General features: G+C 38.8%; 2 protein-coding genes across 2 annotated transcripts in view; one reads left to right on the forward strand and one right to left on the reverse strand.

Annotated features, from left to right (window-relative positions):
* The first annotated feature begins 108,754 nt into the window (after positions 1 to 108,754).
* Positions 108,755 to 207,337, forward strand: LOC128652517 (F-box only protein 36-like). The gene is made up of 4 exons (XM_053705452.1): positions 108,755 to 108,850; positions 125,453 to 125,567; positions 203,466 to 203,638; positions 207,179 to 207,337. The coding sequence occupies exons 1-4, from the start codon at positions 108,755 to 108,757 to the stop codon at positions 207,335 to 207,337; spliced, it is 543 nt and encodes a 180-aa protein (XP_053561427.1).
* A 76,808-nt stretch (positions 207,338 to 284,145) lies between these two features.
* The window catches only part of UPF3A (UPF3A regulator of nonsense mediated mRNA decay), a 326,304-nt gene continuing 322,091 nt past the window's right edge, over positions 284,146 to 288,358 (reverse strand). Inside the window, exon 9 of the mRNA XM_053707673.1 lies at positions 284,146 to 285,912. Coding sequence (XP_053563648.1) covers positions 285,766 to 285,912 — 147 coding nt within the window. The 3' untranslated portion in view covers positions 284,146 to 285,765. The remainder of the gene's footprint in view (positions 285,913 to 288,358) is intronic.

A 288,358-nucleotide genomic window follows, 5' to 3' on the forward strand; every position in this document is an offset into this window, starting at 1 on the left:
AAAGTATGGGAGGATGCACTCCTCACAGAGACCTGTGGAAAAAAAAAAGACAGAGTAAACTTACTTAGTCTTGCTATACCAGGGCAGCCACTTGTTAGGAAAATGCAGCAAATCACAATTTACAAGTTCCTAACTGCTTTAAAGCCACCACTGCCCTACTGAAGAGACTGAATAACAAACTCTTGATTGAAGAATCAAACACCTAACTTTACTACCTCCTTGCAACTGATACAAGCAAAGAGAATGACTGGGGGTTGTGGGCAAGGGGAGTGGTATTTAACAGCTTTTGCTGTGGGGCTCTTTGCCTCCTCCTGCTGGTCAGGAGTGATATTCCCAATAGTAATTATGATGATCTGCGGACTCACGTGTCATTAGAAAGAAATTTCAAGGCAGCGTGTGAAAGTGCTGGTAAGCTTGAGAAGCTAGATCTCGCCCCAAAAAATCAGTTGGATATACCAGAGGAGATGAGTCCGAAAAAGCTTGAGGCATCCGTGGAGTTCGACAAGTTTGTGAACAGAGGAGCACAATTACCTGTGTTGGTCAATAAAGCAATGCAGCATGATACTGCCGGGGGATCGGGCATGATGAAGAGTGACCCAGACGGAGAAGTGAGGCAGAGTGAGACATTGAACGATCCGGATAGCGGACTAATTGTGATACACGCTACGACCCCGGGTGTGACAACAACTTATCATAAAGGTGACATATTATCCAGTCCAGCGCAACATCTAAGTGGAGAGACAAGCACATTGACATTTCCAGCGATCGTTCAGGACTTTGATTATAGCTTGATATGTGCTGCTTTTGACAATCAGATGAGACACTTGGCCCTGTACTCCCCCTAGCCAGATATATGTAACAATATATAACGACTTCTACAGGCTTTTAGGACACTTACTGTTCAAAACCCTAAACTATACAAGCAGAAGTATGGGACTGAAATATCTAAGGTCGCAGTAGGCCTGGATTGCGTTATATTACTGTATTCAATTACAAAAGCTGTAGTGGGGTAATTAACTAACATGGAGCTGTAGAGAAGCTGTATGTGTTTCATCCACTACTGGGAAGCCTGGTTGCTCATATGCTGTTCAAAGAGTCTATTGTTCTTTTTCCTATATGGGTAGATGTGATAACTGTAAATAGATATGTGTCATTACTCTAACATGTAGAGCTCTATTTTTCCCAAACCCCTTGAAATACTAGTCACATTAAAGGGAAGTATTTACTGTCTTACTTATAATTCTAGTGTAACCTGCCCCTTTTAATGTATGTTGAAAATGAGGACCTACAAGTCTGAAACATTAACGTGAGCTAATGGGGAAAGTTATATATAATAAATAAGTGATCCCTAATTTCATTTAATTTAGTCGAGTAAGATGTCTCTTTAATAATAGTTGATGTCTGATTTATTATTTCTACCCAAATAGAGGAATATGTATATACATGCTAGTTTTGTCCTGTTTTCTGGGGCCGAGGCAACAGGACACCGTGATAGCAGCTTAAACTTCCCCTTAAGGAACACTGCCCTCTTTTGGAGTGACATTTTGGGATCTCATGGCTGAAGTTTTTTCACTTTAACCAGACACAAATTTAACATGATATCTAACCTACCCTACTAGCCATATAGACTCATATGGTTTCTATTGCTTCTAGCTCAGATACATCCCTATGGAGTTTAATAGGATGATTGTACTAACCCAACTTCTAGCACTTTAAAATTGTTTCACAATATTCCAGTTGCTAGGAATCAGACTTGAAAATAGGACCCTAATAGTTGAGTTGTCTTTTGTTCCTGATGATATTAGTTTGTTTATTTTAAAATAGATTTCTGGGGATAATGTTTATTCCCCTTCGTTACTATTATACCGTCTCTATATCAATAGGTGATATGTGATGTACTTCCCTACCATAGTAATAGCATGTAATGAGAACTTCCCTAGATTTGTGAACTCCTTGAATAGCAAACATGTACTTGCAGAGTTATAAGATTGCTTAGGGTCTTTGTTGTTTTTCTGTGATAGGCTCCAGTTCAATTTTTTTTATTCTTTTCATTTTCTACTGTTTATTCCAAGTCTGCAATGATATTTATACATAATAGTTTTCTTAACCCTCTAGCAAAAGATGTATCACAGGTCCTAGGGTCCTAAAGGGATCATTTTCATAGTGAAGAGAAGATGTATGGTTAATATAAAACACACAAAAAGAACACAAATATTCTGAGGTTCTAGATAATATTCTACCTCATAACGATTAACCTCAATAAAATATGTTAAAATAGAAAATGAGGTTAGGCATAAGGGACCCAAGAGTGGTCTCCTTTGATCAAGATAACCCCCTGTAAATTTGATTTATAGTTATAAGGTCCAAAAGTGGCCTTGTATGTCACTCAAGAAGTTTGTGTACTACTTGGCGTACTACTACTAAAATATTATCTTTGAATTCTCTTGAAATGTTTAATGTAAACTTGAGACTTTGCATTATTTTATGCATGTATTACACCAGGGGTGCCCAATAGGTAGATCGGGATTTACCAGTAGATCCCGAAGGCGCTGCTGGTAGATCGCGGCCGATGTAATCAAAATGATGTGGTCAAGTTACGTGTTCTCAACACTGGGGTGTGAGTAGAGTATGTTTGCTAGGGATACCGCTTTATCTACCGAAGTACGTGAAGGGGAAGGTCATTAAACAGTCTGATGGTTGGACACAAAAAGTGCTACAGGATTGGATCTTGAGGGACATCGATTTCAACCAATCAATGTAGATGATTTTTGAACGACAACACAATTGGCCTATCAAAAGCATGGTTGAGTGAGTACTCTCCCAATGGATATGGCAGCATAGTATAGTTAGGAGGGTACGCGTCAATAGATAGAAAAAGTAAATGCGGAGGCTGCTGTGCTATGCTAAAGGAACAAGTCTGATTGACGTCTGGCAAATTAACGTGTTGACCCGGTAAGAAATGGTCTGCATGGCGCGCTATTTTAATTTATTAGTGTAAGCCTCATTGGGTCATATCAGGTCAAGCCTGCAGCGCAAAGTAAAGGAGGTCAGTGGCAGTCATTTGAATGCAGTGTTTTGTAACATGGCACAATGGGTTGCTCCTGTTAACCCGAATTAAAGCCAGTGCTACTTTTGTCGTCAGGATTAATCTGTTGTATCTTTATGCTTTTGCACATCCATGAGTTGCTAAATCATGCAACTTTAAAGGTATATGAAACACACATTTTATTTTTTTATAATTAACTCCTATTATCAATCTCTCTTCATTCTCTTGGTATCTTTATTTGAAAAAGCAGAAATGTAAGCTTAGGGGCCGGCCTATTTTTAGTGGGTAGATGTCGTTGAGCTGGTCATTTGAAAAGTAGATCCCAACACAAAAAAGTGTGGGCACCCCTGTATTACACTATCAGCTAGATTACGAGTTTTGAGCGCTATAGGGATTTTAACGACCGCCACAAAGCGGCGTTATTTCACCTCCCTATAGCGCTGCTATTACAAGTTTAAAGGGACAGTCTAGTCCAAAATAAACTTTCATGATTCAGATAGAGAATGTAATTTTAAACAATTTTCCAATTTACTTTTATCACCAATTTTGCTTTGTTCTCTTGGTATTCTTAGTTGAAAGCTAATAAATGTGAAAAAAAACCAGTGCGCCAAATACCTGTGTATAAATAGAAGTGAAAAAACCAACATATAATGCAATGATATAAAATACCCCTATATATATATAAATACAGGAGTGAAAACTGCAAAATATATACAATGTGATAAAAGTCCCAATCAAACCAATATAGTAGATGGTGGAAATATGATATTGGACAGTTCGTCTAGTCCATAATCCAGATTCTGATATCTGTAACGGATGGCAAGCTGCTTCTTCGAAATTCTTGTCGGTGTCCCAAGATGTTATATTCTGCAGATGTAAAGGATAAAAAAACCTGCAGCTAGACTACTTTGCACTGAGCTGGCTAAAGTTCCTGATGTGTGAGAAAAGATAAGCAGATGCTGTAGTGTCAGACACCCTCCTCTATTACTTGTAGCTGGGCAGTTGTTGACACGGCCAGAGCACTGAGAGATATCAGGTATTGATGTAACTGGAGTGAATAAGGGAACCTTCTTCCTGAGCACAGAAATTAGAGCCTGTTATCAGCATGAACTCATATGTGTTAGTGGACAAGTAATAGACGATCCGGCTCTGTGAAAAGCCTGTGGCTGGATACTGCATGCTGTTTGCTATCACCGCTCCCACACTCCAGAGCTACTCCGATATCCACCAGTGTGAGTTAGCTGGACGACTCCTAACAGTCCAGAAGGCATTTGTGACACTTCTCAAGTGTCATACAGCTTGTAAGTACGGTCTTACTTGTATATTTGGCGTGTTTTAATCATCTGATTGTGCACTATGGTGGCGCCTTAGTTGAAAGCTAAACCTAGGAGGTTCATATGCAAATTTCTAAGCCCTTGAAGGCTGCCTCTTTTCTCAGGGCATTTTAACAGTTTTTCACCACTAGTGGGTGTTAGTACATGTGTGACATATAGATAACACTGTGCTCACGCATGTGCAGGTCCAGTGAGCCATCTCTGATTGGCTAAAATGGATGTCTGTCAAAAGAACTGAAATAAGGGGGCAGTTTGCAGAGGCTTAGATACAAAGTAATCACAGAGGTAAAAAGTGTATAATTATAACTGTGTTGGTTATGCATAACTAGGTAATGGGTAATAAAGGGATTATCTATCTTTTTAAACAATAACAATTCTGGTGTAGACTGTCCCTTTAAAAAAAGCAAGCTTGTGCGGGCGATATGGTGGCGTTAAGCTCCATCCCGCACCGAAATCAAGCGATGCTTTGACGTGCTCGTGCACAATTTCCCCATAGACATCAATGGGGAGAGCCGATAAAAAAAAAGCCTAACACCTGCGATTGCGGAAACAAAAGCTCTGTAACGCAGCCCCATTGATATCTATGGGGAAATAAAAAGTTACGTTTAAACCTAACACCCTAACATAAACCCTGAGTCTAAACACCCCTAATTCGCCGCCCCCGACATTGCTGCCACCTACATACAGTTATTAATCACTAATCTGCCGTCCCCGATACCGCCGCCACCTACATACAGTTATTAACCCCTAATATGCCGCCGCCGACATCACCGCCACCTACATACAGTTATGAAAGCAGCTCAATCCTCCTTTTCCTACAGAGCGCCACAGTTATGGAATGACCTCCCGCACACTTTCAAACCTTCCCCAAGCCTAATATCCTTTAAGAGATCCCTCTCTATATATCTCAAAACAGAATGCACCTGTCATGGTTGATTATATATTTCCTACCTGTTCTATGTTAATTTTTGCATATATTGTGTATTATTGTTTTTGTATTGTATTGTACCCTATTGTATCAATGCAATATTTTGTGATCCCAGGACATACTTGAAAATGAGAGAAATCTCAATGTATCCTTCCTGGTAAAATATTTTTTATAAATAAATAAAAAAAAAAAAAAAAATTAACCCCTAATCTGCCACCCCCAACATTGCCGCCACCTACATAAAACTATTTATTAACCCCTAATCTGCCGCTTCTGATGTCGCTGCCACTATACTAAAGTTATTAACCCCTAAACCTCTGGCCGCCCACATCACTACCACTAAATAAATACATTAACCCCTAAGCCTAACCCTAACATAACTCTAAGCCTAACACACCCTAACTTTAGCATAATTAAAATAGAGCTAAACTAAAGTTACAATTATTAACTTAATAATACCTATTTAAAACTACTTACCTGTGAAATTAAACCTAAGCTAGCTACAATATAATTAATAGTTATATTGTAGCTAGCTTAGGTTTTATTTTTATTTCACAGGTAAGTTTGTATTTATTTTAACTAGGTAGACTAGTTAGTTAATAGTTATTAACTATTTGCTACCTAGTTAAAATAAATACAAACTTACCTATGAAATAAAAGCTAACCTGACTTACACTAGAACCTAACTTTACAAAAAAAAATAAACACTAAAATTACTAAAAATAAATATAACTAAATTACATTAAAAAAAAACACTAAATTACAAAAAATAAGAAACAAATTATCAAAAATAAAAAAGAATTACACCTAATCTAATAGCCCTATCAAAATAAAAAAGCCCCCCCAAAATAAAAAAAAACCCTAGCCTACAATAAACTACCAATGGCCTTTAAAAGGGCCTTTTGTGGGGCATTGTCCCAAAGATCTCAGCTCTTTTACCTGTAAAAAAAATACAAACACCCCCCCCAACAGTAAAACCCCCCACCCCTACAACCAACCCCCCAAATAAAATAACTATCTATAAAAACCTAAGCTCCTCATTGCCCTGAAAAGGGAATTTGTATGGGCATTGCCCTTAAAAGGGCATTTAGCTCTTTTACATGCCCAGACCCTAAACTAAAAATGAAACACACCCAAAAAACCCTTTAAAAAACCTAACACTAACCCCCGACGATCCACTTACAGTTCTGAAGTCCCGCTTGAAGGATCCATCCAGCGGGCAAAGTCCTCATCTATGCGGCAAGAAGTCTTCATCCGGGCGGCCTCTTCCATCTTCATCCAGTCGGCGAAGTCCTCATCCAGGCAGCAAGAAGTCTTCATCCAGACGGCATCTTCTATCTTCGGCCATCTGGGGCGGAGCGGGTCCATCCTGAAGACATCCGGCGCGGAGCATCCTCTTCATACGGTCGCTGCCGTAAACTGGAACTTCAATGCAAGTGACATCATCCAAGATGGCGTCTCTTGCATTCCTATTGGCTGATCGATTTCAATCAGCCAATAGGATTTTAGCAGCTCTAATCCTATTGGCTGATTGAAATCGATCAGCCAATAGGATTAGAGCTGCTAAAATCCTATTGTAATATAAAAGGCCGCTGTTAAACTAATTTAAAATGTCACCTTTACTGTTCCTTAAAACACTAAATACATTTTATGGGTATAGTATTCAGGTTACCCTCCACCTCCCTATAGTCATTGGTGTCGCCATTCCATAGATAATGTGCATTCTATAGCTAACCTTTTTGTTCATGTTCAGTAACTCCTTTAGATACCTATAGTCAAACCTAGATTTTAAAAACTGTGGCACCCATAATTAGAGGGAGGTGCATGACATTTATTTTGAGTTTAATGTCCCTTTAATAAAAGTTATTTTTACTTACAATATGTTGGAGTTAGTTAGTTGGAATTAGTTAATAAAATGTATTCATAAAAACATTTATTCTGCAACCTGTACCTTTCATCAGACCCATCTGCCTTCCTCATGAGCCAAGGTAAAATGTCTGGATGAATCAGTTGCATTGACACTTATATAAAAAATGCGTTAGTGTGATATGAGCAGTGAACACTATAGGCAGGGGTGTCCGGCACTGTCCGCCACCTCAGAGCAGGCGGACGAGTTAAGGAGCAGCGGTATTAAGACCGCTGCTTCTTAAGTCCTGTTTCCGGCAAGCCTGAAGACTCGTGCAGAAACAGCTGCAGCAAGCTCCATTCGGAGCTTTATGAATCGTCCCCTTAGTCTTGAGCCGCCTCTGGTTGTTATAGAATAACATATCAGCTAAGTCTTAATGGTTTTAAAACAAATTAACATCCTTTTTACGGCATTTAGTTTTTAGCTTCACCCACAATTTGCCATATTTGGAGCCAACAGACAACAAAGCTAAAAACTGTCATAAAGCTAGTAAAAAAAAACAATTTTGCAGTTAATATCTGATAACGCCAGTTGGGGACAGGTATGTAGTAGGGTTAGCCTTCATAGTTAGCAGGGTTATTCTTCGGGTTCTGATAAATAGAAATTACATGAAAAGGGGACAAAATAAATACAAATATAATGCAAAGTTGTTTCTTTACGTATAAACTAAACTATTACAGTTCATGACATTATAATAATCTATTCCCAACATGTAAACACTTACTGTATGCTAATTAGCATGGCTGGTATTTTTTCCCAAGAAAATTGGTAACTCCAGATATAATCACATCTGCCCATGATTCAGGGGCTCAGCTATGGCTTTGTGGATATTGCCAGACCTAAACTATTACAGTTCATGTCATTATAATAATCTATTCCCAACAGATAAACACTTACAAAACAAGGTTTATAATGTTCAAATAATGTAACAGAAGGTTGAACTAACAGTTAGGGTTTAATGTTATGTCTAGTTGTCATGGTGACAGCCCTAGTGGAGTGGCTTATGTGATGCAGCAATGATGTCACAAAACCTACTGACAACACAAAGCCTCCACCCTCATAACTTGTGCACACTTTACTTCAGTTGCCAGACTAATCCAGCTGAGCTTCAGAAATTACAGTCAGGTGAATATTATTTTTCTAATAATCTTTATTATACATCCAGCACATTACAGTACGGCTAGTGTTTAACATAGGGTGACCATATTGCCGCTTTAAAAAGGGACACATATGAAAAATACATACGTCAGGGTTTCTATACAAAGCATTTCTTTAAACAGCTCTGAAAACAGCCCTGACATATGCATTTTTCATATGTGTTCCTTTTTAAAGCAACAATATGGTCACCCTAGTTTAACAGCCACAGCTCTGTAGATGTGCTGGTGGGAAGAACAGTGACTACCTCCAACACAATGCAAATGGCACCTGGAGTGAGCTGCAGGTATGACCACCAATTACTACAGGTAGTGTTACCATTCTCACCCCAACTCACTAACTAAATAAAACTAAGTCATATTTATACACAATGTAAAATAATACAGATACATGACAGAAGCAATAGCTTATCTTTCTAGGTTCCTAAGGGCACCAATACTTTGAGGCATAACATTAGCTTTTTACATTACAAACTATGGATAATAATGATCAATGTTATCTTAATACCTCTATTGAAAAAAAAGAACACATAATATAAATATTAAGAATAATTTTATAATTATTTTGAACATATTATGTGTTATAGCCTTTCTGTGCTTCCTCTACACATTCTTTATAACACTTGCAGCTGCCATTAAAGGCTTTAAACCAGCTTCAAGTGTGGCAAGCATTACTGTATCATTACCCTGCAAACTCTCTAATGCAAGGACTCCTGGTAAAGGACTAGAATGTAAATCCCTCGTCATGGGTCTGCAATTTATATCTCACAAGGCAAACTCATTGGCGCTAGAACCCAAATTAAACACTGTACTGTAAAGACGTGCAGTGAGACTGGATCATTTCTCACACTTCTATCACACTTTTCCTGTATCTTGCTTTAATTGAATTTGGTTTTGTATTTGTAAACTTTACCATGCTTTGAAAGACTAATAAAACATAACTATACTGAGCTTATAATACTATGACCTTAATAAACTGACATGAAATTCAACTGGATGGCTGAAATCCACTCTCACAGCACACACCTGTACAATCTGAAATGGTAAGCTTATTATACCATTAGATATTAACCTCTTATTAATACATTTACATTTATACCATCAATTGCAATGCCTCGGGGTAGGGACACCAATAATACCACTAGGTAATTATCACCTTGCAGCTGGTTTACAAGTTTATTTCAGAACTGCAGCACCCTGGAACTAGGGCTACCCTAAGATCATTAGTCTACAAGGAGATTTTTTATGCTTGCATGGAATGAAAAAGGCCTACAAGAAGCAGGTTATCGGATATAAATTTAGCCCAGACTGATGCACATGTGACAAGCAGTATAGCCAAAGCTGAAATACTTTATGGCAGTGACAACAAGATGCCAGAGGGACACATGCTATGTAAGATGTTCACTGCAGACTTCCATAAGGGATTCATATTATTATTATTATATACTAAACTAAGTAACCAGAGGTAAGTTCTGAAGTTAACACAAGATTTTAAGCTGTTGGAGCAACATATTTCATTATCTCACTATAAAGAAAGCTGCTTGGAACATGATCTGCAATTACAGATGTGTGCATCACTTCTCACACTTTTATTGCAATATCCCATGTAGCACACATATTTACAGTAGCGTTAGTTTAATCTGGCTTTATATTTACATATTTTTATAAACTTTGCAATACTTACTGATAAGTGATATACAAACTACGTCTGTGACACTAAACTTGAATGATAACACTATTAATAGGAAATAGTTAATCTGAACATATAGGGGCATATTTATCAAGCTCCGAATGGAGCTTGATGCCCTGTGTTTCTGGCGAGTCATCAGACTCGCCAGAAACAGCAGTTATTGCTCGCCGTATTCAGCGATGTCTGTCGAACCTGATCCGCACTGTCGGATCAGGTCCGACAGACATTGATAACTAGAGGCCATAATGTTACCACTTTGTATAATTACAGTTATACCCTCAACTAAAATCCATTGGGGCAGGGGCATTAATAATACCACTAGACTGTAAGCTCCTTGCAGTGAGTTTGTAATTATATCTAAGAACTGCAACACTATGGGACGAGTACCCCCATTCAATTTGTTAATGATTTTTGAAGCAGAGTCCTAGTAATGTGTTGGGATCTACTTTTAAATAACGATACCTTTAGTTTCTTATATACACTGCACAATTACATACTGTATGCTAATTAGCATGGCTGGTATTTTTCCCCAAGAAAATGGGTGACTCCAGAGAAAATCACATCTGCCCATGATTCAGAGTCTGAGCTATGGCTTTGTGGATATTGCCAGACCTAAATTATTACAGTTCATATCATTATAATAATCTATTCCCAACATGTAAACACTTACAAAACAAGGTTAATAACACTCAAATAATGTAACAGAAGGTTGAACTAACAGTTAAGGTGTAATGTTATGTCTAGTTGTCATGGTGACAGCCCTAGTGGAGTGGCTTATATGATGCAGCAATGATGTCACAAAACCTACTGACAACACAAAGCCTCCACCCTCATAACTTGTGCACACTTTACTTCAGTTGCCAGACTAATCCAGCTGAGCTTCAGAAATTACAGTCAGGTGAATATTATTTTTCTAATAATCTTTATTATACATCCAGCACATTACAGTACGGCTAGTGTTTAACAGCCACAGCTCTGTAGATGTGCTGGTGGGAAGAACAGTGACTACCTCCAACACAATGCAAATGGCACCTGGAGTGAGCTGCAGGTATGACCACCAATTACTACAGGTAGTGTTACCATTCTCCCCCCAACTCACTAACTAAATAAAACTAAGTCATATTTATATACAATGTAAAATAATACAGATACATGACAAAAGCAATAGCTTATCTTTCTAGGTTCCTAAGGGCACCAGTACTTTGAGGTATAACATTAGCTTTATACATTACAAACTATGGATAATAATGATCAATGTTATCTTAATAATTTTATTGAAAAAAAAACCATAATATATATTAAGAATAATTTTATAATTATTTTGAACATATTATGTGTTATAGCCTTTCTGTGCTTCCTCTACACATTCTTTATAAGACTTGCAGCTGCCATCAAAGGCTTTAAACCAGCTGCAAGCGTGGCAAGCATTACTGTATCATTAGCCTGCAAACTCTCTAATGCAAGGACTCCTGGTAAAGGCCTAGAATATAAGCCCCACATCATGGGTCTGCAATTTATACCTCACACTGCAAACTCACTGGTGCTGGGACCCCAATTAAACACTGTACTGTAAAATACAGTGTCTGACGCAGCTGTTTTATTTTCCTCACCTGGATATAAAATGTTTTAAATAAATTCATCTCAGAATGATGCACATCTGGTCAAGAGTATGGCCAAGGCTGAAATACTCTATGGTGGAGACATACAGTACAGAGGGACAAATGCTATGTTATGTGCTAGTGGCAGACTTACTTCAGGGATTCCTATCATTTTACTAAACTGTAAGTCTCCTGAGGTAAGTGCTTTTCTATGTAACACAATATTGTAAGCTCTGTGAGCAAAGTATTTAATTTTTCCCTAGATTGTAAACTCCTTGGAGCATAATCTGCATTTACAGTTGTGCAGTGAGACTGGATCATTTCTCACACTTCTATCACACTTTTCCTGTACTATTTGATCTCACTTTAATTAAATTTGGTTTTATAATTTTAAGCATTACTGTACTTTGAAAGACTTATAAAACATAATTATAATACTTTAACAAACTGACATGAAATTCGACTGGATGGCTAAACCCCACTCTCACAGCACACACCTGTACAATCCGAAATGGTAAGCTTATTATACCATTAGATATTAACCTCTTATTAATCAATTGCAATGCCTCGGGGCAGGGACACCAATAATACCACTAGGTAATTATCACCTTGCAGCTGGTTTACAAGTTTATTTCAGAACTGCAGCACCCTGGAACTAGGGCTACCCTAAGATCATTAGTCTACAAGGAGATTTTTTATGCTTGCATGGAATGAAAAAGGCCTACAAGAAGCAGGTTATCTGATATAAATTTAGCCCAGACTGATGCACATGTGACAAGCAGTATAGCCAAAGCTGAAATACTTTATGGCAGTGACAACAAGATGCCAGAGGGACACGTGGTATGTAAGGTGTTCACTGCAGACTTCCTTAAGAGATTCCTATTATTATTATTATATACTAAACTAAGTAACCAGAAGTACGTTCTGAAGTTAACACAAGATTTTAAGCTGTTGGAGCAAAATATTTCATTATCTCACTATAAAGAAAGCTGCTTGGAACATGATCTGCAATTATAGATGTCTGCATTACTTCTCACATTTTTATTGCAATATCCCATGTATTAAAAGCACATATATTTTTGGTAGCTTTAGTTTAATCTGGCTTTATATTTACATATTTGTTTACACTTTGCAATACTTTCTGATAAGTAATATACAAACTACGTCCGTAACACTAAACTTGAATGATAACACAAATAATAGGAAATAGTTAATCTGAACATATAATGTTACCACTTTATATAATTACAGTTATACCCTCAACTAAAATCCCTTGGGGCAGGGGCATTAATAATACCATTAGACTGTAAGCTCCTTGCAGTGAGTTTGTAATTATATCTAAGAACTGCAACACTATGGGACAAGTACCTGATTCAATTTTAGTAATGATTTTTGAAGCAGAGAGTCCTAGTAATGTGTGGGGATCTACTTTTAAATAACGATACCTTTAGTTTCTTATATACACTGCACAGTTACATACTGTATGCTAATTAGCATGGCTGGTATTTTTTCCCAAGAAAATTGGTAACTCCAGATATAATCACATCTGCCCATGATTCAGGGGCTCAGCTATGGCTTTGTGGATATTGCCAGACCTAAACTATTACAGTTCATGTCATTATAATAATCTATTCCCAACAGATAAACACTTACAAAACAAGGTTTATAACACTTAAATAACGTAACAGAAGGTTGAACTAACAGTTATGGTTTAATGTTATGTCTAGTTGTCATGGTGACAGCCCTAGTGGAGTGACAACACAAAAACTCCACCATCATAACTTGTGCACACTTTACTGCAGTTGCCAGACTGATCCAGCTGAGCTTCGGACATCACTGACAGGTAAATATTATTTTTATTATACATCCAGCACATTACGGTACAGATAGTGCATTATAGCCACAGCTCTGTAGATGTGCTGGTGTGAAGAACAGTGACTACCTCCAACACAATGCAAATGGCACCTGGAGTGAGCTGCAGGTATGAGCACCAATTACTACAAGTAGTGTTAACCACGCTCACCCCAACTCACTAACCAAATAAAACTAAGTCATATTTATATACAATGTAAAATAATACAGATACATGACAGAAGCAATAGCTTATCTTTCTAGGTTCTTAAGGGCACCAGTACTTTGAGGCAAAACATTACCTTTTAACATTACAAACTATGCATAATAATGATCAATGTTATCTTAATACCTTTATTGAAAAAAAAACACATAATATAATGTGGCAAGAATTACTGTATCATTAGCCTGCAAACTCTCTAATGCAAAGATTCCTGGTAAAGGCCTAGAATATAAACCCTACGTCATGGGTCTGCAATTTATACCTCACACGGCAAACTCACTGGTGCTGAGACCCCAATTAAACACTGTACTGTAAAGTACAGTGTCTCACCAAGCTGTTTTATCTTCCTGACCTGGATATAAAATGTTTATTAGAAAACTGTCGATCTGAAATAAATTAATCTCAGAATGATCCACATCTGGCCAACAGTACGGCCAAGGCTTAATTACTCTATGGAAGTGACATACAGTACAGAGGGACTAATGCTATATTATGTGCTGGTGGCAGACTTACTTCAGGGATTCCTATAATTATACTAAACTGCAAGTCTCCTGAGGTAAGTGCTTTCTATGTAACACAATATTATAAGCTCCGTGAGCAAAGTATTTCATTTTTTCACTAGATAGTAAGCTCCTTGGAGCATGATCTGCATTTACAGATGTGCAGCGAGACTGGATAATTTCTCACACTTCAATTACACTTTTCCTGTACTGTCTGATCTCGCTTTAATTGAATTTGGTTCTGTATTTTTAAAAGTTACCGTACTTTGAAAGACTTATAAAACATAATTATAATTAGCTTATAATACTATAACTTGAATAAACTGACATGAAATCAAAATGGATGGCTGAAATCCACTCTTACGGCACACACCTGTGTAATCCGAAATGGTAAGATGATTATACCATTCGGTATTAACCTCTTATTAATTAATTTACATTTATACCATCAATTGCAATTATTTTGGGGCAGGAACACCAAATAATACCACTAGGTAATAATCACTTTGCAGCTGGTTTACAAGTTTATCTCAGAACTGCGGCACCCTGAAATAAGGGCTCATTAGTCTACAAGGAGCTTTTTTTCTGCTTGCATGGAATGAAAATTGCTTCAAGAAGACGGTTATCTGATATAAATTTAGCCCAGACTAAAGCACATGTGACAAGCAGTATAGCCAAAGCTTAAATACTTTATGGCGGTGACAACAAGATGCCAGAGGGACACATGGTATGTAAGGTGTTCACAGCAGACTTCCATAAGGGATTCCTATTATTATTATTATATACTGAACTAAGTAACCAGAGGTAAGGTCTGAAGTTAACAAAAGATTTCAAGCTGTTGGAGCATTATATTTCATTATCTCACTATCAAGAAAACTGCTTGGAACATGATCTGTAATTACAGATGTGTGTATCACTTCTCGATCTTTTATAGCAATATCCCATTTATTAAAAGCACACATATTTACAGCAGCTTTAATTTATATTGGCTTTATATTTAAATGTTTTTACACTTTACAATACTTACAGATAAGTGATATTCAAACTACATCTGTGACACTAAACTTGAATGATAACACTAATAATAGGAAATAGTTAATCTGAACATATAATTTTACCACTTTATATAATTACAATTATACCCTCTACTAAATCCCTTGGGACAGGGGCATCATTAGTAGCAGTAGACTGTAAATTCTTTGCAGTGAGTATGCAATTATATCTAAGAACTGTGACACTATGGGACAAGTACCCACATTCAATTTTTTTAATGATTTTTGAAGCACAGAGTCCTAGTAAGATTGTGCACTTTTTGGCATGGTCTTTAATTTATACCTTAGTTTGCAAACTGTAAAAATACTGCATTGTAAGTACCCAGAGGTATGTGCTTCTTAAACTTAATATTATAAGCTCTTTGAGCAAGGTATTTCACTGAAATAGTAGATTGTACCCTCCACTGAATTTAGACCATCAAAGAATAAATATACAATGGGTGGGACATACAAATTATCCCACAGTGTTTATTAATAATTCCAAATTCATTTTTATTATGACAGCCCTAATGCTTATGTCTCTTGTTTAGCCCAGTAGTGTGAAATGCATGAGGTTTGATTAACACAGCATCAACCATAGGCAGCCTGTTTCGCTACTTTGGGACTCATTCTCACTTAATACATTATGGCTGATGCTGATGTCCTCGAGCATTTCACCCTTGGCTATAGAGCTGCCCATCATATTGAAAATGAATTTTGAATTATAAGTGCTGCAATTTTGCATGTATAAGTATATCTGTTTTTGCTGAACTTAATACAGTGGAGGGGAATGAGACCCAAATGGGCCAAAAAGGCTGTCTATGGTTGGTGTTGTTATTTTGCTATAGCATAAGTTTCACAATATGAAAGTGTGGTTATAAAAAAATATGTGATTACTGGCAGAATTAGCATATAGCCTGAAGCCTGAAAACAATGCTTTAGCCAAATAACATAGCATCTACATCATACTGAAGAGCCCCAAACAGGGCGAAACAACCTGTATCTAACGTAAAATAATTTTACTTGTGTAGTAAAACTCAAGCATTATACCTCCCTCCATGACACCATCCTTTTTGTACTGGATTTGTAACCAGCTCTAAAATAAATAGTAAATATTAAGGATTTCATATATCTTTTGACATTAGTAATATAAATATGCAAATTTAAAAGAGTATTACTTTTATGCAAAATAACTCATCTAACTTACAGTATCTAACCATTGTGAGATTTTGCCCGATTAATATCCCAATGTTCTTGGGATATCAAAAGGACACTCAAGGAGATGTATTAAAAATGTCAACTCCTATTTAATAATACACAGACGAAAAAACTTTACATTTAAATGGAAAGTCTACACCTTAGTAATGCTCACTTGATCTGGTAATTTGCATCTCAGCAATCCTTTTGCACCAGTTCCCACAGACAGCACCACAAACAGGATACATTATTTTTTTAAAAAAGTTGATCTTATTTGGCCATTTCAAAATGGCTGCCAAACTCTTCCCTTCTTCTCCTTCCTTGTCACGTTCTGCAAAACAGATTCTGGGGTAAGAAGCATATGCAAGGTGATGGCAGGCATAGGACTATCTTGAATACTGAAAGTGGCCAGCAGTATGTGCTTTATCATGGAATTAACCCATTTTAGACATGGTTTAGTAACAGAAAAAAACCAAGGAGAATCCAATAGAATAGTCAGGGTACAAGGCCAAGTTCGGTAAACAGAAAAACAGTCCAATCTTACATCAAATCCAAGGGAGATCCAAAGGGGTAGTAAGAGGACAAGTCGGATTCTGGAACTAAACAGGAAATTCAGGCAAGGTCAGAGGCATTAACAACAGGGACAAGATGATCCACAATGTCAGGGCAGGGAGTGGTCTGTGATGCAGCCTTTTATAGGAGAGCTGGTTGACGAGATACCTGCTGCTGGCAAGCAGGTGGAGCAAGAGAGCTATCCCACTGCAGGTAAGGGCTGCCATCAGGGGGTGAAAGGAGTGACTCCAGTCAGAGGCCCAGGGCACAGGGAGGACCAAGGCTCTTACAGACCCAGGATGCCATTGGTGGCTTAAAGTAAGGCAATGTCTCTCTGGTGTGGGCCCCCCTTCACATACCCCATTAACTACCACAGCCAGCCACACTGGAAATTTAGTCCAGTGTAGCTGGGGTAAGGTGCAGGGCTGCATGTAAACTACAAGTTCCAATATACCGTGCAGCTAATCTTTAAATCAGAGTGGGGTAGGAGGAGTTACCGCTTGGAACTACACAACAGAAGTGAGTGGAGAGGAAGTGGGCTCCTGAAGTGACTAAGATTGCCACCAGCTTAGGTTAAAAGAACAGTGCTCGGTGCTCTCTTTTACATGTTTAAAATTACACATTGGGACACCTGCAATGTGATGTGTGGCTTGGTATTCTGCATAAATGATGGTCAGGTCAGCAACTAGGTCAGGCTGCTCAGTGCAGTGTGCCTCACTGCTGCTGTGAGTGGGGTTGTTTACTCTGACAGTGGCTGACTGTCCTTAACCCACTGACCCCAATTAATTTTGCCATAAATCACACCTATAAAACTTGAAAAAAGTCTCACACATACACACTATTTAAAAGCATTTTGGGGACTTTAATCAATAGCTCTATTCATTGTTAATACAACTTCTGTTTAAAACAATCAAGACCTTTTATAAATCTGTATTTTTTTAAATTAATATAAATCATACACAAGTAAAAATACATAATTAAAAAACTTACTTTGTGCAGATTTATGAAATGTCTTGAAACAGCAGTTGTATTACCAATTAATACAGCTGCTGATTAAAGTCACAGAGACAATACATAAATATGTACCAAATACGTTTGGGCAAAGAGTACTGAGAAAAAAAAGGTTTTATGCTGTTGTGATGTCATTGCCCACCAGTAACACAGATAGAGATAGATCAGCTTATCCACCTGTCAGCATTCACTATAAGGAACCGTGTACAGTTTTTTTCCCTCCTAGACATGTCCCTAATCACTCCTTATGCAGTGTATTATATATATGTTATAGGAATAGCTTCTTTATTTGTTTTTTATTTTTGTTATAAATAGCTTGTTTTAGGCTGCAGCTTTTGCCCAATTGAAATGATGTGTACTTTGTTTGCAACTGATAATTAAAGTCAGGAATTTGAATGCCCTGGTTAATTCCTTGTTTTCTTTGCCATTTTTAAAGAGGTAAATTGTTTTAATTTCACCTATTCTAGCTTAAAACAACAATAATCAACTACTGCATTCTTTGTGTAACCTATATAATTGTGTTACTGTGAGTGTGAGTGAGGGAGTTTGTGTGAGTTTGTGTATTTTCGTTATGTAGTATAGTCATAGGGGCTGATTTATCAAGGGCCGAATGGCCCCTGATGCCCCTGTTTCTGCACAAGCCTTCCGCTGCTCCTTAACTGGTCCATCTGCTCTAAAGCTGCGGACATCAATGCCACGAATCTGCAGGGAGCGGCATTGCACAAACAGTTCACCAGAAAGGCTTGTGCAATGTTGAATGCCGACAGCGTATGCTGTCGGTATTCAGCGATGTCTGGCGGACATGATACGCTACAGCGTATCATGCCCGCCAGATGATAATTCGGCCCCATAGTTTGTACTTCAGGTGTGGCCTAAACTAAAGGTGGACTGATCTCTATATCAATAACCATATATCGTGCAATCAGTGGGATAATGCGTTAATGAAGAAATTGTGGAAAAGTACAAATAAATAAATAAATTCCAAAATTGATAAGCAAATATAAAAAAAAAGAAGACAATATTCTACTTCAAATCAGCGACATCTCCCTTGAGGCATAAAAAACACAAAAAGAGTTGTACCACCTTTTAAAAAATGAATGAGAAAATCCATAAGTTCCTTAAAGGATACAAGCGTATGAGTATTGTAACAGTTCCTCCCTTATAGAATACAAGTGCTTGATTATTGTAACCATAGAATTAGTAGAGATGACTATGGCATATAGCCTGTGGGCATACCATTGATTAGACTCACCACCAGTTCTTGAAGTCCTGCTTGAAGGATTCATCCAGCGTGCGAAGTCCTCATCCATGCGGCAAGAAGTCTTCATCCAGACAGCCTCTTTCATCTTCATCCAGCCGGCGAAGTCCTCATCCAGGTGGCAAGAAGTCTTCATCCAGATGGCATCTTCTATCAGGGTCCATCCTGAAGACATCCGGCATGGAGCATCCTCTTCATACGGTCGCCGCCGTAAACTGGAACTTCAATGCAAGTGACGTCATCCAAGATAGCGTCCCTTGCATTCCTATTGGCTGAAAGATTTCAATCAGCCAATAGGATTAGAGCTGCTAAAATCCTATTGGCTGTTCCAATCAGCCAATAGGATGAGGATTTTTTTAATGTGTAATTTAGTTTAATTTAATTGGTAGTTAGTTTAATTTTAGTTTAATAATTATCTTAGTTTAATTGTTAGTTTAAAATTAATTTATTTAATTTGACAGGTAAGTTTTAATTTAATTTAGGATAGGGAAATTGTAATTTTAATATAAAGTTAGGGTGGCGTTAGGTTTAGGGGTTAATAGTTTATTTTAGTATATTTCGTTGTGGGGGCTTTCGGTTTAGGGGTTAATAGTTTATTTAAATATATTTAGTTGTGGGGAGCTTGCGGTTTAGGGGTTAATAGGTATATTATAGTGGTGGTGTGGGCGGACGGCAGATTAGGGGATAATTATATTTAGTGTTTGCGATGCGGGAGGGCGGCGGTTTAGGGGTTAATAGGTTTATTATAGTGGCGACGATGTCAGGGAGTGGCGGAATAGGGGTTAATACATTTTAATAGTGGCGGCGATGTCTGGAGCGACAGATCAGAGGTTAATAACTTTATTATAGTGTTTGCGATGCGGGAGGTCCTCGGCTTAGGGGTTTAATAGGGAGTTTATGGGTGTTAGTGTACTTTTTAAAACTTTAGTTATGAGTTTTATGGTACAGCTTTGTAGCATAAAACTCATAACTGCTGACTTTAGATGGAGGTATGAATCTTGTAGTTAGAGGCCTATTTATCAAGCTGCATTCGTCGGCACCAATACGCTCGACTGACATCAAAATGTACAAAAGGATGCAAAAAAGTTTGCAACACAAAGAAAAAGACTACTGGTCTCTGAGACAGTTAAATACTAAAAACCCATTTAATTTTGTGTGATCAGACTAACAAATGGAAAACCGAAAAAATCTAGAATATCTCAAACATACACTTTTATACAAAATAACTTTATTGGAGAAAAGATATAAGTCCGACTGGACTAGTACTCATGCACACACACACACACTGTTAAAACTTGCTGAAACTCAGATAGAGAATTGTCTATACAAAATGCACATAATAAATCATTGTTTATTGCTTACCAAAAGTGCATGTGTTATATATATCTTAATAGATTATTAACTCCTGGTAGCAAATAAACTAAATACTACAGACAATTGTGTAGTGATGACATCATCAAACATCACTGCCGCGGACCTGAATATGCTCTCCATATTTAACAAAAAAGCTGTCAAAAAGCCACGCACCAAGTATGGGGCGATGAGCAGCGGACTGTTGTTAACTAACAGTCATCGATCTCGCTGCTATTCGGCTTTTTCCCAGCTTTATTTGTATACTGTCACTAAGCACCGCCACTATACTAAACTGTTTAAGCCCTATCCCGCCGCTCCCGGAGCCCACCGCCACTAAATAAATTTATTAACCCCTATTCCGCCGCTCCCGGACCCCGCCGCATCTAAATAAAGTTATTAACCCCTAAACCACCACTCCCGGAGCCCACCGCAACTCTAATAAATGTATAAACCCCTATCCCTCCGCTCCCGGAGCTCACCGCCACCTACATTATGTTATTAACCCCTAATCTGCTGCCCCCTACACCGCCGCCACCTACATTATGTTATTAACCCCTATCCCGCCGCTCCCGGAGCCCACCGCAACTAAATAAAATTATTAACCCCTAAACCACCAGCCCCCACATCGCCATAAACTATATTAAGCTATTAACCCCTAAACCTAACAACTCATTAACTTTAGATTAAATATTAACTCATCCCTATCTTATAATAAATTTAAACTTACCTTTAAAATTACATTAAATTATATTAAATTAATAATTAACCTACCCTAACTTTTTTTTTTTAAATGTTTTTCATTGAGGATGAAATAAAATAACATACATGGATTCCAGTATAAATAACAGAAACGGTACAGGCATCAAGTGCCAATACAAGATGTATCATGCAATTGACTTAATACAATGCATAAAAGCAAAGGAATACAGCATTACAATCAATAATCTGGAATATACCTGTAGGAAAGTACAAATAAAATAGAGAGTATCAACTTTTCATCCACGATTTTCCACCTCCCTGAGAAAGATGAGGCCAAGTTCAGACCTCCAATATAATTATGATACAAAATAACAGGAGGGTTTTTACATTATAAGATCCCAATTTGGGTCTTTTCAAGCTTATCAGGAACTAGCACTCTTCCTCCCAGTATATACAACCAAGACAAAGAGCACATAATGTAAACAAACATAAGGGTGGGGGGGAATATCAAAAGCAAGAAGCTCGTCGATGTGAAACATACAATAATCTGATCAAATGAGAGCATTTGGAAGAAGAACAATCTTTGGAACATAGCTTGTACTAGACAAAATTATCATCGTATCTACTAGAGACAATATACAACCTATAAGGAAGTATGAATCTAAATTAAATGCTACAATATTGCCTCAGCACATCCAAACTGCTCGGTATAAGTGTCTGCTTCTCATAGATAAAATACTATATTTTGATGTTAAATGGGGAGTTTCAGTGGGAATCTACGTTCCTATGTTTATTAAATAAACCAAAAGTTTTTTGGGGGGGGCGGAATAATAGTTATATGGCATGCAGCTTCAAGTAGAGTGTATAAGTACCTTTCATAAGACAAATCAGCTTGAGGGCAGATTAGGTATTAAAGTGAAACTAATTGAGCTCCATATACGTGAACAGGAAAAAAACAAAAACAAAAAGCTACGGCTATGACCGACAAACACACTAATTGAACTAGTTGGGCATATATGTTGGACGCTAAATTATCCTCCTATAGAAGCGCAAAATAAATAATATGGGTACCTCCATAAAGAGTAATACATACAGGTATCATTATTTAGGAAGACATGAGTATCATTATATACATCTTATCTCATTAAGACTTTAAAACAATGCAACAGCATAAAATGTGTAATGCCAACAGTAGCCTTTATAATGCCAGATAACTCTGATTAGGGATATCTAAGTAGAACATTTGTCACCTTAAAACAAACTAGCACATAGAAAAACAAAGCCGGGTATATACTAGAACAGTATTGACTTTTATTCGCAAACAGATAGCAATGACTCTAAGTATATAAATATTAAACTTGTAGGTATAGACTAACCACGGAGCTCCGGCTTAATGCCAACAGTAAAACTAATGTATGTGTTGGGAGGTATATTTTCAACTATAACATGTGATGAGGTGTTCTGCTGGGGCATGCTAGACGAGTTAGTTCCTGAAAATAGGCCGGGCTCTGTGTCTTAATTAGGTGAGCAGGCCGAGCATAGGACAAGTGATTAAGACACACAGAAACACGAAGCAAAATGTACCAGAGACTAGACAACATTGCCATTGACATATATAGCATGAAAGACATCCGTGTTTATGAACCAATCTATTGAGCTTTCAACAATACTGCACCGACCCAGGAGCATGGGCCCTATACTCCCGGGCCTAGAGCAAAATGCACAACGCCCAAGGTTATAATATAAAAATATGGCCGATATATAAGAAATAAGGACTGGAGGATTATCAATACAGAATATATCGTTACAGCTTATGCCTCAAGGTTACTATAGTAGTGTGTCCTAAGCTAGGTTTGGTATGTAAATACCCAAAGTAAAACATAGATTGTCAAGTAGGAGATAACATCTTATCTCCCGTGGGTATAGTCCTACAGGCAAACATATATAGAATGGGAGTATGCAGTCACATCACTATACCATAATATATGTATAAATCAAACAGAACATACATGAAAGCACCCTAGTTATTCAGTATAAGTAATTCTAGCATAGGGACACGATCTCATATATAATAACTGTGAACAGCAAGAAACATAAAGAAAATGATGAAGTCACTCTAAAGAAGTAATATGAGCAACAATAAACATATGGTAAATGCCCAGGTCTCTCAGTGGTAATAGGTGTATTTGGGGAACAATATAGAATGCCATTCAAGCCAAAGTCTAGTAATTATGGGACCTTGTCATCTGCGATATAACTGCTAGGTATCAACAGGCAGAGACAGCACACAAAGTCTAGCCCATATAAAGAAGCGTAGCAGATGCGCTGTAGAGTGTGGGACAGATGCACTGCATTGGAGTAGTTCATCGCGCCAATATTTAGAGCCACATTCTGCTCCATTTTAAACACTGACAGTCGCTCCCAATGCGCAGAAAGTTTCCATATCTGACTAGTATGTCTAATTGTCTGTCCGATCAGGCCAGCTTGTCTCCTTCATGTTAAATTCTGCTCCAAAAATGCAGAAATCTCCTGTTGCATAGCGTGGAAGTTCCTCCTAACTGTCCTAGTAGGATTAGTCGAGGGCTGAGCAGAAATCAGTGTAGGCAGGGAACGGTCATCTTGACCTGATCGATCCACTTCAGTGACATATGTTCTCCCCCAAACTACATATGTAGCGTCACAGAACCGGAGCTCGTTACATGCACAGTCTCTGGTAAGTGGGGTCAGGTCTGGTAGGAGTGTACCTGATAACGAAGCAGTGGCTGTCTCCTCCGCTTCCTTAGCGCTATCCCCAGTGTCTAGGGGAGGTATGTCCGGCAAAGCACAGGCTTGTTGGAGCTGTTTTATCAGCTTAGTGAAATGATGATGCAGGGTGTCCTGTAATCCGGCCTCTAATGCGTCGACTGCAGCCATAAGTCTCATATAGGTCGGCATATTGTGAGGTTGAAGTGGGTATTGCCGTGATGTTAAGCAGATCTCCGTATAGGTCTCAGCCACGTGGCTTAGCTTTCAAACCTAATCAAGCTGCTAAAATATGCGACCAGCATCCAAACCCTAATATCTTGGAAGGTATAATGTCCTGGAGTTGCAATAGGGTAGAATGTATGGCAATTTCCCCCAAAATTAACAAAATAGCCGTATTAATGTAAAATAGAGCCAGGAGCTCCTCACAAACATGACTTGCTGCTTCGGCTGCAAGCTCCGCCCCCCAACCTACCCTAACTTTTATACTAAAATTACAATAAACTATATTAAATTAATAATTAATCTACCCTAAATTTTATACTAAAATTACAATAAACTATATTAAATTAATAATTAATCTACCCTAACTTTTATACTAAAATTACATTAAACTACAAATTAAATTAACTATATTATATATTTAAACACCTAACCCTACTCAAATAATTAAAATCTACACTAAAAAAGAATTACTAAGTTACAAAAAACTAACAACTAAGTTACAAAAAATAACAAAGACTAAGTTACACAAAAAATAAACACTGTTACAAAAAATAAAAAATAAATTATCAAAGATTTAAACTAATTACACCTAATCTAAGGGCCCTATGAAAATAAAAAAAGCCCCCCCAAAATAAAAAAAAAACCCTAACCTGCAATAAACTACAAATAGCCCTTAAAAGGGCCTTTTGCGGGGCATTGCCCCAAAGAAATCAGCTCTTTCACCTGTAAATAATAAATACAAATACCCCCCCCAACAGTAAAACCCACCACCCACACAACCAACCCCCCAAATAAAATCCTAATCTAAAAAAACCTTAAGCTCCCCCATTGCCCTGAAAAGGGCATTTGGATGGGCATTGTCCTTAAAAGGGCATTTAGCTCTATTGCTGCCCAAAGCCCTAACCTAAAAATAAAACCCACCCAATACACCCTTAAAAAATCCTAACACCAACCCCAGAAGATTCACTTACAGTTTTGAAGATCCGACATCCATCCTCCAAGAAGACGGCAGAAGTCTTCATCCAAGCGGCCGAAGTCTTCCTCCAAGCCCGCAGAAATCTTCACCCAGACGGCATCTTCTATCTTCATCCATCCGTCGCGAAGCGGCTCCATCTTCAAGACATCCGACGCGGAGCATCCTCTTTAATCGACAGCTTCTTCTGAATGAAGGTTCCTTTAAATGACATCATCCAAGATGGCGTCCCTTTGATTCCGATTGGCTGATAGAATTCTATGGGGAGTTTAGGTTTTTTAGATTAGGATTTTATTTGGGGGGTTGGTTGTGTGGGTGGTGGGTTTTACTGTTGGGGGGTATTTGTATTTTTTATTTACAGGTAAAAGAGCTGATTTCTTTGGGGCAATGCCCCGCAAAAGGCCCTTTTAAGGGCTATTTGTAGTTTATTGTAGGTTAGGGTTTTTTTTTAATTTGGGGGGCTTTTTATTTTCATAGGGCCCTTAGATTAGGTGTAATTAGTTTAAATCTTTGATAATTTATTTTTTATTTTTTGTAATTTAGTGTTTATTTTTGTGTAACTTAGTGTTTGTTATTTTTTGTAACTTAGTTGTTAGTTTTTTGTAACTTAGTAATTTTTTAGTGTATATTTTAATTATTTGAGTAGGGTTAGGTGTTTAAATATATATATATTTACATTAGAAAGTGAGATTATATAGCAACCACAATTAGATTGTTATATGGATAGACAGGGATTTCAGCACATCTTTTTTATGTTATGAATGCTAAGCAAATGCCCAGCTCCACAGATAGCGGTAAGTGAAGTCTACTCTCATTCACCACAGACCTACAAGTCATTCAGAGAATATAACATTTCAAGTTATTAACTTTTATTAAGACACATGAACCAATGAAGCAAGGAAGCATTGGTAGATTAATGCCTAAGCACAGATACCGCTGTACAGGTTTATTAAGTATAACCACATAGAACAATAAAGGAATCACTGAAACTGTGAACAATCTGCACTGACAACACCTCCACTAGAGGGTGGTTACGTACTAGGCGTAAAATCCGCCACCATAGTTATCCTTGAGGATCTATGTCAGTGCAAATCCTGTATAAGTAATTCAAATCAATGAGCAAGTACACATTAACAGCTAAATCATATGTTTAGAGTGTAGCTCCAAGTATTGTGCACAATACGTAAATAAGCCAGCATATTACATAATCATCTCCAATCCACATAATAGGGAGCAGTTTAGACTGTAAGGGGTTAGGAAACAACTCCAGTAACAGCGGGCACCACCAATAATGTTAGAGGTATCAGGTGTCATGTTATAGTAGATCTGGTTCTATGTTTATCAACCCCAGTTTACAGACTGACTGAATGCTAAGCATAAAGATTTAAACATTTGTAAACTTTTACAGAGATTTTCTAAGACAAACAAAGCTGTGGGGATGAGAAATCTGTCTGTGGGTGTTTCATTTACACCGCTTCAACAACTACTTGTGTGCAACATTTTCATCTTGTATTACTATTGCATTATGTTTGATAGATTCCATGTGACACTGTATTAAAACTATCTGCATAATACTTACTGTGAAAGACAAAATGACTTGCTTTGGGGCTGCTTTAAAGGGACACTCAGGTCAAATTAAACTTTCATGATTCAGATACAGCATGTCATTTTAAACAACTTTCCAATTTACTTTCATTAAAAAAATATGCACAATCTTTTATATTTACACTTTTTGAGTCACCAGTTCCTACTGAGCATGTGCAAGAATTCACAGCATATACGTATATGCATTTGTGATTGGCTGATGGCTGTCACATGGTACAGGGGGAGTGGAAATATACATTACTTTGAAATTTGTTAGAAAAAAATCTACTACTCATGTGAAGTTCAGACTAAGTGCTATGGCATTGTCTTGTTATCATGCAGTTGTTAATTATGCAAATCTACTGTGTTTACTGGTCCTTTAACATAGATCCAGACAATTGAATATTCATGACACCTGATACCTCTCACTATATTGGTGGTGCCCGCTGAATACTGGAGTTGTTATTTCTCATCCCCACAGCTTTGTTTGTCTTAGAAAATCTCTGTAAAAGTTTACAAATGTTTAAATCTTTATGCTAAGCATTCAGTCAGTCTGTAAACTGGGGTTGATAAACATAGAACCAGATCTACTATAACATGACACCTGATACCTCTAACATTATTGGTGGTGCCCGCTGTTACTGGAGTTGTTTCCTAACCCCTTACAGTCTAAACTGCTCCCTATTATGTGGATTGGAGATGATTATGTAATATGCTGTCTTATTTACGTATTGTGCACAATACTTGGAGCTACACTCTAAACATATGATTTAGCTGTTAATGTGTACTTGCTCATTGATTTGAATTACTTATACAGGATTTGCACTGACATAGATCCTCAAGGATAACTATGGTGGCGGATTTTACGCCTAGTACGTAACCACCCTCTAGTGGAGGTGTTGTCAGTGCAGATTGTTCACAGTTTCAGTGATTCCTTTATTGTTCTATGTGGTTATACTTAATAAACCTGTACAGCGGTATCTGTGCTTAGGCATTAATCTACCAACGCTTCCTTGCTTCATTGGTTCATGTGTCTTAATAAAAGTTAATAACTTGAAATGTTATATTCTCTGAATGACTTGTAGGTCTGTGGTGAATGAGAGTAGACTTCACTTACCGCTATCTGTGGAGCTGGGCATTTGCTTAGCATTCATAACATAAAAAAGATGTGGTGAAATCCCTGTCTATCCATATAACAATCTAATTGTGGTTGCTATATAATCTCACTTTCTAATGTAAATATATAATTAATTTAAGGGTCTGCACATCAATATTTTTTACTTCATATAAGGTTTTCAATCACCTGGGTGTTGTTTTACAGCTCAAGGTAAAGATATAATTCTTAGGCTTTACTAGCCTCCCTTTCCCTAACATATTTTTGTTTAAATATATAATATAGTTAATTTAATTTGTAGTTTATTGTAATTTTAGTATAAAAGTTAGGGTAGATTAATTATTAATTTAATATAGTTTATTGTAATTTTAGTATAAAAGTTAGGGTGGATTAATTATTAATTTAATATAGTTTAATGTAATTTAGTATAATAGTTAGGGTAGATTAAATGAATTAGTAGTTTAATATAGTTTAATTTAAATCTAAAGGTAAGTTTAAATTTATTATAAGACAGGGATGAGTTAATATGTAAAGGGACAGTCTACACCAGAATTGTTATTGTTTTAAAAGATAGATAATCTCTTTATTACCCATTCCCCAGTTTTGCATAACCAACACAGTTATATTAATATACTTTTAACCTCTGTGATTATCTTGTATCTAAGCCTCTGCAAACTGCCCCTTTATTTCAGTTCTTTTAACAGACTTGCAGTTTAGCCAATCAGTGCCTGCTCCCAGAAAACTTCACGTGCACGAGCACAGTGTTATCTATATGAAATACATAAACTAACACCCTCTAGTGGTGAAAAACTGTTAAAATGCATTCTGAAAAGAGGTGGCCTTCAAGGTCTAAGAAATTAGCATATGAACCTACTAGGTTAAGCTTTCAACTAAGAATACCAAGAGAACAAAGCAAAATTGGTGATAAAAGTAAATTGGAAAATTGTTTAAAATCACATGCTCTATCTGAATCATGAAAGTTTATTTTGGCCTAGACTGTCCATTTAATATAAAGTTAGTGGGTTGTTAGGTTTAGGGGTTAATAGTTTAATTTAGTTTATGACGATGTGGGGGGCTGGCGGTTTAGGGGTTAATAGGTTTAGTAAGTGCTAGTGATGTGGGAGGCCAGGGGTTTAGGGGTTAATACATTTATTTAGTTGTGGTGGGGTCCAGGAGCGGCGGGATAGGGGTTAATAACTTTATGTAGGTGGCGGCAGTGTCGGGGCAGCAGATTAGGGGTTAATGAGTATAATGTAGGTGGCGGTGGTGTAGGGGCGGCAGATTAGGGGTTAATAAGTGTAATGTAGGTGGCGGCGGTGTAGGGGGCGGAAGATTAGGGGTGTTTAGACTCGGGGTACATGTTAGGGTGTTAGGATACAAGAAGAAAGGCGAGGACTCAGGAACTTGAAGCCAGGTGACTTTATTTGGTATACAAAGGTGATTAGCACTAACACAGGTGTGCAAGGGGTGCTAGATCTGACGCGTTTTGCGCATGCTCACATGCGCTTCATCAGAGATCTAGTGGTGTTACCTGTGGGAGGTTTATATAGAGAGTATCGGCCAATAGAACAAAATTCACAAAAGTGGGCAGCACTAATCCCAGTACTGATGCCTGTAATAATGTACTAAAACTGGGTGTAAACGTGTACTATCTCAAGTGAGTGTATAAGTAAATAAATAAGTGTCATCAGTGAATAACTTTCTAAAATCTGTTGGTTAAATCAAAAAAAAAAAAAGTATTTTTTAGTGCAAAGTGAAAGGAAACATGGGAGGTAATTAAAAGGTGATGTTAAAATCAGGTGATGGTGAATTAATTGGGATGAACTATTGGCACAATGTTCACTACATTCAGGCTAAAAGACTGGAGACCAGGGGCGGAGAGGGTCCAAGTGGGGATACTCTATAGGGGTTAATAGGTTTAGTAAGTGCTAGTGATGTGGGAGGCCAGGGGTTTAGGGGTTAATACATTTATTTAGTTGTGGTGGGGTCCAGGAGCGGCGGGATAGGGGTTAATAACTTTATGTAGGTGGCGGCAGTGTCGGGGCAGCAGATTAGGGGTTAATGAGTATAATGTAGGTGGCGGTGGTGTAGGGGCGGCAGATTAGGGGTTAATAAGTGTAATGTAGGTGGCGGCGGTGTAGGGGGCGGCAGATTAGGGGTGTTTAGACTCGGGGTACATGTTAGGGTGTTAGGTGTAAACTTAAATTTTATTCTCCCATAGGAATCAATGGGATATCGGGCAGCAGTGAACATAAGCTTTCGCTGTTTTCAGACTCCCATTGATTCCTATGGCATCTGCCACCTCCAGGGCGGCGGATTGAAAACCAGGTACGCTGGGCCGGAATAGTGGCGAGCGTACCTGGTAGTTATTTGTTAACTAGCAAAAGTAGTCAGATAGTGCCGAATTTGCATTCGGAACATCTGTAGTGACGTAAGCATCAATCTGTGTCGGACTGAGACCGGCGGATCGTATGTTACGTCAAAATTCTACTTTGCCGGTCTGTAGGCTTTGATAAATAAGTAGAATCAAGCTCGCCACAATTACGCTGCAGAATTCCAGCGTATTTGCCGTTGACGGCTTGATAAATAGGCCCCATAGAGTGTACCGCTCACTTTTTGACCTTTCAGGCAAACTCGTAATACTGCGCTATGGGAGTCCCATTGAAAAAGGACTTTTTGAAAAGTGCGGTACTGACGTTGCGTGACTGGCTAAAAGGTGTGCGATACACCTATACCGACAAGACTTGTAATAGCAGCGTTAGGGAAAATGAAGCGTTATGGGCCATAACGATTCTATTTGACTCATAACGCAAACTCATAATCTAGCGTATGTATTTTATTGCCTTTTGATATTTTTATGCCTCCTATTGAACCTCAAATAAAAAATATAAAAATACTTAAATAAAAGCTGTATCTTTGGGAGAGGCTAGAGGAGCATTTCAGGAGTCACTTTTAAAGGTAAAAATGTAATATAAAAGGCCGCTGTTAAACTAATTTAGACACATACCTCATAATAAAAGGCACACTATATATAAGGGTTTAAAATGTCACCTTTACTGTTCCTTAAAACACTAAATACATTTTATGGGTATAGTATTCAGGTTACCTTCCACCTCCCTATAGTCATTGGTGTCGCCATTCCATAGATAATGTGCATTCTATAGCTAACCTTTTTGCTCATGTTCAGTAACTCCTTTAGATACCTATAGTCAAACCTAGATTTTAAAAACTGTGGCACCCATAATTAGAGGGAGGTGCATGACATTTATTTTGAGTTTAATGTCCCTTTAACAAAAGTAATTTTTACCGACAATATGTTGGAGTTAGTTAGTTGGAATTAGTTAATAAAATGTATTCATAAAAACATTTATTCTGCAACCTGTACTGCTCTATACCTTTCATCAGACCCATCTGCCTTCCTCATGAGCCAAGGTAAAATGTCTGGATGAATCAGTTGCATTGACACTTATATAAAAAATGCGTTAGTGTGATATGAGCAGTGAACACTATAGGCAGGGGTGTCCGGCACTGTCCGCCACCTCAGAGCAGGCGGACGAGTTAAGGAGCAGCGGTATTAAGACCGCTGCTTCTTAACTCCTGTTTCCGGCAAGCCTGAAGACTCGTGCAGAAACAGCTGCATCAAGCTCCATTCGGAGCTTTATGAATCGTCCCCTTAGTCTTGAGCCGCCTCTGGTTGTTATAGAATAACATATCAGCTAAGTCTTAATGGTTTTAAAACAAATTAACATCCTTTTTACTGCATTTAGTTTTTAGCTTCACCGACAATTTGCCATATTTGGAGCCAACAGACAACAAAGCTAAAAACTGTCATAAAGCTAGTAAAAAAAAACAATTTTGCAGTTAATATCTGATAAAGCCAGTTGGGGACAGGTATGTAGTAGGGTTAGCCTTCATAGTTAGCAGGGTTATTCTTCGGGTTCTGATAAATAGAAATTACATGAAAAAGGGACAAAATAAATACAAATATAATGCAAAGTTGTTTCTTTACGTATAAACTAAACTATTACAGTTCATGTCATAATAATCTATTCCCAACATGTAAACACTTACAAAACAAGGTTTATAATGATCAAATAATGTAACAGAAGGTTGAACTAACAGTTAAGGTGTAATGTGATGTCTAGTTGTCATGGTGACAGCCTTAGTGGAGTGGCTTATGTGATGCAGCAATGATGTCACAAAACCTACTGACAACACAAAAGCTCCACCCTCATAACTTGTGCACACTTTACTTCAGTTGCCAGACTAATCCAGCTGAGCTTCAGAAATTACAGTCAGGTGAATATTATTTTTCTAATAATCTTTATTATACATCCCGCACATTACAGTACGGCTAGTGTTTAACAGCCACAGCTCTGTAGATGTGCTGGTGGGAAGAACAGTGACTACATCCAACACAATGCAAATGGCACCTGGAGTGAGCTGCAGGTATGACCACCAATTACTACAGGTAGTGTTACCATACTCACCCTAACTCACTAACTAAATAAAACTAAGTCATATTTATATACAATGTAAAATAATACAGATACATGACAGAAGCAATAGCTTATATTTCTAGGCTCCTAAGGGCACCAGTACTTTGAGGTATAACATTAGCTTTTTACATTACAAACTATGCATAATAATGATCAATGTTATCTTAATAATTTTATTGAAAAATAAGAACACATTATATATATTATGAATAATTAATTATTTTGAACATATTATGTGTTATAGCCTTTCTGTGCTTCCTCTACACTTTCTTTATAAGACTTGCAGCTGTCATCAAAGGCTTTAAACCAGCTGCAAGCGTGGCAAGAATTACTGTATCGTTAACTTGCAAACTCTCTAATGCAAGCACTCCTGGTAAAGGCCTAGGGGCATATTTATCAAGCTCCGACTGGAGCTTGATGCCCCGTGTTTCTCCCTGCTGCTCCATAACCTGTCCGCCTGCTCTGAGCAGGCGGAAAGACATTGCCGGAAATCAACCCGATCGAGTACGATCGGGTTGATTGACACCCCCTGCTGGCAGCCCATTGGCCGCGAGTCAGCAGGGGGTGGCATTGCACCAGCAGCTCTTGTGAGCTGCTGGTGCAATGCTGCATACGGCGAGCGTATTGGTCGCTGTATTCAGCGAGGTCTGGCAGACCTGATCCGCAGTGTCGGATCAGGTCCGCCAGACCTTGATAACTTGGGGCCCTAGAATGTAAATCCCTCGTCATGGGTCTGCAATTTATATCTCACACAGCAAACTCATTGGCGCTAGGACCCAAATTAAACACTGTACTGTAAAGACGTGCAGTGAGACTGGATCATTTCTCACACTTCTATCACACTTTTCCTGTATCTTGCTTTAATTGAATTTGGTTTTGTATTTGTAAACTTTACCATACTTTGAAAGACTAATAAAACATAACTATACTGAGCTTATAATACTATGACCTTAATAAACTGACATGAAATTCAACTGGATGGCTAAACCCCTCTCTCACAGCACACACCTGTACAATCCGAAATGGTTAGCTAATTATACCATTAGATATTAACCTCTTATTAATACATTTACATTTATACCATCAATTGCAATGCCTCGGGGCAGGGACACCAAAAATACCACTAGGTAATTATCAACTTGCAGCTGGTTTACAAGTTTATTTCAGAACTGCAGCACCCTGGAACTAGGGCTACCCTAAGATCATTAGTCTACAAGGAGATTTTTTATGCTTGCATGGAATGAAAAAGGCCTACAAGAAGCAGGTTATCTGATATAAATTTAGCCCAGACTGATGCACATGTGACAAGCAGTATAGCCAAAGCTGAAATACTTTATGGCAGTGACAACAAGATGCCAGAGGGACACGTGGTATGTAAGATGTTCACTGCAGACTTCCATAAGGGATTCATATTATTATTATTATATACTAAACTAAGTAACCAGAGGTAAGTTCTGAAGTTAACACAAGATTTTAAGCTGTTGGAGCAACATATTTCATTATCTCACTATAAAGAAAGCTGCTTGGAACATGATCTGCAATTACAGATGTGTGCATCACTTCTCACACTTTTATTGCAATATCCCATGTAGCACACATATTTACAGTAGCGTTAGTTTAATCTGGCTTTATATTTACATATTTTTATAAACTTTGCAATACTTACTGATAAGTGATATACAAACTACGTCTGTGACACTAAACTTGAATGATAACACTACAGGGAGTGCAGAATTATTAGGCAAGTTGTATTTTTGAGGATTAATTTTATTATTGAACAACAACCATGTTCTCAATGAACCCAAAAAACTCATTAATATCAAAGCTGAATAGTTTTGGAAGTAGTTTTTAGTTTGTTTTTAGTTATAGCTATTTTAGGGGGATATCTGTGTGTGCAGGTGACTATTACTGTGCATAATTATTAGGCAACTTAACAAAAAACAAATATATACCCATTTCAATTATTTATTTTTACCAGTGAAACCAATATAACATCTCAACATTCACAAATATACATTTCTGACATTCAAAAACAAAACAAAAACAAATCAGGGACCAATATAGCCACCTTTCTTTGCAAGGACACTCAAAAGCCTGCCATCCATGGATTCTGTCAGTGTTTTGATCTGTTCACCATCAACATTGCGTGCAGCAGCAACCACAGCCTCCCAGACACTGTTCAGAGAGGTGTACTGTTTTCCCTCCTTGTAAATCTCACATTTGATGATGGACCACAGGTTCTCAATGGGGTTCAGATCAGGTGAACAAGGAGGCCATGTCATTAGATTTTCTTCTTTTATACCCTTTCTTGCCAGCCACACTGTGGAGTACTTGGACGCGTGTGATGGAGCATTGTCCTGCATGAAAATCATGTTTTTCTTGAAGGATGCAGACTTCTTCCTGTACCACTGCTTGAAGAAGGTGTCTTCCAGAAACTGGCAGTAGGACTGGGAGTTGAGCTTGACTCCATCCTCAACCCGAAAAGGCCCCACAAGCTCATCTTTGATGATACCAGCCCAAACCAGTACTCCACCTCCACCTTGCTGGCGTCTGAGTCAGACTGGAGCTCTCTGCCCTTTACCAATCCAGCCACGGGCCCATCCATCTGGCCCATCAAGACTCACTCTCATTTCATCAGTCCATAAAACCTTAGAAAAATCAGTCTTGAGATATTTCTTGGCCCAGTCTTGACGTTTCAGCTTGTGTGTCTTGTTCAGTGGTGGTCGTCTTTCAGCCTTTCTTACCTTGGCCATGTCTCTGAGTATTGCACACCTTGTGCTTTTGGGCACTCCAGTGATGTTGCAGCTCTGAAATATGGCCAAACTGGTGGCAAGTGGCATCTTGGCAGCTGCACGCTTGACTTTTCTCAGTTCATGGGCAGTTATTTTGCGCCTTGGTTTTTCCACACGCTTCTTGCGACCCTGTTGACTATTTTGAATGAAACGCTTGATTGTTTGATGATCACGCTTCAGAAGCTTTGCAAATTTAAGAGTGCTGCATCCCTCTGCAAGATATCTCACTATTTTTTACTTTTCTGAGCCTGTCAAGTCCTTCTTTTGACCCATTTTGCCAAAGGAAAGGAAGTTGCCTAATAATTATGCACACCTGATATAGGGTGTTGATGTCACTAGACCACACCCCTTCTCATTACAGAGATGCACATCACCTAATATGCTTAATTGGTAGTAGGCTTTCGAGCCTATACAGCTTGGAGTAAGACAACATGCATAAAGAGGATGATGTGGTCAAAATACTCATTTGCCTAATAATTCTGCACTCCCTGTATTAATAGGAAATAGTTGATCTGAACATATAATGTTACCACTTTGTATAATTACAGTTATACCCTCAACTAAAATCCATTGGGGCAGGGGTATTAATAATACCACTAGACTGTAAGCTCCTTGCAGTGAGTTTGCAATTATATCTAAGAACTGCAACACTATGGGACGAGTACCCCCATTCAATTTGTTAATGATTTTTGAAGCAGAGTCCTAGTAATGTGTGGGGATCTACTTTTAAATAACGATACCTTTAGTTTCTTATATACACTGCACAATTACATACTGTATGCTAATTAGCATGGCTGGTATTTTTCCCCAAGAAAATGGGTGACTCCAGAGAAAATCACATCTGCCCATGATTCAGAGTCTGAGCTATGGCTTTGTGGATATTGCCAGACCTAAATTATTACAGTTCATGTCATTATAATAATCTATTCACAACATGTAAACAGTCACTTGCAAAACAATATTAATAACGCTCAAATAATGTAACAGAAGGTTGAACTAACAGTTAAGGTGTAATGTGATGTCTAGTTGTCATGGTGACAGCCCTAGTGGAGTGGCTTATATATTGCAGCAATGATGTCACAAAACCTACTGACAACACAAAGCCTCCACCATCATAACTTGTGCACACTTCACTGCAGTTGCCAGACTGATCTAGCTGAGCTTCAGAAATCACTGACAGGTGAATATTATTTTTCTAATATCTTTATTATACATCCAGCACATTACAGTACAGCTAGTACATTATAGCCACAGCTCTGTAGATGTGCTGGTGTGAGGAACAGTGACTACCTCCAACACAATGCAAATGGCACCCGGAGTGAGCTGCAGATATGAGCACAAATTACTACAAGTAGTGTTAACCATGCTCACCCCAACTCACTTGCTAAATAAAACTAAGTCATATTTATATACAATGTAAAATAATACAGATACATGACAGAAGCAATAGCTTATCTTTCTAGGTTCTTAAGGGCACCAGTACTTTGAGGCAAAACATTACCTTTTACCATTACTAGCTGAGCTTCAGAAATCACTGACAGAAGAGTGACTACCTCCAACACAATGCAAATGGCACCTGGAGTGAGCTGCAGGTATGAGCAACAATTACTACAGGTAGTGTTACCATACTCACCCCAACTCACTAACTAAATAAAACTAAGTCATATTTATATACAATGTAAAATAATACAGATACATGACAAAAGCAATAGCTTATCTTTCTAGGTTCATAAGGGCACCAGTACTTTGAGGTATAACATTAGCTTTTTACATTACAAACTATGGATAATAATGATCAATGTTATCTTAATAACTTTATTTAAAAAAAATTTTGAAAAAAAGAACACATAATATATATATAATTTTATAATTATTTTGAACATATTATGTGTTATAGCCTTTCTGTGCTTCCTCTACACATTCTTTATAAGACTTGCAGCTGTCATCAAAGGCTTTAAACCAGCTGCAAGCGTGGCAAGCATTACTGTATCATTAGCCTGCAAACTCTCTAATGCAAGGACTCCTGGTAAAGGCCTAGAATATAAACCCCACATCATGGGTCTGCAATTTATACCTCACACTGCAAACTCACTGGCGCTGGCACCCCAATTAAACACTGTACTGTAAAATACAGTGTCTGACGCAGCTGTTTTATTTTCCTCACCTGGATATAAAATGTTTTAAATAAATTCATCTCAGAATGATGCACATCTGGTCAAGAGTATGGCCAAGGCTGAAATACTCTATGGTGGAGACATACAGTACAGAGGGACAAATGCTATGTTATGTGCTAGTGGCAGACTTACTTCAGGGATTCCTATCATTTTACTAAACTGTAAGTCTCCTGAGGTAAGTGCTTTTCTATGTAACACAATATTGTAAGCTCTGTGAGCAAAGTATTTAATTTTTCCCAAGATTGTAAACTCCTTGGAGCATAATCTGCATTTACAGTTGTGCAGTGAGACTGGATCATTTCTCACACTTCTATCACACTTTTCCTGTACTATCTGATCTCACTTTAATTAAATTTGGTTTTATAATTTTAAGCATTACTGTACTTTGAAAGACTTATAAAACATAATTATAATACTTTAACAAACTGACATGAAATTCGACTGGATGGCTAAACCCCACTCTCACAGCACACACCTGTACAATCCGAAATGGTAAGCTTATTATACCATTAGATATTAACCTCTTATTAATCAATTGCAATGCCTCTGGGCAGGGACACCAATAATACCACTAGGTAATTATCACCTTGCAGCTGGTTTACAAGTTTATTTCAGAACTGCAGCACCCTGGAACTAGGGCTACCCTAAGATCATTAGTCTACAAGGAGATTTTTTATGCTTGCATGGAATGAAAAAGGCCTACAAGAAGCAGGTTATCTGATATAAATTTAGCCCAGACTGATGCACATGTGACAAGCAGTATAGCCAAAGCTGAAATACTTTATGGCAGTGACAACAAGATGCCAGAGGGACACGTGGTATGTAAGGTGTTCACTGCAGACTTCCTTAAGAGATTCCTATTATTATTATTATATACTAAACTAAGTAACCAGAGGTAAGTTCTGAAGTTGGAGCAAAATATTTCATTATCTCACTATAAAGAAAGCTGCTTGGAACATGATCTGCAATTATAGATGTCTGCATTACTTCTCACACTTTTATTGCAATATCCCATGTAGCACACATATTTACAGTAGCGTTAGTTTAATCTGGCTTTATATTTACATATTTGTTTACACTTTGCAATACTTACTGATAAGTGATATACAAACTACGTCTGTGACACTAAACTTGAATGATAACACTATTAATAGGAAACAGTTGATCTGAACATATAATGTTACCACTTTATATAATTACAGTTATACCCTCAACTAAAATCCCTTGGGGCAGGGGCATTAATAATACCATTAGACTGTAAGCTCCTTAAAGTGAGTTTGCAATTATATCTAAGAACTGCAACACTATGGGACAAGTACCCGATTTAATTTTAGTAATGATTTTTGAAGCAGAGTCCTAGTAATGTGTGGGGATCTACTTTTAAATAACGATACCTTTAGTTTCTTATATACACTGCACAATTACATACTGTATGCTAATTAGCATGGCTGGTATTTTTCCCCAAGAAAATGGGTGACTCCAGAGAAAATCACATCTGCCCATGATTCAGGGGCTGAGCTATGGCTTTGTGGATATTGCCAGACCTAAATTATTACAGTTCATGTCATTATAATAATCTATTCCCAACATGTAAACACTTACAAAACAAGGTTAATAACACTCAAATAATGTAACAGAAGGTTGAACTAACAGTTATGGTGTAATGTTATGTCTAGTTGTCATGGTGACAGCCCTAGTGGAGTGGCTTATATGATGCAGCAATGATGTCACAAAACTTACTGACAACACAAAGCCTCCACCATCATAACTTGTGCACACTTTACTGCAGTTGCCAGACTGATCCAGCTTAGCTTCAGAAATCACTGACAGGTGAATATTATTTTTCTAATATCTTTATTATACATCCAGCACATTACAGTACAGTTAGTACATTATAGCCACAGCTCTGTAGATGTGCTGGTGTGAGGAACAGTGACTACCTCCAACACAATGCAAATGGCACCCGGAGTGAGCTGCAGATATGAGCACAAATTACTACAAGTAGTGTTAACCATGCTCACCCCAACTCACTTGCTAAATAAAACTAAGTCATATTTATATACAATGTAAAATAATACAGATACATGACAGAAGCAATAGCTTATCTTTCTAGGTTCTTAAGGGCACCAGTACTTTGAGGCAAAACATTACCTTTTACCATTACAAACTATGCATAATAATGATCAATGTTATCTTGATACCTTTATTGAAAAAAAAGAACACATAATATAATGTGACACGAATTACTGTATCATTAGCCTGCAAACTCTCTAATGCAAGGACTCCTTGGAACGGCCTAGAATATAAACCCTACGTCATGGGTCTGCAATTTATACCTCACACGGCAAACTCACAGGCGCTGAGACCCCAATTAAACACTGTACTGTAAAGTACAGTGTCTCACCAAGCTGTTTTATCTTTCTGACCTGGATATAAAATGTTTATTAGAAAACTGTCGATCTGAAATAAATTAATCTCAGAATGATCCACATCTGACCAACAGTACGGCCAAGGCTTAATTACTCTATGTAAGTGACATACAGTACAGAGGGACAAATGCTATGTTATGTGCTGGTGGCAGACTTACTTCAGGGATTCCTATAATTATACTAAACTGCAAGTCTCCTGAGGTAAGTGCTTTCTATGTAACACAATTTTGTAAGCTCCGTGAGCAAAGTATTTCATTTTTTCACTAGATAGTAAGCTCCTTGGAGCATGATCTGCATTTACAGATGTGCAGCGAGACTGGATAATTTCTCACACTTTGATCACACTTTTCCTGTACTATCTGACTAATTGAATTTGGTTCTGTATTTTTAAAAGTTACCGTACTTTGAAAGACTTATAAAACATTATTATACTTAGCTTATAATACTATAACTTTAATAAACTGACATGAAATCAAACTGGATGGCTGAAATCCACTCTCACGGCACACACCTGTGTAATCCAAAATGGTAAGCTGATTATACCATTCGGTATTAACCTCTTATTAATTCATTTACATTTATACCATCAAATGCAATTCTTTTGGGGCAGGAACACCAAATAATACCCTAGGTAATAATCACTTTGCAGCTGGTTTACAAGTTTATCTCAGAACTGCGGCACCCTGAAATAAGGGCTCATTAGTCTACAAGGAGATTTTTTTCTGCTTGCATGGAATGAAAATTGCTTCAAGAAGACGGGTATCTGATATAAATTTAGCCCAGACTAATGCACATGTGACAAGCAGTATAGACAAAGCTTAAATACTTTATGGTGGTGACAACAAGATGCCAGAGGGACACATGGTATGTAAGGTGTTCACTGCAGACTTCCTTAAGGGATTCCTATTATTATTATTATTATCATTATTATTATATACTAAAATAAGTAACAGGTAAGGTCTGAGGTTAACAAAAGATTTCAAGCTGTTGGAGCATTATATTTCATTATCTCACTATAAAGAAAACTGCTTGGAACATGATCTGCAATTACACATATGTGCATCACTTCTCGCACTTTTATAGCAATATCCCATTTATTAAAAGCACACATATTTACAGTAGCTTTAATTTATATTGGCTTTATATTTAAATGTTTTTACACTTTACAATACTTACTGATAAGTGATATTCAAACTACATCTGTGACACTAAACTTGAATGATAACACTAATAAAAGGAAATAGTTAATCCGAACATATAATTTTACCACTTCAATAGTAGCAGTAGACTGTAAACTCCTTGCAGTGAGTCTGCAATTATATCTAAGAACTGCGACACTATGGGACAAGTACTCCCATTTAATTTTTTTTTAATATTTTTTTAAGCACAGAGTCCTAGTAAGATTGGGCACTTTTTGGCATGGTCTTTAATTTATACCTTAGTTTGCAAACTGTAAAAATACTGCATTGTAAGTACCCAGAGGTAAGTGCTTCTTAAACTCAATATTATAAGCTCTTTGAGCAAGGTATTTCACTGATATAGTAGATTGTACCCTCCACTGAATTTAGACCATCAAAGAATAAATATACAATGGGTGGGACATACAAATTATCCCACAGTGTTTATTAATAATTCCAAATGCATTTTTATTATCACAGCCCTAATACTTATATCTCTTGTTTAGCACAGTAGTGTAGCAAACTGTGAAATGCATGAGGTTTGATTAGCACAGCATCAACCATAGGCAGCCTGTTTCGCTACTTTGGGACTCATTCTCACTTAGTTCATTATGGCTGATGCTGATGTCCTTGAGCATTTCACCCTTGGCTATAGAGCTGCCCATTATATTGAAATGAATTATAAGTGCTGCAATTTTGCATGTATAAGTATATCTGTTTTTGCTGAACTTAATACAGTGGAGGGGAATGAGCCCCAAATGGGCCAAAAAGGCTGTCTATGGTCGGTGTTGTTATTTAGCTATAGCATAAGTTTCATATTATCAAAGTGTGGTTATAAAAAATTATGTGATTACTGTCAGAATTAGCATACAGCCTGAAGCCTAAAAACAATGCTTTAGCCAAATAATACAGCATCTACATCATACTGAAGAGCCCCAAACAGGGCGAAACAACCTGTATCTAACGTAAAATAATTTTACTTGTGTAGTAAAACTCAAGCATTATCCCTCCCTCCATGACACCACCCTTTTTGTACTCGATTTGTAACCAGCTGTTTGTACAGTATCTAACCATTTTGAGATTTTGCCTGATTAATATCCCAGTGTTCTTGGGATATCAAAAGGACACTCAAGGAGATGTATTAAAAATGTCAACTCCCACTTAGTAATGTTCACGAGCTGGTAATTTGCTTCTCAGCAATCCTTTTGCACCAGTTCCCACAGACAGCATCACAAATGGGATACATTATTTTTTTAAAAAAGTTGATCTTATTTGGCCATTTCAAAATGGCCGCCAAACCCCTCCCTCCTTCTCCTTCCTTGTCATGTTCTGCAAAACAGCTTCTGGGGTAAGAAGCATATGCAAGGTGATGGCAGGCATAGATAGGACTGTCTTGAATACTGAAAGTGGCCAGCAGTATGTGCTTTATTATATAATTAACCCATTTTAGACCTGGTTTAGTAACAGACAAAACCAGGGAGAATCCAATAGAATAGTCAGGGTACAAGGCCAAGTTTGGTAAACAGAAAAGCAGTCCGATCTTACATCAAATCCGAGGGGGATCCAAAGGGGTAGTCAGAGGACAAGCCAGATTCTGGAACTAAACAGGAAATTCAGGCACGGTCAGAGGCCTTAACAACAGGGACAAGATGATCCACAATGTCAGGGAAGGGAGTGGTCTGTGATGCAGCCTTTTATAGGAGAGCTAGTTGATGAAATACCTGCTGCTGGCAAGCAGGCGGAGCCAGAGAGCTATCCACTGCAGGTCAGGGCTGCCATCAGGGGGTGAAAGGAGTGACTCCAGTCAGAGGCCCAGGGCACAGGGGGGACCAAGGCTCTTACAGACCCAGAATGCCATTGGTGACTTAAAGTAAGACAATGTCTCCCTGGTTTGGGCCCCCCTTCACATACCCCATTAACTACCACAGCCAGCCACACTGGAACTTTAGTCCAGTGCAGCTGGGCTAAGGTGCAGGGCTGCATGTAAACTACAAGTTCCAGAATACCGTGCAGCTAATCTTCAAATCAGAGTGGGGTGGGAGGAGTTACCGCTTGGAACTACACACCAGAAGTGAGTGGAGAGGAAGTGGGTTCCCAAAGCAGCAGAAGTGACTAAGGTTGCCACCAGCTTAGGTTAAAAGAACAGTGCTCTCTTTTAAATGTTTAAAATTACACATTGAGACACCTGCTATGTGATGTGTGGCTTGGTATTCTGCATAAATTATGGTTCGGTCAGCAACTAGGTCAGGCTGCTCAGTGCAGTGTGCCTCACTGCTGCTGTGAGATAAGAGTGGGGGTTGTTTACTCTGACAGTGGCTGACTGTCCTTCACCCACTGACCCCAATGAATTTTGCCATAAATGACACCTATAAAACTTGAAAAAAGTCTCACAGATACACACTATTTAAAAGCATCTTGGGGACTTTAATCAATAGCTCTATTCAAACAACTGCTGTTTAAAACAATCAAGACCTTTTATAAATCTGCATTTTTTTAAATTTATATAAATAATACACAAGTAAAAATACATAATTAAAAAAACACACTTTGTGCAGATTTATGAAATGTCTTGAAACAGCAGTTGTATTACCAATTAATACAGCTGCTGATAAAAGTCACAGAGACAATACATAAATATGTACCAAAAAAAAAAAAAAAAGTTTTATGCTGTTGTGATGTCATTGCCCACCAGTAACACAGATAGAGATAGATTAGCTCATCCACCTGTCAGCATTCACTATAAGGAACCGTGTACAATATTATTTCCCTCCTAGACATGTTCCTAATCACTCCTTATGCAGTCTATTATATATATGTTATAGGAATAGCTTCTTTATTTGTTTTTATTTTTGTTGTAAATAGCTTGTTTCAGGCTACAGCTTTTGCCCAATTGAAATGATGTTCCGTTTGTTTGCAACTGGTAATTAAAGTCAGGGATTTGAATGCACTGGTTAATTCCTTGTTTTCGTTTGAGGTAAATTGTTTTAATTTCACCTATTCTAGCTTAAAACAACATTAATCAACTACTGCATTCTTTGTGTAACCTATATAATTGTGTTACTGTGAGTGTGAGTGACGGTGTTTGTGCGAGTTTGTGTATTTTCGTTATGTAGTATAGTCATAGAGGCCGATTTATCAAGGGCCGAATGGCCCCTAATGCCCGTTTCTGCGTGAGCCTTCTGCTGCTCCTTAACTGGTCCATCTGCTCTGAGGCTGCGGACATCAATGCCGTGAATCTGCAGGGGGCGGCATTGCACAAGCAGTTCACCAGAACTGCTTGTGCAATGTTGAATGCAGACAGCGTATGTCTGGCAGACATGATACGCTACAGCGTATCATGTCCGCCAGATAATGATAATTCGGCCCCATAGTGTGTACTTCAGGTATGGCCTAAACTAAAGGTGGCAACCCTAGGAGCATTGTAAGGTAGGGATGTGGGTGTGCTAAGGGAGTGTAAGCTGCTCTCTTGGAGCCTCCTCAAAAAGTTCCTAATAGATATAAAAAGGGTGTGTGATGTAGAGGGTGCTCAAGCTTAAACACTAATTCATAGAACTTTACCCAGTATGGGAAACTGTCTCAATATATTGAGCTATAATATCTGTTTTGTGATATGCTCAAGTGACATGTACGGTAGGGACTGATCTCTATATCAATAACCATATATCATGCATTCAGTGGTATAATGCGTTAATGCTCTGTGAAATGAAGAAATTGTGCAAAAGTACAAATAAATAAATAAATAAATCAATTCCAAAAGTGATAAGCAAATATAAAAGCCAAAATATGTATGAATAAAATATGATTTAATAGACAAGCGCTATTTTTTTTTTTTTATCAATATAATTTTTATTGAAATGTAAATAGCATATTACAAACATTTAACGTGAAGGAAAAAAGAAAACAAATATAGTTATAATACAGTGGAATATGCCAGCATTAGGATATTGTAGCTTAAGACCAGAACCTCAGGGACCATTGAATGCTAGAAATATAGTAATATTATAGGCTACTAGAAGCACCGCAGGTCGTCAACCCAACATTAAGCTTATGATTATGAGATGACTAGTCAAGCTTGGGTCACGTCCAAGGTCTGAGTCTGTAGTCGTAGCTGACCTAACGCATAAATCACAATCCAGAGTTAGAATTATATATATGTACGAGAGTCCAGCCAGGACACTGGGCGTAGAGGTCACAGGGAGCCAAAGCGGTCAACCCAGGGACAAACCGTGGGTAGTAATTATGGCTAAGTAAGCCCTAATGGAGTATAGGCTTATTGGGGTTGTCTAGTCTGTCCATCACGCATGGGGGGGGGTTAGGGAGGGTTAGGAAGGGTCACACACAGTGGGCAGTAAGGGTTAGGAAGGGGGGGAAGAGAAAAAAAAAAAGAGTCAGAAGAAGAAAGATGAAAGGAAGCCAGAAGTTTTGTACACCAGGAGTTACTGGCACTCATGCCATTCCTGCCAGATCTCCCAGTATGACTCTAACATATTGGTCTCACCAGCCACAAACCTTTCCATTGAAGCAAAGTGGCTAACCAAGTCGCACACATCGGCCAGAGTTGGAGGCTCAATTTGCTTCCACGATCTGGCTATACATATCTTCGTAGCTGCTAGGATGTATATTAGCATCTTCTTGACTGGGGTGGAAATAGAGCTGGGGAAGATGTGAAAAAGTGCAATTTGTGGAGTGAGACATACATCAATATTGAGAGTTCTGATAAGAAGCTCGACATCCTTCCAGAGTTTAGTAATTTTAGTACAGGACCACCAAACGTGGAGATCTGAACCTAGCTGTTGACAGTTTCTCCACCAAAGTGGGCTGCACGATTTCTAGATCAGGGATAGTCTCACAGGCGTTCTATGCCACTTTAGTAGTACCTTGACATAGGTCTCTAGCACAGTCACACAATGAAGGGTCTTTTTCGTGAGTGAAATTGCTCTAGTGAAGTCTTCCATCTGAATCTGTTTCTCAAGGTCTCTACTCCACGCTTTCAGTTGCCAAGGGGTATCTATGGCTTGATCTTTTATGAGGACCGCATAGTGAAAGGATAAGGACCTGGGCATAGCTTTGCCCTGCATCCACCTCTCCTCCCATTTAGTGCGTTCCCTTAAAGATGACTTAGGAAAGCCTCTAGATCTAATGAGACTCATGACTCTCATGCCTTCAAATTTAGGCCATTGAGGCCCAAGCTCTGTGGGTGTACCATCCTTTGGGGTCAGTGATAACTCCCCCGAAGGATAAAAGTCCGACATTGAATGTTTTCCCTTGCTTAGCCAGTAATCTAAATGAATATTTGAGAAACAAGCGCTATTTTATCTCGCTGATAGACACAAAATCAAAAATTATTAAAAAGACAATATTCTACTTCAAATCAGCGACATCTCCCTTGAGGCATAAAAAACACAAAAAGAGTCCATTGTACCACCTTTAAAAAAATGGATGAGAAAATCCGTAAGTTCCTTAAAGGGACAGAACACTGTAAAATTGTTTTTCCATAAATGTATTTTAAATGACTTGTTATATCAACTGCAGAGTATAAAATATTTGAGAAATTGCATTTTCGGGTTTATTTGTGTATCTGAAGTAGCTGGTTTTGTGCTTTGAAACCACAGCCTATTACAATGGGTTGAGCTTCAGGTAATATCAGATCTCATTATGTTATCACTTTCATGTACAAAGACTTGCTTCCTTATCTTATATTTGTCTGGAACACCAAAGCTCAATACATAGAGAGAACAATGGAAAATTATCATTTTATTACTTAACTATCATGCCCCCACTGAGGGTATAATCTCTTCTGCTCGCTGTGTTTACTTAGGCTTGTCAATAGCATATACGCCAGTATCAAAACTTTCAGTATAGGTTGGGAAACCACAAGCTAAATCAGCTATTTCAAATGCTGAAATATGAGTAAAGGAGCTACTTGCAACCAATTTAATACACTCTAGCAGGTAAAAAGGATCATTGGGAATAATTTAAAGGGGAGAAAGTTTTTGGATGAACTGTCCCTTTAAAGGATACAAACGTATGAGTATTGTAACAGTTCCTCCCTTATAGAATACAAGTGCTTGATTATTGTAACAGTTTCTCTATAGCGGTTTCCTTGCAAACCATAGAATTAGTAGAGACGACTATGACATATAGCCTGTGGGCATACCATCGATTAGACTCATCACCTGGATAATCACCTACTCCAAGCTGGGCTCCTCTCACCGTTCCTTATGGCTCGTATCGCCCTCCGGCTTTGGCATGTGTTGTTCCTTTCGGTGTGTGAGTACAACTTCGATTTCGACTTCCGTGTTCGTCACGTGACTCTAGAATACAAGTGCTTGATTATTGTAACAGTTTCTCTATAGCGATTTCCTTGCAAACCATAGAATTAGTAGAGACGACTATGACATATTGCCTGTGGGCATACCATCGATTAGACTCCAAGCTGGGCTTCTCTAACTGTTCCTTACGGCTCGTATCGCCCTCCAGTTTTGGCATGTGTTGTTCCTTTCAGTGTGTGAATACAACTTCGATTTCGACTTCCGTGTTCATCACGTGACCCTAATTCGGCTTTATGATAGGTCAGTTTTTTCGTCAGTTTTTTATCCTTGATAAAGCCTAGATACTGGACGAAACGCGGCAAAGTAATTGCAAAGTAATTGCTTGGGGTGCCTGGTCCACCGCAATTCTATAGAAGACAAGTACTTGTTGAAGCTTAAGTTAACTTACTATACAAACATAGGCCTAGATTTGGAGTTTGGCGGTAGAAGGGCTGTTAACGCTCCGCGGGTTTTTTTCTGGCCGCACCATAAATTTAACTCTGGTATCGAGAGTTCAAACAAATGCTGCGTTAGGCTCCAAAAAAGGAGCGTAGAGCATTTTTACCGCAAATGCAACTCTCGATACCAGAGTTGCTTACGGACGCGGCCAGCCTCAAAAACGTGCTCGTGCACGATTCTCCCATAGGAAACAATGGGGCTGTTTGAGCTGAAAAAAAACCTAACACCTGCAAAAAAGCAACGTTCAGCTCCTAACGCAGCCCCATTGTTTCCTATGGGGAAACACTTCCTACGTCTGCACCTAACACTCTAACATGTACCCCGAGTCTAAACACCCCTAACCTTACACTTATTAACCCCTATTCTGCCGCCCCCGCTATCGCTGACCCCTGCATATTTTTTTTAACCCCTAATCTGCCGCTCCGTAAACCGCCGCAACCTACGTTATCCCTATGTACCCCTAATCTGCTGCCCTAACATCGCCGACCCCTATATTATATATATTAACCCCTAATCTGCCCCCCTCAACGTCGCCGACACCTGCCTTCAATTATTAACCCCTAATCTGCCGAGCGGACCTCACCGCTATTCTAATAAATGTATTAACCCCTAAAGCTAAGTCTAACCCTAACACTAACACCCCCCTAACTTAAATATTATTTACATCTAACGAAATAAATGAACTCTTATTAAATAACTTATTCCTATTTAAAGCTAAATACTTACCTGTAAAATAAATCCTAATATAGCTACAATATAAATTATAATTATATTATAGCTATTTTAGGATTAATATTTATTTTACAGGCAACTTTGTAATTATTTTAACCAGGTACAATAGCTATTAAATAGTTAAGAACTATTTAATAGTTACCTAGTTAAAATAATAACAAATTTACCTGTAAAATAAATCCTAACCTAAGATATAATTAAACCTAACACTACCCTATCAATAAATTAATTAAATAAACTACCTACAATTACCTACAATTAACCTAACACTACACTATCAATAAATTAATTAAACACAATTCCTACAAATAAATACAATTAAATAAACTAGCTAAAGTACAAAAAATAAAAAAGAACTAAGTTACAAAAAATAAAAAAATATTTACAAACATAAGAAAAATATTACAACAATTTTAAACTAATTACACCTACTCTAAGCCCCCTAATAAAATAACAAAGCCCCCCAAAATAAAAAATTCCCTACCCTATTCTAAATTAAAAAAGTTAAAAGCTCTTTTACCTTACCAGCCCTGAACAGGGCCCTTTGCGGGGCATGCCCCAAGAATTTCAGCTCTTTTGCCTGTAAAAGAATAAATACAATACCCCCCCCCCAACATTACAACCCACCACCCACATACCCCTAATCTAACCCAAACCCCCCTTAAATAAACCTAACACTAAGCCCCTGAAGATCTTCCTACCTTGTCTTCACCATCCAGGTTCACCGATCCGTCCTGAAGAGCTCCTCCGATGTCCTGATCCAAGCCCAAGCGGGGGGCTGAAGAGGTCCATGATCCGGTCAAAGTCTTCATCCAAGCGGGGCAGAAGAGGATCTTCCATCCGATTGAAGTCATCATCCAGGCGGCATCTTCTATGGTCTTCCATCCGGAGCGAAGCGGCAGGATCCTGAAGACCTCCAGCGCGGAACATCCATCCGGCCCGACGACTGAACGACGAATGACTGTTCCTTTAAGGGACGTCATCCAAGATGGCGTCCCTCGAATTCCGATTGGCTGATAGGATTCTATCAGCCAATCGGAATTAAGGTAGAAATTTTCTGATTGGCTGATGGAATCAGCCAATCAGAATCAAGTTCAATCCGATTGGCTGATCCAATCAGCCAATCAGATTGAGCTCGCATTCTATTGGCTGTTCCGATCAGCCAATAGAATGCGAGCTCAATCTGACCATAGGCTTAGTGTTAGGTTTATTTAAGGGGGGTTTGGGTTAGATTAGGGGTATGTGGGTGGTGGGTTGTAATGTTGGGGGGGGGGTATTGTATTTATTCTTTTACAGGCAAAAGAGCTGAAATTCTTGGGGCATGCCCCGCAAAGGGCCCTGTTCAGGGCTGGTAAGGTAAAAGAGCTTTTAACTTTTTTAATTTAGAATAGGGTAGGGAATTTTTTATTTTGGGGGGCTTTGTTATTTTATTAGGGGGCTTAGAGTAGGTGTAATTAGTTTAAAATTGTTGTAATATTTTTCTTATGTTTGTAAATATTTTTTTATTTTTTGTAACTTAGTTCTTTTTTATTTTTTGTACTTTAGCTAGTTTATTTAATTGTATTTATTTGTAGGAATTGTATTTAATTAATTTATTGATAGTGTAGTGTTAGGTTAATTGTAGGTAATTGTAGGTAGTTTATTTAATTAATTTATTGATAGGGTAGTGTTAGGTTTAATTATATCTTAGGTTAGGATTTATTTTACAGGTAAATTTGTTATTATTTTAACTAGGTAACTATTAAATAGTTCTTAACTATTTAATAGATATTGTACCTGGTTAAAATAATTACAAAGTTGCCTGTAAAATAAATATTAATCCTAAAATAGCTATAATATAATTATAATTTATATTGTAGCTATATTAGGATTTATTTTACAGGTAAGTATTTAGCTTTAAATATGAATAATTTATTTAATAAGAGTTAATTTATTTCGTTAGATGTAAATTATATTTAACTTAGGGGGGTGTTAGTGTTAGGGTTAGACTTAGCTTTAGGGGTTAATCCATTTATTATAGTAGCGATGAGCTCCGGTCGTCAGATTAGGGGTTAATAATTGAAGGTAGGTGTCGGCGATGTTAGGGAGGGCAGATTAGGGGTTAATACTATTTATGATAGGGTTAGTGAGGCGGGTTAGGGGTTAATAACTTTATTATAGTAGCGGTGCGGTCCGCTCGGCAGATTAGGGGTTAATAAGTGTAGGCAGGTGTCGGCGACGTTGAGGGGGGCAGATTAGGGGTTAATAAATATAATATAGGGGTCGGCGATGTTAGGGCAGCAGATTAGGGGTACATAGGGATAACGTAGGTGGCGGCGCTTTGCGGTCGGAAGATTAGGGGTTAATTATTTTAAGTAGCTGGCGGCGACGTTGTGGGGGGCAGGTTAGGGGTTAATAAATGTAATACAGGGGTCGGCGAGGTTAGGGGCAGCAGATTAGGGGTACATAAGTATAACGTAGGTGGCGGTCGGCAGATTAGGGGTTAAAAAATTTTAATCGAGTGTTGGCGATGTGGGGGGACCTCGGTTTAGGGGTACATAGGTAGTTTATGGGTGTTAGTGTACTTTAGGGTACAGTAGTTAAGAGCTTTATGAACCGGCGTTAGCCCAGAAAGCTCTTAACTCCTGCTATTTTCAGGCGGCTGGAGTTTTGTCGTTAGAGCTCTAACGCTCACTTCAGAAACGACTCTAAATACCGGCGTTAGGAAGATCCCATTGAAAAGATAGGATACGCAATTGGCGTAGGGGGATCTGCGGTATGGAAAAGTCGCGGCTGAAAAGTGAGCGTTAGACCCTTTAATCACTGACTCCAAATACCAGCGGGCGGCCAAAACCAGCGTTAGGAGCCTCTAACGCTGGTTTTCACGGCTACCGCCGAACTCTAAATCTAGGCCATAGAGATTAAAAAACTGACCTATCGTAAAGCCGAATTAGGGTCACGTGACGAACACGGAAGTCAAAATCGAAGTTGTACTCACACGCTGAAAGGAACAACACACGCCAAAGCCGGAGGGCGTTACGAACCATAAGGAAAGGTGAGAGGAGCCCAGCTCGGAGTAGGTGATTATCCAGGTGGTGAGTCTAATCAATGGTATGCCCACAGGCAATATGTCATAGTCGTCTCTACTAATTCTATTGTTTGCAAGGAAACCGCTATAGAGAAACTGTTACAATAATCAAGCACTTGTATCCTATAAGGGAGGAACTGTTACAACACTCATACGCTTGTATCCTTTAAGGAACTTACGGATTTTCTCATCCATTTTTTAAAAGGTGGTACAACTGACTCTTTTTGTGTTTTTTATGCCTCAAGGGAGACGTCCCTGATTTGAAGTAGAATATTGTCTTTTTAATAACTTGTGATTTTGTGTCTATCAGCGAGATAAAATAGCGCTTGTCTATTAAATTATATTTTATTCATACATATTTTGGCTTTTGGAATTGATTTATTTATTTGTACTTTTGCACAATTTCTTCATTTCACAGAGCATTAACACATTATACCACTGATTGCATGATATATGGTTATTGATATAGAGATCAGTCCCTACCGTACATGTCACTTGAGCATATCACAAAAGAGATATTATAACTCAATATGTTGAGACAGTGTCCCATACTGGGTAAAGATCTATGAATTAGTGTTTAAGCTTGAGCGCCCTCTACATCACACACCCTTTTTAACCCTAGCCGCATAAAATGGGGACTGGGGAAGAAGAGGTCCCCAGAGTAGCAGCAGCAGTACTTGGGGACTGGGTGAGGAAGCGGCACACAGAGGAGGCATCTAGAGCTGCAGATTGCAGCTGATAACCTCTCTCATCCACTTGAGAATAAAAAAATCCAAAAATTCAAAGTTCACCAGCACAGAATGGTAAAAAATGTATTCTTTATTAAAGACCCATTTTAAAATAGCAACGTTTCGGGGTTAACGCCTTAATCATGTCATCTGTTACATATGGTTATTGAATTCCTTTTAAACCTTCTCTTGTTCGCGCCAAACATTTCCTGAAAGGTGCAATTAGCACCATCTAGTGTCAACTTATTTACATTACATCTCAATATTTTTACTTCAAAAGAATATGTAACACATAAAAACTATGTATCACCAAAAACAGCTGTAATGCAGCACATAATACATCCTGACTATTGCCTCTTTAATTACAAGGTTAAGCATGTCCCATCCTTATTTCAAAATTAGACTATAGTAGATGACTGGGATTAGTATACTGGAATATTTAAATAATCATAGAAAACATGAAAGGTCAAAATCACGATTTAACCCCTGTGGAGCCATTGTCTTCTTAAAAATCCACCACATCTCTCTGTTTTAGCAACTGTCCCATGTCTGTTCCATTTCTTGGCACCTGGATCTGTTCAATAATTTGCCAGCGTAACTGACTGACACTGTGACCCTTTTCAATGAAATGTTTGGATAGGGGAGCTTATATGCTCTTCCTTCTAATATTGCTACGATGTTGATTCATGCGCTCCCTAGCCTTTTGTTTAGTCTCACCCAGGTAAAATAAAGAGCACGGGCATTTAATAGGATAGATAACATATGTGCTTTCACAGATGTAAAAACCTTCAATGTTAAATTTTCTCCCACTGTGAGGATGGAAAAAATGGGGCCCTTTTATAATTGAGCTGCAGCTCATACAACCCAAACATGGGTAGCTCCCTTTCCTCATACTTCCAATGTGTGTTTGTTTTAGGCTCTTACTTGAGAATAAGGTAGGCATTTTATTTTCTTAATAAACTGTTTCTGTGCCCTTCTAATGCTTTGTGATTGCTTGTATTCTTTTCCAGGTGCTACTGGGAGTAGGGGCCCCCGTTCAATAGTTTAGTAAGGGGCCCAAAATTTCTAGTGGTGGCCCTGAACACAACATAAATACATTGAAAATTACAGTTATACTGATATAAACACTTTCTGATAAAATGATTCAAATAAATATTTTAAAAAATGTTATAAGAGTTCAAAGGTATATATGACAAGGTGTTTGTCTTCAAAGAGCTATATTGTATACAGGTAGCCCTCAGTTTACGCCGGGGTTAGGTTCCAGAAGGAATGGTTGTAAATCGAAACGTTGTAAATTGAAACCCAGTTTATAATGTAAGTCAATGGGAAGTGAGGGAGATAGGTTCCAGGCCCCTCTCAAAATTGTCATAAGTAACACCTAATACATAATTTTTAAAGCTTTGAAATCAAGACTTTACAAGCTAAACAGCATTATAAACCTAATAAAATAATCACACAACACAGACTTCACTTGCATTTTTCTGCAAACAGTTCTTTCTATGCATTCCAATCTGAACTGATTTATAGACAGGAAGATCTTGTTCCTTTGAAATCTGCTCGATAGCTCAGGTCTGGTTAAACTGATTAATTTCAGCTTGCTTGGCTTTTCTGCAACACAAGTGGACAGCTCCACCTACTGGCTATTTTAATAAATGCACTGCTTCTCAATGCTTTTCAATAGCAGTCACATGACTGGGAAAAGAGGTTGTTATTCTGAAACGGTGTAAATTGAACCGTTGTAAAACGAGGGCCACCTGTATATACATGCATATATATGTCTAAATAGCTCTATGTATGCATATATATAAATATATATATATATATATATATATATATATGTGTGTGTGTACATATATATTTATGTATTTTACTGTATATTTACTTTCCAATGTTCTTTACATATTATTATTATTTAGGTATTTTTATTGTAAATATATATTCCCATAGATATATGTTTATACTTATACCTGTATCAGATATACAAAAATATATATATTTAATAATAAGAGTTGTGAATATTATTCTATATATATTTACAATAAAAATAGCATTGCCCTTTATTTGAAGAACATTGGAATGTGCAATATTAATAACTCCTGTCGGGTTAGTGTATGAGTGATAAGTGTTAGGTTTTATTATTCTGCGCTCAGCATTGAAGTGTATGGCGGGAATAAGTTATTGCAGATGCAATATTCTAAGTTGTCTGGTTAGCTTGCGTGTAATTTTGCTTGCTCGTAAACTTTTTACTTTTAACTTGTAATACGCTCTACCTACTGTGCTTAAAAAGCTTCTAGCGAAGTTTATGAAAGCACTAAATAGTGCATCACCTATAATCTAGCCCTAAACGTAGAGAAACTGAAAAGTATGTAAGATGCATACACATTACCTCAGGATTGAATATGCAAAACATTCATGTTCCATAATATCCTATAATATGACAATGATTGAAGAAATGAATGTTTGAGAAGTACCTCAAATATTAGTTATAAGAACAAAATCATTCTCTAATTCAAGATGTAATTATAAATAATATTAAAGAGAAGGCACTTTGCAGTTCACAAGTACTGCCAGTAAAATGCAAATAGTTGTCATAAGATATCTTAGCAATAAATGAACATGCAAGGAAGTTTGGGTTTACATGATAAAAATGTTTATGAAAGGCACAGTAAGTAGTTTCTTGTTCAAGGTGTCATATAACATTATACAATAGTTCATTAGTAATATTATTTATCTTTTATTCATACAGTGCCAACATTTTACCCAACTCTATGCAAGAGTACATTATATAAATGTAGCAGTGGCAATACATGTTTCATTAAACTTGAAGGAAAGGATTAGTATAGAATGCACTTTCTCTGAATTTATCTCCTGCTTTTCTAATTACAGTTAGTGAGTGGGTAAAATGAGTGTAAAATTATAGATGCTGACAAATAAGAAAGATGTGGTAGTGGCGAAACAGGAGTAATGCTTTTTATTTTGTAATCATATTCTCTGAGAGGGGAGGTTGCTGGTAATTTTAATTTATTTAAAGTAAAGCAATAGGGATGGCTGAAACGTTAGGGGAGGGAAATAAGTGTGGCAGTGTTGCAGATGTGTTAATTTGCAGTTTATGCAGAGAAAGTGTAAATGGGAGTTGCAAAATGGAAGCTGTATTTCTTGGTTAAAGGGACAGTCTACCATAGAATTGTTATTGTTTTAAAAGATAGATAATCCCTTTATTACCCATTCCCCAGTTTTGCATAACCAACACAGTTAAATTAATACACTTTTTACCTCTGTGATTACCTTGTATCTAGGAACCCTCTTCCAGCCCCCTGATCACATGACTGTGACTGTTTATTATCTATTGTCTTAAATTTAGCATTGTGTTGTGCTAGATCTTAAATAACCCCCTGTGCCTGAACACAGTGTTATCTATATGGCCCACGTGTACTTTCTGTCTCTTTGTGTTGAAAAGAGATTTAAAAAGCCTGTGATAAGAGGCAGCCCTCAAAGGCTTAGAAATTAGCATAGGAGTCTACCTATGTTTAGTTTGAACTAGGAATACCAAGAGAGAAAAGCAAATTTGATGATAAAAGTAAATTGGAAAGTTGATTAAAATCAAAAGTCCTATCTGAATAATGAAAGTTTAATTTATACTAGACTGTCCCTTTAAGATAAAATACAGATTGAGCTCATACAGAGAAAATGGTGGATCTCATATGAACAGAACAGTACCCAAGAAAAAGCAATTTATGGTTAGCATCTTATAGAAAGCTAGTAAGGCATCTAGTAACACCTCTCTTATACGTTATATTTGACTATATACATTGCCATGAATGCTTCAGCCAAATAATTGCATTAATATCCCACATTGAATTAGTAGGTCAAAGCTGCACTGCTAATAAGTATCTATGTTCATCAGGAAGTAAATGGCTGTAGATGGCTAAAAGAAACTGATTGAAGGGCTGTAGGATCTCTGGTAGGAGGACCAGACTCATGATTCACTGAATTAGAGTTTGTAATCTGCTCTCTGAAAATCGGCATATTTTGTACGTCAGTGTTTCTCAGCTCTAGTCCTCAAATACCCCTAACAGGCCAGATTTGAAAGATATCTTATCTAGAGCACAGGTGAAATAATCAGCTGATCAGCAACCATGGTTACTAACCTGCTCTCACCCATCAGCTGATTATTTTACCTGTGCTCTAGTTAAGATATAATGAAAAATTGTCTTTTTAGGGGCACTTGAGGACTGGAGTTGAGAAACATTGGTGTAAGTAGAACATTCTTTTAAGTTTACAAAAGCCTTACTATATAAATAGGTCATCAGGGTGACAAGTTATTGATTGGGATAATGTGCTCTAAAGCAATGATATGCATATCAATGCACTATGGGCTATACAAGCTGATGCATTTGAGTTTTTGAGTCAGCTTCTAAGAGCTTGTCTAGTGTACAAATCAGCTACAGGATGACAGCAGAAAATACTCTGAGTAAAGATTTCTGAGAAAACATTAAAATCAGCACAGTGCCAGAGAAGCAAGTGACCTCCACAAAATACATAAATGAGGAGAAATGTACAAAGGAAAGTTAGCTGCTATGTTGTGGATTTGCTGAAGATTTTCCATAAATAACATAGTAGTTCAGCTTAGAGTAAAAGTTGTAGCTAACTGTATGGGGTTTCACTCTCACTGCCACCTCTTGACACAGCTAAATTCAGGGTCAGGTTTCTAACCACAAGTCTGGATAAATCGTGCATGATGGTGGAACCTTGATTCTGCAGAGAGTAGAGTGGAAAGGTGGTGGTCCGGTTAAGGAAGTGATAAGTATTCCATATGTGTTCAAAAATTGAGGAAAACCGGACCAGTTTTAGTATCGCCATTGATATTCAGGACCAATTTTGCGGCATATACTAGTCTAACGTTAAAGTTGGCCTTCAATAGTTTGGTGCAATAAGGAGCCATTAACCTCCTCTTAGCTGAAGTTTCGGCTGAGAAGTCCTGGAATAATAAGATCTTATTCTGATCTATGATTAACTGATTATTTTCTGTAAAGCTCCTAAAATAAGTGACTTTATCCTGGAAGTTCAAAAATCTGGCAACAATAGGTCTTGGTTTAGTTGAGTCATCTAGGTTTTTCCGAGCTGGCTATTCTCTCTACATGTATGGGTTGTGTAATGGTTTGTAAATTAAGCTGTTTTGGTAGTGTTTCTGTAAAAAAATGCATTAGATCTTGATATTCATGACTTTCCGGTAGTCCAATAATTCTCAAATTGTTTTGCCTAGAGCGATCTTCTAGGTCTTCTAATTTTGACTGTAGTGATATTATGCTATTGGCATGTGATTGATTTGTGTGCTCTAATTGGTTGGTTCTGTCTTCCACAGAAACCCTCATTTCTACTTCATTTAATCTAGAGGCGAATTGTTTTACCTCATTGGCTAAAATGTTAATTTCGGATTTAATCTCATGTTTAAGTGAGTCCAGCTGTGGAGAGATTATTTTGGAAATTTGCATAGCTATATCAGTTATTCCTGCACTAGTTAAGCTAGTATCCATCTGATCTTGAAGGGATTCTGAACTAATCTATATGCCTTTAGTATTTTTTCTCTCTCTATTCTTTGGTGGCATGGCTGGTGAGCAACCTTTGATGTGTGTCATATATCTTTCCATGTGAGAAAAACCAAAGAAAAAACGTGAATGTGAGAAAAAAAAGATTCAGTTGATCTAGTTATTAAAATTACTAAAATTGTGTTTACAATAGCATCGCAATGATGCCTATCCTATGCTAGAAAACCAAGTGAATTGTATGTGGGTTTTTTTTTTTTGTTTTTTTTTAAATTGTTAAATTTATTTTCACTTTTTAATGTATTAAGAAAAGAAAGAGAGAGAGAAAAAGAACAAAAAAGAAAAAAAAAGTTATGGCCTTTTGCCTACCAAAATTTAGAGGGCCACAATTGAACAGCTTCAAATATTATATAAAACGAGAGGAGGAACAACACTATCCCTCGGTATACAATCTAATTTTCTCCAAAGTTCTAAATTAACATTCTTATAGGAAGTATTAAGTCAGATTATGGTACTACATAGTACCTCAGAGTATAAAATAGTATAACTACTATTTACTTGTATGAAATTGAATTCTATATACATGTATCGATATCTTAGCTCGATCTTTTTTTTTTTTTATATTTCTTTTTATTATAACCAGCAACCAATACATAAACATTCAATATAACACATACGCCACACAGGGCTTAGTACAATTTGAGATGTACAGAAAAAAAGAAGCATTTTGGCATACATTGAAAAACAGATATAAAATAAAAAAAATATTCATCGCCAGTATGTAGCAAATTTATTGTCCTGCATGGTTTGCTGGAATTTTTTATCTTTTAATAACTTAACACATAAACTATAATAGACACTCTATTATAGAATTACCTAATAATAATTTTCTTTGATTATGAAAACCCATAATCACAAAGAGACAAAACAAAACAAAGCAAAAAGAAAAAGACAAAAAAAATAAAAAAAAATTTCCCCGTGTAAGGGGATCTCTCGCTCGGGCCCCCCAGCGTCTGGGTCCGACTACCCCCTCCCTCCTCCCCTACAATTACATACTAAACTTATTTCTAGTAACCCTCATACATCCACTTCCCTTACAGTTGAAAGCCAACTTGTAGGAAACACATTGGATATAACCAGCTCGGCAAACGAGATGGAATTCAAAAAGGGGGCTAAGATCCGTCTTTGTATAGAAAGTGGATAAGATTTAACCACAGGTAGCCAGTCTAGCAAGAAGATTTTTATTTTTGCTTCTGTTGAAAAGATTGTATGATATGATTCATATAGTATCTGGTATTGTATTTCCTTAAGAAATACTGAGAAACTGGGTGCCACATGGTCTTTCCAGCTCTTCAGGATTAAATGTCTTGTAATTAAAATAATAATATTCAGAATTTTAGAGTGCCTTTTAGACCTATAATCGGGGCTTGTGAGAAAAAATATATCCACCGCCGTATACTTATTGTAATCTTGATAATATTTGCTATACCAAAACCAAATCTTTAACCACAATTGCTTTATTTTCGGACACGACCAGAACAGATGTAGGATATCTGCTTTAGGAAGTACACAGCGAGAGCAAACAAAGCTTTGTAGAGGATAGAACCTGGACATTTTCTCCGGTGAGAGATAATAATTATTTATGAGTTTCATATGTGATTCTTTCCATGCTGTAGATACCAATACCTTATCTATCATCCCAAAACTCTGTTTTATCCTATTCTGTTCTAGGTCTGGAAAATACCGCTTCCAAGAGTTGTATAAATTATTTTCATGTAGATCCCCTTGCTTAGCCAACATAACATCATAAATTAAAGAAATTGGTGTAAATCCTAACGCAAATCTACGTATGATATTCGTGATATCTGACCAATCCAATAAAGCTTTGCTATCCCATTTCTGTGAAAAAACAAAATGTCGCAATTGGAAGTAAGCATATAAATTTGAATTTGAAAGATTGAACTTCTGAAATAGTGCTTCCGAGGTCATTAATCTATCATGACCAAAAATTTGACATACATAAGAAAGACCAAGCTCAGCCCACTTTCTAAAAACCCCTTGAGCAATACCTGGAAGAAATTCAGGATTTCCTATAATGGGAAGGAACTCCGAAAATGCTGGAGATACCTTCAAGTAGTTACATATCTTCTGCCATGCAATAACAATGTTTTTTATCGACCTTAATTTCATAATATTAAGAGGTAGTTTCTTTAATGGGCAATGCAAAATAGCCTTGAGTGCGAAGGGGGTAACTAAAAATGTCTCTAAATCTAATGAAGTAAAACGATTTAATTCTGTGATCCATTCAAAGGCAATTTTAACCAAGGAGGCCCAATTATAAAGTCTTAGGTCTGGTAGTGCTAGTCCTGCCGTCTCCCGTTTTAACATTAATTTTTTAAGTGCAATACGAGGTTTCCTTTTCCCCCAGATAAAGTTAGACTGCCATCGTTGTAGATCTAATATATCCTTATTAGATAAGAATAAAGGGAGATTTTGAAGCAAATACAATATTTGGGGGAAAATAATTGTTTTTATCAAATTAACCCTAGCAGTAAGGGAGATAATTATTGAGGACCATAAATCCAAGTCAGTTTTAATTTTTTGCAGTAGCGGGCCATAGTTCAGCTTATACCAAGTTTCGGGGTTTCTATGTAAGATAATACCCAGATACCTAAAACAATCAACCATTTTAAATGGATGCGGCAGTATCTTTAGTCTAGATTCAGAAAAAAACAATAATTCACTTTTGCTATAGTTAATCTTATACCCTGAAAAGGAAGAAAAAAAATCGAACAGCCGCACTATCAAGGGGATAGATTTATGCACGTTATCTATAAATATCAATAGATCGTCTGCGTACAATAATATTTTTAAAGTATGACTCCCCATCAATAACCCAGCTAAACTATCCCTTAACAGAATTGCAAATGGTTCTAATGCCAGGTTAAATAATAAGGGCGACAGCGGGCAACCCTGTCGCGTCCCTCTTCTCAACTCAATCTTAGGGGATGGAATACCATTGACACATAAATAAGATATAGGGGCATTATAAAGGTTACGAATAAATTGCAGGAATTGATTACTAAAACCGAATTTCTGCACTGCCATAAATAGATAATTCCAGTTGACTGCATCGAATGCTTTTTCAGCATCGACCGTAAGTATAGCTCCCTCGCAATACCTTTTATATTCTCTTCCCTTTCTATCTAAGTTCCAGATATAATCCAATACTGCCGTAACTTGACGAATATTTCTAAGCGAATTTCTATTTTTCATGAATCCTGTCTGATCTAAATGTATGATTTTATCTAGAGATATCATAAGTCTAGCAGCTATAATAGATGTCAATAACTTATAGTCTGCATTAAGTACTGATATGGGTCTGTATGCCCCAGGGTCCAAAGGGTCTTTGCCTTTTTTAAAAATTAAGGAGATACGAGCTGCGGTAAAGTTGCTAGACATTTTATTTCCAGCAGAAAAATAATAGTTAAATAAGCTGCCCAGAGGAATTCTCATTTCTTCTGCTAGCATTTTATAAAATTCAACTGGGATGCCATCTGGCCCCGGAGTCTTATTACTATTTGCTGCTTGGATCGCTTTTAAGATCTCTTCCTCTGAAATTGGTCGATTTAAAGCCTGAAGTTCCTCCTCCATAATACTAGGTAACTTAACTTTCATCCAGAAATCTGTAAAATTATCAGAGTTCACTTCTGTTTCTGAATATAATTGCTGATAAACATTAAAGAATATTCTATTAATATCCGCCAAATCCGTATATATGGTGTTCTCATCTCTAATGGCTGATATACGGTTCTTATTTTTTCTAATTTTAACCAATGTAGCAAGAAATTTAGCCGAGTTACCGTAACTGCCCTTAAATTGATATTTTATTTTCTGTTCTTCCTGGTGTGATCTTTTCCTAAGAAAAATATCCCTCTCCCTTCTAACCTTGCAGTACTTATCCCAATTTTGAGGAGATCTATGCATACAGTAGAGTCTAAAAGCATTTCTCGTTTGTGCGGCTAACTGCAATTCGTATGCTAAAGTTTTTTTCCTCCAGATAGAAAGATAGGACTTGATGTCCCCTCTTATTACCGCTATCGCAGCTTCCCAAAACACCTCAATTTTATTAAATTTGGCGATATTAAATGTTGTATAATCCTTCCATTTCTGTTTTAGAAAATTAATAAATCTTGGGTTATTAACTAAGAACCGGGGGGAAAAAAATGAGTGAGCCTGGCCTTTTACAGATGATGCTGTCAACAAAGTAACTGAAACTATCGCATGGTCAGATATAACGATATCTTCAATACTTGCCCCTGACCTACAGGTAGCCAATAATTTGGAAATAAAAACTATGTCTATTCTAGAAAAAGTTTTATGAACTTTTGATTCACATGCATAATTTTGTTGATCCGGATTTTTCAACCTCCAAATATCTACTAGCCTTAATTCATGAATAAATTTCTTAAAAAATTTAGCACTATTTTGGTATTCCCTACTATTCTTTGATGACAGTCTGTCCAATTCGGGACAGATGGACATATTAAAGTCCCCCCCTAAAATTAAATTCCCTCCTGAGAAAGGAAATAACTTTTGTTTAATTTTATTCCAGAAGTCTGCTGAAAATTTATTTGGTCCATAAACATTACACAAAACAAAATCACGTCCATTCAATTGTATATGTAGGATAATGTATCTACCCTCTGAATCAGTTTGAATGTTATTAATTTTATGATCTAAATTTTTATGAAGTAAAATTACTACTCCCGAACTTCTTTTCACTGCAGGGGCAGCTACTAATTCACCTATCCATTTACATTTTAACTTAGATAATTCTGCTTCCTTTAAGTGTGTTTCCTGTAACATAACATCTGGGTTAAATTTCGCTAGATACTTAACAATAAGTTTACGCTTCCTGGGGGAGGTAATACCCCCCACATTCCAGGACAAAATTTTTAAATTAACCGATATTGTTGTCATCTAGCTCCTATCCAATATACCACCAAAGACCAATAGATAGAGGAGGGCCGACCCGGCGCGGAAGAGTCCAAGCGAGAGAAGAAAAAGAGGAAAAAGAAAAAAAAAAAAAAGCACACACATAAACTAAAAATACCCCTTCCTAAATTAAAAAACAAATTAAACTGATTCATTGTTGTATATAAAGTAATTGAGCAGCATAACCAGGTTTTATAACAAGAATAATCCATGTAGCCATACATTTTCTTATAAACATATCTAACTAGACCATTTCTCTTATAGGGTATATTCACCCTATCCATGATACCTTTTCAATGTTTATTTAAGAAAGAATATGTCTTTATTGTATAGCCTCTATAAATTCATGTGCTTCTTGGCAGTTATTAATTATCCGCCTACTATCCTTGTCTTGGACTATAATCCTAGCCGGATATGATATCCATGCTTTTAAACCTTTCTGAATTATTTTTGTGCAATAAGGCACCATAAGTTTCCTTTTAGCAGAGGTTTCTGGGGAAAAATCTTGAAATAACAGGAGCTTGTTATTATCTAATAAAAAGGTCTCATTTTTCTTATATAATTTCAATAACTCCATCTTATCCTGATACCTTAAAAGCTTAAAAATGCACATTCTACTTCGAGTATGACTACTTTGCCCAGAGTTCCTAGACCCTACCCTATGTGCCCTTTCTACTATTAAAGGGAGTTGGTTTGATGGAATTCCTAGCGCTTGAGGGAGCACAACTGATGTAAAATTCAAAAGGTCTTCATACTGAGAAGTTTCTGGTAGGCCTAATATTCTAATATTATTGCGCCTGGAGCGATCTTCCAGATCCTCCAGGCGCAATTGGAGATTCATGATCTTATCATCCTGTTTCATAACTATACTTTCATGTGTGTTGACTAGATCTTCTAAATCTGAGATTCTACTTTCCGCCTCATTCATTCTTGTTGCAAATTGTTTAACTTCATTAGCCAAAGATCCAATTTCTGAAGATATATGATTCAGCTCCTTCTTAATAGTGTCAAACTGTGGAGTGAACATATCTGAGAGTTGTGACAATAAAGATTGTGTATCTAATGTAGATAAAGATGTGTCCGCCAGCCCTTCTGCAGGGACATCTGTATTCTTATTCCTCCTGTCTTTTATTTTTGGAGGCATCTTAGGAGAATTTTGCTTAACTTGAGAAATATATCTATCCATAGGCATTTAAAAAAGTGTAAATAAGTGTAAATAAGTGAAAATTATATATTAATATAAAAAATATTATAAACTCAACAGAGCTAATGTGACAAAAGCAAAACGTGAAAGAAAAAAAAAAAAAAGTGAAAAAACAGTGATCTGAGTAGTCAAAGGTAGCCTAACTATCCATGTGTATTCTTGTCCTCCCCTTTTTTTTTTTTTTTTTTTTTTTTCTTTCTTTCCCTTTTTTTCCCCCTCCCCCCTTATTATATGAGTGCACTAAGTAAGTGAATATTCAGAGCCTTTATCCTAAACCACAAATGTTTTATCCTGCAGACAATGAGGAATATAAAGTTCTACAAGAGATATATATTTTTTCTTTTTTTTTTTTTTTCCTTTTTTTCTTCCCTTCCTCTCGAACCCAATGCCCCAATTTGTTACTTAGTAAGGGTGCAGAATTAAATAAGGGCAATAATCTTAGATTGCAATGTTTCGAAATTATTTCACACAAATGTACATATATGCATACAGGCAAATAAGAAGAGGAAAAGAAAAGGAGACCATCCCTTTGTCAAAGCATAACATGTTCAGCCCTGGGATATAACAAAAGTTCTGTCAATAGAAACTGCAAAAACATACATATTCAGAAAACCATCTCAGGGTGAATCATCTGATACTTGCAGTGTCCCAATCTGCAGCCACAGCTTCAGAGAACCTGTAGATTTTGCTAGCTAGGTAAACAAGCCAGCTACCGTCCACCAGATATTTTAAATGACTGCCTTCATAATACTGTCCAGCGAGTAGGATGAAAAAAAGCAGTTATACTGTGAGTGGCCTTTTAACACTCTAAGGCCTCCCCTGATTTTACCAACCGCATAATAGAAAAGTACCTGTTAGGCCAGCTTACTTCAGCTATGTTCCCATCTGTATTTCTCGGGTAATGCTGCAAACAAGCTGTTTTATACACTTGCTTTTTTAGCAGGTTAAGATTTTCCAATGGGTGCTACTGCATACTGCTGTATCTTCCTCTTGCATATAGTAGTTACTGTTACTGTAACCTCCACCTCCTTGGGGTAATCTCCAGGCAACCTGTTAGCTGTATTCCGCCTGTGTATCAGCCAATAACCTCCTGGCCCGGTGGATAGCAGCGACTTCTGTCTCAACTCCTTCACCGCGAGGAGGAAGCGCCACTAGCGGGTCCCTCCGCCCAGTGGAAGCCTCGACCTACCAGCGGCTAAGATATATAGTGTATCCACCGGCTCTTACGGCTCCATCTGTCTCAGCGGTCCGCTTAATCAGTTGCCGCCAGGCTTTGCAGATCCACAGCGCTCAATTTGCGCCCCTTCAGAGTGGAGTGTGTGGTTCCTTACCACTAGGCAAAAACCGCCAACTGCGGGACTGTTCCAATGCTGGGGCTTCAGACGCAAGCCTCACTCCCCGGCTCTCTCCCAGAACCAGGCTGGGTAAGCGGGTCTCAGCAGAGGGTGTCTGCCAGCTCCTCCCTCACCGGAAGTCCCCCCCTTCTTAGCTCGATCTTATACACCAAAAGATAGTTAACATTTAAATATCTACCACCTATACATTTGGTCAACTTCTAATATTCAATATCAAACATTTAAGGTACACTCCTAGGGGTCAATTTATTCACAGTTTCTGCGTGAGCCTTTAGGCTGCTCCTTAACTCATACGCCACCTCTGAGGCTGCGTACAGCAATCCGCCCGATCCTATACAATTGGGCTGATTGACACCCCCTGCTAGCGGCCTATTGGCCGCAATTCTGCACGGAGCGGTATTGCACAAGCAGTTCACTAGAACTGCTTGTGCAATGCTGAATACGGACAGCGTATGCTGTCCGCATTCAGCAATGTCTGGCGGACATGATATGCTACAGCAGTGGTTCTCAACCAAAGTGAGCTCAAGGCCCGGTAAATTTTAGCTAGACATGTCCAAGGCCCGGTAGATATATATATATATATATATATATATATATATATATATATATATTCATATATATATATATATATATATATGTGAGCAGCAGGGGCGGGCAGATCTGCCAGGCAAATAGGACCTGGGCTGAGCTACCAGCAAGTAGGGGGGCCCACAAATGGCATCTCCACGGATCCTTGTGCATTCCTTAAGCTGGAGTTTTCAGTTGCCCTATCAGTAACTAAGCAAATAAGTGTGGGTTTAGTGGGGGCCCTGGCGGGGGTCTGTCGCTGTGAGGGCCATAGAGTGTGGGGTCTGGCCCTGGAGGTTGGGTGCCCTTTCTCTGGACCTTAATGTTGGGGGTCCTGGCTCTGGAGGTTGAGGGGCCTGTTGGGGGCAGGTCAGGGAGGCTACCATGTTCATTTGCATAAAATGTAATACATTTTGGTCAGTGTGAGACAGTCTTCCTGGAGCCTTGATTGGTCTCAGTCTGCCCCTGGTGTGCAGTGGGGTAAGAGTGTGCAGTGGGTGCATGACAGGTCGGGGCCCACCAGCAGGGCTATCGCGGCCCGGTACTGGGCCACGGCCCGGCTGTTGAGAAACCTGGTGCTACAGCGTATCATGTCTGCCAGACTTTAAGTTGTATTCTGCCCCTAGTTGTATTCTGCCAATTCCCTCCTGAATGCTTAATGGGATGGGCTTGCCTTGATAACTTGTTTATTTCCCCAAAAGGCCCAGTAAATCAAGACAGTTATCTAAAGTCAAATTAAGGCCATTATACTGTATATCCAGTGTGGTTATATATTCCTCATAGCCTAGGCTATGTACATAGAGTGTAGTATGTGTCTCTGTTAATGTATCAAATTTATGCTTATGTATTTATCTGAAATAGTATCAAAGCAAGATATATATGCAACAGCAGTGTCCCCTATAGTTAAGGAAAGAGCATACATTTGCAGTTGACCTGCTAAGACAAAATAAATGGATATTTTGATCCACTATTAAATGGGGTAGGTATTCAATCTACCATGTTCTTAAATAGCTAGGCTTATTATCTATATAATATATGTAATCAGGTGAAGATTATATATATTATCAGGCCTCTTTTGAGGATAATATGAGTGTCTCTATTACATTACTGTCTCTATAATCATTTGATATCTGTGTTGTAGACAGTTCAAAGGTGTAGACATAATTGATTAGTTCACCAATCACTACAGTATGTGAGTTAAAGGGACAGTCTAGTCAAAATTAAACTTTCATTATTCAGATAGGACTTGTAATTTTAATCAACTTTCCAATTTACTTTTATCATCAAATTTGCTTTTTTCTCTTGGTATTCTTAGTTTAAACTAAACATAGGTAGGCTCATGTGCTAATTTCTAAGACTTTGAGGGCTGCCTCTTATCACAGGCTTTTTAAATTCATTTTCAACACAAAGAGACAGAAAGTACACGTGGGCCATATAGATAACACTGTGTTCAGGCACAGGGGGTTATTTAAAGGGACATTAAACACTAAATACATGCTAGATAGAATGATGTATTCAAAGAAAAGATAAGTCCATGACTAACATGTAGATGTATTTTTTAAAGTTTCATTAGTGGTTTAAAAAGTGACAAAATAAGTGTAAAGTTTTAGGCCTAGATTTGGAGTTTGGCGGTAGATGGGCTGTTAACGCTCCGCGGGCTTTTTTCTGGCCGCAGCATAAAATTAACTCTGGTATCGAGAGTTCAAAAAAATGCTGCGTTAGGCTCCAAAAAAGGAGCGTAGAGCATTTTTACCGCAAATGCAACTCTCGATACCAGAGTTGCTTACGGACGCGGCCAGCCTCAAAAACGTGCTCGTGCACGATTCTCCCATAGGAAACAATGGGGCTGTTTGAGCTGTAAAAAAACCTAACACCTGCAAAAAAGCAGCGTTCAGCTCCTAACGCAGCCCCATTGTTTCCTATGGGGAAACACTTCCTACGTCTGCACCTAACACTCTAACATGTACCCCAAGTCTAAACACCCCTAACCTTACACTTATTAACCCCTAATCTGCCGCCCCCGCTATCGCTGACCCCTGCATATTATTTTTAACCCCTAATCTTCCGCTCCGTACACCGCCACAACCTACGTTATCCCTATGTACCCCTAATCTGCTGCCCCTAACACCGCCGACCCCTATATTATATTTATTAACCCCTAATCTGCCCCCCTCAACGTCGCCGACACCTGCCTACACTTATTAACCCCTAATCTGCCGAGCGGACCTGAGCGCTACTATAATAAAGTTATTAACCCCTAATCCGCCTCACTAACCCTATAATAAATAGTATTAACCCCTAATCTGCCCTCGCTAACATCGCCGACACCTAACTTCAATTATTAACCCCTAATCTGACGACCGGAGCTCATCGCTACTATAATAAATGGATTAACCCCTAAAGCTAAGTCTAACCCTAACACTAACACCCCCCTAAGTTAAATATAATTTACATCTAACGAAATTAATTAACTCTTATTAAATAAATTATTCCTATTTAAAGCTAAATACTTACCTGTAAAATAAACCCTAATATAGCTACAATATAAATTATAATTATATTATAGCTATTTTAGGATTTATATTTATTTTACAGGCAACTTTGTATTTATTTTAACCAGGTACAATAGCTATTAAATAGTTAAGAACTATTTAATAGTTACCTAGTTAAAATAATAACAAAATTACCTGTAAAATAAGTCCTAACCTAAGTTATAATTAAACCTAACACTACCCTATCAATAAATTAATTAAATAAAATACCTACAATTACCTACAATAAAACCTAACACTACACTATCAATAAATAAATTAAATACAATTTCTACAAATAACTACAATTACATAAACTAACTAAAGTACAAAAAATAAAAAAGAACTAAGTTACAAAAAATAAAAAAATATTTACAAACATAAGAAAAATATTACAACAATTTTAAACTAATTACACCTACTCTAAGCCCCCTAATAAAATAACAAAGACCCCCAAAATAAAAAATTCCCTACCCTATTCTAAATTAATAAATGTAAAAGCTCTTTTACCTTACCAGCCCTGAACAGGGCCCTTTGCGGGGCATGCCCCAAGAAAATCAGCTCTTTTGCCTGTAAAAAAAAACATACAATACCCCCCCCCAACATTACAACCCACCACCCACATACCCCTAATCTAACCCAAACCCCCCTTAAATAAACCTAACACTAAGCCCCTGAAGATCTTCCTACCTTGTCTTCACCATCCAGGTATCACCGATCCGTCCTGGCATCCGGTGCTGAAGAGGTCCAGAAGAGGCTCCAAAGTCTTCCTCCTATCCGGCAAGAAGAGGACATCCGGACCGGCAAACATCTTCTCCAAGCGGCATCTTCGATCTTCTTCCATCCGGTGCGGAGCGGGTCCATCTTGAATCAGCCGACGCGGATCCATCCTCTTCTTTCTGTGTCTCCCGACGAATGACGGTTCCTTTAAGGGACGTCATCCAAGATGGCGTCCCTCGAATTCCGATTGGCTGATAGGATTCTATCAGCCAATCGGAATTAAGGTAGGAATATTCTGATTGGCTGATGGAATCAGCCAATCAGAATCAAGTTCAATCCGATTGGCTGATCCAATCAGCCAATCAGATTGAGCTCGCATTCTATTGGCTGTTCCGATCAGCCAATAGAATGCGAGCTCAATCTGATTGGCTGATTGGATCAGCCAATCGGATTGAACTTGATTCTGATTGGCTGATTCCATCAGCCAATCAGAATATTCCTACCTTAATTCCGATTGGCTGATAGAATCCTATCAGCCAATCGGAATTCGAGGGACGCCATCTTGGATGACGTCCCTTAAAGGAACCGTCATTCGTCGGGAGACACAGAAAGAAGAGGATGGATCCGCGTCGGCTGATTCAAGATGGACCCGCTCCGCACCGGATGGAAGAAGATCGAAGATGCCGCTTGGAGAAGATGTTTGCCGGTCCGGATGTCCTCTTCTTGCCGGATAGGAGGAAGACTTTGGAGCCTCTTCTGGACCTCTTCAGCACCGGATGCCAGGACGGATCGGTGATACCTGGATGGTGAAGACAAGGTAGGAAGATCTTCAGGGGCTTAGTGTTAGGTTTATTTAAGGGGGGTTTGGGTTAGATTAGGGGTATGTGGGTGGTGGGTTGTAATGTTGGGGGGGGGGGTATTGTATGTTTTTTTTTACAGGCAAAAGAGCTGAACTTCTTGGGGCATGCCCCGCAAAGGGCCCTGTTCAGGGCTGGTAAGGTAAAAGAGCTTTTAACTCTATTAATTTAGAATAGGGTAGGGAATTTTTTTATTTTGGGGGTCTTTGTTATTTTATTAGGGGGCTTAGAGTAGGTGTAATTAGTTTAAAATTGTTGTAATATTTTTCTTATGTTTGTAAATATTTTTTTATTTTTTGTAACTTATTTCTTTTTTATTTTTTGTACTTTAGTTAGTTTATGTAATTGTAGTTATTTGTAGAAATTGTATTTAATTTATTTATTGATAGTGTAGTGTTAGGTTTTATTGTAGGTAATTGTAGGTATTTTATTTAATTAATTTATTGATAGGGTAGTGTTAGGTTTAATTATAATTTAGGTTAGGACTTATTTTACAGGTAATTTTGTTATTATTTTAACTAGGTAACTATTAAATAGTTCTTAACTATTTAATAGCTATTGTACCTGGTTAAAATAATTACCAAGTTGCCTGTAAAATAAATATTAATCCTAAAATAGCTACAATATAATTATAATTTATATTGTAGCTATATTAGGATTTATTTTACAGGTAAGTATTTAGCTTTAAATAGGAATAATTTATTTAATAAGAGTTAATGAATTTCGTTAGATTAAAATTATATTTAATTTAGGGGGGTGTTAGTGTTAGGGTTAGACTTAGCTTTAGGGGTTAATCCATTTATTATAGTAGCGGTGAGCTCCGGTCGTCAGATTAGGGGTTAATAATTGAAGTTATGTGTCGGCGATGTTAGGGAGGGCAGATTAGGGGTTAATACTATTTATGATAGGGTTAGTGAGGCGGATTAGGGGTTAATAACTTTATTATAGTAGCGCTCAGGTCCGGTCGGCAGATTAGGGGTTAATAAGTGTAGGCAGGTGTCGGCGACATTGTGGGGGGCAGGTTAGGGGTTAATAAATATAATACAGGGGTCGGCGGGGTTAGGGGCAGCAGATTAGGGGTACATAAGTATAACGTAGGTGGCGGTCGGCAGATTAGGGGTTAAAAAATTTGAATCGAGTGTCGGCGATGTGGGGGGACCTCGGTTTAGGGGTACATAGGTAGTTTATGGGTGTTAGTGTACTTTAGGGTACAGTAGTTAAGAGCTTTATGAACCGGCGTTAGCCCAGAAAGCTCTTAACTCCTGCTATTTTCCGGCGGCTGGAGTTTTGTCGTTAGAGCTCTAACGCTCACTTCAGAAACGACTCTAAATACCGGCGTTAGAAAGATCCCATTGAAAAGATAGGATACGCAATTGACGTAAGGGGATCTGCGGTATGGAAAAGTCGCGGCTGAAAAGTGAGCGTTAGACCCTATTTTGAGTGACTCCAAATACCGGCGGTAGCCTAAAACCAGCGTTAGGAGCCTCTAACGCTGGTTTTCACGGCTACCGCCGAACTCTAAATCTAGCCGTTAGTGTCTATAAAACACTGGGAGCTGCCATGTTGTAACTTGTGTTACCTTCTCTGCTGTGGCCAATTAAGGACAGTTATAAATAGGTCACTAGAGGGCGCAGCCAATGGCTGTGTGGAATATAACAGTGTTCTGCACTTCCATTTCTATCAGGAGCTGAAAAGCTCACAATTTCAGAATGGAATTACAGGCAAAGAGGACAAAATAAATAGTTTTATATATACAATTTATCATTTTATATTACCATCTCAAAGTGTTTAATGTCCCTTTAAGATTTAGCTCAAAACAATGCTAAATTTAAGACAAGTCACAGTCATGTGATCAGGGGGCTGGAAGAAGGTTCTTAGATACAAGGTAATCACAGAGGTAAAAAGTATATTAATATAACTGTGTTGGTTATGCAAAACTGTGAAATGGGTAATAAAGGGATTATCTATCTTTTAAAACAATAACAATTCTATGGTAGACTGTCCCTTTAAATAGCATTGAAGAACTCCTACCCACAATGGGTCCTGGGAGTGATGAGTTTCTAAACAGCTGTGATCTATGCAGCTTGACAATGCGTTAGTTAAAGGTGTCCTTAGTATGAAGACTTTTTGAGGCAGGTTCTGCAGCCAAATATCATTGCTTATATAGCGGGCTTCGAATGTTCTTGCCATTTAAGGATTCAAAGAACCCTACTATATCTTAGTAGAGGCTTTAGGTAGAAAGTTCCTGAAGGGTAACCCACACTACTTTTATATTTGATTTTTAGGCAATTAGCATAAGTCAGTCTCATGTATCAGCCTTTCAGCCAAACTATACAGTCCACTTTAGCTTTGTTAATATCATGGGCATAGTAGGGAGCAATAAACATACGGTTTACCTGGTAGGTCTCCTGCGATATTTCAGATAGAGTACCTTTGCATACCTCATGCTTCCTGACCAGGTAACCTCAGGTCCTTTGTACACCAGGGGCCACGGGAGTTGCACGTCCCCTTTCAGCTGAGAGTCCTGCCCCTGTTGTTCAGAGGCAATAGCATCTACTCCAATTCTTCTAAGAACTGTACCGTGCTGCTGAATTTTGCCATAGCACTATCTTCTGTACAGGAGTCCGGTATGCCAGCGATAGGTTTGTGTGCATTCGTAGCCAGTATATGTAGCAACAAGTCGCTATAGGATAATATATAGGATCCTCCGGGTCGCTATAGGATCATATCCTTGTTCCAGGCCAGCGTAATCATTGCGGCCAAGGAATTCAGCATTCTACAATGTCTGGGTTAGCTCTTGCAATGAAGAGCGTGATGCTGCAGGCAGTCTGCAACCTACATGCTCTGCCCCATTCCGGAAGTCCAGCACAAAATGAGAACTTTTATAATCTTACTTAGAAGCTCCCGTTTTCAGATCAGACCACTCTGCTTTTTAATTTTTTATGTATAATACATGGATCCATGCTTTTATTTCATTTTTTATATTGTTAAACATTAAATTGTTTAGTTTTATCTATGTAAATAAGATATCGCTTTTTTACTGTGATTTTTTATTGTGATTTCATAAGTCATTTGCTATTTAGATCATAGCTATTATTTCCACACCATATAAATATCACATATCAGGGTTTGCATCTAATTAGTTTTGTTACCCACCACCTATCTTTGGCGCTCTTATATCTAACCTCTTTACGGTATACTAGGATACCCTTACTCTAGGAGCTTTGTGGGTCTATCACCATGCGCTGACTATTCCTATTTGTATAAATTCTATATAATGTACATTATACAGCTGTCAAAAAATAGGCAATATTACTGATCTGAGAGTGTGCACAGCTTCTGTCACAGGCTGTGAGAATACTTGAGCTCAATGACGGCAGCCCCAGTTCATAGATGTTAAGCTTCAGTATCTGGCACCTTGAAGCTATTAAAACAGGAGAACTGATTTAAAAGAGCTTCAGGAACAGAATGAAACACAATCACATAGTGATTAGTAAGTAGTTACTATTATTGTGTAGTTGTACAGAGCAATTTATTATCCCTTTAAGGATGAATTGGATTGATAGGGAGCTAGTTTTACTCAGATGTAAAAAGAAAAAGTCCTCTCTTGCTTATGTAGACAAATCTGAAAACTGTGGATATAGTTTGTCCTTCACAAGCAGGAAAATATTGTTGTTTACTAGGGCAATTATGGGTACTAAAAAGTATATGGGACAAAGATAAATGGTTTAATTTGAAAACATAAATGGCAACTTGACCTAGGTATGCTGAGGTCGCTGAGGGGATTTTAGAAAGGATGATAACCACAGGGACATCATTTTGATTTTAAGAAATAGATTATTGATCAGAAAAGGTACTTAGGTTCTAGAGTTCCAGGGGGAATATATAGGGATATTTAGAATATGTAGGTGTTTGTATCAACACAAAAAAGTGAAACATCAATAGCACTTCATAGAATCCATGGTAATAGGTTAGGAAAAATTCAATTAGTCTTTTATTTTCATAATCGCGATGTTTCTGTCTGCTACCTATAGGTATACACTACTGTGCAAAAAAATGCTGTAACGTAAGAATGCTTTAAAAAATAGAAATATTAAAGGGATACTTTAATAAATTGAACCCCTAGTTGTATTCTACCAATTCCCTCCTGAATGCTTAATGGTATGGGCTTGCCTTGATAACTTGTTTATTTCCCCAAAAGGCCCAGTAAATCAAGACAGTTATCTAAAGTCAAATTAAGGCCATTATACTGTATATCCAGTGTGTTTATATATTCCACATAGCCTAGGCTATGTACATAGAGTGTAGTATGTGTCTCTGTTAATGTATCAAATTTATGCTTATTTATTTATCTGAAATAGTATCAAAGCAAGATATATATGCAACAGCAGTGTCCCCTATAGTTAAGGAAAGAGCATACATTTGCAGTTGACCTGCCAAGACAAAATAAATGGATAATTTGATCCACTATTAAATGGGGTAGGTATTCAATCTACCATGTTCTTAAATAGCTAGGCTTATATCTATATAAGATGTAATTAGGTGAAGATTATATATATTATCAGGCCTCTCTTGAGGATAATATGAGTGTCTCTATTACATTAGTGTCTCTATAATCAGGTTAGGTAATGTAAGAATGCTTTAAAAATTAAAAATATTAAAGGGATACTAAACCCAATTTTTTTCTTTAATGATTCAGACAGAGCATGCAATTTTAAGCAACTTTCTAATTTACTCCGCAATTGTTTTTCGTTCTCCTCTCTATCTTTAATTAAAAAGCAGGAATATAAAGCTTAGGAGACTGCCCATTTTCGGTTCAGAACCTGTGTTATGCTTGCTTATTGATGGCTAAATAAAATATAGCATTTTTTTCTTCCTTTAATCCCCTTTCCTTTTGTTTTTTTTCTTTAGCTGTTTTACTATAATGATATAAGTGGATAGTACACTGCGTTAATGACGCAAAGTAACAAGAAGATATTGTATCTTGCAAGTTAATGTAATCTGCAATTCTTTTTTTTCTTTACAATCAGCTAGATTACGAGTTTTGCGTTACAGTGCTGTAAGGCTTTTAACGCTGAAAAATTGGCCATTACACTGGCATGTATAGCTGTAATGAAAGCATTTTAACCTGTAACGCAACGTCCATTCCTCACTCAAAAAATGACTTTTTTTGTGGGATTTTCATAGCGCCAGTATTACAGGTTATGCGTTCAGGCTAAAATGCTTGCATTACAGCCTATACCGACACAATTCCTACCGCCATCTGAGACCAGTAGTTATGGATTTTGTGTAACAAAAATGTTTCACAAAACTCATAACTAAAGTGTTACAAAGTACACTAACACCCATAAACTACCTATTAACCCCTAAACTGCCACCCCCCGCATCTCAAACACTATATTAAATAGACCTGCACATCGGAAAATATTGTTTAGGCTCGTTTCGGACCGATTCAGATTTTTTTGAATTTCGGTTCGGATCAATTTGAATTCGGATACATTCAAATGTATTAGTTTCAGATTTGAATGTATTCATTCGGATGTGTTCATTTTGGATCGATTCGTAAATTCGGAAGTTCAGTATGTGTTATGTTGATTCAGATGGTTCCAAGTTACACAAACGGAATTATTTCACTGTTCTATCTCACTAAATCTCACTAAATTTAATCGTTATACTGAATTGTGATTAGTCCATGGCCATTCAAATGCACTCAAATACAGCTTAACTAATTCTGAATTATTCGTTACAAATGCATTCGGATTAGGCTAGTTTAGTTGCTAGGGTAATTAAAAAATTTGAATCGATTAGAATCTCCGAATTTTGCGAATTAGTCTGAATTTAGATTCGGAACGAAACAAGTCGCACATGTCTAATATTAAACCTATTAACCCCTAATCTGCCACCCACCCACATTGCGACTATGAAATAAAGTTATAAACCCCTAATCTGTTGCCCATCTACATTGCCAACACTATTTAAAATATATTAACCCCTAAACCCGCCGCTCCTGGACATCACCAACACTAATAAAAGCTATTAACCCCTAATCCACCGATCCATTAACCCCTAATCCACCGCTCCCGACATTGCCGACACCTAAATGAACCTGATAACCCCTAAACCTCCAGCCCCCCACATCATAATTACTAAACTAAACCTATTAACCCCTAGACCGCCGCCCCCCCACATCGCAAAACACTAAATTAAACTATTAACCGCTAAACCTAACACCCCCTAACTTTAAATTAAAATTACAATATAACTATATTTAATTAAATAAAAACTTACCTGTGAAATAAAAATAAACCTAACATTAAACTATAAATTAACCTAACATAAAAAAACCTAACACTACGAAAAAAATTAAACAAATCTAATATTACAAAAAATAATAAACACTAAATTACGAAAAATAAAAAACACTAAGCTTACAAAAATAATAAACGAAAATATGAAAAATAAAAACAATTACACCTAATCTAATAGCCCTATAAAAATAAAAAAGCCCCCCAAAATAAAAACACCCCCTAACCTACAATAAACTACCAATAGCCCTTAAAAGGGCCTTTTGTAGGGCATTGCCCTAAGTTAAACAGCTCTTTTACCTGTAAAAAAATAAAAAGCCCCCCAAAAGTAAAACCCACCACCGAACCAACCCTCCAAAATAAAAAACCTAACTCTAAAAAATCCTAAACTACCCATTGCCTTTAAAGGGACATTTGTATGGGCATTGCCCTTAAAAGGGCATTCGGCTCTTTTACAAGTGCCCATCCCTAATCTAAAAAAACCCACCCCAAAAAAAACAAAAAAACCCTACTAACCTTCATAAAATCTACTCATGGTTCCTGAAATCCGGACATCCATCTTCATCCAGGCGGCGAGAAGTTTTCATCCAGACGGCGACACCTTCATCCATCTCGGGGACGTCTTCTATCTTCATCCCGGAGGCGCAGAGCTATCCTGGAAGTGGATCCTATCCTGCACGGAGCGTCCTCTTCATACGGTCACCACCGTAGCCATTTCAAAATGGCATACCTTGCAATCCTATTGGCTGATTTGATTCTTCAAATTAAAATCAGGCAATAGGATGAGAGCTTCTGAAATCCTATTGACTGATTTAAATTTAAAGAATCAAATCAGCCAATAGGAATGCAAGGTCATTGAAAAAGAGCTGAATGCCCTTTTAAGGGCAATGCCCATACAAATGCCCCTTTAGGGGCAATGGGTAGTTTAGGATTTTTTAGAGTTAGCTTTTTTATTTTGTGGGGTTGGTTGGGTGGTGGGTTTTACTGTTGGGGGGACTATGTATTTTTTTTACAGGTAAAAGAGCTGTTTAACGTAGGGAAGTGCCCTACAAAAGGCCCTTTTAAGGGCTATTGGAAGTTTATAGTAGGTTAGGGGGTGTTTTTATTTTGGGGGGCTTTTTTATTTTTATAGGGCTATTAGATTAGGTGTAATTGTTTTTATTTTATATCATTTTGTTTATTATTTTTTGTAAGCTTAGTGTTTTATATTTTTCATAATTTAGTGTTTATTATTTTTTGCAATTTTAGATTTTTTAATTTTTTTCGCAGTGTTAGTTTTTTTTAAATTTGTAATTTAGATTTTTTAATTGGTAGTTTTTTTATTTTATTAGAATAGTAATGTTAGGCTAATTTATAGATTCAAATTAGGATTTTTTTTTTATTTCACAGGTAAGTTTTTTTTTTTTAAGGTAGTTATATTGTAATTTTAATTTAAAGTTAGGGGTGTGTTAGGTTTAGGAGTTAATAGTTTAAAGGGACACTGAACCCAATTTTTTTCTTTCGTGATTCAGATAGAGCATGCAATTTTAAGCAACTTTCTTATTTACTCCTATTATCAATCTTTCTTCGTTCTTTTGCTATCTTTATTCGAAAAAGAAGGCATCTAAGCTTTTTTCTTGGTTCAGAAATCTGGACAGCAGTTTTTGATTGGTGGATGAATTTATCCACCAATCAGCAAGGACAACCTAGGTTGTTCACCAAAAATGGGCCGGCATCTAAACTTACATTCTTGCATTTCAAATAAAGATACCAAGAGAATAAAGAAAATGTAATAATAGGAGTAAATTAGAAAGTTGCCTAAAATTGCATGCTCTATCTGAATCACGAAAGAAAAAATTTGGGTTCAGTGTCCCTTTAATTTAGTGTTTTTCAATGTAGGGGGGCTGGCGGTTTAGAGGTTAATATATTTATTTAGTGGCGGTGAAGTGGGGGGCCGGAGGTTTAGGGGTTAATAGGTTTATTTAGTAGCGGCGATATGGGAGGCCGGAGGTTTAGGAGTTAATAATTTTATTTAGTAGAGGCGATGTCAGGGAGAGGCGGATTAGGGGTTAATAGCCTTTATTAGTGGCGGTGATGTCGGGAGCAGCGGATTAGGGGTGTTTAGACTTGAGGTTTATGTTAGGGTGTTTAAATGTAACTTTTTTTCCCCATAGACATCAATGGGGTTGCGTTACAGAGATTTTTTATTCCGCACTTCAGGTGTTAGATTTTTTCTCTAACACTCTCTCCCCATTGATGTCTTTGGGGTAAAGCATCCACGAGCACATCAAATCAGCCCTCGACTTTTGTGCGGTATGGAGCTTAATGCACCATAACGCACAGCACAAGGATGCTTTTCAGTAACTCTAAATGGCAGCGCTATGGAGTGAACTAACACAACTTTTTTATGTTAGTTTCGCACCCTGTTTAGCGCAAAACTCATAATCTAGGCGTTAGTGAATTTTGTATATTATATTGTATAATACATTTATTTTAAAAAAGATAGCAATAGAATGAAGAAAATTTCAGAATAATGGCAGATTCATCAAGCTCTGTATGGAGCTATCTGCAGCTATTTCTGTGCGAGCCTTTAGGCTCGCCAGAAACAAGAGTTAAGAAGTTGCTCCTTATCTAGTCCGCCACCTCTGAGGCGGCGGATGGCAACCCGCCCGATCGCATACGATCGGGTTGATTGACACCCCCTGCTAGCGGCCGATTGGCCGCAAATGTGCAGGGGGCGTCATAGCACAAGCATTTCTAGTGAAATGCTTGTGCAATGATAAATGCCAAGAGCGTATGCTGTCAGCATTTATCGATGTCCGCCCACACATTGATAATTTGGCCCCCTAGAGTAAATTGGAAAGTTGCTTAAAATTGCATGCTCTGTCTGAATGATGAAAGAAAAAAAACTGGGTTTAGTATCCCTTTAAAAGTTTATTTTTGATCAATTAACAAAATGCAAAGTTAAGGAACAGAAGGAAAATCTAAATCAAATCAATTTATGGTGGGACCACTCTTCAAAACAGCATATATTCTTCCAGGAGCACTTGCACAACTCCGCAGCACCTTGGAGAACTAACCACAGTTCTTCTGTGAATTAAGGCAGCCTCAGTTGCTTCAGTCTCTTCATGTAATCCCAGACAGACTCAATGGTGTTGAGATAAGGGCTCTGTGGGGTCCATGCTATCACTTTTAGGATTTCTTGTTCTTCTTTACACTGAAGATAGTTCTTAACGACTTTGGCTGTATGTTTGGGGTAGTTTTTATTTTGCAGAATACATTTTGGGCCAATCAGATACTTCCCTGATGGTATTGTATGATGGATAAGTACCTGCTTATACTTCTCAGCAGTGAGATGACCATTAATTCTGACCAAGCCTCAACTCCATTTTGCAGAAATGCAGACACGCAAGGGACCTTCACCATGCTTAACTGTTGCCTGCAGACACTTATTCTTGTAATGCTTCCCATACCTTTGGCGAATAAACTGTCTTCTGCTACAGCCAAATATTTCAAAGTCAAAACAACCTGCTGAGATTTTTCTGTACCGCAACTCCTGTGTTTTCAAGCTTAGTTGAGCGGCTTGGCCTTGTTTGTTTCCACTTTGGAGGTATGGCTTTTTGGCTGCAAGTCTTCCATGAAGACCACTTCTGACCAGATTTCTAGAGACAGTAGATAAGTGTACCAAGGTACCAATCTTCTGGATTTTCTTTTAGTATATGCTTTAACTCTCACATAATATAACATAGATTATGAAATATGCATCATAGTTTCTGCTTATTTGTTAAATCCAATTGTGCTGCTGACCACTGAGTATACAGTCTAAAATGTTGCCCGTTCCTTTGTACTTGAACAGCACATCTGGAAACCACTGTCTGCCTTGAAATTTCTGCCTGGGAGAGACCTTACTGATGCAGTATAACTTGTTACTGTGCTCAGTCTTGCCATGGTGTATGACTTTTGACATTAAATTGTCTTTAGCAACCTTACCTTGTTAGCAGAGTTTGCCTGCTCCTCACCCAGTTTTATTCCTCCAACACAGCTGTTTCAGTTAATGTTTGTGTTTCAACCTACATATTAAATAGCTGATCATTAGTACCTGTTTGGTATGAATGTATAATTATGCACCTGACTATGGGCTAGATTACAAGTGGAGAGCTTATTTATTGAATGTCCGTAAACGGGCCTGTTTACAGGTCCGCGATAAATAACCAGCCATTACAAGTGGCTGGTTATTGCTACCGCGAGTTTGCAGTAGCAATTAGCGCTAAAAAAAATAAACCAGAGTTCAGACCTCTGGTTAATTTTAAAATGTCCCCCAATTGCCCCCAAACTAACATGTGAGGTCCTTTTAAAAAAAAAAATTGCACTATGCAGTTTTTAGGTGTTAAAGTGTGTAGGTGTGTGCATTTACATAGTGATCTATGGGGAATTATGTGTTCTCTATATACACATATATACACATATTAACACATAAATATATATGTATATATTCATACACATATATATTTAAACCTGCTGCCCATTGCTGCGCAACCTATCTCCTTCATTGTGCTAGGTTCTCATGCCGTGTCTGACGACATCAGAATGAGACTCCCATTGGAGCCTATGAAAGTGCTCTCTCGTGAGGGCAATGCTTCCATGCTATGCAAATGCGATGTCACATTTACATTGCGCTTAACTTGTAATACCAGTGCACATTTGCATGCGCTGGTATTACTAAGTGGAGCGCAACTATCGCTTTTGCAAAAGCGGTATTTTGCACTCCACTTGTAAACAAGCCCTATATGCCTACAAAATCCCTGACTGCGCAAGTGTTCTTATGAGAATTTATGCTGTTTTAAAGGGTGGTTACACTATATATTTATTTGATTTAGATTTTTCTTCTGTTCACTCACTTTGCAATTTGTTAATTGATAAATAAAATATTAGCATTTCTATTTTTGAAAGCATTCTAACTTTACAGCATTTTTATACACCTGCCTATAACTTTTGCACAGTACTGTATATTTAAAGGGCATTAAGTGCAAATTTATCCCATAAAGGGCTAAATTACAAGTGAGGTGCAAACGGTTTTGTGCAAGCGATATTGTCTTTTTGCAAGCATTTTAATTGTGCTGATATTACAAGCTGAGCGATTTACGCTTCAATCCTTACCGCGATCTCAGAGCGGTGGTTTACTGTTTTCCGAAACTAAAAAGTGCCACAAAACACATAAAAAAATACATTACAAAGTACAGTTACACTCATAATAACACATCTACTAAAAATTCATTTAAAAAATATTGCACATAAAAGTTGTAAGGGCTCAAAGATATGAGATCTTGGGTGTTAGAAACAAAAAGCCACCAAAATAGCGATACATACAGATACATTGCTAAATATGTATTTGTATGTATATAGATATGTTTAACTATGTATTTACTGTAAATATTTCACATAGCAGAATATGTTATATGTATTTTTAAAGGAACAGTGTACACCAATTTTCATATAACTTTATGTGATAGACACTACTATAAAGAAGAATATGCACAGATACTGATTTAGAAATCAAGTATGTGTCTAGTGTAAAAAGCGCATATTGAAAGGCAGAAGTCACTAAGGGTGATTCAATTGGATGAAATAGTTGATGAGATGTCTAAGTCGTGGGGATAAAGATGGAATGGTATTCTAATCTAATTTGCTTTATTGGTTAGAATAAAATATTAAAAAATCAAACATTAGAAAGCATTAGAATACAGCCAATGAAAATAATAAAATCAAAAGAAATGGTGCCGTATGGGCTTGACAGTCATTCAGAATATATATTTTCTAAAAATTCTAAAAATCATGGATCCATGATATGTATTAACAGTCGTCTTAAATTCAGAAAACTTTACATATGATAAATAGACAAAGAATAAATTCAACTTCGATTTGACGTGGATTGGATTGTGTACCAATGAATAGGCGCGCGGTGTATGGAGTTTCTTTAGATGTAGTGTTACAGATGTGTCAATCAGTAGAAAGGCAGTGTTACATATGTATCAATTGATTACATATCCATATTCACAGTGGCTTCCAAACAATCGTAAATAATTGTGTCCAAATAAGTAGTAATAAGTAGTAATAAATATTGATGTGTCCAAAAGATAATGATGTGTCCAGAAAATAAATACTTGGTGTCCAAATAATGTGTCCAAAGTCTAGTGTTTAGAGTTTAATATCCAAATGTATGTGTCCAAGATAATTGTTCCAAATATGTGCAGAAAAAAGTTTTCAAAGGTGGTTAGTGACTGCAAAAAAGTGCAGACAAGTAAAAAATGTATAGACAAGTAAAAAATCCAAGTGAATAAAATTAAGTGATGGGAATAAAAATAAAAATATATGGGACTGCCAAACATAAATATTTACTACCAAGCGGTCACCCTGCAAAGAATTATAGACTGGCATTGCAGAAAAGAATCCAAAGCATGGGTGACAGTTGACTCTCAGTTACTTAGATCCCCTAATCCAGGACCTCTCTGCTGGCTCCCTAGAACTAAGCGTACCCCTGCATGCTCGTCCTCTATATTATACAAACACATATTCAATACATGGGACTACCTACTCAAGACGACTCCGACTTTGTCCACACTCACCTCGCCACTTGCCCCAATTTTCCCTAATATAGAACTCATGGGGGTATTGTACCCCAAAACATTATACAGTAGTTAATGAACTCCAGGATTCCGTCCCCATAGCACAACTACTCTCTCAGGGCAGGCTCAAGGTACGAGCAGAACTATCGCAGATTTTGCATGGTGCATTTGCCCCATGGCTAAAGTATGCACAATTGCAGCACTTCCTCCAGACAGCACACTATAAACTAGACCTACTGAGACCGCCAACCCCGCTTGAGCAAATCTGCCTGACTGGCAGGATCACTAGAGGATCACTATCACTGGCGAAAACCATACTCCAAAACGCCCAGACACCTACACTTCCCAAATATATGGACAGATGGCACCAGGAGTTGAATACGTCTCTGGATACTAAACAATGGTTACAAATTTTTCAAAATACACGCGTTTCATCCACTTCCCCTAAAATTATAGAGCTTAATTATAAGGTCCTCCTGCGCTGGTATTTAACTTCAAACAGACTAAGCAATATCTATCCTACCTCCTCATCTTTCTGTTGGAGGGGGTGTGATGGGCAGGGCACCATGTTACATATGTGGTGGTCTTGCCCAAAACTGGGCCCCTTCTGGCATAGCATCGAGTCCACTCTGAAGAAGTTGGCTGAGACATTCATTAAATCCGCAAGTAGTTCTCTTAAATGAGACCCCTCCATTACAATGTAAAATTAGAAGGACGCTAATACGTATAGGCCTAAACTGTGCAAAAGCCCTTATTGCCCTACATTGGAAATCCTCCATCACCCCATCTCTAGAAAATTGGCTAAAAAAGACAGATGAGATGCTTTCTTGTGAGGAATATGGCTATTATAAGAGAAATAAGTCTACATTCTCTGCAGATTTGAGATTCTACTGGGATACCATTACACTTACACATACATAGTAAAGCCACTGCCATATGTAGAAATAAATAAGCAGACACTGATAGTGATATAGCATTTGCATTCAACTGAGGCTATAAAAGGTCTCTCCCTCGCCTCCCCCCTCCCTCCCCTTTTTCTCTTCTTTACTACTCTCTTCTTCTCAGTTCTATATTTTAAGTTTAGGTTTAATATTTGTGATGAGAGCAGGATGTGATGTCAGTAGTATGTGGGCGGGGCTTAGGTCCGGTGTCTGTGTCGCAGTTAGTTTAGTACAATCAACCTGACTAGATGTGTATTGTTATGCTCTGCAATAAAATAGAGTTGTACCATCATTGCTGTGTCCTGCATATGTCCTGCATCTCATGACATGGTGTCAGAAGTTCTGGACTGCGCTTCTGTTCCTGATCGATTGCGATGTCAAAGTTTACCGCACCTGAGCCTTTTGACTTCTCTCAGCCTGCAGCTTGGCCCACATGGCGTCAGCGGTTTCAGCGCTTCAGGATTGCATCCAAACTGAACAAGGAGAGTGGTGAAGTACAAGTTAATTCTCTTTTATACTCCATGGGGAAAGATGTAGAGCCAGTGTTCAATGCTTTTACTTTCCAAGAAGGGGAAGAAGTTAACTTTGATATAGTTATGGATAAACTCAGTGCCCACTTTTTGCCCAAAAGAAATGTGATTCATGAGAGAGCTTGTTTTCACAAACGTAATCAGCGTGTGGGAGAATCTGTGGAGTCATTTGTGCGCAGCCTGTATGAATTAGCTGAATTCTGTGAGTTTGGTGTTGCTAAAGAAGAGCAAATCAGAGACAGAATAGTTATTGGAATTGCAGATGCTGAAGTCTCCCTGAAGCTGCAGTTAGAGCCTGATTTAACATTAGACGGGGCTATTAGGATGGCCCGCCAGAGTGAACTGGTGAAAAAGCAAAGTGCTGATCTGAGGTCTGAGAGTATTGTGGATGAAGTGCAACAGTCTAGAAAAATTACTAGTGAAAGGCACAGTGTGAGCGGTAGATCAAAAGTACTGGAAAGGCCTAGAAGTGGATGGGCGCAACATGGCCGATGCACACGGTGCTACCGGGCTCATGATCAGAGTGCTATATGCCCGGCCAGAGATAAAAGATGCAGAAAATGTAACAGAATAGGCCATTTTGAAGTGGTGTGTAAAACTGAATACATTAAGGAGATGCAGGTGGACAGTGACCAGGAGGGTCAGGAAGTGTCTTTTGTGGGGTCTGTTGTGGAACGGACAAGCTCAGAGGAAGATTGGAAAGTTACTTTTACTGTAATGGGAGCCAAAGTTGATTTTAAGATTGACACAGGAGCTGATATCACTGTAATGTCTTTTGCTGAATTTATGAAACTGTCTCGACAGCCCCAGCTGGCGAAGGTTACTACAAATGTCCATAGTCCTGGTGGCCGCATTGATTGTGTGGGGAAATTTCTTGCCAGCTGTGAGTACAAACAAAAAAAGTTCACCATGTGGGTGCATGTGATCCGAGGTCAGTGTGTTAACAGTTTATTGAGCAGAAAAGCAGCCTGTGACTTGGGCCTCGTAGCCAGAGTGAATGAGATCTCTGAAGATATGTTTGGCGAGTTGGAGCACTTAAAAGTGACGCAGTCCCATACAGTATTTCTACTCCTCGTAGAATTCCGTTCCCGCTCATGCCTCAAGTGGAGAAAGAGCTCATGCGCATGAAGTCTATGGGGGTTATTGAAGAGGTTGTTGAAGCAACTGATTGGTGTGCCCCCATTGTTCCAGTTGCAAAGAAAAACGGAAAGGTGCGCATCTGTGTGGACCTGAAAAGGTTGAATGAGGCAGTGAAGAGGGAGAGATTTGTGCTGCCGACATTGGAAGATATAGCCCCGAAGTTGGCTGGGGCGAAGTTCTTTTCCACATTAGACGCTTCTAGCGGCTTTTGGCAGATCCCCCTGGATCCAAAGTGCCGCAAACTGACTACCTTTATAACACCGGTAGGTCGGTTCTGCTTCTGCAGACTCCCCTTTGGGATATCCTCCGCTCCTGAGATCTTTCAAAGGGAAATGAGTTCTCTCCTGAGTGGCCACGTGGGCACAGCAGTCGTCATGGACGACATTCTAGTGTATGGGTCTACAGTGGAGGAGCATGATCAGCGTTTGAGTTGTGTGCTGCAGGCTATCAAAGAGTCTGGGCTGAAGCTGAATAAAGAAAAATGTCATTTTAGGAAAACTGAATTATGCTACTTTGGGCATATCATCAACGGGGATGGCATCAAGCCGGACCCCGAGAAAATTCGGGCTATCGAACAGATGAAAAGCCCTTCTGATGTACATGAGCTGAGACAGATATTGGGCCTTGTAAATTACGTGGGCAAGTTTCTTCCAGATTTATCTACAGTTTTACACCCTATCACAGAGTTGCTTAAGAAAGATGTTGCCTGGGTCTGGGGACCCTCACAAGAAAAAGCGTTCCTGCATGCCAAGTCCCTGCTGGGGTCTGCCCCAGTGCTGGGGTTCTACGACCCTTCAAAAAAGACTGTGGTTAGTGCTGATGCAAGCAGTTATGGGTTGGGGGCTGCACTCCTGCAGCTGAATGACAACAAACTACAGCCCATCGCCTACTGTTCCCGCACACTGACGGCTGCGGAGTCAAAATACGCTCAAATTGAGAAAGAGTGCCTGGCTGCAGTTTGGGCCTGTGTGCGCTTTCAGCGTTATCTAGTGGGTTTGGAGAAATTTAGTCTGGAAACTGACCACAAACCGCTAGTCCCTCTTATCAATTCTTATGACATTGACAAAACACCCTTGAGATGCCAGAGACTTTTAATGAGACTGCTCAGGTTCAATGTTCAGGCAGTGCATGTGCCGGGGAAGCAACTGGTTGTGGCAGATACACTGTCCAGGCTCCTGCTGGCTGCTGCTGAAGAATCCTCCACAGAGTCGGATGTGAAAGTGTATGTTGATTCAGTTCTGGCCTCTAAGTCCATTTCTTCAAGGAAACTGGCAGAGATAAAGAAAGAGACATATTTGGACACAGATCTGCAAGAAGTTATAAGGTACATAAAAGATGGCTGGCCCGAGAGCCGGGCAGCCTGGATGTCTTTAAATGCTTACCAGCCAGAGAGGTCGCAGCTCACAGAGCTGGAGGGGTTGGTGCTGTTCCAAGACTGCATTGTAATTCCTGTCAGCATGAGGAAGGAGATGTTAAACAGGATTCACGATGGCCACTTAGGCATTACAAAGTGCAGAGAAAGGGCAGCTACAGCTGTGTGGTGGCCTGGGATCAGCTCCGACATTGCAAATCACGTGTCTAAATGTACCTTTTGCCGGGAACGCCGGCCTACTCAGAGAAGGGAGCCCTTAATGTCTACTCCGCTGCCTGCGGGGCCGTGGCAGAAAATAGCTGCTGATTTGTGTGAACTGCACGGGAAAAAGTTTCTTGTTGTGATCGACTACTATTCCAGGTATTTGGAAATTGCACCCCTGAATGATATCACAAGTCAGGCCGTTATCATTCGCCTGAAGAGCTTGTTAGCCTGCTGGGGCATTCCAATGGAGCTAGTGAGTGATAATGGTATGCAGTTCGCTTCTACAGAGTTCAGTGCTTTCAGCAGGGAATATGATTTTGTACATTCCACGTCAAGTCCACATTATCCGCAGGCCAATGGAATGGCTGAAAGGGCAGTTCAAACTACAAAATTCATTCTAAAGCAATCTGAGCCGTACCTGGCCCTCTTGTCATACAGGGCGACGCCCATTCAAGCCACCGGGTTTAGCCCGGCACAGCTGATGCTAGGACGCCAGATTCACACCACTTTACCCTCAGTGGGTGTCTTCAAGCCGCCTGGCCCTGTTCCTCGGGACGAAGTCCTTAGGAGGGATGAAGAGGCCAAAAAGGGTTATCGTTTCTTCTACGACAGGAGACATTCTGTCAGGCCTTTACAGGAACTGAAAGCGGGCCAAAGTATCAGAATTAAACTGGATGATGAGAAGAAATGGAAGACGCCTGCTACGGTAGTGGGCCGCTCTCCAAAACCAAGGTCTTACACAGTCCTTACAGAGGGAGGGACGGTTACACGCCGTAACCGAAGACATCTTCAGACTGTACCTGAGAGTCTGGAACCGGATACCTCAGTACCACCGCCGGTGGGATCCCCTGTTCTAAGAGAGGTGCCTTACCCTCAGCAAGATCACAGCGGGGATATATCTTTGCCTCCAGCAGACTCTTGTTCACCACCTTCTGTATCAGAGGACAGTTCATGCAAAGTTACATCAAGCGGAAGAGTGGTGAAACTTCCGGCCCGATACAGGGACTGACTTTAGCTAGAACAGTGACCGGAAGTATGGGCAGAATAATCCCATGGTCACTGTGGACTAGGGTAGTCTACCCTGATGTCCAAGTCAGGATGTAATTTATTTGTTCATGTTTTCTAATCTATCTGTTTTTATAATGTTCAAAACCAAAAATGTTGTTGTATACCCTGTTGGTGTACCTTGTTATTTATTATATGCAAATGTATGCTTTGCCTTTGAAAAAGGGGAAGATGTGATGAGAGCAGGATGTGATGTCAGTAGTATGTGGGAGGGCTTAGGTCCGGTGTCTGTGTCGCAGTTAGTTTAGTACAATCAACCTGACTAGATGTGTATTGTTATGCTCTGCAATAAAATAGAGTTGTACCATCATTGCTGTGTCCTGCATATGTCCTGCATCTCATGACAATATTGTTTATTTGAATTTGTTTGTTTGTGAAATTGTTGCACCCAGAACTTCTATACCACTTACTATGAGCCATGAAGAGGCACAGCTGCAACAATCCCCTGGGGTAAGCTAAGAAAGACCTAGGACTGCTTCAAGTTTATGGCTCCCCTAGGGGTTATGAACTCATGCACTAATGCATATTAGTTTTTAAAACTTAAAACTTTGATGTTAGAAGCATTATTTAGGATGTGGATGCCTCGTATATAATTTTGCAAGCCTGTATAGACGTGCTCCAATGTTTATGTTGAGTTGTTCCTAACTTTTCTGTAAACCAATAAAAAGTTATTATAAAAAAAAAATATATATATAAAAATATAAATAAAAACAAAATAAAAAATAAAATAAAAAAATATGTGTCAATATGAGAGTATTGTGTAACTCCTGGATAGAAAGGGATATGAATGACCAACCTGTTTACTTGATAGATGTGATCCTCAAATTGGGTCCTTGGTGTACCTTGTGTCTTCCTATGTGGTGTTAGCTGTCCCTGTGAAACATAAAATCGATAGTGTAAATTGTACAAGTGCAAAAGATAATATTGTAATAATGCTTACCAGCTGTGCCAACGTGTTTCGGCCTCTGTTCAGGCCTTTATCAAGACGGGTATGCTATGCTTGATTTTTGCTATTTTCAAGACTGGGTTGATTGCACACAGTAAAGTAAATTTTATCAGTCACAAGTAAATGGGCGAATGTGTTAACATTCAAATTTGAATGTTAAAACAAATGTTATTGTAGAAATTCTATTTACATAATTGAATGTTGATAAGAACGAATATTCTTAAAAATTCTATTATCGAATGTTATTTACCGTTTTTGAATGTCACTTTCGTATTCGAATGTGACATTCAAATTCGAATGTTACATTTATAAAACACAGTTGTAGACTAGAAATAATATTTTGAATTTGAATGCTACATTCAAATCCGAATGTGACATTAGAATTTGAATATTCCATTTATACAACACAGTTGTAGACTAGAAGTACTATTTTGAATTTGAATGTAACATTCCAATTGGAATGTTACATTCCATTTCAAATATTACATTTATAAAACACAGTATTAGACTAGAAATACTATTTCGAATTTGAATATGACATTTAAATTTGAATGTGACATTTAAATTCGAATGTCACATTTGAATTCAAATGTCACATTCAAATATTACATTTTGAAATTGAATGTGATATAAAATACATAGCTAAACATTCTATTATTCGAACGAATATTTTCAAATGTTATTGAAAAAATTCAAAAACGAAAATTCGAAAATAGAATGTTATATAAACATTTGAAATTTGATTTGAATGAACAAATGTATCAAAATTAGTTTTAAATTTTTAATTTTTAGAAACATTCGCTCATCCCTAGTCACAAGGGACATGCACAATTAAAGTTATAATTTGAGTGTAATAAACTTACACCAGCGTAAGGATTATTCACATATTGTATGGCCGTTGTCAAGTGGGCATAGTTGTCATGTAACATATAACCCAACCTGTAATGTAATGATTTGCATCCACATGAATGGTACATATGTAATCTCCAGATCAACGGCAAAGTGGCTATGGACAAATCGATAGCCAGCAATTCGACTGACCAACATATATATACTGTAGAACACTTTTTCAATATAAAAAGCATGATCACGCATTTACAGCAGGGCAAAAGACTAAAAGTGCTAATAGGATATTAGGTAGCTATGACAACAAGCAAACAAGATGCCAGGTCGTTATGGCAACATGTAAATAAACCTGGGTTGGTTATTAAGTTGTCACGTGACCACAATGTGGATCGTATTGACACATCAGCACAACCAATGCCCGTGTCTTTCACCACTTGTAAACAACCAATCCAACCAAAGGGGAGGAATTATTATCGTAATAAATATGATCTGTTTGCAGCCCCACGCACCGCTCTGAGGAAGCGCAAGTGAAACGCGACCGCGTTAGGGTCAACTTCTGTGTTTTTTTGTGTGTGTTTTTTAGAATAAATACATCAAATGGAACAATAATAAGATAAAAACATGGATCTATGTGTTCAATGAGAGCAGACCTAAAACAATGGCACAACAGCAATGATCACACTCCAAGCAACTCCGTCTGAATGAAACTGTCAATCCCATCTGTCCATGAGCAAACAATGGTGTATCAGCAATACTAAATGTGTGGCGATGTGTACCTCTCATTCAAGAAGTCAAACAAAAATGGCCAGAACTCTGGGGTGGTGTCCAAAAATTGTGTGAAAGTGTCCAAAGCTTGTATATTGCCCAACAAATGTGTGTGTCCATGAGTTAATGTAGATTAAGTATCTCTACAAAAGAGGCATAGTTCAATTTTCTGATAATAAATAAAAAAAAATGGAAAAAAAATAATAAAAAAAATTAGTGCAGATTGTTTCCAAAATGTATAGTAAAACTAAAAATAGGCTTAACAGTTTAAAGTCAAAGCATTTCAGCCTCTCTACATAGGCCTTTCTCAAGACTTCCTTGTCAATTTCTGCCGCCCACGACCAGAATTCAACCAGGGTTGTCCACTCAAAGACAGACAGGATCAACAGCCCCAGTCAGACAAAACTGCTCAAACTGTGATTGCCACTGCCACACCACCGCCTTCAATCCACTCCCATCAAACACATGGATCCGTGCCCTTTTTTTTTTTTTTGATAATTTTTATTGAGGTTGCAAAAATGATACAGGCAAGTAAAAAAACAACAACTCAGTTTCAGAAGCATAGGGGAATCACAATACACGTAGTAAATGTCAAATATAATACACGTAGTAAATGTCAAATATAAACATACAATTAATCGCCCAGTTGCACAGATAAAAGTTAACCTCAGGTTTCAATTTAGAAAGATCCCCTCAACGTATGACACAAAGTTAGATACAGTAAGTTCCCTCAATGAAAGATAGAGGTCACTCTTGGGCCTCCTAAAGAAAAAAGGATTTTAAGTCAGAGTAGGGAATTGTAGGGGAAAGAATTAAAATGACAAATTGGGCCACTTTTGGACCCCAAATGGGAACATCTAGTCAGTGAAAAAGCATACTTAATGTAGGTTTGATATACATTGAGAGCAGTTAATTGACCACAAAATAACATGACTTAGGTGACCTGCAATGCTTATAAGTTGTGATGAGCTTTTAGTAAAGTTAAATATAGGCATCAAACAGAACAACTGCATGGGGCTATATATACTATTAGGCACGAGACTCTAGTGTGGTGGGCTGTGAAACCTTGAAACATAAAGTTAGTTATACTGTTATCCTCCAAGTGAGAATTAATAGGCAATAATTATAGCGGCTATTGGAAAGTAATAAGATATATTGAAAATATGGGAACTGGGATGTAGTTCTAGGCTAAGTAACGTGAAGGAGGTACGCTTGTCAGTGACAATGAGGGAGAATAGAGCCTTTGGAAGGTAGCCTGCTCCGGGTATATTAAAGGGGAGTCTCAAAACAAGAAATTACAGAGAACGTCATGCCGACCCGCCCACTGACAGCATGGCGTCCATTTTAGCCTTTAAAGTTAATTACACTTCTAAAGAAAATAACTAAAACTTAAAATAAGGCTTTTATACTTGCCATGAGACTCATATAAACAACACAATTACCAACCTGAGCAGAATAGAATGGGGGGATGAGACAAAAGTAGCCAAGCAGCACAGTACATTAAATAAATGTAGTAAGTGAGATTGGTAAAAACTGGGACCTGTACATATGACCTTGTTAAAGACAAGATATGTGAACCTAAAAAGCACATTTGCAGTTAAACAATATACCATGAACTATATACAGGGCAGTAAAGACACAGCTAATTAATGTGCATTAAGGAACAAAGTGACCTATCATACTAACTTAGGGTACAACTAGACATATTTCTCAAAGAAAATATTATGTGGTATCTTTAGGTGGGTAGTAAACCATCCTTCTGACACTGCTACCTCAATTTTATCAAACATTTGTTTTCTAAAGAGAAATGGCATAAACTCAGTCTCAATGAAGATAAATAAACTAGCAGTTGTACACATCTTACACATATACATCAAGTACGTGTAGAGACAACCATGTATGTAGAGACAACATAGGGTTCCATAATCTCAGTTCTGCAAACAGCCTTTTGCTTTTAGGCGATGTATAGCACAACTAAGTGAAAACATGTCGTCCAAAGGGAACTGACGTCCAAACTACAGGGCAGCATCAGCCTGGGGGTTTCATGAAAACTGTTCAGAAGTGTCCGTTAACTGTGGGGTTAAGAAAGTACAACGTAAGATTTACCAGATATTTAATATCCCGTAAGCCTCTTCAACAGATTTTCACTAGCCGATTCCAGAGCGAACGAGATGTGCCACACCTCGGGAGCCATGAGAGCTAAAAGTATTCCGGGATGCTGTCAGCAAGCCTCTATTAAATATGCGGCTCACGCATCTCCAGGGATAATCAGTCCAGCCTCTACTATGCGCACACCGGAGCGATGACTGCAGACTAGACGCTGCCAACTTGCCTCCGTACCTGCTCCGGGTTTTCAATTCAAGTAATTTCCTCCAGGGAGAACTCGCATTGCGGATTACTTTTGCAACTAGCTTATGCCGCCAGTTACCAGTCTGAGGTAGAGGTGCAGAGCCATCTTGTGCAGAGGTAATCCCCACGTGTGTAGTCTTCCTTTCTGTATGCGCCCCACTATAGGGTCTAGGATTGCTGGTATTTGTGTGACGAAGCTGAGTGCCTGGATAGGTGTTCATCTTCGGTTGGGGGTTCAACGGCATATGGATCAACCGATATTGCAACCATTCAAGGTGCTGCCAAGAGACACGCCCCCCAACTTCTGTGTTTTTAACTTGCTCTATACTAGTTGTTTTATTGCAGCCTTAAAGTGATGGTAAACTCTCCCCTTTTTAAAATCAGATCTGGAATGTAAGCGCTATTTTATATGGGGTTTTATTCATCATGTGCAATGAAGATGCGCTATAACTTAGTTATTAATATAGATATGAAATTCAAATACCCCACGTTACACCACCCACTTGAAAAAGTCAATTTTCCTGTCAGCTAAATGATTGAATTACTTTCCAATCAATGCTCTAGATACAACAAAAGTGCCATATGGGGAGAGCGCTGATTGGACAACAATTCAATCTGTTAGCTCACAGAAAAGTTTACTTTTGAAGTGGGCGGAGGAGCATGCAGTATTTGAATTTCATATCTATATTAATAACTAAGTTATGCTGCATCTTCATTACAGCTAATGAATTAAACTTCATCTAAAATAGCGCTTATTTTCCAGATCTGATTTTATAAAGGGGAGAGTTTACCATCACTTTAATCATTTGTAATTATAATAGTAGTATAAACACCACATTCCTGGCAAAAAGCCAGGGTGGTGGATAGCAGTTCTTTCACTAGATGATAAACACTATGGTTCCTTATTCAGATAATCCTCCGATGGTAATATTTAATCCAGCTGACTCATAATTAGCCTTGATAGGGCACATACATTTAGGGCACCATAACAAATCATACAACATCTATTCATTATTGTATTGTGGCTCTGGGTGTTATATTGATACTTATCTATGACAGATCCCTGCTAGATTACACATGCAGTATATGCACTTACATATTGTGTCTTAATGGTAGGTAGAATAATTACGTTTCAACAATTTTACACTTGAAAAATTATGTTTCTGTAAGCATAAAAGTTGTTTCTTTTCCTATTTGTTGTGCCAATTGTCAATTAGGACATAACATACTGACCGTTTATAATTATTTAAGCATTACAATTCAGTTACTATTTAGGATATCTGTATATTCACAGCAACCTAGTATTTATTTCACTATATCACTGTCCATCAGTGTGTGGACTTTAGTTAGCACTTCACTTTCAATATTATGCTAATACAACTAGTACTGCAGTGTTTTTAACCTTGCTGGGTAGCTAACAGTGTACAGATGGCCCTCGTTTTACAACGGTTCAATTTACACCGTTTCAGAATAACAACCTTTTTTTCCAGTCATGTGACTGCTATTGAAAAGCATTGAGAAGCAGTGCATTTATTAAAATAGCCAGTAGGTGGAGCTGTCCGCTTGTGTTGCAGCAAACCCAAGTAAGCTGAAATTAATCAGTTTAACCAGACCTGAGCTATCGAGCAGATTTCAAAGGCACAAGATCTTTCTGTCTATAAATCAGTTCAGATTGGAATGCATAGAAAGAACTGTTTGCAGAAAAATGCAAGTAAAGTCTGTGTTGTGTGATTATTTTATTAGGTGTATAATGCTGTTTAGCAAATGTTTTTGTTCATTTAACTTAGTTTAATTATATATTCTGTGTTGTGTGATTATTTTATTAGGTTTATAATGCTGTTTAGCATTTAAAGTCTTCATTTCAAAGCTTTAAAAATAATGTATTAGATGTTACTTATGACAATTTTGAGAGGGGCCTGGAACCTATCTCCCTCACTTCCCATTGACTTACATTATAAACTGGGTTTCAATTTACAACGGTTTCGATTTACAACCATTCCTTCTGGAACCTAACCCCGGCGTAAACTGAGGGCTACCTGTATCTTTGTGACGCTGTTTTTTTAGTAGCAATAATAAAAGTTACATTTTATATACATAATTTGTAAGATTCCATTTTTTCTTTCTACCCTTATTTTGCACTCAGCGGCATCTTTTTTTTTTTACCCTGCCCTTGGTGTGTGTTAAATGTTTAATATATCGTACCAATGCCAAAGCACAACTACTTGTAGTAGCCTATAGTATATATTTTCTTTTTATTCGACAAGGCCAGCTGGTAGTACATAACTTGAATTTCTAGCTATTTTTTCTCTTTTGTGTAAACATATATAAATGGATCATCTAAGGGTAATCCACAGTTTCCTCTTGGCTCTTCTACATATATATTTTCATCTTGGGCCCCTAACCAAATGTTATTAATAAAAGATATACAAGATCCAGTGGCTAAAAAACTTTTTACATTTAAAGATTTTCAAACCAAATTTTCATTGGTTCTCAATTAGTCAGGAATTATCCTCTGATATGGCAGAATCACTCGATCTTGGATGCTTCCTATCTCAAGAAATGGTGAATATCGTCAATATATAAAACTATTCAAATGAAACAGATAGAAGAACCAAATAATCACATTAGGGATATATGGGGAAAATTATTAGAGGTTCCTGATTTGCCTAACAAAATATTTAAAAGTTTATCTACAGTCTATAGACTAATGACCTGTGCACATGTGAGAGAGTCACAACTTGGACTAATACACCATGATTACTTGACTCTGTGAAGGGTGTCTAAATAGAGAAAAGAAATCTGCAATACTTGTGTAAAATATTCATTTCAAAATCCAGATTTAGGACATTTGATTGTTTAATGCCATAGACTGAAACAACTTTGGCAGAGGGCGGCATACTTTCTCTCTCAGATATTAAAAAATAAAACTACTTTGACAAAAGAAACAATTCTTCTATTAATCTTTGATAAGCTATGGGGAAATGAAAGATATTTTATATTAATAACAATCTTGAACATTAGGAAACTGATCTTTAAAAACTGGATCAATAACAAGGTTCCCTCAATTGGACAATTAAAAAATCTCTTAGTCAATCAGTTGCTAATAGATGCCAATGATTGTAAACTAAGTAGAGGAAGTAATGTTAATATCTTTATAAAAGATTGGAATAAATGTATTTCCTATATGGGCATAGAGGTGAAATCTCGGATAAGTCAAATTATACATGTTCAAATTTAGTGAAGAGGACAAAGGAGACGACCAGAGAATATTGAGGGAAGGCAGAGATAAGATATATATACAGGTATACCCCACTTTACAGCGCTTCGCTAATACAGCGCTTTGTGGAGCTGAAATTCAACCTCCAAGGATTTTGAAACAGTGCTGTAATCTTTGTGAGATTGCGACAAAAGTGAATGGCATCATTTTGTTATATGCAGTTCACTCTGTTTACAGCATTACAGTGCAATCTGTGTCTCAGTGCTATAGTCTGGCAAATTTTACTACAGTAATTGTCACTATTTTACAGGCACATTATTAATGGAATACTGTGCTGTGCAAGCGTTAAACTAAACATAGCACTATTGCACCCCAAAAATATGTTAGTTCAAACATGTTTTTAAGTCTTTTAACACACTGGCATGTGAAAAGAAAAGCTTAAACTGCCCTGTTTCACTTTAAGGCGGTTTTCACTTTACAGCGGGGCTCCGGTCCCTAACCCGCTGTATGAGCGGGGTATACCTGTATTATATATTTTTTCTTTTTTGTGTTTTTGTTTTGTTGAATTTGGATCAGATATATCCCAGATAATAAGGAATACTTGTTGTACTGTAGTAATGTTAATAACTACAAAATATGTAATTGGTATCGTTAAGATTTATAAAAAAGTATTTGTTGTATTGCTATTTTGCTTAATAAAACAAACAAACAAAAAAAAACATTTATGCAAAGAAAAATTTAGTGTACAATGTCCCTTTAATATATAATTATCTATATATAGGTATAAATATATATTTGTTTAAAAAAAAACATCAGATATATGTAGAAATATGTATTTATGAATAAATAGAACATATTCCATTATGTTAATAACATTGGAATATGAAATATTCATATTTTCATGTCGTGTTAGCACAATTGCAAAAATGCTATATGTTTGCGCGAGAGAGTGCGTGTTAGTTTTTTTTCCGCTTTTTTCCCCATTGACTTCTATGTGACAATTCGGGATCTCATAGCTGAGATTTTTCCACTTTAACCAGACACCAATTAGCCTTCATGTTTAATTTGCCCTATTAGTCATATTGGCTCATATGATTTTTATAGGTTCTAGTTCAGATACATCCCTATAGAGTTTAATAGGATGTTTATATTAACTTACTTACTAGCCATTTAGAATTGTTTCACATTATTGCAGTTGCTAGGAATCAGGGCTGACACTACCACCCTAATAGACGGGGGTTTTTTTTTAATTATCATAACTCCCCAGTATTGCATGTGTCTATTATTTCTAGTTTCTTCCTTATATGCAAATGGTGACCAGTCAACCTAGTAGGTGAATTTACTTCTCCAATTTTTTTTTCTTTAACTGATCTTAGCAGAAACACTATTTTTTACTAGGGTTATAGATATTTTTGTATTACTTTATATGCATAGGGGAGGTGAACTATCAGGTTCTTTCTATAACATCCATGGCATCTTTCTATAAACAAGTATTTTAAGCTCATTAATATGCCCCTCTAGCTTCTTAGAAAACTATTTCTATCAGAGGAGTCAAAAGTACCTGTTGCATTTCATACTACTCATGCCATAATTCTAGTAACCTGAACACCCCTCCCCGACTTTATTAGCGAGTAGTGACCCTCATAACTCAACATATATTAGTTCGCTTGTAAGCTTAACTTCATCATTATATGTTTCGTCAATGTCATATTTCACTCGAATATCAATGGTCCATGAGTGACCGTGCTTTAACTTTACAGTTGTTTTGAATTTTTAGGTCATTAAGATAATATTCAGCTTTAAGACAAGAATGTTTAGTAAGTACCTTCTTGTAAAAAAAAAAAAAAAGATAGAGTAAGAATAACCAAGCAACTGTTGGGGTGTGCACTGGGGTAATATAGGGTATGCAGGTCAGGTGACTGGGTTTTACCTGTAGGAGGGGCTTTCCCAGAGACCATAAGTCATGCCCTGGGAATCTTCACCATCTTGTTTGCATCACGGTCCCAGTTCTGTGCCTCATCATGCCCCCGCCTCATGCAGCATTTTGCAGGCCATCTTGCATAGCAGCCACCATTCTGGATGGACCGAGATGCAGTAGCAGGTGCCTGGCCCATGTTTGGAGCAGAGGAGGCAGCGTTTGGAAAGGATGAATGCCCGGGTGTGCGGATCAATGCAGGCCAACCTCTAGAATGCCATAAGTGGCCTAGGACAGGTAAGTTCCATGGGGCAGCATGACAAAGGCCCCTCCCGCAGGCGCTACCTCAGGGTGTGGACCAGGAATGGCTGGCCAGAATGCCTCCAATGGAATGCTCTAACCTTGGAAGGGGCATGTACATTCTATGTTCCCAGGACCATTCCTCTGGATCATACCCTTTCCAGTGAATGAGATATTCAAGATGTCCCCTGCATCTACGGGAGTCAAGGATCTCCTGCACTTCGGACCCGTTGATGATCACTTGATTTGAAGGATTGGAAACAGTGAAGTGGCTGGGCTTCCATGCCTTTAAGAGAGACACATGCAAAATGTGGTGTAGCTTGTTTGATGCTGGGAGATCCACCTGGACTGCTGCTGAATTGAGCACCTTGATGACCTTGAAAAGACCAATATAGTGAGGTCCTAATTTCCAGAAAAGGACAGGACATTCACAAATTCTTTGTGGACAGCCATACTTTGTCACCTGGCATATAGGAGTTAGCTGGTGACCTCCTCATATCAGCATGTCCTTTGTATCACTGTTGTGCTGCTGTGAGCACTGCTTGCAACAGACGTCTTTGATGTTTGAGGGTGTTTAGTGGTTGGGCAACATTGGAGACTGTTGTGGGACAAGGCAGATCTGGTAAAGCGAGAAGATGATATCCATAATTAGCATAGAAGGGCGTCAGTTTGCTGGACTTGTGAACATGATTATTGTAGGAGAACTCCGCAGTCAGCTATAGGGATAACCAGTCAATTTATAGAAACATGATGTAACACCTAAGGTTCCAGAGACTGGTTAGTCCGATTGGTCTGTGGATGGTATGCTAAGGAGAGACATTGTTTGATGCAGAGGTTTTGGCACAATTGTGTCCAGAAGCGAGAGGTGAATTGAGATCCTCTTTCAGTAAATATGGTTCTTGGGAGTCTGTGTAAGCAGTAGATCTCCTGTAGAAACAGTGTGACGGTTCTAGTCGCTGTAAGGAGAAAAATGGTAGGGATGAAGTGTGCCATCTTGGTACAGCAATCTATCACCACTAGAATGGTATCATGCTTGCGAGATTGTGATAAGTCCACTATGAAATCTGTTGTGATGTCAAACATGGATTAGATAGAACTGGCAAGGGCTGGAGAAGGCCTACAGGCTTGGCTTTGTGGGACTTGGATCACCAGACCGCGCAGGAAGCAATGTAGTCTTTGATGTCGGATGGGAGGGTAGGTCCCCAGAAGTACCTTTGGAGTCATTGAACAGGCCCAGGACATCTGAGCGCAGTGAAGGGGGTACATAGACCCTTGTGCCAAACACCATGCTGCAGTGTGAGAGAAGCGTCTACTGTAGGTGGTGGTTCATTCAGGTTAGGTATGCAGTCCAGGAGTGATATCTGTATGGTTATGAACTGATGAAGCCTCAGGATGGTATCCACTGAGTTAGGAGCCTGTCTGGGTGTGTCAAACATTCTGGAAACTGCATCTACCTTGTTGCTTCTGGTGCCCAGGAAATAAGTGACCTGGAGATGGAAACAGGAGAAAAACAGGGCCCAGCATGCTTGACAGGGCCAAAGGCATTTGGCTGAGCAAAGATCCTGCAGGTTACAGTGGTCGGTGTATACTGTAATGGGTAATGAAGTGCACTCTAACAGATGCCGTCATTCTTCTATTGAACATTTAATGGCCAGAAGCTCCCTTTCAGCAACATCGTAGTTCAACATCGAGTCAGGTTTGCTGGAGTAGAAGGCTATGGGATGCATGAGATTATCCCGGTGGCGATGTTGGAGGCATCCACTTCTAAGTTAAAGGCCTTTGTGGTGTCAGGCTGGATGAGGATAGGCGCGTGTGTGAAGAGCCGCTTGAGTTTCTCAAAGGCCACCAGGGCCTGAGTTGTCCACAGTAATGTATCCTGTTTCTTGGTGAGAGTGGTGAGGGGATCACATATCTGGGTGAACCCTTGGATGATTGCCTATAAAAAATTAGCAAATCCCATAAAGTGATGTACTGCCTTTTTGTCGGTGATTATTGGCCCCTCTAGTATTGCCCTGACCTTTTGAGGATCCATTTGGATATGACCTGGGGTGATGACCCAAGGAATTCAGCTGCCATTTTTCCAATTTGGTGTACAGGCCATGCTTGCGTAACCCCCTGAGGACTGTCTTCATGTGTTCCATATGTTGGAAGACTGTGGGCAAAAAGATTAGAATGTTGTCCAGGCTAACCACTAAAAAGTATCCAGCAGATGTCACGTTCCGGTGTATAACCGCTCAGAAGACAGACCCTCAGGGCAGTGGTAGGGAATTGGAGACACTGAACCCTGACCCGGGGAAGAGAATCCTGGACGTGGATAGTTGATATTATGTGATTCATGGTTGCAAGGAGTTATTGCAGGGTTCATGTAGTGTAAAACATATGTATGCAATATGTTCTGGCTTTAAAGGAAACATAATAGATACTGTGGCCTCTATTTAACAAGCTCCGAATGGAGCTTGATGGCCCCTGTTTCTGGCGAGTCTTCAGACTCGCCAGAAACAGCAGATATTAAGCAGCGATCACAAAGATAGCTGCTCCATAACCTGTCCGCCTGCTCTGAGCAGGCGGACAGACATCACCGGAAATCAACCCGATTGAGTACGATCGGGTTGATTGACACCCCCCTGCTGGTGGCCTATTGGCCACAAGTCTGCAGGGGGCGTCGTTGCACCAGCAGCTCTTGTGAGCTGCTGGTGCAATGCTGATTACAGCAAGCGTATTGCTCGCCGTATTCAGCGAGGTCTGTCGGATCAGGACCTTGATAACTTGGGGCCACAGACTCATGCGCCTAGATTTAGAATTTGTAGGTAAAGACCCCCATAGCTAACGCAGCTTTTTTTCCTACCGCTGCTTCCAAACAACGCTGGTATTTAGAGTTGTCTGAAGGGATGCGTTAGGCTCCAAAAAGGGTGCGTTGAGCCGATTTTACCGCCACTTCAACCCTCAATACCAGCGTTGCTTACGGTAGCGGTAAGCTGGCAAAACGTGCTCGTGCACGATTCCCCCATAGGAAACAATGGGGCAGTTTGGGCTGAAAAAAAACCTAACACCTGCAAAAAAGCAGCGTTAAGCTCCCAACGCAGCCCCATTGTTTGCTATGGGGAAACAGTTTCTAAGTCTGCACCTAACACCCTAACATGAACCCCGAGTCTAAACACCCCTAACCTTACACTTATTAACCCCTAATCTGCTGACCCCGCTATCGCTGACACCTGCATTACACAATTAACCCCTAATCTGCTGCTCCGGACCCCGCTGCCACCTACATTATCCCAATGAACCCCTAATCTGCTGCCCCCAACATCGCAGACACATACATAATATTTATTAACCCCTAATCTGCCCCCCCAACGTCGCCGCCACCTAACTTCAAGTATTAACCCCTAATCTGCTGACCGGACCTCGCCGCTACTATAATAAATGTATTAACCCCTAAAGCTAAATCTAACCCTAATCCTAACACCCCCCCTAAATTAAATATAATTTTAATCTAACTAAATAAATTAACTCTTATTAACTAAAGTATTCCTATTTAAAACTAAATACTTACCTGTAAAATAAACCCTAATATAGCTACAATATAACGAATAATTAAATGTAGCTATTTTAGGATTTATATTTAATTTACTGGCAACTTTGTATTTATTTTAACTAGGTACAATAGCTATTAAATAATTATTAACTATTTAATAGCTACCTAGTTAAAATAATTACAAAATTACCTGTAAAATAAATCCTAACCTAAGTTACAATTAAACCTAACACTACACTATCATTAAATTAATTAAATAAATTAGCTACCAGTACCTACAATTAAATACAATTAAACTAAACTAAATTACAAAAAAAAAACCAGAAGAGGTCTGGATGTCCTCTTTTGACGACTCAAGGTAGGGAGATCTTCAGGGGGGTAGTGTTAGGTTTATTTAAGGGGGGTTTGGGTGGGTTAGAGTAGGGGTATAATGTGGTTTTAATGTTGAGGGGGTTGTATTTTTTTTTTACAGGCAAAAGAGCTGATTACTTTGGGGCATGCCCCGCAAAAAGCCCTTTTAAGGGCTGGTAAAAGAGCTGATTACTTTGTAATGTAGAATAGGGTAGGGACTTTTTATTATTATTATTAAAAAAAAATTTTATTAGGGGGCTTAGATTAGGTGTAATTAGTTTAAAATTCTTGTAATATTTTTTTATTTTCTGTACTTTAGTGTTTGTTTGTTTTTTGTTTTTAGTTTAGTTTATTTAATTGTATTTAATTGTAGGCATTGGTAGCTAATTTATTTAATTAATTTAATGATAGTGTAGTGTTAGGTTTAATTGTAACTTAGGTTAGGACTTATTTTACAGATAATTTTGTAATTATTTTAACTAGGTAGCTATTAAATAGTTAATAACTATTTAATAGCTATTGTACCTAGTTAAAATAAATACAAAGTTGCCTGTAAAATAAATATAAATCCTAAAATAGCTACAATATAATTATTCGTTATATTGTAGCTATATTAGGGTTTATTTTACAGGTAAGTATTTAGTTTTAAATAGGAATACTTTAGGTAATAAGAGTTAATTTATTTCGTTAGATTAAAATTATAGGGTTAGACTTAGCTTTAGGGGTTAATACATTTATTATAGTAGCGGCAAGGTCCGGTCGGCAGATTAGGGGTTAATACTTGAAGTTAGGTGGCGCGACGTTGGGGGTGGCAGATTAGGGGTTAATAAATGTTATGTAGGTGTCAGCGATGTTAGGGGCAGCAGATTAGGGGTTCATAGGGATAATGTAGGTGGCGGCAATGTGTGGTCGGCAGATTAGGGGTTAAAAATATTTATTATAGTGGCGGCGATGTGGGGGGACCTCGGTTTAGGGGTACATAGGTAGTTTATGGGTGTTAGTGTACTTTAGAGCAGTGATTTTCAACATTTTTTTTGCCGTGGCACACGTTTTTACATTAAAAAATCCTGCGGCACACCACCATCCCAAAATTTTACAAAATCACACATTGTAGCCTAATACAGCATATATTATACATCATAATGATTGTCTGTGAATGAATGTCAATATGTTATGGTTGTAAATGATGCCTGCCTGTCTGCCTGATGAGCCTGTCACATCAAAACAAGCAAAATTTAAAAAATATGTCACACTGTTCTCAGTCTGCCGCGGCACACCTGAGGATCTCTCACGGCACACTGGTTGAAAAACACTGCTTTAGAGCACTGTAGTTAAGAGCTTTATATACCGGTGTTAGCCCATAAAGCTCTTAACTACAGCCTTTCCATGGGCGTTAGGATTCTTGTCGGTAGAGGGTCTATCGCTCACTTCAGCCAAGACTCTAAATACCAGCGTTAGGAAGATCCCATTGAAAAGATAGGATACGCAATTGGCATAAGGGGATCTGCGGTATGGAAAAGTCTCGGCTTGCAAGTGAGCGGTAGACCCTTTCCTGGCCGACTCTAAATACCAGCGGGCGGCCAAAAGCAGCGTTAGGACCCCTTAACGCTGCTTTTGACGGCTAACGCAGAACTCTAAATCTAGGCGATAGTTACTAGGAGTTGCTGCAGGATTCATGAAGTGCAAAACATAACAATGCAAGATATTCAGGCTTCAAAGGTAAAAGATAGGAGATTGTGATTCATAGATGCAATGAGTTCACAGTATATAATATTAGCTGTAAATGCCAGAGTAATAAGCAGAGCAGCACAGGTGATAGGCAAGTTGCAAGTTAAAGCATTAAATACTGTTGTGTCAAATATTGGAGAATCACAGGAAAGCAGTTTAACTGAACACATAAATGCAGAGTTCTGAAATATATATTTGCAGGAGGATATTTGAGCAACTTGTAGCAGTGAATAGTTGTACATTTCAGGGAAAGATTCAGTTTTAGCAATCAGGGAATGATTATTGCAAAATATAAACTGAATATATAATTGAATATTGGCCTCAGATAAATTTTTCGTGAAGATATCGGCATGGCGCAGTAATCCTGGTATCAGGGCAATGGGTATTGATTCTTGATTGTGATGTTATTTAGAGTATGGTAATCGACACAGGGATGAAGCCCACCATCTTTTTACCCCGCAAAGGAGGTAGGTGAGGTGGAGAGCCTGATGATCCCCTTGGCCAGGTATTCTGAGATGTATTTGGTGTTCACGGGAGGAAAGATCCACCCATATGGTATAGGTGCTCCAGGGAGTAGACAATCGGACAGTCATATGGGCATCTTGGGGGCAACTTGTCCATGTTTTTCTTATTGAAAATGTCTTGGAAGTCACTTTATTTTATGGGGAGCATAACAGGAAGAACGGTAGTCATGGACAGGTAGTGTAAAAAACCAGGGTGAGGGCAGGTGGCAAAATGGGGAGAAGGTGAGGGTGTCTTTGCTCTAATCAATGATGGAATTGTGGGTACGGAGCCAGGGGAGTCCCGAAATGAGAGGGAACAGAGGTGATGGAACAATATCCAAACAGAGCGACTCCATGTGAAGATCTCCAATGCGGACAGAAACAGAATTTCTCTTGTGTCTTACAGCTCCTGTCTTTTTGGGATTGTTATCCATGACAAATAGAAGTTAAGGATAGGGTTTCTTCCTGGTAGAAATGTTGAGTGTAGAGGCCAGTTTCTGGTCGAGGAAGCAGCCACTGGCACCAAAATAAACTATGGTGGTGACAACATGCTTCTCATTTTCCCACTGTAGGGTTAAAGAAAAAGGACAAGTATGAGTAGACAGACTGAACTGAATTGTTCCACAGTAGTGGGAAAGGGGTCTCCTTACTGGGTATAGAGGTGGGGTAAACAGGGTAGGACCAGAGGAGGTAATCCAGTTTCCTACAGTACAGGCAGAGACCCTGGGAGCAACTTCTCTTCTTCTCCTCATCAGACTGGAGATGATGAACCTGGCATATCTGCAACACTTCTTCAGGTGTAGGACTTGGAACATAGGAAGCAGATGTTCCTAAAGGTTCTGGGTGTTGAACTGGTGTCAAAGGTTTTTGCTTTTCCATTTTCCTTTCTCAGAAGTGTTAATCAAGCTGGGTAACCAACAAGACCAACTTCTCCAGGGAGGTGGGTTTACCAACACAAGCCAACTCATCCTTCAGGACCTCAGAGAGGCCTAGGCAGAACTGGTCAATAAGGCTTGTTTTGTTGTAGCTGGTGTCAAATGCCAACTCAAGGAATTTGGAAACATACTCCTCTACTTTGTCCTTGTTGTAGGCAGCGAAGGGCAGAGTGTGCTGTAGGTGGATTTAGGGGGTTGTCATACATAGCGGTTATGAAGGAGTCCCAAGATTCCAATTGAGGACTGTTGTAATGGAGCGGCTGGTGGGCCTATTTCTGAGGTTGATCTGTCAGGAGCTGCTGGGTTAGGGCCATCAACAACTCGGCTGTTCCGGCGAGTTCCATTGTTAGGCTCCATCCCTTAGTACTCCCCCCCCCCCATGCAGCATTTGGCAGGTTGTCTCACATGGCAGTTACCATTTTGTACAGACCGCAATGCAACAGCGGGTGCTTGGCCCTCTTTTGGCGCAGAGGAGGGGGTGGTTGGAAGGAACGGAGCTCCGGTGTGCGGATCATTGCAGGCCGACCTCTAGGGCACCATGACACCAGGCCCCATTTAGACATATTAGTGGCACTCTTACGCCACTCTAATTTCTACAAACAGGAAGGTTGACAGGTAAACCCAAAAGCAGAAAATACAACTAACATTATAGGTTTATTAATAAAAGGACATGCTACCAACACAGCTACCACTGGGACCATTATTAGCTGCATCTAGGTCTCATATCATATACTGTTAACATATACTGTTAAAACCTGTCTTGCCCAGAAGGCTGTGGCAGTGTTAGTGGAAAGTTTAGTGTTTATATTAGTATAGTCACCGGGAAATCTGCAACAAATTTAGCTCATATTTTCTACATATATTTCTTGCAAGCAGGGGCCAGAGGTCATGCACCCCAAGTAGACAACTAGGAACCATTGATTTGTAATAACATTACTAAATAAATCATATGGGGGGAATGTGGAGGCATCATGCCAATGCCATAAAACTACACCTAAAAATGTGCTCCCTTCCCAAAATCCTAAAGAGTAGAAAATGAATCTTACTCGATTAATAGATTTTGATAATAACAATTGAATTTTTATAATGGCAATGTTTTTTAATGACAAGTGAATTTTTATAACGGCAATGGATTTCTATAATGGCAATGGATTCAAAAAATAAGGCTGGGGTTACTAACTGTCAAATTAAGGCAGCCTACAGTCTAATTTATAGCCGAAATCCTAATTATGTAAAGGCTAATCAGATAGCCGTAAATTATATGTTCCTCTCCTTTATTGCACACATTCGACTGGAAGGTAATAATATACAGCACTGGAATCAATAGGAGTAACACATCACGTCAGAAAAGAACAGCCAATAATAAGCAAAGAGAGTGGGCTGTAACTTGAAATATCCTCCTTTACACATATTGAATTATGAGCGAATAAGGCTCAGTATACGGTGCACACCTCCATTTTTTGAACCAATAAGAAAGGGATAACGCGTGAACCAATAAGATTGGTGGAATATCGGGGTCAACACACTAGAAGTATTGAATCATTTATTTTCACATTATACGAATAAATAAGATATTACACTGCAAAATTAGACCTATTATTTAATAGAAATGAATGTATAAAGGTGATAAAAAAATTTAAGCCCAATGAACCGGAACTGCTAGGAATTTCCTTCCGAGATCATGATTCGGGCAATTTTTGTATGGGGTATTTAAAGACCCTGAAGTCCACATGAAACCAGTCTTGAAAAAGGTCTATGTTTGACCGAAACGCGTCGACTGGTGAGTAGTAATCCAATTTATACACTTGTTGGAAAACAATCTGCACTATTATTATTTCTTTCGGCAGAAGGATTAAACACCTGGGTAACGCTGGAGCTGTCAACTGCCTATTGACGTTGAAGCCCAATCCCTGCTACAGGGAGTAAAACTGCACATAGACTTTTTAATCACAACCTATTTCTGAGGTTGATCTGTCAGGAGCTGCTGGGTCAGGGCCATCAACAACTCGGCTGTTCTGGCGAGTTCCATGGTTAGGCTCCGTCCCTTAGTACTCCCCCCCCCCCCATGCAGCATTTGGCAGGTTGTCTCGTATGGCAGTTACCATTTTGTACAGACTGCAATGCAACAGCGGGTGCTTGGCCCTCTTTTGGCGCAGAGGAGGGGGTGGTTGGAAGGGACGGAGCTCCGGTGTGTGGATCATTGCAGGCCGACCTCTAGGGCACCATGACACCAGGCCCCATTTAGACATATTAGTGGCACTCTTACGCCACTCTAATTTCTACAAACAGGAAGGTTGACAGGTAAACCCAAAAGTAGAATGTACAACTAACATTATAGGTTTATTAATAAAAGGACATGCTACCAACACAGCTACCACTGGGACCATTATTAGCTTTATCTAGGTCTCATATCATATACTGTTAAAACCTGTCTTGCCCAGAAGGCTGTGGCAGTGTTAGTGGAAAGTTTAGTGTTTATATTAGTATAGTCACCGGGAAATCTGCAACAAATTTAGCTCATATTTTCTACATATATTTCTTGCAAGCAGGGGCCAGAAGTCATGCACCCCAAGTAGACAACTAGGAACCATTGATTTGTAATAACATTACTAAATAAATCATATGGGGGGGGAATGTGGAGGCATCATGCCAATGCCATAAAACTACACCTAAAAATGTGCTCCCTTCCCAAAATCCTAAAGAGTGGAAAATGAATCTTACTCAGGCCAAAAAGGGATCAGTTTCCTTACTGACTTCTAATGAGTAAATGGGATTTGCAGTGTTTTAGTGCCAATATGCAGGCGGTAACATAGGATCATAATCCCTCTTAAAGTAATGCTAAAAGCTTTTACATTATTTAAAGTAGTCTGTTATCAGATCCCCACACACACTAAGTCTACCAAATCTGACCACAGTGCTCAGTAAACAAAAGCAAGTTTGCCTAGGGAATAAAAGATTTGTTATAGAGGCGGGACCAAGAATGTGATGTATACTGATCAAGTCTGTTACAAGTAGGAGCCGGCTGCAGAACATTCCTATTTACAGCCCAAGACAGAATCAAGCAGTGATCAGCAGGGAACAGTTACAAGCCCACCATGGCTTCCCTATTGCAGGATCCGCTCTATGAAGCCCAGCACCAAGCTCCTTCCCCAAGGAAAGACCTGGTAAACATTGTTGTCACACAGAAAGAGGTAATACCAGACAAATAGTCTTTGATCTGTTCTTGTTCTTATCGTGGAAAAGAAAAGCAAATTTAACATTGTCCTTAAAAGGAAGGCTGTGGTGAATAGATACTACTAATACATTATCATATTATCATAATTATATTTAATATCTAAATTGTATTTTAACATAAATCTGCAGCACCTCTTTCTCCATGTTCTTATTTTTGCCATAAAATGCTCTCTTTATACAGTTTAGCACTTTCTTGCACTTCTGTAGATTTGATCATTTTCTTGTCTCTGTTGCAGATGCTTTTAAAGTGAAATGAAAGTGAAATAGTTATGTAACAGCTACTTTATAATACAAGTACAATTGTGAGATTTGTTTTGTTATTATTACACAATGTTAAATGTACACAAGATAACAAGATAGTAGAGTCATTATGTCACACACTGTTTGAAGTCACTTCTTTGAATAACGCTATTGATGAGCATTTTCACATTATAAAAGGGAGGACAAACAAACTGTGCCAACATACCTCAATTTGAACATAAACATTTGCATGTTTTTAAAGTTTTAAAGTGACATTTCAAATTAGTTAAACACATAGGTAAAGTTGTGAGCTGCAAGCATAATGACACCAATAAGCAGCCATTTTCTCCCATGTGAAACTTTGCACAAGTAAGGCTTTACCTATGCGTTTAACCCCTTTGCAATTAGGGTCAATAATGCAACAATTGCATATTTTAATGAATTTGCGTTTGCTATTTTTTGTATTAGAATGTCCCTTTAAGAGTAAGAATAACTACAGTGTATAATAAAAAAATTACATAAAGGCCTCTATTTATCAAGGTCTGGCGGACCTGATCCGACACTGCAGATCAGGTCCGCCAGACCTCGCTGAATACGGCGAGCAATACGCTTGCCGTATTCAGCATTGCACCAGCAGCTCACAAGAGCTGCTGGTGCAACACCGTCCCCTGCAGACTCGCGGCCAATAGGCCGCCAGTAGGGGGGTGCCAATCAACCCAATCGTACTCAATCGGGTTGATTTCCGGCGGTGTCTGTCCGCCTACTCAGAGCAGACGGACAGGTTATGGAGCAGCGGTCTTTGTGAACGCTGCTTCATAACTGCTGTTTCTGGCGAGCTTGATAAATATGCCCCATAGTGTTAACCCAAATGTTTTTGTTTTTTTATATTAATAAAAATATATTATTAATAAAAATATATTAAAAGCAAATGTTTTATGTGAGCATGTATTTAAATTATAGTAAATTCAAACTTTCTGAATTCAGAAAAAAGTTCAGATTTGCACCTGTTACCAAATTTGCTTTGCTCTATTGGTATCATTTGTTGAAGAGTAAGTGTATAACACACACTCTTACCTAGAATCATTTTCAAATTGCATGCTCTGTCTTTACTATAAAAGTTTAATTTTTGCTTTACCCACCTTTAAATATTTCCTTCAGTATTGTTAAATTAATATATTGGTTCTATAAAAAAAATAGATAAGATAATTATTGGTCTAACCCATTCCACAGTTTTGCATAACCAACGCAGTTATATTAATATACTTTTTACCTCTGTGATTACCTTGTATCTAGGAACCTTCTTCCAGCCCCCTGATCTGACTGTTTATTATCTATTGTCTTGCATTTAGTATTGTTTTGTGCTAATTCTTAAATAATCCCCTGTGCCTGAACACAGTGTTATCTATATGGCCCACATGTACTTTCTGTCTCTGTGTTGAAAAGAGATTTAAAAAGCTTGTGATAAGAGGCAGCCCTCAAAGGCTTAGAAATTAGCATATGAGTCTACCTATGTTTAGTTTAAACTAAGAATACCAAGAGAAAAAAGCAAATTTGATGATAAAAGTAAATTGGAAAAATGATTAAAATTAAAAGTCCTATCTGAATAATGAAAGTTTAATTTATACTAGACTGTCCCTTTAATAGCCTTATAAGGACAATTAAACACATTTTGCTTTTGTGTACAAGTTGTGCTTTGTACCACACTCCCTAAAAAGGACCAAAAAGCAACTTTTGTAGCCTGAAAATACTGCCGATCAAATAGTTGGTTTAGCGTGCTATATCGTGGTATAAAGTATTATATTTACACAAAAACAAAAGGTTTCAGTTTCCCTTTAATGTCTCATAAATTCTAGAAAAAAACATGGTGGTCTCTTGATAACATCATATCTTGGATTTCCATATATTTTAAATGTTAACATTTTGTAAATGCTCAGTTCACTTAATACACATCATTGTTTCTGCTAGTTTAATTTAGAAAAAAGTAAAATTAGAAAATTACAACAAATTATATGAAAATATTGATTGCAATCATGTCTGGAATTGATAATATTAGTTTAGTAAAAAAAAATTGCATTTTAACACATTCGTATTTATCATTAAAAAAGAATCAATGAATCACCATATGTTACTTTTGCATAAGACTCATACAATACATATATATGTGTGCTGAAATTCCCTTGAACTCCTCAAACGCCATGAATACCCTAAGACATGATCATTTCTTGTAGTTTTTCCCAGTTGGAGTAAAACAAGAACAAGATTTTCAGGTTATACTGTATTCATAAATCAGCTGGCTTAACTCAGAAAGCTGCTCTTCTAATGAATTAGACATTAAGCAAAAACATACACCTAGAGGAATTGATTACAATAAACATTTGTGTTATCTATATAGTTAAGTATAGTTTACTAATCAGGGGTTTAAAAGCTACTATCCCAGAGGGAAAAAGTTAGTAGTCCACTCAATGTTAGATAGGAAAAACTCAAATTTCTAAATTGTCCACTGCAATTTTTAAGTTATCCGGAACCACTGGAAATTTCAAGCCCTAAATATATGCAGTGGAGCAGTAAATGCAATAAGATACAATAGTATCTATCTATCTATAAACAATATTTGTGCCAGCTGTCCCTGGATATTGTGACTATGGACAAGGGCCCACAATGTTTCAATATAAATGTGGACCCCAAGGTGCACGGAGGTTTAGAGAATAATGTAGAACTGCAAAAAGATCAACTAGTAAACCTTATCCAGCAACCCCATATAAAGCCTAAATAATCAAATATATATAGGAACCGTCACTATCCCAAAAAGACACTACCAAGGATGTCTGGTAAATAATATGTTATTTATTTATAATCTTAATCATGTGCAAAAAAGTGAACAAAAAGAAAAAACACACATTAATTGGTCTATAATTGGTCTAAGATATAAGCATATGCAAATCATTCATTACCCAAAGAGCAGGGGTACCCAGAAACATATATATATGATAAATTTGAGCCGGCAAGTAGATACAGTATATATGAATATATAAGTATGAAAAGTTACTAAAGAAAACTTCCACATAAAAACGTCTTGTTACTGGACGGCCACTTGCAAATAAACGTCACTTGGGGTTTCCCCAGGCACAATTAATCGAGTTTGTATCGGCTGTTGCAGACTTCCATGCTGTATGGAATTACAGCGTTCTTATTTTGTTTTGCACCCAGGAACCATTTTTATGTGAAAGTTTGCTTTAGTAACTTTTCATACTTATATATTCATATATATCTAATTGCCGGCTCAAATTTATCATATATATATTTTTCTGGGTACCCCTGCTCTTTGGGTAATGAATGAATTGCATATGCTTATATCTTAGACCAATATATATATATGTACAGTATATATATATATATATTTCAGCATAAGCCGTTAAGTCTCTGTGGAAATTTCTGTTATGCCCGTGGCTTGCTTCCTCCTCCAGAAGTAAGGTAGATACGGATCTTAAGTTTCTTCCGGATGGGTTAGATGTTAGAAAGGAGAGAAGCAGAGACAACGAGATAGAGTAGTAACGTTTAATACACTGAACCCTAAAGCTAACAAGGAAATGCACTTACAAATTTAGACCTTCAGAAATTGTATGAGGTATTTAGACAGCAATAGTGTAGTGTTCTGTTAGATATACGCTCCTGAAATGTGAGTCCAAACGTCAGTTTTATTCAAGAGAAGTTTGTGCAGTAGAAACAAGTCTGTAGCAAGCCCAGTGTAAATAAAACTAAGATAAAGCCAATGTCTATTTCCAAATAATAAAATTCCAGATTTATTTATGTGTAATAGTTGTACACTGATTTGTCAGTGTCAGTCACGGGGTCGGTGACGTAGGTATGTTCATAACAGAATAATGTCATATGTATTGCAATCCTCTATTTTTGCATTTGTCTGTATAATTAAAGGGGCAGTCTAGTCAAAATTAAACTTTCATGATTCAGATAGGGCATGTAATTTTAAACAACTTTCCAATTTACATCTATTATCTAATTTGCTCAGTTCTGTAGATATCCTTTGTTGAAGAAATAGCAATGCACATGTGTGAACCAATCACACAAGGCCTCTATGTGCAGCAACCAATCAGCAGCTACTGAGCATATCTAGATATGCTTTTCAGCAAGTGATATCAAGAGAATGAAGCAAATGAGTTAATAGAAGTAAATTAGAAAGTTGTTTAAAATGACATGCTCTTTCTAAATCACAAAAGAAAAAAATTGGGTTTCATGTCCCTTTAATTATGTATTTACCCTGCTGATATCTTGCCTTTATCTGTGTGATGTTCAAACCTTGCAAATACTTGTATTAATTCCTAAATTTATAATTTCACTAATGGTTTAACCACAGCCTCCCCCAAATTCTATTGTCTGTTATTTTTAACTTATCTCACCCTGAATCAAATTTTCTAAATTAGCCTTTGACTGTCTTTGATCAGGTCATTTCCTAATTTATTGCATTCAGCTGAATGCTCTGGCCTATATATTTAACACTGCTATGGTGAAAGCAATGCAGGGGTTTAGCAATGTAGGTTAGGTAGCAATATTGTAAGATCATCTGTTCACATCTCTTAAGTGAACATTTATAAGTGAGGCACAAATAATTATTCAAGAATTGGACAAGGAGTGGACAAGGGATAAGGCAAGTGCTGTTTTTATACTAAGTTGTATACACTGTTTGACTATTTTGTAAGAATGCTAAATATCTTCATATTCCTTTCTACCACCTTTTTTCTGTTTAACAAACTACTTTACTCAATTACTCCTTACCCCTCACCACCAGCACTGCTCCTTAGCCCATCTCTCTTAACCTCACCTTACGTTTGTACTCAAGAACGTCACACATTCCTAAAGACTCTCTCTCCTCCTTGCAACTCATCACAAAAACAGTCTCACTACTGCAAAACCGCATCTCATCTTATGTCACTATCCCTCTTGCTCATACTAGCTGCTGGTGACATCTCCCCCAATCCTGGTCCCCCACAACTTCCTTGCCCTGCACACCCATGTGTGCCCTTCACTAGACTTCAAAAACAAAACCTTAATCTTATTCCTCTTGCATCTAGAGCCACCACCCCCTTCACTTGTGCACTATGGAACTCTCGCTCTGTTTGCAACAAACTCACTTCTATCCATGACCTCTTTATCTCCTACTCTCTCAATCTTCTGGCTCTCACAGAAACCTGGCTCTCTCCTTCAGACACTGCTTGCTCTGCTGCACTTTCACATGGGGGGGTCTCCACTTCAGCCACACTCCTAGGTCTGACAATAGACAAGGAGGTGGTGTTGGTATTTTACTTTCCTCTAGTTGCACCTTTCAACAAATACAGCCCTTCTCTTCCCTCACATTTTCTTCATTCGAAACACACATGATTCGCTTATTCTCTCCCCTCTCTAAACGCGTTGCAGTCATTTACCGCCCTCCTGGCTCCGCAACTCTTTTTCTAGATCACTTTGCCGCCTGGCTACCTTACTTCCTTTCCTCGGATACCCCTGCCCTCATTCTCGGTGACTTCAACCTCCCTGTTGATAATCTCACTGCCTCCTCTGCAAAACAACTTCTGCAACTCACTTCCTCTTTCGGCCTGTCACAATGGACTGACTCTCCCACTCTCAAAGACGGTCATTCCCTTGATCTGATTTTCAGTTATCGATGCAATATCTCAAACTTCACAAACTCACCTTTTCCTCTTTCTGACCACCACCTCCTCACTTGTACCATCACCTCCCTCCCTACAACTCTCCCTCCTTCTACCCGTCACACTAAACTTCACAGAAGAATCAAGTCATTAGATCCGCAACAGCTCACTAGCTCTCTCGAACCTCTTCTCTCTTCCATCCCCTCCTTTTCCTGTCCTGATGAATCCATCTGCCACTATAACTCCACCCTTACATCAGTCCTTGATAACCTGGCCCCACCTACCATAACTAGGAAAACAAACACTCATCCTCAACCCTGGCATACTCCTCTGACACGGTACCTACGCAGATGTTCCCGTACTGCTGAGCGACACTGGAGGAAATCTCTGAGTTCTGCCGACTTTCTTCACTATAAGTTCATCTTGAACTCTTACTATTCTGCCCTTAATCTATATAAGCAACACTACTTCTCCACTCTTATCTCTACTCTTTCCTCAAACCCAAAACATCTGTTCTCCACATTCAATACTCTTCTCTGCCCACCCCCACCACAACTTTTCTCTCAGCCTATGATTTTGCCAGCTACTTCAACAACAAAATTGACTCCATCAGAAATTAAATCATTTCTCAACATACTACCGGTCTCCCTCCCCCTCAAAAGCTCACAATCATCCAAAACCCACATAGCCATAAATTTAGCTCTTTTGCCCCTGTTACAGAGGATGACGTTTCTGCCCTTATACTCTCCTCTCACCTCACTACCTGTCCCCTCGACCCGATCCCCTCACAAATACTCCCCTCCCTCTCTTCTACCCTTATCCCTATACTCACACACATCTTCAACCTCTCCTTCAGCACTGGTATAGTCCCACATCTCTTAAGCATGCATTAGTCACACCTATCCTCAAAAAAACCTTCTCTCAATCCAACCTCCCCATCCAACTACCGCCCTATTTCCCTACTACCTCTTGCCTCAAAGCTTCTTGAAAAACTAGTATATGCATGTCTATCCCATTTCCTTACACTAAACTCCCTCCTTGACCCACTGCAATCTGGATTTCGCCCCCTTCACTCAACAGACACAGCAATTGTTAAGGTTACCAACGACCTATTTACAGCAAAATCAAAAGGCCACTTCTCTCTACTTATCCTCCTTGATCTGTCTGCAGCCTTTGATACTGTCGACCACCCTCTTTTGCTCAACACCCTCCAATCCTTCGGCATCTGTGACACAGCTCTCTCTTGGTTCTCTTCCTATCTGTCTAACCGTACCTTTAGTGTAGCCTTCTCTGGGGCATCCTCTGCCCCATTACCTCTTTCTGTTTGGGTACCACAAGGCTCTGTCCTCGGTCCCCTTCTCTTCTCAATCTACATGTCCTCACTAGGTTCCTTAATAAAGTCCCACGGGTTTCATTATCATTTGTATGCCGATGATACCCAAATCTAAATCTCTGCACCAGAACTACCTCCTTCCTTGCTAACCCGTGTCACTAACTGTCTCTCTCATATCTAATCTTGGATGTCCTTTTACTACCTCAAGTTAAATCTCTCTAAAACTGAGCTCCTTATTTTCCCCCCTTCTTCCAAAATCTCCACCCACCATGTCTCTATAACTGTTGATAACTGCATCATTACCCCAACCTCACATGCCTGATGTCTTGGGGTCACACTGGACTCAGATCTTTATTTCACTCCTCACATTCAGTCCTTGGCTAAAGCCTGCCGCTTCCACCTTAAAAACATTGCTAAAATTAGACATTTCCTTACACAAGACACAACAAAGATTTTAATCCACTGTCTCATCCTTTTCCGCCTCGACTACTGCAGCTCTCTTACAATCCATAATGAACGCATCTGCAAGGCTCATCTTCCTTGCACGTCACTCTTCATCTGCCGCACCTCTCTGCCAATCCCTTCACTGGCTTCCTCTTGCCTCCAGGATTAAACACAAAATTCTCACTCTGACACACAAAGCCCTCAATTTCTCCAGATTGGCTCCCATTTTATGGAACTCTCTGCCTCGCTCCACAAGAATATCCCAGAGTTTTAAAATCTTCAGGTGCTCCCTGAAGACTCTACTATTCAGGGACGCTTACAACCTACACTAACCTTCCTATCTCCACTGCTATCCCCTAAAACCCCATAGCATGTAAGCCTATGAGCCCAGCTGTTTATAGTTCATCTTCATAAGAGCCGACTACAACAGTGCAACTCTCGGCAGGACCCTTCCTCCCCATTTTATACCTGTAATCGTTTTCATATATTTTATAATAATGATCGGATCCCTTTGGAGAGGTAGGGGCACGTGACGGGCATTGAGATATCAACCTATGTGGTATTTGATAGAAGCAAATATAAATAAACAGTAGCATGTGGGGTAGAGCATAAGATACTAGCGACATTGGTTTTATATTCTCGATGTGAACATGATGGTAGTTTATTGTAGTGTTGACACAAAAAGTATAATATGATAAGATGTTGGTACATAGAATCAAATTTCTATTCCCTATAGGCCCTGCTGTTTTGGGGGTTTGCGAGATCTGTTAGGTACTTTGTGCAAGCGAAGATGATAAAGAAAATATAATTTTATTGGGGATTTTAAGAAATGTTAGAGCTATTTAAGCGCCTGGTGCAAGGAGGGGTATATAAGAAAACATATGTATATACAGTACATATTCATGCATGTTAGAGTACAAACTACTAGCCTGTATAAACCTGCATGTACTCACCTGTGTGTACTCTCAGGCATTAATTCCCTTACTAGTAAACTATCTGAATACATGGACACCTACCGTCAACCCATAGTCCCCACTTTACCATCTTATCTGAGTGATACCCCTCCCACTATTATGAAACTATCCAATTTAGGTTGGGAAGAGGACAATAGATGGGTTAACATGGACGTTTCAGCATTATACACCAACATTCCACATAAATTAAGCATTGAGGCTATGAGATTCTGGCTGAACTCCTGCACCACACTCAGGTGTACTCATATATACACATACACCCACACATCTGTATATGCGTATATGTATATACACACACGTGCTGCTTATTCAATATATTGGAAGAGTGAGGCCATTCTAAACATAACTAATTAAACATATAATATCTAAGCGCTGTATACCTGCATACAATGGGAGGCAAAACAGCACACAGGAGGAACCTCTGCATATATATATATATATATATATATATATATATATATATATATATATATATACACATATTTCACAGCAAAAAGATAGAATAGTAAATCTCACAATATATTAGCTTTTAGTTAGAATCTTTGTTTTAATCTATTCATTGTGAGTGGACAGTGGATTGTGGGGAAATTAGACAAGAAATGCACCCAGGTCAATATCTTTGTAAAAGGGCCATGGTATCCAAATGTTGAAACACTTGAAAGTGATGCATCATAGCTGTAAAAAGTTCACTAGAAAATATCACCTGAACATCAAAATGTCCTAAGTATTCACACCCCATTGTAAAGGACTTTAAGCAGCAAATCAGTATGCCTGTCCCGGGACCGGCAAGGGAGTGAACCTCATGCACACTTGTGTTATTTCCCTATTCAGTTTAAGGAAGTTTACTATGACATCTCATGAGAACTAAGTGAAATCTCATGAGATCACAGTAAAAGAGTTCATGACGTCACCTCAGCACTGATGATGCTGATTTGCTGCAGTTCATTTCTTCATTTTTTTTAAAAATGTTTTACCTGTAGCTGGACAGCAGCTGAAGTATAACTTTTTACACAGAACTTACTCTGGTGAGCTGAGGGAATTGTGAGGTAGACTATCTTCCTTTTTTACATAGACATGCTCAGGTGATATTTTCCTGTCAGCTTTTTACAGTTATACTGCATCAGTTTAAAGTGATTTAGCATATGAGTATTATGTCCCTTTAAGACATTTAGCTGCTTATGTATCTAATGTGTGAATCCAATAGGTCTCACATTTCCTTAGGGTCAATTCTCTGTTTTCCCCTTCTTTGCCTATTTTAATATGTTTCAAAACAGTACTTTGGAGACTTTCAGTACCCTGTTTATGGAAAATCCTGAAATGTGCTGAGAGGTTATGGGACTTATCCCCCTTTTTTATGTTTGTAATATGTTCAAGGAGGCGTTTCTTGTATAATCATGTGGTGTGACCTATGTACTGTAGCTTATATTCACATTGGAGTAGATAAACCACATATTCTTATTTAAAGTTACATACGGCTAGATTTAGAGTTTTGTCGGTAACGACCCGCGTAGCTAACGCTGGCTTTTTTCTGGCCGCACCTTTAAAATAACTCTGGTATTGAAAGTCCACAGAATGGCTGCGTTAGGCTCCAAAAAAGGAGCGTACAGCATATTTAACACCACTGTAACTCTCGATACCAGAGTTGCTTACGGAAGCAGCCAGCTTCAAAAACGTGCTCGTGCACGATTCCCCCATAGGAAACAATGGGGCTGTTTGAGCTGAAAAAAAACCTAACACCTGCAAAAAAGCCGCGTTCAGCTCCTAACGCAGCCCCATTGTTTGCTATGGGGAAACACTTCCTACGTCTGCACCTAACACTCTAACATGTACCCCGAGTCTAAACAAGCCTAACCTTACACTTATTAACCCCTAATCTGCCGCCCCCGCTATCTCTGACCCCTGTATATTATTTTTAACCCCTAATCTGCCGCTCCGTAAACCGCCGCTACTTACATTATCCCTATGTACCCCTAATCTGCTGCCCCTAACACCGCCGACCCCTATATTATATTTATTAACTCCTAATCTGCCCCCCACAACGTCGCCTCCACCTGCCTACACTTATTAACCCCTAATCTGCCGAGCGGACCGCACCGCTATTATTATAAAGTTATTAACCCCTAATCCGCCTCACTAACCCTATAATAAATAGTATTAACCCCTAATCTGCCCTCCCTAACATCGCCGACACCTAACTTCAATTATTAACCCCTAATCTGCCGACTGGAGTTCACCGCTATTCTAATAAATGTATTAACCCTTAAAGCTAAGTCTAACCCTAACACTAACACCCCCCTAAATTAAATATAATTTTAATCTAACGAAATGAATTAACTCTTCTTAAATAAATTATTCCTATTTAAAGCTAAATACTTACCTGTAAAATAAATCCTAATATAGCTACAATATAAATTATAATTATATTATAGCTATTTTAGGATTAATATTTATTTTACAGGTAACTTTGTATTTATTTTAACCAGGTACAATAGCTATTAAATAGTTAAGAACTATTTAATAGCTAAAATTGTTAAAATAATTACAAATTTACCTGTAAAATAAATCCTAACCTAAGTTACAATTAAACCTAACACTACACTATCAATAAATAAATTAAATAAAATACCTATAATTATCTACAATTAAACCTAACACTACACTATCAATAAATAAATTAAATACAATTCCTACAAATAAATACAATGAAATAAACTAACTAAAGTACAAAAAATAAAAAAGAACTAAGTTACAAAAAATAAAAAAATATTTTCAAACATTAGAAAATTATTACAACAATTTTAAACTAATTACACCTACTCTAAGCCCCCTAATAAAATAACAAAGCCCCCCAAAATAAAAAAATGCCCTACCCTATTCTAAATTACTAAAGTTCAAAGCTCTTTTACCTTACCAGCCGGGGCATGCCCCAAGAAGTTCAGCTCTTTTGCCTGTAAAAAAAAACATACAATACCCCCCCCCCAACATTACAACCCACCACCCACATACCCCTAATCTAACCCAAACCCCCCTTAAATAAACCTAACACTAAGCCCCTGAAGATCTTCCTACCTTATCTTCACCATACCAGGTTCACCGATCGATCCAGAAGAGCTCCTCCGATGTCCTGATCCAAGCCCAAGCGGGGGGCTGAAGAGGTCCATGATCCGGCTGAAGTCATCATCCAAGCAGGAGCTGAAGAGGTCCATGATCCGGCTGAAGTCTTCATCCAAGCGGGAGCTGAAGAGGTCCATGATCCGGATGAAGTCTTCTATCAACGGCATCTTCAATCTTCTTTCTTCGGGAGCCATCATCTTCCATCCGACGCGGAACATCCTCTTCTCCCGACGCCTACTCGCCGAATGACGGTTCCTTTAAATGACATCATCCAAGATGGCGTCCCTCGAATTACGATTGGCTGATAGGATTCTATCAGCCAATCGGAATTAAGGTAGGAATATTCTGATTGGCTGATGGAATCAGCCAATCAGAATATTCCTACCTTAATTCCGATTGGCTGATAGAATCCTATCAGCCAATCGGAATTCGAGGGACGCCATCTTGGATGACGTCCCTTAAAGGAACCGTCATTCGTCGGGAAGTCGTCGTCGGAAGAAGATGGGTCCGCGGTGGAGGTCTTCAAGATGGAGCCGGTCCTCATTGGATGAAGATAGAATATGCCGCTTGGAAGATGATGGTTGCCGGTCCGGATCTACTCTTCTTCCCGGATAGGATGAAGACTTTGGAGCCTCTTCTGGACTTCTTCAGCCGTCGGATGATGGATGTCTAGCCCCCGCTTGGGCTTAGATGAAGATTTTGGAGCCAGGACCGATCGGTGATACCCGGTGAGGTGAAGATAAGGTAGGAAGATCTTCAGGGGCTTAGTGTTAGGTTTATTTAAGGGGGGTTTGGGTTAGATTAGGGGTATGTGGGTGGTGGGTTGTAATGTTGGGGGGGGGGTAGTGTATGTTTTTTTTTACAGGCAAAAGAGCTGAATTCTTTGGGGCATGCCCCGCAAAGGGCCCTGTTCAGGGCTGGTAAGGTAAAAGAGCTTTGAACTTTTGTAATTTAGAATAGGGTAGGGCATTTTTTATTTTGGGGGGCTTTGTTATTTTATTAGGGGGCTTAGAGTAGGTGTAATTAGTTTAAAATTGTTGTAATATTTTTCTTATGTTTGTAAATATTTTTTTATTTTTTGTAACTTAGTTCTTTTTTATTTATTGTACTTTAGTTAGTTTATTTCATTGTAGTTATTTGTAGGTATTGTATTTAATTAATTTATTGATAGTGTAGTGTTAGGTTTAATTGTAGGTAATTGTAGGTATTGTATTTAATTAATTTATTGATAGTGTAGTGTTTAATTGTAACTTAGGTTAGGATTTATTTTACAGGTAATTTTGTAATTATTTTAACTATTTTAGCTATTAAATAGTTCTTAACTATTTAATAGCTATTGTACCTGGTTAAAATAAATACAAAGTTACCTGTAAAATAAATATTAATCCTAAAATAGCTATAATATAATTATAATTTATATTGTAGCTATATTAGGGTTTATTTTACAGGTAAGTATTTAGCTTTAAATAGGAATAATTTATTAATAAGAGTTAGTTAATTTCGTTAGATTTAAATTATATTTAAGTTAGGGGGTGTTAGTGTTAGGGTTAGACTTAGCTTTAGGGGTTAATAGATTTATTAGAATAGCGGCGAGATTCGGTCGGCAGATTAGGGGTTAATAATTGAAGTTAGGTGTCGGCGATGTTAGGGAGGGCAGATTAGGGGTTAATAAATATAATATAGGGGTCGGCGGTGTTAGGGGCAGCAGATTAGGGGTACATAGCTATAATGTAGGTGGCGGCTCTTTGCGGTCGGCAGATTAGGGGTTAATTATTGTAGGTAGGTGGCGGCGACGTTGTGGGGGGCAGGTTAGGGGTTAATAAATATAATATAGGGGTCGGCGGTGTTAGGGCAGCAGATTAGGGGTACATAGCTATAATGTAGCTGGCGGCGGCATGCGGACGGCAGATTAGGGGTTAATAAGTGTAGGTAGCTGGCGGCGACGTTGTGGGGGGCAGATTAGGGGTTAATAAATATAATATAGGGGTCGGCGGTGTTAGGGGCAGCAGATTAGGGGTACATAAGGATAACGTAGGTGGCGGTCGGCAGATTAGGGGTTAAAAAAAATTAATCGAGTGTCGGCGATGTGGGGGGACCTCGGTTTAGGGGTACATAGGTAGTTTATGGGTGTTAGTGTACTTTAGGGCACAGTAGTTAAGAGCTTTATGAACCGGCGTTAGCCCAGAAAGCTCTTAACTACTGACTTTTTTCTGCGGCTGGAGTTTTGTCGTTAGAATTCTAACGCTCACTTCAGCCACGACTCTAAATACCGGAGTTAGAAAGATCCCATTGAAAAGATAGGATACGCAATTGACGTAAGGGGATCTGCGGTATGGAAAAGTCGCGGCTGAAAAGTGAGCGTTAGACCCTTTTTTGAATGACTCCAAATACCGGCGGTAGCCTAAAACCAGCGTTAGGAGCCTCTAACGCTGGTTTTCACGGCTACCGCCAAACTCCAAATCTAGGCCATAGTGTTTGTATGTGGAACGTTTTCCCATTTGTTGTGGAGGTTATTTCTTTTGTTGCTTTTTTCCCTGTATAGTTGTGTATGCAAGATTCACAATTGGCCCTATTACATTTAAAGAACCTCGTAGAGTGTGTTTGTAGCCAATTGTCAGACCTTCTTTCTTTCTTTAGTTTGCTGGGGGCAATGATAAATTTAAAGTTTTTATTTTTTCTGAATATGATTTGTGGTCCCTGTTCTGTGATGTCTTTTTTAGAATATGCCAGTGTTTTTGTATGATACTTCTAATATCATTTGCACCCTCATTGTATGTGGTGACTAAAGATACTTTAGTTTTTTTGTTTGTATTTCTTGATAGATTAAATGTTCTCTATTTAGTTTCTTGGCCCTTTCGTATGCTTCATTTATCACCTCCCTACCTTAAGATGTGAATTTATTTTTAAGTTTGTCTGCTTGTTTTTCTAAGCCATACAGTTTGGTGCGATACCTTCTAAGGCGTTGGAATTAGCCAAAAGGAATGTTCTTGATCCAACCTGGTTTGTGGCTGCTCTTAGCATTAAGATAACTGTTGCTGTCAGTTGTTTTTTTTAAGTATTTTATTATTTTCGTGGAATAAGGTTAAGTCTAGAAATTCTATCTCACTGCTGTAATTGTTTTCAGTGAATGAGAGATTGAAATAATTGGTATTCACATATTGTGTGAATTCCTGAAGTTAATTCTCACTACCTTTCCAAATAAATATGATGTCTTCAATGCATTGAGACCAGAAAACGATATGATGAAAGAAAGGATTGTTGTTCCAAATGTGTCTTTCCTCCCAGAGTCCCAAATACAAGTTGGCATAACTAGGGGCAAAGCCAGTACCTATCACCGTTCCACTTGCCTGGAGGCAAAAATATAGTTCAAAAGAAATGTAGCTCAGAAATGTATGGACTCCAGGAGGAAATCAACATTGATTTTAGGGAGTGTGGTGCAGGAGTTCATATATATATATATATATATATATATAAGAAATCCAATTGTCGCACGCTCTGGGGATTTTAAACACAGCAACCTTTATTCTTTGACGTTTCAGGGCAATCACCCCTTCATCAGACAACCATAAAGTGAAAAAAACAATGTCAGAGAATAAAGGTTGCTGTGTTAAAAAAATCCAGACAGTGCGACAATTGGATTTCTTTTGTGTTTAGATTCTGTACCCTGGTACTATAACTTAAGGCAAGTGGGAGTGCGCTACCAACCAAACTATATATATATATATATATATATATATATATATATATATATATTGTTATTTAACACCAGTTATTTATATTTTTACATGAAAAACATTATGGTTTTAAGTTAATTTAATTTTGAAACCAGCAGGAAATGTATGCACACATGTTTTGTGGGACATAAACTCACTGGCTAATAATATAAAAACCTCCCACTGCTCAACAAGTGGGCACTTACATACCTCCACAAGCTTAAATGGTTTAAAAAAATTAATTATATGTTAAAATGTTCCTTTTTAGACATAACAAAGAAATAATTAAATTTGCCTTTTTCTTTAGCAAAAATAAAACGCGTTTTTTCTGGCTAAAACAATTTTTTGGGGGCAGTGGAGGTAATGCATTTAACTAATGCATCACATTCATCTCCCATAATAGATCATTTCTACTTACCTTTTTAACAGAACGAGAAAATAAAAATAAAGCTAATGCTAACTTTATATTTGAAGAGCATTTTTACTGTACTTGTCCTTATCCCGACTTCTCCATCGCCATCTCTTTAGTTATAGAAGCAGAGCACTACAGCCATTTATAAGCATTAGCGCTAGCTTCTTTAGAGAGAAAAGATGTTACTTACTTACGCTGAGAGGCTGAGATAAGGCAGTATGAGAGAGCACCTATTCTCTCTATAGAAGCTAACATTACGGCTTCCAACTGGGGGCCTGATATTCAAAACCTCACTGCTCAGGTGAGATGATCTAAAAAGTCTCGTCGGTACAGTGAGGCACTTAAAATAATTTAGACACACTAATTTTATCTTGAGAAATATTTATGTTGCTATGTAGTGTTCTTTATGTGAAACAGAGACTCCTATATTACAATACAAGGTCTAAAAAATGTCAAAGATTTTGTGTAAGTGGGCGAGTGGGGAGGAGAACAAGTAAGGGTAAGTAAGGTTAAATGATCTTTGAGTATACAAATTTGTGCATTAACTTTTTTTCTTGTAGAATTTAAAGGGTAAGTATACTTAAATGTTCAATTTTTTATGGGACTGTTTTTGTGTCCTTTTAATTAGCATCGCAAATCTTTGAATATTTATGTCTGCTTGGTTTCTAGGTCTCCATAACAAGCTGGACTGTTTCACTTCGTGCTGATTACTGGGACAAGTTTCCACGCACAATTAGAAAAACACATAGTGAGTTTTTGAGTAAGGAAGCATTCGCCCTGCATGGTAAGTTGTATGAAAAATAAGTAGCTATGTACTTAAAGGGACAGTCAAGTTACAATTAAACTTTCATGATTTAGAAAGGACAGGCAATATTACAACTTTCCAATATACTTTTATCATCAAATTTGCTTTGCTCTATTGGTATTCTTTGTGGAAAGCTAAGCCTAGGTAGGCTCATAAACTGTTTAATTGATAATACTAGGAGATTGTTAAATATTCTTACGGAATCTAACAGATTAAATAGGCCCATAGCAGTAATTTCCCTCGACGCTGAGAAGGCATTCGCCGGGTTCGCTGGGAGTACTTATGGAAGGTCCTGGAAATCTTTCAATTTCCAGAACGAATGATCCAGGCCATTAAGGCACTTTATTCTCACCCTATGGCCCCGGTTAGAGGAATGGGATTCAGCTCACTCCCCTTCCCCATTTCCAACGGGACGCGGCAGGGGTGCCCCCTTTCTCCGCTGTTGTTTGTGCTAGCGATAGAGCCTTTGGCAGCTCAAATTAGAAAAGACCATGCACTTGAGGGAATAACCATCCATGGAACGACCCATAAGGTGGCACTTTTTGCCGACAACACCACAGTCTTCTCCTCCAAACCCCTACAAACCATACCCAGACTACTGGAGACTCTGGAGAAGTTTGGTAGTCTTCCCACTTTAAACTTAACCAACATAAAACAGAAGTATTTTTGAGGGGTTTCCCTGATGGGATAGCCAAATTTATACAAGATCAATATAAGTTTGTGATTAGGACTTCCCACTTCACACATCTAGGAGTTAAGCTGTCACATGATATCCCTACAGTTGTTAAAGCTAACTATCAACCTATTGTTGGAATTTAGATCCCTAAAAAATAAATGGAACTACAAATCGGTATCATGGCTAGGGAGAGTGGCAGCCATTAAAATGAGCTTTCTCCCCAAGCTTACCTACTTATTTAGGTGCCTCCCGATTCGAGTGCCCAAGCACACTCTACTTCAGTTCCAAAGTGAATTTACCAGATATATATGGCAAGGCAAGCCCCCTAGAATAGTGCATAAAACCCTCCAATACCCAAGAGTGCATGGGGGGGGTGGCCTCCCCATCCATAACTCACGCACATTTCACAATGGGGCGTCAATGATTCTAACAGTAAGTGGAGATCATTAGAACAAGCCTCACTACCTCACCAGGTATCTTTGAAAGACCTCATATGGACCCCTCCACATTGTAGATGGACTTTAGCAATAGACAACATTATCATTAAAGAATGCCTGGCCACATGGGAATAGCTTAGGCACTACAAACAAATAGCGCCCCACCCTTCCCCTATCACCTCCATCTCTGGTCTCCTGACAGGACTACCTGATTCACATGCAGCCACATGGGCAAGATTGGGTGTTGTGAGGGTTGCAGACATGTGGTCATCTAATCAACCAGACTCATATACTACACTAGATCAACTTAAAGCCACAGCCCCGATCCCACCCTACCTAACCTTCGGACACATTAGAGTAACAAATTTATTGTCTAGTTGGGGGTTTCGACCCTCTTCAACTCGCCAACTCACCCTGTGGGAAACTAGGTGGAAACAGGGGCTCCGACTAGGGAAACCTATGTCTGTCCACTATAACCTAATGGATGGCGCTGTGCCAGATGAGAAGGCCTCCCATATCTTAAAGTGGGAACAAAAACTCAATATATCCATACCCAGTAAAGACTGGCAGCGTACGTTCACACTCACACAACAAGCCCTACATGAGATGTACTTTAAACTCCTCACCCACTGGTATTATGTCCCGACTAGATTAGCCAAACTGTTCCTCTCAACCACACCCCCATGCTGTAGAAACTGTGGTCAGTTAGGTGCCCCAAGATTAAGCCACTTTGGAGTGCTTGTTTCTCCCTACTATCCGGTATAGGAATAGTATTTCCTAGAACCCCAGAGATAGCCTTACCTCATATAGGTATATGCGGTTTACCCAAGTATCAAGGTTATTTACCTTTTCTCCACAGTAAAGCTTTCATTAGCTAGATCCTGGAAAAAGCTAAATCCCCCACCATGGTGTGATATAGTTAAGCTTATGGCATACATGTATTTAATGGAGAGGAATATCTTCTTTTCCGCAGGAAAAGTAGACTTATTTGAAATTATTTGGGCTGAGTGGAAATCCAGGTTTGACACCCACTGGCTCCCGAACCTAGACAGATAGGGATCACCACATTCGGATCTTAGGCAACCCCCCATGCCCCTAGGCTTATACTTATCAGGAGTATTACTACAACTAATATCGACACCCCTAGATCAATCTAGACAGAAGGTAGGATGACACTTTCGTTCCCCCTGATCCTACCACCCCCCCTTTTTTTTCCTCCCTCCCCCCCAATCGGCCGCTAGCAGGGGTGTCAATCAGCCTGATCGTATAGGATCGGGTGCATTGAAGACCGCAGCCTCAGAGGCAGCAGACAAGTTATGGAGCAGAGGTCTTTAGACCGCTGCTTCATAGCTGCTGTTTCCGGCGAGCCTGAAGGCTCACGCGGAAACAAGGGCCATTCTACCCCACTAAATCTACCCCACTGTGTGTAGTTAACAAAAAATATTAATTGTGCTAGAAGGCGGCTATGGTTGACTTACTCAGAACCAACAACCCTCACAACTCTCACACTTTCCCTGAATTCTTATTTTATATCCAGAATATTATATGTACCAGTTCTAAAAAAAAAAAAACATGACACTTGGTTGCTAGGGTGACACATTTGGACCAAGCACCAGAATTTTTGAGCCCTCAATACACTGCCTTTGTCTGCAATCTGGTCCTAATCAGTTACTATGCAGATCTTCTTCTTTTTTTTCATTTATTTTTATTGTACAAAATCAAGAAAAACACAAACATAACACACATTTCTCCATACATTGGAGATTACAGCATAAAGGAGAGGTATAAAAAAAAAAGTTCAAAACATACAAATCAGAAACTTCTACTCATCTCAAGTATAATAGCAAATCCTTTCCTGGACAGTCACAAAAAAAAAGATCTTCTTCCAAAGGCTGTGCTTTGGAACTATCCCATAATGGTAAATGAACAAATGAGTAGATCAAGAATCTGTTTTTCATTCTAGATAACTCGTGGCCTTTCCTACCGTCTCTCCTGGACCTGGCTGCTGTATCTGTGTAGCAATCAGGCTCAGTTATCCCCTCTCCTCCTTAGTCCTGTGCACAGTGCATAAATAAATGAAGAAGCAGCCATAGCTGCTGGCCACACAAAGGTGCTCTGCAATACTCCCAAGGCCTGATCCTGAAGCTGGCACAGCTATTAATGCTGTCTCTACTTTCCCTTTTTTTGCTGCTGTGTCTGTGAAACAGCCAGACCAAGTGCTTTCTTTTCATTCCTGTTCCTGGATGCTTTGCTCTAACAGTTGCCTCCCACGCAATAAAAGGACCCTGTTGCTCCTCGTGAACTTTTTCAGGTGTATGCATGGCGTGTACCCTGTTAGCAGGAAATATAGTAATATGGTGCACACCATGCTCCTACATATATTTTATACTTTATTGCTTGATGTGTTTCCTCACAGGGTTGGCTTGCCATGGCTGCATAGCATTTACCCACCTTTCACTTGATACATTTAGATCTTTTAGGCACACTTATAATTGTAAAGGGGCTAGGTGACAATTAGTATAAACCCCTTTAGTGAAAGTTTGTGTATGCTTTAAAAATCCTGATAGTTCAAATCTATTGTATTTAATATATATATATATAGATACACACTTAAATATATATGAGTTATGCATACAGTGGTGAAATTATATAATAGCAGAGCTCTTAACCTAAAGGAACTTTCAAGATATAAATCTTTACATACAGTAGTTTTGCAATCCGGGGACACATGTCTTGTAAAATGTCTTGACTATTGTTTATCTTACTTGTTTTCTTGTGGCTAATTATTGCAGGGGTCCCAACCACCAAGCATTTTGCTGGTGTGTTGCAGTTTGAACCTCTACCGGCATTACCTTGCCACGCCCCAGTCTGTCTCCCATCCAAATAGCTCTGTACTCCCTACCAAACCCTGCCCATTTTCTTACCCCAACTCAACCTCCAACCTGATGTGACTCCAACCCCAGTTCTCCTCGACTACACCTCTGCATTGCCTTGACTCAGCCACTGATAACCTAGTACAGGGTAGAATAGTTAGGAGGTATGTTACTGGCATATATAAACAATCTGATGCACTGATTAATCAATCAATCACCTTTCACTTAAAGGGACATAATACTCATATGCTAAATCACTTGAAACTGATGCAGTATAACTGTAAAAAGCTGACAGGAAAATATCACCTGAGCATCTATATGTAAAAAAAAAGATATTTTACCTCACAATCTCCTCAGCTCAGCAGAGTAAGTTCTGTGTAAAAAGTTATACTCAGCTGCTCCCAGCTGCAGGTAAAAATAAATAAAAAATGAAGAAATGAACAGCAGCCAATCAGCATCAGCAGTGCTGAGGTCATGAACTATTTTACTGTGATCTCATGAGATTTCACTTAACTCTCATGAGATTTCATAGTAAGCTGAATAGGGAAATAATATGAGAGTGCACGAGGCTCATCCCCTAAACTGTCCCAGGACAGACACACTAAAATGCTGCTTAGAAATCCTTTACAATGGGATGTGGCTACTGAGGAAATTTTGAGGTAAAATATATTACTTTTTTACATAGAGATGTTCAGGTGATATTTTCTAGTCAGCTTTTTACAGCTATGCTGCATCACTTTCAAGTGTTTAAACATTTGGGTATTATGGCCCTTTAAGGTTTGGTATCAAGCATGACACATTCCAAAATCTAAGGGAATAATTTATAAACAAATATATGATTTACATTTCAGGAAAAGTAGGCAAATAATTAAAATACATTACAAAATTGTTTTATTACACAGTTAAATATTGTTTTACTATTCAATTTTCCTAGTTTAAAAAAAAAGTTATATGGCATGTAAAAATGTCCATAACCATGTGGATAGAGTAAACTGGTTAAGGTTATTCAGTTCCTGACCTTTGAAGATACATAAACCAAAAACACAAAGACCTAGCCTCCATGAGCTTTAGTAATTTATGTATAAGATCTAATACATGACTATTCAAAAATGAATACATAGTACATGCCTTGAGTGAGTATGTTTAAAAAAAAACAGCTTTGTATTAAACTTGTATTATTTATCCTCCCCCCCTTGTCTGTAATTTATTAATGAAAAGTAAGAGATTTTTCAGTTCTGAGAGTTGACAGTGCACATGTCAGGGTTTACACTTCTAATCTTGCTATGTATCTGTCCCCAGTTAGTTTCAGCAGAGGTAATAAGATAAGAAGTGCAAAACAATGGACAGTTTTCTAACATAATAACCGTTGCTAGCCTTGTTTACACCAGTGACAAGTCTGGATTGGCTCCCCAAAATAAAGCAAATTTTGGGAGGAGTTTGGCTGTTGAAAAACAATAACTTGCACTGCACATTTATTTGTCCTATTAACCTTGTACCAAAATAAGCTATGCTTTGATGTAAGTTCAGGGCATTCCAGTCTAATCTCTAATGCCTGACTATTATGATTAGAACAATTAAAAAATAACTGCAAATAGGGGGACTTGAACCTGTGACGTTCATCTAAGCAGCATGTATAGCTCTATCGCCATGTGAACACATAGTAATGCTTTTTTGCAGTCTTCCATTTTATAATGATATCACATAGACTTGACTTCTCATTGTCACATGTGATATGTGCTAACAAATGAGCTCTCTATGCAAAATATATTCAGTAAGGATGTTCTTAAACTATGTGCAAAAAAATTATTTTGATCTAAAATTTTTACGTTTCCTATTTGTAAGGTAAAATGTTTTATTAGTTTGAGAAACATGCTCAAGGTACTGTCTAATCAGTGGTGGAATTCGGACAGTTCCCAATGGTTCATGTGATCCACTTCCTAAAATTTCCCAGGATCACACAAAATGGTAAGCGAGCTGGGTGCGGGCACCACTTCTGTGTGAGATAGTAGAGCATTATGATAATGGCGGTGTGACCCAGTGTGATTTAGATCTATACAGCACTAAGTATAATGTCGGTTAACTGTAACTCTGATCAAATATTTGTTACAGTTACCAAAACACATATTCAGAGCAGCTGAAATTCAGATGAAAAGCCGATAGTCATGTGGTCAGGAGACTCCAGACTGATGACTTATGGCAGCGTATGCCAGAGGCAATTTACTAAAAAATTGAGTGTGTTATATTCAATTATTGATGAATTTAGTTAATCAGAATGATTCAAACTTTAGATTGGAAAGTGATAATTTAGACTTAATTTTAGAAGCCTTAAAAGAGATAATTTAGACTTAATTTCAGAAGCCTTAATTCCTTTTCCAAAATTGCACAAGAAATATACAAAGTGTATGGTTCTTATTTGTGAGGGGTATAAAAGCCTGTATTCACTTTACATAGACATTAGACTCAAATGTAATTCTATATAAAGGGCTAGATTACAAGTAGAGCACTAAAGTTAACGCGGGTCGCAAAAAGCAATATCGTGCCCGTGCTAACTTGCGTGCGTATTATAAGTTGAAAGTAAATGGGTGCAGTTGAGTACAAACAACATGAAGGTCTCACGTAAAGTATAAGGGGGGAAAGTTGCACCAAGTACAACATAAGTACATTACATTATTGGGCTAAAAGAAGCTGCATCCAGGTGATAAATCGCCATAGAACAGGCTAACAAGTTATTGAGCTGGTTGTTCGTTCCTGAGAGTGCGTTTCTCTCTGTGTGTATTATGTCTCCCTAAGGGAAAAATGGGCAACCAGACGTGGACTCCTTGCTCAGTGTGCTTAGAGGAATATGGCTACACCTCACTGACAAGGCCAAATGAAGGCCGAAACGATGGTCTGGGGTTGCCTTGTTGTTCCTAAAGTAATTGCCTGGTATTTCGCTACTGAACTGACCTTAATAGGTGGGATCATACTGATATACTACAAGAAAGTTCTACTCTGTGAAAAGCATTGCTGGGCTAAAAAGCTGAGCTGGTTGTTCATTCCTGAAAGGACCTTAAGAGGCGGGATCAGCCTGATATACTACAGGAAAGTTCTACTTTGTGAAAAGCATTATTGGGCTAAAAAGAAGTTGCACCCAGGTGGTAAATTGCCATAGAACAAGCTAACAAGTTATTGAGCTGGTTGTTCCTTACTGAGAGTGTGCTTCTTTCTGTGTGTACATATATGAGTATGTATATATATATATATATATATATATATATATATATATATATATATATATATATATATATATATATATATATATATGTGTGTGTATATATATATATATATATAGATATACATATATACACACACATATAAACACATGTATAAAAAAAGTTGAAATGGGAAATCTCTAGCTATGAGAAATATTTAGAAGCTAAAATGGTCTCAAGAGGATTGAAAATCAGAAAGAGACCAGAGGCTAATCTGAATGATCCCCTTTTAGCAAATTTTCCATCCCTTCAGACCAGCTACACAGTCCAGGTGCCATTGAGTTACTGTTTGCTGCTGCTAAGCCTGAAGAAAATAAGCCAAAATAGGCTCTGCCCCTTAAGGCCAAAAGTCAGAGTAGGCCCAAACAACACTGCATGGGAATGCGGTTTTGCACTAAAGTAAAAATACACACACAAAAAAACATCGTTTTTTATATTGTCTCCCATGTCACATAATGCCCAAATATCAACTAATGATAAATAAAAATATAGGGACTCCAGTAACACTCCTCTTATTAAAATAGGTTAGGCTGCTTACCCCATTCCCATACAGGGAAATAATGCCAGCCAGTTCTGATACACCAAGTCTCCTCAGAAAAAAAAGGCTGCGCATACCTTAATGCTGCTTGTAGCATGAAACCGGTCTCCACACTGAAGATGTCTCATGGTTACCTTCAGAAGTCATGTGGGAACCAGCGTAGATCTTAGTTACAAATGCTAAGATCATCAAACCTCAGGGCAGAAATCTTCTTCCATATCCCCCTGAGGAAAATAGTATGCACCGGTACCATTTAAAAAAAAAAACTTCTTGATTGAAGAAACTAAAACTAACACCTCACTTTACCATGTCTTCCTAGTATAACACAGGCAAAGAGAATGACAGAGGGGAAGGGAGGGGCTATATATATACAGCTCTGCTGTGGTGCTCTTTGCCACTTCCTATTAGCAGGAGGTTAATATCCCACAAGTAAGGATGAAATCCGTGGACTCGTCATATCTTTGTAAAAGAAATTGGATGACTTTGCTTCTGAATGCTCCTCCAACTGGATGAGATTATTGATTGAAGAGAACAAATTTAGGTTAAATAAAATTCAGGATGAACTAATTATTGCCAAAACTGGCATTGACTATTGGAAAGGTCAAGATGAATATGAAAAATGAATGGGTTTGGCTAAAATAGAATTAAGAAAAGTACAAGATTCAATTAAGTTTAGGAAAAAAATTAAATATCAGAGAGATTGGTCTTACTATCAGGATAATAAAGTATATGATTATGCGTTAAGCTTATCCAGCATATCAGAAACTGAAACATCTAGTGGTGATGAAAAACAAATTAGAGACATACAGAGATCAAAAGGAAAGGTTTTTTTAAGACACAGACCCACACTAGGAAGAGAAGAGGGGGGAGGAAACATACGGCTAGATTTAGAGTTTTGTCGGTAACGACCCACGTATCTAACGCTGGCTTTTTTTTTCCCCGCACCTTTTAAATACCGCTGGTATTTAGAGTTCACAGAAGGGCTGCGTTAGGCTCCAAAAAGGGAGCGTAGAGCATAATTTACCGTCACTGCAACTCTCAATACCAGCGGTGCTTACGGACGCGGCCAGCTTCAAAAACGTGCTCGTGCACGATTCCCCCATAGAAAACAATGGGGCATTTTGAGCTGAAAAAAAACCTAACACCTGCAAAAAAGCAGCGTTCAGCTCTTAACGCAGCCCCATTGTTTCCTATGGGGAAACACTTCCTAAGTCTGCACCTAACACCCTAACATGTACCCCGAGTCTAAACACCACTAACCTTACACTTATTAACCCCTAATCTGCCGCCCCCGCTATCGCTGACCCCTGCATATTTTTTTTAACCCCTAATCTGCCGCTCCGTACACCGCCGCAACCTACGTTATCCCTATGAACCCCTAATCTGCTGCCCCTAACACCGCCGACCCCTATATTATATTTATTAACCCCTAATCTGCCGCCCCCAATGTCGCCTCCACCTACCTACACTTATTAACCCCTAATCTGCCGACCGGACCTCACCGCTACTATAATAAAGTTATTAACCCCTAATCCACCTCAATAACCCTATAATAAATAGTATTAACCCCTAATCTGCCCTCCCTAACATCACCGACACCTAACTTCAAGTATTAACCCCTAATCTGCCGACCGGACCTCACCGCTACTCTAATAAATTTATTAACCCCTAAAGCTAAGTCTAACCTTAACACTAACACCCCCCTAAGTTAAATATAATTTAAATCTAACGAAATAAATTAACTCTTATTAAATAAATTATTCCTATTTAAAGCTAAATACTTACCTGTAAAATAAACCCTAATATAGCTACAATATAAATTATAATTATATTGTAGCTATTTTAGGATTAATATTTATTTTACAGGCAACTTTGTATTTATTTTAACCAGGTACAATAGCTATTAAATAGTTAATAACTATTTAATAGTTACCTAGTTAAAATAATTACAAAATTACCTGTAAAATAAATCCTAACCTAAGTTACAATTAAACCTAACACTACACTATCTACACTATCATTAAATTAATTAAATACAATACCTACAAATAAATACAATTAAATAAACTAACTAAAGTACAAAAAATAAAAAAAAACTAAGTTACAAAAAATACAAAAATATTTACAAACATTATAAAAATATTACAACAATTTTAAACTAATTACACCTACTCTAAGCCCCCTAATAAAATAACAAAGCCCCCCAAAATAAAAAAAATGCCCTACCCTATTCTAAAATTAAAATAGAAAAACACAATTTATGCTTACCTGCTTTCTCTTGTGGTGTATCCAGTCCACGGATCATCCATTACTTGTGGGATATTCTCATTCCCAACAGGAAGTTGCAAGAGGACACCCGCAGCAGAGCTGTAATATAGCTCCTCCCCTAACTGTCATAGCCAGTCATTCGACCGAAAACAAGCCGAGAAAGGAGGAGCCACAGGGTGCAGTGGTTACTGTAGTTTAAATTTAAAAATTACCTGCCTTAAAATGACAGGGCGGGCCGTGGACTGGATACACCACAAGAGAAATAAATTCATCAGGTAAGCATAAATTGTGTTTTCTCTTGTAAGGTGTATCCAGTCCACGGATCATCCATTACTTGTGGGATACCAATACCAAAGCTAAAGTACACGGATGAAGGGAGGGACAAGGCAGGAACTTAAATGGAAGGAACCACTGCCCGTAAAACCTTTCTCCCAAATATAGCCTCCGAAGAAGCAAAAGTATCAAATTTGTAAAATTTTGAAAAAATATGAAGCGAAGACCAAGTTGTCGCCTTGCAAATCTGATCAAAAGAAGCCTCATTTTTAAAGGCCCAAGTGGAAACCACAGCTCTAGTGGAATGAGCTGTAATCCTTTCAGGAGGCTGCTGTCCAGCAGTCTCATAGGGTAAGCGGATTAAGCTTCTTAGTCAAAAAGAAAAAGAGGTTGCCGAAGCCTTTTGACCTCTCCTCTGTCCAGAGTAGACAACAAACAAAGCAAATGTTTGACGAAAATCTTTAGTAGCTTGTAAGTAAAACTTTAAAGCACGGACCACGTCCAGATTGTGTAACACAAGGATGGAACAACAATCTCTTGATTGATATTCTTGTTATATACCACCTTAGGTAAGAACCCAGGTTTGGTACGCAGGACTACCTTATCCGTATGAAAAATCAGATAAGGAGAATCACATTGTAAGGCAGATAGCTCAGAGACTCTACGAGCCGAGGAAATAGCTACCAAAAAAAGAACTTTCCAAGATAAAAGCTTGATATCTATGGAATGAAGAGGTTCAAACGGAACTCCTTGAAGAACCTTAAGAACCAAGTTTAAGCTCCATGGTGGAGCAACAGGTTTAAACACAGGCTTGATTCTAACTAAAGCCTGACAAAATGCCTGAACGTCTGGAACATCTGCCAGACGCTTAACTAGCTGACAATCCTTTTTCCAAACCTTCTTGGAGAAAAGATAATATCCTAGCAATCCTGACCTTACTCCATGAGTAACCCTTGGATTCACACCAATAAAGATATCTACGCCATACCTTATGGTAAATTTTCCTGGTGACAGGCTTTCGTGCCTGTCTTAAGGTATCAATAACTGACTCGGAGAAGCCACGCTTTGATAAAATCAAGCGTTCAATCTCCAGGCAGTCAGCCTCAGAGAAATTAGATTTGGATGGTTGAAAAGAGCCTGAAGTAGAAGGTCCTGTTTCAGAGGCAGAGACCATGGTGGAAAGGATGACATGTCCACCAGATCTGCATACCAAGTCCTGTGTGGCCACGCAGGTGCTATCAGAATCACGATGCTCTCTCCTGCTTGATCTTGGCAATCAGTCGAGGGAGCAGAGGAAACGGTGGAAACACATAAGCCAGGTTGAAAGACCAGGGCGCTGCTAGAGCATCTATCAGTGTCGCCTTGGGATCCCTGGACCTGGATCCGTAACACGGAAGCTAGGCGTTCTGGCGAGACGCCATGAGATCCAGTTCTGGTTTGCCCCAACAATGAATCAGTTGTGCAAATACCTCCGGATGGAGTTCCCACTCTCCGGGATGAAAAGTCTGACGACTTAGAAAATCCGCCTCCCAGTGCTCTAGACCTGGGATATGGATAGTTGATAGGTGGCAAGAGTGAATCTCTACCCAGCGAATTATTTTTGAAACTTCTAACATCTCTAGGGAACTTCTCGTTCCCCCTCGATGGTTGATGTAAGCTACAGTCGTGATGTTGTCCGACTGAAATCTGATGTACCTCAGAGTTGCTAACTGAGGCCAAGCCTGAAGAGCCTTGAATATCGCTCTTAGTTCCAGAATATTTAATGGAAGGAGAGACTCCTCCTGAGTCCACTATCCCTGAGCCTTCAGGGAGTTCCAGACTGCACCCCAACCTAGAAGGCTGGCATCTGTCGTAACAATTGTCCAATCTGGCCTGCGAAAGGTCATACCTTTGGACAGATGGACCCGAGATAGCCACCAGAGAAGAGAATCCCTGGTCTCTTGGTCCAGATTCAGTTGAGGGGACAAATCTGTGTAATCCCCGTTCCACTGACTGAGCATGCATAGTTGCAGCGGTCTGAGATGTAAGCGTGCAAACGGCACTATGTCCATTGCCGCTACCATTAAGCCGATTACTTCCATACACTGAACCACCAAAGGGCACGGAATGGAATGAAGAACCCGGCAGGAATATAGAAGCTTTGATAACCTGGACTCCGTCAGGTGAATTTTCATTTCTACAGAATCTATCAGAGTCCCTTGAAAGGAAACTCTTGTGAGTGGGGATAGAGAACTCTTTTCCTCGTTCACTTTCCACCAATGCGACCACAGAAATGCCAGTACTATGTCCATATGAGACTTGGCAATTTGGAAGTTTGACGCCTGTATCAGGATGTCATCTAAATAAGGGACTACTGCTATGCCCCGCGTCCTTAGGACCGCCATAAGCGACCCTAGAACCTTTGTAAAGATTCTTGGGGCTGTAGCTAATCCCAAGGGAAGAGCTACAACTGGTAATGCCTGTCTTGAAAGGCAAACCTGAGAAACCGATGATGATCTTTGTGTATCGGAATGTAAAGATAAGCATCCTTTAGATCCACTGTAGTCATATATTGACCCTCCTGGATCAGTGGTAGGATGGTACGAATAGTTTCCATCTTGAACGACGGAACTTTGAGGAATTTGTTTAAGATCTTTAGATCCAAAATTGGTCTGAAGGTTCCCTCTTTTTTGGGAACCACAAACAGATTCGAGTAAAAACCCTGTCCCTGTTCCTCCTTTGGAACTGGATGGATCACTCCCATAACTAGGAGGTCTCATACACAGTGTAAAAATGCCTCTCTCTTTATCTGGTGTGCAGATAATTGTGAAAGGTGAAATTTCCCTTTTGGGGGGGAAGCTTTGAAGTCCAGAAGATATCCCTGGGATATAATTTCCAACGCCCAGGGATCCTGAACATCTCTTGCCCACGCCTGGGCAAAGAGTGAAAGTCTGCCCCCTACTAGATCCGTTCCCGGATAGGGGGCCGTTCCTTCATGCTGTCTTAGAGGCAGCAGCAGGCTTTTTTACCTGCTTACCTTTTTTCCAGGTCAGGTTTGGTCTCCAGACCGTCTTGGATTGAGCAAAAGTTCCCTCTTATTTATTATTAGAGGAAGTTGATGCCGCACCTGCCTTGAAGTTTTGAAAGGCACGAAAATTAGACTGTTTGGCCCTAGATTTGGACCTGTCCTGAGGAAGGGCATGACCTTTTCCTCCAGTGATATCAGCAATAATCTCCTTCAACCAGGCCCGAATAGGGTCTGCCCCTTGAAGGGAATGTTAAGTAGCTTAGATTTTGAAGTCACGTCAGCTGACCATGATCTAAGCCATAGCGCTCTGCGCGCCTGTATAGCAAAACCAGAATTCTTAGCCGTTAGTTTAGTCAAATGAACAATGGCATCAGAATAAAAGAATTGGCTAGCTTAAGTGCTCTAAGTTTGCCAAGTATGTCATCCAATGGAGTCGCTACCTGTAAAGCCTCTTCCAGAGACTCAAACCAGTACGCCGCAGCAGCAGTAACAGGGGCAATGCATGCAAGGGGCTGTAGGATAAAACCTTGTTGAATAAATATTTTCTTAAGGTAACCTCTAATTTTTTATCCATTGGATCTAAAAAAAAAAGCACAACTGTCCTCGACAGGGATAGTAGTACGCTTTACTAGAGTAGAAACTGCTCCCTCCACCTTAGGGACTGTCTGCCATAAGTCCCGTGTGGTGGCGTCTATTGGAAACATTTTTCTAAAAATAGGAGGGGAAGAGAACGGCACACCTGGTCTATCCCATTCCTTATTAATAATTTCTGTAAACCTTTTAGGTATTTGGAAAAACATCAGTACACACCGGCACTGCAAAGTATTTATCCAGTCTACACAATTTCTCTGGCACTGCAATGGTATCACAGTCATTCAGAGCAGCTAAAACCTCCCTAAGCAACACGCGGAGGTGTTCAAGCTTAAATTTAAATGTAGAAATATTAGAATCAGGTATCTTTCCTGAGTCATTAACATCACCCACTGACTGAAGCTCTCTTTCCTCAGCTTCTGCATATTGTGAGTCAGTATCAGACATGGTTCTTAAAGCGTCAGTATGCTCTGCATTTTGTCTCACCCCAGAGCTATCTCGCTTACCTCTAAGTTCAGGTAGTCTGGCTAATACCGCTGACAGTGTATTATCCATGACTGCCGCCATGTCTTGTAAAGTAAACGCTATGGGCGCCCTAGATGTACTTGGCGCCATTCGAGCGTGAGTCCCTTAAGCGGGAGTCAAAGGGTCTGACACGTGGGGAAAGTTAGTCGGCATAACTTCCCCCTCGTCAGATTCCTCTGGTGATAAATTTTTTAAAGACAGAAAATGATCTTTATTGCATAAAATGAAATCAGTACATTTGGTACACATTCTAAGAGGGGGTTCCACCATGGCTTTTAAACATAATAAACAAGGAGTTTCTTCTATGTCAGACATGTTTATACAGAATAGCAATGAGACTAGCAAGCTTGGAAAACACTTTAAATCAAGTTAACAAGCAAATATAAAAAACGGTACTGTGCCTTTAAGAGAAACAAATTTTGTCAGAATTTAAAAAACAGTGAAAAAAATGCAGTAAATCAAACGAAATTTTTACAGTGTGTATAATAGGCTAACAGAGCATTGCACCCACCTGCAAATGGATGATTAACCCCTTAGTTCAAAAAAACGGATAAAAAAAAACAACAAAATAGACGTTTTTTAACAGTCACAACCAACTGCCACAGCAAGCTGTGGCCCTACCTTCCCCAATAAACAACTTTGGAAAGCCTTTGGACCCTTTAGAGATGTCCTATAGCATTCAGAGGGCCTTTGAGGGAAGCTGGATGTCACAGTTTGTAATTTTATGTTAAAATTGTTTTTATTGAGATAACATCAACATACACATCTTATACAGATGATTACATATTCGGTACATCAAGTGTTGGTATGCACTAGTTAGTACATTCCGTGTTCAGATTATAATTTTATCTGCTTTATCTATCCTAAGCAATACATTCTCAAAACCAATATATCACACCTGATGTTTTTCCTCGTGAAAGACTGTTAACACATGTCTCATTTTTTGTTACTAAAAGAAATACAAAAAAAAACCCATTTAACAAACTGTAATTGAACAAACAAATCAAACCATTGGTCGTTTAAAATCAATCAATTGTATATCACTGCAACTTTCTGCAAAGTAATCCTCTAGTGTTTTTTCCTCTTTCAGTAGTGGAGGGGGGCCTACGTTAACCTGTTTAGTTTCTTTACCAATTGTATTTCCTGTATTAGTTAACACTTTTCTCACCTCTGTGTTTGTTTCTTTTTGAGATGCTATTTCTTTCTGTGTTCATGGTGTGGAGTTGAATTGGCTAGATTGGATGTGTTATCCAATAAAACCAGATTTTATGAAACACATCAACCGTTCCTAATAGCACTGCTGCCATTTCATGTAAGGAGTATGTCATTTTAAATCTTTCTAGTATCTCATTCCATGTTGGTACTCCCTCCTTCCAGTACCTGGCAATGCTCACCCTCGTGACTGTGCATAATATTCTAATGAAGGTATTGATATGTTTGTTGAAGTTTAGCAAAGGGGCATTTAACAATCCCTGAGAAACAGTTAACGAGATTCGTTCCTCTAGAAGAAAGCCAAGATGAGTTGAGAGCTTAGCCCAAATGTGAGCTACTCTGGGTAGGTTCCAATTGAGTTGCATCCCCTATAGCAATTTCTACTTCTGCTTTCTGTGTAATGTGAAGTTTTAATTGGCGTCAAATACCATCGAAAGATGGTCTTGAGGCTATTTTCTCGCAGGTCAGCACTAATTAGCCCCCTGCACAAGGAGTGGAATATGTCTTGCCATTCTGGCCCTTCCAATGTTATGTTTGTGTCTGTTTCCCATTTAAGCATTATAGGGGATTTAGTGCTGTCCTCTGAGTTTTGTATTGCCAAATATAATTGTGAGATGGCTTGTTTAGGTCTTTCCCTTGTGGTGCACAGTCTCTCCAGTGTGGTACTGGGTTGTGTGGCGATGTTTGGTATGAATTTGTTCAGGGCTGACATTATTTGTAAGTATAGGTACCATTTGAGGGGAAAAGGTGCTAGTCTATCTTGTATCTGAGTAAAAGTCAGTGGTTTCTTATTTATTAGCAGGTCTCCCACTCTGTAAAGTCCCTTGTTCTCCCATTTGTCTAGCTGTTTTCGGTATTCGGTTGGAATAAGATATTTGATTGGCATCTTGGAGGAAAACTCTGGTAACCCTCCCTTTCTATGTGCCATCGCCTTCCAGTGATCCAGTGAAAGTGTAGTAATAGGGGAGCATTTTTTGATCTGGTGCTGGGGTAGCAATCTATCGCAGATCAGATCGCCTGGGGAGTCAAGATTTCCTATCTCTGCCTCTATCTCCTTCCACACTAAATCTCTTACTGGAGAGCCCAACAGAGCATTTTGGGCCAGTCTAGCCGCCTCATAGTAATTTAGAAGATTTGGGGCCCCTACACCCCCTAGCTGCCTATGTTTGGTTAAAATTGTATGGGGAATTCTTGCCTGCTTCTTGCCATTGATAAAAAGGTTAAATTCTGATTGTAAAATTTTTAGATCAGGTTTTTGGATTGGGATGGGCAAAGTCCTAAACAGATATAGAATCCTTGGTAAGCAATTCATCTTTATGGCGGATATTCTGCCGTACCATGAAAAGTTTAATAGTCTCCATTTTGCGATGTCAGAACGCAGTTCTTTGAACAGGGGAAGGTAATTAACCTTATACAAATCTGTGTATTGTGTCGTTAGCTTGATTCCCAGATATTTAATATGTGATCTAACCCAAGAGAATGAGAAATTTAGTTCAATTAGTTTTTTTGTGTGGGCTGGTAAAGCTATGGCCATTGCCTCACTTTTGTCCATGTTTATTTTATAGCCTGACACTAGAGAGAACCGTTGTAGAATATCATATAGGCCTGTAAGAGATGTCAGGGGTCTGGTCAGTGTTAGCAAGACATCGTCCGCGAATAGAGAAATCTTGTAGTCTGTATTTTTAACCTGAAGTCCAGTTATTTCGGGTGAATGTCTGATATTGGCTGCCAGCGGCTCCATGCATAAGGCAAACAATAAGGGAGAGAGCGGGCAGCCTTGTCTCGTACCATTTTTTATGTGTATTAGTTTGGAGTGGTGACCCATGGCCCTTACTGTGGCAGTAGGTTTGGAGTATATACAGCGTAGGGCTTCCACAAAGGAACCTTTGAATCCCATTTTGTCCAGGACTGTGAACATATATGTCCAATCTACTCTGTCAAACGCCTTCTCCGCATCCAATGATAGGATCAGAGAAGGCGTTTTCATCCTGTCAAGCTGGGCTATGGTTGCTATAATTCGTCTAACGTTATCAGGGGCTTCCCTACCTGCCACAAACCCAACCTGATCCGGGTGTATTATACTCGGTAGGATACTCTTTAATCTGTTCGCTAAGATTTTAGTAAAGATCTTTAGATCCTGGTTTATAAGAGAGATGGGTCTGTAGCTAGCGCACTTCTGTGGGTCTTTACCTGGCTTGGGTATAACAACTATCTTGGCTCCTAGTAGGTCACATGGGATCTCATGCCCTTGCATGATATAATTCGAGAATTTGACTAAATGTGGTGTTAGGGAGGATTTAAATAATTTGTAATATTCTCCAGGTAGCCCGTCAGGACCTGGAGCTTTCCCTGGTTTTAGATCCTTAATGGCCCTGAGCACTTCATTTGCGGTTATCGCTTGGTTTAAACTCTCTCTGTCTGTTTCCTGTATAGAGGGCAAGTGAGCACTATCTAGAAATTTTGTTAATATGGATTCTGTGGTAGGGGATTGGGTGACATGAGTCCCCTCGTACAGTGTGCCGTAGTATTGGGCGAAGCAATCTACAATTTCTTGTGGGTGGGTGGATATATTGCCTTCTTGTGTTTGGATCTGTGCTATAGAGGCAATTCTCGTCCGTTCACGAATCCTATTTGCTAGGTATCTATCTGGCTTGTTTGCATATATATAGTAATTGGTCTTAAGCCGAAAGGCTGCTTTGACTGCTTGATCATTTAGAATAGATGCCAATTCTGTTCATTTACCTTGGAGCAGTTTCAGTGTGGTCGTAGATAGTGTAAGTTTATGTTGTCTCTCTAAAGTGTCTATCTCTTTCTGTAAGTCTACTCTCCGTGTATGTCGTTTCTTGACAAAGCTGGATTTTTCTTTTATAAGTAGTCCCCTCAGATAAGTCTTGTGTGCTGCCCATGTCATGATAGGGTTGGTCGTCGTCCCCGTGTTAATGTCCCAGTATTCTAACATACTACGTTCCACTGCAGCGTGGACCATGGGGTCTTTTAAACAGATGGGGTCGTATGTCCATGATCTGGTTCTATTCGGAACTCGGATATTACCTAGTGTGAGCTGCACTATAGAGTGGTCTGACCACACACATGGATGAATGTTTGATTTTATGAGGATGGATTGTAAAAACTGGCTAACAAATATGTAGTCCAGCTTACTGTATGTTTTGTGTGCCGCGGAATAAAAGGTAGAGTCATTTGTGTATCCATATAGTGTTTTCCAAGAGTCTATCAACAGGCCTGTAGTTAAATAATCTTGCATTGTCTTGATCATCTTGCGTTGTTTGTGTTGTTTATTGGTAAGTGGGGTGTTGCATTGTTTGGATTGTAATGTAAGGTCCACATTGAAGTCTCCCGCAAAAATTGTCCTAGTTTGGGACCACCCTGTCATAAGATGTGTGATATGTCTGAAGAAAGTGTCTTGTTTGTCATTAGGTGCGTAAATATTACAGAATAATATGTCAGTCTCTTGAATTTGGCCTTTCACAATGAGGAATCTGCCCTCCTTGTCTTCAATTGTTTCCTGATGTGTAAAGGGTAGGGAAGAATGTATTAGTATAGACACCCCCCGTTTTTTAGAGTCAGATGTAGAGTGATAATGGTGTCGGAAATCTTTGGTCCAGTATCTAGGTATTTGAGATTTTAAAAAATGTGTTTCCTGGAGAAAGATTACATTTGCCTTCAGGGATCTATATTGTGTAATTGCCATCCTTCGCTTAATGTCTGAGTTCAGACCTCTAACATTATGTGAGAGTAAGTTAATAGTCCAAGATTCCATCTATCTCAGTGTCTGGGTATGTGCTAATGTGTCTAAAGTTCTCTTTGAATAACAAACAGGTGGAAGAGAGGACATGGTAATAGTAAAATCTATCTAATTGCAGACGTGTTATACAAGAAAATATATTGCTCCTCACCTCAATACTCCTTCCCTCTTCTCTGGATAACTTCAGGGAGGTTAAGTCGTTGCAGTGATATTGTGACCAAATGAATGTAACAGTTGTGTGACATGGGCTTTCCCATGTCAAACCAGTAACGATAACTAATAATAACAAAAAACAAAAAAAGATTTTAAAACAACAATAAAACCTGATAACATTAATGTGTAGGATATACACCGCATCTGTGTCCATACAGTTATTGCACAATAGGGTAGGTGTGCATTATTGAGCTGTGTACATCATAAAAAATAAACATTGCTAGTATAAGAGTATACAAGTTAATTTTGGCTAGTTGTAGGTTAATCATTTACTATGAAAACAAATTAAACCGTCCTTGGAGGGTCTTACCTCGACATTTGTGGCGGTATGCTTTCGAAAGGATTAATATTCTAGCTTCTGCCTCGATTCTTTCTCTTTTTGATCAGAGTCCTTGAGGCAGGGCTTAATGGGTTTACCTGTAAAAAAATGTTAATCAATTATATGTCTTAAATGATTGGAGAGTCTCCAGTTAAGTTGTCTTCTCAGCTTCTTTTAAGGCAGAGAGTCTTTAGTATTTGTGCAGGTTCAGGAATCCTTCAGGTTTTCTGCCTCTTTTTTGCTACTTTGGTCCACCTGTCTCTGGTGGGAAATGTTTGACGGGTAGATTGATGAGCTGTGTCTTGTTCTTGGGATGATGTTGGTAGATCTGGGCATTCGAGTTTCAGCAGTTTGCAAATAGTTGGTATCTCTGCCGAGTCTTTAAGTGACACAGTTTTTCCTTCGTGTAGAATGTTGAGAGAAAAAGGGAATCCCCATCTATAGGGTATTTGGGTTTTGCGTAAAAGCTGTGTAAGGGGTCGCATAGTACTACGCCTTTGAAGTGTTCTCAGGCACAAGTCTTGGTAAAATTGAATAACCGAGCCTTTAAACTTGAAGGTGGGGTTTTGTCTTGCAGCTGTTAGAATTTCTTCTTTGTCGCGGAACCGCAGCATCTTAATTATAATGTCTCTTGGTGGGTCCCCTTTTTTGGGTCTTGCTCTTAAGGCTCTGTGTGCTCTTTCCGTTTCAAATTTGCCGTCTTCCTTGTTGTCTGTGATGGCTTGAAATAGCTGTAGGAGAAATTCAGGGAGTTCTGATGTTGTTATTGTTTCGGGGACCCCTTTTAGTCTAAGATTACACCTGCGGCTCCTGTTCTCCATGTCCTCCAATTTATCTTGCATTTCTTCTATATCTTGTTGCTGAGAGGACATGTGTTGGGAGAGGGTATTTATATCCTCAGTGGTGGTTTCCTCCTTTTCTTCCAAAGATTCAATTCTAGTACCTAAGTCCAGAATATCTTGTTTGATATCTGTCAGGCTATTGGTGACCGTGGTCTGCAGCGTGTCCATTTTCTCCCACATCTTATTGAAAATATTATTGATGTCCTGTTTAGACATTAGATTTTTAAGGTCTGCTTTAGTCGCTGGAGTTTGATCCATTTTGGTGTGTTGAGAATCAGTGTCAGAATCCATTTCTTCCCCTATCGTTAATTCTTCTGCTTCTTGACCTTTGTCTCCTTTGGATGACTTAAAAAAGGGATGTTGTGCAGACATCTTTGCTCCTACTCCTGTTTTATTTTGTTTTCTGGCAGACATGTCTGTGTCAGTGCTATGAAAGCTTGATCGTTTGCAACCAAATCAAGCTGGCTGTTTTCTTCTAGCTACTGTTTGTAAAAGTAGAGCAATAAAGTGTATTTACAGCAGTTAACAGAGATATGATATGATTCTCAAGCTTTATATCAGCATTTGTAGTTAGCGCCCTTTTTACAGTATAAGGATTCCCATATCTAGCAACTCTCCAGCTATTAACTTTTACAGGTATTTTTACATCATTGGTGTATATTTATATTATGTTGCCTTCCTGCCTTCCAGGCTCATGTCTCCGTTGCAATTGTAATAATGGAGTCACCTTTTTTAGGGCATATTCTGATTAGCAGCTATGTCATTCCCTAGATCTCCAAAACGTTATGTAAGGTGAGGCTAATATGGTGGTTTCAATCCCTTATTTAGAGATAGAGCTTTTTGGGTATGTGTGAGACAGGTTGTGCGAACTTATTTTTATACCTTGCTTATCTGGGCCAGAGTTAGTATTCACCTCATAATCACTGCCGCGCTTGTAACTGCGTCAGCGTTGTGTAAAGATGGCCACTTCCATCACCATGTAGCTCCTCCCTCCTCCTCCCCGGGGAATGTGAGACATATGTCAGGCCGTTTCAACTTGCTCACCCGGTCTGATGGTACAAGCGGTGAGTTGCTGCAGGAGTCTTTTCTCTTTATCTTTAGTGCCGTATTGTTCAGCTGACCCTCCGCACGGCTCTCCTTCTAGACCGCGGGCATGTCCCTCTTTGAGCCAGACAGAGACGCGCTGCTCCGTTTAACTCCACTCAATTTTGTATGTTGTGGGTTCACCTTATTCCCTGTATCGCCAGAGAGTTGTCCCTCAGCTTTCAGCCAAATTGCTTCATATTCCGGTTATTTGCTACTCTTTCTTTGCTCAGCATGCACGGAGCTCGGTGATTAAGCAGCCATCACCGTGCTCCTCCAGGCTCCTCCCCCCACAGTTTGTAATTTTAACTGCACCAACTGTAACTTTTATACTACAACAGTGGAAATTGTTTCTAGTCAAAATTTAAGCCAGCCATGTGGAAAAAACTAGGCCCCAATAAAGTTTTATCACCAAAGCATATATAAAAACGATTAAACATGCCAGCAAACATTTTATATTGTAAATATCATAAGGGTATTACCCCTGGGAGTAAGCATGATACCAGTCGTTATTAAATCACTGTATTCAGGCTTAACTTACATTAATCCGGTATCAGCAGCATTTTCTAGTGTTTTCCATCTCTAGAAAAAATTATAACTGCACATACCTGATAGCAGAATAAACTGCACGCCATTCTCTCGCTGAAGTTACCTCATCTGTGTAATCCCCTCAGACATATGTGAGAACAGCAATGGATCTTAGTTACAACCTGCTAAGATCATAGAAACCTCAGGCAGATTCTTCTTCTGTTTACTGCCTGAGATAAAATAGCACAACTCCGGTACTATTTAAAAATAACAAACTTTTGATTGAAGAAAATAAACTAGCTATATTTAACCACTCTCTCCTACAACGTCCTTGCTTGTTGAGAGTTGCAAGAGAATGACTGGCTATGACAGTTAGGGGAGGATCTATATTACAGCTCTGCTGCGGGTGTCCTCTTGCAACTTCCTGTTGGGAATGAGAATATCCCACAAGTAATGGATGATCCGTGGACTGGATACACCTTACAAGAGAAAGCTCTTTTACCTTACCAGCCCTTAAAAGGGCCTTTTGCGGGGCATGCCCCAAAGAATTCAGCTCTTTTGCCTGGAAAAAAAAACATACAATACCCCCCCACCAACATTACAACCCACCACCCACATACCCCTAATCTAACCCAAACACCCCTTAAATAAACCTAACACTAAGCCCCTGAAGATCTTCCTACCTTGTCTTCACCACTCCGGGTTCACCGATCCGTCCACCGAAGTCTTTATCCAAGCCTCCGAAGTCTTGATCCAAGCCCAAGCGGGGGCTGAAGACATCCATCCTATCCGGGCAGAAGAGGAGATCCGGACCGGCAAACATCTTCATCCAAGCGGCATCTTCTATGTTCTTCCATCTGATGACGAGCAGCTCCATCTTCAAGACCCCCAGCGCGGATCCACCCTCTTTTTCCGACGTCCTAAAACAGAATGAAGGTTCCTTTAAGGGACGTCATCCAAGATGGCGTCCCTCGAATTCTGATTGGCTGATAGGATTCTATCAGCCAATCGGAATTAAGGTAGGAAAATTCTGATTGGCTGATGGAATCAGCCAATCAGATTCAAGTTCAATCCGATTGGCTGATCCAATCAGCCAATCAGATTGAGCTTGCATTCTATTGGCTGATCGGAACAGCCAATAGAATGCAAGCTCAATCTGATTGGCTGATTGGATCAGCCAATCGGATTGAACTTGAATCTGATTGGCTGATTCCATCAGCCAATCAGAATTTTCCTACTTTAATTCCGATTGGCTGATAGAATCCTATCAGCCAATCGGAATTCGAGGGACGCCATCTTGGATAACGTCCCTTAAAGGAACCTTCATTCTGTTTTAGGACGTCAGAAGAAGAGGATGGATCCGCGCTGGAGGTCTTGAAGATGGAGCTGCTCGTCATCGGAAGGAAGAACATAGAAGATGCCGCTTGGATGAAGATGTTTGCCAATCCGGATCTCCTCTTCTGCCCGGATAGGATGGACGTCTTCAGCCCCCGCTTGGGCTTGGATCAAGACTTCGGAGGCTTGGATCAAGACTTCGGTGGACGGATCGGTGAACCCGGCGTGGTGAAGACAAGGTAGGAAGATCTTCAGGGGCTTAGTGTTAGGTTTATTTAAGGGGGGTCTGGGTTAGATTAGGGGTATGTGGGTGGTGGGTTGTAATGTTGGGGGGGTATTGTATGTTTTTTTTCCAGGCAAAAGAGCTGAATTCTTTGGGGCATGCCCCGCAAAAGGCCCTTTTAAGGGCTGGTAAGGTAAAAGAGCTTTTCTATTGTAATTTTAGAATAGGGTAGGGCATTTTTTTATTTTGGGGGGCTTTGTTATTTTATTAGGGGGCTTAGAGTAGGTGTAATTAGTTTAAAATTGTTGTAATATTTTTCTAATGTTTGTAAATATTTTTTTATTTTTTGTAACTTAGTTTATTTAATTGTATTTATTTGTAGGTATTGTATTTAATTAATTTATTGATAGTGTAGTGTTAGGTTTAATTGTAACTTAGGTTAGGATTTATTTTACAGGTAATTTTGTAATTATTTTAACTAGGTAACTATTAAATAGTTATGAACTATTTAATAGCTATTGTACCTGGTTAAAATAAATACAAAGTTGCCTGTAAAATAAAAATAAATCCTAAAATAGCTACAATATAATTATAATTTTTATTGTAGCTATATTAGGGTTTATTTTACAGGTAAGTATTTAGCTTTAAATAGGAATCATTTATTTAATAAGAGTTAATTTATTTCGTTAGATTTAAATTATATTTAACTTAGGGGGGTGTTAGTGTTAGGGTTAGACTTAGCTTTAGGGGTTAATACATTTATTAGAGTAGCGGTGAGGTCCGGTCGGCAGATTAGGGGTTAATACTTGAAGTTAGGTGTCGGTGATGTTAGGGAGGGCAGATTAGGGGTTAATACTATTTATTATAGGGTTATTGAGGCGGGAGTGAGGCGGATTAGGGGTTAATACATTTATTATAGTAGCAGTGAGGTCCGGTCGGCAGATTAGGGGTTAATAATTGTAGGTAGGTGGAGGCGACGTTGGGGGCGGCAGATTAGGGGTTAATAAATATAATATAGGGGTCGGCGGTGTTAGGGGCAGCAGATTAGAGGTTCATAGGGATAACGTAGGATGCAGCGGTGTGCGGTCGGCAGATTAGGGGTTAAAAAACTTTAATAGAGTGGCGGCGATGTGGGGGGACCTCGGTTTAGGGGTACATAGGTAGTTTATGGGTGTTAGTGTACTTTATAGCACAGTAGTTAAGAGCTTTATGAACCGGCGTTAGCCCAGAAAGCTCTTAACTCCTGACTTTTTTCTGCGGCTGGAGTTTTGTCGTTAGATTTCTAACGCTCACTTCAGCCAAGACTCTAAATACCGGCGTTAGAAAGATCCCATTGAAAAGATAGGATACGCAAATGGCGTAGGGGGATCTGCGGTATGGAAAAGTTGCGGCTGCAAAGTGAGCGTTAGACCCTTACCTACAAGACTCTAAATACCAGTGGTAGCCCAAAACCAGCGTTAGGAGCCTCTAACGCTGGTTTTGACGTCTAACGCCAAACTCTAAATCTAGTCGATAGAGAATTCAAAAGCCAGAAGGAGATACCAATTGACACAAAGAAGAAAGGAGAATGCACAATAACTAGTGTAGTGAATTTGTCACAAAAAAATCCTAACAAAATCGCACGTAGATTTATTAGAAAAGGGTTTGTCATTTTCCCCAACTAATAAATGTGATAAATTTACTCTAGAAAAAGATGTACATCTGTTTGCGCATAAAAATTGTTCTTAAACAAGTACAGGACAATAATCCAGAAGTAGTAACTTTGAATATACATGAGAGAGAAAGCTTAAGAGATCTGGAAGTATTAGAACAGGAAAGTACTGGGCAAGATACAGAAACTTTAGAAAATGTGGAGAGACTACTTGGAATTAGTGGTTTACATAAGAAATCCACATATATGCCAGCTTTATCTAATGTACCTTCAATACACAATTTTGTTAAGTTAGTCAAGAAAGATATTGACTTACTGCACAGGGATGTATCATCTCCTGAGAACTTAAATAGAGAAGCACTAAAACAACTTCAAGAAGACACTAGGATTACAATTAAGCCATCTCATAAAGGTGGAAATGTGGTCATCTTTAAGGGAAATAAAACCCAAATATTAACTTTTATGATTTAGATAGAGAATACAATTTTAAAAACTTTCCAATTTACTTCTATTAGTTAATTTACTTCCTTCTCTAGTTATCCTTTGCTGAACGGTTTATCTAGGTAAGCTCAGGAGCAGCAAAGAACCTAGGTTCTAGCTGCTTGTTGGTAGCTGCATATATATACTGATTGCCATTGGCTCACCCACGTGTTCAGTTAGAAACCAGTAGTGCACTGATGCTTCTTCAACAAATTATACCAAGAGAATGAAACAAATTAGATAATAGAAGTAAATTAGAAAGTTGCTTAAAATTGTATTCTATATCTGAATTATGAAAGAACATTTTTGGGTTTCATGTCTCTTTAAATACTAGTGACTACATTGATGAAAGCCATTGTCTACTATGGGATAAAAAAACAGTATAAAATTAAGATTTAATCCATCTAATAAAAACAGTGAATTACATAATCTACTAACAGTGGCTGTAGACCAAGGGCTGATAAATAAGAAGGAATTTTAATTTTATTTGTGAAATATCCAAGAACACCTACTTCCTACATTTTTCCAAAGTTACATAAAGGAAAGATTCCACCCCCAGGCAGACCAATAATTTCAGGACTCAGGAGTAGTAGGATCACTAACTGAAAAGATTTCACAGTATGTTGACCCAGTCTACTCAATCTCCCATCATATGTAAAGGATACTATTGTACTCAGAAAAAATAGATGGTATAATCACAAACCCAGATACCCTATTGGTAGAAATTGATGCAGGATCCCTCTTCTCAAGTATTCCCCATGAAAAGGGATTAGAAGCATGCAAATTTTTCCTAATGCAACGAGGAAAGGAATATGACCAAAATATAGAGTTGGTATTACAATTATTATATTTCTTTTGAAAAATAATTATTTTCTTTTTAAGAACAAATTTTTTAAACAAATATTGGAAACCGCGATAGGGGCATTTTGTGACCCAACATATGCACGCTATATTTAAGAAAATGGGAGCAAAAACCCATCTTAAATTGTGACCAAAAATTTGATTAATCAATTGCACTATTGGTAAGATTTATTGACGATGTGTTCCTCCTCTGGGAGGACACAGAAGAGAAATTAATTGAATATACATTTAAATTTCACATTTAATTATAGTGCAGATGAAATCACATTTTTGGAGTTACGCATTATGAATACGAACAATGAACTTAGAACTGCAACACATAGGATAGAAACAGCTGGAAATGCTCTTTTATCCTTTGATAGTCATCATCCCAGAACTTTAATTCAATATCTGAGACACAGAAGAAACTGTACTAATTTTTGTCAGTTTAAGAAAGAAGTAAGAAGCTTAAAAGAAAGACGTTACTTCCAACGAAGTTTAACACTAGCTTTTGATAAGTCAAAACATAAAACTATGCGGTTTTAATATGCGGAGTTAAACATTTAAAAATCTTGGGTGATGTTTTCCAATGAAACCCAAGCTGGAAGAAGCCCTAATTGGAAAGGGGTTAAACACGCGTAGCTGATGTTTGGTTTGTTGGCGTGTATTCAGCTGCACACTGCTAACCTGCTCTCAGGCTGCTTTTCAGTGGGTAAGCTGAGATAGAAGGCGTGCTTGTCACTAATGTACCTTCATACTCTCAGAAGTATCCAGTGTTAGCCTTGAAGGATGGATCTTTCCGAGGTGTGCTGGTCACCTATGTGTCTCTGATGTGTGTGGAGCAAGTGAGCATTACGGAAATTTAGGGCTGTATTGTAGCCCTGCAAGGAAAATATCGTTACCAGAGAAGTTCCAGTGATATACTGTACATGGCAAAGCCACGACCAGTAATACCCGGGTAATTGATTAAACTCTGGACAGATAACATTTAATTATTTTCACTTCATAACCACATTGAATTACAATCTAACTGTGGGATCGAGAATTTATCCCCCATCCCCTCAGGATACGGAATGTTCTGTTTACAGTTTTGGATTATATATAAGCACATTGCAATGACGGATGTATATTGCCTTTTTCTTTGGGAATCCACTGACATTCTGTACCCACTGTTATAGCATCTTGAATATTGGATGTTGCTTCATATATTGTACCCTACTTCTAGCTGTGACATGTACTGTTCATTTGAACTTGTTAGTGTGTAGCACTTATTCGTAAATAGCCTGTTGCTGGATATGAATGGTCTGTTTTTCTTTGCATTTGTTATATATATATATATATATATATATATATATATATATATATATATATATATATATATATATATATATATATAAAATATTTTTCAAACAAATAATCCTATATATAGAAATATATATTTAAAAATAAAAATAAAATTTTCTTCTATGTGAAGAACATTGAAATGTAAAATATTCATAAATACCTTAAGTACCTTAAGTACCTTAAGGGATAACGCTGTAGGTCTGACATTGTTAGGTGTCCCCCCCAGGGGGGTAAGTGTCAGTGCAGGCCAAAGCCTGGGGCCTAGTGTACCACCTGAGGCATATGTAGATTACCTGATAAGGGCCCCTTAGAATGACTCAGACCACGCAGCATTATGATCGAAAGCCAATTCTGTTTATTTCACAGTGCAAGCCTTTCTTATAGTAACATACAGGGTTAAGGGGATGACACGTTAGGACCGCGTCATCTTACACAGTCATACAGAGCAATTTACAAGGAAAAACTGGAACATGAGTTTCTCATAACAATAATTACATGGTCATAACAAACTACCATCTGCGGAGACAACAAGGTCGCTGGACCATCTTATTGATAGAACATTCTTCTGGGCGTGCGGCCAGGGACTTTCTACAAGGCTAACCGGCTAAGGAAAATACAATAGCAAGCATATATTTCTCACTACAGAATGAACCATTATAATAAAAGTATAATCATTACAAAATGGCTGCGGGGAACAAGATGGCTGCCGTCAGGTTCATATTACCCCTAACATACCATCCTTTTATTCTAACAGAATAACATAAAAATAGACAGGCATAGAAAATTAGTAAAGCCTTATATTATGGTAACAGAACTCTATAAAAATACTAAAGAGAAAAATATTCCTATGTCGTGATATACTTTTATAGGCTAATTGTCACTGCATATAGGTACAGTCCCTCCAATACCTTCCATCTATCCTCCAGCCTTCCCAGAACTACCGGTCTACCGGCACAGAGACCCAACCAGCCCCCCATCTACCCCCAAACAACGCTGCATCGTCTATCTCTCCACCTGCATTGCTAGCACCCCCCAATATGTCCAACAGTTCCTTTTCCACAGTAAAGCATGACATAGCAACAGCACAACTGTCTCTAGGTGGCCTCTGATCACTTTAAGAACAGTCTTTGTCCATTTGAGAGCGCTGCACCTTGACACTTTGCTATAATACAGTTCTCCAACAGTTCATTTGCAGTAGGGGTGCTTATCCACGGTTCTTCCGCAGGGAGATACTGGACATCTGATGGTTTGTTTATGGGGTAGACAAGGCAACCAGTGGATACCCATGGCAAGCAAACACTCGAGTCACAGGGAGTCTAGGAAGCAAACAGAAACAGTACAGGATGAGTACACACCACAATACAATCACAATTATGTCCAAATAAAACGTCACTTTCATCCTATGTCATTTAAAATCAAACAAAACATTGTTGATATATAATACAAACTAAATACATTGACATTTCTCAGAGAATAATTTACAACTTCTCTATACACTTTTAAATGTTACTTCATGAATACTAAGCAAGTGAAAACCTGTCAGACTTCAACAAGGGCCTGACTGGTTATGCTAAAACTTATGCTAAGGCCTGCCCTGTAGTAAGAATGGAAAAAAAGAAAACAGTCAATAAAAATAAATGAATTTCTTTACACTGTCACTTTGAACTTCTAAAAATAAAAGAACCTCATGTTGCTTTATTCTGGATGGCTGCTATCTATAATGTTTATAATTCTCCAACCATGATCCTAATATTCAACAATCTCATCTGATATAAACACTACTAGTTTACTAATTATTTTATGCAACCTAAATTCTCTCACACTCCTGTATGAGGAAAGCATACAAACAGAACATCATTTAAAACTACAAGCTCTTTTAAAGGTAAACACATCTTTATGGTAAGAATTACTCTCTTTGACAAACATCAGGAATGACCAAATTCACTTTGCAGATACCATACTAATTAATAAAAGGGAAAAATACATTTGCTTTCATAAACTATAATTATGCTATTCCCTGAACAAACATTTCTCTGTATATTTACTATAAACTTCTAGCTTAGACGTGTCCTCTTTATGTTCTAAAGGGTGAATGGTCTAAAATATTATGCTATGTTGCAGCATTTTCCTTAAACATATTTTCTTATACTCAGTGGGCCATTCAATAGGGTACAATACTGCAAAGTTCACAGTTACATTTATCTAAAGGGTTACTTTGTTAAGCACATAAACTACAATGTGCACTAATACCAATGAAGCATATGATTTCTTAGACCAAATATGATCAATAAAAATAAAACAAATACAAGAGAATACAAAACAAGCAATATAAGGAATTGAGTTAAAACAATACTCCCCTAATTTAATTGGTTGACCCTGTAACAGCATAACAGGACCTCCATATCGAGCGGTAAGGCACAGTCCAAAGAAGCATAGTCTTTATGTCCTGAAGACACACATCAGAGGAAACAGTCATGGATTACCCAGAGTCCAGTTCTGGGGCTGGTACCAGCATGCAAAGCAAAGAATGGATCCAAAGATAGTTCAGCAACTTTTTTTACTGCAGTATGGTGGTTAAAACAAGCTTGACAAAAGGTCTTTCATCTTTATCTTTTCTTTCTTTAAAGGTTTACTTGCTTTCAATCTTTAATCTTTTGAAGAGTGCACTTATGGAATTTTGCCTGTACAGATTTTACCTAAATATGGAAACTCAAAAATAATTCAGTTAGTGTGTTTCAATCTCTGAAGACAGCATACTCTCATCCTGCAAATACAAATATAGTGTTAAGAATCACATAGAAAAATAAAACATTTTAGGCATCTGAAATTAACACAATAACATTGTACGAGGAGATTCAAAACGTTTTAGGTTCACCTCCTAAAAACAATCACCCCCATTACATAAAGATATTCATCAATACTCATCAATACTTCCCCCATGTTTGCGTGAAACATCTAATGTGACACGCAAACACAAGATAACAAGAAACTGAACGACAAATCATGCACTCCACTCATGCAGAGACAATTCTCAATAGCAAGCAAAATGACATACACTTCACACTTCAATATGCTGTCCATACAGCACGCTTCCACACGTAGTCACAAAAGAGAAAAACATAACAAACAAACAGTGAAAACCAATCGTTCTTGTCTTTCACAAAACAAAACATTAGCTGCTGACACAAATTTCAAACAACCACAATTAACTTAGAATGCAACACATATTCTGACATTCACTGGAACACTCTCAGAACACTATAAACAATTAAAAACATCCACTATGTACAAACACGGCAGATGCACAAGAAACTTCAGTTGCAGATTATACAAATAAAATTGCGCTTATTTGGGAACGATCAGATAACCACGGTAGCCACTGTTAAAGGGACATTGTAGGATAAATGAAAATTTCATTATTCAGATAGGACTTTTAATTTTAACCAACCTTCCTAGATTAAACCAAACATAGGAAGGCTCATATGCTAATTTTTTAAGCCTTTGAGGACTGCCTCTTATCACAGGCTGTATAAATCTCATTACAACCCCAAGAGACAAAATACACGTAAGCCATATAAATAAAACTAAAACTGTGATCAGATAAATTAGCAAGTTATATAAATGCAGTAGAATCAGATAAAATGTGCATCATTTGTTTTAGGGGTGTTTATTTGTAGACACCTTATAGACCACGGCTTAGCTGTTAAGCAGCAACCAAAGTCATTGCAATAATAGTGGTAGACTAGTTAATAACCAAATAACTAGATATATTTTAAAGTGTCACTGAAATCACTTCATTAAATAATATCTCATTTATTTATTGAACGCAGTGGGGGTTATTTTAAATAACAAAGAGTTATATCTGTGATATACAGTTTGACAGCCACAGAAATAAAATGATCATTTTTAAGAAATATTCTGTGACAGAATATAACATAAATACTGGTTCCTTTGTAGTGAGCAATTTATATTTATCATTTTTTATAACATAGAACACCAGTACTGCCGCTTTAAATGTAAAGTGCAAATTGTTCCAAACAGAGAAACTTTTTTTTTTTTTTAAAGAAAAGCAAAACATGCACAGTGTTATCATTCCTCTCAAAGATAGTAAGGCAAGCTCAAAGTTTCATTTTTAATCTTTTCTTTTTTTTTTTTTCTTTTGATCTATGTGAGCGCTCAGTGGTGGCCCCCCTTCTTTGCCTGCTACATTCTTTAACACAGAGATTTTTCTATCACACAGCAGTACTCACTGACAGTGTTTTAAAAATATTTCTGTCTTTTGCAGAAACTATTAACTCTCTTTTTCTTTTACGCAGCCCCATTGTTTCCTATGGGGAAACACTTCCTACGTCTGCACCTAACACTCTAATATGTACTCCGAGTCTAAACACCCCTAACCTTACACTTATTAACCCCTAATCTGCCGCCCCCGCTATCGCTGACCCCTGCATATTATTATTAACCCCTAATCTGCCGCTCCGTAAACTGCCGCTTCTTACATTATCCCTATGTACCCCTAATCTGCTGTCCCTAACACCGCCAACCCCTATATTATATTTATTAACCCCTAATCTGCCCCCCACAACGTCGCCTCCACCTGCCTACACTTATTAACCCCTAATCTGCCGACCGGACCGCATCGCTATTATAATAAAGTTATTAACCCTATAATAAATAGTATTAACCCCTAATCTGCCCTCCCTAACATCGCCGACACCTAACTTCAAACATTAACCCCTAATCTGCCGACTGGAGCTCACCGCTATTCTAATAAATGTATTAACCCCTAAAGCTAAGTCTAACCCTAACACTAACACCCCCCTAAGTTAAATATAATTTTAATCTAACGAAATTAATTAACTCTTATTAAATAAATTATTCCTATTTAAAGCTAAATACTTACCTGTAAAATAAATCCTAATATAGCTACAATATAAATTATTTATTATTATTATTATAGCTATTTTAGGATTTATATACATGTAATTTTCTCTGTGCATTCTTATCAATAAGCAGTTCCCAATTCTCAACACAATAATAGCCACAATAATAACATGCATAGCCACTTAATATTTTCTACGCACAGCATCATTTTATATAGCAGCAAAAGCAAGCATCAGATATCAACATGAGCTTCAGGTGGGTAACAAAACTCTATTATGGGAATGAATATGGGAAACTTCAACACACGTGAGACTCACTCACTGCCAAGTTGCCCGGGGGACCTTATCTTAAAAAATCCTCCCGTCGACTGGCATACATATATTACTTGCGCGCTTATCACAGACAGGACTCACAATACCTGTCGTGTCCCAGCACAGGACTGATTACCTGTCTGGAGGGGTATCACAACTGCCGGCAGGACTATAACCTCCGCAAACCTGTGCTTCAACCACAGGAACCCCTTTAACCCTTTATCATATATTATCAACACCTATTACCAGACTAAATTTAGGTTCAAATTCACAGAAAGAAAGCATGGTAGAAGCACTCATACTTACTCCCTGCGAATCCCACTGTCCTGACGCCAAAACTGTTAGGTGTCCCCCCCAGGGGGGTAAGTGTCAGTGCAGGCCAAAGCCTGGGGCCTAGTGTACCACCTGAGGCATATGTAGATTACCTGATAAGGGCCCCTTAGAATGACTCAGACCACGCAGCATTATGATCGAAAGCCAATTCTGTTTATTTCACAGTGCAAGCCTTTCTTATAGTAACATACAGGGTTAAGGGGATGACATGTTAGGACCGCGTCATCTTACACAGTCATACAGAGCAATTTACAAGGAAAAACTGGAACATGAGTTTCTCATAACAATAATTACATGGTCATAACAAACTACCATCTGCGGAGACAACAAGGTCGCTGGACCATATTATTGATAGAACATTCTTCTGGGCGTGCGGCCAGGGACTTTCTACAAGGCTAACCGGCTAAGGAAAATACAATAGCAAGCATATATTTCTCACTACAGAATGAACCATTATAATAAAAGTATAATCATTACAAAATGGCTGCGGGGAACAAGATGGCTGCCGTCAGGTTCATATTACCCCTAACAGACATAGTGTTGGGTTTGTGAGCACGCGATAAGTGTTCTTTTTTGTTCTTCATGCTCCATTGAAGTCAATGGGACGAAGTTAATTGAATGCCTAAAGTTAGTACGCATCCGGTTTTGCTTACATAAGCAATTTACTTTCAAATTGTAATATGCATGCTAACCCTCCTGCATCAAAAGTTTACTTGGAGTGGTGTCTGTGCATGAACAAACAAAATGTAGTGTGCCATTTGTAATCTGGCCCAAAATGTTTAATAACATACAATAAAACAAGTTTGTCGTTCAAAATCTGCAAATTGTAGCTTTTCCCACTCCACGTAGAGGCTGGAGTGCCTTCATGGAATTCCAAACCTTGATTCTCTTATATTATGCCTAGTGATGGCTTGCTGATGTAAATGAATTTTAGAGAGCATACAGTATACAATCTAGGATAATCTTGTTTGGTCAGTCTAGTCTGGTCTCAGATATACTAATATCAAATTAAGGGAATAACTAACAAGTTCAATATAAATCCCAGATCAACATAATTTCCAAGTTCAAAATAAACATCAAGCTGTCATAACTTTCAATATAAAAATAAGCTCCAGATTGTCATAAATCTCAAAACTGATATAAAAGTTATGTCACTCCTGCATTACAAAATTTTTGTTTACTCATAGGGCTCCATGTACTAAGAGGTGGGCGGACAGCTTCTCAATTTGCGAAGCTGTCTGTCAGTCTTCGCTACATACGGGCAGCGGATCTGTTTGTCCGCTGGCCCGTATATATCATTACACACTCATCGCAGTGCCCGCCCCTTCATTAGAAGCTCTCAGTGATTTTCCCTCTCCACCTCAGAGGTGACGTAGGGTGTAAGTAGCAACGGTTATGAATGCTGCTTCTTACATTGCGGGAAGCAGGCTCGCATATGCTTGTGTGCAAAATGTGCGTGTGTGTGTGTCATATACACATGTGTGGGTGCATGGGTGTGCGCATGTGTGTGTGCGTAATGTGGGTGTGTATGCATAATGTGTGTGTGTAATGTGGGTGTGTATGCATAATATGTGTGTGCGTAATGTGCATGTTTGTGTGTGTGTGCTATACACGTGTGTGTGGATGCATAATGTGTGTGTACGTAATTTGCATGCACAATGTGCGTGTGTGGTTGTGTATGTTGTGTGTCTCTGTGTATGTGTTTGTGTGTGTGTAATATGCACACGTGTGGATAATGTTTGTGTGTGTGTGTGTGTTTGTGTGTATATTTGTGTATGTGTGTATATGAGTGTGTGTGAGTTTGTGCGTATGTACATCATCAAGATGAAGCCAATTTCAAACTTCATATCTCCATTTCTACTGCTAATTTTTTCATCATTTAAATTTCTTATTTGTTCTTCAGGCTGAATAGCATATTATGACTTGTGAAATCAAATGCTGAGGCATTAAACATATTTCAAAAGAATCGATTACTATCTTATAACCAAGAATTGGCAAATTATTAACCTGTGTAAACCTATGCAAATATACAAGCGTTAGAAGAAGCATGTGTATGTGGCTTTGAGGTTTTAAAGTAAATAATCATATTTCAATAATCATTTCTACGACTGTGGTAGGTTTAACAAAGTATCATTCACTTTTAATCAGCTTAGAGTCTGAACAAACTAAAATGATGGTAAACTCTTCCCTTTATAAAAACAGTTCCGGAATGTTAGTGATATTTTAGATTGAGTTTAATTCATCAGATGTAATTAAGATGCGCTATAACTTACTTTTTAATATAGATATGAAATTCAAATTCCCTGTGTGCCACCGCTCACTTCAAAAGTAAATTTTTCTGTGAGCTAAAGGTTTGAATTGTTGTCCAATCAGTGTTCTCTCCATATGGCACTTTTGTTGTAGCTAAAGCACTAATTTGAGAACAATGTAAATAGAAGAGAATTAGTTGTGCCTCCTACTCAATTTGAAATGCAAAGCAGTGATTTTGAAATGTCATTAGAAATAGCTGTTTATAAAGTTTTTAAAGCTTTTTGTTATTATTATCAGCTCTTAATCTACACCTACCTAATTTTACTGTCAAGAGAACTAATTGTTTCACGTTAGTCTCCAACATGAACTATTTAGGACTCATTAAACTGCCCATCTGTTAATATCTACTTAAAAGCATATGAAAAATCACAATTTTTATTTCTTGATTACAATTTTAAGAAAAGTTTCCAATTTACTTCTGTTTTCATTTTATTTTGTTCTCATATAATTCTTAGTTGAGGAGCATACCTAGGTAGGTAGAAAGCACATATCTGGAGCACGATATGCTCTTGAGTTAGTAAGGCCTTAGGCAAGTCTCAAATATGAGGCCCCTCAACACAAAACAAAATGCAAAAATGAACCAAATAAATCTGAATATGAATTGCTCTGAATTTTCCTGAAATCTGTCCCTATGTGCATTAAAGGGACACTGTAGCCAAATTTTTTCTTTCGTGATTCCGATAGAGCATGACATTTTAAGTAACTTTCTAATTTACTCCTATTATCAAATATAATTCATTCTCTTGGTATCTTTATTTGAAATGCAAGAAAGTAAGTTTAGATGACGGCCCATTTTTGGTGATCAACCTGGGTTGTTCTTGCTGATTGGTGGATAAACTCATCCACCAATAAAAAAGTGCTGTCCAGAGTTCTGAATTAAAAAAAAGCTTAGATGTCTTCTTTTTAAAATATAGATAGCAAGAGAACAAAGAAAAATTGATAATAGGAATACATTAGAAATTGGCTTAAAATTGCATGCTCTATCTTAATCATGAAAGAAAAAATTTGGGTTCAGTGTCCCTTCCTATCGGCTAGATTTAGAGTTTTGTCGGTAACGACCCGCGTAGCTAACGCTGGCTTTTTTCTGGCCGCACCTTTAAAATAACTCTGGTATTGAGAGTCCACAGAATGGCTGCGTTAGGCTCCAAAAAAGGAGCGTAGAGCATATTTAACGCAACTTCAACTCTCGATACCAGAGTTGCTTACGGACGCGGCCAGCCTCAAAAACGTGCTCGTGCACGAATCCCCCATAGGAAACAATGGGGCTGTTTGAGCTGAAAAAAAACACCTGCAAAAAAGCCGCGTTCAGCTCCTAACGCAGCCCCATTGTTTCCTATGGGGAAACACTTCCTACGTCTGCACCTAACACTCTAATATGTACTCCGAGTCTAAACACCCCTAACCTTACACTTATTAACCCCTAATCTGCCGCCCCCGCTATCGCTGACCCCTGCATATTATTATTAACCCCTAATCTGCCGCTCCGTAAACCGCCGCTTCTTACATTATCCCTATGTACCCCTAATCTGCTGTCCCTAACACCGCCAACCCCTATATTATATTTATTAACCCCTAATCTGCCCCCCACAACGTCGCCTCCACCTGCCTACACTTATTAACCCCTAATCTGCCGACCGGACCGCATCGCTATTATAATAAAGTTATTAACCCTATAATAAATAGTATTAACCCCTAATCTGCCCTCCCTAACATCGCCGACACCTAACTTCAAACATTAACCCCTAATCTGCCGACTGGAGCTCACCGCTATTCTAATAAATGTATTAACCCCTAAAGCTAAGTCTAACCCTAACACTAACACCCCCCTAAGTTAAATATAATTTTAATCTAACGAAATTAATTAACTCTTATTAAATAAATTATTCCTATTTAAAGCTAAATACTTACCTGTAAAATAAATCCTAATATAGCTACAATATAAATTATAATTATATTATAGCTATTTTAGGATTTATATTTATTTTACAGGTAACTTTGTATTTATTTTAACCAGGTACAATAGCTATTAAATAGTTAAGAACTATTTAATAGCTAAAATAGTTAAAATAATTACAAATTTACCTGTAAAATAAATCCTAACCTAAGTTACAATTAAACCTAACACTACACTATCAATAAATTAATTAAATAAAATACCTATAATTATCTACAATTAAACCTAACACTACACTATCAATAAATAAATTAAATACAATTCCTACAAATAAATACAATTAAATAAACTAACTAAAGTACAAAAAATAAAAAAGAACTAAGTTACAAAAAAAAAAATATTTACAAACATCAGAAAAATATTACAACAATTTTAAACTAATTACACCTACTCTAAGCCCCCTAATAAAATAACAAAGACCCCCAAAATAAAAAAATGCCCTACCCTATTCTAAATTACTAAAGTTCAAAGCTCTTTTACCTTACCAGCCCTGAACAGGGCCCTTTGCGGGGCATGCCCCAAAGAATTCAGCTCTTTTGCCTGTAAAAAAAACACATACAATACCCCCCCCAACATTACAACCCACCACCCACATACCCCTAATCTAACCCAAACCCCCTTAAATAAACCTAACACTAAGCCCCTGAAGATCTTCCTACCTTATCTTCACCATACCAGGTTCACCGATCGATCCAGAAGAGCTCCTCCGATGTCCTGATCCAAGCCCAAGCAGGGGGCTGAAGAGGTCCATGATCCGGCTGAAGTCATCATCTAAGCGGGAGCTGAAGAGGTCCATGATCCGGCTGAAGTCTTCTATCAACGGCATCTTCAATCTTCTTTCTTCCGGATCCATCTTGCAGACCTCCGAGGCGGAACATCCTCTTCAACCGACGACTAGATGACGAATGACGGTTCCTTTAAATGACGTCATCCAAGATGGCGTCCCTCGAATTCCGATTGGCTGATAGGATTCTATCAGCCAAACGGAATTAAGGTAGGAATATTCTGATTGGCTGATGGAATCAGCCAATCAGAATCAAGTTCAATCCGATTGGCTGATCCAATAGAGCCAATCAGATTGAGCTTGCATTCTATTGGCTGTTCCGATCAGCCAATAGAATGCGAGCTCAATCTGATTGGCTGATTGGATCAGCCAATCGGATTGAACTTGATTCTGATTGGCTGATTCCATCAGCCAATCAGAATATTCCTACCTTAATTCCGATTGGCTGATAGAATCCTATCAGCCAATCGGAATTCGAGGGACGCCATCTTGGATGACGTCCCTTAAAGGAGCCTTCATTCGTCGGTAGTCCGTCGGGCCAGCAGGATGTTCCGCGTCAGAGGTCTACAAGATGGATCCGGAAGAAAGAAGATTGAAGATGCCGTTGATAGAAGACTTCAGCCGGATCATGGACCTCTTCAGCTCCCGCTTGGATGATGACTTCAGCCGGATCATGGACCTCTTCAGCTCCCGCTTGGATGAAGACTTCAGCCGGATCATGGACATCTTCAGCCCCCTGCTTGGGCTTGGATCAGGACATCGGAGGAGCTCTTCTGGATCGATCGGTGAACCTGGTATGGTGAAGATAAGGTAGGAAGATCTTCAGGGGCTTAGTGTTAGGTTTATTTATGGGGGGTTTGGGTTAGATTAGGGGTATGTGGGTGGTGGGTTGTAATGTTGGGGGGGGGTATTGTATGTGTTTTTTACAGGCAAAAGAGCTGAATTCTTTGGGGCATGCCCCGCAAAGGGCCCTGTTCAGGGCTGGTAAGGTAAAAGAGCTTTGAACTTTAGTAATTTAGAATAGGGTAGGGCATTTTTTTATTTTGGGGGTCTTTGTTATTTTATTAGGGGGCTTAGAGTAGGTGTAATTAGTTTAAAATTGTTGTAATATTTTCTGATGTTTGTAAATATTTTTTTATTTTTTGTAACTTAGCTTTTTTTAATTTTTTGTACTTTAGTTAGTTTATTTCATTGTATTTATTTGTAGATATTGTATTTAATTAATGTATTGATAGTGTAGTGTTAGGTTTAATTGTAGGTAATTGTAGGTATTTTATTTAATTAATTTATTGATAGTGTAGTGTTAGGTTTAATTGTAACTTAGGTTAGGATTTATTTTACAGGTAATTTTGTAATTATTTTAACTATTTTAGCTATTGTACCTGGTTAAAATAAATACAAAGTTACCTGTAAAATAAATATAAATCCTAAAATAGCTATAATATAATTATAATTTATATTGTAGCTATATTAGGATTTATTTTACAGGTAAGTATTTAGCTTTAAATAGGAATAATATATTTAATAAGAGTTAATTTATTTTGTTAGATTTAAATTATATTTAACTTAGGGGGGTGTTCGTGTTAGACTTAGCTTTAGGGGTTAATAAATTTATTAGAATAGCGGTGAGTTCCGGTCAGCAGATTAGGGGTTAATGTTTGAAGTTAGGTGTCGGCGATGTTAGGGAGGGCAGATTAGGGGTTAATTCTATTTATTATAGGGTTAGTGAGGCGGATTAGGGGTTAATAACTTTATTATAATAGCGGTGCGGTCCGCTCGGCAGATTAGGGGTTAATAAGTGTAGGCGACATTGTGGGGGGCAGATTAGGGGTTAATAAATATAATATAGGGGTCGGCGGTGTTAGGGGCAGCAGATTAGGGGTACATAAGGATAACGTAGGTGGCGGTCGGCAGATTAGGGGTTAATTATTGTAGGTAGCTGGCGGCGACATTGTGGGGGGCAGGTTAGGGGTTAATAAATATAATATAGGGGTCGGCGGTGTTAGGGGCAGCAGATTAGGGGTACATAAGGATAACGTAGGTGGCGGTCGGCAGATTAGGGGTTAAAAAAATTTAATCGACTGGGTGTTAGTGTACTTTAGGGCACAGTAGTTAAGAGCTTTATAAACCGGCGTTAGCCCAGAAAGCTCTTAACTACTGACTTTTTTCTGCGGCTGGAGTTTTGTCGTTAGATTTCTAACGCTCACTTCAGCCACGACTCTAAATACCGGAGTTAGGAAGATCCCATTGAAAAGATAGGATACGCAATTGACGTAAGGGGATCTGCGGTATAGAAAAGTCGCGGCTGAAAAGTGAGCGTTAGACCCTTTTTTGACTGACTCCAAATACCGGCGGTAGCCTAAAACCAGCGTTAGGAGCCTCTAACGCTGGTTTTCACGGCTACCGCCAAACTCCAAATCTAGGCCTATGGGTTTAGGCAAATATTCAACCTGAATTCATTCCCAATTCCTAAAGTTGCTCCCAAATTAGTGCATGAAATTAGTCTCTTGTATCAGTGTCTCCACTAGACCATAACATGTGGGTGTGCAACAATTTGACCACAAGCTAAAATATCAAGGTAGCACAGTTTTTAGGTAGAGGACCTCATCTTTTAGTACCTATTCCTACGTTTTTTTTTTTTTAAATCTTTCTTTACCCCTATCTGTTGGTTTGTTCTACACTGAAGACTGTACAGTAACTTGGTTAGATAGTCTGTTACTATATATTACGAGTTGAAAGTAAGCGCAATTGAAGTTAACGCTTGTCAGGTAAGCGCATCTTCAGAGCTGTGGTTAATTGTTTTGCGAGACTAAAGAGTCACAAAACACATAAAAAATACATTACAAAGTAAAGATACACTCAAAATAACACCAACTAATAAAAATTATTTAAAAAAATATTGTACAAAAAAGTTGAAAGCACTCAAAGATATGAGAGCCACCAATCAGCAAGCGCTACCCAGGGTGCTTAACCAAAAATAGGCCGGCTCCTAAGCTTACATTTCTGCTTTTTCAAATGAAGATACCAAGGGAACTAAGATAAATTAATAATAGGATTAAATTTGAAAGTTGCTTAAAATTGCATGCTCAATCCGAATCATGAAGAAAAAAAAATTGGGTTCAGTATCCCTTTAAGGCAGGGATGTCAAACTGGTGGCCCGTGGGCCAAATGCGGCCCACAACTTCCCCTCAGTCTTTAACGTTTGGCTAGATTACGAGTTTTGTGTTATGAGCAGCACGGTGCTAACTTGCAAGTTATTATCACCGCTCACTTACCTACAGCGCTGGTATTACAAGTTTACAAAAACCCGGCTTTATCAGGCAATATTGCAGCGTAAAGCAAAATTGAGCTCCATACCGCACTCCAATACCAGCGCTGCGGTGAGCTGGTTTTACGTGCTCATGCACGATTTCCCCATAGACATCAATGGGGAGAGCCGGCTGAATAAAAGTCTAACACCTGCAATAAAGCAGCGTAAAGCTCCGTAACGTAGCCCCATTTAATCCTATGGGGAAACTAAAGTTATGTTTAAACCTAACACCCTAAACCCGAGTCTAAACACCCCTAATCTGCTGCCCCCGACATCGCCGACACCTACCTACCCTTATTAACCCCTAATCTGCCGCCCTTGACATCGCCACCACCTACATTACACTTATTAACCCCTAATCTGCTGCCCCGACATCGCAGACACCTACGTTACACTTATTAACCCCTAATCTGCCACCACCGCCACCTACATTACAGTTATTAACCCCTAACATGCCGCCCCAATGTCGCCGCCACCTACATTACACTTATTAACCCCTAGGGGCCTCTCTATCAAGCTCCGAATGGAGCTTGATGGCCCGTGTTTCTGGTGAGTCTTCAGACTCACCAGAAACAGCAGTTATGAAGCAGCGGTCTGAGCAGGCGGACAGGAATCGCCACAATTCAACCCGATCGAATACGATCGGGTTGATTGACACTTCCCTGCTGGCGGGCGATTGGCCACGAGTCAGCAGGGGGCGGCATTGCACCAGCAGCTCTTGTGAGCTGCTGGTGCAATGCTGAATACGGAAAGCGTATTGCTCTCCGCATTCAGCAAGGTCTTGCGGACCTAATATGCTGCCCCCAACATATCCGACACCTACATTACACTTATTAAACCCTAATCTGCCACCCCCGACACTGCCGCCACCTACATTACAGTTATTAACCCCTAATATGCCGCCCCAATGTCGCAGCCACCTACATTACACTTATTAACCCCTAATCTGCCGCCCCAATGTCGCCGTCACCTACCTACACTTATTAACCCCTAATCTGCCGCCCCAATGTCGCAGCCACCTACATTACACTTATTAACCCCTAATCTGCCGCCCCAATGTCGCCGTCACCTACCTACACTTATTAACCCCTAATCTGCCGCCCCCAATGTCGCCGCCACCTACCTACACTTATTAACCCCTAATCTGCCGCCCCCAATGTCGCCGCCACTATACTAAAGTTATTAACCGCTAACACCCCCTAACTTTAATGTAATTAAAATAAATCTAAATAAAACCTACTATTAATAACTAAATAATTCCTATTTAAAACTAAATACTTACCTGTAAAATAAACCCTAAACTAGCTACAATATAACTAATAGTTACATTGTAACTATCTTAGGTTTTATTTTTATTTCACAGGTAAGTTTGTATTTATTTTAACTAGGTAGAATAGTTGGTAAATAGTTATTAACTATTTACTAACTACCTAGCTAAAATAAATAAAAATGTACCTGTAAAATAAAACCTAACCTGAGTTACACTAACACCTAACCTTACACTACAATTAAATAAATTACATAAAATAAATACAATTAACTAAATTACAAAAAAAAACAAACACTAAATTACACTAAAAAAATAATTATCAGATATTTAAACTAATTACACCTAATCTAATAGCCCTATCAAAATAAAAAAAGGCCCCCCAAAATAAAAAAACCCTAGCCTAAACTAAACTGCCAATGGCCCTTAAAAGGGCCTTTTGCAGGGCATTGCCCCAAAGAAATCAGCTCTTTTATCTGTAAAAAAAAAATACAAACAACCCCCCAACAGTAAAACCCACCACCCACACAACCAACCCCCCAAATAAAATCCTAACTAAAAAACCTAAGCTCCCCATTGCCCTGAAAAGGGCATTTGGATGTGCATTGCCCTTAAAAGGGCATTTAGCTCTTTTTCTGCCCAAACCCTAAGCTAAAAATAAAACCCACCCAATAAACCCTTTAAAAAAAACTAACACTAACCCCTGAAGATCCACGTACAGTTTTTGAAGACCAGAGATCAATCCTCAACAAAGCGGCAGAAGCTCTCTTCGAAGCCGGCAGAAGTCTTCATCCAAGTGGCCGAAGTCTTCATCCAAGCCGGCATCTTCTATCTTCATCCATCTGGAGCGGAGCGGCTCCATCTTCAAGACATCCGGCACGGAGCATCCTCTTCAATCGACGTCTTCTTGCAGAATGAAGGTTCCTTTAAATGACATCATCCAAGATGGCGTCCCTTGAATTCCGATTGGTTGATAGAATTCTATCAGCCAATCGGAATTAAAGGTGGAAAAATCCTATTGGCTGATGCAATCAGCCAATAGGATTGAGCTTCAATCCTATTGGCTAATCCAATCAGCCAATAGGATTGAGCTTGCATTCTATTGGCTGATTGGATCAGCCAATAGGATTAAAGTTCAATCCTATTGGCTGATTGTATCAGCCAATAGGATGTTTTTACCTTTAATTCCGATTGGCTGATAGAATTCTATCAGCCAATCGGAATTCAAGGGACGCCATCTTGGATGACGTCATTTAAAGGAACCTTCATTCTGCAAGAAGACTTCTATTGAAGAGGATGCTCCGTGCCGGATGTCTTGAAGATGGAGACGCTCGCCCCAGATGGATGAAGATAGAAGATACCGTCTGGATGAAGACTTCTGCCGGCTTGGATAAAGACTTCGGCCGCTTGGATGAAGACTTCTGCCGGCTTAGTTGAGTACTTCTTGCTGCTTGGATGAAGACTTCTCCCAGCTTCGTTGAGGATGGATGTCGGGTCTTCAAAAACTGTAAGTGGATCTTCAGGGGTTAGTGTTAATTTTTTTAAGGGTTTATGGGGTGGGTTTTATTTTTAGATTAGGGTTTGGGCAGAAAAAGAGCTAAATGCCTTTTTAAGGGCAATACCCATACAAATGCCCTTTTCAGGGCAATGGGGAGCGTAGGTTTTTTAGTTACGTTTTTATTTGGGGGGTTGGTTGTGTGGGTGGTGGGTTTTACTGTTGGGGGGTTGTTTGTATTTTTTTACAGGTAAAAGAGCTGATTTATTTGGGGCAATGCCCCGCAAAAGGCCCTTTTAAGGGCTATTGGTAGTTTAGTTTAGGCTAGGTTTTTTTTTATTTTGGGGGGGGCTTTTTTATTTTGATAGGGCTATTAGATTAAGTGTAATTAGATTAAATATCTGATCATTTATTTTTTATTTTGTGTAATTTAGTGTTTGTTTGTTTTTGTAATTTAGTTAATTGTATTTATTTAATTAATGTAATTTATTTAATTGTAGTGTAAGGTTAGGTGTTAGTGTAAGACAGGTTAGGTTTTATTTTACAGGTAAATTTGTATTTATTTTAGCTAGGTAGTTAGTAAATAGTTAATAACTATTTACTAACTATTCTACCTAGTTAAATTAAATACAAACTTGCCTGTGAAATAAAACTAAAACTTAAAATAGCTACAATGTAACTATTAGTTATATTGTAGCTAGCTTAGGGTTTATTTTATAGGTAAGTATTTAGTTTTAAATAGGAATTATTTAGTTAATGATAGGAATTTTTAATTAGATTTATTTTAATTATATTAAAGTTAGTGAGTGTTAGGGTTAGACTTAGGGTTAGGTTTAGAGGTTAATTATTTTAGTATAGTGGCGGCGACATTGGGGACAGCAGATTAGGGGTTAATAACTGTAATGTAGGTTGCGGTGACATTGGGGCGGCAGATTAGAGGATAATAACTGTAATGTAGGTGGCGGCAACATTAGAGGCGGCAGATTAGGGGTTAATAAGTGTAGGTAGGTGGTGGCGACATTGGGGGCATCAGATTAGGGGTTAATAACTGTAATGTAGGTTGTGGCGATGTTAGGGACAGCAGATTAGGGGTTAATAATATTTAACTAGTGTTTGCGGGAGTGCGGCGGTTTAGGGGTTAATATGTTTATTATAGTGGCGGCGATGTTGGGAGCGGCAGATTAGGGGTTAGTAATTTTATTATAGTATTTGTGATGCGGGAGGGCCTCGGTTTAGAGGTTAATAGGTAGTTTATGGGTGTTAGTGTACTTTTTAGCACTTTAGTTATGAGTTTTATGTTACAGCTTTGTAGTGTAAAACCCATAACTACTGACTTTCAGTTTATGGTATGGATCTTGTCGGTATTGGCTGTACCGCTCACTTTTTGGCCGGACATGCAAACTCGTAATACCGGCGCTATGGAAGTCCCATTGAAAAAGGACTTTTTGAAAACTGCGATAGTTACGTTGCGTTACGGCCAAAAAAGTGTGCGGTACAGATATACCTGCAAAACTCGTAATACCAGCGGTAGTGAAAAAGAGCCTTAACGCTGCTTTTTCACTCATACCGCAAAACTCGTAAGCTAGCCGATAGTTATTAAAAAGAGAACGGCAAACACAAAGTGCATTATGATTTATTTGTCACATGCAGCACTTCTTTATATGAGTTCATTACTACGGCAGCACTGATTTCACGCATCATTTTTGCCCATTCCTTTCAATTATTTTCTCTTTAACTAAAATCACATACTTTATATTTGATAAATATATATTTTCTATGTATTTATTTTATATATCCAACAGGTATATGTCTATTACTATATAAACAGTTCGTCGCTATGCTGACAGCATTGTGATCCACTATAATGCAGAGGAAATGTTATACTATGCGCATGCGTATGCTAAACTGTGAGCACACTCAAAACAGGGCTGCTAGAGAATAAAATAGCATGGATGGAGCATGTTTCTCACCATCTTAAAAGCGTTAGAGCGTGTTTCATCAAGCCAGAGTAAGTTAATTAGGAGTTACAAAACTTCTTCAATCTTTTGAAATGTATGCAGTTATAGCAAACGCCCCTGCTTTGTTTAGCAATGGCAAGATATGTAGGTAGTGTGCGGCCCACGTGAGTTGCACTTGTATGGAAAATGGCCCACGACTCAAATGAGTTTGACACCACTGCTTTAAGGTATCCAAAGCACACATTTATTTAATTGTTTAACATAAAGTAATTTCATCATAATTTGTGCAATAAATATAAAAAAATTATATTAGCTAATTGTATATTAATGCTGAGTTAAATTTTAGACAGGTGGTCAGTAAAATCAGCCAGGTGGTGTGCCGATTAAGAGGTTTTAGTGTGTCTTTTTGCGTGCGTCGTAAGTAGCGTGCGTATTTCCAGTTGAAAGTGCATTTGCTTGAGCGCAATTGAATTTAATGTGCGTCTGGATAGTGCAACTTCAGAGCGCTGGTTAACTGTTATGCATGACAAAAAAGTTGCACAAAAAAAACATTTAAAAATACATTTACACTCATAATAACACTGTCTGATAAACATTATAAAAAATATTCCATTACAAAGTTATAAGGGCTCAAAAATATGAGGTCTCAGGTATTAGAAAAAAAGGGATAGCGATTGTGCGGTAACTTTTTTTACTTTTTTTTTTTTTAAAATGGTTTTTATTGAAGTTGTGAGAAGAGAAAAAAAAAAAGACATACAGAGTTTGTCCAAACACAAAAATTGGAACAGGGCAAGATATACATTGTTATCACAAAAAGATTATCAGATCAGCTAAAGATTGCGTCTTCACATAACATTCCCATGGTCACAAGAAATAACATATATAGGTAGTAATGAAAAATGGTGTTGTCTCGAGTTTTACCTTTTGCATGAGGGTAACGGAATCTATAGTGTGGGGTGAACATGTAGAGAAGGGATCACTTATGCCACAATAAATTGTAATAAAAGTGTCTGGAACAAATAAGATGGAACTTATTGTGTAGCGCATGTTCCCCACTTCAACTATCTTTACTCTTATCAATTTTAATAATATCAGGAAGTGGAGAATTAGCATTTGTTTTGGCCGATATTGGGCCATAGTGTGTGGGGGGGGAGATTCAGCGGGCCAGAGCCGCTCGAAATAATAAGGAAAAGGGGGGGGGGAGGGGCGGAGCTCACCTGCGTAAAACAGCAAAATAATTCTTAGGCTTCTTATCTACTTTAGAGGGTGCAGGCTATATTGAATATACAATGTCCAGTATCTAAAAGTTAAACAGCATGGGAGAGAAGCTGTCCGCTTAGATGGGTATCTAATAGAGAGTTTTAGAAAACTGTTGACAGCAGGCCTCTAGGGAGGGAAATAAGAGAGGAGCAGCTACATAATCCTGCTATATATTTTCGAAAGACATATAGGAGAGGTTATAATGATCTATTGTAAGTTAGCCCACTTTAGGACATCCATTACGTGGACAGGTCTAAGACCTTATCAGTTGTTTTCAATAGACCAGGTCTGATTTTAGCGAAATCTAGCTAAGTGAACCAAAAATCAAGCTGCTATGTGGGTTAGCAGAAATTAAGTGAGTGTACACACCTTATCTATATCTAGTATGTTCTTCAACGTGAGCAAAATAGAGCCTCATATTTGAAAGTATAAGCTGATGAGAGTAATGTGCAGCATTAATATAGAAGGCATAACATCAGTATGGGCTTTCATACATAATCAGAGTAGTGGTCAATTATGATAGTATGATAAAATATATCACCTAACCAGTATAACAAGAACGCCAATTTATAATGTGTCTTAAGGAAAATATGATCTAGGGTGTTATCGTGTACATTAGAGCAAAACTTATATGAAATACATAAATACCACATGTCCATAGTCAGAAGGGGTCTTTCTTGGATTCCCTCAACAGCTAACCAGAAGTAAAATAACAGGTCTCATGGATACTTAATTCGCTATGGACATATATATACATATATATACAGACAAATATGCACCCATACATACATATACTGTACTAATATATACAGAGAACATACAGAGCCATCATCCATACAGATTATACAATTTATAGCAATAGTATGTAGTAATCTCAGTTATAGTCCCTTACATAGGTGCTCAGGTGGAACCAGGAGTAAGAGTGTATAAGAAATCTCATAATGAAGAGAAAAACTAACGAAGCCCGTGTAGTGATAATAGTCCTGTGTTAAGGAGTGTGGCTTTATAGTAAGGGTGGAAAACTTTGCCAGCTATTCTACAATGGGCATTAGAGAAAATTATAGCTTGGTGCTGATATTATCTAGCTACATCTCTTATTGGTAAGTTCTCTCAGGCTTGTATAGTTAGTGAGAAACATATATTATCTTACCAGCATCTGGGGCTTAATGAAGCTGTGAACCTATACCATATGTGAGTATGACATAACAAACTTTTGAGTGTAGTACATTTCTTGATAGGATTTAGTATCAAAATAAGAGGAGGTCCGGCAATACATAGTACTAGGTTGAATATGAACAAGGATTTTGAGTCAATAAGTAATTGTATCTGTAAATAAAGTAGGTATATGAGCTCAAGACCACATATCTCTCTATAGACCACCTATTAAGCACAGACAGTGGGTAGCTAAGTTTAAAAAACAATAAGAGTAGGCACAACAAGGGAGTAGAAAACAGTGCTCCAAATTACAGCAAACATATAAGATGTACGGTTGAGAGAGTTCTACTACTTAGACATAGCCTGTAATGGCAATAAATAAATACAACCTTAAACACTTAAAATAACAGAAAGTGAACTGGCACTCAATGATCAGCACAACATTAAACTGCAAATAGTGGACATAACCTCAGGTGTTATGGGATCAGTTCTGATTGCCACATGTTAAGGTTAGACGTCCAAGACAAAGCCCGACTAGCTAACCGATACCTTCTCTGGCATTATAGAAGTGAGCTTGCGGTTGATAGTCCTGAGAGAAGAATGAAGTTCCCAAGTGCCAACCAAAAGTGTGGAGTGCAATGGAGGGGCTATGAGGGGGGAAATCTTGACTTACATCGGTGGCTCTGGCATATCCCCAAATCATTTGCGATGCTGATTGAAAACATATCTCCATCTATACCCACCCCGACCGGCCGCTTCGGGGCGGGAGCAGAATAGGTAGTAACGGAGATGAGTGCGATGTCAGAGGATCTCTCTTTGCTAGAAAGGAATGCAGGCCACACACACAGTACAGGCGGTCCCCCTTGGGACTTATCCGCTGTCTCGGTGCAGGGACGAAGATGCAGTGAGTCTTCCTCTTCTTCCGATGCGTGAGCTGCAAGGAGGGATTGATTACTGAGGTCATCTTCTGAGGTGTTAGGTATGTCCTCCGTGTCCAGCGTTAGGAGTTGATGCAGCATATTGAAATGAGTATCCATGCGGAGCTCTAGCGCCGCTAATGTATTCTTGATTAGGGATTCCATCTCCTCTGTTTGCTGTAAAATCAGAGCTGCCTTCCAGAAGCAATCGTTAAGTGGGAATTCAGGAACTAGGCACAGATGGATCATAAGCTAGAAAGCTCCAGTGGTAGTTGTAGCAGTAGCTGGGATTTCACCTTCTGCGGGGTCGGTATACTTGTGACATCACCACTTCAATGGCAGCATTCGCGCCTCTCTGCAAACTGCCCCCAAGTGCCACTGCCAGAAGCTTGGTCAATAAGTGTTTGACCGGTATGTTTACCGTAGCCTGTAGAGTGATCCCATCTCGCAAAACAATGTGGGACAGTACAAAACGATCTGCATATTGACCGGTTCACTGTTACTTGAATAGGTTCTATACCTGTGAATGTTGTAAATATGAGGTGTATGGACCGTCTGCATATGATCAGAGATACTTATATTCAGGTTGTTGTCTAAAACGTTATTTATAGAGCCATTTGAGATGTTTTGTTAGGCTAGTAGAGCAGGAGCTAACAAAACCTGCGACTGCTCGGCTCCACAGTTGGCTCCGCCCCCCCCAACTTTTTTACTTTTAACTTGTAATACGTGCGCTACCCGATGTGCGCAAAAAGCTTACTTCTTGCTGAGTTAGCACACGAGCAATAAATAGAGCTCCGCTTGTAATCTAGTCATAAATAGGTCCTAGGGAGTTTATTGCATTACTCTGCTGCATTATCCTTTCTTTTAGATACACCGCTATTCTTATTCATTAGAAAACATTCAGCCGTCATATTGTGTACAAGAATAGTTACAAAGTTCATGACCAGCATCCAATGAACCTGTAAAGACCGTAGGTAATAGCATAAGATGGTGGGGTCACCTGTGTACCATCTTCATTACCTAATAGAGATGCCTTTTTAATGATCCATGTTAATGCTCTGTTCTGGCTGTGCACGCTCATGCCAGCTCTGTGTTACAACATATCATCTTGTACTACCTGTCTCTACCGTCCACATTGCTCCATGATGCCATCTTTGTGGACTTTCTCCTATGTTGATATCAAAAGGACGAAGATCCACAGATAAGAATATATTTAATTAAAAAAACAAAACACAATTTTATGCATATACAAAAAGATGGTGCTAGTGTATGCAGTTTGTTCCTTCTGTTTAATGTCCTTTTAATTGGCTGCATTCTCTTGGTATCCTTTTTAAAAGAGCATCAATGCATTACTGGGAGTAAGTTGAACAAATTGGGTGAGCCAATAACAGGAGGCATGTTCATATGTGCAGCCACCAATCAACAGCTAGCGCCCAGCAGTTCATTATAGCTTCTGAGCCTACCTAGGTATGCATTTAAATACAGGATACCAAGAGAACAGGCAAATTGGATAATTGAAAAGGTTCCTTGAAAACTTTATTGTCCTTTTTAAGTTAGGTTACAAAATAAAATTAGAAAAAAACTTTTTTTATTTTTTTTATTAATTTTTTCATTTTCACAGAGTATCTTATTGCATTATCATCAATAACAAGTTTAAATAACTTAAACTAACAAAACAGAAAACTTTGTAAATTACAAATTGCTCATGTTGTTAACAGATATTTAGTTGTAGGTCTGTGTCGTCTCCCAGCAGCGGGCACATCCCAGCATTCAGACTTTTCTATACTTAAAATATAAAGCCTTTATTTAAGGATCAGCCTTCCGCGGTCCAGTGTTACAGTAAGGATAATGGGGCTATAAAGGAGCTGCAAGGGTTAATTATGAGTTATCAGGGCTAGTATATGTCTCTCGGCCCCAGGGCGGCTCCCCCTACCAGGACCATTTTTATATCTTTGCATATCTAGCATCATGGGTGTGAATTGGGGGAGGGGGGACACTGGTCTCCCACAGGAATTTGGCATCTATAAAGAAGGGTAGTTTATTGTGCTGTAGGTATCCATATTCCTCCAGGCCTAAAAGCTCTGCCGCTCTATCCAGCCACATCACCAAAGATGGTGCTGTTGGCGTTTTCCACAGAAAAAAAACCTTTTTTTAAACGGTTCCCGGAAAACTCACTGCCATTCACGAAAATATTGGCAATGTATTTTCACTGCATTTCTTTTTGAATACACATCACAATACAACAGGCATTAAAGCAAAACCGCTTGAAAATACTCAATAAAGCCCATAATGTCCCTGAAAAAACGTGTAAGTACAGATCATCTGTCTTTAGGGTTCGGTACTTTTATGGAGCAAAGCTGGCTTTGTAAAGCCATGCACTTTAATAATGTATTGTGTGGGGCTGATGTTTATTTAATTAAAGGGACAGTTTACCCAACAACGTTCTCTCATTTTATTTATTCCCAATGATCCATTTTACCTGCTGGAGTGTATTAAATTGTTTACAAATAGCTCCTTAGTCTTTATATAGACATTTGAAATAGCTGATTTAGCCTGTAGTATCTCTACCTATACAGAAAGTTTATATACCTTGTTATATGCTTTTGAGAATCTATGTAAACACAGCCAACAGAAGAAATTAAACCCACAGTGGGAGGTGGAAGAGATAAAGCTCTTAAACGTTCATTTTCAATTGTTCTTTCTAAGTATTGTACAGAGACAGAGATAAGAAAGGAAGGCATGTGAGTGATAAGATAAATATCTGATCTTTCAGCAAGCCAAGCTTATTTTGATGGGCTGTGGTTTCAAAGAGCAAATCAGCTATTTATTTTGCAAAAAGAAGCATAAATGAGCATTTTCTCATCCATTTTATACTCTGCAGCTGGTATAAGCAGTCATGGGGAACATATTCAGGGAAAAACAATTTTACAGTGAACTGTCCCTTTAACTTCCTGAATTATGTTATGCGTTTAGAAATGTTATTGTCACCATTAATGAATGCATTATTGTTTGTTTAGTTTTCCAGATCACTGCTGGTTATTAGTCTGTTACCGTGGTGCTGCAATTAAATATTTTAAGTTGCATTCTAAACATATAACTCTTCATCTGCTCAGCATGGTAACAAATAGCTTGAGTGAAGGATTACCTCAAGAACACTCACAGCTTGTTTGTACCAGGAACTAGGTGTCAAAAACATTTAAGCAGAAAGTTAACTATTGTATCCAAATGGTGTTTGGTAAAAAAAACAAAAACACTTTGTATTAATGTATCCTTGACACACAATGCTCAGGCATGCCTGGGCAGTTTGTGGCATATTATGTTATAAAGTGCTACAGATGAGTTTTCACAAGGTATTCAGATCTTACTGACAACTCCAGCAATTTGACAATTCAAATTTGCATATATCATTGATACATAAATAGGTCTGTGTTTAATTGTGTAATTTAGAAGCAATTAAAGGGGCAGGCAACTACAAAAATGAATCCTCCTTAAAGTGATGGTAAATTCAAACCCTTTATTTTTTCCATTCGATGTAAAATTTAAAAATAATATTAGTTTCATTGATGAAAACAACGTCATGCACAAAAGATCCTGTTTTTTGTTTGTTTGTTTTTTACATTGAAACATGCCAAAAATGCCACGATTTGGATTGTACAACAGCAAAAACGTTAAAAAAAAAAAAGTCTTAGGGTGCGATCAAATATACGGCGCAGGTTTCGGCGCAAGCGTGGAAACCTGCGCCGCCCGTAATTTCACCTCGCACATCGGGGTATTAAATAAATGGCGCCGGCATTTCCTAAGTGGCGTAAGTCGGATAAACTAGCGATGTCCAGAAATAAGCGTAAATACAAATTTCTGGTGTCGCTAGGCACTTTAGAAACTGCCGGCGCCTAAGAAAAGTAAAGAAAATAACAAATCTCCTGTAAAAGTCTTAACAGGCCTCACAAAAACAAGCCCGACACGTAAAACCCCTATATCCGCAATCCCCCCCTCTCATTACTAATATTAAATGTATTAACCCCTAGACCGATAACCCCCCACAACGCAATTTGCCTATTAAAACTATTAACCCCTATATCCGCCATCAAACCCACATCGCAAGTAATAACTAAATTATTAACCCCTAAACCGCCATAGCCCACAACGCAATTAACCTATTCAAGTATTAACCCCTAAACCGCCAAAGCCCACTTAGCCTATTAAATGTATTAACCCCTAATCTGCCGCCGCCGTCACTGCCACTATAATAAAGTTATTAACCTCTAAACCTAAATCTAACCCCCCCTAACTTAAATATTATTTAAATAAATCTAAATAATATTACTATTATTAACTAAATTATTCCTATTTAAAACTAAATACTTACCTATAAAATAAACCCTAAGATAGCTACAATATAATTAATAATTACATTGTAGCTATTTTAGGATTTATTTTTATTTTACAGGCAAGTTTGTATTTATTTTAACTAGGTACAATAGCTATTAAATAGTTAATAACTATTTAATAGCTACCTAGTTAAAATAACTACAAATGTACCTATAAAATAAATCCTAACCTAAGTTACAATTACACCTAACACTACACTATCATTAAATAAATTAAATTAATTAACTACAATTACCTAAAATTAAATCAATTAAAAAAAATAAACTATAGTACAAAAAAAACAAACACTAAATTACAGAAAATAAAAAAAATTTACAAGAAGTTTAAACTAATTACACCTAATCTAAGCCCCCTAATAAAATAAAAAAGCCCCCCAAAATAATAATATTCCCTACCCTATACTAAATTACAAATAGCCCTTAAAAGGGCTTTTTGCGGGGCATTGCCCCAAAGTAATCAGCTCTTTTACCTATAAAAAAGAAATACAACCCCCCAACATTAAAACCAATACACCCAACCTTACTCTAAAACCCACCCAATCCCCCCTTAAAAAAACCTAACACTAACCCCTTGAAGACCACCCTACTTTGAGCCATCTTCACCCAGACAGGCATAAGTCTTCATCCGATCCGGGCAGAAGAGGTCCTCCAGCCGGGCAGAAGTCTTCATCCAAGCGGCATCTTCTATCTTCTTCCATCCGACGAGGAGCGGCTCCATCTTGAAGACATCCGACGCGGAGCATCCTTCCTGGCCGACGACTAACCGACAAATGAAGGTTCCTTTAAATGATGTCATCCAAGATGGCATCCCTTCAATTCCGATTTGCTGATAGAATTCTATCAGCCAATCGGAATTAAGGTAGGAAAAATCCTATTGGCTGATGCAATCAGCCAGTAGGATTGAGCTTGCATTCTATTGGCTGATTGGAACAGCCAATAGAATGCGAGGTCAATCCTATTGGCTGATTGGATCAGCCAATCGGATTGAACTTCAATCCAACTGGCTGATTGCATCAGCCAATAGGATTTTTCCTACCTTAATTCCGATTGGCTGATAGAATTCTATCAGCCAATCGGAATTGAAGGGATGACATCTTGGATGACATCATTTAAAGGAACCTTCATTCGTCGGTTAGTCATCAGCCAGGAAGGATGCTCCGCGTCGGATGTCTTCAAGATGGAGCCGCTCCTCGTCGGATGGAAGAAGATAGAAGATGCCGCTTGGATGAAGACTTCTGCCTGGCTGGAGGACCTCTTCTGCCCGGATCGGATGAAGACTTCTGCCCGGCTGGGTGAAGACGGCTCAAGGTAGGGTGGTCTTCAAGGGGTTAATGTTAGGTTTTTTTAAGGGGGGATTGGGTGGGTTTTAGAGTAAGGTTGGGTGTGTGGGTGGTGGATTTTAATGTTGGGGGGTTGTATTTCTTTTTTACAGGTAAAAGAGCTGATTACTTTGGGGCAATGCCCCGCAAAAAGCCCTTTTAAGGGCTATTTGTAATTTCGTATAGGGTAGGGAATTTTATTATTTTGGGGGGCTTTTTTATTTTATTAGGGGGCTTAAATTAGGTGTAATTAGTTTAAACTTCTTGTAATTTTTTTTATTTTCTGTAATTTAGTGTGTTTTTTTGTACTATAGTTAATTTTATTTAATTGTATTTAATTTTAGGTAATTGTAGTTAATTAATTTAATTTATTTAATGATAGTGTAGTGTTAGGTGTAATTGTAACTTAGGTTAGGATTTATTTTACAGGTAAATGTGTAGTTATTTTAACTAGGTAGCTATTAAATAGTTATTAACTATTTAATAGCTATTGTACCTAGTTAAAATAAATACAAACTTGCCTGTAAAATAAAAATAAATCCTAAAATAGCTACAATGTAATTATTAATTATATTGTAGCTATCTTAGGGTTTATTTTATAGGTAAGTATTTAGTTTTAAATAGGAATAATTTAGTTAATAATAGTAATATTATTTAGATTTATTTAAATAATATTTAAGTTAGGGGGGTGTTAGGGTTAGACTTAGGTTTAGGGGTTAATAACTTTATTATAGTGGCGGCGACGTTGGCGGCGGCAGATTAGGGGTTAATACATTTAATAGGCTATGTGGGCTATGGCGGTTTAGGGGTTAATAGACTTTATTAGTTATTGTGGTGGGGGATTGCGGTTGACAGGTAGATAGACATTGCGCATGCGTTAGGTGTTAGTTTATTTTTGCAGGCATTTTCGGGAGTTACGGTGCTCCCATACTCAGCGCAAGGCCTGCTACGGCTGCCTTTTATGGCGAGGTAAGGCCTTGCGCAGCGAGCAACGGGTGAAATATACGGCCGTAACTTTATGCTACGCCGTATATGTAATACCAAAATCGCGTAAAATCTGGCGTCGCCGGCTTTTGCGGGCGATGCTCTATATGTAATGGAGGCCTTAGTGTCGGGGCTGCCGGAGCATGCAGTAGCAAAGTAGCAGTTATATATATGTTACTAAAGTAAGTTTTACATTTGTGTGTGTTCATCAATGAAACTAATGTTATTTCTAAATTTTACATCGAATGGCAAAAAATATAAAGGTTTTAAATTTACCATCACTTTAATGTTTAATCATACATAGTAAAGTACATTGTTTATTCTGTTGTCCGTGATTTGTGTCATTTATTGTGGTTCTGTTCCCCTCACAGGTGCTGGAGTTGTCCCTGTAGGATCTAGAACTTTCACCACAACATTTTATACAGTGATTGCTTAAAGGGATATGAAACCCAAAACATCTGCTTTTGTGATTCAGACAGAGCATACTATTTTTTTAAAAAAGTTTCAAATTTACCTCTATAATCAGATTTGCTTTCTTCACCTGATATTTTGTGTTGGAGCGATACATAGGAAGGCATCTGCAGCCCTATATGGCAGGAAATAGTGCTGCCATCTAGTGCTCTTGAAAATAGATAACATTCTTGCAAAACTGCTGCCATATAGTGCTCCAGAAATGGGCCGGCTCTTAAGTGTAAGCCCCTGCTTTTCAACAAAAGATACAAAGAGAATGAAGAAAATGTGATAATAGAAGTAAATTAGAAAGTTGTTTAAAATTGCTTGCTCTATCTGAATGATGAAAGAAATATTTTGGGTTTATATCCCTTTTGTAATGAGTTCAACAGACATGATAAGATAATTGTAAGAAAGTGACTTTTTTTCTATGGAGTATGCCCCTGGTTTGCAAAACAATAAACACTTTGCTAATAAAATGGTAGTTTGCTAATAAAATGACACTTTGCTAATAAAATGGCAGTTTGCTAATAAAATGACACTTTGCTAATAAAATGGCAGTTTGCTAATAAAATGACACTTTGCTAATAAAATGGCAGTTTGCTAATAAAATGGCTATTTAGGTTAAAATGTATTTTGAAATATATTGACCTTGTAATAGAAGCAGTAAAGTTGGTATTTTAGCATGGGGGAAAAAAACAGGATTTTGGTGTGAGATTTGCATGCTTGTTATATTGTGCAGCTAATGTGTAGCAATATCTATCATTCTGTTTGATATTATTCCAGTTCCAACAGAATGTTTATTAAAGTGTACAGATTTCACTGTGCTCAGACCTCAAAGCATTTTCTGTTGATTAAACTATGAGCACAACAGACATAACCACATCGCTAAAGACATATGGGAGATATCTTTCAGTTAGAAGATAAATTATATTTTATATTGATATAATTCCATTGTTTATTCCTTATGTCCAGTATTACTTTAATGTTTCTATGTGGTATTGACACTGTTGTTAAAGGGATAATAAACAGTATGAAATTGTAATATAAAATGTGTAACTATGTGTAGTAAAACAAACATTTGCAATACAGTTTCATTATTTATTTTGTTCCCATTTCCTGTAATTTAAAGTGACATTTAACATTTTTCTTCCATGATTCAGATAGGTTATGCAATCTTAAACAACTTTCTAATTTACTTCTTGTATCAAATTATATTAAAGGCACAGTATACACTAATTTTCATACAACTGCATGTAATAGACACTACTATAAAGAATAAGATGCTTACTTGGAAGCTCTCAGTTTAGCTCTGTTGAAAAGGTAGCTGGAAAGCCCACTGCAAGTGGGAAATAAGACCCTCCCCCCCTTCTTTTGCATATGAAAAGACCCTTTACACAAACAGGAGCAAGCTGGAGAAGGTATCTGACGGTATTCACATAAAACTTTGGGGCTTGGTTAGGAGTCTGAAAATCAGAGCAATGTTATTTTAAAATAAGCAAAACTATACATTTTTAAAAAAACAAAAACTTTATGGGCTATATAAATAGATCATCTACAAAACATTTATGCAAATTAAAAATGAGTGTATAATGTCCCTTTAATTCTCTTGTGAGCACTATATGGTAGCAGTAGATGGCAGCCCTATTTCCTGTCATGTAGTGCTCCGAGTCCTGATACCTACCTCGGTATCTCTAAAATAAAGAATAACATGGGAATGAAGCAAACTTGATATTAGAAGTAAATTGGAAATTTGTAAAATTGTTTTTGAGACACATAAGAAAATGTTTGAGTTTCATATCCCCTTAAAGGGATATGAAACCTAAAATGTTTCTTTCATGAATCAGGCATACTTTGTAAAACAGCCTTCCAAATTACTTTTGTGATATTGGTAAACCAATGAAAGGGGGCTTATATGTGCAGTCACCAATCAGCAGCTATCTCCCACATTCTGAGCCTACCTAGACTTGCTTTTCAACAAAGGATACTAAGAGAACTAAAAAAATTAGACAATAGAAGTAAATTGGGATGTTGTTTAAAAGTGTATGCTTTATCTGAATAATGAACAAACATTTTGGGTTTTATGTTACTTTATCTTGTTGGTTTCTCAGTTCCACTGAGTTTCTATAAAATTATGGATGCCGCCATGTTGGAACCTAGGTTTTCCTCTTATTTGAGTTGAAGATTTCTCTAAAAACATAAATTATGCTTACCTGATAATTTTCTTTTCTTCTGATGGAAAGAGTCCACAGCTGCATTCATTACTTTTGGGAAAATAAGAACCTGGCCACCAGGAGAAGGCAAAGACACCCCAGCCAAAGGCTTAAATACTCCTCGCACTCCCTCATCCCCCAGTCATTCTGCCCGGGGAACAAGGAACAGTAGAAAAAATATCAGGGTGAAAGGGCCAGAAGAATAAAATAAGGACACCCCACATAAAAATTACGGGTGGGGAGCTGTGGACTCTTTCCATCAGAAGAAAAAAAAATGATCAGGCAAGCATAATTTAGGTTTTTCTTCTTAAATGGAAAGAGTCCACAACTGCATTCATTACTTTTGGGAAAACAATACCCAAGCTATAGAGGACATTGTATGCTAAGACGGAGGGTACAATAAGCAGCCCATTCTGAGGGCACTAAGCCTGAAACCACTGCCCACAAAAACCCCAGCTTCGTCCGAAGCCGAGAACATTTTGAAAGGAAAAGCCCAGAGGACACTGACCCGCAGGTAGTTCAGAGCCTTGCTAGAGACCGCAAAATCGGACTCAACTGAGCCAACAGGCCTCCAGGAGACACCATCCCCCAACAGTCGGTCCCTCCCCACTCGCCCCTCACTAAAGAAGGGAACACCAGCCTAAACTCCCAAAGGGAGAGGGCCAGGAAGAACCGAAGGAAAAAAAACGAAAAGGTCACAAGATCCATAAAAGGAAAACCCCCCAGAGCGAGCCCAGCTCACAAGGGCCCAAATGGGTCCTGACAGACAAGGGGAGACTACGCATAGACCAGGGGAACCGGAGGTATAGGACCAGGCATAGAAACAGAGAAAACTTTCTCTCAAACGTCGTGCAAAAGCACATAAAGACAACATAAGACCTCATATAGTCCGAACTTGGAACACTGAAGTATTCCGCTACAAAAATACGTGTTACAGACCCAGATGAAAAACCTTGAGTCAAGAACACACCCCCATCCTCAGGATGACACAGGGAATACTTGCTGAGAGCCAAAGCGGCCAGCAAAAGAACAGATTGCAAAAGACAACTCCCAGACAGAGGGCACACTTTAGGCAATCCAAGCCGCTAGACCTGCCCACAGGTCTTCCAAAAAAAGGGGGAATCATAACCTCCACGAGGTCCCCCAAGAAAGAGAAGTGACACCCTGAACCCGAGGTGGAGCAATCCTAGACCCTCTGCTTGTAAGCTTAGGGAGCCAGCTAGCTACTATGCCCACCTAGTTCCTGAAGATGACATCTGTCAGAACCCACTCCCAGCCGGGCCAGCCCCAGCAACAGCAGGTCTGAAACAGGGGAACAGACGAACCCCAAAACCAGCTAAAAAATGAGCGAAATAATGGCCAAAGCCAATCCAACAGAGCATGGGTGCAACCTGACTCCTTATAATAGACAACAGGTCCGTAGACCCAAAGGATCTAACAAAAAGGTCCAACTTAGTCTTGACACAGACTCCAAATGGAACGTAACCCAGGGAGAAAATCCCTCTCAGCTAGGGAAACTCACATGTCCCAACTCCTGAATCTGGAGAAGCCTTAAGAAAAGGACAACATCTCCATAAAAAGGAGACTAAGCTCTCACCCAAGAAGGGGAAAATGCTAACAGGCAGCACCTTCCACATCACAGGTTAAAGGAGAGATCAATCCCCAACTAAAAAGCCCTGTTGAAAGTGATTCCCCTAAAAACTAGCCTGCTAACACGCAACCAATGTGCAATAGTAGCAGCAGTGACACTGAAAGTCTATTCACCTGCAGAGCAGTGAATTCAATGTATACTACAGTAAGCTGACCAAGGGAAACCATCTAAGGTGCAACACAAGCCCAACAAGAAACAACACTCAGAAAACCTGGCCAACCAAGACCAGGTCAAGAAATCCGAGTAAAAGGACATAGCGCAAGTTTCCAGGAAAATGCTGAATAAAACCCAGCAACCGGAAGCCCCAGGGAGAACAGGTCTGAACCCCCAACTGTTTAGACAAACAAAACCTGCAAACTTAACACCCCGTCTGAATAACAACCCAGACCACAGGGGATACTAATGCAATATCCAGATCAACCCGATTAACCAGAAAAACTCGCAAGTCCCGGCCTAAGGAAGAGACCACCCCCTGCAGAAGTCCCACTCTCCAAGAAGTTAAGGTGGTTAAAACCGTACAACAACGCTAGAGCTTCTAGGCTCACTAACAGCCTCAGGACAATAAGGCAAGGGGATACCTCAAGGCCAAAACTACTCGAGCAAAGGCTAGTCTCCACATCACCTCCGTACAAGCTGATGATCACAAGGAGAAAGGGGAGCAACCCAAACCCCCGTTCTGGGAGGAACCCCAAGCAAACCTAAGGAGACCACACCCAATGTCCCTAACAGGGAACAAACATCTCCCAGGCCCCTTAAGGGAGACCTAACATGGAGACCACAAAGGAAGACCAAAAAGTCTCAGAAAAACAGCTAGACAGTACACAGTCGATGTGCATTAGCTGCAGCTGGTTACATTCTGCAACCCCACCGCTGCAAGGCAGCCGAACTACCCTTCAAACTACTAGCTGCTGAGGATCAAGTCCAATGACAATCCTCGAGCCTCAAAAGAAAAAGGCCAAACCGCTCACTCGGTGGGAAGAAGGCGTGGGAGAGGAACACTAGGGTTCGACAATACCAGACGCCATAGAAAATGATGCTGCGGAAACTCCACAGACCCAGTCATCCAAAGTGAAGGCTATAAGGACTGAGACAATCCTTCCTGCCTTGTAGACCCACATGTCCTCTAGAATGCTTAGTTAAATGTAAAACAAATGATAACATAAGCACTCGGCACCTTGACCGGACCAGCCAATCAGAACGGTGTCACGTGTCTGAACAGCCACAAGACAGAACCAAACCCCAAGAAACAGAGAATATCAATCCCAGTTTAAGATTCCGAAGGAAAATAATAGACAAATTAAAAGACATCCTACTCGGATAAAAAGAAAATATAAGCCAACCCGTAGGTTAACGCCCAATAAGAAAACAGGCCTACCAGAGGACCATCCAAACGGAGCCCTAATCTTGCAAACAACTGGGAAGGATCTCAAAAAAGAACAGTCAGGAGATTACATCATCCCCACATGTCTAATGTGGTGCACCATTCAAAGCAGACTGAAAATTCCCGTATCTGAGAAGGATAGGATCATTTAATAACTGAAAAACATGCGTAGAAAGATCCGTAGACGCGCCACTCTATAAGGAAAGGCACAACACTCAGGGACAGTTACACCTGCAGGGAACTGTACAGGCCCTCCCCAAGATGGTAGACTCTGGAAAATAGGGCACGAGCACAAACGCGCATAAATGTCTGGACTCTGCAGACGAATAATCGCCAAAAATATGTGGAAGTGAAAACGTGCTCCAGAGGGAACACGCCGCCCTGCATGGAGGAATAATCATAAACTGGGTCACCCGCATGTGTAGAAGTATGGAGCGGTAGGGAACTCGCCTCTTGGAGGACAGGAACCCCAGAGGCAGATGGCTCAGCTGTCTCTTGATTCCCCGAACCCAAGGAACAAGGCATGGCATACAGAACAAAACTGGTTGACATGTGTCAACGAGGCCAATCCGGATTCTTCACCGGACGCAGAATCTGGATCTGAAATTTAAACAGTCTCAGTATCAGAATCCTCCATAACTGAATCTGAAATTTGCACAGGCTCAGCATCAGAATTCTCCATAACTGGATAGAGGATATGCAAATATGGACTAAAGAAGTAAAAAAAAAACTGCACCTGACACCCACAATGGCTGGGGCACTCAACACTTCCTATGACCAGACACCTGTGGACTAGAATTTCTCCTTCCCCACATGGTTGGGAATGCGGAAATGAAGGACAAACAGTACAGTCCAAAAATGTGCGCCCAACCATAAGGTTGCGTCACTTCCAAAGGCCTCAATGTTCCAACCACAAGCCCCGTAAACACCACACATTCAGGTTAAATCACATAACAAACATGATTATAAACCCCCATGTTTAATAACCCCCCTCAGGAGATATTAATCCTTGATTCCAAGATACTAAAGGAGACTCACTGAGACCTTTATGTTAAGTTAGACCCGCAAGGTGGTAGCCTCTCGGGAACACATTTGTATTACAGTACATTCATAAAGAAAGTTAAATGAAACGATCTTATCAGAATCAACGCCGTGGAACAGGAACACAGCCCTTCAAGTGTGACGGATAGTAGCATCACCTCTGCCATGGACTTGAGAGAAGAAAGCAGGTAGCGGAGTGAAGTTCGACAACGCTGATTGCTTGAGGAGCTGTTAACATGAGTCGGGATGGTTTTGCAGAAAGATTCTCCCTGAGAGACTGACAGGACTACTTAAAACTCCTGTTCCATGCTGAAGAGTACTACCCTCCACAAGAGACAAAATAAATTCTGACACTTCTCTGTCAACCTCCTGGAATGAAAGGCAAAGAATGACTGGGGGGTGAGGGGAGTGGGAGGAGTATTTAAGCCTTTGGCTGGGGTGTCTTTGCCTTCTCTTGGTGGCCAGGTTCTTATTTTCCCAAAAGTAATGACTGCAGCTGTGAACTCTTTCCATTTAAGAAGAAAAGAGCAATTTGGCAAATGGCAGATTGCCTGAGATAAACTGTTTACCAGAAACCTTATGCAACTCTGGATCTTGATCTTAGGGTAATTTGATTGCTAAACAGATCCAGGAAAAAGCCGTCTTGAAAAGGAGTGACACAGTGTCAAATTTTGGTTAACATTTTTTTAAATTAATTAATTTTGTTAAATTATGCTCACAATTAAAGGAACAGGTGCACAATTTAACAAATCTTGGGAAAAATTGACTTAATTTTTTCACAAGGTGCTCAAAGCCACTGTAATCTCTGCTTAAAATTCCTTACAGACATGCACATTCAGTGATTCATTTTAGAAATGAATACCGAATATAGCCAATGGTAGTGGCATTCTGGTCTTTTCAACCCGGGAGTTATTTGTGTGAAAGTGCAAAACACAAAGATCTTTACAAATCCAAATACACATGTTTAATTTCTTATATCCAGTGCTGGTGTTCTGTCAGATCAGCCAATTCATCAGATTAGCCAATCACGTCACTTCCAGTTACGTTGAATCAGCTGTCTGACCACAAATTCACTCACTGCCCATGCTCTGCACCGCGTCACAGCATTCACTAATATGACGAATTGGCTGATCAGTTAGTCACTGTCAATGGCCTCTGACAACATGCATGTCCATGACACATACCTTCTTATCACCAATTATTTTCCTTTTTTTTCAATGCTTGTATAAAGTTTTATTACTTCTTTTATCATTTACACAAAACACAGAGAGTTTATTAAAAAATAGCCATTCTACTTACAAGGAAAATAACAATTAAACAAATTGCTTGGATTCGAAAACGCTACAGAACTGTTAGCACAAGTTGTTAAAATATAGAATTTCCTGCCCAATTCAGGGCTCCGTATTTGATAGATCTTTTTAACCAAAATTGTAAAGTTAGCAGATGTCATTCTGATTTCAAATGAATCTCTGAAACTTTATTGTATTTGACCAGGTCCACTGAGCAGCGTGCTCTATAGGACATCATGTGTGAAATTGATATTGCATATAGGAAAACAGTCCTCACAAAGTTAGATTCCAAATTGATAGATTTGAGCAACTTAAGAACCTCAATTTGCTCATGGATCTCTGTGTGTTTTGCAGGGACATGGGTTTGATCTGAACTCTGGTGTGTATGTGCCTAAAGGGTGCTGTGTCATAGGTGTAATCAAAGGTCTGGCGTGGCTATGTAAACATGGAGTGCTGGTATGGGTATGTGCCCTAGAGGGGCTTCAGTGAAAGGGCTTTCATCTCTCTAATGTTGGCATGTGTCTTCAGAGAGCTGCAGGTCAGTGGTCTAATTTGGGTGTGGGATTAAGAGAGGCTGCATATCAGTGGTCTGATGTGAACCCTGACGTGGGAAGGTTATTGTGAGGTGCTACAGATTGAGGGGTTTTTACTGCATTCTGATGTGGGTGTGTGGCTGATAGGATCACATAAATACCAACTCTCACATGTGTGCACACCCACACATACACACATGCACACATTATTATTATCATTATACTTTATTTATAAAGCGCCAACATGATATAAAACAATGATATAAAACTTGTAGGAGACAAGAAAACATTTTCCAAACACATACAGGAGGAATTAAGGGCCCTATTCCCGTGGGAACTTACAATCTAGAAGGGTAGGAGGTTGAGAAACAGGAGGTGAGGACTGCAAGAGTGAGAAAGATGTTAATGCAGAGTTAGATGAGGGAAATGTTACATAAATGAAATTAATTTATTACTGAGTTGGGTGTTAGGCTTCTCTGAACAAAAAAGTCTCCAGGGAGCATTTAAAAGAAGAAAGATTAGGAGAAAACCTAACAGGACAAGGGGGACTGTTCCAGAGGGTAGATGATGCACGACAGAAGTCCTGTAGTCTAGCATGGGAAGAGGTGATAGTTGAAGATCCAAGGAGCAGGTCATTATTGGATCTTAGTGGGCGGGCTGGAGTATACTTGTTGATTAGGGAGGATAGGTAGCAGGGAGAAATGTTGGTGAGTGCTTTGTATGCACAAAATGTATGTATAAAATACTTCATGCAGAAAGCTTCTTTATTTGTTTCAAGCGTTCACTGCACTGAGCTGCTCAGGCAGCCCATGGCAGAACGCTGTTTTACTAAGAGGTGGCGTTTCCACGTCTTAGCAAATAGCGTGCGGGAAATCCAGTGCCACATGGCGCCAAGCCGGATTTACTGCACAGCTATTGGCTAAGAGGTGAAAACTTCTCCTCTCGAGCAAAACAGCGTTCTGCCATAGGCTTCCTGAGCAGCTCAGTGCGGCGAAAGCTTGAAACAAATAAAGGAACTTTCAGTAAGAAGTAATTTATTCTTCATGAATGAAAGTCCCTTTTATTTGTTCCAAAGGTCAATCCTAGCGTTTCACAAATGCTAAGATTAACTTTCATTTTAAATTACAATTTATGCATATTTAATACGATTTATTATTGTGTAATTTAAATACAAATTTTAAGTTTTTTTTAAAATTCTATTTATGGTGAATATTTTTGTTACGATTTTTGATGTACCTCAACAATACAATTTTCCTGCCTATTTTGTGTCAATGGTTAAATTATTTATTTTGTATAATTTTTAAATTACGATTTTCATTGTGCATTCTTGTAATATATGCATCTCCTTCACATACGAAAATGCAGTATACGCCCCTTAGCTAGAAACTGTTTTAAGGGTAAAAAGGAGCTTTATAGAATTCACCCAGGGAATTCTTAGAGAATGTTGCCAGCCAAGAGACCTTTAAAGAACTGGGCCCTCAGTTACATACATACATATATACATACTCATCAAAAAACATACATTCATACATACATACACGCGCACGCACACATACACACATACATACATGCATATATACACACGCACACATACACACACAGAAATACACATATATATATATTTATATACAGTATATGCATATTTATTAAAATTGTACATATGCAAGTGTTTGTTTATTGTTAATACAAATAAATTATTAGTACTGTGATTGCATAAACATCATATTTTACAAAATTATTACTCATACATTTTTAAAAGAGTAAACATTACTAAAGCGCAGTATTATGTGGTATTAGCTTTGGAAGATAGCCATATTTGAAGTTAAAAGGACACCTTGTAATTACAATATTTTCTGCAGGTTTGTAATAAATTTGAATCCACAGCCATTAAAATCGCCATTGTAACTGGAAAACACTTAGGGCCAGATTACAAGTGGAGCGATAAATATTGCTTTCAAGTGTTTTCTGTGGATGTCTCAGTGAGGGTGTGTGTGTATGTATGTATTTGTGTGTTTTATGTGGTTGTCCCTCTGTGTTTTTATGTCTTTGAGTGTTTTCTGTGGGTGTCTCTGTGTGTGTGTGTGTGTGTCTTTGTGTGTTTTCTGAGGCTGTCTCTGTCGGTGGTTCCTTGGGTGTATGTGCAAGTTTGAGTTTGTGTGTGTGTGTGTGTCCATTGTCTGTTCCTTTTTAGGACATTTTGACCTTACTACTGATTATTCACATCTTTCTACAGACTTTGAGACAAATGAGACCTTTCCGGAAGTCACCAATCCACCATTTAACCTTTAAATTATTGTTTAGGCAGTTCAGGGCCCTTCCTTTCAGCCACTGCATGCTGTTGTCATCATTTAGTTGGCATCTTCCTTGACAAAAAGATAATCAGAACTCCATATTTTGTTTTGTAAGTCTCTTTTTTTGACAAAACTGTAGTCTACCTCATTACTTGTCAGGTCAATGTAAACAAGTGCTGAGTGTCTGTGTGGGTGTCTGTGTCTGAGTGTGTTTGTGAGTTTCTTTGCGTGTCTGCTAGATTGTCTATATGTGAATCCTTATGTGTGAGAGTGTGTTTCAGTGTATGAGTGTGTCTGTGTGTTTCTGTGTTTGTGTGTTACTACCTTTACAACATTTCCAAGTTTAACTACACTTAAGAATAAAGTGCATATACGTTTTAGTCACTTGGTCAAAAATTGTACATGTCAAAAGGGGGGGGGGGCATGATCAATGGTTAAGTTAGGGGCCTCAAAAATTTTAGTGGCGGTCCTGCTCGTATTTCAAACTGAAAATAAACTGTTTTTGCTTGTGTGCTCTCCCGATGCGCATAAAATGCAGAACTTAGAAAATCGTGTGCATGATAACGTATTCCCCCACTGAAATCAATAGAGCAAACTGCGCTAACCAGCCATGAAAATATTAATATTTCACATTCCAATGTTCTTTACAAAGAATAATATGTTCTATGTATTAATAAATACATATTTCTACATACATCTTACGGTATTTTGGCACAATATATATCTATACCTATATATAGATGATTATATATAGGTATAGATATATACAAATATATATAGGAATATCGATTTATAAATCCTTTGAGAAATTTCTGCTATGTGCAGAACATTGGAATGTGAAATAATCACTGTAAATACACAGTATACGACTTTATTAAATATGAATATTGCATAAATATGCTATTACATGGTTTCCTCTACTTGACCGCAAAGGGATCCAATGCACTTATACAGTATATGTCTATATATGTATACATATGTATTTATGTGTTTATATATGACTTTAAATACATATACACATATAAATACATATGTGCACGCATGAAAACATATATATATATACATTTACAGGTATATCTCACTTTACAGTGCTTCGCTAATACAGCACTTTGTGGAGCTGAAGTTCAACCTCCAAGGATTTTGAAACAGTGCTGTAGTCATTGTGAGATTGCAAGAAAAGTGACTGGCACTATTGTGTTATGCGCTGTTCACTCTGTTTACAGCATTACAGTGCAATCTGTGTCTCAGTGTCTACAGTAATTGTCACTATTTTACAGGTACAGTTTTTATTGAATACTAATTAAAGACTGTGCTGTACCCCTAATATACTGTTTGTTAGTTCAAGCATGATTTCAAGTTTTTAAACACACTGGCAAGTGAAAAAAAAACTAAAACCACATTGTTTCACTTTAAGGCGGTTTTCACTTTACAGCAAAGCTCCGGTCCCTAACCCCGCTGTATAAGTGAGGTATACCTGTTATGTGTATATATATATATATATATATATATATATATATATATGTATATTAATTACACCAGTGGTATGCACTCACTCCTGTATATTGTATACATTGCCCAAGTGACTCCTCAAAAAATAGAACAGAATATCATAGCACAAAGAAGGGCACTCACAGGTCTCTAATCTTCAAAAAAGTATCTTTACCCCCACCATATTCAAAAGTCACCAGCCGACACTGCTTTAATTGATGATTCACATCACATATAAGTTAAGTCTATGTTTCGGCTCAAATAGTGAGCCTTTCACAAGACAATCTATGGATAAATCAAACAATGTACATTAATCTAGAGTGCTATAGAGATATGCACAAATAGATATCACAAAACAAATTCATATATAAACACCCCAATAGTCTCCCCTTATTCACACACAGTGATATTAAAAAAGCTGACAGTTAAAACATTTCCAGCAAATAAAACAATGTTATACATATAAGCCATTTCATTGCAAATGTGAATGACATGAACTTACAACATAGGTTTTGACAATAGAGGGGTTAATAACAATGGCAACCGATAACTTTCAAACTATCAATTGATAAAGCATAGTCGGTGAACCGGAAAGAATCGTAGTTAGACCTGAGATATATCCTACAAACAGTAACATCGATACAAACGCTGCCTTAGCCAGATATCTTGTTACAAGGGAATTGTTAACTATAGCGATATCTATATTTATGTGAACTGCATAAGGATCAGGGTATAAACATCCAAATATCTTATTAACCACAAATGTTGCACAAACATAAAAGAATATTGAATACCTTAACAAATGTAGCTTCTCAAGAGCCCCATTCCAAGAACAAGTGTAAAGCTCTAACAGGGTTCCCTACTAAAAATACTCGCTGCTGGACTATACGTTCACTCTGCATGTATCACCTGACTTATGGGAGTGAGAGGGGGTGTGTCAAACGGGCAACTAGCGATTTGTGGTTTATACCGGGCATATATATTACTGATGCTGAAAATTCTAATATGCTAGAGTCATTTAATGGATAGTTCCAAACACCTATATGATCCATTTCTATGAGAGTTTATAAATATATTCAAATGGTACAGTTTGCACTCAAAAATATCACATTCTCAATTAGTCATGTTGCGGTTATATTCGAATTTAAAGTGATATATCACAGCTCAGGTTGACACAGCTCATAATATGTTTAAAACATTGAATAAGAGCGAGTAGGCTAAACCTATATGATACATTCTATGAGCATTATAAATGCATTTCAGGAAGTGTAGTCTTGCATTAGAACTGTCGCATTTCCAATTAATCATATTACGGTTATTTTGGAATTTATAGTGATATACCACAGCTCATATTATGCTTTAAACAACATGGGATAAGAGATGAGTTGACTAAACAATTTATCATACATCGTGAATAAAAGGCAACCGAACAATGTTTAAATCCTAATAAACAATGAACAAAATTATTCTTTCATCCACTCTACAAAGAGAGAAAGAAATCTGGTCCCTAAGTTAATAACTACAAACCAGTCCCAAGGGACTCCAAAAGATTAACTTTAACGTGTATAGGCACAATTTTTTTTTATTAGTAACCAGGCACCATTATACAATGTATTAACCATGATGTTAATAGAACAGTGATACATCTAAGTGTGTGTTAAGACTTATAGGGCATATTGTGCCAAGCCTATGAATCAAACCGAGCCTCCCCTTTTTAAAAGTTCCTCCTCCCTATTACCACCTTTTACTGAGAGGGCGGACCTTACCTATTAGCATAGTCTCATCATAGCAATTGTATGGCCATGATCTAAAAAAGTGACGTGCCATTTGTTGATCACTCTCATGATTTTTGTAGGCTGACCTAATGGCACTCTTTTGGCCAGGCCAGGCGCGTTATAAAAGTAGTGCAGGTATTACCCATCAATACTTTCCCAGGGGCAAATAATAATGTATACCACATATTCCGAAGTGCATGCGAGTCTATGTCTAATCGTGTACTGTTTGTTCGTATAGGGATGGCTAAAATGGTCACCTGTCAGCATTGTATTACAAGTGAAAACAACTGCCACATTTAAAGCAACTGGACTTGGCTTAGGTAGCCAAGTCTGCAAATCACAGTGTGTATCATGTTTTGTTTGACTAACATGGTTCTAAGGCTTTTCCCTTTTTTATATACCATACATGGAGGTTTTACAACTTTAAAAGGTAAAGTAGGATCTTCTGATAAAATAAACCAATTTTAGCCAGTGTTTTTGACTATATTACTAGGGATAAAATGTAGTAATGAAGTTAAGTGCCTTAGGGTCTGTTTCTTGCAACTCCTACGTGTAATGATGGTGATCCCTGACTCTGAAATGTGCAATCTCATTCCACAAAATATCTTAAGTTTATATCCTCTTCCAAAATGTATCCCTCATGAGGTTAAAGGGACATTATACACTCATTTTTTCTTTGCATAAATGTTTTGTAAATGATCTATCTTTATAGGCCCATTGAGTTGTTTTTAAAAAAAATGTATAGGTTTTGATTTTTTTAAAATAACATTGCTCTGATTTTCAGAGACTCCTAACCAAGGCCCCAAAGTTTTATGTGAATACTGTCAGCTACTTTCTCCATCTTGCTCCTGTTTGTGTAAAGGGCCTTTTCATATGCAAAAGAATGGGGAGGGGGGGGGGAGGTAGGTCTTATTTCAAACTTGCAGTGGGCATGTCCTGCTACCTTTTCAACAGAGTTAAACTGGAAGCTTCGTAAGTAAGTTTGTAAACAGTTTGATACTGGATTTTAATATCAGTATCTGTGCATCTTATTCTTTATAGTAGTGTCTATTACATGCAGTTATATGAAAATGAGTGTATACTGTCCCTTTAAACTGAGCAAGTTTGTCAGCTGCCTCAGTGTTATTTCTGATAACTCCTAGTAGTTGTAATTTTAAAATTCCAAATTTCAGATGTGGAGGATGGAAACTCTGAAACTTTAACAATGTATTTCGATCTGTTGGTTTTGAATATAGTTTTGCATTCAACTTGCATTGTTGCTCATTATTGCTTTTGTAAATACAAAGATATAAAAAACTTACACCTAGATTACGAGTTTTGCGTTAGAGGCTATGCGGTGCTAACGAGCAGTTTATGCTCACTGCTCACTTACAGACAGCGCTGATATTATGGGTTTTTACAAACCCGGCGTTAACAGACAAGAAGTGAGCATTGAGCAAAATTTTGCTCCACATCTCACTCCAATACCAGCGCTGCTTATGTTAGCGGTGAGCTGGTGTAACGTGCTTGTGCACGATTTCCCCATAGGAATCAACGGGGAGAGCCAGCTGAAAAAAAGTCTAACACCTGCAAAAAAGCAGCGTAAAGCTCCTTAACGCAGCCCATTGATTCCTATGGGGAAATAAAATTTATGTCTACACCTAACACCTTAACATGAACCCCAAGTCTAAACACCCCTAATCTTACACGTATTAACCCCTAACCTGCCACCCCCGACATCTACATTATAACTATTAACCCCTAATCTGCCGCTCTGGACATCGCCGCCACCTACATTATACTTATTAACCCCTAATCTGCTGCCCCAACATCGCCGCCACCTACATTATACTTATTAACCCCTAATCTGCTGCCCCCAACATCACCAACACCTACATTATATTTATGAACCCCTAATCTGCCGCCCCCAACGTCGCCGCCACTATTCTAAATTTATTAACCACTAAACCTAAGTATAACACTAACCCCCCTAACTTAAATATAATTTAAATAAATCTAAATAAAATTCATATCATTAACTAAATTATTCCTATTTAAAACTAAATACTTACCTATAAAATAAATCCTAAGGTAACTACAATATAACTAATAGTTACATTGTATCTAGTTTAGGGGTTATTTTTATTTTACAGGCAAGTTTGTGATTTATTTTACATAAATAAAAAGAGAGAAGCGGCTCAACCTGGAAACGGAACAATAAGCATAATAGGCTTGTTCTATGGCTAGTTACCACCCAAGAAGCAGCCTCTTTTGCTCAACATGTGCCTTTCACAGAGAAGAACTTTCCTGAAGCATATCAGGTCTGATCCTGACTTCACAGTACAGTCCCAGCCCCCCCTGAAATACCAGGCAATCCTTCTCTGAACGAGAGAAACAGCAAAAACCCCAGACGTACGTTTCGGCCTATTGTGGGCCTCGTCAGTTAGGTGCAGCCAATATCCCTTTAGGCACACTGAGCACGGGTCCACGTCTGGATTCCCCGCATCACACTTAGGGAGACTTCCCAAAATGTCATAATTTGCATAAATAAAAAGAGAGAAAGCGCTCAACCTGGGAAATGAACAATAGCATAATAGCTTGTTCTATGGCTAGTTACCACCCAAGAAGCAGCCTCTTTTTGCTCAACATGTGCCTTTCACAGAGAAGAACTTTCCTGAAGCATATCAGTCTGATCCTGACTTCACAGTACAGTCCAGCCCCGAAATACCAGGCAATCCTTCTCTGAACAAGAGAAACAGCAAAACCCCAGACGTACGTTGAGCGCTTCTCTCTTTTTATTTATGCAAATTATGACCACTTAGGGAAGTCTCCCTAAGTGTGATGCGGGAATCCAGACGTGGACCCGTTGCTCAGTGTGCCTAGAGGGATATGGCTGCACCTCACTGACGAGGCCCACAATAGGCCCGACACGTACGTCTGGGGTTTTGCTGTTTCTCCTTGTTCAGAGAGGGATTGCCTGGTATTTCGGGGCTGGACTGCACTGTTAAGTCAGGATCAGACTGATATGCTACAGGAAAGTTCTTCTCTGTGAAAGGCACATTTTGAGCAAAAAGAGGCTGCTTCTAGACGTGGACCCGTTGCTCAGTGTGCCTAGAGGGATATGGCTGCACCTCACTGACGAGGCCCACAATAGGCCGAAACGTACGTCTGGGGTTTTGCTGTTTCTCTTGTTCAGAGAGGGATTGCCTGGTATTTCGGGGCTGGGCTGCACTGTTAAGTCAGGATCAGAGCTGATATGCTACAGGAAAGTTCTTCTCTGTGAAAGGCACATTTTGAGCAAAAAGAGGCTGCTTCTAGGGTGGTAACTAGCCATAGAACAAGCTATTATGCTATTGTTCATTCCCAGGTTGAGCGCTTCTCTCTTTTTATTTATTTGTATTTATTTTAACTAGGTAGAATAGTTACTAAACAGTTATTAACTATTTAATAAACTACCTAGCTAAAATAAATACAAAAGTACCTGTAAAATAAAACCTAACCTAAGTTACAATAACACCTAACACTACACTATAATTAAATAAACTTACATAAATTAAATACAATTAAATAAAATTAGCTAAAGTACAAAAAAAAACACTACAGTACAGAAATAAAAAACAAATTACAAGATTTTTAAAACTTATTACACCTAATCTAATCCCCCTAACAAAATAAAAAAGCCCCCCCCCCCCGGGTTTTTTTGTACTTTTGCTAATTTATTTAATTGTATTTAATTTAGGAAATAAGTTAATATAGTGTAGTGTTAGGTGTTAGTGTAACTTAGGTTAGGTTTTATTATTACCCAATCAAGGGAGCATTTGGTTGGCAATTACAACACCACATTTTACAGAGATCAACATTATTGCGCCCAATAGTAGGCAATTTTTTTTTTTTTTTGAAATCCATGTGGAATGTGTTTCGTTTTAGAATAGTCCACTAAATAATTTGAAATGAAGAGTATAATCTACTTCCTTCCTGCTTTAGTATTCAATAATCTGTGATATAGGGTTGATGGGTGACTCCCCAATCTCTTTAATATCACAGGCTTGTAGGATACGTTCTGCATCCTTATCGTTATAAGCGAACAGGCCATTATCATTATCCATAATGCAGAGTGACGTATAGTCCAGAGCGAGTATTTTGGTAGGGAAACCCCGTTAGAGCTTTACACTTGTTCTTGGAATGTCGGCGTTGAGACGCTACATTTGTATCATGTTAAGGTATTCAATATTCTTTTTATGTTTGTGCAACATTTTGTGGTTAATAAGATATTTGATGTTTATACACTTTGATCCCTATGCAGTCACATAAATTAAGATATCACTATTGTTAATCGATGTTACTGTTTGTAGGATTTATCCCAGGTTACTAAGATTATTTCTTGTTCCACCCACTATGCTTTAATCAATTGATGTTTGAACTTAATCGGGTGCCATTGTTATTAACCCCTCTATTGCTGAAATTATGTTGTAATGTTCATGTTATTCACATTGCAATGAAATGGCAATAGATGTATAACATTGTTTTATTTTGCTAGAAATGTTTTAAATGTCAGGTTTTCAACTGTCAGATTTTTAATATCACTGTGTTTTAATAAGGGGAGACTATTGGGGGTGTTTATATATGAATTTGTTTTGTAATAATCTATGTGTGCATATTCTATAGCAGTGTTTTTCAACCAGTGTGCCGTGGCACACTAGTGTGCCGTGAGAGATCCTCAGGTGTGCCGCGGCAGACTGACAACAGTGCGGGGGTGTCCCTCTTTAAAATTTAGAAATACTGGGAGGTAGTGTGACAGGCTCATCAGGCATCATTTTAAAACCATGACGATTGACATTAATTCATAGACAATCATTATGATTGTTTGTGAATGAATGTCAATATGTCATGTATAGTTTGTAGGAGGCATGGCATGACAGCACAGTACAGTGTGTGTGTATATATATATATAATATATATATATATACTAGTCCTAAAGGCCCGTTCACACGAGGCCATTTTTTGCAGTACAGCGGTCCCACCCCTTGCGCTCTCTCCTTCCCCCTCTCTTTGTCTCTCTCTCTCTCCCCGTCTCTTTTGCTCTCTCTCTCCCCCTCTCTTTTGAGCTTTCTCTCTCCCCCCTCTCTTTTGCGCTCTCTCTCTCCCCCTCTCTTTTGCGCTCTCTCTCTCTCCCCCCTCTCTTTTGCGCTCTCTTTCTCCCCCCTCTCTTTTGCGCTCTTTCTCTCCCCCCTCTCTTTTGCGCTCTCTCTCTCCCCCCTCTCTTTTGCACTCTCTCCCCCCTCTCTTTTGCGCTCTCTCTCCCCCCTCTCTTTTGCGCTCTCTCTCCCCCTCTCTTTTGAGCTCTCTCTCTCCCCCCTCTCTTTTGCGCTTTCTCTCCCCCCTCTCTTTTGAGCTCTCTCTCTCCCCCCTCTCTTTTGCGCTCTCTCCCCCCTCTCTTTTGCACTCTCTCTCTCCCCCCTCTCTTTTGCGCTCTCTCTCCCCTCTCTTTTGCTCTCTCTCTCCCCCTCTCTTTTGAGCTCTCTCTCCCCCCTCTCTTTTGCGCTCTCTCTCCCCCTCTCTTTTGCGCTCTCTCTCCCCCCTCTCTTTTGCGCTCTCTCTCCACCCCTCTCTTTTGCACTCTCTCCCCTTTCATGCCCGGTCAAGCCCCATTCGCGGGCATCACGCATGACCATGCCCCTTCACGTCGACCCACGCCCCTGCTCATGCCCGACCATGCACACTTCTGCCGCGGGCTGGCAGATCAGCTAGGGACTCTCTCAAAGGCCAAGGTGTGTTTGTCTCGTGCCTTTCTCTACTGCGCATGACAGCTTCAGACAAAACCCACACCTGGCCTTTTATAAATAGGATATACACTGTATATATATCCTTTATTAGGCTACAATGTGTGATTTTGTAAAAATCTTTGGGATGGTGGTGTGCCACAGGATTTTTTAATGTAAAAAAGTTGTGCCACAGCAAAAAAAAAGGTTGCAAATCACTGTTCTATAGCACTCTAGATTAATGCTACATGTTTTCATTTAACCATAGATTGTTCTGAGAAAGGCTCACTATTTGACCCGAAACATCGACTTAACTTATCTGTGATGTGAATCTTTAATTAAAGATACATTTTTGAAGATTAAAGACCTGTGAGTGCTCTCCTTTGTGCATGAAATATACAGTATATACATAAACATCTTTAGATATGTATATTTATGTATCTTTATGTTAAAGGCCCTTTGCCTGCCTTTTTTTCTCTAACACCCTGAGACCTCATATCTTTGAGCCCTTTTTTTGTGCATTTAAAAAAAAAAATATTAGATGATGTTATTATGTGTAACTGTACTTTATAATGTATTCTTGATGTGTTTTGTGACACTTTTTTGTTTTGCAAAACAGTTAACCAGGATGAGGTAATCGTGTACGTGTTTACTTTCATCTTGTAATACGAGTGGTAGACCCAACGCAGGCAAACACCCGCGATAAACCCTTCATCCAAGACAGTATTGTGCAAAATTAGATTCATAGTTTTTTATAATCTTGGCTCTCATGCTGCCTTTTGAAACTAAGGAGGATGTGAAAAAATAAAAAAATATAACCTATACTTCACTTGTCTTTTCAGAAGTAATTAGGTCAGCAGCAAATAATACTGTTCATACAAGCCTGTGCAAAATTAATTGTATTAACATTTTTAGATCTTAGAAAAAAAAACATATTAGTAATATGTGTCAACAACCCCCTGCCAGTGTTACTACTGTAAATATTCTAATGTACTGTGTATCTGTCAATAAATCTACCTTGGTTAATACCTTTCTTTTGTGTTGTAGGTTTGGCAACATCCCAGTGATCACTTTCTCGCACACAGTATAATTTATAGCTTAGCCTGTTTGTATTCTTCTTATCTAGGCAAAATAAGAACAACATTTGGCAATGACACTCTGGAATATATAATGAACATTTGTAGAGGACATATTGACTTCCTAGTTCGATTGCCTGATAAGCTCAAGATCCATATCCTGTCTTTTCTTGCTGAAGATGACATCCAGAGAGTGGCAGACACATGTAAGACGTTCTATACGGTAAGCAACAGGTAACTTCTCTTAACATCATGTGAACTCTGATCTTGCTTTATTTAAGTGAACATAGTTAATATGATCCATTGATGAAACAGCTGGTTTAATATATTGGAAGAAATCAAGAAACTTATATTTGAAGCAATAGTGAAAAATAAAGACAAGATCTCTCTATAGTAGCCACATACTCATAGCTTTCTCCAGGGCTTCTATTACTCTCACATTGGGACAGATGACCTAAACCTCTCTGCTCTGGTGAGATGATCTAAGAAGTCGGTACTGTGAGGTCCCCCAAAGAATTTTAGAAAGGCAAATTTAAGTTTGAGAGCTAAACAAATTCTAGATGTAAGCCGATGGAGTGCAAAAAAATTGCTCACATTAGCAGAGTTCTTCATTTCTTCCGTCCAATACTATTTTATTGATACTTAAAGGGATACTAAACCCAAATTGTTTTCTTTAATGATTCCAATACAGCATGCATTTCTTCATTCTCTTGTTATCTTTATTTGAAAAGCATGAATTTAAGCTTACGAGACAGCCAGATTTTGGTTCAGCACCCTGGATAGTGTTTGCTTATTTGTGGCTACATTTAGCCACCAATCAGCAAGCGCTACCCAGGTTCTGAACCAAAAATGGGACGCCTCCTAAGCTTTACATTCCTGCTTTTCAAATAAAGATAACAAGAGAACAAAGAAAATTTGATAATTGCATGCTCTATCTGAATCACTAAAGAAAAAAAAATGGGTTTAATATCCCTTTAACCCCTTAATGATCAGCGAGGTACAGGGTATGTCCTCCTAAAAAAGTCCTTAAAGACCAAGGACGTACCCTCTCTGCATTGGACATCGATGGCCGTAATCGTTGGTGGGTGGGAGTCGATGTGGGAGGCGGGTGGGCGGCCATCGGTGTCTGCCTTGCAGAGTTGAGAGGCGGGGACGTGGGCAGAGCCATCGGGAGTGCGGACGGGCGTGTGCACGAGGCGGGAGCGGGTGGGAACCGCTACACTATGGAAAAATGTTGTGATAATAAGTGGGAGGGGGGAGGAAATTGCTAAATAAAAGATCTAAGATGGCTCCCAATAAGGTAGAGGTGGAGGGTTAGAGAGCTGTTTGGGGGCATCAGGGAGGTTGGGGGCTAAGGGGGGATCCTACACAGCAGAATAATTAAAAAAAAAAAAAACACCAAAAAAAAAAAACACCTTTTATTTTAGTACTGACAGACTTTCTGCCAGTATTTAAGATGGCGGGGACAATTGTGGGGTGGGGGAGGGAAGAGAGCTGTTTGGGAGGGATCAGGGGTCTGATGTGTCAGGTGGGAGGCTGATCTCTACACTAAAGCTAAAATTAACCCTGCAAGCTCCCTACAAGCTCCCTAATTAACCCCTTCACTGATAGACATAATACACATAAATGTCTGCTATTTCTGAACAAAGGGGATCACAGAGAAGCATTTACAACCATTTGTGCCATAATTGCACAAGCTGCTTGTAAATAATTTCAGTGAGAAACCTAAAGTTTGTGAAAAAGTGAACAATTTTTTTTATTTGATTGCATTTGGCGGTGAAATGGTGGCATGAAATATACCAAAATAAGCCTAGATCAATACTTTGGGATGTCTTCTAAAAAATATATAAATACATGTCAAGGAATATTCAGGGATTTCTGAAAGATATCAGTGTTCCAATGTAACTAGCGCTAATTTTGAAAAAAAGTAGTTTGGAAATAGCAAAGTGCTACTTGTATTTATTGCCCTATAACTTGCAAAAAAAGCAAAGAACATGTAAACATTGGGTATTTCTAAACTCAGGACAAAATTTAGAAACTATTTAGCATGGGTATTTTTTGGTGGTTGTAGATATGTAACAGATTTTGGGGGGGGGGTCAAAGTTAGAAAAAGTGTGTTTTTTTCCATTTTTTTCCTCATATTTTATAAAAAAATTTTTTAGTAAATTATAGGATATGATGAAAAAAATTTTATCTTTAGAAAGTCCATTTAATGGCGAGAAAAACTGTATATAATATGTGTGGGTACAGTAAATGAGTAAGAGGAAAATTACAGCTAAACACAAACCCCACAGAAATGTAAAAATAGCCCTGGCCCCAAACGGATATAAAATGTAAAAATGCTGTGGTCATTAAGGGGTTAAGCATAAAACCTTTTACACACACACACACACATATATATATATATATATATATATATATATATATATATATATATATATATATATATATATATATATATACTGTATATACACACACACATAAAATTAGGACCCCTATTCAGTCCAGCCCCTTTGTCATGCCATTTCCCTTTAATTCGGTGGCTAAACTTTTTACTTATTAATAAACCTTAATTTCCTGTTTTTTTATGCAAACTAGCCAGCAATAACCATTTAGTTCAGGTCTCATAAAGATAATATACTTGTAATACAACAGCAATGAATTCACCAATGGCACTCTCTGCGCTATCCATTTTATAGGATTTCAGCCAAGTTAAGAGGCTTTGGTGAACATTGTTTAACCATTCACGTGTAATACTAGATTGATTCTTTGTGGATGAGCACAAGCTAGCACACCCTGATCTATTGATTGTGGTCCACTTACATTCTAGGCCAAAGTGTTTAATCAAGCATAGGAATAATTATGCACTGTTCATTGTTGATTCATTTTGTCTAATTTTGCTGTAGTTTCATTATGAAAATTGTCCTTATTCCTCTGCTCCAAGAGAGAGGCTTTTGTTTATCTCACTTTGCTACACATCGATTATTTAGGTCAGTTTAGGATCTGATCTTTATCTCGTCTTAACTGACTACATTTTTACAAACTCTTTTTGCTTCCACATAAAAATATTGATGAGTTGCAGCCATTGATAGGAAGTTGATATAAATCATTGAAGCAGGTAGAGAAAGCTTTAAAGTGATAGTAAATGCAAGCGTTTAAAAAATGCTAGGATTATACATCATTAAAAATAAACTGGACTTTCAGTGAAAAAAAAGGGTGCTAAACTTTACCAATAAAGTGACGTTTCCACCTCTAAACCAATAGCGTGCTAGCATAAAGAACATAGTCATATGACTAGCACATCTATTGGTTTAGAGGTGGAAGTGTCACCTCATTGAGAAAAGAGTGCTGTGCCATGGGCGGCCAGAGGTGCTGACTGTAGCAAGGAGCCGCGGCACAGAAAGGGTGAGTTTAGCACTTTTTTTTTTTTTACAAACATCACTGAAACAGCAGATTCTTTTTAGTGATGGTAAATCCAAACGTTTTTTAAAGCTCGGATTTACCATCACTTTAAAGCTTTCTCTACCTTGTTCAATGATTTATATCAACTTCCTATCAATGGCGGCAACTCATCAATATTTTTATGTGGCAGCAAAAAGTGTTTGTAAAAATGTAGTCAGTTAAGACGAGATAAAGATCAGATCCTAAACTGACCTAAAGAATCGATGTGTAGCAAGGGCACTTTAAGGGCAAAATGCTATTATCTGCAGTCAGTTTGTACCTTGCACTACTGATTTTTACGAGTGAACATCTTGCTTTACAGCTGTGTAATAGTGACAAGTTTTGGGAAGAAATAAAATCTAAACAAGAAAACCGTAAAACTGCTTATTCTGCACGTTCTGCAGCTTCTTCAAGGGCAAAAAGTTATGATCGAACACACTTCCCAGTTTGGATGATAAGAAGGAAGACTACTTGGTTTTAATGAACAATGATTCTTGAGAATAAATGTTATTGTACCTGTTAATTCCCTATACAGTTAAAACACATTATTTTTTGTATTAAAGACACAAACTTTCTGCTTCCAAGAACTGTGAGGCACCTCAGTGAAATGAATGCAATCTTTGTATCCCAGTTGTAAACCAAGTACCTCAACTATCTAATGCAGTGTTTGCAGTGAATGCTACATGCATTGTGGACTACTTCAGTGGCAAGTTCTGCATTCTATTCTGATTATAAAATAATACGTTGTAGGTGAGTTATTGTGTTACTAAATTTAATGCTACTATTATGTAATTATTGGGATAATGGGTATTAATATTAATATGTTAATATAAAAACAAACAGTATGTAACATTCAAATCTGATTATACTTATTTTTTTAAACTGGAATCCAAATCCAGCCCTTGAGATTCACAAACAGGGCAGAATTCAAGAATTTATTTGCTTGAGGTGGATTAATCTGCTCTTGCCATTGTAATTAACCAGTTTGTGCTGAAGTTAGGAGTCCTAGCCATACCGTTGTGCATTTCCTGGAGATTATTTAGGATGGAGAAGTTGGTGGTTTAGTTCTGGCTAGATCTGGAAGCTAAGTCAAAATACATTGAGGGCAGATCTAGATTAAATCTGGGGTGGAGTTAAAGGGACATGAAACCCACATTTTTTCTTTCATGATTCAGATAGAAAATACAAGTTTAAACAAATTTCCAATTTACTTCTATTATTTAATTTGCTTCCTTCTCTTGTTATCCTTTGCTGAAAGGTTTATCTAGGTAAGCTCAGGAGAAGCAAAGAACCTAGGTTCTAGCTGCTGATTGGTGGCTGCAGATATATAATGATTGTTATTGGCTCACCCATGTGTTCAGTTAGAAACCATTAGTTCATTGCTGCTCCTTCAACAAATGATACCAAGAGAATGAAACAAATTAGATAATAGAAGTAAATTAGAAAGTTGTTTAAAATTGTATTCCCTATCTGAATCATGAAATACATTTTTGGGGTTTCATGTCCCTTGAATGAAAAATGAATGAAGCTGGGCAGGGAGTTAGGCAGAGCTGGTTTGGGAATGGGTTGATTGAGAGTGTGGCTAGGTAGTCCTTGGACAACCAGAACTTTTATAAGGTCCTTATGAATTGTGGGAGATATATATTTTGTTTGTGGTCCTCCAGTACATAATCTAGGCCTAATGTTTTTACATATATTTGATATAATTAATTAACTTTTCTAATTGAAAACACCAAAATAATTGCCTATACTGTTAGATTACTATAAAATTCAATAATGTTATCATATTAATATACACACTCCAAACTATGAAAACTTTGCATTAGCAAGATTACTTGATTAAAGGGACACTGAACCCAATTTTTTTTCTTTCATGATTCAGATAGAGCATACAATTTTAAGCAACTTTCTAATTTACTCCTATTAATTTTTTTTCTTCGTTCTCTTGCTATGTTTATTTGAAAAAGAAGGCATCTAAGCTTTTTATTTGGTTCAGAACTCTGGATAGCACTTTTTTATTGGTGGATGAATTTATCCACCAATCAGCAAGGACAACCCAGGTTGTTCACCAAAAATGGGCCGGCATCTAAACTTACATTCTTGCATTTCAAATAAAGATACCAAGAGAATGAAGAAAATTTGATAATAGGAGTAACTTAGAAAGTTGCTTAAAATGTCATGCTCTGTCTGAATCACGAAAGAAAAAATTTGTGTTGTGTCCCTTTAAGCTTGAGGTGCAGATGGATGTAATGATTACCACCAATAGAGAGGTTTGGATGACATTAAATCTATACAGAAGGGGTCAATTCATTTAGAGGTGAATGCTATTAACTATGCATTATGAAGGGCCAAATGCAGTTATCCCTGCACATTGCATAGTTATTGCTGTGTACAATTCACCTAAAAACTATGCATGGTGCAGGGCTAACTCATCTCTTCTTGCAGGAGATTCTCACTTGGTTTGACTCTTCATAATGCATAGTTAATGAAAGATTTCACATTGCCTACAATTCACCTGCAATTCATCTCGTTGTGAATAGTACTGGCAGATATATTTTAGTAAAAATAAGCAACAGTTTTATATAATGGGTTGAATGTATTTCCTCTTGCTATGCCAAAAAAATGTTCATGAGTATATTTTTGTATAGACTGTAGACTGTGAGCTCTCCGGAGCAGGGCCCTCTTCCTCCTGTACTAGATTTGTTTAGTTTTGTTATGTTTTGTATTTTATCACAAATCCTTGTCATTGCATACCACTATCACTGTACCCAGCGCTACAGAATTTGGCGGCGCTATACAAATAAATGATAATAATAATAATTTTTAAATTAGAGGGATAATATAATAGGAAGATATTGAGGGGATTAGTTCAGCTGGGTAATAAATGGATGACAAGTGTTGCCGGAAGGTGGGTAAATATATACTGTATATGTTGGCTGAAAGAACTTACTTGCCCATTTAAAAGACAGGAAGTCACACAGGAAGTCTGAGCACTGCCTGTGATACTAGGGGCTTTCTGTTGCCCATCAGCATCTTACAGTTAGGTGTAAATTGTATCTGCTAACCCTGTATATTTAAACATTAAACATAAGTTTTATTTATAACCAACTTGTTTTTATAGAATTATAGAGAATATTAGAAAAGTTTTGCATCACTAGTGGCAGAAATATTTAGAAGAACAAATATGTACAGAATGTCCATGATATTTATAGATTTTATGATTAGAAATATTAATGTAATAGTAAGTTATTAATATGCGGCATCCCATAAACCACTGGTTTCCAAACTTAGTTTTTCACTTTTTTAGAACACAGAATATAACTGAATATGCAAAAAATAAATCTCCATGTTGCATTTATGGAACTGTGTTTTTTTTGCCTTTGTTCTTCTCATGTTTCTCCAGCAAAGCCTTTATAGCAATAACTATCTGCTCCATATTGAATATAATGATGAAAAGAGAAGATAAGATCTTCTATGCATACCTGGTTTCCTGGGGGGAAGGGAGATGCTGAGATTTTTAACAGAAGGGCCCCCAAAAAGCCTCTGCGGTTCGGTTGGAAGAGTCCTGCAGCACACAATATAAGTATCATCCAAACCAGCAAAGTATCTACTGTAATATAAAATAGAATTCCATGCTGGATGGCTTTATAGAAGATGGATTAAACGGCGGAATGTAAAGCTTTCAGGCAGAGCTCCCAGTTTAGCGGCTAACTTCAGCCATAGCCCGGACACACCCCCATGTTTTTTTTTTTTAAATTTCAATAATTTTTATTAGTTTTCAATTTTTTCCAAAACAATACAACAAGTAGATAAATACGGTTTGTGCCAAGAACAAAAAAGAAAGAAAGAAAAAGAAAAAAAAAAAAAACATCTGCGGTATATGGCATTCATATAAATAACATATCTAGATTCTCTAGATCCTTTATTTCACATACTTTTTAAGCCACCACATTGTTATCTGCTATCTGTATTGTTCTATCTTTAAAGGTTATATAAATAAAGAAAGGCAATAGTGTTTGGGGAAAATGGGGGAGGGTAGGAAGGGGAAAGAATAAGAAAGTGTATCCAGTTCCCACTAGTGTATGTCTAGTCTGAGTGTATGTTAAACTAGGGATGATTTACCATGTTCCCAAATAAAGAGTAAGTCATTAATAAAGTTGTGTTTGCCGGTATAGGTGTAGTGATGTTTTTCTAGTGTTATAATATGGTCTGTCTCAGCTAGCCATTGTGTTTGAGTGGGTATTTCTTGGCTCTTCCATAGACGAGGGATTAGTCTTTTTGCACTTGTTAGCATCAGTTGGAGAAGTTTCGTGCGGTAAATACAATGTATTGGTGGAAGGATATTGAGCATAATATGTTTACTATTGAGAGAGATATTTGTTCCTAGTATTTTATTAATACCCCTTTCTATTTGTGATCAGAATTCTGTCAGAAGTGGGCAATCGCACCATATGTGAGTTAAGCTGCCTGTCCCACCACAGCGCCTCCAGCATGCTGAGGAAGTGGTCGGATAAATGTATCTAAGACGCTGTGGTGTCAGGTACCAGCGGGAGAGTATTTTATAGTTCAGCTCGGTTAGTAACACCGAAGTGGAAGCAGAGTGTGTAGCTTTAAAACTGTTTTTCCAGTCCTCATTCGTGATCTCTTCTAGTCCCTCAGCTTCCCATTTCTTTAAGAAAGTAGGACTACGGTCAGGAAAAGATCCTCTCAATAGCTTATATGTCAATGAAAGCAATGATCTTTGGTAGTCGGGATTAATACATATCTTTTCGAATACAGTCAAAGGTCTAAATATGTGATCTTTGTGTGTGTTGTTGTGAAGCGCTTGCCTTATCTGAAGGTATGAGAACCAACTATGAAAGGGTGCTCCTAGTTTGTCGTTTAACTCAGTTCTGTCCTTAAACTTTCCTGATTCTAATAAAAGATATATTGGCAAGTTACGTAAATGTTTCTCAGAGTTCCGATGAGTAAAGGAAACCCCTTCTAAAAATAGCCGGTTGCCTAGTAAGGGAGTGAGAGGCGAAACTGGGGTGGAGATTACAGTATCATGGGCTAGGACTGAATCCCAGATTTCTAGAGTGGCCTTAATATAGGCATTCTGGTATGCCTGTGGTGGTCTGTGAATTTTAGGTAACCAAGCTATATCTCTCATTTGGTCTATTCCAGTAAGGGAGCTCTCCACTTGCACCCAGAGGTCTGATTGTCGGGAATGAGTCCAGGAGATCACCCTGGATAGGTGTACCGCCTTGTAGTAGTTTAAGAGGTTTGGTACACTAAGACCGCCATCCTCTTTATGCATGTATAGTGTGTGCTGGGAAACTCTAGGCTTTTTGTAGGACCATATAAATGAATTGATCATTTTCTGTTGCGACCTTAGATATGAGATAGGCAGGGCCATCGTTAGTGTCCGGAAGAGAAATAGATATTTGGGTATTATCATCATTTTAATAGTGTTCACTCGTCCGAACCAAGAAAGATGTCCCTGCCTATGCCATCCCTCCAGAAGGTTTTTGATAGTTTTTTGTAGGCTGATATAATTGCACCGAAAGAGGTCTGTGTTGTTCTGGGGAAGATTTAAACCTAAGTATTTAAGTTTGTCTGTAACACGAAATGGTGTATGTTTCTTTATAAAGTCAATATCTTGCTGGGGGAGGTTCGATAGCATTATGCCTGATTTTTCCATATTTATAGAAAAGTTAGAGACCTGCCCATATTCCTCTAGAGTTTTTACCAAGGCAGGAAGGGTAGTGGTAGGTGACTGGAGAGTGAAGATCACATCATCCGCGAATAAAAGGCACTTTTGGTTTACTTGATTATATTGCAAGCCTAGTATATCTTTATTTTCTCTGATTTTTATTGCAAGGATTTCGATAGTTATTGCAAATAGTAAAGGCGACAGAGGGCAACCCTGACGGGTTCCGTTTGTTATATGAAAAGGCTGTGAAAGGGTTCCATTCACTCGGACTCTAGCTTGGGGGTTTGAGTACAACGCCTGAATTCTTGTAATGAAAGCTTCCGAGAAGCCGAACTTCGACAGAGCCCCCCACATAAACTGCCAGTTGACCCTGTCGAAGGCCTTCTCGGCGTCGGATGACAGAAGCGCTAGAGGTGTCCCATTTTCTTTTGTACACTGCAGGGATTGCAACACTCTAATTGTGTTGTCCTTTGCCTCTCTTCCCCTTACGAAGCCAACTTGATCTGGGTGTACGATCTTAGGTAAAATTGCATTAAGGCGGTTAGCGAGAATTTTTGCATATATCTTTATATCAGTATTCAAAAGTGAGATGGGTCTATAATTACCCGCCAGGGTCCCCTCTCTGTCTGCCTTCGGTATCACTGTAATTATGGCGTCTAGTAAATAGGTAGAAAAAGTCTCTCCCTTATCTACAGATGTAAAGAGTGCATGTAGTGGGGAGCAGAGATGAGCCTGAAATAATTGGTAGAATTTGGCAGTTAATCCGTCGGGTCCAGGGGATTTACCATTTGGGAGTGTCTTAATAGTGTTTGCTATTTCTTGGATAGTTATTGGGGCGTCTAGCACTTGGCAATCTACCTCTGAGATACAAGGGGTCTCCAGAGAAGCAAGGTAATGAGAAATATTTTTAGTAGTCTCCTGGGTGGTGTTGGAGTTGATGTTATAGAGCTTTGTATAATAAGAAACAAACGTGTCCGCTATTTCTTCGTGTTTGCTGACCGGCCCTCTAGCTGGGTGTATGATAGTCCTAATAAACGAATGAATCTGTCTTCTTTTGAGTGATCTTGCTAACAAGCGCCCCGCTTTATTACTTTCTGCGAAAAACTTGGCTTTGGTTGTTAAAGCCCTCAGGTGGGCTTTTTGGGTTAGATAATTATTAAGGGCTTCCCTTGCTAGCTTAAGGTCAGTGAGCTTTTGGTCTGAAGTTGGATCTACCTTGTGTGCTTTATCAGCTGTGTTCAAATTGTCAGTCAGCGAGGTGAATTGAGTTTTCCCCAGTTTCCGCATTCTAGCGGTGTATTTGATTAAGTGTCCTCTTATGAAGCATTTATACGCCTCCCAATTATTGCCTACAGATGTGTCTTCTGGTTTGTTATGTAGGAAAAACTCCTTAGTCGCCTTAGTTACTTCTTTTACTGTTTCTTGGTTTGTCAAAATAGTTTCATCTAACCTCCAAGTCATTGTGTTTTTTGGTCTAGTTGTCCAGAGAAAGGTGGAAACGACCATACTGTGGTCTGACCACGGTGTGTGTGATATAGTAGACTGGGTCAGGCTAGTTAAGAGTATTTGACTACACATGATATAATCCAGTCTGGAGTAGGAATGTTGGGGGTGAGAAAAAAAGGTGTAATCTTTCTGTGTGGGGTGTGCAATTCTCCAGGTGTCAAAAAGTGAGATGGAGTGTAAGACTTCACAGTTGGCTTTCAGGGCTTTTTTACTAAGATATGATTTCCCTGTGGAGTTGTCTAAGGACGGGTACATGGTAAAGTTGAAGTCCCCTCCCATTATAATTGGACCTTTGGAGATGTCAAGAATAGCATTGGTAACAGATTTGAAGAAGTGGGGAGTGGGTCTAATCGGGGCGTATATATTGACGAAGGTGACTAAATTACCATAGTATAGCCCTACGAGGATCAATAGTCTGCCCTCTTTATCAGTATATTTCTGTGTCAGTTCAAAGGGGGCGCCTCGTCTGAACGAAATACCAACACCATTATGCCTATTTGTGCTTGAGCTAAGGAAATGCTTGTCAAAGTGTCGTGTGGCTAGCTGAGGCTCATTTCTTTTCTTAAAGTGAGTTTCCTGCAGCATAATAACATCAATACCCTTTTTAAAAAAATCAAAATAGGCAATTGACCGTTTGCCTGCTGATAAGAAACCTTTTACATTCTGGCTTGCTACTTTAATTGTATTCATTTTTGGTCCTAGTTGTAGCTAAGAAGAACACTAGGTTAGTATTTTACCTTATTAGACTTGTGTGCCGGTGGTCTGGAAAAGAGGAAATAAGCAAAAGTGGGGAGATAAGGGAAGGAGAGATATAGCAGGGGTAGATGAACTATTGCCTTTTAGATAGAGCAGATCTCGTTGTATTGTGAAAAAATATAGCAAACAGTAATATAATTAACAAATACAGTACAATTACTTTAGGTCTTGAAAAACTTTCAACAAACAAGTGAGGCAGGATAACAGACCGGGAAACTATACACATTTCTGCCAGTGTTTCAGCTGTTAATATCCTTAACTAAAACATTCTATGTTAATCGGTATAATACAAAGATATCAACTCACCATCTGTCTCTTATTGTTAATTTGAGACACCTCTCTGTGTAATCTGTCCTATGAACATTAACAACATTATAAATCAAGCTTTAGAGTGAACCTCCTTGTTACTTTGGTAAGCTCCTGTCCTCGCTCATTTGGTATCAGTGAGCTGTTAGTTTACCAAATGAAAAATATCTGACTGAGCTATCTGTTTACTTACTCCGGGTCAGTGATTTACCATGCCCCTCGACCCCTTTTCGCACCGATTACTGTGTTGGATTATAGATTTATCTGTATTAGGGTCAGTTATGTTGGAGGTAACACTGTGGGTAATACATCTCATTGTCTTTCATGAGCCCTTATATACAATTTAAGTCCCATATAGTAGGTACTGCAATGAGACATAAACGATGTGATATAACCTAAACAATTAAGGCGTGCCTAATACATGTAATATACAATAAGCAATTAAAGTACTAACCCTGTATGTTTTTAACATTCGATCATTTTAACTAAACCATTAACTAAAACCATAGAACGTGATAAATGATATACTTGCCCAGCTTCGTCAGTATTATCTTCACTCAATATTTCTTCATACTATTGTAAAAATTCCTGATGTTAACTCATCAGCCTGAGAAATAAGCGTGAACATATACTAGGGCATGCATAATAGACAATGATCTTCAATAAACAAAGCAATATATCTAGTTCAACCTGGTTGTATAGAGTCTGTGTCCACTGTACTATCTTGTTTCCTTTTAAGTTGAGTGCTGGTGTTATTAGACCATGCTTTCCTCTGCTGTTTTGGGGCCAAATGATCTGGCAGAGCATCATGAGAGGACAGTTCAGCGTATGGTGTGGGTGTGGGTATTCCTGCTGTAGTACAGAATTTGCCAATATCAGATATGGATCTGCATTCAAGTCTATTGCCGTTTCTCGAGACGATCACAGAGGTGGGGAAACCCCATCTGTATGGGATGTTTAGTCGTCGTAAATGAAGGGTTAAGATTGAAAAGTCTCTCCGTTTTTGCAAAGTCCTCGGGGAAAGGTCCTGAAAGATCTGTATTCTGCTTCCTTGGTACATTACTGCTTGTTTCTTTCTAGCCAGATTGTAGATCTCTTCCCTTTGTGGGTAACTTTGAAATCTGACAATGATGTCCCTTGGTGGCGATTCCGCATCAGGTTTTGGGCGAAGGGCCCTGTGCGCTCTGTCTAGAGCCACATCTGTTAGCGTTGTGCCCTCCTCACCGTTAGCCATTTCTGAGAATAACCCTCTTAGGAATTCTTTTATTTCATTGTTTTGCACTGTTTCAGGAATCCCTCGAAATCGTAAATTGTTTCGTCTGGTGCGATTTTCGAGTTCATCCAGTTTTTCTTCCAGTTCTGCATAATTATGATGTTGATGTGATACTTTAGAAGAGAGATCTGCCATTTTCTGGGAGAAAACAAACTCATGTTCCTCTAGTGAATCGACTCTGCGACTGAGATTTATTATATCTTTTTTTAAATCGGCACATTCATTTTTGATGCACGTTTTAACTTGATCTATTAGCGCCTCCATGGCCCTGTAGGTGATAGGTGGTTCATCTATTGAATCAGTGACTTCTGGTGTCGTGCTTCTAGAATCCTCAGAATCATCCATTTTTTCTTCTAAGACTGGAGGGTGTAGAAGGGTGGATTCGATTTTATTTTTGTGCTTTTCAGCCTGTTTAAAAAAGGCATTCACTGCCTCCTGGGATTTCTGGGGTGTTTTTGGATGTTTGTCTGCTTTTCCTGCCCTTCTCTGTGACATTATGATATGGTTGTATGGTGGTATGGCAGAGGTGACTTATCAGCGTATTGAATGAGCTCTATCCCCCCGGGGCTTTGCTCACACAGAGCGATCACGGACAAGGGAAGGTGGATATGACCCACTGACACACGGGACAGCAGGAAAAGGGGGGGGGGAATAGGCTGTATTTATTGTGTTGTTAAGGAGTTCTTCAACTAACAGACCCAAAAATCCAGATGAGGCCCCCAATTTTCTTCTGTTGTGTTGAACGATGAAATGCCTATTCTAGAAGTGTAGGTGTTGGAATGCAGCTAGATAACATAAGTACTGCTCGATCTCTTGGTCTGTTGTCCTAAATTATGCGTTTGTGAGAGGCTAATTGGGGAAGGTGTACAAAGTTCGCTGCTATAACAAGGAATCCAAGGTTATCTGAACACTTTATGATGTTGGATTAATCAAGTTTCAGACTCTGTAGCAGTGAAGCGCTGATCATTCAGGGTTTAATCTACTTTCGGTTCTGTGTAACTGCGTCACAGCTCATACAAGAATGTCTGAATTAATGTCTCACTTTAAGCAATGGACAGGTTCTCTGTGCTGGGGTTGTAATAGGCTTGCGGTATCATTTATGAGTATCTTGCATAATAAAAGTTAAAGCAAAACAGATATTAGGAGGCCCCTTTTTTCAAGTAATAAAAATTTGCGCTGATCGTTCAGGGTTAAATCTACTTTCGGTTCTGTGTAACTGCGTCACAGCTCATACAAGGATGTCTGAATTAATGTCTCACTTTAAACAATGGACAAATTCTCTGTGCTGGGGTTATAATAGGCTTGCAGTATCATTTATGAGTATCTTGCATAATAAAAGTTAAAAACAGGTATCAGGGGGCCCCTTTTTTCAGATAATAAAAAAATTTTCTTTGGTCTTACAGTTCAGTTACGGTTCTCTGTATTCTAACAGTGAGATATAACCGTTCCTTGGTATCTACTTGTCAAAATTACACATAATTCTTTGCATATCACGTTTAGGTATTAGTGGGTTTGCTTCTGTCTCCTTACTGGAGTAAGATAGGTGCTGGTGGTTGGTGATATTGTAACATTTTTATCGTTAGATGGTTTCTCTTACCCTTCTCGGCGATGTTTTGGTTCTCCGGAACATTTGCAAGCCGTCTTGAGTTAGGGTTTGAGCTGGCTGGAGTTCGCTCGACAAAGCGTTAAGGGCTTTAGGCAGATGTCACCCGGACTTCTCTCCGATCTGCTACGTAACCAGGGTTTCACCCTGCCTTGTGGTGGTGTAGTTCCCATGCAGCTCTTTGCGGCTTATAGGCCTCCTTCGGTGCTGACTATCAGGTCTTATGGCAGTACTCCGAGGGGATAGAAAAAGCCATACTAAGTGATATCTTTGTGATCCAGGTTATCTCCCCCAGCAAACTGCACCTTTAGGATCTCAACAATGCTGAAGAGAATAGTTATATTTTGTATAATTCCCGGTCCGTCGTAAGAGCTTTAGCTTGTTGCGGCCATCTTAGGAGACCGCACGCTCCGCCTCCACACCCCCATGTTTTATTTAGTCTTAAAGGGACACTGAACCCAAAAAATTTTCTTTCATGATTCAGATATAGCATGCAATTTTAAGCAACTTTCTAATTTAGTTCTATTCTCAATTTTTCTTCGTTCTCTTGCTATCTTTATTTGAAAAAAAAGGTATCTAAGCTAAGGAGCCAGCAAATTTTTGGTTCAATCTCATGGACAGCACTTGTTTATTGGTGCTGTCCAATCAGCAAGGACAACCCAAATTGTTCACCAAAAATGGGCCAAGAATGAAGAACATTTGATAATAGGAGTAAATTAGAAAGTTGCTTAAAATTGAATGCTCTACCTGAATCACGAAAGAAAGAAATTTGGGTTCAGTGTCCCTTTAACATATATGCAGGTATACAATGGCATATCTTTCACAGTTTTGCAGTGCACCAGTATACACCATACACACATATATGTATATGCACACACACACACACATATATATATGAATATATATATATGTATATAGTGTAACAAAAAACTTGCACTCGCTGGTCCTTTTTAAACAAATTCTTTTACTGTGAAAAGTAGTGACATTTTGGGAACAAAGTATCCCCTTCCTCAGACATACTGTATACTAGCGATTGGCGAGTAGAAATTGAACTGTGGCGAGTAGTGAAAGATAGTGAGTGAATGTTAAATCAGCATAGATTTTCTATAGCATAAAGTACACTGCAGTATTGACAAGATCAGTATAGGTGGCAGTTTCTGCAGTCAAAATCAGCTATTTTAAATGATTGTCCCCTTTATCAAGCTAATGGCCACCCATTTAGCTAGATTACAAGTCTGTGCGTTCGTCTTTTAACGCTGAAAATATGGTATTTTTAGCGTTAAAACAGCAACGCAGCCATTACGAGTCTTGTCGGTATAGGTGTACCGTAAGCCTTTTAGCCTGTAACGCAACGTCAGTATCACACTCTTAAAAATTAAGTTTTTTCATGGGATTCCCATAGCTCTGCTATTACGAGTTTTGCATTCTGGCTAAAAAACCTACGTTACGCCATCTAAAAGCAGTACGATTCGTAACGCCATCTAAAAGCAGTAGTTATCAGCCAATAGAATGAAAGCTGCTTAAATCCTATTGGCTGATTTGAGCAGCCAATAGGATTTTAGCAGCTCTAATTCCTATTGGCTGATTCAGTGAGTACACCCCTAAATGGAAATGTCCAAATTGGGCCCAATCAGTCATTTTCCCTCCCCGGTGTCATGTGACTCGTTAGTGTTACAAGGTCTCAGGTGTGAATGGAGAACAGGTGTGTTAAATTTGGTGTTATCACTCTCACACTCTCTCATACTGGTCACTGATGAGGCCCACAATAGGTCAAAACGTACGTCTGGGGTTTTGCTGTTTCTCTCGTTCAGAGAGGGATTGTCTGGAATTTCGGGGCTGGACTGTACTGTTAAATCAGGATCAGACTGATATGCTTCAGGAAAGTTCTTCTCTGAAAGGCACATGTTGAGCAAAGAGAGGCTGCTTCTTGGGTGGTAACTAGCCATAGAACAAGCTATTATGCTTTTGTTCGTTCCCAGGTTAAGCGCTTCTCTCTTTTTATTTATAACAATGGTATTGAGCTGGTTGTTTGTTCCTGTGAGTGTGCTTCTCTCTGTATGTATTTAGTCTCCCTAAGGGAAAAAGGGCCTACCAGATGTGGACTCCTTGCTCAGTGTGCTTATAGGAATATGGCTACACCTCACTGATGAGGCCCAATGAAGGCCGAAACGATTGTCTGGAGTTGCTGTGTTCCTTGTTCAGGGAGAAATTGCCTGGTATTTCGGCGCTGGACTGACCGTAATAGGCGGGATCAGATTGATAAATTACAGGAAAGTTCTCTATGAAAAGCATTACTGGCCTAAAAAGAAGCTGCACCCAGGGGGTAAATCGCCATAGGACAGGCTAACAATGGTATTAAGCTGGTTGTTTGTTCCTGTAAGTGTGCTTCTCTCTGTATGTATTTAGTCTCCCTAAAGGAAAAAAGGGGCAACTAGACATGGACTCCTTGCTCAGTGTGCTTAGAGGAATATGGCTACACCTCACTGACGATGCTCAATGAAGGCCGAAATGATCGTCTGGGGTTGCAGTGTTCCTTGTTCAAAGAGAAATTGCCTGGTATTTCAGGGCTGGACTGACCAAAATTGGCTGGATCAGACTGATATACTACAGGAAAGTTCTTCTCTGTAAAAAGCATTACTAGGCTAAAAAAAAGTTGCACCCAGGTGGTAAATCGCCGTAGAACAGGCTAACAATGGTATTGAGCTGGTTGTTCATTCCTGTGAGTGTGCTTCTCTCTGTATGTTTATATATATATATATATCTCAATGATGGGGACTCCATTTGTAGAGTAGGTGTCCTGAAATGACTATAGATACATCCTGTATCCTGCCAAGATACATACTGTATTTATATGGATACTGAGTGTTGAAGTTGTCTTGTGATGAGAACAAGTGAATGTCACACATGTAAAAGAGGTTCAATGAATAGAGCTTTGCTGTAACCTTAATATGTGTGAATAGGTTACAGGCTATTGTAGATGTCAGTTTCTGGAGACCTCTCAGTTTCTATTTTGAAAACAGGCAGTTAACACTTGCAAAAACAAAATTTATGCTTACCTGATAAATTTCTTTCTTTCCGGATATGGTGAGTCCACTGCAAGAGAAATTACTGTTGGGAATATCACTCCTGGCCAGCAGGAGGAGGCAAAGAGCACCACAGTTAAACTTCTAAGTATCACTCCCTTACCCACAACCCCCAGTCATTCGACTAAAGGGAAATAGAGAAAAAGAAGTAACACAAGGTGTAGGAGGTGTGTGAGGTTATAGTCAAAAGAACAACTGTCTTAAAATAAAGGGTGGGGCAGTGGACTCACCATATCCGGAAATAAATAAATTTATCAGGTAAGCATAAATTTAGTTTTTTTTCCTAAGATATGGTGAGTCCACGGCTTGAGAAATTACTGTGGGGAACCAATACCCAAGCTAGAGGGCACGGATAAATAGGGAGGGACAAGACAGGCAGTCCTAAACAGAAGGCACCACGCTTAAAGAAACTTTCTCCAAAAAGAAGCCTCAGCCAAGGCAAAATGATCACATTTGGAAAATTTGGAAAAAAAATGTAGAGAAGACCAAGTTGCAGCCTTGCAAATTTATTCCACAGAAGCTTCATTTTTGAAAGCCCAAGAAGAGGAAATAGCTCTTGTGGATTGAGCCGTAATTCTCTCAGGAGGCTGCTGTCCAGCAGTCTCATAAGCCAAACAAATTATAATTCGTAACCAAAAAGAAAGAGTAGTAGCAGTAGCTTTCTGACCTTTACATTTCTCAGAGAAACAGACAAAGAGGGTAGAGGACTGGCGAAAATCCTACTACTTAGTGTAAGTAGAATTTAAGAGCACATAAATATCCAAATTGTGTAACAAACGTTCTTTGGAAGAAGAAGGATGAGGACACAGAGGGAACAACAATTTCCTGATTGATATTTCTATTAGAAACAACCTTAGGAAGGAATCCTAACTTAGTACGAATATCTGCCTCATCGGCATGAAAAATAAGATAAGGGGAATCACACTGCAGAGCTGAGAGTTCCGAAACTCTTTGAGCAGAAGAGATAGCAACAAGAAACAAAACCTTCCAAGATAACAACGTAATGTCTATGGAATGCAATGGCTCAAACAGAGCCAGCTGTAAAACTTTAAGAACAAGGGTAAGGCTCCAAGGAGGAGCAACAGATTTAAAGACAGGCATGATTTTGACCAAGGCCTGACAAAAAGATTGCACATCTGGCACATCCACCAAACGTTTATATAGTAAAACTGATAAAGCAGAAATCTGACCCTTCAGGGTACTGACTGACAATCCCTTTGCTAGGCCTTCCTGAAGAAAAGATAAAATTCTAGGAATTCTAATTCTACTCCAAGAGTAGCCCTTGGATTCACACCAATAAAGATATTTCCGCCATATCTTATAGTAAATCTTTCTAGTAACAGGCTTGCAAGCCTGAATCATGGTCTCAATAAACCACACTTAGACAGAATTAAGCATTCAATCTCCATGCAGTCAGATTCAGAGAAATGAAATTTGGAAGAAGGAAGGGCCCCGTTATCAGGAGGTCCTTCCTCAGAGGTAGTCTCCAAGGTGGGAGAGATGACATCTCCACTAGGTCTGCAAACCAGATCCTGTGAGGCCATGTAGGGGCTATTAGAATCACAGACGCCCTCTCCTGTTTGATACGAGCAATGACTCGTGGAAGGAGAGCAAACAGAGGAAACAGGTATGCCATCCTAAAAACCCAAGGAACCGCCAGATTATATATCAGAATGGCCTGCAGATCTCTTGACCTTGAACCGTACCTTGCTTGGCATTCTGACGGGACTCGATCAGATCTAACTCCGGCACCCCTCATTTGAGGACTATGCTGGAAAACACCTCTGGATGGAGTTCTCATTCCCAGGGATGAAAAGTCTGTGTGCTCAGAAAATCCGCTTCCCAGGTGTCTACTCCTGGAATGTGGATGGCAGATAGACAGCAATTGTGGGTCTCTGCCCACTGAAGAATCCGAGCAACTTCTTTCATGGCTAATAAACTCGGAGTTCCTCCATGGTGATTGATGTAACCCACAGAGGATATGTTGTCTGACTAGAACCTGATAAACTAGGCTGAGGATAACTGATGCCAAGCCAATAGAGCACTGTAAATCACCCTCAACTCCAAGATGTTGATGGGAAGAGCAGACTCCTCCCGAGTCCAAAGGCCCTGAGCTTTTAACGAGTTCCAGACTGCTCCCCAGTCCAGCAGGCTGGTGTCCGTGGTCACGATCACCCAGGAAGGTCTCCGAAAGCATGTGCCCTGGGACAGATGTTCCTGAGAAATCCACCACGGGAGAGAATCCCTTGACGACTGATCTAACTCTATTCTCTGAGATAGATCAGCATGGTCGCCATACCATTGTTTGAGCATGCACAACTAGAGAGCTCTCAAATGGAATCGAGCAAAAGGAATGATGTCCATGGAAGCCACCATCAGACCGGATTACCTCCATACATTGAGCCACTGAAGGATGAGCAGTAGCCTGAAGAGAGAGGCAAGAGGAAATGATTTTGTTTTTCCAGACCTCTGTCAGAAAAATCTTCATTAATAGAGAATCTATTATGGTCCCTAAGAACACTACTCTTGTAGCAGGGGAAAGGGAGCTTTTTTCCAGATTCACATTCTATCCGTGGGAACGAAGAAAAGACAACAATATCTCTGTGCTTGTTGAAAAGATGGCGCCTGAACCAATATGTCATCCAGTTAAGGTGCCACAGCAATTGCACAAGAACGGATCACTGCCAAAAGAGCCCCCAGAACCTATGAAAAAATTCTGGGATCCGTGGCTAGACCAAATGGAAGGACCACAAATTGGAAATATTTGTCCAGAATGGCAAATCTCAGGAATCTGTGATGGTCCCTGTGAATAAGAACATGAAGATACGCATCCTTTAGGTCTATGGATGTCATGAACTGACCCTCTTGTACTAAAGAAAGAATGGAGCATATAGTCTCCATCTTGGAGGATGGAACTTTGAGAAACTTGTTTAGACACTTCAAGTCTAGAATTGGACGGAAAGTTCCCTCTTTTTTGGGAACTACAAATAGGTTGGAGTAGAACCCAAGACCCCAGGGAGGAAAGATGTTGTATACATTTCAAGAACACCTCTTTTTTATCTGGTCTGCAGATAATCTTGAGAGAAGGATTCTGCTTCTGGGAGGAAAAGTCTTGAATTCCAATTTGTAACACTGGGATACTATGTCCACAGTTCAGGGATCTAGGGCATCTCAAATCTAGGCTTGATAGAACTGAGAAAGTCTGTCCCCCACATGATCTGATCCCGGATTGGGGGCAAACCCTTCATGCTGATTTGGAATCAGCTGCAGGATTCTTTGATTGTTTCCCCTTGTTTCAATACTGATTGGGTTTCCAAGAAGACTTGGATTGTTCCTGCTTGGAAGAAGAAAGGGAAGGCTTTCCACTGAAGTTATGAAAGGAACAAAATTTACTCTGACGTTCTTTAGGCCTATTCTTCTTATCTTGAGGTAGAAAAGCCCCTTTCCACCTGTAATATCAGAGATAATTTCTGCCAAACCGGGTCCAAACAAGGTTTGGCCCTTGTAAGGAATCGCCAGAAGCTTGACTTTAGAGGAAACGTCAGCAGACCAGGATTTCAATCATAACGTCCTGTGGGCTAGGACAGCGAAACTAGACGTTTTAGCTCCTAGTCAACCTGTAAAATTGCATCTGCAATAAAGGAATTTGCAAACTTAAAGGACAGTACACTGTAAAATTGTTTTTATATGAAAGTATTTTCAATTACTTGTTATACCAGCTGCAGAGTATAAAATTTATGAGAAATTGCATTTTTCGGTTTATTTGTGTATATGAAGTAGCTGGTTTTGTGCTTTTAAACCACAGTCTATTGCAATGGGTTGAGCTTCAGGTAATATCAGATCTCATTATTTTATCACTTTTATGTACACAGACTTGCTTCCTTATCTTATATTTGTCTAGAAAACCAAAGCTCAATACTTAGAGAGAACAATGGAAAATTATCATTTTATTACTTAACTATCATGCGCCCACTGAGAGTGTAATCTTTTCTGTTGGCTGTGTTTACGTTTGGCTATTCAATAGACTATACTCCAGTATAGAAACTTTCAGTATAGGTTGGGATACCACAGGCTAAATCAGCTATTTCAAATGCCAAAATAGGGGTAAAGGAGCTACTTGTAAACAATTTAAAACACCCCAGCAGGTAAAATGAATCATTGGGAACAATTTAAAGGGGAGAATTTTTTTTGGATGTATCTTCCTCATCAGACTTATGAAAAGGGCAACTTGGGAAGCAGAACTGAGGACAGGCACCTTACTTTCTGAGCTTTAATCCTATCTTGAATTTCATCCAAGGAAGTCTCTACTTGAAGAGAATCAGACAAGGCGTCGAACCAATAAGATGCCACACTAGTCACTGTGGCAATACACACCGCAGGTTGCCATTGGAGACCTTGATGAACATAAATCTTTTTCAAATAAACCTCTAGCTTCTTGTCCATTGGAACCTTAAAAGAGCAGCTATCCTTAATAGGAATAGTGGTTCTCTTAGCCAGAGTGGAAATGGCCCCTTCAACTTTGGGTACAGTATACCAAGGGTCTTTAATGAAGTCCTCGACAGGAAACATTTTCTTAAAAATGGGAGACAGGGAAAAAGACACCCCTGGTTTCTCTCATTCCTGTGAGATAATATCCCTAGCACGGTCCGGCACAGGAAAAACCTCCAAAGTGGAAGGGTCATCAAAGAAACTATTAAGTTTACTAGATTTCGTAGTAATGACGACAGGGGTATCAGAGTCATCTAAAGTAGCTAAAACCTCCTTTAACAATACATAAAGGTGTTCAAGCTTAAATCTGAAGGATACCACATCAGTCTCAGAAGGAATTATACTGTCCTCAGAAAATCCCGATGTATCTTCCTCATCAGACTTATGAGAAAGGGCAACTTGGGAAGCAGAACTGAGGACAGGCACCTTACTTTCTGAATTTCTAGATTACCTCTTGCGTTTTCCCTGTAATCTAGGAATGGCAGCTAATGTCGCAGATACCGCTGAAGATACCTGGGCAGCAATTTCTGCTTTTAAATAAACTCCACTAGGAGTTATAGAGGAACCGCAGGGCACTGCATGTGACGCCATTGAGGCTTGGGACGTAGCAGGAGAAAGCTGAGAGACATTAGGCTCAAAAATGTTACCTTTATTTTGCAAGGTTTTCTTGACACATGAAGAACAAAATTGCATAGGAGCTGCAATTTGTGCATCTAAACATAATAAGCATGAATTCATGAGAGCAGGCTCTTGCTCCATATCAGACAGGTTGTGAATTAGTAAATAAACTTGTACAGATAAGTTTCAAAGATTTTATTATTCAACTAAAATAAGCCAAGGAAAAAATACACTTTTTATCCCACATTAGGATAGATCCCCAGCTAAAACATACCCCTCAGGCAACCCCACACCTCAATTACTGATGTGCCTTGCCGCTACCAATTAAGACTGGATCACCCAGAAATGGAGAAAATAAAAATCTTTTTTCTCAGAAATGTTATGAAGTAAAGCCGGTCATGTGACCGCAACTGCCGAGCTCAAATTACCGCTGCTACACAGAGAATCACTAAAAATAGCTTCCTGGTACACTGAGTAACAGAAGTATCCGGTTTTTCAAACCTGACAGTTTAAAATGTTGCATCATTTTATTTTAAAGTAAAGGGTAAATGAATAAGCTGCTGAAATAGAAAATTCAGCCTTACTTTCAGTTTAAACTTGTATTGTTTTATCAAGTAAATCTGTGTCAAAAAATAAAGCCTAATAAAAACATTTTACCCTTTCTTTTTAAAAGAGTTTAAATGTTAGTCTCACACATGCTACGGTGCCTGCTTCATGCACTATATACAGATAAGTCCTGAGACAGCGCTCATTTAGCCAGACACAAACGTAAAATGTCAAAAGCCTACAATGGGGGTATCACAGTATAAACATCCTGAATGCTGATGTAACACAGTACCTTGGGGGCTCCAGTCGCCAACCGCAACTTCTCTCTGTACCCTCCTGGTCTCAATCAGTTCCCAAGTGAGTGTGACAATCTCCTCCCCTTGGCTTCTTTGTCACTACCAAAGTGACCAATGTAACGGCTCCAAACACAGCAACCACAGAGGTGCTCCCCGCAAACCGCTTGCAGACCTCCGTAAGTCTGCAAAATCACCAGCAGCCACAAGAGAAAAAAAGGCGAGTCGGGGCCACAGGTAAAAAGATAATACTTAGCTTTTATTGCCATACAAAATATAAAAACACTCTCAGTGCATAAAAACAAAAGAGCTAGGACAGCAGCAGTCTGACATGTTTCAGCTTCTCTGCCTTACTCATAGACCGTGCTGTGTACTGGCTCACAGCCTTCTTAAATCATGTAATTACACTGACATAAATCTGTGCCACAGTTAACTCTTGCATTTCTAGAAAACAACAGTGCTTAATCTATTAGTTCAAACAAGTACATCCCATGATCATTCAATATTGAAAGTGTAAACAGTAATTCAGCAGTTCATCACATATTATACAGATCATATTAATGGGAAAAAATGTAATACTGAGATTCTGTAGGGAAAAAAGCGTATATTAAGTGTCAACTTTACATTAAGGACTACTATTTAATACACTGTATTGGACTATACAAGAATCTCTCACTAAGCCTATACCATACAACTACAGGAGTGCAGAATTATTAGGCAAGTTGTATTTTTGAGGATTAATTTTATTATTGAACAACAACCATGTTCTCAATGAACCCAAAAAACTCATTAATAATCAAAGCTGAATAGTTTTTGGAAGTAGTTTTTAGTTTGTTTTTAGTTTTAGCTATTTTAGGGGGATATCTGTGTGTGCAGGTGACTATTTCTGTGCATAATTATTAGGCAACTTAACAAAAAACAAATATATACCATTTCAATTATTTATTTTTATCAGTGAAACCATATAACATCTCAACATTCACAAATTACATTTTCTGACATTCAAAAACAAAACAAAAACAAATCAGTTGACAATATAGCCACCTTTCTTTGCAAGACACTCAAAAGCCTGCCATCCATGGATTCTGTCAGTGTTTTGATCTGTTCACCATCAACATTTGCGTGCAGCAGCAACCACAGCCTCCAGACACTGTTCAGAGAAAGTGTACTGTTTTCCCTCTTGTAAATCTCACATTTGATGATGGACCACAGGTTCTCATGGGTTCAGATCAGGTGAACAAGGAGGCCATGTCATTAGATTTTCTTCTTTTATACCCTTTCTTGCCAGCCACGCTGTGAGTACTTGGACGCGTGTGATGGAGCATTGTCCTGCATGAAAATCGTTTTTCTTGAAGGATGCAGACTTCTTCCTGTACCACTGCTTGAAGAAAGTGTCTTCCAGAAACTGGCAGTAGGACTGGGAGTTGAGCTTGACTCCAATCCTCAACCCGAAAAGGCCCCACAAGCTCATCTTTGATGATACCAGCCCAAACCAGTACTCCACCTCCACCTTGCTGGCGTCTGAGTCGGACTGGAGCTCTCTGCCCTTTACCAATCCAGCCACGGGCCCATCCATACTGGCCCATCAAGACTCACTCTCATTTCATCAGTCCATAAAACCTTAGAAAAATCAGTCTTGAGATATTCTTGGCCCAGTCTTGACGTTTCAGCTTGTGTTGTCTTGTTCATTTGGTGGTCGTCTTTCAGCCTTTCTTACCTTGGCCATGTCTCTGAGTATTGCACACCTTGTGCTTTTGGCACTCCAGTGATGTTGCAGCTCTGAAATATGGCCAAACTGGTGGCAAGTGGCATCTTGGCAGCTGCACGCTTGACTTTTCTCAGTTCATGGGCAGTTATTTTTCGCCTTGGTTTTTTCCACACGCTTCTTGCGACCCTGTTGGACTATTTTGAATGAAAACGCTTGATTGTTCGATGATCACGCTTCAGAAGCTTGCAATTTTAAGAGTGCTGCATCCCTCTGCAAGATATCTCACTATTTTTTACTTTTCTGGAGCCTGTCAAGTCCTTCTTTTGACCCATTTTGCAAAGGAAAGGAAGTTGCCTAATAATTATGCACACCTGATATAGGTGTTGATGTCATTAGACCACACCCCTTCTCATTACAGAGATGCAACATCACCTAATATGCTTAATTGGTAGTAGGCTTTCGAGCCTATACAGCTTGGAGTAAGACAACATGCATAAAGAGGGATGATGTGGTCAAAATACTCATTTGCCTAATAATTCTGCACTCCCTGTATATGGAGCTCAAAATACAATCCCCAGATCATTTGGCAAAAAAAAAAAAAGTTTAACCTTGCTACATATCTGTATATACATGTATGCGAATATTCCCTACTATTCAATACACCTTGTTAGACTATACAAGAAATCTCTCACTAAGCCTATACCATACTGCTATATGTGTTCAAAATACCACCCCAGATCAAGTGGCCATAAACAAAGAAAGTTTAACCTTGCTACATATCTGTATATACATGTATGTATTATGTTTCTCTAACCAGACAAAAGTTCTAGGAAAGAATAACCCAGCCACCATATCTATATACTGTGACTTAGTGACTTCTGTTGCCACAGTTAACTCTTGGACTTGCTGGAAACAAACAGTGCTTAATCTATTACTTCAAACAAGTACATCACATGAATCATTCAATATGGAAGTGTAAACAGTAATTCAGCAGTTCAACACATATTATACAGATCATATTAATGGGAAAAATATAATACTGAGATTCTGTAAGGAAAAAAGCATATATTAAGTGTCAACTTTACATTAAGGACTACTATTTTAATACCACTGTATTAGATTATACAAGAAAATCTCTCACTAAGCCTATACCATACAACTATATGGAGCTCAAAATACAATCCCCAGATCATTTGGCTATTAAAAAAAAAAGTTTAACCGTGCTACATATCTGTATATACATATATGCGAATATTCCTCTCTATTAAATACACCTTGTTAGACTATACAAGAAATCTCTCACTAAGCCTATACCTATACTGCTATATGTGTTCAAAATACCTCCCCAGATCGATTGGCCATAAACAAAGAAAGTTTTAACCTTGCTACATATCAGTATATACATGTATGTGAATATTTCTCTAAACCAGACAAAAGTTCAAGGAAAGAATAACCCAACTACATATCTATATACTGTGACTTAGTAACTTCAAAATTATGGATGTTATATTGATTAAGCAAGAACTTATACCTAGGTTGGAGGTAAAGGTATACCAAAACTATATGTGCGTCCTATATCTGCTTAACGCCAACAGTTAATTAAATCTGTTTGTATGTTTAAACCTTCAGGTATTCTGGTCTTAAGTTTAAAGATCAAAATGCCTCGCGCATGCGTAGCACTTTGTCTCTATCTCCTCCTCTCTTTGGTACTCGCACCCATTCATGATCTGCCACTTCAGGTTATCAATGTTCCGTCATGGCAGAACTTGAGATGTCGTGCCACCTGTGAATCTGGATCATCCAATTTAATATCATAAATGTGCTCTTTAATTCTCTCGCGGGGCCTCCCTAGTGGTGAGGCCAACGTACTGCTTACGGAAATCATTACATGTACAAGGTACACTACGTATGTGCTGCGACAGTTAGTACAGGCATCAATGGTAAAAACCCTTTGCGTGTTTGATGACTGAAAGGTTTTACCTGTCATGGTGTACGTACATGCCTTACATCGGGTTGCACCACACCAGTAGTGGCCCTTTCACTCCAGCCAACTGGTAACTTTTTCTGTGTCTGATTTTATCTCACTGGGAGCTAAGATGTTCCTAAGTTTTAGCCTTTCTAGGGAGTGCAATCTACATCCTTTCTGTACCACATCAAAGAGATCCTCATCCCCCCTTTAAGATGGTAAACATTCCTTAATGATATTTGCAATTTTATCTAACTGTTTACTGTAGTTGGTTACAAAAATAGGACTGTTTTTCATATCTGTTTTGTTAGTATCCCTGTGAGTTTGTAACATATCACTTCTGTTCATAGCTGATACCACATGATAGGCCTTAGTGATCTGTTTTCTAGGAAAACCTCTTTGAGAAATCTCTCTTTGAAATCTTTAGCTATTTGTGGTACTCTGACAATGAAGAACAATTCCTTCTTAGGCGAATGAATTCGCCTTTGAGTTATACCAAGACTCGTATGTTTGGATTCATGCTCTTTGCATGTAAAATACTATTACCTGCAATAGCTACGATGTAACTTGGTAGCAAATTTGACTCCCCCTCACTGTAAAGAGTGAGATCAAGGTATTCAATACTAGCTTCATTGATAGTACTAGTGAAGCTAAGACCCACATCATTGTTGTTAATATAATCCACAAAATCAATACTCTACTGTATCGACCACGCCAAATAAGTAGGAGGTCGTCAAAGAACCTCCTGTACATCACTATACTTCCCCCTCTAGGGGCAACCTCTCCATATACATGGGTTAGCTCCCACCAAACCATGTATAAGTTGGCAAATGATGGGGCAAAAGTGGCCCCCATGGCTGTACCTCTCTTCTGGAGATAGAAGTTGCACCAAAGGAGAAGTAATTGTATGTTAACAGGAAGTAAAGAACCCTCAGAATGAACTCCTTATCAATACTGCTGTAGCCTGTATAGTTATCAAGGAAAAAAGCAATCGCAATCATGCCTTTATCCAAAGGTATGCTCGAATATAGGCTGACCACATCAATGGTCAGCCAGGAAAATCCTTTCTCCAAGAGATGTTTTCCAACAGAACCAACAAATGTTTAGTATCTTCAAAAATGAAGGAAAGGATTCTAACAGTGTTGTAAATATCTTCCATACATCTCCCCAAGGGTTCCAACCAAGGATCCAATGCCCGAGACGATTGGACGTCCCTGAACATTGTCAAGACCCCTTTGTGTGTCTTGGGGAGATGGTGGAAGATGGTGTCCTTGGATTTTTGACCCCCAGGAAAGCTTTTGTATCTTCATCTATGATGCCCAGTTCATGGCCATCATCCAATATCTGCTCAAGACTAAGCTTAAATGCATTGGTGGGATCAAAACTCAGTTTAGTATAAACTTCTATTTGACTCAGTTGCCTCTCTGCTTCAAGCATATAATCACATTTATTCAGGACAAACTATATTCCCACCTTTATCACTTTTGCGTATGACAATATCTTGTCTTGCCTTAAGTCTCTCAATAGCCTCTAACTCTGTCTTGGTGAGATTATTGTATCCATAGGCTGTACTGTAGTGTTTCTTGTAATTTAAGCAATTCAGCCTCCACTCTTCTATGTCACTTTTTTTTTTTTTTTTTGCCAAATGATCTGGGGATTGTATTTTGAGCTCCATATAGTTGTATGGTATAGGCTTAGTGAGAGATTTCTTGTATAGTCCAATACAGTGTATTTAAATAGTAGTCCTTAATGTAAAGTTGACACTTAATATACGCTTTTTTCCTACAGAATCTCAGTATTACATTTTTCCCATTATATGATCTGTATAATATGTGACTGAACTGCTGAATTACTGTTTACACTTCATATTGAATGATTCATGTGATGACTTGTTTGAACTAATAGATTAAGCACTGTTTGTTTCCAGCAATGCAAGAGTTAACTGTGGCAACAGATTTATGTCAGTATAATTACATGATTTAAGAAGGCTGTGAGCCAGTACACAGCACGGTCTATGAGTAAGGCAGAGACGCTGAAACATGTCAGACCGCTGCTGTCCTAGCTCTTTTGTTTTTATGCACTGAGAGTGTTTTTATATTTTGTATGGCAATAAAAGCTAAGTATTATCTTTTTACCTGTGGCCCCTGACTCACCTTTTTTCTCTTGTGCCTGCTTCATGCCCAGTGTAACTCATACAACAGGATTATCTATGTCCCAATAAAATAGCAGTGTCTTTTAATTTGTTAAGTGCATGGTCTCCCCAACTGGAAGAAAAAGCACTTACCTGCTCCGCTGTCCAGCATGTAGACAGTTACAAGGTAGGAGACACAGTTCTTCACAGAGACATTTGAAAAAGAAAGAACAGAGTAACCAACTCTGGCTTTCTAAACTAGGGCAGCATTTGTTAGGAAAACGCAGTAAGTACCATCATTTACAAGTTCCTAACTGCTTTAAAGCCACCACTACCCGACTGCAAGAATGACATGGAATACGGCCTATACCCCCAAAACTTGCTTGTAGATTAAATCAAAATTTTTCTTCAGACACCTAAACTTCCCCTCCTCCATGCACCGAAGGCAAAGAGAATGAATGGGGGTTGTGAGTAAGGGAGTGATACTTAGCAGTATAACTGTGGTGCTCTTGCATCTCCTGCTGCCCAGGAGTGTATTCCCAAACAGTAATTTCTCAAGCCTGTGGACTCAGCCATATTTTAGGAAAGTCCTTTTTTGGAGCAGCAGTTTTATTTAATCAAATTATACAATGTGATTGTGATCACTCAAGAAACTTGGTTCCCAAATTTGGCCGGTCTAAAAAAGAAAACATTTTTGGGAGCTAATAGCCAATAGAGGTGTGTCGCTCTATTTAGCTATTTCGCTTGCATGCAAACACGACCAGAAGTAAACTTTTAACACACGCGGGTTAGTTTGCATATTACAATTTGAAAAACAAAATTATGCTTACCTGATAAATTCTTTTCTTTCGGAATGATGATGGTTCGCCATCTTTCATAACATATGGGATATATTTCCCGCCACTAGTAGGAGGTCAAGGACCCATATCAGAGCCTAAAATCCCTCCCACCTCGCTTCTCTATCTTAGTTTAACATATAACCGAGTAGAGAATAGTTAACATATAGGTAGGAAAGACAAAGAAGGGTCTGTAGAGGTGTCATTAGAACTGTCACTCAAAAAAATTAAACAGACGGTCCCTGTGTATCATCTCATTCCAAAAGATTTTTTTTAGGTAAGCATAAATTTGTTTTTCTTTCGTAAAATAATGATGGTCACCATCCTCCATAATATTGGATTAATGTCCAAGCAGATGGTCTATGTTATGGAAAGGGTGGGACAATTTTTTTCTGGTAGTTTCTATTTAGCGACACCCGCAGCCTGAAAAACTTTCCTGCCAAAAGCTGCTTGCAACGAAGCAAAAAAATCAAAACGATACACCAGCTTTGCAAGTCTGCTCCAAAGATGCATAGAAAAGCCATAAAAAAAGCCCACAATGTTACAACTGCTCTTGTAGAAAGAGTTGTGATATGATCAGGAGATGGACTTTCCTGCCACCAAGTTCACCTTCCTGCCACCAATTAAGACTTGTTTAAGCCAAAGAAGCCAATGCTACCTTAGAATCTTTTTGTCCTTCACTGTAACAGTGGCTCATTAGAGTTAGAAGGATCTGGGCACAATGAAGAAATAACAATTTCTTGATTGATATTTTCCGTAGAAACTACTTTAGGAAAGGTACATATTTGGTATGAAATACAGCCTTATCCTTGTGAATGATTAAAAATGGAGAATCACAAGACAGTGCTGACAATTTAGAAACTCTCCTTGCAGAAGAGATTTTTAACATAAGTACTTTCCTAGACGAAAGAATTAGTAAATGGAACGCATTGGTTCAAAAGAAGAACCTTGTAATACAGAAAAAAATAGATTCAAATTCCAGGGTGGAGAAATAGGATTTGCAACTGGCCTAATTTGAACTAACACCTGGAGAAAAGTGAGGAAGTTTAGCTAAACTTTCTCTGAAAAAGAAGAGACAAATCATAAATTTTACCATTTAGGAAACTAGCGGACCAAACCCTTCTCAAGTCTATCCTGTAAAATTTGAAATAATTCCAGGAATCCTAAAGAAATACTAAGAAAATCATTTTGGAAGAGCACCAATCAAAATAGGCCTTCCAAATTTTGTGATAAATCTTTTGTGTCACAGGCTTTATAGCTTGTATTAAGAGTTTTCAATGAACAAATCTGAGACTAGGAGTTCAACATCCACAGTCTGTAAAATTAAAATTTAACCTGATGAAAAAGAGAACATTGCAACAATAGGTTGTATCTTAGAGGAAAAATCCATGAAAGAGATGAGGACATCTGCCACTAGATCTGCATACCATGTCCTGCAGGGCCAGGCTGGAGCAATTAGATCACTGAAGCTGACTCTTGTCTGATCCGAGCAATGACTCTTGGGAAGAAGACAAACAGAGGAAACAGGTAAGCTGATGCAAATCCCATGGACATACCAAGGAGTCTATCATGTGAGGCTTGGGTCTCTTGATGTTGTACAATACCTTGGAAACTTGAGAGGCCATGAGATCTATGTTCTGTAATCCCAATTTGATCACCAAGGGATCAAAAATGTCCTGATGGAGAGACCACAATCTAGGATGGACCAACTGACTGCTGAGATAATCCATATCCCAGTTGTGTACACATGGTATTGAATTGCTGATAGGGAGAAATGATTTATCTCTGCCTAAGACAGAGGGGCCTATCTATCAATCTCCAAATGGAGCTTGATGCCCCGTGTTTCTGGAGAGCCTGCAGTTCGCCAGAAACACAAGTTATGGAGCAGTGGTCTAAAGACCGCTGCTCCATAACCCTGTCCGCCTGCTCTGATGAGGTGGACAGGAATTGCCGGAATTCAACCCGATCGAGTACGATCGGGTTGATTGACACCCCCCCTGCTGTCGGCTGATTGGCCACAAGTCTGCAGGGGGCGGCGTTGCACCAGCAGCTCACAAAAGCTGCTGGTGCAATGCTGAATACTGAGAGTGTATTGCTCTCCACATTCATCGATGTCTGTCGGATCTGATCCGCACTGTCCAGATCAGGTCCGACAGACATTTAATAAATAGGCCTGAGAGTCTCAAGGACACTTCTTGCATGGTCAGTGGACTGCGGGTACCCCATTTGATTATTTATGTAGGCCACAGCCCGTGATATTGTTTGACTGGAAAAGGATAAACGTTTCCTCCTTCAATAGGGGCCAGGTCTGAAGAGCCTGAAGAATTGTTCGAAGTTGCAGAATGTTAATTTGTAACCTTGCCTTTAGAGGAGACCAAATCCCTTGCGCTCTTCAAAAACCCAGACTGCCCCCAAACCTGAGGGACCTGTTGTCCGTCGGCACAATTGCCCATGGCTGACGAAGGAAGGATGCCCCAATAGTCAAAGAAAGATTTTGAATCCCCAAGAAAAAGATTTGTCTGACGGAGAAATCCAACGCAATCTGGTATTTCAAATATAGATCATTATTTGACCACTAAGGCAGCATAGATAAATAAAGAGGTCTCCAGTGAAGAGGGGCAAAAGCAACTGCATCTGAAGCAGTTACCATAAGAACCCCTGTCTCCATGAACTGAGTTACTGATGGAAATAAGGCCTTTTGTAGGGAGAGACATGCCCCATAATCTTTACTTTGCAAAGTTCCGTCAGGAACTATATGCATAAGAATTGAGTCTCTTATGAATTTTATACAAGCTACCCTTATAGCAGGATATAATGAGCTTTTAGGTACATTGATTCTCCGACCATTGTCTTGAAGTATAATAGAAGCTTGTAAGTGTGAGCCAGGGCCGGTGCTAGGATTTTTGGCTACACAGGCAAATACACATTTTGCCGCCCCCCCCCCCCAAAAAAAATAAAAATAAATAAATATATGATTTACCCTGCCATTACTGATTCTTAACAAAATGTTCTAGTAATGTGTAATGGATATAATAGTTAATTTCTACATATCAATGTGCCAAAGTGGTGGCTCTGCACAACATAGCAGGTAACAAAATGTTCATACAATAAGTAAATTTATGCTCACCTGATAAATTAATTTCTTCTATGGTACGACGAGTCCACAGATTCATCCTTTACTTGTGGGATATTATCCTCCTGCTAACAGGAAGTGGCAAAGAGCACCACAGCAGAGCTGTCTATATAGCTTCTCCCTTAGCTCCACCCCCCAGTCATTCGACCAAAGGTACAGGAAGAGAAAGGAGAAACTAAAAGGTGCAGAGGTGACTGAAGTTTAAATAAAAAAAAATATAATCTGTCTTAAAAGGACAGGGCGGGCCGTGGACTCGTCGTACCATAGAAGAAATTAATTTATCAGGTAAGCATAAATTTACTTTTCTTCTATAAGGTACAACGAATCCACGGATTCATCCTTTACTTGTGGGATACAATACCAAAGCTATAGGACACGGATGAACGGGAGGGACAAGACAGATGCCTAAACAGAAGGCACCACTGCTTGAAGAACTTTTCTCCAAAAATAGCCTCTGAAGAAGCAAAAGTATCAAATTTGTAAAGTTTGGAAAAGGTATGAAGTGAAGACCAAGTCGCCGCCTTACAAATCTGTTCAACAGAAGCATCATTTTTAAAAGCCCATGTGGAAGCCACCACTCTAGTAGAGTGAGCTGTAATTCTTTCAGGAGGCTGCTGTCCAGCAGTCTCGTATGTCAAACGGATGATGCTTTTCAGCCAAAAAGAAAGAGAGGTAGCCGTAGCTTTTTGACCTCTACGCTTTCCAGAATAGACAACAAACAGCGAAGATGTTTGACGGAAATGTTTGGTCGCTTGCAAGTAAAACTTCAAAGCACGAACCACGTCCAAGTTGTGCAACAGACGCTCCTTCTTAGAGGAAGGATTAGGACACAGGCAAGGAACAACAATTTCTTGATTAATATTCTTATTAGTAACAACCTTAGGAAGAAATCCAGGTTTGGTACGCAAAACCACCTTATCAGAATGAAAAACAAGATAAGGCGAGTCGCATTGCAATGCAGATAGTTCAGAAACTCTTCGAGCCGAAGAGATAGCAACTAAAAACAGAACTTTCCAAGATAGAAGCTTAATATCTATGGAATGCATAGGTTTGAACGGAACCCTTGAAAAACTTTAAGAACTAAATTCAAACTCCATGGCGGAGCAACAGGTTTAAAACAGATGCTTGATTCTAACTAAAGCCTGACAAAACGACTGAACATCTGGAACATCTGTCAGACGCTTGTGCAGTAAAATTGACAAAGCAGATATCTGTCCCTTTAGGGAACTAGCTGATAACCCCTTCTCCAATCCTTCCATGAGTAGCCTTTGGATTCGCACCAATAAAGATATTTACGCCATATCTTATGATAAATTTTCCTAGTGTCAGGCTTTCGAGCCTGAATAGAGGTATCTATGACCGACTCAGAGAATCCCTGCTTGGATAAAATCAAGCGTTCAATCTCCAGGCAGTCAGCCGCAGAGAAACTAGATTTGGATGCTGGAATGGACCTTGAATGATAAGGTCCTGTCTCAGTGGCAGTGTCCACCGTGGTAGAAATTACATGTCCACCAGGTCTGCATACCAAGTCCTGCGTGGCCACGCAGGTGCTATCAAAATCACCGAAGCTCTCTCCTGTTTGATTCTGGAAATCAGATGAGGAAGGTGAGGGAATGGTGGAAACACATAAGCCAGGTTGAACAACCAAGGTACTGCTAGAGCATCTATCAGTACTGCTTGAGGGTCCCTTGATCTTGATCCGTAACAAGGAAGTTTGGCATTCTGACGAGATGCCATCAGATCCAATTCTGGTTTGCCCCATTGATGAATCAATTGTGCAAACACCTCCGGATGGAGTTCCACTCCCCCCGGATGAAAAAGTCTGACGACTTTAGAAAATCCGCTTCCCAGTTTCTCTACTCCTGGGATATAGATTGCTGATAGATGGCAAGAGTGAGTCTCTGCCCATCGAATTATTTTAGAAACCTCTATCATTGCTAGAGAACTCTTTGTTCCCCCTGATGATTGATATATGCTACAGTCGTGATATTGTCCAACTGGAATCTTATGAATCTGGCCCGAAGCCAGCTGAGGCCACGCCTGAAGCGCGTTGAATATCGCTCTCAGTTCTAGAATATTTATCGGGAGGAGAGCCTCCTCCTGAGTCCACTCACCTGTGCTTTCAGGGAATTCCAGACTGCACCCCAGCCCAATAGGCTGGGGTCCGTCGTCACTATGACCCATGCTGGCCTGCGGAAACACATTCCCTGGGACAGATGATCCTGTGACAACCACCAAAGAAGAGAGTCTCTGGTCTCTTGATCCAGATTTATCTGAGGAGATAAATTTGCATAATCCCCATTCCACTGTTCGAGCATGCATAGTTGCAGTGGTCTGAGATGCAAGCGAGCAACGGAACTATGTCCATTGCCGCTACCATTAATCCGTATTACCTCCATACACTGAGCCACTGACAGCCGAGGAATGGAATGAAGAGCTCGGCAGGTGGTTAAAATCTTTGATTTCCTGACCTTCGTCAGAAAAATTTTCATGTCTACCGAATCTAGAAAAGGAAAGGAACTCTTGTGAGAGGGGTAAGTGAACTCTTTTTTACGTTCACCTTCCACCTGTGAGATCTTAGAAAAGCCAACACGATGTCCGTGTGAGATTTGGCTAGTTGGTAAGTTGACGCCTGAATTAAGATATCGTCCAGATAAGGCGACACTGTTATGCCCCGTGGCCTTAGGACCGCCAGAAGGGACCCTAGCACCTTTGTGAAAATTCTGTGAGCTGTGGCCAACCCGAAGGGAAGAGCCACAAACTGGTAATGCTTGTCCAAAAAGGCGAACCTGAGAAACTGATGATGATCTTTGTGGATAGGGATGTGCAGATATGCATCTTTTAAATCCACGGTGGTCATATATTGACCCTCCTGGATCATTAGTAAAATAGTCCGAATGGTCTCCATCTTGAAGGATGGGACTCTGAGGAATTTGTTTAGGATCTTGAGATCTAAAATTGGTCTGACGGTTCCCTCTTTTTTGGGAACCACAAACAGATTGGAGTAAAACCTCTGCACCTGTTCTGTTTTTGGAACTGGGCAGATTACTGCCATGGTATATAGGTCTTCTACGCAGCGTAAGAAACGCCTCTCTTTTGTCTGGTTTACAGACAATTGAGAAAGATGGAATCTCCCCCTTGGAGGGGAATCTTTGAAGTGTAGAAGATACTCCTGGGACACAATTTCTAAAGCCCAGGAGTCCTGAATGTCTCTTGCCCAAGCCTGAGCAAAGATGCGAACGTCTGCCCCCTACTAGATCCGGCTCCCGGATCGGGGGCTGCCCCTTCATGCTGTCTTGGTGGCACCAGCGGGCTTCTTGGCCTGTTACCTTTGTTCCAAGTCTGGTTAGAGCAAAATTCCCCTCCTGCTTTGCAGCAGGGGAGGAGGAAGAGGGACCACCCTTGAAGTTTCGAAAGGAACGAAAATTATTTTGTTTGGTCCTCATCTTATTTGACTTATCCTGAGGAAGGGCATGGCCTTTTCCTCTAGTGATGTCTGAAATGATCTATTTCAGTTCAGGCCCGAATAGGGTCTTACCCTTGAAAGGGATGGCTAAAAGCTTAGATTTTGATGACACGTCAGCAGACCAGGACTTAAGCCATAACGCTCTACGCGCTAAAATGGCAAAACCTGAGTTCTTTGCCGCTAATTTAGCCAGTTGAAAAGCGGCATCTGTAATGAAAGAATTAGCTAGCTTGAGAGCCCTAATTCTATCCAGAATATCATCTAATGGGGTCTCAACCTGCCTCCTCTAGAGCCTCAAACCAAAAAGCAGCTGCAGTAGTTACAGGAACCATGCACGCTATAGGTTGCAGAAGCAAACCCTGATGAATAAATATTTTCTTTAGGAGACCCTCTAATTTTTATCCATAGGATCTTTGAAAGCACAACTGTCCTCAATAGGTATAGTTTGTACGCTTAGCCAGGGTAGAAATAGCTCCCTCCACCTTAGGGGACCGTCTGCCACGAATCCCGCATGGTGTCTGATATGGGAAACATTTTCTTAAAAGTAGGAGGGGGAGAAAAGGGAATACCTGGTCTATCCCACTCCTTAGCAACAATATACAAAATCCTCTTAGGGACCGGAAAAACATTAGTGTAGGCAGGAACCTCTATATATCTGTCCATTTTACACAATTTCTCTGGAACAACAATAGGGTCACAATCATCCAGAGTCGCTAAAACCTCCCTGAGCAACAAGCGGAGGTGTTCTAGTTTAAATTTAGAAGCCGTCATATCTGAGTCTGTCTGAGGGAACATCTTTCCTGAATCAGAAATCTCTCCCTCAGACAGCAAATCCCTCACCCCCAACTCAGAACATTGTGAGGGTACATCGGATATGGCTAATAAAGCGTCAGAGGGCTCAGCATTTATATCTCACACCAGACCTACTGCGCTTCCCCTGCAACCCAGGCAGCTTAGATAAAACCTCTGTGAGGGTAGTATTCATAACTGCGGCCATATCTTGCAGGATGAAAGAATTAGACGCACTAGAAGTACTTGGCGTTGCTTGTGCGGCGTTATGGTTGTGACACTTGGGGGAGAATTAGATGGCATAACCTGATTCCCTTCTGACTGAGAATCATCCTGCGACATACTTTTATTAGCTAAAATATGTTCTTTGCAATTTATTGCCCTTTCAGTGCATGAGGGACACATTTTAAGTGGGGGTTCCACAATGGCTTCCAAACACATTGAACATTGGCTTTCCTTAATGTCAGACATGTTGAACAGGCTAGTAATGACCACAAACAAGCTTGAAAACACTTTATTTAGTGAAAAAATAACAATCTTAAAAAACTGTACTGTGCCTTTAAGAGAAAAAAAGCATACACGTTGTGCAAAACTGCTTTAAAATACACCAATCGTTTCAATTTTTTTGATACAAGATTCAATTTATGCAGCTAAGTTTGCCCCACAAAGAAAAGGAACACTTAACCCTTTATTGTGAAAACCGGTTAATAAGGCCTAAATCCGGAAAAAAACACCCCCTGCACCTCGCCACAGCCCTGCTGTGGCGCCTACCTGCCCTCAGGTATTGGAAAAATGGGGTTAAAGCTTCGATTTGGCCCAACACTTCCACAAGGGCCCACCGGAGTTGGAGCTTGCTGCTTGCTTTGTAAATAGAACTGCACATCTGAGGCGCGAAAATAGGCCCCGCCCATCTCACTTGATGTTTTGTCAGCCTAAATGAACCGCAACAGAGCGGTTCCAAACTAGCCATGTGGGTTCTGAAACCCTCAATAAAGTCTCCAAAAAAGAGTTATTGCCCAAAAACGTTATCAGCACTCCCAGTTCACAAAACATTTGCCCACAAACATTCAAAACTCAGTGTCAACCATTTTTTATTAGCCCCTTATGTAAGCTTAGTAATACCCCTCTATATCACTTAGGATTTCTGCTTACCCTCTCCCTCATGGGGATACTGTCAGCCAAATCTGAAATACCACAGTCTCTCCAGAAAAAAATGACTGAACATACCTCACTGCTTATAGAAAGAAAACGTTCAATTTTCTTGTACCCCTCAGCCATTCTGTGGGAACTGCTCTGGATCTTAGTGACAAATGCTAAGATCATCAGCCTCCAGGTAGAAGTCTTCATCCATCTGCTGCCTGAGAGTAAATAGTACACACCGGTACAATTTAAAATAAAAAACTCTTGCTTGAAGAAAATAAAAACTAACATTTTATCACCTCTTTCACTTTACCCTTCCTAGTACTTAGAGTAGGAAAAGAGAATGACTGGGGGTGGAGCTAAGGGAGGAGCTATATAGACAGCTCTGCTGTGGTGCTCTTTGCCACTTCCTGTTAGCAGGAGGATAATATCCCACAAGTAAAGGATGAATCCGTGGACTCGTCGTACCTTATAGAAGAAATATATATATATATATATATATACAGTATATATATATATATATATATACATACATACACACATACATACGCACATACATACACACACATATATTTACTCATGCACACACATTTATACACACATACATATTTACACACTCATGCACACACATTTATACACACATATTTACACATACATTTATACGCACATATACACATACATATTTGCGCACACACACAAACATACATACATAATGACATACACACACATTTATACACACACAACCACATACATATTTATACACACACAATGACACAGGCACACATACATACAAACACATACTATACCACACACACATACATAAGCAAATGAACAATAGATTAATTTATATACAGTATATAAATGAATGTGACAATATTTGGAATAATCCATAATATAGGGCTTAAAGCCTGACAGCTCCTGAATTTAATTAAAACTAATTGGGGATAAAAACAGAAATAAAAAACCCTAGACAAAAATACAAATATTTTTTTTCTACCAGTTTGCAATAGAAAAAAACTACTCCCCTGGCTTGAATACACAATATATATATTATTCCCAGGTGGAGAAAGAAACATGTCCCTGGCTTTAAAGCCTAGTTTTTATCTCTTAGAGTGAAAATTATTCTTCCTGACATGGACATCCAGATCCAGTTTATATTCCTACTAGCTGGCAAGAAAACAGAATTTATGCTTACCTGATAAATTACTTTCTCCAACGGTGTGTCCGGTCCACGGCGTCATCCTTACTTGTGGGATATTCTCTTCCCCAACAGGAAATGGCAAAGAGTCCCAGCAAAGCTGGTCACATGATCCCTCCTAGGCTCCGCCCACCCCAGTCATTCGACCGACGGACAGGAGGAAATATATATAGGAGAAACCATATGATACCGTGGTGACTGTAGTTAGAGAAAATAATTCATCAGACCTGATTAAAAAACCAGGGCGGGCTGTGGACCGGACACACCGTTGAGAAAGTAATTTATCAGGTAAGCATAAATTCTGTTTTCTCCAACATTGGTGTGTCCGGTCACGGCGTCATCCTTACTTGTGGGAACCAATACCAAAGCTTTAGGACACGGATCAAGGGAGGGAGCAAATCAGGTCACCTAAACGGAAGGAACCACAGCTTGCAAAACCTTTCTCCCAAAAATAGCCTCCGAAGAAGCAAAAGTATCAAATTTGTAAAATTTGGCAAAAGTGTGCAGTGAAGACCAAGTCGCTGCCTTACATATCTGGTCAACAGAAGCCTCGTTCTTGAAGGCCCATGTGGAAGCCACAGCCCTAGTGGAGTGAGCTGTGATTCTTTCAGGAGGCTGCCGTCCGGCAGGTCTCATAAGCCAATCGGATAATGCTTTTAAACCAAAAGGAAAGAGAGGTAGAAGTCGCTTTTTGACCTCTCCTTTTACCAGAATAAACAACAAACAAGGAAGATGTTTGTCTGAAATCTTTAGTAGCCTCTAAATAGAATTTTAGAGCACGGACTACGTCCAAATGTGTAACAAACGTTCCTTCTTTGAAACTGGATTCGGACACAAAGAAGGTACAACTATCTCCTGGTTAATATTCTTGTTAGAAAACAACTTTCGGAAGAAAACCAGGCTTAGTACGCAAAACCACCTTATCTGCATGGAACACCAGATAGGGGCGGAGAACACTGCAGAGCAGATAACTCTGAAACTCTTCTAGCAGAAGAAAATTGCAACCAAAACAAAACTTTCTAGATAGTAACTTAATATCTATGGAATGTAAAGGTTCAAACGGAACCCCTTGAAGAACTGAAAGAACTAGATTTAGACTCCAGGGAGGAGTCAAAGGTCTGTAAACAGGCTTGATCCTAACCAGAGCCTGAACAAATGCTTGAACATCTGGCACGGCTGCCAGTCTTTTGTGAAGTAAAACAGATAAAGCAGAGATCTGTCCCTTTAGAGAACTTGCAGATAATCCTTTCTCCAAAGCTTCTTGTAGAAAGGATAGAATCTTAGAATTTTTATCTTGTTCCATGGGAATCCTTTGGATTCACACCAACAATATATTTTTTCCATATTTTATGGTAAATTTTTCTAGTTACAGGCTTTCTAGCCTGAATCAGAGTATCTATTACAGAATCTGAAAACCCACGCTTTGATAAAATCAAGCGTTCAATCTCCAAGCCGTCAGTTGGGAGGGAAACCAGATTCGGATGTTCGAATGGACCCTGAACAAGAAGGTCCTGTCTCAAAGGTAGCTTCCATGGTGGAGCCGATGACATATTCACCAGGTCTGCATACCAAGTCCTGCGTGGCCACGCAGGAGCTATCAAGATCACCGAGGCCCTCTCCTGATTGATCCTGGCTACCAGCCTGGGAATGAGAGGAAACGGTGGGGAATACATAAGCTAGGTTGAAGGTCCAAGGTGCTACTAGTGCATCTACTAGAGTCGCCTTGGGATCCCTGGATCTGGACCCGTAGCAAGGAACCTTGAAGTTCTGACGAGACGCCATCAGATCCATGTCTGGAATGCCCCATAATTGAGTTATTTGGGCAAAGATTTCCGGATGGAGTTCCCACTCCCCCGGATGGAATGTCTGACGACTCAGAAAATACGCTTCCCAATTTTCCACTCCTGGGATGTGGATCGCAGACAAGTGGCAGGAGTGATCCTCCGCCCATTGAATTATCTTGGTCACTTCTTTCATCGCCAGGGAACTCCTTGTTCCCCCCTGATGATTGATATATGCAACGGTCGTCATGTTGTCTGATTGAAACCTTATGAATTTGGCTTTTGCTAGTTGAGGCCAAGCTCTGAGAGCATTGAATATCGCTCTCAGTTCCAGAATGTTTATCGGGAGAAGAGACTCTTCCCGAGACCATAGACCCTGAGCTTTCAGGGATTCCCAGACCGCGCCCCAGCCACTAGACTGGCGTCGGTCGTGACAATGACCCACTCTGGTCTGCGGAAGCTCATTCCCTGTGACAGATTGTCCAGGGTCAGCCACCAACGGAGTGAATCTCTGGTCTTTTGATCTACTTGAATCATCGGAGACAAGTCTGTATAATCCCCATTCCACTGTCTGAGCATGCACAGTTGTAATGGTCTTAGATGAATTCGTGCAAAAGGAACTATGTCCATTGTTGCAACCATCAATCCTATTACTTCCATGCACTGCGCTATGGAAGGACGAGGAACAGAATGAAGTACTTGACAAGAGCTTAGAAGTTTTGATTTTCTGACCTCTGTCAGAAAAATCCTCATTTCTAAGGAATCTATTATTGTTCCCAAGAAGGGAACTCTTGTTGACGGGGACAGAGAACTTTTCTCTTTGTTCACCTTCCATCCGTGAGATCTGAGAAAGGCTAGGACGATGTCCGTATGAGCCTTTGCTTTTGACAAGGACGATGCTTGAATTAGGATGTCGTCCAAGTAAGGTACTACTGCAATGCCCCTTGGTCTTAGAACCGCTAGAAGGGACCCTAGTACCTTTGTGAAAATCCTTGGAGCAGTGGCTAATCCGAATGGAAGTGCCACAAACTGGTAATGCTTGTCCAGAAAAGCGAACCTTAGGAACTGATGATGTTCCTTGTGGATAGGGAATATGTAGGTACGCATCCTTTAAATCCACGGTAGTCATAAATTGACTTTCCCTGGATGGTGGGTAGGATCGTTCGAATAGTTTCCATTTTGAACGATGGTACCCTGAGAAATTTGTTTAGGATCTTCAGATCCAAAATTGGTCTGAATGTTCCCTCTTTTTTGGGAACTATGAACAGATTGGAATAAAATCCCATTCCTTGTTCTCTTATTGGAACTGGATGTATCACTCCCATCTTTAACAGGTCTTCTACACAATGTAAGAATGCCTGTCTCTTTATTTGGTTTGAGGATAAGTGAGACCTGTGGAACCTTCCCCTTGGGGGTAGTTCCTTGAATTCCAGGAGATAACCTTGAGAAACTATTTCTAGCGCCCAAGGATCCTGAACATCTCTTGCCCAAGCCTGAGCAAAGAGAGAGAGTCTGCCCCCCACTAGATCCGGTCCCGGATCGGGGGCTGTCCCTTTATGCTGTTTTGGTAGCAGTGGTAGGCTTCTTGGCCTGCTTACCCTTGTTCCAGCCTTGCATTGGTTTCCAGGCTGGTTTGGGTTGTGAAGTATTACCCTCTTGCTTAGAGGATGCAGAATTAGAGGCTGGTCCGTTTCTGCGAAAGGGACGAAAATTAGGCTTATTTTTAGCCTTAAAAGACCTATCCTGTGTGGAGGGCGTGGCCCTTTCCCCCAGTGATGTCTGAAATAATCTCTTTCAAATCTGGTCCAAATAATGTTTTACCTTTGAAAGGAATGTTAAGCAATTTTGTCTTGGAAGGACACATCCGCTGACCAAGACTTTAGCCAAAGCGCTCTGCGCGCCACGATAGCAAACCCTGAATTTTTCGCCGCTAATCTAGCTAATTGCAAAGCGGCATCTAAAACAAAAGAGTTAGCCAATTTAAGTGCTTGAACTCTGTCCATAACCTCCTCATACGAAGATTCTCTACTGAGCGACTTTTCTAGTTCCTCGAACCAGAAACACGCTCCCCGTAGTGACAGGAACAATGCATGAAATTGGTTGTAGAAGGTAACCTTGCTGTACAAAAATCTTTTTAAGCAAACCCTCTAATTTTTTATCCATAGGATCTTTGAAAGCACAACTATCTTCGATAGGAATAGTAGTGCGTTTGTTTAGAGTAGAAACCACCCTCGACCTTGGGGACTGTCTGCCATAAGTCCTTTCTGGGGTCGACTATAGGAAATAATTTCTTAAATATAGGGGGGGGAACAAAAGGTATGCCGGGCTTTTCCCACTCTTTATTTACTATGTCCGCCACCCGTTTGGGTATAGGAAAAGCGTCGGGGGGCACCGGAACCTCTAGGAACTTGTCCATCTTACATAATTTCTCTGGAATGACCAAATTGTCACAATCATCCAGAGTAGATAACACCTCCTTAAGCAGTGCGCGGAGATGTTCTAATTTAAATTTAAATGTCACAACATCAGGTTCAGCTTGATGAGAAATTTTTCCTGAATCTGAGATTTCTCCATCAGACAAAACCTCCCTCATGGCCCCTTGAGATTGGTGTGAGGGTATGTCAGAACAGTTATCATCAGCGCCCTCTTGCTCTTCAGTGTTTAAAACAGAGCAATCGCGCTTTCTCTGATAAGTAGGCATTTTGGATAAAAGATTTGCTATGGAGTTATCCATTACAGCCGTTAATTGTTGCATGGTAATAAGTATTGGCGCACTAGATGTACTAGGTCCTCCTGTGTGGGCAAAACTAGTGTAGACACAGTAGGGGATGATGTAGTATCATGTTTACTCCCCTCACTTGAGGAATCATCTTGGGCAATATCATTATCTGTGGCATTACTGTCCTTACTTTGTTTGGACACTATGGCACAATTATCACATAAATTTAAATGGGGATACACATTGGCTTTCATACATATAGAACATAGCTTATCTGATGGTACAGACATGTTAAACAGGCTTAAACTTGTCAACAAAAGCACAAAAAACGTTTAAAATAAAACCGTTACTGTCTCTTTAAATTTCAAACTGAAAACACTTTATTACTGAATATGTGAAAAAGTATGAAGGAATTTCACCACAGTGTCTTAAAGCATTAATTATTGCACACCAAATTTCAGAGCTTTAACCCTTAAAATAACGGAACCGGAGCCGTTTTTAAATTTGACCCCTATACAGTCCCAGCTATATGCTTTGCTGAGACCCAACCAAGCCCAGAGGGGAATACGATACCAAATGACGCCTTCTAGAAGCTTTTTTAGTGATTCTTAGATCCTCACACATGCATCTGCATGCCTTGCTCTCCAAAAACAACTGCGCAGTAATGGCGCGAAAATGAGGCTCAGTCTATATCTAGAAAGGCCCCCAGACTAAAAAAGGTGTCCAACACAGTGCCTACCGTTTTTTAAACGTTCCCCAAGATTATAATGCCAATTATTAGCTAGAATCTGCATAATATGCCCCAATAAAGCAATCGTTTTAGCCCATAAAAAATGTCTACCAGTTTTTAAGCCCTTTTTTAAGCCCTTTATTCTTTTATGTTTGACTAAGAAAATGGCTTACCGGTCCCCATGAGGGGAAATGACAGCCTTCCAGCATTACATGGTCTTGTTAGAAATATGGCTAGTCATACCTTAAGCAGAAAAGTCTGCTAACTGTTTCCCCCAACTGAAGTTACTTCATCTCAACAGTCCTGTGTGGAAACAGCAATCGATTTTAGTTACTGTCTGCTAAAATCATCTTCCTCTTACAAACAGAAATCTTCATCCTTTTCTGTTTCAGAGTAAATAGTACATACCAGCACTATTTAAAATAACAAACACTTGATAGAAGAATAAAAACTACATTTAAACACCAAAAAACTCTTAACCATCTCCGTGGAGATGTTGCCTGTGCAACGGCAAAGAGAATGACTGGGGTGGGCGGAGCCTAGGAGGGATCATGTGACCAGCTTTGCTGGGACTCTTTGCCATTTCCTGTTGGGGAAGAGAATATCCCACAAGTAAGGATGACGCTGTGGACCGGACACACCAATGTTGGAGAAATAATAATTAAAAAAAAAAAACCCTTGGTTTGATTCCCCACTTTAGAGTCTTCTTACTTGTAAGTGCCTGGAATATGAACACTGACCTGTCCTATATGCCTAGTAATTTATACCAAATGGGATTAGAAACTTGCCCTATGGTGTGGACACAGGCCTGCCCAGCTGCAGGGACGTTAAAATACAATTATTCCATCCATAGATTTGGAGGCTGGCTTGGCTCCTGCTTATTATGGGTTTTCTGGTTAAAGTTAAAATCAGTACATTAGACGGCGCCAGAACCTCACCCTTCAGAGACCCCCACGGCCCACTATCAATCAAGTGTGCCCACCCCCAGGACCACAGCCATTCCAGAATTTCCTACCTGCAGTCCTCTCCTCACAGTCACTCCTCGAGTCCTCGTCGACGGTCGACTTCACCTGGACTGGTCGTCTGAGGTCTGACTCTGCGACTGCGGGCAGCGGGGCAGGCAGCGGGCTCACTCACCTCACGTGGCTCTGATGGATCATGGAGCCAGACAGTGTGTGACTCTCTGAGTCTGTAACGTGATGACGTCAGGCGGCCATGGCTGTTATCCCGCTGCTTTCTCCCTCTTAGAGTGAGTGAAACAATTGAAGTGAGCTCCGCCTCCGTGCGCCTCATCACCAGTCCTCCACTCCACTGAGCTCTGACATCTCATCTGACAGACATGGTCGGTCACAAGCGCACGCACAGCGTGCACGGACTCCAGGACAGCCCACTGTGGGAGGGAGCAGGACAGGGCTGTTGGAAATGGAATTGGTCTAAAGTATAAACAGTGTTAAACACTTAAACAGTTTAGGTGCGACAGGCGCGCGTGGCACAGATGATGGTGGATCAAATTTTCAAAAAATAAAAATGCATTTTTTTATCCTCATAGGCAGCAGTCAGCACCGCTTTCAGCACCCTCCTGCTGGTGCACATTAAGGCGGCTGCCTATGTGCCTATTACAAAACGCTGGCCCTGGTGTGAGCGATAGTTAGTGACAGGGAATAGGCTTCCACTAGTATGTTGTCCAGATACCGTGCAACTGGAATACCCTGAATTCTAAACACTGCTAAGATTGTACCCAACACAGAGTGGCAAACTGGCAGTGTTTTGCAGATATGTAAACCTCAGGAACAGAAAGTGATCCCTGTGTATAGGGATGCACAGATATGCAATATTGTGGTCTATAGTTGCCATAAATTGACCCTTTTGGATAAAGGGTAACATTGTCTGTAATGTTCTCATGATAGAAATGGGAATCTTGACGAACATGTTTAGATCTGTTAAATATAGATAGGACTGAACTGTAATTCCCTTTGGACAATAAACAGATTGGGGTGAAACATTTGACCCTGAGGCGACATTGGTACTAGAATTAATAATTCTCATATCCTCCAAATTCTTTTAAAGCATCAGTATGTGTATATATGTAAGTATACACACATAATTAGTCATGTGGACTGACTAGAGAAGCACCACATATATACCAACAGGTACACAGTAGATACTTGTAAATTCATGTCAAGAATATGCAGAGACTTATATATAAGTATATATTATTATAAGTATACTTACAAAGTGGATACACAATGTACATTGTTAATGAAAAACATAATTTATGCTTACCTGATAAATGTATTTCTCTTGTAAGGTGTATCCAGTCCACGGATCATCCATTACTTGTGGGATATTCTCATTCCCAACAGGAAGTTGCAAGAGGACACCCACAGCAGAGCTGTAATATAGCTCCTCCCCTAACTGTCATAGCCAGTCATTCTCTTGCAACTCTCAACAAGCTAGGACGTTGTAGGAGAGAGTGGTTAAAAATAGCTAGTTTATTTTCTTCAATCAAAAGTTTGTTATTTTTAAATAGTACCGGAGTTGTGCTATTTTATCTCAGGCAGTAAATAGAAGAAGAATCTGCCTGAGGTTTCTATGATCTTAGCAGGTTGTAACTAAGATCCATTGCTATTCTCACATATGTCTGAGGGGATTACACAGATGAGGTAACTTCAGCGAGAGAATGACATGCAGTTTATTCTGCTATCAGGTATGTGCAGTTATAATTTTTTCTAGACATGGAAAACACTAGAAAATGCTGCTGATACCGGATTAATGTAAGTTAAGCCTGAATACAGTGATTTAATAACGACTGGTATCATGCTTACTCCCAGGGGTAATACCCTTATGATATTTACAATATAAAACGTTTGCTGGCATGTTTAATCGTTTTTATATATGCTTTGGTGATAAAACTTTATTGGGGCCTAGTTTTTTCCACATGGCTGGCTTAAATTTTGACTAGAAACAATTTCCACTGTTGTAGTATAAAAGTTACAGTTGGTGCAGTTACAATTACAAACTGTGACATCCAGCTTCCCTCAAAGGCCCTCTGAATGCTATAGGACATCTCTAAAGGGCCCAAAAGCTTTCCAAAGTCGTTTATTGGGGAATGTAGGGCCACAGCTTGCTGTGGCAGTTGGTTGTGACTGTTAAAAAACGTCTATTTCGTTTTTTTGATCAGTTTTTTTGAACTAAGGGGTTAATCATCCATTTGCAAGTGGGTGCAATGCTCTGTCTGCCTATTATACACACTGTAAAAATTTCGTTTGATTTACTGCATTTTTTCACTGTTTTTCAAATTCTGACAAAATTTGTTTCTCTTAAAGGCACAGTACCGTTTTTTATATTTGCTTGTTAACTTGATTTAAAGTGTTTTCCAAGCTTGCTAGTCTCATTGCTATTCTGTATAAACATGTCTGACATAGAAGAAACTCCTTGTTTATTATGTTTAAAAGCCATGGTGGAACCCCCTCTTAGAATGTGTACCAAATGTACTGATTTCATTTTATGCAATAAAGATCATTTTCTGTCTTTAAAAAATGTATCACCAGAGGAATCTGACGAGGGGGAAGTTATGCCGACTAACTTTCCCCACGTGTCAGACCCTTTGACTCCCGCTTAAGGGACTCACGCTCAAATGGCGCCAAGTACATCTAGGGCGCCCATAGCGTTTTCTTTACAAGACATGGCGGCAGTCATGGATAATACACTGTCAGCGGTATCAGCCAGACTACCTGAACTTAGAGGTAAGCGAGATAGCTCTGGGGTGAGACAAAATGCAGAGCATACTGACGCTTTAAGAACCATGTCTGATACTGTCTCACAATATGCAGAAGCTGAGGAAAGAGAGCTTCAGTCAGTGGGTGAAGTTAATGACTCAGGAAAGATACCTGATTCTAATATTTCTACATTTAAATTTAAGCTTGAAAACCTCTGCGTGTTGCTTAGGGAGGTTTTAGCTGCTCTGAATGACTGTGATACCATTGCAGTGCCAGAGAAATTGTGTAGACTGGATAAATACTTTGCAGTGCCGGTGTGTACTGATGTTTTTCCAAATACCTAAAAGGTTTACAGAAATTATTAATAAGGAATGGGATAGACCAGGTGTGCCGTTCTCTTCCTCTCCTATTTTTAGAAAAATGTTTCCAATAGACGCCGCCACATGGGACTTATGGCAGACAGTCCCTAAGGTGGAGGGAGCAGTTTCTACTCTAGTAAAGCATACTACTATCCCTGTCGAGGACAGTTGTGTTTTTTTTTTTAGATCCAATGGATAAAAAATTAGAGGTTACCTTAAGAAAATATTTATTCAACAAGGTTTTATCCTACAGCCCCTTGCATGCATTGTCCCTGTCACTGCTGCTGCGGCGTACTGGTTTGAGTCTCTGGAAGAGGCTTTACAGGTAGCGACTCCATTGGATGACATACTTGGCAAACTTAGAGCACTTAAGCTAGCCAATTCTTTTATTCTGATGCCATTGTTCATTTAACTAAACTAACGGCTAAGAATTCTGGTTTTGCTATACAGGCGCGCAGAGCGCTATGGCTTAGATCATGGTCAGCTGACATGACTTAAAAATCTAAGCTACTTAACATTCCCTTCAAGGGGCAGAACCTATTCGGGCCTGGTTGAAGGAGATTATTGCTGATATCACTGTCCACAGGACAGGTCCAAATCTAGGGCCAAACAGTCTAATTTTCGTGCCTTTCAAAACTTCAAGGCAGGTGCGGCATCAACTTCCTCTAATAATAAACAAGAGGGAACTTTTGCTCAATCCAAGACGGTCTGGAGACCAAACCAGACATGGAAAAAAGGTAAGCAGGTAAAAAAGCCTGCTGCTGCCTCTAAGACAGCATGAAGGAACGGCCCCCCTATCCAGGAACGGATCTAGTAGGGGGCAGACTTTCACTCTTTGCCCAGGCGTGGGCAAGAGATGTTCAGGATCCCTGGGTGTTGGAAATTATATCCCAGGGATATCTTCTGGACTTCAAAGCTTCCCCCCCAAAAGGGAGATTTCACCTTTCACAATTATCTGCACACCAGATAAAGAGAGAGGCATTCTTACACTGTGTACGAGTCCTCCTAGCTATGGGAGTGATCCATCCAGTTCCAAAGGAGGAACAGGGACAGGGTTTTTACTCAAATCTGTTTGTGGTTCCCAAAAAAGAGGGAACCTTCAGACCAATTTTGGATCTAAAGATCTTAAACAAATTCCTCAAAGTTCCGTCGTTCAAGATGGAAACTATTCGTACCATCCTACCACTGATCCAGGAGGGTCAATATATGACTACAGTGGATCTAAAGGATGCTTATCTTCACATTCCGATACACAAAGATCATCATCGGTTTCTCAGGTTTGCCTTTTAAGACAGGCATTACCAGTTGTAGCTCTTCCCTTGGGATTAGCTACAGCCCCAAGAATCTTTACAAAGGTTCTAGGGTCACTTATGGCGGTCCTAAGGCCGCGGGGCATAGCAGTAGCCCCTTATTTAGACGACATTCTGATACAGGCGTCAAACTTCCAAATTGCCAAGTCTCATACGGACGTAGTACTGGCATTTCTGTGGTCGCATGGGTGGAAAGTGAATGAGGAAAAGAGTTCTCTATCCCCACTCACAAGAGTTTCCTTTCTAGGGACTCTGATAGATTCTGTAGAAATGAAAATTCACCTGACGGAGTCCAGGTTATCAAAGTTTCTAAATTCCTGCCGGGTTCTTCATTCCATTCCGCGCCCTTCGGTGGTTCAGTGTATGGAAGTAATCGGCTTAATGGTAGCGGCAATGGACATAGTGCCGTTTGCATGCTTACATCTCAGACCGCTGCAACTATGCATGCTCAGTCAGTGGAGCGGGGATTACACAGATTTGTCCCCTCAACTGAATCTGGACCAAGAGACCAGGGATTCTCTTCTCTGGTGGCTATCTCGGGTCCATCTGTCCAAAGGTATGACCTTTCGCAGGCCAGATTGGACAATTGTTACGACAGATGCCAGCCTTCTAGGTTGGGGTGCAGTCTGGAACTCCCTGAAGGCTCAGGGATCGTGGACTCAGGAGGAGTCTCTCCTTCCATTAAATATTCTGGAACTAAGAGCGATATTCAAGGCTCTTCAGGCTTGGCCTCAGTTAGCAACTCTGAGGTACATCAGATTTCAGTCGGACAACATCACGACTGTAGCTTACATCAACCATCAAGGGGGAACGAGAAGTTCCCTAGAGATGTTAGAAGTTTCAAAAATAATTCGCTGGGCAGAGATTCACTCTTGTCACCTATCAGCTATCCATATCCCAGGTGTAGAGCACTGGGAGGCGGATTTTCTAAGTCGTCAGACTTTTCATCCGGGAGAGTGGGAACTCCATCCGGAGGCATTTGCACAACTGATTCATCGTTGGGGCAAACCAGAACTGGATCTCATGGCGTCTCGCCAGAACGCCAAGCTTCCGTGTTACGGATCCAGGTCCAGGGATCCCAAAGCGACACTGATAGATGCTCTAGCAGCGCCCTGGTCTTTCAACCTGGCTTATGTGTTTCTACCGTTTCCTCTGCTCCCTCGACTGATTGCCAAGATCAAGCAGGAGAGAGCATTGGTGATTCTGATAGCACCTGCGTGGCCACGCAGGACCTGGTATGCAGATCTAGTGGACATGTCATCCTTTCCACCATGGTCTCTGCCTCTGAAACAGGACCTTCTACTTCAGGGTCCTTTCAACCATCCAAATCTAATTTCTCTGAGGCTGACTGCCTGGAGATTGAACACTTGATTTTATCAAAGCGTGGCTTCTCGGAGTCAGTTATTGATACCTTAAGACAGGCACGAAAGCCTGTCACCAGGAAAATTTACCATAAGGTATGGCGTGGATATCTTTATTGGTGTGAATCCAAGGGTTACTCATGGAGTAAGGTCAGGATTGCTAGGATATTAACTTTTCTCCAAGAAGGTTTGGAAAAAGGATTGTCAGCTAGTTAAGCATCTGGCAGATGTTCCAGACGTTCAGGCATTTTGTCAGTCAGGCTTTAGTTAGAATCAAGCCTGTGTTTAAACCTGTTGCTCCACCATGGAGCTTAAACTTGGTTCTTAAGGTTCTTCAAGGAGTTCCGTTTGAACCTCTTCATTCCATAGATATCAAGCTTTTATCTTGGAAAGTTCTTTTTTTTGGTAGCTATTTCCTCGGCTCGTAGAGTCTCTGAGCTATCTGCCTTACAATGTGATTCTCCTTATCTGATTTTTCATACGGATAAGGTAGTCCTGCGTACCAAACCTGGGTTCTTACCTAAGGTGGTATCTAACAAGAATATCAATCAAGAGATTGTTGTTCCATCCTTGTGTTACACAATTTGGACGTGGTCCGTGCTTTAAAGTTTTACTTACAAGCTACTAAAGATTTTCGTCAAACATCTGCTTTGTTTGTTGTCTACTCTGGACAGAGGAGAGGTCAAAAGGCTTCGGCAACCTCTTTTTCTTTTTGACTAAGAAGCTTAATCTGCTTAGCCTATGAGACTGCTGGACAGAAACCTCCTGAAAGGATTACAGCTCATTCCACTAGAGCTGTGGCTTCCACTTGGGCCTTTAAAAATGAGGCTTCTTTTGATCAGATTTGCAAGGCGACGACTTGGTCTTCGCTTCATATTTTTTCAAAATTTTACAAATTTGATACTTTTGCTTCTTCGGAGGCTATATTTGGGAGAAAGGTTTTACGGGCAGTGGTTCCTTCCATTTAAGTTCCTGCCTTGTCCCTCCCTTCATCCATGTACTTTAGCTTTGGTATTGGTATCCCAAGTAATGGATGATCCGTGGACTGGATACACCTTACAAGAGAAAACACAATGTATGCTTACCTGATAAATTTATTTCTCTTGTGGTGTATCCAGTCCACGGCCCGCCCTGTCATTTTAAGGCAGGTCATTTTTAAATTTAAACTACAGTAACCACTGCACCCTATGGTTCCTCCTTTCTCGGCTTGTTTTCGGTCGAATGACTGGCTATGACAGTTAGGGGAGGAGCTATATTACAGCTCTGCTGTGGGTGTCCTCTTGCAACTTCCTGTTGGGAATGAGAATATCCCACAAGTAATGGATGATCCGTGGACTGGATACACCACAAGAGAAATAAATTTATCAGGTAAGCATAAATTGTGTTTTCTCTTGTAGTGTATCCAGTCCACGGATCATCCATTACTTGTGGGATATTCTCCTTCCCAACAGGAAGTTGCAAGAGGGTCACCCACAGCAGAGCTGCTATATAGCTCCTCCCCTAACTATCATATCCAGTCATTCGACCGAAAACAAACAGAGAAAGGAGAAACCATAGGGTGCAGTGGTGACTGTAGTTTAATTAAAATTTAGACCTGCCTTAAAAGGACAGGGTGGGCCGTGGACTGGATACACTACAAGAGAAATAAATTTATCAGGTAAGCATAAATTATGTTTTCTCTTGTTAAGTGTATCCAGTCCACGGATCATCCATTACTTGTGGGATACCAATACCAAAGCTAAAGTACACAGATGATGGGAGGGACAAGGCAGGATTAAGCGGAAGGAACCACTGCCTGAAGAACCTTTCTCCCAAACACAGCCTCTGAAGAAGCAAAAGTATCAAATTTGTAACATTTTGAAAAAGTGTGAAGCAAAGACCAAGTCGAAGCCTTGCAAATCTGTTCAACAGAGGCCTCATTTTTGAAGGCCCAGGTGGAAGCCACAACTCTAGTAGAATGAGCTGTAATCCTTTCAGGGGGCTGCTGTCCAGCAGTCTCATAGGCTAGGCTTATTACGCTCCGAAGATAAAAGGAAAGAGAGGTTGCCGAAGCTTTTTTACCTCTCCTCTGTCCAGAGTAAACGACAAACAGGAAAGATGTTTGACGAAAATCCTTAGTAGCTTGTAAGTAAAACTTCAAGGCACGGACTACGTCCAGATTATGTAAAAGACATTCCTTCTTTGAAGAAGGATTAGGGCACAACGATGGAACAACAATCTCTTGTTATTAAATTGTTAGAAACCACCTTAGGTAAAAACCCAGGTTTGGTACGCAGAACTACCTTATCTGCATGAAAAATCAGATAGGGAGAATCACATTGTAAGGCAGATAGCTCAGAGACTCTCCGAACCGAGGAAATAGCCATCAAAAACAGAACTTTCCAAGATAAAAGTTTAATATCAATGGAATGAAGGGGTTCAAACGGAACTCCTTGAAGAACCTTAAGAACCAAGTTTAAGATCCACGGGGGAGCAACAGGTTTAAACACAGGCTTAAATCTAACCAAAGCCTGGCAAAATGCCTGGACGCCTGGAACCTCTGCCAGACGCTTGTGCAAAAGAATAGACAGAGCAGAAATCTGTCCCTTTAAGGAATTAGCTGATAATCCTTTGTCCAAGCCCTCTTGGAGAAAAGACAATATTCTAGGAATCCTAACTTTACTCCATGAGTAAGTCTTGGATTCACACCAATAAAGATATTTACTCCATATCTTGTGGTAGATTTTCCTGGTAACAGGCTTTCGTGCCTGTATTAAAGTATCAATGACTGACTCGGAGAAGCCACGCTTTGATAGAATCAAGCGTTCAATCTCCATGCAGTCAGTCTCAGAGAAATTAGATTTGGATGATTGAAAGGACCTTGTATCAGAAGGTCCTGTCTTAGAGGCAGAGTCCATGGTGGAAAGGATGACATGTCCACTAGGTCTGCATACCAAGTCCTGCGTGGCCACGCAGGTGCTATCAGAATCACTGATGCTCTCTCCTGTTTGATTTTGGCAATCAGTCGAGGGAGCAGAGGAAACGGTGGAAACACATAAGCCAGGTTGAAGAACCAAGGTGCTGCTAGCGCATCTATCAGCGTCGCTTCTGGGTCCCTGGACCTGGATCCGTAACAAGGAAGCTTAGCGTTCTGGCGAGACGCCATGAGATCCAACTCTGGTTTGCCCCAACGATAAATCAACTGAGCAAACACCTCCGGATGGAGTTCCCACTCCCCCGGATGGAAAGTCTGACGACTTAGAAAATCCGCCTCCCAGTTCTCCATGCCTGGGATATGGATTGCTGACAGGTGGCAGGAGTGGTACTCTGCCCAGCGAATTATTTTTGAGACTTCTACCATCGCTAGGGAACTCCTGGTTCCCCCTTGATGGTTGATGTAAGCCACAGTCGTGATGTTGTCCGACTGAAATCTGATGAACCTCAGTGTTGCTAACTGAGGCCAAGCCAGAAGAGCATTGAATATCGCTCTTAACTCCAGAATATTTATTGGAAGGAGTTTCTCCTCCTGAGTCCACGATCCCTGTGCCTTCAGGGAATTCCAGACTGCACCCCAACCTAGAAGGCTGGCATCTGTTGTTATAATTGTCCAATCTGGCCTGCGAAAGGTCATACCCTTGGATAGGAGTACCCGAGACAACCACCAGAGAAGAGAATCTCTGATCTCTTGATCCAGATTTAGCAGAGGGGACAAATCTGTGTAATCCCCATTCCACTGACTCAGCATGCATAATTGCAGCGGTCTGAGATGAAGGCGCGCAAATGGCACTATGTCCATTGCCGCTACCATTAAGTCGATTACCTCCATACACTGAGCTACCGAAGGGCGCGGAATGGAGTGAAGAACACGGCAAGCATTTAGAAGTTTTGATAACCTGGACTCCGTCAGGTAAATTTTCATTTCTACAGAATCTATATGACGCCTGTATCAGGATGTCGTCTAGATACGGAGCCACCGCTATGCCTCGCGGTCTTAGAACCGCCAGAAGTGAGCCCAGAACCTTTGTAAAGATTCTCGGGGCTGTAGCCAACCCGAAGGGAAGAGCTACAAATTGGTAATGCCTGTCTAGAAAGGCAAACCTTAGAAACCGATGATGATCTTTGTGAATCGGTATGTGAAGGTAGGCATCCTTTAAGTCCACTGTGGTCATGTACTGACCTTCTTGGATCATGGGTAGGATGGTCCGAATAGTTTCCATTTTGAAAGATGGAACTCTGAGGAATTTGTTTAAGATCTTTAGATCCAAAATTGGTCTGAAGGTTCCCTCTTTTTTGGGAACCACAAACAGATTTGAATAAAAACCCTGTCCTTGTTCCGTCCGCGGAACTGGATGGATCACTCCCATAACTAGGAGGTCTTGCACACAGCGTAGGAATGCCTCTTTCTTTATCTGATTTGCAGATAGCCTTGAAAGATGAAATCTCCCTTGTGGAGGGGAAGCTTTGAAGTCCAGAAGATATCCCTGAGATATGATCTCCAACGCCCAGGGATCCTGAACATCTCTTGCCCACGCCTGGGCGAAGAGAGAAAGTCTGCCCCCTACTAGATCCGTCGCCGGATAGGGGGCCGTTCCTTCATGCTGTCTTAGAGGCAGCAGCAGGCTTTCTGGCCTGCTTGCCTTTGTTAAAGGACTGGTTAGGTTTCCAGGCCTGCTTAGATTGAGCAAAAGTTCCCTCTTGTTTTGAAGCGGAGGAAGTTGATGCTGCACCTGCCTTGAAATTTCGAAAGGCACGAAAATTAGACTGTTTGGCCTTTGCTTTGGCCCTGTCCTGAGGAAGGGTGTGACCCTTACCTCCAGTAATGTCAGCAATAATTTCCTTCAAACCAGGCCCGAATAAGGTCTGCCCCTTGAAAGAATGTTGAGTAATTTAGACTTCGAAGTCACGTCAGCTGACCAGGATTTAAGCCATAGCGCCCTACGCGCTTGGATGGCGAATCCGGAATTCTTAGCCGTTAGTTTAGTCAAATGAACAATGGCATCAGAAAAAAATGAGTTAGCTAGCTTAAGTGTTCTAAGCTTGTCAATAATTTCAGTCAATGGAGCTGTATGGATGGCCTCTTCCAGGGCCTCAAACCAGAATGCCGCCGCGGCCGTGACAGGCGCAATGCATGCAAGGGGCTGTAAAATAAAACCTTGTTGAATAAACATTTTCTTAAGGTAACCCTCCAATTTTTTATCCATTGGATCTGAAAAAGCACAACTGTCCTCAACCGGGATAGTAGTACGCTTTGCTAAAGTAGAAACTGCTCCCTCCACCTTAGGGACCGTCTGCCATAAGTCCCGTGTAGTGGCGTCTATTGGAAAAAATTTTCTAAATATAGGAGGTGGGGAAAAAGGCACCCCCGGTCTATCCCACTCCTTGCTAATAATTTCTGTAAGCCTTTTAGGTATAGGAAAAACATCAGTACACACCGGTACCGCATAGTATTTATCCAGCCTACACAATTTCTCTGGTACTGCAACTGTTTTACAGTCATTCAGAGCAGCTAATACCTCCCCAAGCAACACACGGAGGTTCTCAAGCTTAAATTTAAAATTAGAAATCTCTGAATCAGGTTTCCCCGAATCAGAGATGTCACCCACAGACTGAAGCTCTCCGTCCTCATGATCTGCATATTCTGACGCAGTATCAGACATGGCCCTTACAGCATCTGCGCGCTCTGTATGTCTCCTAACCCCAGAGCAATCGCACTTGCCTCTTAATTCAGGCAACCTGGATAATACCTCTGACAGGGTATTATTCATGATTGCAGCCATGTCCTGCAAGGTAATCGCTATGGGCGGGAGGCGAAGGGTCTGACACGTGGGGAGAGTTAGTCGGCATAACTTCCCCCTCGTCAGAATCTTCTGGTGATATTTCTTTTATAGTTAAAGACTGATCTTTACTGTTTAAGGTGAAATCAATACATTTAGTACACATTCTCCTATGGGGCTCCACCATGGCTTTCAAACATAATGAACAAGTAATTTCCTCTGTGTCAGACATGTTTAAACAGACTAGCAATGAGACTAGCAAGCTTGGAACAAGTTTACAAGCAATATAAAAAACGTTACTGCACCTTTAAGAAACACAAATTTTGTCAAAATTTGAAATAACAGTGAAAAAAGGCAGTTACACTAACAAAATTTTTACAGTGTATGCAACAAGTTAGCAGAGCATTGCACCCACTTGCAAATGGATGATTAACCCCTTAATACCCAAAACTGAATAATAAAAGACAAAAACGTTTTTTTTTTTTTTGTTTTTTTTCAAACAGTCACAACAACTGCCACAGCTCTGCTGTGGGTTTTTACCTCCCTCAAAAACGACTTTGAAGCCTTTTGAGCCCTCCAGAGATGTCCTGGATCATGCAGAGGGAAGCTGAATGTCTGTCAGTATTTCTATCTGCACAGAAAAGCACTAAAAAAGGCCCCTCCCACTCATATTACAACAGTGGAAAGCCTAAAGAAACTGTTACTAGGCAAAATTCAAGCCAGCCATGTGGAAAAAAACTAGGCCCCAATAAGTTTTATCACCAAATACATATAAAAACGATTAAACATGCCAGCAAACGTTTTATATTACATTTTTATAAGAGTATGTATCTCTATTAATAAGCCTGATACCAGTCGCTATAACTGCATTTAAGGCTTTACTTACATTAGTTCGGTATCAGCAGCATTTTCTAGCAAATTCCATCCCTAGAAAAATATTAACTGCACATACCTTATTGCAGGAAAACCTGCACGCCATTCCCTCTCTGAAGTTACCTCACTCCTCTGAATATGTGAGAACAGCCATGAATCTTAGTTACTTCTGCTAAGATCATAGAAAACGCAGGCAGATTCTTCTTCTAAATACTGCCTGAGATAAACAGTACACTCCGGCACCATTTAAAAATAACAAACTTTTGATTGAAGAATAAACTAAGTATAAAACACCACACTCCTCTTACGACCTCCATCTTGGTTGAGGCTTGCAAGAGAATGACTGGATATGACAGTTAGGGGAGGAGCTATATAGCAGCTCTGCTGTGGGTGATCCTCTTGCAACTTCCTGTTGGGAAGGAGAATATCCCACAAGTAATGGATGATCCGTGGACTGGATACACTTAACAAGAGAAATATTCATAAATAATGTTCAGTATTTGTCAGATAAACAGATGTGCATACATATAAATTACTCATACAGTAAGTATAATAGAGATACCAATAGATCTTATTTCTAAAGTATCTCTACCGGTAATGAATCTTCAGTATCTGCCAGACAAATGTATGTGCATAGATATAAATTACTCATACAATAAGTATACAAGAGATACCAATAGATCTTTATCTCTAAAGTGTCTCCAATGTTGTACTAAAATTCTGAGAAATGTATGACTGCTTTTGGAATTATTAGAATTTTAGTAATTCCCCTAAAAAAGGGGATTTACGTTTGGGGACAGGTCAAAGTTTCCCAAAATATCCCAACAGGGTAGACCTATGTATCCCTGGGGGGCAGTGCCTGATACCTGGTTAAATATCAAAGAAATATAAGGAAAGAAAAAGAGGTATCTTGTGGCACACTTAAATGGAAAACTTTATTTTCGATCTGATATTATAGAAAAGGCACTAAGGAAAAAATTAAAATATAACTTTTATTAATTTCTTTAAAACATTTTTATGACATGAAAACAAAACATATAAAATAGGGAGATTTGATGTTTTCAAAAAGTGTATCCCAAATGGTACTAAATTGTCATTTGTGAGTCACATAGGAACAGCTAGATAATTGCTGTTAATAAATAACCTCTATCAATCTGTATTTAATTTTCCTATTACCATGGGAATTTACTTATACTCATTAGTGTCAAATATCCCTAGAGATGATCTAAGTCATCAAACATAACTTGCTATGGTAAAAATAGGTGTGAAAGACATTAAAATTGCTGTGTCAGGGATCACACAGGGAGATAGTGTATAACTTATTGGTGTAACTTGCGATCTCGACTTTATGGGGAATTATGTCAAATATTTTGTGTAACAATATATTCCAAACTTTTTGTTTATTACCGGTGGCTGAGTGAGGTGCTTGAACAATGTTGCAGCATTGCCCCAACCCAACACTAACTGGTTTGGTTTGGACCACAGGATAGCATGAGTAATGCCCAATAATAAATTCTTAAATATAAAGATTGCCCCCAAAAATATACACAGTATTAAGTGGAAATACCCCCCTGAGGAGTTAAAGTATTATTGGAGACGTCTTCCAATAATAGGATAGTGTTCTGTGACACAGCTAGTTTTTTAAAATAATGTATATATGCGCTTCTCGTTATACATAAGGGGAATAACCCCTAAATTAAAGTATTCTAAATCAATATATTTTAGCTTAAGACCCGTTAATGGGTAATGGACAGAGTGTCAAAAAATAGGAGCAATGTGGATACTCCACAATCCAATAATGACCATACACTATGATTTACAATAGTTCAACAACAAGTTTTTTACTCGCTAACTACCCACCAAGTTTAAGCTAAATTGCCGACATACGGCCCACAAAATTAGGAGATTTCTATTTTAAACAGAGAGCATAAGGAGAAGCAGAGCGAACGCCTGACGCCCGTTTCGCATACTGCTTTGTCAAAGGCGCCGAACGTCCTTCATGCCTCCTCATTTATATTCACGCCAGCCAATCAGAAAAGAGGTGTGTGTAAAACACGTGATAAGAGTAACCAATCCTGAAGCATTGGCATCGTCATTGAAAATGGTTGCATATTACTGGGCTAAGAAAAATAGAGGTGTGTGATATAGCCGGCCAATCAGGTTACGATCTCGGGCAAAAATGTAAACAAACCGTTAGAAATAGACTTGTCAAAGATCACATCTATATTGCTTTTGTGTTACGCGAAGGCTAGCTATTAGGGAATCACTTATGGAGTGTGTCCCTTCATATTTGACAATCGCCTATGCTAAACGTACACATGCATATCTTTGGTGTTGTAATCGAGTGAAAACCGTACTAATACTGGGTATTAAAATAAATTGCCTATCCTTTTGAAAGACTTATACATGTTTACACACCTTAGACAGTATTGACCACTTATATGCATTCCGTTATTATGTTAACCTAGTATCTTAAACGGATGTACCTTATTCTGAAATTAGCAATGCTGTTATTTGGGAAAATCTTTTATATATAAATATCTTTGAAAAGAAAAATATATATAATATGTGTCAAAAAAGAGATTATAAAGATAGTTGTATTCTGATCTCGTATCCAACATGTGTATTAACATGTCCACACAGATGTGTAGCTTATACATAGGTGCTCTTTTTGAAAAAATAATCTGTTTGACAATATGTTCGTTTCTCTATATTAAATACCTAAATTATTAACAAATAGATTCTGTTTTGATCTCTTCGTTTTTAATACATCCCTGTTCACATATTTACCATGTTCACACAAGATTGTTGTTTAGATATAGATGAATGGATCAGTGTTTATCACTGTCCATTCTTTCTTCTTACTATACATATTCACATGTTTTTTTACATGTTCATAATTGTGTGTTACTTATATCTAGATACCGTTATGTTAGTATATCGTCCAAGGGGTTCGCTCCCAATAGTTCTATGACATAACTTGATTACATAGATCAATGATTATCACTCTCATATGAAGAGAGCTTAAATTGGAATATTAACCAGTCACCTATGGAGGTTTAAGGCCATCTATACTTACTCTGTATAGATATCAGGATATCAAAAAAGTGGTAGAACACTGTTATGGTATACCGGCTCAAATATAGCTAACATATGTAGGTTTCCATGTGTGACTATACTAATTATTTCTTATCATACCTATTGTATGTTATAGCTACCCATACTCATGTATTACATGCACCATTTCTTAGTTTTCTGATGTTATCATCATTGGATCAGAAACAATTATATGTCACTGTATGTGAAATTATCTATAATCTCTGATTCAACATTATTGTACATATGATTTGTGGCATCTTTCGTGGTTCTCATACATATATATGGGTTGGATCAATGTGATCTATGAGTATGGTAGTTTCATAAGTATGAACTAAAGGATAATTGTTCATTAAGGCCTTTGGGGGCCATGGTCTGAAGTCTGAAAATCCATTTTGTCTCTTCTCTTAGAAGAGTCGTTTCAATGTTACCGCCTCTAATCCCTGGTCTAATTCTCTGTAATATCCAGCATGTTAGATCAGGTTTTCCTTTATGTTTGTCTAGAAAATGTTTAGCAACTGATGTGATTTTCTTTCCATTTTCCAAATCTTTTTCAGCGTTACGGATATTACCAATATGTTCCCCAAGTCTTGTTCTTAGTTCTCTAGTTGACATGCCCACATATCTTTTGTTACAAACACACTGTATGCAATATATGATGTTTCTAGTTCTACAATTGTAGAAGTCATTCATGTATATAGTCCCTTTGGGAAAAATCTCCATTTGTTGTACTTTACACATATATGGGCAGAACTTACATGTTCCACAAGGGTATGTGCCCTTGAGGTTATCTTTTCTTTTGTTAACATTTTTAATAAAATGACTCTTAACAATTTTAACTCTGATTGTGGGTGCTCGTCTCCACGAGACTTGTACTCTGTCCCCCACTTTCCTTGCTAGATCTTCATCTGTTTGGAGTATGTGAATATGTTTATTCAAAATTTGTGAGATTTCCTTATGTGAGTCATTATAAGTAGCCACAAACCTCACTTTTTGATCGCTATTCTCTTTTCTTTTAGGTACTAAAAGGTCCGATCTGCATGTATGAAGTGATCTATGATATGCCTTCTTAAGTACTGAGTTTGGATAGCCCCTCTCTTTGAGCCGTAATTTAAGATCTTGGGCCTGTTCCTTAAATTTTGTAATTTCTGAACAGTTACGCCGTAGGCGTAAAAATTCACCATATGGAATTGCTTTTTTAGTGGAGTTATGGTGTGCACTCTCAAATCTGAGTATGGAATTCGTTGCCGTTTCTTTTCTGTGTAAATCCGTTTGGATTATATTGAACATATCTCTGGAGATATTTAAATCCAAAAAAGTCACTGTATCATAGTTGACTTCGAAAGTTAATCTTAGGTTCAAATCATTGGTATTCAGCTCATTAATGAATGTCTTAAAGATGTTGATGTCCCCTTTCCATAGGATGAAGACATCATCAATGTACCTCAGCCACAACAAAATGTGTTCGGCATATTTCTGCATTTGATCTCCAAAAACAGTTTCTCTTTCCCACCATCCTAAGTACAGGTTGGCGTACGTAGGGGCACATGCTGTGCCCATTGCCGTGCCCCTTACTTGGAGGTAGAACTTGTCGTTAAAAACAAAATAATTGTGGCTCAGGACAAATCTGAGTAGGTTCAGAATAAAATTGTTCTTCTCTATATTTTCTGATCCTTCCATTTTAAGGAAATACTCAATTGCATGACATCCCCATTTGTGATCAATTGACATATAGAGGGATTCAACGTCACAGGTTGCAAAGAAAGTTTCCTCATCAAGGATTATCCCCTCAATTTTCCTCAAAACATCCATTGTGTCTCTCACATACGATGGTAATGTTAGGACAATTTCTCTAAGTCTGAAATCTATAAACCTTGAAGCTTGTTCGCTCATACTCCCTATGCCCGAGACAATTGGTCTCCCAGGTGGTATACTTTTGTTTTTGTGAATCTTGGGGAGGAGGTATAAGGTAGCTGTTTTTGGTTTGTTCACAGTTAAGTACTTATATTCTTTGCTGTTAATCAGTTCATCATTTTTAGCCTTTTCAATTATATTCTTGTATTTAGAGAGAAAATCTGTGGTCGGGTCTCCAAAGAGATGTTTATAACACTTGGTATCCCCCAGTTGCCTAAGGGCTTCGATTATATACATGTCTTTCGGCCATAGTACAATATTCCCGCCCTTGTCCGATGGTTTTATTATAATGTCTTGCCATGATTGGATGTCCCTGAGTGCCCATTGTTCTTGTTTACTTAGATTTGATGTATTCTTGTTGTCAAGTTTCAGAATATCCCTGGTTGTTACTTTAAGATAAGTGTCAATTTGTGGGAATTGTGAGACTAGGGGCATGAAAGTAGATTTGTTTCTAATCTTGGTTAACCAATCTGTTGAGGTTGATGCCATATCCTCATTTTCTTCCAAAAGGGACACTAGATTTAATAGTGCTGATTCCTCTAAATCATCATCATCATGTTTGCTGTACATTTTACTCAAGATCAATTTTCTAATAAACAGATGTAGATCTTTTATAATTTCAAAGTGATTCATATTATTTGTTGGGGAGAAAGATAAGCCCCTACTCAATACTGTCTAAGGTGTGTAAACATGTATAAGTCTTTCAAAAGGATAGGCAATTTATTTTAATACCCAGTATTAGTACGGTTTTCACTCGATTACAACACCAAAGATATGCATGTGTACGTTTAGCATAGGCGATTGTCAAATATGAAGGGACACACTCCATAAGTGATTCCCTAATAGCTAGCCTTCGCCTAACACAAAAGCAATATAGATGTGATCTTTGACAAGTCTATTTCTAACGGTTTGTTTACATTTTTGCCCGAGATCGTAACCTGATTGGCCGGCTATATCACACACCTCTATTTTTCTTAGCCCAGTAGTATGCAACCATTTTCAATGACGATGCCAATGCTTCAGGATTGGTTACCCTTATCACGTGTTTTACACACACCTCTTTTCTGATTGGCTGGCGTGAATATAAATGAGGAGGCATGAAGGACGTTCGGCGCCTTTGACAAAGCAGTATGCGAAACGCGCGTCAGGCGTTCGCTCTGCTTCTCCTTATGCTCTCTGTTTAAAATAGAAATCTCCTAATTTTGTTGGCCGTATGTCGGCAATTTAGCTTAAACTTGGTGGGTAGTTAGCGGGTAAAAAACTTGTTGTTGAACTATTGTAAATCATAGTGTATGGTCATTATTGGATTGTGGAGTATCCACATTGCTCCTATTTTTTGATAGCCTTATTTACGATAGCCTTATTTACTACCTCTAACCAGTGACACTCTGTCCATTACCCATTAACGGGTCTTAAGCTAAAATATATTGATTTAGAATACTTTAATTTAGGGGTTATTCCCCTTATGTATAACGAGAAGCGCATATATACATTATTTTAAAAAACTAGCTGTGTCACAGAACACTATCCTATTATTGGAAGACGTCTCCAATAATACTTTAACTCCTCAGGGGGGTATTTCCACTTAATACTGTGTATATTTTTGGGGGCAATCTTTATATTTAAGAATTTATTATTGGGCATTACTCATGCTATCCTGTGGTCCAAACCAAACCAGTTAGTGTTGGGTTGGAGCAATGCTGCAACATTGTTCAAGCACCTCACTCAGCCACCGGTAATAAACAAAAAGTTTGGAATATATTGTTACACAAAATATTTGACATAATTCCCCATAAAGTCGAGATCGCAAGTTACACCAATAAGTTATACACTATCTCCCTGTGTGATCCCTGACACAGCAATTTTAATGTCTTTCACACCTATTTTTACCATAGCAAGTTATGTTTGATGACTTAGATCATCTCTAGGGATATTTGACACTAATGAGTATAAGTAAATTCCCATGGTAATAGGAAAATTAAATACAGATTGATAGAGGTTATTTATTAACAGCAATTATCTAGCTGTTCCTATGTGACTCACAAATGACAATTTAGTACCATTTGGGATACACTTTTTGAAAACATCAAATCTCCCTATTTTATATGTTTTGTTTTCATGTCATAAAAATGTTTTAAAGAAATTAATAAAAGTTATATTTTAATTTTTTCCTTAGTGCCTTTTCTATAATATCAGATCGAAAATAAAGTTTTCCATTTAAGTGTGCCACAAGATACCTCTTTTTCTTTCCTTATATTTCTTTGATATTTAACCAGGTATCAGGCACTGCCCCCCAGGGATACATAGGCCTACCCTGTTGGGATATTTTGGGAAACTTTGACCTGTCCCCAAACGTAAATCCCCTTTTTTAGGGGAATTACTAAAATTCTAATATATACAATTGGACTATTCTGTAGTCTTTCCGGGGATTTAATATGACTTCCATCAATCTGATGGATGATTTTCTCTCTAGAGAGAAAGAACGCCAAGCAAATATTGATAAAACCTTTTCTAACTTTAATTCAGAGGGTAACCAAAATAAAGAAATAACAGACTGGGAAACAGGTCTAAAATTATTGGGAGAACTTTTAAGGAAACATACCCGATCTGTTTGGAACAAAAGCACCTACGATCGGTACCTTGCCAAACATATTATACCAAGAGGTCTAAGGGTCAGACTTTTTCCATCATTTTCATTTCATATTGAAAGCTATAGGGAGAGATGGGAACAAGCCCTAATATCTTGCTCGGAAGTACTAGTCGCTATTCTATCTGACTATGAAACAGAAATTGTTGATGAATTAAGCAAAGAAATCTCAGACCTTAATGTCAAATTACACAAATTTGAACCGTTAGATAATTTCAAAACGGCGTATAAAAACTTAAGAGAAGAATTGGACAACAAGGAAAAAGAGATAATACAGACTAAGTGTGACAAACTGACTAGGGACATAAAAGATTTTGAGAAGGGTCGTGTCTTTACATGGGATGAAAAAAATCCCAGACGTAGGAGAAACTTTTTGCCCCCTAATACTAATAGAGAAGATATAACATCCTCAGAATGCGAATCCTCTGCTGCAGAAGATAATGAGGAAATACCTCAAAATAGAACCCTGCTAGTCCAAAACGCAAGTGAGAGACAAGCAATACTTTCAAAAAACGAGGAGTCCAAAAAAACAAAAACAAAAGACAAAGAAGGGGCGGGCAGCCAAGATCGCAACCTAAGAAACAGGACCAGGTGGGGATACAAGAACAGTGGAGTAAACAGGGAGGATTGGGGGAAACGCCCAAGATGGTGAAAAACGATAATATGCAAATTATAAACCTATCAGATAAAACTCTCACGACTAACCATATTGATGTCTTGAGTAGGGGCTTATCTTTCTCCCCAACAAATAATATGAATCACTTTGAAATTATAAAAGATCTACATCTGTTTATTAGAAAATTGATCTTGAGTAAAATGTACAGCAAACATGATGATGATGATTTAGAGGAATCAGCACTATTAAATCTAGTGTCCCTTTTGGAAGAAAATGAGGATATGGCATCAACCTCAACAGATTGGTTAACCAAGATTAGAAACAAATCTACTTTCATGCCCCTAGTCTCACAATTCCCACAAATTGACACTTATCTTAAAGTAACAACCAGGGATATTCTGAAACTTGACAACAAGAATACATCAAATCTAAGTAAACAAGAACAATGGGCACTCAGGGACATCCAATCATGGCAAGACATTATAATAAAACCATCGGACAAGGGCGGGAATATTGTACTATGGCCGAAAGACATGTATATAATCGAAGCCCTTAGGCAACTGGGGGATACCAAGTGTTATAAACATCTCTTTGGAGACCCGACCACAGATTTTCTCTCTAAATACAAGAATATAATTGAAAAGGCTAAAAATGATGAACTGATTAACAGCAAAGAATATAAGTACTTAACTGTGAACAAACCAAAAACAGCTACCTTATACCTCCTCCCAAAGATTCACAAAAACAAAAGTATACCACCTGGGAGACCAATTGTCTCGGGCATAGGGAGTATGAGCGAACAAGCTTCAAGGTATATAGATTTCAGACTTAGAGAAATTGTCCTAACATTACCATCATATGTGAGAGACACAATGGATGTTTTGAGGAAAATCGAGGGGATAATCCTTGATGAGGAAACTTTCTTTGCAACCTGTGACGTTGAATCCCTCTATACGTCAATTGATCACAAATGGGGATGTCATGCAATTGAGTATTTCCTTAAAATGGAAGGATCAGAAAATATAGAGAAGAACAATTTTATTCTGAACCTACTCAGATTTGTCCTGAGCCACAATTATTTTGTTTTTAACGACAAGTTCTACCTCCAAGTAAGGGGCACGGCAATGGGCACAGCATGTGCCCCTACGTACGCCAATCTGTACTTAGGATGGTGGGAAAGAGAAACTGTTTTTGGAGATCAAATGCAGAAATATGCCGAACACATTTTGTTGTGGCTGAGGTACATTGATGATGTCTTCATCCTATGGAAAGGTGACATCAACATCTTTAAGACATTCATTAATGAGCTGAATACCAATGATTTGAATCTAAGATTAACTTTCGAAGTCAACTATGATACAGTGACTTTTTTGGATTTAAATATCTCCAGAGATATGTTCAATATAATCCAAACGGATTTACACAGAAAAGAAACGGCAACGAATTCCATACTCAGATTTGAGAGTGCACACCATAACTCCACTAAAAAAGCAATTCCATATGGTGAATTTTTACGCCTACGGCGTAACTGTTCAGAAATTACAAAATTTAAGGAACAGGCCCAAGATCTTAAATTACGGCTCAAAGAGAGGGGCTATCCAAACTCAGTACTTAAGAAGGCATATCATAGTTCACTTCATACATGCAGATCGGACCTTTTAGTACCTAAAAGAAAAGAGAATAGCGATCAAAAAGTGAGGTTTGTGGCTACTTATAATGACTCACATAAGGAAATCTCACAAATTTTGAATAAACATATTCACATACTCCAAACAGATGAAGATCTAGCAAGGAAAGTGGGGGACAGAGTACAAGTCTCGTGGAGACGAGCACCCACAATCAGAGATAAAATTGTTAAGAGTCATTTTATTAAAAATGTTAACAAAAGAAAAGATAACCTCAAGGGCACATACCCTTGTGGAACATGTAAGTTCTGCCCATATATGTGTAAAGTACAACAAATGGAGATTTTTCCCAAAGGGACTATATACATGAATGACTTCTACAATTGTAGAACTAGAAACATCATATATTGCATACAGTGTGTTTGTAACAAAAGATATGTGGGCATGTCAACTAGAGAACTAAGAACAAGACTTGGGGAACATATTGGTAATATCCGTAACGCTGAAAAAGATTTGGAAAATAGAAAGAAAATCACATCAGTTGCTAAACATTTTCTAGACAAACATAAAAGAAAACCTGATCTAACATGCTGGATATTACAGAGAATTAGACCAGGGATTAGAGGCGGTAACATTGAAACGACTCTTCTAAGAGAAGAGACAAAATGGATTTTCAGACTTCAGACCATGGCCCCCAAAGGCCTTAATGAACAATTATCCTTTAGTTCATACTTATGAAACTACCATACTCATAGATCACATTGATCCAACCCATATATATGTATGAGAACCACGAAAGATGCCACAAATCATATGTACAATAATGTTGAATCAGAGATTATAGATAATTTCACATACAGTGACATATAATTGTTTCTGATCCAATGATGATAACATCAGAAAACTAAGAAATGGTGCATGTAATACATGAGTATGGGTAGCTATAACATACAATAGGTATGATAAGAAATAATTAGTATAGTCACACATGGAAACCTACATATGTTAGCTATATTTGAGCCGGTATACCATAACAGTGTTCTACCACTTTTTTGATATCCTGATATCTATACAGAGTAAGTATAGATGGCCTTAAACCTCCATAGGTGACTGGTTAATATTCCAATTTAAGCTCTCTTCATATGAGAGTGATAATCATTGATCTATGTAATCAAGTTATGTCATAGAACTATTGGGAGCGAACCCCTTGGACGATATACTAACATAACGGTATCTAGATATAAGTAACACACAATTATGAACATGTAAAAAAACATGTGAATATGTATAGTAAGAAGAAAGAATGGACAGTGATAAACACTGATCCATTCATCTATATCTAAACAACAATCTTGTGTGAACATGGTAAATATGTGAACAGGGATGTATTAAAAACGAAGAGATCAAAACAGAATCTATTTGTTAATAATTTAGGTATTTAATATAGAGAAACGAACATATTGTCAAACAGATTATTTTTTCAAAAAGAGCACCTATGTATAAGCTACACATCTGTGTGGACATGTTAATACACATGTTGGATACGAGATCAGAATACAACTATCTTTATAATCTCTTTTTTGACACATATTATATATATTTTTCTTTTCAAAGATATTTATATATAAAAGATTTTCCCAAATAACAGCATTGCTAATTTCAGAATAAGGTACATCCGTTTAAGATACTAGGTTAACATAATAACGGAATGCATATAAGTGGTCAATACTGTCTAAGGTGTGTAAACATGTATAAGTCTTTCAAAAGGATAGGCAATTTATTTTAATACCCAGTATTAGTACGGTTTTCACTCGATTACAACACCAAAGATATGCATGTGTACGTTTAGCATAGGCGATTGTCAAATATGAAGGGACACACTCCATAAGTGATTCCCTAATAGCTAGCCTTCGCGTAACACAAAAGCAATATAGATGTGATCTTTGACAAGTCTATTTCTAACGGTTTGTTTACATTTTTGCCCGAGATCATAACCTGATTGGCCGTCTATATCACACACCTCTATTTTTCTTAGCCCAGTAATATGCAACCATTTTCAATGACGATGCCAATGCTTCAGGATTGGTTACCCTTATCACGTGTTTTACACACACCTCTTTTCTGATTGGCTGGCGTGAATATAAATGAGGAGGCATGAAGGACGTTCGGCGCCTTTGACAAAGCAGTATGCGAAACGCGCGTCAGGCGTTCGCTCTGCTTCTCCTTATGCTCTCTGTTTAAAATAGAAATCTCCTAATTTTGTTGGCCGTATGTCGGCAATTTAGCTTAAACTTGGTGGGTAGTTAGCGGGTAAAAAACTTGTTGTTGAACTATTGTAAATCATAGTGTATGGTCATTATTGGATTGTGGAGTATCCACATTGCTCCTATTTTTTGATAGCCTTATTTACGATAGCCTTATTTACTACCTCTAACCAGTGACACTCTGTCCATTACCCATTAACGGGTCTTAAGCTAAAATATATTGATTTAGAATACTTTAATTTAGGGGTTATTCCCCTTATGTATAACGAGAAGCGCATATATACATTATTTTAAAAAACTAGCTGTGTCACAGAACACTATCCTATTATTGGAAGACGTCTCCAATTATACTTTAACTCCTCAGGGGGGCATTTCCACTTAATACTGTGTATATTTTTGGGGGCAATCTTTATATTTAAGAATTTATTATTGGGCATTACTCATGCTATCCTGTGGTCCAAACCAAACCAGTTAGTGTTGGGTTGGGGCAATGCTGCAACATTGTTCAAGCACCTCACTCAGCCACCGGTAATAAACAAAAAGTTTGGAATATATTGTTACACAAAATATTTGACATAATTCCCCATAAAGTCGAGATCGCAAGTTACACCAATAAGTTATACACTATCTCCCTGTGTGATCCCTGACACAGCAATTTTAATGTCTTTCACACCTATTTTTACCATAGCAAGTTATGTTTGATGACTTAGATCATCTCTAGGGATATTTGACACTAATGAGTATAAGTAAATTCCCATGGTAATAGGAAAATTAAATACAGATTGATAGAGGTTATTTATTAACAGCAATTATCTAGCTGTTCCTATGTGACTCACAAATGACAATTTAGTACCATTTGGGATACACTTTTTGAAAACATCAAATCTCCCTATTTTATATGTTTTGTTTTCATGTCATAAAAATGTTTTAAAGAAATTAATAAAAGTTATATTTTAATTTTTTCCTTAGTGCCTTTTCTATAATATCAGATCGAAAATAAAGTTTTCCATTTAAGTGTGCCACAAGATACCTCTTTTTCTTTCCTTATATTTCTTTGCTTTTGGAATTAAACATGCAGCGTAATATGCATGAAGGAATATACATAGAGGAGCATATATTATATTATTGTGTACACTAATAACATAGAACATATAGGGCTAGATTACAAGTGGAGTGCTAATTTATTGCGCGCCCGTAAATGGGAAAATTTGCTTGTTTATGGGCGATCAATAAATAACCAGCCATTACAAGTGGCTGGTTATTGCTACCGCAAGCTTGCGGTAGCATTTAGCACTCCGAAAATTAACCAGAGATCATATCTCTGATTAATTTTCAACATGTGCCCCAATTGCCCTCTAAATACAGTGTAGTGTAGTTCATAATAAAATAAATCTATCATATTTTTTTTAAAGAAGCCGTTATGAGGGGTTAAAGTTGTGGGTGTGAGGTGTTAGACAAAAACGGCACTGAAAAGTGCCTTTACATTGCGGTCTATGGGGAACTGTGTGTTCCCTGTAAATATATATGTATCTGAATATATACATATATATTTATGTGTTAATATGTGTATATATACATATTGACATATAAATACATATGTAAATAGGCATATACATATATATTTATGTGTTAATATGTGTATATATACATATTGACATATAAATACATATGTAAATAGGCATATACATATATATTTATGTGTTAATATGTGTATATATACATATTGACATATAAATACATATGTAAATAGGCATATACATATATATTTATGTGTTAATATGTGTATATATACATATTGACATATAAATACATATGTAAATAGGCATATACATATATATTTAACATTTGCTGCCTTTCACTGTGTGACTCACCCTCTTCTCTGCGCTAGGTTCTCATGCCTACAGACTTCCTTCCTAAACTGCAATCTCCAGTTTGACAGATTTATAATAAAGAAAAAAGAATTAGAATTTAGTAGGAAGGGATGGTGGCAAATGCTTTCCTAATGTCCTGTCACTTTCTTGGTGGTTTCAAGACAAAATTAGAGGAAACAATTACTAGGGAAGGGAAAGTGGCCCAGTTTTGTAGAGGCAGTCATCCCTCTACCACTGCCATCTCCGAGCTAGCTCAATTTGAGAATCCAATAACACTTTTATTATGATAGCAAAGCTCCAAAATCAATTCACTTGCAAAATCATTCATACAAACATTGTAATCTATATTCATAAGTTAGAGTAGTCTTTCATTTTACATGTTCACTAGGGGAATATTTTTTGCATGGCTCATTTCTTTCCTGGTCCCACCTTTTCTTTTCCATAGTTAAGTGGATGTTTATGTTGCGTGCAGTGTGGAATTGTTCTCCACTATACAGTTTACAACCTGCTTGTCACTATAAAGTCTGCTACCTGCCCCTGAACTTGTGACTTTAACTATCAGGTCTGGTGCCTGCTTCTGAAATCCTACTTGTAACACTGACCACAAGGGCAGTTGTCTACCTCTGAACTTCCTCTTTTGACCATAAAGTCTGTTGTTTTACTGAGCTTCCAATCCTATTTTCTGACACAGTTTCCACCTTCAGACTTGTATCCCAGTAATAGGTATTGATCAGACTATTTTCTTCTTCTTTCTTGTATGTTCCGATATGAAACGAGCACAGAAAGCTGTGTTTTCTCAGAGTATATTCCAATAAATTTGACCTATTTTCTTTCTTTCTTTTGTTTATAACTAATGTTATTCATTCCACTTTTTTAGACCTTTACTTTTACCGAAAAGTTATGTTGTTTCTAATTTTTTTTGAATATCCTTTTTTAAATTAATTTATTTATGTGCAATGTTAATGCAGCCTCTTTTTTAAATTAACTGTATGACATATTCTTTACCCATATAGGATATTTTCCAGTAGATTTTAGAATAATTTAATTTTCTAAATAATTTTGCATGTTCCCCACCCCCTTTTAAATTTGTATTAAAAAACCTAAACTTTAGCTAGTTTGTGATGCTGGACCTTCCCAGGTGGCTATAATAAAATGACCCTATAGGGTAATATTTCTAGAGGACTGTCTCGAGTTTGCTTATCTTCCAAAATGCAAATTTGTGAAATGAAGGCCTAGGCACCCCATGGCTGTTCTTGTTATCTGCAAGAAAGTTTTATTTTCTTATGAGTTTCTCCACAAAATGCCATACCACAAGGAAAGCTTGTAATTTGCTTGTTACTGTGGAGTTCTAAATGGGGCTGAATTGGTTTAATCCACATGGATTCTAATGGATTGGAAAAGAATCCTTTAGCCATTTATTAATATTTTTTTATTACTTTTCCTAAGTCTAATTTGCATTTTATTAGTTGTTACTACATTCAAAGTAACCATGGAAAAAATGGCTGTTAATGAGATACGATGTGGGAAGAGTTTCAATATTATTCATTAAGACATACAGCAACACATACAATTAGAAATCTTTAGACAAAATCCCAATTCATCTTTTGAGTCCTCAGCACGTATGGTTTTGTGGAACATTATGCTCCTTTACAAATAATGATACTGCAGACTAGTTTAAGATATACACCACATCAATATTTATTGTCAACTCCTATTTAGTTTAGTGTTACTTATACAAAAAGCCAAAATACCAGAACAGAGTTGTACACCAAATATTTTGCAGTGTTTGACATAGTATATGTTCATTGTGAAATTCCATTTTAAAAATGTATAAAATTTAAACATTTGTGTGTAACACACAGCAAAGTATTAAAATGACATGTTTAGTGCTAAACCTACCAGAGGGGCCTATGTTATAATGTTCTGGAAAGAAATGCCATTTCACAGGATAAACCTAAACAGTATATACTAAAAAGTAAATCTTATTAACATTTCAAAACATATTATATAAAGTTTTTCTGTTTGTCATATTCCAAAGTCCTTTTGACATTTGCAGACAGGAGTGTTAGGAGCAGGCAGTGCTTTTTCTTAAAAAATAAAATATGTTGCCTGTACTCAAAAGCAGTTGCATTAAATAAAATATATTGCACCACTCTGCAAATCTAAAACTGCTCCTTCAACTGATGTTTTCTTTAAACACATTTGCATAATTGTTACTTTACTACCAGACCTAACAGAAATACTGTTTACTGATTCTTAGCAATTGTTTGTTGACAATACAAGTCAGGTAACTTTGTTGTACTAACCTGGTTGTAACTGTTTTGTGTAGTTTAGCTAAATTAATTTAAATAATAAAAAATAACTGGTGCTCAGTATGATCCAAAATGAAGCAAACACACTACCTCTGTGTAATAACATAATTTATGTAAGAACTTACCTGATAAATTCATTTCTTTCATATTAGCAAGAGTCCATGAGCTAGTGACGTATGGGATATACATTCCTACCAGGAGGGGCAAAGTTTCCCAAACCTTAAAATGCCTATAAATACACCCCTCACCACACCCACAATTCAGTTTAACGAATAGCCAAGAAGTGGGGTGATAAGAAAAAAGTGCGAAAGCATATAAAATAAGGAATTGGAATAATTGTGCTTTATACAAAAAAATCATAACCACCACAAAAAAGGGCGGGCCTCATGGACTCTTGCTAATATGAAAGAAATGAATTTATCAGGTAAGTTCTTACATAAATTATGTTTTCTTTCATGTAATTAGCAAGAGTCCATGAGCTAGTGACGTATGGGATAATGACTACCCAAGATGTGGATCTTTCCACACAAGAGTCACTAGAGAGGGAGGGATAAAATAAAGACAGCCAATTCCTGCTGAAAATAATCCACACCCAAAATAAAGTTTAATGAAAAACATAAGCAGAAGATTCAAACTGAAACCGCTGCCTGAAGTACTTTTCTACCAAAAACTGCTTCAGAAGAAGAAAATACAACAAAATGGTAGAATTTGGTAAAAGTATGCAAAGAGGACCAAGTTGCCGCTTTGCAAATCTGATCAACCGAAGCTTCATTCCTAAACGCCCAGGAAGTAGAAACTGACCTAGTAGAATGAGCTGTAATCCTATGAGGCGGAGTCTTACCCGACTCAAAATAGGCAAGATGAAATAAAGATTTCAACCAAGATGCCAAAGAAATGGCAGAAGTTTTCTGGCCTATCTAAAACCGGAAAAGATAACAAATAAACCAGAAGTCTTTCGGAAAGACTTAATAGCTTCAACATAATATTTCAAAGCTCTAATAACATCCAAAGAATGCAACGATTTCTCCTTAGAATTCTTAGGATTAGGACATAATGAAGGAACCACAATGTTTCTACTAATGTTGTTGGAATTCACAACTTAGGTAAAAATTCAAAAGAAGTTCGCAACACCGCCTTATCCTGATGAAAAATCAGAAAAGGAGACTCACAAGAAAGAGCAGATAATTCAGAAACTCTTCTGGCAGAAGAGATGGCCAAAAGGAACAAAACTTTCCAAGAAAGTAATTAAATATCCAATGAATGCATAGGTTCAAATGGAGGAGCTTAAAGAGCCCCCAGAACCAAATTCAAACTCCAAGGAGGAGAAATTGACTTAATGACAGGCTTTATACGAACCAAAGCTTGTACAAAACAATGAATATCAGGAAGAATAGCAATCTTTCTGTGAAAAAGAACAGAAAGAGCAGAGATTTGACCTTTCAAGGAACTTGCGGACAAACCCTTATCTAAACCATCCTGAAGAAATTGTAATATTCTTGGTATTCTAAAAGAATGCCAAGAAAAATGATGAGAAAGACACCAAGAAATATAAGTCTTCCAGACTCTATAATATATCTCTCTGGATACAGATTTACGAGCCTGTAACATAGTATTAATCACAGAGTCAGAGAAACCTCTTTGACCAAGAATCAAGCGTTCAATCTCCATACCTTTAAATTTAAGGATTTCAGATCCTGATGGAAAAAAAGGACCTTGAGACAAAAGGTCTGGTCTTAACGGAAGAGTCCACGGTTGGCAAGAGGCCATCCGGACAAGATCCTCATACCAAAACCTGTGAGGCCATGCCGGAGCTACCAGCAGAACAAACGAGCATTCCTTCAGAATCTTGGAGATTACTCTTGGAAGAAGAACTAGAGGCGGAAAGATATAGGCAGGATGATACTTCCAAGGAAGTGAAAATGCATCCACTGCCTCCGCCTGAGGATCCCGGGATCTGGACAGATACCTGGGAAGTTTCTTGTTTAGATGAGAAGCCATCAGATCTATTTCTGGAAGTTCCCACATTTGAACAATCTGAAGAAATACCTCTGGTTGAAGAGACCATTCGCCCGGATGCAACGTTTGGCGACTGAGATAATCCGCTTTCCAATTGTCCATACCTGGGATATAAACCGCAGAGATTAGACAGGAGCTGGATTCCGCCCAAACCAAAATTCGAGATACTTCTTTCATAGCCAGAGGACTGTGAGTCCCTCCTTGATGATTGATGTATGCCACAGTTGTGACATTGTCTTATCTGAAAACAAATGAACAACTCTCTCTTCGGAAGAGGCCAAGACTGAAGAGCTCTGAAAATTGCACGGAGTTCCAAAATATTGATCGGAAATCTCACCTCCTGAGATTCCCAAACCCCTTGTGCCGTCAGATACCCCCACACAGCTCCCCAACCTGTAAAACTAGCATCTGTTGAGATTATAGTCCAGGTCGGAAGAACAAAGAAGCCCCCTGAACTAAACGATGGTGATCTGTCCACCATGTCAGAGAGTGTTGTAAAATCGGTTTAAAGATATAAATTGAGATATCTTTGAGTAATCCCTGCACCATTGGTTCAGCATACAGAGCTGAAGAGGTCGCATGTGAAAACGAGCAAAGGAGATCGCATCTGAAGCGGCAGTCCTAAGACCCAACATTTCCATGCATAAGGCTACCAAAGGGAATGATTGTGACTGAAGGTTTTGACAAGCTGATATCAATGTTAAACTTCTCTTGTCTGACAAGGACAGAGTCATAGACACTGAATTTATCTAGAAACCTAAAAAGGTTACCCTTGTCTGAGGAATCAATGAACTGATTGGTAAATTGATCCTCCAACCATGAACTTGAAGAAACAACACAAGTCGATTCGTATGAGATTCTACGAAAATGAGAAGACTGAGCAAGTACCAAGATATCGTCCAAATAAGGAAATACCAAAACCCTATTCTCTGATTACAGAAAGAAGGGCACCGAGAACCTTTGAAAAAAATTCTTGGAACTGAGGCTAGGCCAAACGGTAGAGCCACAAAACTGGTAATGCTTGTCTAAAAAGAGAATCTCAGACACTAAAAGTAATCTGGATGAATCGGAATATGCAGATACACATCCTGTAAATCTATTGTAGACATATAATGCCCTTGCTAAACAAAAGGCAGGATAGTCCTACAGTAACCATCTTGAATGTTGGTATCCTAACATAACGATTCAATAATGATAGATCCAGAACTGGTCTGAAGGAATTGACCTTCTTTGGTACAATGAAGAGATAAAATAAAACCCCAGCCCCTGTTCCAGAACTGGAACTGGCATAAATACTCCAGCCAACTCTAGATCTGAAACACATTTCAGAAATGCTGAGCCTTGCTGTGTTAACTGGGACACGGGAAAGAAAAGAATCTCTTAGCAGGAGGCCTTAACTTGAAGCCAATTCTGTACCTTTCTGAAACAATGTTTCTGAAACCAGAGATTAAGAACGGAATTGATCCAAATTTCTTTGAAGAAAACGTAATCTGCCCCATACCAGCTGAGCTGGAATAAGGGCCGCACCTTCATAGGTACTTAGGAGCTGGCTATAGGTTTCTATAAAGCTCGGATATATTCCAAACTGAAAATAGTTTCCAAACTGATACCGCTCCTGAGGATGAAGGATCAGGCTTTTGTTCCTTGTTGTGAGGAAAGGAACGAAATGATTATTTACCCTGGAAAGAAAGGGAAAGCAAAGTTGACTTAGAAGACATGTCAGCATTCCAAGTTTAATCCATAAAGCTTTTCTAGCTAAAATAGCTAGAGACATATACCTGACATCAACTCTAATGATATCAAAAGATGGTATCACCAATAAAATTATTAGCATGTTATAGAATAATAATAATGCTATAAAATTATGATCTGTTACTTGTTGCGCTAAAGCTTCTAACCAAAAAGTTGAAGCTGCAGCAACATCCGCTAAAAATATAGCAGGTCTAAGAAGATTACCTGAACATAAGTAAGCTTTTCTTAGAAAGGATTCAATTTTCCTATCTAAAGGATCCTTAAATGAAGTACTATCTGCCATAGGAATAGTAGTACATTAGCAGGAGTAGAGACAGCCCCATAACCTTAGGGATTTTTGTCCCAAAAAACTCTAATCTGTCAGATGGCACAGGATATAATTTGCTTAAACGTCTAGAAGGAGTAAATAAATTACCCAAATTATTCCATTCCCTGGAAATTACTTCAGAAATAGCATCAGGGAGATAAAACACTTCTGGAATAACTACCTTATTTAAACGTTTACATTTAGTATCAAGAGGACCAGAATCCTCTATTTCTAATGCAAATAACACTTCTTTAAGTAAAGAACGAATAAATTCCATCTTGAACAAATACAAAGATTTATCAGCATCAAAATGATGATGTTCATTTAAAAATTCATCTGAAAAAAAGAGAAGTTTTAAAAGACTTTTATGTATACTAGAAGGAGAAATAACAGACATAGCCTTCTTAATGGATTTAAAATAAATAAAATCTCTTATGTTATCAGGAACACTCTGAAAATTAGATGTTGACGGAACAGCAACAGGTAATGTAACAGTACTAAAGGAAATTTTATCTGCATTAATAAGTTTGACATGACATGCAATACAAATAACAGCTGGAGAAAACAGATACCAAAAGTTTATAGCAGACTTAGCTTGGTAGCTCCAGCACTGTGCAGTGATTTTCCTGTAGTAACTTCTGACTCAGTTGCAACGTGGAACATCTTGCAATATGTAAAAGAAAAAAACAACATATAAAGCAAAATTGATCAAATTCCTTAAATGACAGTTTCAGGAATGGGAAAAAAATGCCAGTGAACAAGCTTCTAGCAACCAGAAGCAATAAATAATGAGACTTAAATAATGTGGAGACAAAAATGACGCCCATATTTTTTAGCGCCAAAAAAGACGCCCACATTATTTGGCGCCTAAATGCTTTTGGCGCCAAAAATGACGCCACATCCGGAACGCCGACATTTTTGGCGCAAAATAACGTCAAAGAATGACGCAACTTCCGGCGACACGTATGACGCCGGAAACGGAAATAGAATTTTTGCGCCAAAAAAATCCGCGCCAAGAATGACGCAATAAAATGAAGCATTTTCAGCCCCCGCGAGCCTAACAGCCCACAGGGAAAAAGTCAAATTTTAAGGTAAAATATGTTAAATTAAAATGCATTATCCCAAATATGAAACTGACTGTCTGAAAATAAGGAAAGTTGAACATTCTGAGTCAAGGCAAATAAATGTTTGAATACATATATTTAGAACTTTATTAAAAAAGTGCCCAACCATAGCTTAGAGTGTCACAGAAAATAAGATTTACTTACCCCAGGACACTCATCTACATATAGCAGATAGCCAAACCAGTACTGAAACGAGAATCAGCAGAGGTAATGGTATATATAAGAGTATATCGTCGATCTGAAAAGGGAGGTAAGAGATGAATCTCTACGACCGATAACAGAGAACCTATGAAATAGACCCCTTAGAAGGAGATCACTGCATTCAAATAGGCAATACTCTCCTCACATCCCTCTGACATTCACTGCACGCTGAGAGGAAAACCGGGCTCCAACTTGCTGCGGAGCGCATATCAACGTAGAATCTAGCACAAACTTACTTCACCACCTCCATCGGAGGCAAAGTTTGTAAAACTGAATTGTGGGTGTGGTGAGGGGTGTATTTATAGGCATTTTAAGGTTTGGGAAACTTTGCCCCTCCTGGTAGGAATGTATATCCCATACGTCACTAGCTCATGGACTCTTGCTAATTACATGAAAGAAATATACTACTAGATTGGTCATTTTAGAACGAGCTGAGATATGTTCATAAACATGCTGTATATGCAAGTGATCTTTTATTTTATGTGGTGTTCATAAGTGTAAAATATTCTCAGTCCCCCCCTAATGTTATAATTTTATTTTATGGGTATATGAGGAGTTACTTACTTACCTAACGTTTACATCTGTCATCAAACAAACTATGGCTGCCTGGTAGTATTAATGTCTTGCCTGCTTAGTGCATACTATAAATGACACTATATTATTCACCTAGATATTATTGTGTAGATACAAAGTTCCCTTGGGATCAGAGCATCACAACAATATAAGTGGCATTTGAAGTAAATATAATCAATAGTAACATTTGTTACAGTTCCTGAAATATGGAAGTGGCATATCTGACAACCTACAAGAGTTTAGTATTGAGTATCCATTTGCTAATGTACAGGCTTAAAATGTGGCAAAAAACAAACAATTTTGTACATAATAACAACTAGAACTAGACATACTTTGCATTGTGATTAAATAAATACCTGAGGTGAATCTGTTTTTCCTTATTACTGTTAGCAAGATACCTCTAACGTGTTAGGACATAAGTTCTGGAACTGGATACTCAGTGTAAATGAACAAATAAGTCATATAGAAGTGACTATACCATATTTAACGTACCAATAAGAATACATTAAACAACTAGTCTATAAAAACTATCAGCTTTAAGTGCAATACGTTTGAGCTGTGCTTTGTTATTGAAGGGCCTCATACCAGCATGTCAATTCATATTAGTTCATTCACTTTGACAGGGACAATATTGTGATTGCTAAAGTGTTTAAGTTTGTGCCATCAGATATTACATATTGCTTCAGTTGTGAAGCACAAGCAAAACTAATTATATTTTTGTCTCTCTCGTGATATTTCCGACATGCCTCAGAAACAAGTGACCTATGATATCTACAGTAAAATTAAAGGGGCATGAAACACACATTTTTTTTTCATGATTCAGATAAAGCATGTGATTTTAAACAACTTTCCAATTTACTTCTATTATCTAATTTGTTTTGTTCTCATGGAATCATTTGTTGAAAAGGATACCTAGGCTCAGGAGCTGCTGATCAGTGGCTGCACATATATGCCTCATGTTATTGGTTCACCCAATGCTTTCAGCTAGCTCGCAGTAGTGCGCTGCGGCTTCTTCAACAAAGGATGCCAAGAGAATGAAGTAAATTAAATAATACAAGTAAATTGAAAAGTTGTTTAAAATTGTATTCTCTATCTAAGTCACGAAAGCTTAAAACAACATTATATATTTCCAACAAATTTGAATAGTGATATTCAGATTCACTGGGTAAGCATCATTAAACTGGACAAAACTGATACTGTTTTTCAGTGTTTTAAATACAACAGTACAACTATGTCTTCTGTAGGTGCAGTGCAAGTTATTAGTTCTTTGCCACTGAAGGGGACAGAAAGACAACATTTTGCACACTTTATCTAAATTCACTATTGCTTGTGTTATCAAAGTAAAGAATAAGGCAGACACAATGGAGAGCGGTTTCTATTTTGCATGTGGTGTGTAAGGCCTTAATGTATTTGTATGGAAAGATCATTGGTAAACAAGTTGTTTGGATCATTTCATTCAGCAGCTTCAGTCTTTTCTGAGCTTCTTCTTGCCATGTTGTCATATTGTGTGTGGAAATGTTCCTCTGCACCTTTATTTGTAGGTTCTGTAGTTGTGCGACTGCGAGTTCCTGGCTGGTATAGCTGCATGGCCGGGCGATCCTGCGCAAGGTAAGCCACAATCAGCTGTTAACTGAATTGATATTTACAACAAACAGCAGTTTCTAAGAGAATAAAAATGTTGCTGTAACCTTGTTATTTATAAGTGTTTCTTACCCTGTTTATTGTTAAAACGATGTTTAAAGTAGTTGCATAATCATTATTATGCTCATTCATATGTCTCACTCAGTCAAATATGTACAGGTAGCCCTCAGTTTACGCTGGGGTTAGGTTCCAGAAGGAATGGTTGTAAATCAAAACCGTTGTAAATTGAAACCCAGTTTATAATGTAAGTCAATGGGAAGTGAGGGAGTTAGGTTCCAGGCCCCTCTCAAAATTGGCGTAAGTAACACCTAATACATTATTTTTAAAGCTTTGAAATGAAGATTTTAACTGCTAAACAGCATTATAAACCTAATAAAATAATCACACAACACAGAATATATAATTAAACTAAGTTAAATGAACAAAAACATTTGCTAAACAGCATTATAAACCTAATAAAATAATCACACAACACAGACTTTACTTGCATTTTTCTGCAAACAGTTCTTTCTATGCATTCCAACCTGGACTGATTTATAGACAGGAAGATCTTGTTCCTTTGCAAGCTGCTCGATAGCTCAGGTCTGGTTAAACTGATTAATTTCAGCTTGCTTGGCTTGCATATCTTTGCTGCAACACAAGCGGACAGCTCCACCTACTGGCTATTTTAATCAATGCACTGCTTCTCAATGCTTTTCAATAGCAGTCACATGACTGAAAAAAAGGTTGTTCTGAAATGGTGTAAATTGAACCGTTGTAAACCGAGGGCCACCTGTAGATGATAAGGTGCGTTCAGACAGTCAGATACTGATGATCGCTCAAGTGCATCCAGACAATCAGACATAGAGATGATACAGCACAGGCATCCATGTGTTAGACATGCAAATAATCACATGTATGCAGACTCTCACATACACAAATGATCACATGAACACAGATATTCACATACACAAATGATCACATGCACACAGACATTCACATACACAAATGATCACATGCACACAGACATTCACATACACAAATGATCACATGCACATAGACATTCGAATACACAAATGATCACATGCACAGACATTCACATACACAAATGATCACATGCACACAGACATTTACATACAGAAATGATCACATGCACACATACACAAATGATCACATGCACACAGACATTCACATACACAAATGATCACATGCACACAGACATTCACATACACAAATGATCACATGCACATAGACATTCGAATACACAAATGATCACATGCACAGACATTCACATACACAAATGATCACATGCACACAGACATTCACATACACAAATGATCACATGCACACAGACATTTACATACACAAATGATCACATGCACACAGACATTCACATACACAAATGATCACCTGCACATAGACATTCACATAAACAAATGATCACATGCACACAGACATTCACATACACAAATAATCACATGCACATAGACATTCACATACACAAATGATTACATGCACACATACATTCACATACACAAATGATCACATGCACACAGACATTCACATACACAAATGATCACATGCACACAGACATTCACACACACAAATGATCACATGCACACATACATTCACGTACACAAATGATCACATGCACACATACACAAATGATCACATGCACACAGACATTCACATACAAAAATGATCACATGCACACAGACATTCACATACACAAATGATCACATGCGCATAGACATTCATATACACAAATGATCACATGCACATAGACATTCACATACACAAATGATCACATGCACACAGACATTCACATACACAAATGATCACATGCACACAGACATTCACATACACAAATAATCAAATGCACACAGACATTCACATACACAAATGATCACATGCACACATACAAAAATGATCACATGCACACAGACATTCACATACACAAATGATCACATGCACACAGACATTCGCATACACAAATGATCACATGCACACAGACATTCACATACACAAATGATCACATGCACACAGACATTCACATACACAAATGATCACATGCACACAGACATTCACATACACAAATGAACACATGCACACAGACATTCACATACACAAATGATCTCATGCACACAGACATTCACATACACAAATAATCACATGCACACAGATATGCACATACACAAATATGTAAATAGACTGCTGCTTCTTAACTCCTGTAAATAGACTGCTGCTTCTTAACTCCTGTTTCCAGCGAGCCTGAAGGCTCGCGCGGAAACAGGTGCATTTGGGCCTTAATAAATTGTCCCCTTAGACAGAAGCATGTACTCACTAATACACTCAGAAATACTCAAACTAAAAAAAACGCAGACACACAGAAACACTCCTGAGAGACACACACATTCAAAGACAC

Source organism: Bombina bombina, chromosome 3 (assembly GCF_027579735.1).
Source record: "Bombina bombina isolate aBomBom1 chromosome 3, aBomBom1.pri, whole genome shotgun sequence".
NCBI classification, from domain to species: Eukaryota; Metazoa; Chordata; class Amphibia; order Anura; family Bombinatoridae; genus Bombina; species Bombina bombina.

Excerpts from the sequence above, each read along its gene's own strand:
- LOC128652517 (XM_053705452.1), top strand. The coding sequence starts at position 108,755 with ATGGCTTCCCTATTGCAGGATCCGCTCTATGAAGCCCAGCACCAAGCT. Across the intron at positions 108,851-125,452 it reads TTGTTGTCACACAGAAAGAG|GTCTCCATAACAAGCTGGAC; the intron begins GTAATACCAGAC and ends CTTGGTTTCTAG. Across the intron at positions 125,568-203,465 it reads GGAAGCATTCGCCCTGCATG|GCAAAATAAGAACAACATTT; the intron begins GTAAGTTGTATG and ends CTTCTTATCTAG.